Here is a 288,358-nt window from a genome sequence, read left to right on the forward strand (position 1 = left end):
CGCCTCGCGGTGCGAGGCGTTGTGTGCTTGCAGATCGGCTGTTTTCACTAGTTGAAATCATTTTTAAAATGATAAATGCAGAACAAACGGTTTTGGACATACAAGGTTCCCACCCGACAACGACGATATGTCACAAGCAGCATCCAACAGGTAACAGCATCCAACATCAACAGCATCCAACACAAGCAGCATCCAACACTGAGGGTGCGTTCACACAGTAGCTACGAGCTGTAAAGAGTGGAACTCCGCAGCCTACAGCAGCATTACTGCCCTTCCTTTGAACTTTGACACTTGAGCGGCTGACGGGGGCGTCAACAAAGTGCCGTTCTTCCGGCGTTTATATCTGTCCCATTGGTCAGAGCCTCTCACTGGGTTTATATCTGTCCCATTGGTCAGAGGGTTTATATCTGTCCCATTGGTCAGAGGGTTTATATCTGTCCCATTGGTCAGAGGGTTTATATCTGTCCCATTGGTCAGAGCCTCTCACTGGGTTTAGGTCTGTCCCATTGGTCAGAGCCTCTCACTACAGGGTGACAGTCCAGCAGTGCTGAACCATGACCCTACAACGGCACAATGACGCTTCGGTCATCGTCCTAACGTCCCTTCCTGGTTATTCCCTTAACATGGGAGTGGATGGGAGTTATGCTGCTGAGCTCGTACTGTGTGGACGCACCCTAACAGCATTCACCAAGGCCAGCATCAACACTGACTGCAGCATTAAAGCAGCTGCAGCATCCAGCAAAGGAAAAGGAAACATTAGGGTGTGTCACCATTACCAATCGCCTTATCACAAGTAGGCTTATTTGAGATAATCAATGCTTTTTGTGGGGGATAATAGTCATAATCATCATAATGGTTTCCATGTTGAAAAATGTTAATTATTTTCAAATATTAAAATAAAATGGAAATAGCCAATCTACGAGCTTAAAGCCATACTGTGTAAGTTGCCCAACTAGTGGTCATTAGCCCTATAGCAAACCGCGGTCGCGTCCGCGTCTTTCGTCCGTTTTTCGTACCTTCAGACCCCCGCGTCTGCCTCCACCTCGCTGAGATCTATCTTTTAAGGGGTCCCTTGTTCCTGTGCGTTCAGTAATTCCAGAGATACGGACTCCTTCACCCTGCCTGGTAGGCGAAATTACCTAGAGAAGGGATGGTACAAACGGGCGACAACAAATATGGCTGCCATAGCGACCCCACTTCAAGATGCGCTGTGATTGGCCGGCAGTTGTATAACCCTCGCTGTGATTGGCCGGTAGTGTGATGACGCAATTTTGGCGCGAGATCCGGTCCACGGCAAGGATCTCAGTTTACATATAGAGAAGGCTTTACAGGCTGAAATTCACGGCGCGGATCTTCTAAAACTTTTGTGATTTAATAGTTAGGAGAATTTTAAGATTTGTTTTATAAAAAAAGTTACATAGTACAACTTTAAAGCGTCTCACAACGTGATCGGCTATTTCCACTATTCATGTTTTCTTTTTTAAAGTACACAGTTATTGAATTATGCAATACTGCTTCAGATAAATCTGCTGCTCTCGGCAGCTTTTGTTTACAAAGCCTAAAAAAAAGCCAGACAAGTTGTATTCATAACGTTAATATGACACAATTAAATCATTGAATCGCAATTATTTGAGCCACGATTGATGGTGGAGTTAAACTTCATATAATGGTGACAGCCCTAAAAGTGGGTTCCTTACCTTGAGTTGTCTCCTCTCCGCTGATAAGGATAATCCAACTCTGTTTCCACACCGGAGTCTGTTAGCACACTGGTCCTCAAACTTTATCATTTGAAGATCTCCTCTTAACTTTGACAGTGTACAAATGGAACCAAATGGATTTGGTTCCATTTGTACACTGTCATGGTTACAGACTTGGAGGGGTCAATTTAAACCCCCATAAAGGAACCTAAAGAGTCCCTGAAATCCACTTTGAGCACCACTCACCTAGCAGCTTTCACCTTGCAACTCTAAAGCAAACATAAGAAAAATAAAATAAACTATCATGAAAACAAACATCCCTCACTGCTCCTGCTCAGCAGCCTCTGTTTCTGTTTACACTGACAGAAGTTTGAGTCCCACTGGACTTCCATCATCAGTGTCTTACAGAAATGCTACAAACAACCTCTTATAAACGCACACCTCTTCCTGCTCACAGCTGTGACACAATCACACCCTCCTCTGTGGGCGTGGCTCTCAGTGATTGTGTGTGAGCTGTGAGTGGTGGAGGGGCCTTAATTATTTTATACTACTGAAAAATAGCAGATCTACAAGCTCACAGTGTGGCACCAAGTGCAGCGCTGCGAGCCTGTAGATCTGCTATTTTTGAAAAGTCATGAAAATGTGTGCAAATCTTTGAATATAATGTATTTTTTAAGCACATTTGTAACTCAGATTTTGCTTCTGGGGGGTCCCTGGAACTAAATATTTTGAGATGGGGGTCCGTGGCCAATCATTTTGAGGGTCCTTCACACAGCACCACTGACCACTGACTGCCGTGCTGTGAGCTTGTATATCTGCTATTTTTCAATAGTTAAACCACAAAATGATGCGTAATAATGTCTTCACAGTCTACTGTAAATGGGTTAACCCCCCCCCCCCCCCCCATGAAGAACATTCATGGGGGGCCCGCAGAGCAGTGAATCCTTGTACCCAGGGTCCGGAATTTGGTGCCACACCCCTGCCTGAGGGAATGATTACAACAACAAAACCAAGAAAAAGACCATGCATTACTGCATCACAAGTAATGTACACATTATACATGAAAACTGGACCAAGCATTGGCCAAATTGTCAAATAATAAAAGAAAGAGGCAAAAAATAATACATCTGCTATTTTCACAATATTTATGAACCGAGTCAAACAGAATGTAATGCCTCAACTCTTAAAACGCCAAGTGATTGTGTTCAAATAAGATTATTTTAGGGGTTCGTGGCCTGAAAAGGTTGAGAAGCACTGATCAAGATGGATTTGTTAAGATTTTTCATATTCCATCCTGATTGGCTAAGATACGTTTGCAGGAGTGTATAATTTCCCTGTATCTTACGGGGAAAGATTGACATCCAGGCCTACACAGCATAATGTGACATAAATGTGCCTGTTGGGATGAATTGACCACATAAATATCATCCTAAAACATTATTAAAGGAGATTCTGTGCCACAAAAGCAGAAGTGTGAGAGCGTTTTAGATCAGGTTTATAAATAGCAGTGAATTCTTCATGACGGCTGCATGCTGCTGTCTGGCTCCACTGGTGATCCCAGAGCCCTCCACACTCACACATAGACATCAAAGGGGGCTTGAGCCCCTGCCCTTTTATCCGTCTGTAAAAAGTGCCCTCTCCAGACCATGAATGCAGTTTTTTACTATGGTGAAAGAAACACAAATGCCCCCTCTTTCCATGCCATACCTGAAGGCAGAGTTCAGAAGAGGGAATTGCCTTGTCCAAAATGTCCTGAACTTGAATACAGCATCTTATTTTGAAAGAATTGCCCTCTCTGCGTAGAAATCTGTTACGCCACATCTCCAGTAGTGACTTGATTATGCCTCTGCACGTCCCTGCTCCGCAGTGCTGTCCCTAAGCGCCCTTCTCAGGGTAGCGCCCTACACACTTTGAAGGATGCACCCTCTGAAATGAGACACAGGAATAGTGATCAACTCACAAGCCGTCGTGAACCCGATTGGCAGGGCTGTTGTGGCCTCCTTCATCGCTGTACCAACTATGGGGACTAAAATCACCACAATGGATTCAGAATCATTGAAGAACCCCATAGTTTGACCCCTCACATGCTACTTAAAGCAGATCTTATGTTTTAATATTCTTCTTTTCCTGTATCTGTGGACCTTAATGACCAAACTAATAGATAAAACAGAAATAAAAAGTACGACATGACATCACAGGTTCAACCCTATTGCTTGAGCTTTTTGGCCTGTGGGTTCCAGACTAATATGACTTTTGGAGCGGTGCTCCTGAAAGGAGCTAAGCTCCAACATCTGGCTTTGTCCGGGCTCTAAATGCTCCCGGTGAGCAGGTTGGTGCCTTGCAATGCACAATCTCTGTAAGGCGCTTTGGATAAAAGCGCTATATAAATGCACCATTTACCATTTACCATTTAAATGTCCCTCACGCGAGGATATCACGCTCCTCATCCTGCCGACAACGCCAGATTGTAGTGACACGTGGAAGTGGGAATTGAACCCAGGGCTCCCACTCGCCTAGCCAACGCACAAACCGTTGTGCCAATAGGGCTGAGCCCAATTGACAGGGCTGTGGTTAAATTTGTACACTCTCAGAGTTAAATTAACACTGATGGCTTTTTACAGCATAGATTGGGATCCTGCGGAGATGTAAAGACTAGTATCAAATGGTGGACTAATCTACTGTATATCAAACTGAGATGTAAAGACTAGTATCACATGGTGGACTAATCTACTGTTTATCAAACTGAGATGTAAAGACTAGTATCAAATGGTGGACTAATCTACTGTATATCAAACTGAGATGTAAAGACTAGTATCAAATGGTGGACTAATCTACTGTATATCAAACTGAGATGTAGAGACTAGTATCAAATGGTGGACTAATCTACTGTATATCAAACTGAGATGTAAAGACTAGTATCAAATGGTGGACTAATCTACTGTATATCAAACTGAGATGTAAAGACTAGTATCACATGGTGGACTAATCTACTGTATATCAAACTGAGATGTAAAGTACAGTAGTGGTCAAAAACAAACCATAACAGGATTTACCCTATTCATAATAATTATATTCATAGGATTTACATTTCATAACATGTGTCAATGATGACCAAGGAAGACCAAATACAACCGCCACCGTTGTTTTAGTTATATTGTATATGATAAAATAACACATTTTATTCTCACAAACAGAAGTTACATAGTGTTGCTTCAAATCTAGGCAGGAGCGATAGTTTCTGACAATCTAGGACCCACAAGGTTGTGGAAAATGGCTGTGCGTCAACCGCCCTCAAAAGTCCCCTGTCGTGTATCTTAAGCTCAAAATAGCATTCATAAAGTGACAGAATTTGGTGTGAAACCAAAGCCAAGCTTGCAGGGGTGTCACACCAAATTCTGGGCCCTGGGTACAGCCGTGCCACAGCCTGGGGAACAGGCTCTCTGCCTCACTCCTCTCAGTGTGAGGAGAGCTCTGTCAAAGGTTAACCCCCGAAAGGCCGCGGGGCCGGACAATATATCTGGGCGGGTACTCAGGGACTGTGCAGAACAACTGACAGATGTCCTCACAGACATTTTTAACACATCCCTGCGTCAGGCCGTTGTACCAAAATGCCTCAAATCTGCCACCATCATTCCAGTCCCGAAGAAGAGCCCTGTATCCTGCCTAAACGACTACCGCCCCATAGCACTGACACCCATCATTATGAAGTGCTTCGAGAGGCTGGTCATGGAGCACATCAAAAGTGCCCTGCCCCCAAACTTGGACCCTCATCAGTATGCTTATCGTGCAAATAGGTCCACTGATGACGCTGTGTCCACTGCCCTGCACCTGGCCCTAACACACCTGGACACTAGAAACACACACGTCAGAATGCTGTTCATAGATTTTAGCTCCGCCTTTAACACAATCATCCCCCAGCAGCTGATAGGGAAGCTGAGCTCACTGGGCCTCAACACACCTCTCTGCAACTGGGTTCTGGACTTCCTCACCTGCAGGCCGCAGTCAGTCAAAATAGGAGGACAGAGCTCTGACACCATCACACTGAGTACCGGCTCCCCTCAGGGCTGCGTGCTCAGCCCACTTCTGTTCACCCTCCTGACCCACGACTGCTCTGCCAGGTCCAGCTCAAACCACATCATCAAATTCGCTGACGACACGACAGTGGTGGGTCTAGTCACGAATAATGAGGAGACCCAGTACAGAGAGGAGGTGGAGAAACTCGTCATCTGGTGCAAAAACAACAACTTGTCCTTAAATGTGGATAAAACCAAGGAGATGGTCATCCGAGGCCCCAGTGTCCACATCCCACTCACCATCAACGGCACTGCTGTGGAAAAGGTAGAAAGCATCAAATTCCTGGGGATGCATATTGCTGATGACCTAAAGTGGTCCACCAACACCTCAGCTGTCACCAAGAAAGCTCAGAAACGCCTGTACTTCCTGCGAAGACTTAAAAAAGTGAACTCCCCCCCCTCTACAATGACATCGTTCTACAGAGGAACCATCGAGAGCATTCTCACATACGGTATCACTGCCTGGTATGGGAGCTGCACAGACGCTGACCACAAGACCCTACAGAGGATTGTGAGAGCAGCGGAAAAAATCATTGGTGTCTCACTCCCCCGGATATCGGACATATACACCGACCGGTGTGTCAGGAAGGCCACTACCATAATGTCTGATCCCTCCCACCCTTCCCACCATCTATTTGCACTCCTGCCATCTGGCAGGAGGTTCAAAAGTCTAGGGGGAAAAACCAGCAGGTCTGCCAACAGTTTCTTTCCTAAAACCATCAGAACACTGAATGCTCTTCACATATTGCCACCAAAAAACAATACTGTGAACAGGGGACAATAGCACTTTATCTATTTGCACTTGAATGCATCAGCACTTTTTTACCTACAATGTTGTCTGCTCTTTTTTACCTTTTAATGCTTTTAAAGGCTGTGCCTCTTTTTAATGTGTCTATTGTTTTAAGCAACATGAGTTGAGGAGAACGGTATTTCGCTCCCCTGTATGCTGTAGTGTGTATTGTGGAAGTGACAATAAAACCTGATTCTGATTCTGATTCTGATTCTGATTCTTTTTTGAAAAACCTATGTTTCTATGTCAGTGGTGCTCAAACATTTTCTGTGAACGACCCCCAAAATGATATGTATTTGGCCATGGACCCCCCCATCTCAAAATATTTAGTTCCAGGGATCCCCCAGAAGCAACATTTGAGTTACAAATGTTCGCTTAAAATATACATATATTCAAAGATTTGCACACATTTTCATGAATTTAAAAAAATAGCATATCTACAAGCTCGCAGCCCAGCACTCGGTGCCACGCTGTGAGCTTGTAGATCTGCTATTTTAGGGTATAAAAGTATAAAATAAGGCCCCTCCACCTTGGGCCCTAGTAACTCAGTCCCACTTCCCCCACCTCCTTGTGACGCCCTGTTGGCTTGGACAGAGTATACTTTCTGGTTGATTGATGGCTGCAGCAGGAATGCTGGTTGTGTCATTACTCTGGTTGCTCCCTGACCCCTCAGTCTCTGCAGAGCTGATTGTGTGGAACGGACAGGGAGGGAGGGGCGTGAGAGGTGTAGGCCTACCTGTCTGTACAGCTCTGGTTCTCAACAGGAGGTACTAGGACCCCCGTGGGGTCCTTGAAGGGATTTTCAGAGAGGGTTCCTCATCTAAATTGATTGGCAGTTAGAAGGAGGAAACCTTACGAGTTAATACATTGTACAAATGGAACCAAATGGACCCTTACGGGTCTGAAACAAATATGCACAGGCCACAGATTCCCATTTCATATGACTTTTAGAGCGGTGCTCCTGGAAGGAGCTAATAAGCTCCAACATTTGGCTTTGTCCAGGCTCTGGAACAAAACCTACATCTGGCCTACATCTGGCCTACACCTGGCCTACATCTTGGCACACAGCACTGTGCTCAAAGTTTGTCCAGGCTCTGCCTACGTAAGCCATTTACCATGAGAGGGAGTGGGTTGTTGGCTGATTTACCACTGTTTCAAGGTTGTGCAAACAACCCCTGAAAAAGACCCTCGAATGGTAAATTGCTTTTCTACCACTTCTACCATATACATGAAAGAAAACACAGTTAAATGGTAAATGGTGCATTTATATAGCGCTTTTTATCCAAAGCGCTTTACAGAGATTGTGCATTACATTCACCCATTCACGCACATATACATACACCGGTGGCAGAGGAAACCATGCAAGGCACCAACCTGCTCACCGGGAGCAATGTGGGGTTCAGAGTATTGCCCAAGGACTCTTCGACATTAACTCGGGGAGCCCGGATTCGAACTGGGAACCCTTCGGGAACCCTTGGTGCTCTAATAAGGGGTTCTCTACCCCTGAGCTAAGCCGCCCCCTACAGTTGGGAGGCGCATTGATCTTGGAAATGTTACAACTGCAACACAACAGTGGGCGGGGTCCATGAGCCAACTCAAAGGTTGTTGACTGATTTACCACTGTTTTAAGCCAATCAGAATCCAGTATCTGAACATGTGACCACAAAAAGTGGTAGAAATCTGGCCTACATGGCTGCATATCTCAGCTGCATTGAAAATGAGGGCCTGCCCTCAATTGTAGTTGCGACCGTCAGGTCGCATTTACTACCAAAACCTCCAACGTCCCTCCGTCACACGTCACACTTTTGCCCTGCTCATATCTCCGCAACCGTTGCCCTGATCCATGCCAAATTTTGCACACACACTCTTTGCCTGCCAAACTACAACCTCCATCCATCAATTCTCACATGGCCCTCTTCTAGCGCCACCATGAGGCCGATTCTTGCAAAACACATTTTTGGACACTGCTCCTACAATTTTTGCCCTAAAATCACGCAAATCGGTACACAGTATGTCTACACTCATCTCATCAAGATGGATATGTCCCATTTAGCGCCACCTTCAGGCCGATTTTGTCAAACACATTTTTGGACACTGCTCCTACAAATTTTGCCCTAAAATCACGCAAATCGGTACACACTTGCTCTACACTGATGTCATCAACATGGATCTGTCCCATTTAGCGCCACCTTCAGGCCGATTTTTTTAAACACATTTTTGGACACTACTCCTAAAGATTTTGCCCTAAAATCACGCAAATCGGTACACAGTATGTCTACACTCATGTCATCAAAATGGATCTGTCCCATATAGCGCCACCATCAGGCCGATTTTTTCAAACACATTTTTGGACACGGGTTGATGGTGATGATGATGGCCTACATCTGGCCTACATCTGGCCAACATCTTGGCACAAAGAGTTTAAAGTCCACTCTTATGTAACACCACACACTTCACTTCTTTTATTTTTTTTTATCGTCAGGTCGCAGTTACTACCAAAACCTCGACAGGCTGTCTGTCAGTCTGTCCGTCTGTCCGTCTGTCAGTCTGCCCGTCACGTCACACTTTTCCCCAACTCATATCTCCGCCACCGTTGCCCCAATCCATGCCAAACTTTGCACACACACTCCTTGCCTGCCAATCCACAACCTCCACCCCTCCCGGGACCCCCAGAGCTCCAGGGACCCCCAGGGACCCCCTGTCGCCGCCGCCAAAAAGTGCTAAAATGACCAATGACCACCCCAACGGGGCTGTTCACGGGGAATACCCAGGGACCACCGACTCCTGGTGCTCCAGAATGGATGCAAAAGTGGTCGCACCCCTAGTGGAGGACAATTTTTCAAACACATTTTTGGACACTGCTCCTACAGATTTTGCCCTAAAATCACGCAAATCGGTACACAGTATGTCTACACTCATGTCATCAACATGGATCTGTCCCATATAGCGCCACCATCAGGCCCATTTTTTCAAACACATTTTTGGACACTGCCCCTACAGATTTTGCCCTAAAATTACGCAAATCGGTGCACAGTATGTCTACACTCATGTCATCAACATGGATCTGTCCCATATATTTTTTCATACACATTTTTTGGACACTGCTCCTACACATTTTGCCCTAAAATCACGCTGCGACCTGACGGGCGCTTATCTCCCGATTAGGGGATCCCATTCTACACTGTCCAATCCATGTGTTCATTTAAAAGTTAACCAAATGGACCCTTTCGGTCGGGTCTGTAACTTTGAGAGTTAAAGACCCGTAATGGTCAATACCATCTGCTATCTTTGGCTAAAGTTCTCCGAATATGGACGCTAGGGTTCAAGTGGTTAATATGAAAAAAGGGAGGGAAAAAAGCTTCTATCACACAAAGATTTGGAGGACCCCCTGTAGTAACTCTGAGGACCCCCTAGGGGTCCCAGACCCCCTGTTGAAGACCCCTGCTGTAATGCCAACTCAATCATACTCCAGATTCATGGAGGCAGGCTTAAATCGAAAGAACAAAATATTTTGCTGCCTTGAGGAAGTCGCTCCGCTTCCGACTATAAGACTGCAGGTGCGTTTAAACGCTCACTGATTGATGATGGCAGATCGTACGACTGCTAAAAAATGAACTCGGTGTTGGTGGTGGCGATTAGATGGCAATTAAAATAAATCACGTTTTTATTGCTAATTCTATAACAGACATTATGAGCGGCCAGCGGAGAGGAGGCTGCTAGCTGTCGTGTTCATAATCATCACACACTCACTCTCTCCCCGATGGGAACTGTCAGCAGTGACCCACAATAATACACTGTTGGGGAAAAGACAAGACAAGAGATAACAGTCCAGGGTTAGGTTTAGGGTTAGGGTTAGGGTTTAGGCATAGTTTTACTGAGGTTAGGGTTAGGGTTAAAGGGATACTTCACTTTTTTATCATCTAATCAGGCTTTTATGAACACCCTGAACAGTTTTTAATTCGCTTCATTCAATATTTAGATATTTGATGTAAATGTTACCTGGCCCTTCTCCTGCAGGAGGAGGGCCCCATACACACCCATTGTAACTTCAAACTCCATTTTAACCAGGATAGATTCATTAAAAATACACATTATTTATTCTGGAGGCTCATACTAATACGTGAGCAGGCCGTGTTCTTTTGATAACTTCTTTCATTTATTTTTTAAATAAATAGGTATATAATATTTTTTAATATTAAAAATAAATGAAAAAAGTTATCAAAAACCATATAGCCTGCCCCTTAGATGAAGAGATGAAGCAGGGACCCCTCTACATTATTGTATAAACGTTTAACCACTTAAATCGTCGTTACTTACTAAACTTCACTCTTACTTACTAAACTCGTTACTTACTAAACCCTTCACTCTGTACTTGTTTTTTTTTTACCTCTACACCATACCTATTTGCAAAAAATAGCCGATCTACAAGCTCTCAACGCCTTTGTTGTGAGGTGTTGAGAGCTTGCAGATCAGCTATTTTTGGCTAAAGTTATCCTCAGAATTGGGATGCGATCGAGGGTTACACATTGTTAATTTTAAAATAATGATCCTATCACACAAAGATATTGGCGACCCCCCCTGTAGTGACTCTGAGGACCCCCTAGGGGTCCCGGACCCCCTGTTGAAGACTCCTGTTCTACATTCTTTTACATGAATGTGATAATGTGAGTACCAGTTTGACCACTTCTCTGTCTCTCTCTCTGTGTCTCTCCGCATACCTCACCACTCTAACTAACCAGTTTCTATAGAAACCCGTTTATTGTCAGGTTTCTCCAACTTGTTGTTTCTGAGCTTGTGTTCGTTCGACTACAGGACGTTAAAGTAGCTCATAGCTCAGTGTCTCCAGTCCGAGACTATTATATTTACTCAGCACTTTGTGACATTAATAAGTAGTTGTGTGTCTGCAAACAGAGATTTATCGAGATTTCCCCCAGATGATGAGGAATATTGACAGACTGCGTTAAAGACAGGTAAGGATTCAATAGAACTGAATGACTGTGTAGTGTCAGTGTGTGTAGCCTACATATGACACTATGTCCCATGGACATGCACATTTATAGGGATTTGTCTTCAGGTGATGAGATTCACACTGCTAAATGCCAAGAAGTAGTCTAACTGCAACCAGGGGACAATGTTAGAAGGGCGCTGTAAATGTTGTTAAAATATAATTAATTTACAATGGCTATAACGCGCTAGCTCGCTCGCACGCACTCAATCAGCAATCACGCAGGCACGCACGCGCGCCGTGCGCACACACACACACACACACACACACACACACACACACACACACACACACACACACACACACACACACACAGCCGATCTGCAAGCTCAAAACCTGTCGCGTCCGAGACGACAGTTGTGATTGTGAGTAGCCCTGAATACTATACATGACCGTCCTGGTGCCGCCTCAACTTGAGGAGTAGTGGGCAATCGAGCCCTTAACGGTTTGAGCTAGGAACGTCAGATTTCAAAAATAAAGTGCTTACCTAAGCCAACTTTGATAACAATTTGACGCCGCACAACGTTCATTACACGCCGCTACCGGATTGTTGAATAAAAAGCATTTTTGTCCGAAATTATTTTGCTTAACATAGGACTTCCGCCTCTAGTGGACAGTCGCGTAATCTCCGGTTGATCACTGTAGTGAACGGAGATGATGCGATGACGCAACTGTCCACTAGAGGCGGAAGTCCTATGTTAAGCTAAATAATTTCGGACAAAAATGCTTTTTATTCAACAATCCGGGAAGCGGCGTGTAATGAACGTTGTGCGGCGTCAAATTGTTATCAAAGTTGGCTTAGGTAAGCACTTTATTTTTGAAATCTGACGTTCCTAGCTCAAACCGTTAAGGGCTCGATTGCCCACTACTCCTCAAGTTGAGGCGGCACCAGGACGGTCATGTATATCATGACCGTCCTGTATTCAGGGCTATGATTGTGAGATGCATGCAGAAAGAGAGGCGGCACGCCGGCACCGCCGGCACGTCTAGCCCCTTTTCCACTGACATGGCCCAACACCACACCACTCCACACCACCCACTTGTGTCAGATTTTCCCACTACAATGACCTGGGTAGAGCGGTGTGAAAGTGGTACTAAACGTGGTACTAAAACATATTCAATCCAGAGTAGGTCCGAGTTAGGCCAAACAGGGTCAAACACTTCATAACGACTGATCACTCGCTGACTTTTCATTTAGACCACCAGGATATAGTTGTAATACATGATAATAGATTCTATTGTGTTATAACCACTATTATAATCTATTAGGCCTATTATAGTGTATTATAATTATCATAGTAATAGGCCTATATTAACACTTTATAGTGTAATATAATCACAGTTATAATCCATTATAGTGCATTATAATAAGGATAGCTGTAATACAAATTTATATTATAATCACAGTTAAAAGAGTACATTTGTTTCTTGCCGATAGGGGTACTTTTGTGTAATGGAAATATATGCATGTGGTGTGGTGTGGTGTACAAAGGCACCGGCAGGGGTAAAATAGTGAGGGGACGGTGGTGTGGGCGTGGCCAGGTGGTGACGTCATAATCGTAACCAAACGTACACCTCGGACTTTAGTAGGATATAACACACTAGCACAATGTGTTGTTAGATGACAATTGTATAAGTAGCTCTGGATAAAGAATTTAATTCAACTTTTTCACAATACATAGCCTAACTCGTTTTATCCTGCTGTTCTTATTTCAATATGAATTATTATGCCCTACAATGTTGTAGGCCTATTATGCCTTCTGTAATCTATAGGCATTATGAATGAGCTAGGGCTCTGTTGCGCTCAATGTATTTGAGAAAATAAATTAATGTGAATAAAGAAAGGGAAATTCAAGCTACTGTATAGTGAAAGTTAGAAATTAACTGCTTGCATCGCACTGACTACAAGTGTCAGTGAGTGAGGAGAGAGAGAGAGTGAGTGAGCGAGCCGACGCTCGATTAGCAGCCCGGCCGTCAGGGAAGAAAAAAAGAAAAGTACTCACATGTTTTACTTAAGTAAAAGTAGAAATACTCTGTTAGAAGTATATCCAAAATGTACTTGCATAATGACGTTTTGGTATCAAAATGTACTGTATAAATAAAACGTAGTCATTTGCAGAATGTACCATTTCACAGGTTTTCACAAATGTAGCCTACTAGATATATATATATATATATTTTAGCAGATCTAAGCTCACAATTATAGCTAAGCGTCGCATTGTGATCTTGTATTTTCATATAGTGGCCTAAATATATAGACTGCACTGGTTAATGTATGCCTTTATAATAATCTAAATCTGCAAAGTAACTTAACTGTTTTCAAATATTTGTAGTGGAGTAAAAGTAGCCTACAATATTTGCCTCTGAGAAAGCTTCAAACTTACAATAGGCCACATGAGTATAATGTAATTTGTTACTTTACACAGCCTGGCCGTCATCAGACAGAACCGGTTGAACATGTAATAGCAGACAGACTTGTGTATTGGAAGCAATTAGCATGAGTGACTGGGGGTCGCAACCATAGAGTTATAATAAGAATAGAGAGGACACCAGATATCCCCGCCCGTACACTTGCATTGAGTTGCTCACCCAGCGCATGAGGCGTTTTCACCCCTCCTTCCGGGTAGTAAAACCGTGACGTAGTGGGGCCTTTGTGACGCATTTTTCGTCATAGTTTGTGTTCATGGACGCGCTGGGGCTCGAATTAATGAACGAGCACTTCCGGTATGAACGCGCGTCAATACAAAGAAGCCTAGACGCGCGTTCATGTTTCTGGCCCCAACTGCAGTACCTCAAAACGGCCACCATGTCCATTTGGTTTCAGGGCGCCCCCAGGGTTCTGGGGGCTTGGTCGCAACAACCTCCAGCAGCGATTTAGCAAGACAATGGGGACATTGGGACCATAGCGCCGTTTTTTTGTTTTTTCCAAAAAAATATTTTCTGGGAGTAGTGAAAGTTACAGGTGAGGTGAATGCGATATGAAACGTAAGCTTACCATAATCACAGTAATCCTTAACACATCGGACGCCCACGTGGTTTTGATGTCTTAATTTGCTGGTGCCCATGGCAACGCGTCATTTTACCTACCGGCGAGAGTACTGGCGAGAAAAGTAATCCGAGTAAATGTAATCCGAGTATGTCCTGTTTATTTCGCGAAAATCTTTTCTTTCAGTCAGGACCGTTTTTTATCATTTCTAAGCCACAGTGTTTGTGTTATGGCATGTAGAAGAGGCTGCCGTTTTGAGAAAAAAAAATCACACCCGTGTGAACCGAGCGGTGGTCGTGGAGGCTGTGCAACAGCACTACTGGGTGGGTGCAGCGGGGTTAGTGTGCTTTACAATGCTGTAGTTTCTTCACACACTCTAATTTATTTGACCCTAAAACATTCAGTTTGTTAATAATAATAATAAAATACTTGACCACACATGCTGACCCACCCTTCCCCCGTGTGTGTGTGTGTGTGTGTGTGTGTGTGTGTGTGTGTGTGTGTGTGTGTGTGTGTGTGTGTGTGTGTGTGTGTGAGAACAACAGCGCCCCTCCCTTAACATGTGTGGTCAGAAAAGGTACTGCAGGCTTGAGGCTACATACACGGACGGCCGGACGGACGGCCGGACGGCCGGATGGCCGGACGGATACCCACACACACGGCCACGTATAGGAGACGGTGTGACCACCGCTCAAAAATGAAAAAAGGAAGAGAATCCGGAGAAAACAGCATTTTTGTGCAGCCGCTAAACAGGAAGTCAACGAGACACACAGCACGTCCGGGTGACGTAATTGCGCGCTGCATGTTGGGAAATGGAGTTTGTTTCATCACCGCGGTAGCCAAGTGCAGTAGCTACAGTACAGTATAGTTTACTGTACAACGCGTCAAACGCGCCGTGGGCCTCCAGCGGCATCAAAGAAATTGACTTGTAGACACCACGTGGGCATCCGATGTGTTAATCATTTTCAATCATTAAAGGGCTTTTGGAGAAATGAGACAGACACAGAGCCCTGCAGAGGGGAGGTGATTGTGTCAGACTCTGTGTCCAGCTGGCAGCTGATGCCAATAAGTAGTAACAGGCCCCTTGTTAATGGATCAAAGGAAGGCAATTATGTCTCTCTGCACTGTCAACTAGCTGCTACAGATGCATACTTTTCAAGCAGCCTGGTTAATTGGTTCTTAACTTATTTTGTTTCAACTTTAAAAATGGCCAATGTTTAACCAGTTTTTATATAGTTTTTTATATAGTGGCTGGAGACAGTTATAGGCCTATATGTGATTATGAAGAAGTTTACTGAGGTTTTAGACATATTTTAGTTTGTTCAACACAGGATATTTAAATGTAATATTTTGTTTTGTTTTCGTTTTGTAAAAAAAAGTAATAGAATTATGTTCTTATTGCACTATTCTGCTCTTAATTGGATTTAGTTTGCATGGTTATTTTGTGGTACACTACTCATAAGCTTTGTTTTTAATTTGTTGATTCAGTGCTGCACTAAGTGATAGAATGAATAGATTTTTTTTTTCTTAATGCCTTGCCAAAAGATCGGGTCGGGAAAGATCGGGATCGAATCGGAAGCAATAATATTTGATCGGGATTGAATCGGGAGCAAAAAAAAAACGTGATCGGAGCATCCCTAATTATAATCAGTTGTAATACATTATAGTGCATTATAATTAGGATAGTTAAAATACACATTTATATTGTATTATAATCACAATTAAAAGGGTCACTTTGTTTCCTACCGATAGGGGTACTTTTGTGTAATGGCAAATGTAGATATTTGTATGTGGTGTGGTGTAATGTTGTGTAGTGTGGTGCTAAAACTGCAGTCGAAAAGGGGCTTAAGTACATTTACTCAAGTACTGTACTTAAGTACAATTTTGAGGTATTTTTTTTTTACTTATTTTACTTACTTATTTCCAATTTCTAATACATTTAATTTACTTCTACTCATGGCTGGTTTAACCATTGGGGCCGGTGGGGCCGTTGCCAGGGGCCCTCGGCTCTCAGGGGCCTTTGGGAGAACTGGGCCGCGTGGTCATTGACAATTAACTCAAATTAAATGTATTCGTTAATTAAAAATCAAATGTGTGGGCCCCTCCTCTGTTGTCTACTAAAGTCCGAGCTGGGTAGTGACCTGATCAACCCCTACAACCTATCCTCACCCGTTCACTCAGATCAGCCAACACAGGGATGCTGACAGAACCCTCGCTAAAAACCCCAGGACAAAAATCCACTCGTCCTAGACAATTTGCCCTCCTGGCCTCCAAACTGTGGAATAAACTCCCTGTCGCACTTAGAACTACAGAATCACTCCCTAGCTTCCATTAGAACAACAGACTCACTCCCTAGCTTCCATTAGAACAACAGAATCACTCCCTAGCTTCCATTAGAACTACAGACTCACTCCCTAGCTTCCATTAGAACTACAGACTCACTCCCTAGCTTCCATTAGAACTACAGACTCACTCCTTATAGCTTCCATTAGAACAACAGACTCACTCCCTAGCTTCCATTAGAACTACAGACTCACTCCCTAGATCCATTAGAACTACAGACTCACTCCCTAGCTTCCATTAGAACTACAGACTCACTCCCTAGCTTCCATTAGAACAACAGACTCACTCCATAGCTTCCACCGTGGACTGAAGACTCACCTCTTCAGACTCCACCTAAACCCATAGCACTACTGTAACACTCCCCTTCCCTCGATGACCACACATGAAGCTAGATAGCATTTTTAGGTTTTAGGGGCAGGTCTGGTTAACTCTTTCTCAGCCACGGGGAGCAACTTAATATTAAACCTTACTTCTTTAGTACTTAAATTAGCCGGACCGTAATTTACCGTACTAGGTCATTAAAAACGAAATAAGTGATAATGATAAAAAAAAAAAAGAAAACGATCGGTAGCTCTTCTCCGTCTCTTCTTTGACTGATCTAAAAGCATAATTCTCTCAACCCTTTGAACCGGAAGTGCTTCTGGTAACTTTTCAGAATAGAAATTTCCAGCTAGTCCACCGACAGCCATTCTGGGCAGGCTGTGATACAATCGCGGGTAGCGGGTCGGTCCGCGGATCTGATTAATGACGGGCGGGAACGTGTTGTCAAAAATGGACCTGTGCAGAACTCTGGGTTCAAGGGGGTTCAAGGGGGGTTCAGGGGGGTTCAGGAGGTTTGAGGGGGTTCCTGGGGGGATTTAGGGGGGGTCCCAGCTAATTATACAGCATCACAATCAGTCTAACAACTTGAACCCTATTTTATACTTTGGCTATGAAAAGATAGCAGATCTACAAGCTCACAAAATGTCACATCACATTCACAATGTGTTGCGAGCTTGTAGATCTGCTATTTTTTTTTTTTTTTTTAAATACACTTTTTAAAATATTTTTAACCAAATCTCCTCTCATGAGGGTCCCTGCAGCAAAATCTTTAGATGGGGGTTATAGGGTTAGAAAGGTTAGAAACTTTGGCGTCACATGACTCTGGCATACTTTTGCCTAGCAACGTGATTTAAACTTTAAAACGCTCACACGACTTTGGACTTTTTCCGGCCAATAGGGATGAGTTGTAATTGATTAAGCTCCGCCCCCCCTGTATTCCTATTTGCTGGGCTTTAAACAGCCATAACTCCAGTTCACAGAATGGTACAGTCTTGAAACTTGGTGTCTGGAATTAAATGGCCAATAGGGACCTATTCATTAAGCCCAGCCCCTATCTTCCTATTAGCTGAGCTTTAAACATCTATAACTCCAGTTTGCAGCATGGTACCGTCTCGAAACTCGCTGTGTGTATAGGAATGAGCTGCTTGCTTAAGCCCTTCCCCCTCTGCCTTCCAATTGGCTGGGCTTTAAACAGTCATAACTCCACTTCCCAACACGTTACTGGTCTCAAACTCGGTGGGTGGTCCCACAGTCCCACAACTGCTAACCACTAATGCTAACCGCGACTTCTGCTAATGCTAAAGCTAAAATGCTAATGTGAATGCTAACAAATGCTAATGCAAACAAATGCTAATACTAATGCTAAACATGCTAATGCTAAAAATGCTAATGCTATAGTGGTAATGCTAAAAAAGCTAATGTTAGAAATGCTAGAGCTAATGCTAAAATGCTAATGCCAAAAATGCTGATGATAGAAATGCTAATGCTAAATATTATAATGCTAAAATGCTAATGCTAGCTAATGCTACAAATGATAATGCTAGCTAATGTTGAAAATGCTAATGCTAATGCTAAAAATGCTAATGCAAAACATTTTAATACTAATGCTAACACCAACCGCTACACAAGGTTGCACAAACTTAGCGAGCTGCAGGCACACTTAAAATTTCATAGAACATTTATTTTCTAGTTAAGTGTGCCTGCCATGCAATGGCAAAACACTTATTGTAATCCGCCATACTTAATAATAATAATAATAATGACGATCCCACAAATATATTGTAATCCGCCATACTTAATAATAATAATAATAATGACGATCCCACAAATTTCTGCTCGTAATAACTGTCACATGATTTACGCTACCCCCGCAATATATACATCAAAACGTGCGGCTCGGCCGGGAATGGTGTGCTATTCGATCCGATCTGTGTTACCATTGCGACGTAATTCGCTAAAAACAACGCCTAAAAACCTAAAAAGAAAAAAAAAAGAAAAAACATTACTCTGGCATACTTTTGCCTAGCAACGTGATTTAAACTTTAAAACGCTCACATGACTTTGGACTTTTTCCGGCCAACAGGGACGAGCTGTAATTGATTAAGCCCCGCCCCCTATGCAATCCTATTGGCTGGGCTTTAAACAGCCATAACTCCAGTTCACAGCATGGTACTGTCTTGAAACTTGGTGTCTTGGCTTAAATGGCCAATAGGGACATATTATTCAAGCCCCAGCCCTGTCTTAAGCCCTGCCCCCATCTTCCTATTGGCTGAGCTTTAAACACCTATAACTCCAGTTTGTAGCATGGTACCCTCTCGAAACTCGGTGTCTGGACTTAAACAACCAATAGGGATTTATTACTCAAGCCCCACCCCTCTTAAGCCCCACCCCTGTCTTCCTATTGGCTGAGCTTTAAAAATCCATAACTCCAGTTTGCATCATGGTACCGTCTCGAAACTTGGCGTGAGTACTTAGATGGACAATAGGGACGAGCTATAATGATAAGCCCCGCCCCCTCTGTCTTCCTATTGGCTGAGCTTTAAACATCCATAACTCCAGTTTGCAGCATGTTACTGGTCTCAAACTCGGTGGGTGGTCCGACAGACCTAACGGCTGACCGCTAATGCTAACTGCTATTACCGATAATGCTAATGCTAATGTTAAAATGCTAATTTGTAAACATTTTAATGCTAATGTTACAAATGCTAATATTAAAAATGCTAATGCATAGGCCTACACTTGGCGATCTGCAGGCACACTTAAAATTGTGTAGGAATTTTCTTTTCTAGTTAATATATATCATTACTAATCTAATTAATATATATCATCACTAATCTAATTAATATATATATATATATATAATATATATATATATATTCACTAATCTAATTCAGTTGTGTAACATAACTAAGTACAATTACTTAAGTACTGTACTTAAGTAACATTTTAAAAGTTTTTTTTTACTTATTTTACTTACGTACTTATTTCCAATTTCTAATACCTTTAATTTACTACTGTAGTACTCCACTACATCTCGGATCCAAATATTGTACTTTTACTCCATAACACTTTGATAACTAGTTACTAGATTTAGATTATTATTACAAAACATACATTAAAGCTATACTGTGTAAGTTGCTCAACTAGTGGTCAGAGCTGTATAGCAAACCGCGGTCGTGTCCGCTTCTTTCAGCCGTTTTTCGCCACAGACCGGGCCTCTCACCACCGCGTCCGCCTGCAGCTCGCCGAGATCTATCTTTAGAAACGGACTCCTTCACCCGAGTATATGCTGTTGTTATGTTGAGGCAAGCTACTTCCTGAGAAGTCAGCAAGATGCGCTGTGATTGACCGGCAGTGTCCTGGTCCCCGGTCAGAATCATAGAAAACATATTTACAGAAGGCTTTTAGGGGATGAAATTCACGGAGCGGGTGTTCTAAAACTTTAGCGATTTAACAGTTAGGACAATTTTAAGATTTGTTTTATAAAAAAGGTTACATGGTATAACTTTAACCACTTCCTATATACATTTCAGCAATTTGAAAATAGCCGATCTACAAGCTAACAATGCGTCGCGATATGACGCCTTGTGAGCTTGTAGATCTGCTATTTTCAAATATTTTTATACATTTGAAAACTTGTGAAATGAGATATTTAGCATAATGAGTAGTTTTGTACTTTCAGTACTTTTTGATACAAATGCTTTTGTGCTTTTACTGAAGTGAATTTTGAATTCCGGACTTTTACTTAGTATTTCTACATTGCAGTATTGATACTTTTACTTAAAGGGATATTCCACTTTCAACAGGGAGCAGTGGTAGGGCTTCTCTCCACATATAAACCCATTGTAACTTCAAACTCCATTTTAACCATGATAGATTCATTAAAAACACACATTATTTTTTCTGGTGACTCATTTTACCTTCCTAATACGTGAGCAGGCCGTGTTTTTTCGATAACTTTTTTCATTTATTTTTAATAATTATTTGGAAAAATGGAAAAAATTAAATACAAAAAAATAATTATTAAAAATAAATGAAAAATGTTATCGAAAAAACACGGCCTGCTCACATATTAGGAGGGTAGTATGAGTCACCAGAAAAAATAATGTGTGTTTTTAATGCATCTATCATGGTTAAAATGAAGTTTGAAGTTACGATGAGTGTGTGTGGGGAGAGGCCCTGGGCCTGGAGGGCCTGGTAACATTTACATCAAATATCTAAATATTCAATCAAGCTAATTAAAAACTGTTCATGGTGTTTATAAAAGCCTGATTAGATGATAAAATTACCAAAAGTTTTTTTGAAAGTGAAATACCCCTTTAAGTAAAACATTTGAGTATTTTTACACCACTAATTTAATTACATTAACATTTTAGATTGCAATTTTGTTTAAATGTTGGATCATTTTAACACCAGTCCTCTCTTCTGGGGGTCCCTAGCTGTCACAAACCAGTTCTCCTCTCTCCTGGGGGTCCCTAGCTGTCACAAACCAGTTCTCCTCTCTCCTGGGGGTCCCTAGCTGTCACAAACCAGTTCTCCTCTCTCCTGGGGGTCCCTAGCTGTCACAAACCAGTTCTGCGGTCAAATATACACATCACCTTTGAGGGGTCCTTGACACTAAGAAGTGATTTAGAAGGTATTTGTAGAATCAGCCTCAGGTTTTAATGGGTTCAATGAGAGAGCAGTTTTCTCCTGGGAGATGAAACAGTGCTGATTCTCTTCTCTCTGGAGTGAGGGGTTCCAGGGGGTTCCAGGGGGTTCAGGGGGGCTCAGGGGGTTCAGGGGGGTTCAGGGGGTTCCGGGGGGTTCAGGGGGTTCCGGGGGGTTCAGGGGGTTCAGAGGGGTTCCGGGGGGTTCAGGGGGTTTCAGGGGGGTCAGGGGGGTTCAGGGGTTCCAGGGGGGTTCAGGGCGGGTTCAGGGGGTTCAGGGGGGTTCAGGGGGTTCAGGGGGGTTCCAGGGGGTTCGGGGGGTTCCAGGGGGGTTTCAGGGGGGTTCAAGCAGAGTCCTACAACAGGCCAGGTACCCGCGGATACCCGGCGGGGACCCGCGTTTGATGGGCTAAAACGGGCGGAAAATATACTTTTATAAATTCGCGGGGACGGCCGGTACGGGACTAAACGTGCGCCGGTGACATTTTATTGTGAAATTCAGAGTGCACCGTTTCTGCCCAAACAGTAGAGAACACAGTGAGCAGCAGGACACACACACACACACACACACACACACACACACACACACACACACACACACACACACACACACACACACACACACACAACATGTCACATCACATTCACAATGTGTTGCGAGCTTGTAGATCTGCTATTTCTTTTTTTTAAATACACTTTATAAAATGTTTTTAACACCAAATCTCCTCTCAAGAGGGTCCCTGCAACAACATCTTTAGATGGGGGTCCACGGCCGAATAAATATCAATTTGGTGGTCCTTGGCATGAAAACCTTTGAGAACCATGCAGCGTATTAAAGAGTAAAAATAACAGGTTGTTGTGACTTATTGACTGTTTTCCAGGTGAATCAACAGCTGACAGGATGTCCAGAAGAACCTCAGCTTCCATCAGAGGTGAGTTCTATTAAAACACATGAAACCAACAAACTGATACTGCTTTAGTCACATCTGTGATCTTTATGGATATTATGTTTATTTCTCCAACCAGGGAAGAACAGCGACTCGTCAGAACTGAGAATTGTTCTGATCGGGGGAAGAGCTGGACCTAGTGGACGCAATGGAAAGAGTTCAGTAGGAAACATCATCTTAGGCAGAGATGTTTTTAAAACAAGCAGAACAGCTAAGAGTGTCATGAGACAAGAGTTAGTGTCAGGGAGACAGGTCAGTGTAGTGGACACTCCAGGATGGGTGTCTCATGAGCCCCTAGATCTGACCCCAAAACTGACTCAGTTAGAAATCCAACAGAGTGTGAATCTGTGTCCTCCAGGACCACATGTCTTTGCCCTAGTGGTGAGACTGGACCTCCCATATGTAGGAACAGGGATGTCAGCAGAGGAGCATGTGAGATTTCTCCTCAGTGACAGAGCGTGGAAACACACTATTGTGGTGTTCACTGTAGCTGATAAAAGCAAAATGAGACCTGATCTCATTAGATCTGACCCTGACTTAAGATATCTTACAGAGAAATGTGAAGGCCGCTTCCATGTTCTTAACATCAGTGACAGAGGAGATGGTAGTCAGGTCACAGAGCTGCTGCAGAAGGTAGATCAGATGGTGACTAGTAATGGTCACTATGAGACAGAAGAACACGTCTCAGAGGAACTGAAGGAGATGGAGAGATCTATCAGAAGAAGAGCAGAACAAAGGAGGGCAGACACTCAGAAACAATCAACTGGACTTCCAAAACACACTGGTAGGTTTTGTTTACTTTGTTTAAGTGACAATTTGATTTGATTATTTTAACCTAAATGGTATTTTTCTGATGTGAGGAGATTGTACTGCAAAAAATAGTGTTGTATTCTTTAATTATTTATTTTACTTGCAGGTGAAATGTTATTTTAGACACATTAAAATCTGTTGCATTTAAAAGTTTAGCGTTGGATATTCAAAAACAGCAGATGTACAAGCTCGCAGTACAAGTGACGTGCAGCAAAAACTGTAAATCTGTACATCTGCAATTCTTTTATGTAGAATAATGTAGTTTTTCTACTTTTTTTTAACACAAATCTTCTCTTCTGAACGTCCTTGACACACAAAAGGTTTGAGAACTGATTTAGAGGACATGTGTAGAATTGTTCCCAGATCTTAATTGGTTAAACATGACAAACTGAGTGTCCCTATTTATTTTTAATTATTTTAAGTTCCCCAAAATAGCGAAAACAGATGATCTACAAGCTCACAGCGAGGTGTTGCGAGTTTGTAGATCTGCTGTTTTCACTATTTGGCATAATGAAGTACATGTACATTATAATATAGGGCTTAACCTCATGAAACCAAGCATTCCTATTCTGGGGAAATAGCTGATCTACAAACTCACAACATGCTGCGTTGCACCGTGTTGTGAGCTTTTAGATCGGTTATTTCGGGCTGATATATTTGGTGCAGAGAGAAAACAGGAGGAGGCCTAGTACAGTACCCTGGGGGACTCCACTCTACTCAGTATAGGGTTGAAGTGGTTTAGTGGTTGAGGAACAAAGCTTTAATGTTTTAAAAATATCATTGCTGTTTGTCCAAAAGCCTTTAGTCTACTGTAGATCAGGGGTCTTCAACGTTTTCAGGCCAAGGACCCCTTAGTTGAGAAAGAGATGAAGCAGGGACCCCCACAACCTGTTAATGGATTCCATACAGTTTCATCGTTTGACAGAACAATCATCAGTGTATTTTGGATTCATGTCAATTTGTGTTTTCAGATATTTAACCACTTGAACCATCAACAATTGACCTTTCACTCCGTACTTAGTCTGCTCTTTTTCTCCATACACCAAACCTCTTTGCAGAAAATAACGCCACGCACCTTTTTGGCTAAAGTTCTCAGAATATGGACGCTAGGGTTCAAGTGGTTAATATAAAAAAGGGCTTCTATCACACAGATTTGGAGGACCCCCTTTAGTAACTCTGAGGACCCCCTAGGGGTCCCGGACCCCCTGTTGAAGACCCCTGGTCTGGAAAGGGGGGTCCATGCGCATAGGGTGGATTTTATTAATTCTTGAAGGGTGTATTTTAAAATTCTGTTCGTGCTAAGCTGAAATAATGACCTATGGGTTCATTTTTAACCCTTTCTTACACACATCCTGACCCTAAATAAACCCCAAGATGGAAACAATAGAAACTAGAAAAGAACATTTCTAAGAAATTTTAAGTGTGCCTGCAGCTCGCTAAGTCTGTTCAACCTTGTGTAGCGGTTGGTGTTAGCATTAGCGTTAATTTTTTTAACATTAGCATTTTTTGCATAAGCTTTAACATTATGGTTCTTCATACACACACATGTCTGTACGACAAACGGTGCACGAGATAAACGGTCACTTCCTGTTTGGAGAGGGGCAGTTCCTGTTTGGCGAAATAGGCCACAATTAAGGTTAAGGACTCTTAATCAAGTCATATGGCTCCACCCACGCGTCTATACGACAAACGGTTCACGAGATAAAGGGTCACTTCCTGTTTGGTGAGGGGCACTTCCTGTTTGGCAAAATAGGCCCCAATTAAGGTTAAGGACTCTTAATCAAGTCATTTGATGCCACCCACACGTCTGTACGACAAACAATTCACGAGATATAGGGTCACTTCCATTTTGGTGAGGGGCACTTCCTGTTTGGCGAAATAGGCCCCAATTAAGGTTAAGGACTCTTAATCAAGTCATTTGACGCCACCCACGCGTATGTACGACAAACGGTTCACGAGAAAAAGGGTCACTTCCTGTTTGGTGAGGGGCACTTCCTGTTTGGCAAAATAGGCCCCAATTAAGGTTAAGGACTCTTAATCTTGTCATTTGACGCAACCCGCGCGTCTGTACGACTAACGGTTCACGAGATCAAGGGTCACTTCCTGTTTGGTGAGGGGCACTTCCTGTTCGGCGAAATAGGCCCCAATTAAGGTTAAGGACTCTTAATCAAGTCATTTGACGCAACCCGCGCGTCCGTACGACAAACGGTTCACGAGATCAAGGGTCATTTCCTGTTTGGTGAGGGTCACTTCCTGTTTGGCGAAATAGGCCCCAATTAAGGTTAAGGACTCTTAATCAAGTCATTTGATGCCATCCACGCGTCTGTACGACAAACGGTTCACGAGGTAAAGGGTCACTTCCTGTTCGGTGAGGGGCACTTCCTGTTTGGCGAAATAGGCCCCAATTAAGGTCAAGGACTCTTAATCAAGTCATTTGAAACCATCCACGCATCTGTACGACAAACGGTTCATGAGATGTAGAGGCACTTCCTGTTTGGCGAAGGGCACTTCCTGTTACAGAGGGGGCGGGGCTTAATCAATTACAGCTCATCCCTATTGGCCGGAAAAAGACCAAAGTTGTGTGTGCATTTTAAAGTTTAAATCACGTTGCTAGGCAAAAGTATGGCAGGGTTATGTGGCCACAAAGTTTCTGTTTTTTTTTTTGAAATGTATTCATTTATTTTTTTAAATGTTATTAAAAAAATCTTTGAAATGTATTTATATATATTTTTAAATGTAGGAAAAGAAAATGGGATTTTTTTTCTCGAGTCGTGACCCATAAAAATTGCTCCGTGACCATAAATGGGTCCCAACCCACTGTATGGGAAACAGTGATCTAGACTACTTCCTAATCTACAAGCTCACAACACGGTGCAATGCGACATGTTGTGAGCTTGTAGATCAGCCCTTTCTCCAGAATAGGGATTCTAGGTTTCATGTGGTTAAACCCTATACTTCATCATACGCCAAAGAGTGAAAATAGCAGATCTACACGCTCACAACGCGTCGCATTGTGATGCGTTGTGAGCTTGTTGATCTGCTATTGTCACTATTTTTGGGGAACTTTTTTTAAGGACATCCGGGTTAGCATGCGTAAACAATAACATTTCGCCAGCTAAAAAAAATTGTAGATCTGCTATTTTCAATACTTTTGTGTGACACTCTTGTATGGTGAATTAGGACGTTAATTTACAGCATGTATATATATTTTTTTTTCCTAATATGACAAATAGTGAAAACAGCAGATCTACAAGCTCGCGATGTGTCACATAGGGAAGCAATACGAACTTGTGGATCGTCTATTTTCTCTTTTCAAAACAAAAACCAAAACCATGAAAATGTTGTTAAACAAAGTAAGTAAACAATGTTTTCTCTGACAGGACTGACTGACATCAGGATTGTGTTGTTGGGAAGGGGAAAGTCTGGGAAGAGTTCAGCAGGAAACACCATTCTGACAGGAAGTGGTTTTAAAGAAGGTCAGAGGTCAGGGCAGTGTGAGGTGAGACAGGGTGAAGTAGCAGGGAGACATGTGACAGTGGTGGACTCACCAGGGTGGTGGTACAACAGTCCACTACAGGACACCTCAGAGATGGACAAACTGGAGATCCAGAACAGTGTGTCTCTCTGTCCTCCTGGACCACATGCTGTTCTTCTGGCCGTTCCTCTTGGTGAAGCATTCACCAAAGCAAATAGAGTAGCATTAGAGGAACACATGTCACTTCTCCCAGAGAGCGTGTGGAGTTACTCTATGATACTGTTTACCTGTGGAGACCTGCTGGGAGACAGAAGCATTGAGGAGCACATTGAAGCTGAAGGTGAAGACCTCCTCTGGCTTGTTGACAAATGTGGAAACAGGTATCATGTCCTCACCAACCAGAAGACAGTCACTCAGGTCACACAGCTTCTGGAGAAGGTAGAGGACATGGTGTCAGGAAACACAGGTGGACACTATGAAGATGATGGAGATGAGAAGATGTCAGAGAGGAAGAGGAACATGGAGGAACATGTCCAGACCTTTCTGAAGAAGACACAAAGACAACGAAATGCTCTGAAAGCTCTTTCTGAAGGTAAAGTTTATCGATATTATTATTAGTATTAACTCATTTAGTGCCAAACGACTTTCAGATCAACTATCTCACTATGAAGAGTTCATTTGCAAAAACAGATAAAAGCCATTTTGGAAAAAAATGAGATGACTATTGTAAATAACAGTTAAGTTAGAGTTTTATTAGAATATAAAATCAATTTTGTTGTTAAGGCAGATATATCCCATTCTAAACGCCCTCAAAGATCAGGTTTTGTAGCAAAAACAGACAAGTGACATAGCTCTTTGTTTGCAGAAACAGATAAATCCATTGGGCAGCGTGTTTAGACCATGTGATCCAAGATGGTGCCCCATTATGCACCAAACTTGTCTCAAACATTGTTCAGGGGTCTGCCATGAGGATAGTCAAACCAGGGGCCATGTGTGGCCCCCAGGGGCCATGTGTGGCCCCCAGGTGCCTCTGGGTGCCACAGGCGCACTGTTGCCCCGTTTTGCACCAAACTTCTCTCAAAGACTGTTCCAGGGGTCTGTCATGAAGATAGTCACACCAGGGGCCATGTGTGGCTCCGAGGGGCCATGTGTGGCCCCCAGGGGCCTCTGGGTGCCATAGGCGCACTGTTGCCCCATTATGCACAATGTTGCCACCATTATGCACCAAAAGTGTCTCAAACACTGTTCAGGGGTCTGCCATGAGGATAGTCACACCAGGGGCCATGTGTGGCTCCCAGGGGCCATGTGTGGCCCCCAGGGGCCTCTGGGTGCCATAGGCACACTGTTGCCCCATTATGCACCAAACTTGTCTCAAACACTGTTCCAGGGGTCTGCCATGAAGATAGTCACACCAGGGGCCATGTGTGGCTCCCAGGGGCCATGTGTGGCCCCCAGGGGCCTCTGGGTGCCATAGGCGCACTGTTGCCCCATTATGTGCACTGTTGCCCCATTATGCACCAAATGTGTCTCAAACACTGTTCAGGGGTCTGCCATGAGGAAAGTCACACCAGGGGCCATGTGTGGCTCCCAGGGGCCATGTGTGGCCCCCAGGGGCCTCTGGGTGCCATAGGCGCACTGTTGCCCCATTATGCACACTGTTGCCCCATTATGCACCAAAAGTGTCTCAAACACTGTTCAGGGGTCTGCCATGAGGAAAGTCACATCAGGGGCCATGTGTGGCTCTCAGGGGCCATGTGTGGCCCCCAGGGGCCTCTGGGTGCCATAGACACACAGTTGCCCCATTATGCACCAACATTTTCTCAAACAATGTTCAGGGGTCTACCATGTGGCCCCATGTGGCGTGTGGCTCCCAGTGGCCCCTGATATACAGGGGCCCCTGATGAGGCCTGTGAGGTGGCCCCTGGTGTGACTATTGTCATGGTAGACCCATGGACAGTGTTTGTGCCATATTTGGTGCAGATCAGAGCAGCAGTGCGCCTTTGGCACCTGGGGACCCCAGGGGCCACTGATATGGCACACTGGGGCCCCTGGTTTAGCCCTTTGTGTGACTATTGTCATGGCAGACCCTTAAACAGTGTTCATGCTAAGTTTGATGCAGATTTGAGCAATGGTGTGCCTTTGGCACCCTGGGGCCCCCGGGGGCCCTTGATATGGTACACTGGGGCCCCTGGTGTGGCCTGTGAGGTGGCCCCTGGTGTGGCTATTGTCATGGTAGACCCCTGAACAGTGGTTGTGCCAAGTTTGGTGCAGATTGGAACAACGGTGCACCTTTAGCACCCCAGGGGCCCCTGAGTTGTCCCCTATTTTGCCCCCTGGTGGCTAAATGTGGCCCCTATAAAAGTACAGACTACTTAAGTATGTTGTCAAAACTTTGTTTTTGCTCTCCTGTAAAATTCTGGAAATCCTTTTTGCGTCCTCGATATGGCAAAATTCAATGGTGAAACATCAATTGTGGAGTTATCTGTTTTTGATAAAAAACGACTGTTGGAGTTATCTGTTTTTGCCAAAAAAATAAGTTTAAATTAAAAGAAAAACTATTTTCTAATAAAGTTACATTTTTTATGATACATCTATTTTGTTAAGTCATTTTTACTTAGTCAAATCCACCCAACTTCAGTTTGATTGATATTACTTTGAGTGCACAATAAAAAAACTGAATTTGTGAACATTTATAAAAACGGAGTTATCTGTTTTTGCAAATGAACTCTTCCTATGGACTTCCCTGCCAAACGACTTAAATCGACTTTACTTAGAAAAAAAACAAAACATTTTTTTTTTAAATCTAGTAAACATGATTTCAATCGCGATTTTGCATGTTCCACCCCCCATACAACCCCATCTTTCAAACATGGCAGCCATGTTTGTTTACATCTGAAGAAAACATAATGGCTGATAAATCATTAATGCCTGAACGGATTTCCAAGCGGATTTTTTTGTTTGAAAGCTGTGAACAGCCTGCACAAACATGGTGCATGATCTGTGCATGGGCGTGCATGATCTGTGCACTATAAATGACATGGAAGTCTATGGAGATTTATGGCAGGGAGAACCTAAAGAAGGCATATTTAATTGGCAGGAACTGAGTTTTTAATAATATCATTATTACTATTATTAGTATCATTTTAATACGTTGGTATGATGATGATGATGATGATGATTATTATAATTATACTAAACTATAATAAATATCAAACTATCAACATGAAAAGTACTGAAAATAGCCGATCGACAAGCTCACAACGTATTGTGAGATTGTAGATCTGCTATTTTATCTACTTTTGGAAAGAGAAAAGTCTGTGGATCTTATGAATTATGAACCAATGAAAAGTATTAACAAGATCATGTGACTAAATCATAACTACATTGGATCCTTTGGAACACCTGTTATCTATATCTATAAATGCGACAAATCTCTGTGAGTATGTATGTATGTGCCCCGCATATCTCGAGAACCGTTCGTCCCACCGGCTTCAGATTTGGCACGCGCGCTCCACGCCACGGCGCGGAGTGCAGTGCCGGGCCTCGACCCGACCCGATGCGCGGTTTTCCGAAACCGGCGCAAAACGTTCGGAATCTCCTTATGCAGAGCTGATTGTTGACATCAGGCTGTTCCGGAGGAAATCGGCGCAAGCGCTGACTCATTGTGACATCACTTCATAAAAGGCTCTGACATCACGTACACCACATGAGTCAACAAAAAATCTCTGTGAATGTGTATGTATGTATGTAATCCGCGTATCTCGAAACCGTTCTTCCCACCGGCACACGCGTTCTCCATATATGGGCATAAAATGAATGCCCGTATGCGGAACTGATGTCTGACATCAGAGTTTTCCGCAACCGGTACTGTGTGTGCAGAGATCTCCATATATGGGCAAAAAAGGCTCTGACATCACGTACACCACGAGTCAACAAAAAATCTCTGTGAATGTGTATGTATGTATGTAATCCGCGTATCTCGAAACCATTCTTCCCACCGGCACACGCGTTCTCCATATATGGGCATAAAATGAATGCCCGCATGCGGAACTGATGTCTGACATCAGAGTTTTCCGCAAACGGTACTGTGTGTGCAGAGATCTCCATATATGGGCATAAGGGGACAAAGGCAAACAGATGGTCAAAACGGGTCCTATGACAACAGGTATATTGGGGTTTGCATTAAAGGTTGTGGGCATTCATTCCCTATTTCAAATTCGGCACGCGCGTTCCCCACCGCAGCAGGTAGTGCAGTGCTCGGCCCGACCCGATACACGATTTTCTGGAACCAGCATGAAAGGTTCGGATTCTGATGTCTGACATCAGGATTTTCCGGAACTGGCACTGTGTCTGCATAGATCTCCATATATGGGCATAAAATGAATGCAGACACAGATACAGATATCTACATATATGGGCATAAATGGACATAGGCAAACAGATGGTCAAAGATCTCCATATATGGGCATAAAGTGGACGCAGACAGACAGATACAGATATCTCCATATATGGGCATAAATGGACACAGGCAAACAGATGGTCAAAACGGGTCCTATCTGAAGGGACACTATCTGCGGCATAAAATGGACGCAGATAGACAGATATCTCCATATATGGGCATAAAATGGACCCAGAACTATATCTGCAGTGATCTCCATAATATGGACATAAAATGGACGCCGACAGACAGACAGCTACAGATATCTCCATACATGGGCATAAATGGACACAGGCAAACAGATGGTCAAAACGGGTCCTATGACAACAGGTATAATGGGGTTTGCATTAAAGGGCGGGGCATTCATTCCCTATTTACATCGTTCCCGAGTTGGCCAGGTCGCCGACTAGACGCTGGGCCGCCCCAGCTTCTAGTATTAATAATAAATAATAACTACAGTATATTGGATCCATTGGAAAACTGTTTTTGTTTTGATTGACAGCTACCCTCTATTCTAATTAAAACAGATGTAACTAGAAGAAGTGCTCTTCCGAGCACATGTCTCCACCAGGCAACTAATCATCCTCTTATAGCGCCACCATGAGGGCCATTTGAAAAATTTGGGGCAGAGGTTCTGAATTGGCATCCAGGGAGCGTGTGTGCTCATTTTGGCAGCGACCGGGCCAACGGCGCCGGAGATTAGCTGTACACAAACTGGGAGGACGAATCGGCCTGTTATAGCGCCACCATGAGGGCCATTTGAAAAATGTGGGGCAGAGGTTCTGAATTGGCATCCAGGGAGTGTGTGTGCTCATTTTGGCAGCGACCGGGCCAACGGCGCCGGAGATTAGCTGTACACAAACTCGGAGGACGGACGCACGGACGCACGCACGCACGGACGGACACGGGCGAATACATACTCTCCCCCTGCCTTCGGCTGGTGGAGACAATGATTGACAGCTACCCTCTATTCTAATTAAAACAGACCTGAGTTTGCTCTGTACTTGTTGCGCTTTAAAAAGAAAAATCTATACCAAATTCGTTGCTGAAAATAGCAGATCTACAAGCGTGTTGCGACAAAACGCTTTGTGAGCTTGTAGAGCTGCTATTTTTGGCTAATGTTCTTCTTAGACTAGCGATGTGGGGGTTCAATGGTTAATAACTAACTAATTAACTAATCTAACTATTAATTTACTATAATAATAAAGTCGGTCTACAGTACTCTACCGTCAGAGTACTGATGTCACAGACTGGCCTGACACGGAACACCATATATGGCATAAACGGGTGAAACAGTGCCCACATTTCTGACATCACTGATACCGCCTCCTGTGCTGCGCATGTTTCCGCCATGGTAAAGGTGGTTGCACACTGCACTGCGTGTTTTTGTTGCGTTTTGGAAATCCAAAAGCCGTAGGCCAGGGAGAGAGAGAGGAAAGAGAGAGAGAGCAAGGGACTCAGTGCATCAGCTGCGAAAATCGGAAAAAATCAACCCTGGTCCGAAAATAAATACAAAACGGGCGGCAGTGTGCAAACGTCATTGACATAACGTGAGGTTGATTTTTTTATTCACACACTCCGAAATTCACTCCGATATTCGGCCCGAAAAACGCAGCAGTGTGCAAAGACCTTAACAGCCGCATGCTGAAACAGTGCCCAAATTTGGAGATGACTGACATCACTGATACCGTGTGCTGTGCACCCCCCCCCCCCCCAGGCAAAGAACTATGAATTAATATACATTTACATAAATAATCACATGAGAACATATCTTGACATATGAAACCTTAAGACCGGGAAGCCATCTGTGTTATTTTTCTAAGGGACCATGTTGTCATGCTCATGTCACCATGACTCAGCCATAACCATATAAGGAGTTCTCAAGAATGCAGCTACGCCCCAATATGGAGTGTGTTGTCTAACCTCAATGTGTTGTCATGGCATCAGGCACAAATAAACTCCATATATGGGAGTAGGAATATAAGTTAATATTTAAATCAGTGTTCAGTGAACTAACTAATGTAACTGTGTGTGTGTGTGTGTGTGTGTGTGTGTGTGTGTGTGTGTGTGTGTGTGTGTGTGTGTGTGTGTGTGTGTGTGTGTGTGTGTGTGTGTGTGTGTCAGGAGAACATCAGAGTCTATCAGATGTCAGGTTGATGTTGGTTGGTGGAGAGCAGAGAGTCAGGAACTCAGCTGCTAATCGCATTCTGAAGGGCAATGTGTTTACAGACACTCCATGGAAGGTGAGTAATATGATATGAATGTGATAATGAAAGAAGTAAACGCTGAAGAGATGAAATAATGTGTTCTAATGTTAATGTGAAAGTATCTGCCGTCATGAATGTTTAACCACTTCCACCCTGGGTCCCAACCTTTTTCACACAATTTTTACATAGCAGATCTACAACCTCACACCCAGCCACATAGTGACAGGTTGTGAGCTTGTACATCGATTTTTAGAATAGCCATATATGAAGTATCTGAATAGTTAAGATGCTATAATTATGATATTTATATGAAACTGAAATTATTACAGTATTCTGACAGTTAATAAATACGTTTGGCAAAAAATAACCAAAGTACCAGCTCACAACGCGTAATGAGCTTGTAGATCTGCTATTTTTTAAAACTGTTTGAAAATGAAGATTTGCACCTGTAATGTCCACTATAAAGGGACATCAGATTGAAAGGTTGGTTAAAAACAATAAAATTAAAAAGCTATTCATAATAATAATAATAATAATCCTAATATTGTCAGCAGCAGTGTTGATGGTCAACATGGTATTTTATGATGTTGTGATGAGAATGACCACAGCAGTACCATTCTAAACCACTAGAGGGACATTGAGTCTCCTGGCTGACAAACAATGATTTTATAGATTTAGTTTTTACCCTAAAATTAACACAGCATTTTTATATGTACTTCCATATGAACTGTATGCTGGTTGTGAGTATTAACCATCTCCAGATGTATTTGGGTTGTTCAATTATTCCATAGTTAATTACTGTTTTATTTCATTTAGTGTACTGAGGACATAATAGTATGAGGGTTTCGATTATTATGATCAGTGGCGGAAAAAGTACTCATATTTTTTACTTAAGTACATTTTTTACTAAAGTATCAATACTGCAATGTAGAAATACTTTTTTACAAATAAAAGTCTGGCAATCAAAATGTACTTAAAAGTACCAAAAGTAAAACTACAAAATGTTTGAAAATAGCTGATCTACAAGCTAACACCATGTCGTGATACAACACGTTGTGAGCTTGTAGATCAGCTATTTTCAAATAGCCAAGGTATAAAATAGGGCTAAAGTGGTTAATGTGTGCTTTATAATATTATAATTTATATCTGCAAAGTAAAAAGTAGTTTTATAATAACTGTGGTGGAGTAAAAGTACAATATTTGCCTCTGAGATGTAGTAGAGTAAAAGTAAAAGTATTGGAAATTGGAAATACTCAAGTAAAGTACAAATACCACAAAACTTGAGTAAAATGTACTTAGTTACTTTACAACACTGATTATGACTAACATACAGTAAACCTCATATTCCAGGAGTTTAAAACCCAGACTAAACCGACAGAATGTGTCAGACAACAGAGACGGGTTGCTGACAGAACAGTGAGTGTGGTGAACTGTCCAGACTGGTCGACTACACCTCCGTCACAGAAGATCAAAGACGTCCTTCTACACGGTGTGACTCTGTGTTCTCCTGGACCCCATGCTGTCCTGGTGACTGTTGATGTCAGGTCCAGTTTCTCTGAAGCTGACAGGAGATCAGTGGAGGAACAGATGGAGCTGCTGGGGGACAGAGTCTGGAGAGACGCTCTGGTTCTGTTCATGTGGGGAGCCTGGCTGGGAAGGAGACGTGTTGAGGAGTACATGGAGTCTGAAGGAGAACCTCTGAGGTGGCTGCTGGAGAAATGTGGCTATAGGTACCATGTTCTGGATGGTAACAAGTGGGACATTTCAGAAGTAAAAGAGCTGCTGGAGAAAACTGAAGACATGGTGACGAGGAACAGAGGACACTTTGAACCTTCGGACTCAAGAGAAGACAGCTCTGTCAGAGACACAGGACACTCCAAGGTGGGACATGAGACAAGACAGAAGACTCTGTTTGAAAGACTGAAAGGAAAGAAAACATTGTCAGATAAAGAATGGAACAGACGAGAAGAAGAATGGAAGAAGAGAGAGGAGGAGATGATGGAGAGGGTGTTGAAGGCTGTGGTGACGGAGCCAGAAGGACCAACCCTGCCAGAAGAAAGGAAGAAGAGAGAGCAGAGAGAGAGAATGTTGAGCTTTGTGGCGATGGAGCCAGAAGAAACAAGCCTGTCAGCTGGTAGTAGATGGAACAGTCTGGAAGAAAGTAAGTATCAGTAAAATGGATCTGCTAACAGACTTCAAAAGATACTTGAAAAGTGACCTACACATTGTTAATTCCTCTTTCAGTAATGGAGCACATTATTTAAAATTATCCCTATTATTGATAATAATGTTTGGTTGTTTTAACTATAGCTGCACAAATCTGCATGAAACTTTGCATGCTAACTCCCTAGAGGCAAAGGAAATACCTTTGCCCTGCATTTTTCACATCTCCCTTTCATAGCGCCACCAGCAGGCCGACTTATGTAAAACATGTTTTTTAATATATATTACTCCTTCAGATTTTTTTTTTAATGCAAATCACACTTTATCCAATGTGCTTTACAGAGATTGTGTATTACATTCACCCATTCACAAACACATTCATTGAGACCTGTTCTCCGAGGAGCATCTTTTTTAGTTGTAGTTGTTTTTTTCTTCTGGTATTTTTATCATTGTAAAAGTCTTGCTGTCTGTTGTCTTGTGTTCCAGTGAGTGTTGGAACGCCATCTGAGACAGGAAGTTTATCCAGCTGGTCACCTGATAAGGCCTCATCCTCTCGTCGTGGATCAATAGCGCCCTCTTCAGGATATGGCACCATGAGTGATGTTCTGAGCCAGGCCTCCGCTGATGATAGAGTTCCATTAAGGAAGAAGATGTTTCAGAGACTGACAGGAAAGACAAGAAGAACAGAAGAAGACTGGAACAGACGACAGGAACAATGGAGGAGGAGAGAGCAGGAGATGAAAGACAGGATGTTGGAGTTTGTCTTGATGGAGCCTGAAGAACCAAGCCTGGCAGCTGTCAGGAGAAGAACCAGCATGGACCTCAGTCCTCCAAGCAGTGAGTATCAATACAACTGATCAGTTAACAGACTTTAACCCTAGTATCAATACAACTGACCAGCTAACAGACTTTAACCCTAGTATCAATACAACTGATCAGCTAACAGACTTTAACCCTAGTATCAATACAACTGATCAGCTAACAGACTTTAACCCCAGTATCAATACAACTGATCAGCTAGCAGACTTTAACCCTAGTGTCAATACAACTGATCAGCTAACAGACTTTAACCCTAGTATCAATACAACTAATCAGCTAACAGACTTTAACCCCAGTATCAATACAACTGATCAGCTAGCAGACTTTAACCCTAGTATCAATACAACTGACCACTTTAACCCTAGTATCAATACAACTGATCAGCTAACAGACTTTAACCCTAGTATCAATACAACTGATCTGCTAACAGACTTTAAACCTTTAAGACCTGAGTCTGATTCAACAAAATGTAGAATCTAAATAACAGTGTTTTTTTGTGCCAAGACCCCCAAAATTATATGTATTTGGCCACGGAACGAAGTGACGTGCTGTGAGATTGTAGATCTACTATTTTTGATCATCTGAATCCAAAGGAAAATGTATGATGCTATATACTGTATAGCTAAAATCTATAGAGACACACGGGCGCCTACAAATATGGCCGCCCTATTGTGATAGCGACCCCACTTCGGGTAAGGATGAACGGTGAACTGCAGCTGCCAATGCAATCCCAATGAGAGGAATTGTGAAATATCATAATTTCAGTGGTTGACTACTGAGACAATAGCAATTTTTTTTGTGTTCTAATAAAGTGTCCCATGAGTTAAATTTTGCCTTTTTAATGTGGCATATCTGTCATCTTGATACACAACCTACAATATACTTTAATATACTTCATCTGTGAGTCAAAAGTGCTAGCATTGGAAATCTTAAGTTTAGGTGGTCGCATGGTACAAACGTCATGAACGCATCCCTTGAGGTTTTCAATACCCAGATACGCTTGTCTCTCATGTATAATTAGGCTGTTTATTTTTGGAAAATGATCGCATCTCGCTTCTTCCAAACGGAGTCTTGCAGGTTATTTTTGGATTAATACTAACCTGGAGAATCCACTCTGTAGTTGAAAAGGTCGGGATCTTCAAAGTCGGCGCTCATAAACGCACAGCAGTAAAGACAGTGATGTCACTGAAAAGCGACAGGTTTTCTGTCTGCCGTTTCCCCTCTTCTCTGTTAACATTATGGGTAATCCATTCAAGTGGCAAATTAAACGTGACACACATCATGTATTTAGCAAACAAGAAGATATGTTATCAGGGTCAGGCCATACATTTGAAAACACATTTTTATTTAAATCAATATAGTCTTCAGTTCGTGTATGATTATTTTAATATTAGGCTAACCAAGGCTGAATTGCAATGACTTTCTATGGGCTGGCTTGCAGTTCACGTTCTCCCTTACCCGAAGTGGCGCCGCTGTTTCAATTGTGGGCGTAAATTTGTAGGAACCCGTGTGTCTCTATACTGATGCTTTCCTCTGTCTTGTTCCAGTGATTGGTGGAACGTCATCGGAGACAGGAAGTTTCAGGTCAACTGACAAGGTTTCTGATTGGCTGCTGAAGAGACATCCTGGACCAATAGCGTCCTCTTCAGGAGCTGACACCACGAGTGAAGCTCCAACCCTGCCGGTGAGAGATGAGTTAATTGGTTTCATTAAGGGACATATTTGTACCTCCAAAATAATGTTCACCAATTGTGTGTTTAAACAAGGCTCTCGCCTAAAGTTAAGTTGAGAATATTTAAACTCTGCCTGGCTTTGGTGCACACAGACCCTTGTAGATGAATACAGACTATGCGTTATGTAAGCATTTACAATTGAACTGGGTTCATGGATTAAGACACTTAAAATAATTTCTTAGACTGGCTGAATGTGGCTGAAAGTTCAGTTTAATGATGTCTTGCCTCTCCATTCTTAGGCACTACGTGTTAGTATGTCTTCAGAAGAAGAGCAGGATGAGGATTCAGGTGAGAGTCATTGATCATATTCATCTTTTACACTGTAAGCCTCCAAGCTGCCTCTGATCCACTAACTGTCCACTGTCTTTACTCTACAGACGACTGCATGAACATGATGATGAAGATGATGGAGATAGACAGTGGAGAGGAAGGTGAATAATGTAACTTAATCAATTCTACAATGATCTGTGAGGATTACAAACACAACTAAATGTTTTCTCTTTAATATCCTTCTTAAAGAGCTGAAGAACACTGATCTGGATTATTATGATACTGGTAGGTGAGAGTTTAATGAATGAATGAATTTATAAATCTATGATTCATAAATCTAAATCTGCACCTGGTCAAACTGTGGAATTCATCTCCTCGCTCAGATTTCACATCATGAGAACAGTTGACTTGATGAAGCTTATGTTTCTGTCCATGATTAAGCCCTGGTCCTGAAGCCGAGCTTTTCAACGGGATACTGTACATACTGTAAGATACAATATCACCAATACTGTGTAAATATGTGGAATGTGTTGCTATATTTCCCTCCAGATGAGATGTACTTGGGATCATGCTGTGAAAAATGCCAACATGTCCAGCAGGTCAGTTTGATCACATCAGATACCCTTGTTGTTATACGTACAGTGTGTACAGTACTATGTATGGCTGGTGATCCTTAATGCTCTCCTGTGTGTGTTTGCTTGGCAGAGCTACGGCAATGAGATGATCATTCCTGAGAAACTCTCCAGAGGACGCTTGCAGTGAGTCTGGACATCACTCTGACATCACTCTGACATCACTCTGACATCATCTGCTTATCTGGTTTCATGCTGTAGAGAAACCAAGTCTGACTTGTGTGTGTGTGTGTGTGTGTGTGTGTGTGTGTGTGTGTGTGTGTGTGTGTGTGTGTGTGTGTGTGCATTCTTTAGGGCTAAGCTGGAAGGAGAGGGGACATATGAGTGCGTGTTGACAGGCTTGATCTTTGAGGCGTCAGAGCGAGTCCTGGTGAGATATTCCATCCTGCCCTGGTCCAAGTTCAACAAGTTCATCCAGGACCCCTGGATGATTGCTGGTCCCATATTCAACGTACACACGGTCAACAAGGATCCATCTGCCATCAAACTTATTCAGCTCCCTCACTCCCTGTGCCTGGCTGGTGAGAAGATATGACATTTCTATTATTGACTGCACAACTACACATTGTCCTTGTATATACATACACTACAATACGATACGATACAATACAATACAATACAATACAATACAATACAATACAATACAATGAATTCAAACCGAAGAAGTGATATACCTGTAAATGCATTTTGTCTTGTTGTCTCTATAAAACTGTCCCTCCATCCGTCCTCCTCATTTTCTTCATCTGCAGGCCAGGACAAAGAGGTGGTGTTTGGTGTCCTACACGTCACTGGCAAGGATCCTGTCATAGAGAGAGTCCAGTCCTCTGGTAGTCATCTGAAGTGGCCGGTGTCCTCCCTGTCACCTGTGGGTGCCGTCGCCCAGCGCACCCAGCAGGATGAACACCACGGAGCGGTGTTCGTCTACAAAGACCTGGGGAGTAGCATCGACACTCACACATTCCGCATCTACCTCGCCCTCAACTGCAGCTCATGGCTTGAAGTAAGGATGGCACTAAGATGGAGACCGCATGCACGATTGCAGTTTAGCTTGGCATTTACACAAACACAGTTTATAATGATATAATCACGTGAAACTTTATCACAACTCGCTTTATCGCAAGGCGCTCTGTTGCACAGGAGGGTTATCTGTCCACACACTCAGTATAACCTTGATTTTGACTCATCAGATATGACTCCTTTTTGGCAACAATCTGTCTAGTTTAACTAACAATGTCTGTCTGTCCGTCCGTGTGTGTTCGTTATGGCTGAACAACTCATCTCCAGTACTGTCAGGCCGATCGGTGTGAAATTGTAAAATGGTTTGGATGACAGCTGGTGATTTGATCAATGATCATCAATATTCAAATTATATAATTTTATGACTGGTTGAAACAGTGGGTTCTCACTTTAATGTGGCCTTCAGTGTTGATTATTGATAACCTGTCTACAGTCTACATTCTAGTGACCTTCCCTTCTGTCTCTTCTCTCTTCTTGTCCACCTGTTGTCCTTGTGTGTGGCAGGACATCAAGAGGCAGTTGGAGTCTGAGATGGGACATTTCTGTAAAGTTCAGAAGAATCCCAACTGTCTCCTGGTAGAGGGGAAGTACCAGCTCACCAGTAAGCCAAGAGAGGACATCCACCCTGCGGTGAGTTTGTCTTGATGAGGTACCGTGGTAGCATGGGAGAGTGTTTTTTGCAGGTCGTTCAGTCCGAGTGTATCAAAAAAGCACCTTGGTTAAGGCAGCGGAAGCTTTTGATTGGCTGCGCGGAGGTGACGAAAGTCTTGGGGAAGGAGATACACCTAAACCTAACCTTAACCCTAACCATAACCTCAGTAAAACTAACGCTGGTGAATGCTAACCTGGTGAATGCTAACCTGGTGAATGCTAAATTGGTCGGACCAACGGTGCTTAACACATTGGCCGCCATTTTAACATTGACTGTATGGCTCTCCTGCCATTTTGTTTAATAAAGAAAATTATATATTTTTTTTATATTGACATTTTTCCTAAATTCTGTATTTTTTCGACAATGTCATACAGTACCTGAAATGAAACAGGACAACCTCTAGTCTCACCAAAAAATAAAATAAATAAATAAAAAGCTTTTTTTTCTATAGTTGCAGCCATCTCAAAATAGCCATTTTTGACCAAAATCCAGCTATAATTGAAAAAACTGGAGATATTGACCTTTTTGTGATCGATCGCTTTTCAAGTGGATAACTCACTTGATATTTGTCTTTATGGCTTCAGGCATTATCAGATAAGTGTACTAATGTAATTATGTAATAGGATTTCTTTTTTTTTTTTTTTTTTTCTGTTTAGAAAAATGCAGAGAAACATATTTTTATTGGCTATGTCTGACCATACACTCAGCAATTTCACATACTATATTGCAGTATAATGTGAGTATTTATGTGAGCCCCCACTTGGGGGCGCTTTCTCTCTGTCTCTATGTGTCTCGGATGGTTTTTGATCTCTACAGGTGCACACACACAAATAGACATCAAAGGGGGCATGAGTCTTTTTTTCTAACATATATTTTTTCGAAAATAGCAGATCTACAAGCTCTACAAGCTCAACACATCGCTCTGTGACACATTGAGAGCTTGTAGAGCTTGTAGATCTGCTATTTTCACATTCTAGGACATAGTTAGAAAAATGTCTCCCCCTGCCCCTAAAAAATCCTCTGCACTGCCCTGCTAAACAGCTCTGGTGCGCGTCTTTGCTAACGAGGCAAGTTGATCTCTGTTGCGTCTTTTGAGGCTACATCGACAGTAGTTGTTTGTTTTTTGGGGGGAGCGTGGTCCACGGACCGGCTGGTTCCCTGAGAAGTGTTGGCTGGAGACCAGGGTAGTGAGAGGACGGGGACCCCCTTCGTGATCGCCAGGGACCACTTCATTTGTCTCTGACAACTGGATGTCGTGTGAACTTATGTAACAAATGATCGATTGATTTTATAACTTATGTAACAGTTGATTATCGTGTTCCCACTGCTCTGCCTCTGCGGAGCGAAGCGTTGGGCCCGCGGACCCCCTATTGGTTCCGTTAGAAAGGCGACCAGGGACCCCCCTTTGCAAAGGACTGCTTGTGGACTAACATACCATTACAAAAAAATATATTATAGCCTGGATATATGGATTATAAACCTTGGTGTGGATTCTAATCAACCATCATCATTCTCAGGTATGTTTTAGAAGCATTTATATGGCGAATTGGCGATATTTTTTGTGTGTCTTGAGAGAGAGAGAGAGAGAGAGAGAGGCAGATCTCTGATAGCACTATGTCTTTATGGGACTGTGTGCTGATCAGGGGGACCACTGAAACAGACACAGTGGTCCGTGGACCAGCCAGCTAAGAGATGTACACACACACACACACACACACACACACACACACACACACACACACACACACACACACACACACACACACACACACACACACACACACACACACACACACACACACACACACACACACACACACACACACACACAGCTGTTCTAACACTTTTTTTTCTTCTCTTTTTTTTCCGGCTGCCAGCCTTGAGTGCTCAAATGCGTCACTTTGCCAGTTCACTGTGCGTTATGGGGAGATTTATACATTTGTATTGCAATTTATACATTATTACAGTCTTTTTTTCAAACACACTTACTTTGATGTGTGATATCTTTAAGACAGAAGGCTCAAAATTTGTCACGGGCTGGGGAAGAGTGTAATTAAACATTACATTATATAAAAGCAAATTCTCGGGACTATCGGGCCTGGCGGGGAATGACATTGGGATTTTCTCGGGACTATCGGGGGAGACGGGGAATGAGTTAACTGAGGTGCTTTTTTGATACACTTGGACTGAACTACCTGCAAAAAATACTCTCCCATGGTAGCATATCCCGTATACAAGTAGGGGCCAACCCATGCAGGGCTTTGTAAGTGATAAGCTAAATGTTAATATCGCTATGAACATGGTGTATGTACTATAGGGCATAGCAGTGTTGTACCTACTGTATGATAGAAAGCCCAGTTCGTTTTTTCCCCATTTCTTTTAAGCCTGGAATCAAACAATCACATACTATATCAGAGTCAAGAATTAATTAATTAACTGGATTGCTTGGTTCCAAGCTTAAAATTATTACTTTTAAATATTTTGAAATCTCTTTAAATCATACATGGGCAACTGGCGGCCCGGGGGCCACATGCGGCCCCCACCTTCACGTAATGCGGCCCACAGGTTCATATCGGAATACTGATATATTATTGATTTCAGCTGTTATAATTCCAAACATGGCCTGCTTTAATTCCGTCAGTCTATATTAGTAGCTTATTGTCTAGTATAGTAGTATTAGTAGTATTATTTTTTTGTTGAATATATTTGTACTTAAGTTCATAAAGTTAACATGGGTATATAATTAAATGTGTTTGAAATTAAATAAAAATGGTACATTTCAGGATTCAAATTAAAAAATAACAACAAAATTATTCAGGATTCCAATTCAAAAGAGGCATAAAATAGCCGATCTACAAGCTCAAAACGCATCGCAGCGCGATGCGCTTTGAGCTTGTAGATCGGCTATTTTGTGCCTCTTTTGAATTGGAGATACTAGAATGACAAAGTACGACATAGCACTATGCAATGTGGCCCTCTGGAGTGAAGGTGGAAATATAGTGGCCCTCGCCATCATCAAAGTTGCCCACTCCTGCTTTAAATGAATGGCCTTTCTATCCGTGGAACCAGAAGATGGCCACCACTGCTATGCCTGATAATGAATTAAATGTACAATGGAAGATAATGCTTCTCATGTCTGTGCAGAACTTGCCTTTCACCCTGAAACCAACCGCGTTCAAAGGATACTTTGAAGCCAGCTTCAAGCAGCTTCCCTTCACCTTCAACGTTACAACGAGAGGCACTGACGACCTGGTCTGGTCTGCAAAGATTGAACAAGGTACCGAGTGGACACAGTCCACTGTCTACTAGTACCTACAGTATGGACACAGTCCACTGACTACTTGAATGTCATTGTCTGCATGTGTTTATTATCTGAATGATGACTCCTATCTTTTGTTCTCGTGTCAGGTGACTTGGATAAAATGCAGAGCAGGTTCCAACGACTACTTGGTTGGTTATGGGGCTTGGGGAAAAGCAATACATGTAAGCATGATTCATTTAGTTTACTTTGTGTGATATCAGTATTTTCAACATTGTAGAATCATACCATAATTTCTACATCGCACTCACGCTCATGTATGCACACATGCTTGCATGCTCACACCCACAAACTCAAGCCACACTGCATGCACACATGTTGTCTCTAATTCTTTCAGGGCTGTCAAAGTGAGTGCACCAACTGTTTAATTTATGGCCCACCTCTGTGTTTAGCCTGGGACAAGAGACACCAGAAACATAATCATGATTAATCACAGCTAACCTGTAATGAATCTGAATAAAATGCTCACTCTTTTGACCACCCTTCTTGAGGAAACTCAAAGAAAACATTAGACTGACATCCAGTTGTTGGACAGAATACAGCTACAGCTACTATGTCACTAATACTCACCATCAGTGTGATCACATCTGTATGGAAGAACATGTCAATGAGCTGATGTGTGTTCTGGTCTGTAGCTGACCTAGAAGAACAGAGTAATGTAACTATGTATTGTTGTCTGTAGGTGAGAACAGAGTAATGTAACTATGTATTGTTGTATGTAGGTGAGACTACAGTGTCTCTTCAAGAACAGAAGAGTCTTCATCCTGAGTCTGAGCCAATCACAGAGCGTGACTCACATCATGTTCAGGTAAATATCTCACAGTCCATGGTTGCCATGGGAACCAGCCTGACATGGTTAATGTGGCTACAGGTACCATGTTCTCCATGTGGGACATTTCAGAAGTAACAGAGCTGATTGAAGATAATAATGATGAAATAGAAGATCATGATTAATCTTAAAGACAGATTGGACATTTAGACTCAAGAGAAGACGGGTCTGTCAGAGACACAGGACACATGACGCTGTCACTCTACCTAATGATGTTTCTGAGGTTTTGTTTATATGTTCAAACAGCGTGATCACACACAATGATTACATAGTCAATGCAACAACGTGACTTGGCACATCTTTGCATCGAGTGGCGAGAATGAGGCGAATGGGGCGATGCGAACAAAGCTCACCATCATGTATTGTTATTTTGCGGTGGGAACGCACTTTAAGACTTTAGTCTTGTAATTTAGTTGTGACTCCATGCTCAAGTCAAATTAACCTGGGGCTTCGGAAAGTGTCTTGTGTTGAGGATATTCTTTCATCACTTAGAGAGTAGACTAGTCTTTACCCGGGGGTGTCGACACCTGTTGTAACTAAAATGTTTGCACTTATTCTGGTGAGCTCTAGGAATGTCTATTCAGTTTTACTAATGTAAATAGTAACTTGTTGTGGAGTGGAGTTGTAATGTGTTATTTCTACATACAGAGTGATGTGTTCGGTGCAACAGCATCAAAACCAAGGTCTGGTGGATTCAGTGACCATGAAACTGTGGCTGAAGGTGTGAGGCAGGTTGCAGGTTAGTTTCCTGTTTCTAATATCATTCAAACGATTATTACAGCTTTTATTTTAACATACTTAATGTACTGGAGGAATAGCGTTATAACATTTTAATTAAAACTGTGTTACTTAAGTTATCAACTGAAGACACAATTTGAATTTATCCGGTTTTCAGAGTCTGCCCTGTTTATTTGAGTGAATCGGTTCACTGAATATCATGTCTAGTGTTTGATGCAGCCTGTGGCTTTAGAAGCTACTTGTTTTCTTCACATCATGAACATGAAAGTCATTTCTGTTACACTATCAACTGATTGTTGTTTTCTCTCAGGTCCATCAGCTGTGAAAGAACCTCACATCAGCCAGACAACAGGTAAGATTTGTACTCTCTGACCTTCATGTTTGACCCTGAATGTTCAAATGGACAATACGCTAATTAATGTGATGTCCTAAAATTCTCAGTCATCAGTGTCATTAACCTTTAGCAAATTCATCATTACACCTCTACTTTTCTGAGGGCAGAAGTCTATATGTTTTCTTTGTCTTTTTCCATGATAGATACCTTTGTGAAGAAGAACTGGAGTGATCTAGTTCAGCGCGTCACAGCGGTTATGGCTATAGCAGACGACCTTCTGCAAAAGGGCATTCTGGCATTTGAGACGTACAACGACATCTGGAACTCAACGCCCCATCAAACTCAAATGAGAAAAATGCTTGTCACTGTAGAACTAAAAGGAACAGCAGCCATAGCAGCGTTCTACCAGGCTCTGCAGAAGCACGAGTCCTGTCTTCTCCAAGATCTGGGTGAGAAAATAAACACTTCAAATCTCTCTTTCAGTCCAGTCTGTTGGAGGTCTGTGTGACAAGCTTTTAATTTTATTCTATTTTCACCTTCCAGGAGACGACACGTATCTTTGATAGATGACTGAAGAGACAACAACCATCCACTGACACGTCTCTTTGATTTGCACTTTAATTGAGAGAAACGTGAGACGATCCTTAACCTGTTTTTATATATGACTAGTTTCTGCTAGGATTTCTTGCAGGAAGTTGTACAGAAAGAAACATATTGACAGAATGATCTTCATTTCTATGATCCTATAGATTACTATTGCTATGCAATTGATGTATTACCTGATGTTTTCATTGCTTACTGTATTTCACTCTGTTTCAAGAGCATCTGCTAAATGCCTAAATTCTAAATTGAAGATCTGTATTCATTTATGTGTTTTCTTTGTTGGCCTGTGACAACTTTGAACAGGAAGAAGCCGAACAAGCTTCTGTGTTAAATTCCACTTGGTGACTTAACTTTAGGTTTGTCAAGTAGGGCGGGTCCCTTAATATGATATGTGGAATACATTGAACAAATGTTGATGCTGCCTGGTATGGTGGACCACCAGAGAATGGTCTATACTGACCACCAGAGAATGGTCTAATACTGACCACCAGAGAATGGTCTATACTGACCACCAGAGAATGGTCTACTGACCACCAGAGAATGGTCTATACTGACCACCAGAGAATGGTCTATACTGACCACCAGAGAATGGTCTACTGACCACCAGAGAATGGTCTATACTGACCACCAGAGAATGGTCCAGGGACCACCAGTGAGTTCACAGACCAAAGGATGAAGACCCCTACCATAATGTAGGACTTGTACAGTACGCAGTGTCATTTGTACATTTGATTTGTAGATTTTATAAATTTCAGCCCCTCTTGTACAGATGTAAAGCTCACACATGTTGAGATAATAAAATGCAGTTTTATTATTTGTGAGAGTGATTGATTGAATACTTTATTGCGACTGTCAGGTCACAGTCAGTCAGTCTGTCCGTCACATCACACTTTTGCCCTACTCTTATCTCGGGCACCGTTGCCCCTATCCATGCCAAACTTTGCACACACACTCCTTGGCTGGCAAACCCTCATTTCTCACATCCCCCTCTTCTAGCGCTACCATCAGGCAGATTTTTTCAAAACACATTTTTGGACACTGCCTCTACAGATTTTGGCCTAAAATCACACAAAGTGGTACACAGTATCTCTAAAGTCATGTCATCAACATGGATCCGTCCCATTTCCCATATTCCCTTCTGATTGGCTACGATTGCCTTCTAAAGTCTGTGTACGCGATGTGGCGGTCGCTTATCTCGATATCCGATTAGCTTGTATATCTGCTATTTTTCAATAGCTAAAGTATAAAATAATTAAGCCCCCACTGCTGTATACTATGTATATTCAATGTTTTCAGGCCAAGGACCCCTTAGTTGAGAGAGAGATGAAGCAGGGACCCCCACAACCACATGGTTTCATTGTTTGACAGCACAATCATCATTGTATTTTGGATTCATGTTAATGTGTGTTTTCAGATAGGCCTATTTAACCACTTGAACCGTAAACACTTAATAAACTTGACCTTTCACTGTACTTAGTCTGCTCTTTTCCCCCTCCAAAGCTCTTTAACGAAAATAGACGATCTACAAGCTCACAACGCCTCGAGGCGTTGTGAGCTTGTAGATCGGCTATTTTTGGCTAATGTTCTCAGCATATGGACACTAGGGTTCAAGTGGTTAATATAAAAAAGGGAAAAATACAAGTTCCTATCACACAAAGATTTGGAGGACCCCCTGTAGTAACTCTGAGGACCCCCTAGGGGTCCTGGACCTGGAGTGGGACAGAGTTACTAGGGCCCAAGGTGGAGGGGCCTTAAATATTTTATACTTTAGCTATTGGAATTAGCTATCGAACTGGGAACCCTTCGTGCTCTAATAATGGTTTCTCTACCCCTGAGCTATGCCGCTATGCCGTGTGAATGTGGGAAGTGAGAACGCTGGCATCGACTGTTCACCACATCACCTCCCAACCTATGAATGAATGAATGAACCAATCATACTGTTCACCTCATCACCTCCCAACCTATGAATGAATGAATGAACCAATCATACTGTTCACCTCATCACCTCCCAACCTATGAATGAATGAATGAACCAATCATACTGTTCACCTCATCACCTCCCAACCTATGAATGAATGAATGAACCAATCATACTGTTCACCTCATCACCTCCCAACCTATGAATGAATGAATGAACCAATCATACTGTTCACCTCATCACCTCCCAACCTATGAATGAATGAATGAACCAATCATACTGTTCACCTCATCACCTCCCAACCTATGAATGAATGAATGAACCAATCATACTGTTCACCTCATCACCTCCCAACCTATGAATGAATGAATGAACCAATCATACTGTTCACCTCATCACCTCCCTACGTATGAATGAATGAATGAACCAATCATACTGTTCACCTCATCACCTCCCTACGTATGAATGAATGGACCAATCATACTGTTCACCTCATCACCTCCCTACGTATGAATGAATGGACCAATCATACTGTTCACCTCATCACCTCCCTACGTATGAATGAATGGACCAATCATACTGTTCACCTCATCACCTCCCAACCTATGAATGAATGAATGAACCAATCATACTGTTCACCTCATCACCTCCCAACCTATGAATGAATGAATGAACCAATCATACTGTTCACCTCATCACCTCCCTACGTATGAATGAATGGACCAATCATCTACTCACAATAATCGTATCGTGGAGGTTTAAATTTATCATAACATTATCCTCCGTCATGCACTGGGACCTTTTATTTGCCAAGCTGCATATACGGTAACATTTAAACCCTCTAGAATTGGTCAAACGGACCTGAAAATAACATAACTTGATACAGTCTTTTTTTTCATCCTATACCAAATCTCCCTCTAAAAAAATAAAAAAATAAAAAATAGCAGATCTACAAGCTCACAACTTGTGAACTTGTGAGCCCAGGCTGACACTATAAGCTGCATTTGCATATTAGCCTGTTTTTTAAGTCAGATATTTGGAATTTGACGATATGTTTTACAAATGATACAAGCAACACAATAAAATATAAAATGTACATTTTAACTGAGTGTGGGGGGCTGGATATTGGATAGGGGGTGCTGGCCCCAAAAGGGTTTTGATACACTGGTCTGTCTAGTGTCTACTCTACCCTAACCACTCAGACTGGTACAGTATAACACTGGTCTGTCTAGTGTCTACTCTACCCTAGCCACTCAGACTGGTACAGTATAACACTGGTCTGTCTAGTGTCTACTCTACCCTAACCACTCAGTCTGGTACAGTATAACACTGGTCTGTCTAGTGTCTACTCTACCCTAGTCACTCAGACTGGTACAGAGGCTCTTCTTACAGTGTGTCGCTGCCCTCTTATGGCCAGACATGGTAATGCAGCTTGAATCAGCTCAGATGTACATTGTTACAACATGCTTCAGAATGTGTTGTGAGATTCAACTTTGTTTGAGTTCGTTTTCACGCTAAAAGAGCTCCTCCTGAGCCTCACCATGATGCAACTCCAAAGATTGTCGAGAAATTAAAAAATAGTTGCTCATTGGGTAGAAATTGATCATTGAAAATGTGCTCCTCACCGACATGTGACGTTCTTGTTCTTGGGCAAGAAATGTAACTTTTAAATGAAATGTGTCCATCGTATCCATTGAAATGTAGCAGCATCATGTGACTGACTTTAACCCCTGCCCCAACAACAGTCTGGGTCTAAAAGCCAGGGGTGTTGCACCAAATTCTGGGCCCTGCAGGGTACAAAGGATTCACTGCGGGCTTTAGTGCTTTAACTATTGAAAAATAGCAGATATACAAGCTCACAGCGCGGTGCCGCGCTGTGAGCTTGTATATCTGCTATTTTTGAAAAATCATGAAAATGTGTGCTTTCAAGTCTTTGAAATATTTTTTTGAAAGACCTATGTTTCTATGTCAGTGGTGCTCAAACCTTTTCATGTGAAGGACCCCCAAAATGATATGTATTTGGCCACGGACCCCCCATCTCAAAATATTTAGTTCCAGGGTCCCCCCATGAAGCAACATTTTAGTTAGAAATGTTTGCTTAAAAAATACATATATTCAAAGATTTGCACACATTTTCACGGCCTCTCAAAAATAGCAGATCTACAAGCTCGCAGCGCGGCACTCAGTGCAACGCTGTGAGCTTGTATATCTGCTATTTTTCAATAGCTAAAGTATAAAATAAATAAGGCCCCCTCCAACTCAGTCCCCCCCCCCCCCTCCCATGTGACACCTCTGCTAAAAGCCACAACACTACTAACATACTGTAGTCGTTCTAGAGTCAACACTACTAACATACTGTAGTCGTTCTAGAGTCAACACTACTAACATACTGTAGTCGTTCTAGAGTCAACGCAGGCCTTCAATTCCACAACAAGGACAAACAGCAGCAGAGCAACATCATCATTAACCACACCATCAGCACACATACGACACAAGCAGCATCCAACACCAACAGCATTAAGCAATCTGATTGGTTGAAATAGTTATCTGGCCTTGATTCAAACCAGCATCAAAGCACAGGTCTCATCAAAGAAATAAATCATCTGTGTTGGCTCGCAAAAGAGCAGCCGTCTCCCTGTCCCAGAACTATGCTACAGGTATGCTAGCAGTTTCTCATGAGAAGTTCAGAAGTGAAATATGGCATTAAAAGATTATACATTTCTATCCAATATCTTAATTACAATTAAATAGATTTCTTTTCCCTTTTTTAAGCTTAACTGTTGTAGAGAGACTTTGAGTAGAACCGCTGCTCCTACACTTGGAAAGGAGTCAGCTTAGGTGGTTCGGGCATCTAGTACGGATGCCCCCCCGAGCGCCTTCCTAGGAAGCTCCTCTATGCACGTCCCACTGGGAGGAGACCCCGTGGCAGACCAAAGACCAGATGGAAGGATTATATCTCCAAACTGGCTTGGGAACGCCTCGGTATACTCCCTGAGGGAGTGGAGGAAGTTGCTCAGGATAAGGAAATCTGGAGGTCTCAGTTGGAACTGTTACCCCCGCGACCCGATTCCGGATAAGCGGGTGAAGATGGATGGATGGATGGCCATTCTTTAACGTGGTTATAGGTTCAAGGAGTTTATTTGTCATTCAGGACAAGTACAGAACGAAATGTGTTACCAGCTCCTGGACATGGAGAAATAATAAAATATACCGATAAAGAAACTACATAATACCTAAAAATAATTGCACTTGCCCGCTAAAGACAGTACTAAAAAACAGCAGCATTAAAAACAGCATTCAGGCACTTCAGCCCTGCCTGTTAAAGCACAACCCTCTCCTGTATTATGGCTTAATCCAACAGCATATCATCGCTGTCGGGCAGAATCCTCGTATCTCCAAGATTCAAATTTGTATGTTCTTTCGCAAAGTAAAGCCCTGCTTCATCATACAAGGCCGTCGCACAGAAGTAGTGAAAACAGCAGATCTACAAGCACACAACGCCTCGCGGTGCGAGGCGTTGTGTGTTGTTTTCACTAGTTTAAATCATTTTAAAAATGATAAATGCAGAACGAATGGTTTTGGACATACAAGGTTTCCACCCGACAACGACGATATGTCACAAGCAGCATCCAACATCAACAGCATCCAACAGGTAACAGCATCCAACACAAGCAGCATCCAACACTGAGGGTGCGTTCACACAGTACGAGCTGTAAAGAGTGGAACTCCGCAGCCTACAGCAGCATTACTGCCGTTCCTTTGAACTTTGACACTTGAGCGGCTGATGGGGGTGTCAACAAAGTGACGTTCTTCCGGCGTTTAGGTCTGTCCCATTGGTCAGAGCCTCTCACTGGGTTTAGGTCTGTCCCATTGTTCAGAGGGTTTATATCTGTCCCATTAGTCAGAGGGTTTATATCTGTCCCATTGGTCAGAGGGTTTATATCTGTCCCATTGGTCAGAGCCTCTCCCTACGGGGTGACAGTTCAGCAGTGCTGACCCTAAAACGGCACAATGACGCTTCGGTCATCGTCCTAACACCCCTTCCTGGTTATTCCCTTAACATGGGAGTGGATGGGAGTTATGCTGCTGAGCTCGTACTGTGTGGACGCACCCTAACAGCATTCACCAAGGCCAGCATCAACACTGACTGCAGCATTAAAGCAGCTGCAGCATCCAGCAAAGGAAAAGGAAACATTAGGGCGTGTCACAATTAACAATCGCCTTATCACAAGTAGGCCTATTTGAGATAATCAATGCTTTTTGGAGGGGGAGGGGGGGAGGGGGGGGGGGGGGGCTGGTAATAGTCATAATCATCATAACGGTTTCCATGTTGAAAAATGTTAATATATTTTCAAATATTAAAATATGGAAATAGCCGATCTACGAGCTTAAAGCGTCTCACAACGTGATCGGCTTTTCTTTTTTAAAGTAGCCTACACAGTTATTGAATTATGCAATACTGCTTCATATTAATCTGCTGCTTTGTGCAGATTTTGTTTACAAAGCCTAAAAAAAATCATAACGTTAATACGACACAATTAAATCATTGAATCGCAATTATTTGAGCCACGATTGATGTTGGAGTTAAACGTCATATAATGGTGACAGCCCTAAAGGAGGGTTCCTTACTAGCCGCAAATTGCAACACTAGATTTTTTTTATAATCGGATGAATCTAGGGTTGTAATACCTCCCATAGGCAGCCAATGCATGAAAACAGTTTTTTGCTATCTGATTGTATTAAACGATGTCAAACTCACCAATATTGCGGCTCTATGGGAAGCTTAGAATTTACTCTTTCTATCTGCAAAGTGTTTGTTTCAGAAAAATCCACCATAGACGATCCACCATCCGATTATAAAAAAAATCTAGTGTTGCAATGTGCGGCTAGTTCCTTACCTTGAGTTGTCTCCTCTCCGCTGATAAGGATAATCCAATTCTGTTTCCACACCGGGTCCTCAAACTTTATCATTTCAAGGTCTCCCCTTAACTTTGACAGTTTACAAAATGGAACCAAATGGACCCGTCAGGGTCCATTTGGTAAACTGTCAGAGTTACAGACTTGCAGGGGTCAATTTAGACCCCCATAAAGGAAACTAAAGAGTCCCTGAAATCCACTTTGAGCACCACTGTTTTAGCAGCTTTCACCTTGCAACTCTAAAGCAAACATGAAGAAATAAACTATGTTCATGAAAACAAACATCCCTCACACTGCTCCTGCTCATGAAAACAAACCTCCCTCACTGCTCCTGCTCCTCCTCTGTTTCTGTTTACACTGACAGAAGTTTGAGTCCCACTGGACTTCCATCATCAGTGTCTTACAGCACACCTCTTCCTGTTCACAGCTGTGACACAATCACACCCTCCTCTGTGGGAGTGGCTCTCAGTGATTGTGTGTGAGCTGTGAGTGGTGGAGGGGCCTTAATTATTTTATACTACTGAAAAATAGCAGATCTACAAGCTCACAGTGTGGCACCAAGTGCAGCGCTGCGAGCCTGTAGATCTGCAATTCTTTGAAAAGTCGTGAAAATGTGTGCAAATCTTTGAATATAATGTATTTTTTAAGCACATTTGTAACTCAGATTTTGCTTCTGGGGGGTCCCTGGAACTAAATATTTTGAGATGGGGGTCCGTGGCCAATCATTTTGAGGGTCCTTCACACAGCACCACTGACCACTGACTGCCGTGCTGTGAGCTTGTATATCTGCTATTTTTCAATAGTTAAACCACAAAATAATGCGTAATAATGTGTTCACAGTCTACTGTAAATGGGTTAAACCCCCTCCCCCTATGAAGAACATTCATGGGGGGCCCGCAGTGAATCCTTGTACCCATTTGGTGCCACACCCCTGCCTGAGGGCATGATTGCAACAACAAAACAAAGAAAAAGACCATGCATTACTGCATCACAAGTAAAGCCCTTTGCACACAGGACAGTTGCGTTTTTTTCGTTTGCGGCATGAATAAAACGCATTGGATTTGGTGTGCAAGGCTGTGCGGAATCGGCGCTGCGGATCCAAAAAGGAGTCATAAAAGGAGTGATGATTTTTTTACCGCATGCGACAAGACGCAGGAATCGAACTGGTTTCGATCGAGAAAACGCACGGCGGCAGCCACTCGTCGCACGGCTAATTCGGAGCCGGTGTGCATGAGGTCATAGAGAATCATTGTTTTCTTTTCAAAAAATTATATTGTCCGTTTTATCCGTGCGGTTAAACGCGCCTGTGTGCAAAGGGCTTAAGCTGGTTGCACACTGCTGCGTTTTTCGGGCCGAATATCGGAGTGAATTTCGGAGCCCGCAAAAAAAAAATCAACCTCACGTTATGTCAGTCACGTTTGCACACTGCCGCCCGTTTCGCGCACCATTCGGTCCCTTGCTCTCTCTATCTCTCTCTCTCTCCTTGCCCTGAAAAACGCATTTCGCAACGAAAAACGCAGCAGTGTGCAACCACCTTAAATGTACACAACATGAAAACAACTGGACCATGCATTACTGCATCACAAGTAGAAAAAGACTATGCATTACTGCATCACATGTACACATTATACATGAAAACAACTGGACCATGCATTACTGCATCACAAGTAATGTACACATTATACATGAAAACTGGTCCAAGCATTGGCCAAATTGTCAAATAATATCAGAAAGAGGGAAAAAATAACACATCTGCTATTTTCACAATATTTATCCGTGGAACCAAGTCACATGCAGAATGTAATGCCTCAACTCTTTCCAAGTGATTGTGTTCAAATATGTTTTTGTTCATATTCCATCCTGATTGGCTAAGATACGTTTGCAGGAGTGTATAATTTCCCTGTATCTTACGGGGAAAGATTGACATCCAGGCCTACACAGCATAATGTGACATAAATGTGCCTGTTGGGATGAATTGACCACATAAATATCATCCTAAAACATTATTAAAGGAGATTCTGTGCCACAAAAGCAGAAGTTTGAGAGTGTTTTAGATCAGGTTTATAAATAGCAGTGAATTCTTCATGACGGCTGCATGCTGCTGTCTGGCTCCACTGGTGATCCCAGAGCCCTCCTCACTCACACATTAGTGATGTGTCGTTCATGAGTGATTCGTTCATAAGATTCGAATCATTAGCATGACTCGTGAACGATTCGTTCAAATCCCTGAAATGGGTCGTTCACACTTTCGTTCACACCCCCGTCCGTCCCCCTAATAGCCCCGGCCGGCAGACAGGACGCGACGGTGGGCTGTACTCGCGACGTAATAAAAACGCTCCCGCGATTGTGTTTTTCACGGGACGATCGCGCTATGAACGAATCATTTGAACGAATCTTTTGAACGAATCATTACCGTGAACGTGAACTAAATGATCCGTTCACTGAAATGAACGGGATTGCCCATCACTATCACACATAGACATCAAAGGGGGCACCCTTACTTAAGGTTCATTGGGCCCACGTTGTCTGCCGCTGTGCTTAAAGGGTTCCCCTGTCGGCCCTGACTTCTATTGGTCACTGCCCTTCTTGTTTTGAAGTCTCTCGATGCTGAACTGTGCTCAGGGAATTTAGTCCCGATCTGGGTCGGATACCTGCCCTCTCCATTCTGAGGGGGCCCTGGGGGGCTGGGGACTGATTGCTTCGCTCATCATATATTAACTTTTCCATTCTACATGGTGTTGTCATGTCTTTTTTTTTCTTGTTTTATTTGCTGTTATTGTTGTTGTTCCAGATTGTCACTTTTCTTTTTCTTGTACAGTATTCAAGATAGCGCCGCCCATGGCTGCTGTGGTGACTACGTGTTGCGTTCTGTCGGTGTTGTTTGGTGTTTGTCTGTTTTTTGTTTTTATGTTATATGTGAAAAAATGATTTGAATGCAAAAATGTAGTATGCCAAAGCAAATTCCTATGTGTATTACACAATGGTTAATAAAGTAATCTGAATCTGAATTGTTGTGGTTTATATAATGTATGCTTAAAAATTTAATAAACATATTCTTCAAAAAAAAAGAAAAATACATCAAAGGGGGCTTGAGCCCCTGCCCTTTTATCCGTCTGTAAAAAGTGCCCTCTCCAGACCATGAATGCAGTTTTTACTACGGTGAAAGAAACACAAATGCCCCCTTTTTCCATGCCATACCTGAAGGCATGCAGAGTTCAGAAGAGGGAATTGCCTTTTCCAAAATGTCCTGAACTTGAATGCAGCATCGTATGTTGAAAGAATTTCCCTCTGTGTAGAAATCTGTTACGCCACATCTCCAGTATTGACTTGATTATGCCTCTGCACGTCCCTGCTCCGCAGTGCTGTCCCTAAGCGCCCTTCGCAGGGTAGCGCCCTACACACTTTGAAGGGTGCACCCTCTGAAATGAGACGCAGGAATAGTGGGGTCCAGGGACCCTCGTGGTTCCTGGAGGGGTTTCCAAATGGCCCCTTACCGGTTGGGTCCATTTGGTTCCATTTGTACGCTCTCAGAGTTATGGGGGTCCTTGAAATGAATAAATAACATTAAATATAAGAAACACTAAATGTATAATTGGTAAGCTGTGTGAGTGTGAAGTAAGTCAGTCTAGTGATGTGCAGAAGCAGGGATTGAACCCAGTGCTCCCACTCACCAGTCCAACTCACAAGCCGTCGTGCCAATAGCGTGCCCTATTGGTAGGGCTGTTGTGGGCTGCTTCATCGCTGCGCTAACGATGGGGGCTACAGTACATAAGGAAGAGATAGAAATCATTTGGTTAAATTTGTACACTCTCAGAGTTAAATTAACACTGATGGCTTTTTACAGCATAGATTGGGATCCTGCGGAGATGTAAAGACTAGTATCAAATGGTGGACTAATCTACTGTATATCAAAGTGGGGTGAAATGATTGAGAATCACAGGAGGGAGAAGAGCATTTGTGAAAGAAGCAGGCTTAAAAGCAGCAACACCAGAATATAAAAATAGGTGTCACATCTGAAGCTCACGTTAGATCATTATTTGATTGATTTATGATTTGTTGATTTTGCAGGATTCATAATAATGAAGAGTAAAAATATGTTTTACTCTACATGTGCAAAAGGCATAATATAAATTAAAGCTACCTCTCCTGTTGTACCCCAGATTTTAACAAAGGTCTCCTGCACAAGTGCTGATTATTTATTTGGTGGTCTACATCTGGCCTACATCTGGCTTACATGTCTCAGCTGCTTTGAAAATGAGGGCCTGCCCTCAATTGTACTACGGAGTTTAAATAAAGGTGATGATGATGATGGCCTACATCTGGCCTACATCTGGCCTACATCTTAGCACAAAGAGTTTCAAGTCAGCTCTTAAATAGCACCGCACACTTCACTTCTTTTATTTATCTCTGGGATTCCATTCTACACTGTCCAATCCTGTGTTCATTTAAAAGTTAACCAAATGGACCCTTACGGCCGGGTCTGTAATTTTGAGAGTTAAAGACCCGTAAATTAATGGTCCGTTTCAGTTCCATGAGTTCTGATGCGATGCAAGAGTGCAGTCTAACACCCGACGTATTGTATATATTTCAAATCCTAATAGTTTTTTGAAAAACCTGTTTCTATGTCAGTGGTGCTCAAACCTTTTCATGTGAAGGACCCCCACAATAATATGTATTTGGCCACAGGTTTAGGGTTAGGGTTAGGCCCCCCATCTCAAAATATTTTGTTCGAGGGACCCCCCAGAAGTAAAATTTGTGTTACAAATTCTTAAACTAAACTATAATATATATAGGCCTATTCAAAGATTTGCACACATTTCACGACTTTAAAATTGCCACTCAATGCCACTCAACTCCAAATACTGTAACGCCAACTCCATTATACTCCAACAAGATTCAATTTATCCCCTGAGCAAGCAGACAGGCTCTATTAGCTCAATGGTGAAACATGTCAGATAGTAAAATAGTAAAAAGTACAGTTTATTTTTTTCTTATTTCCACACATCCACTCTAAGGTATATTAACGACATGTTGAAAATGAGTGGTATTTTCAACATTGATGTAGCAACTTAAAGGCTTTGTTGCTACAATGTCTCCATAATGAAACACGCTCTATATAGTTTGATATCAACTAATATCTCACTGAGAGGAGAAGAAACCACGCTATATTGTATTCACACATGTGTGCACCCATAGGCCAGTCAATCTAAGTAAAAAAAAAGGCCAAACCCAAAGGAAATTGCAATATAGTAATGTGACATGGTTTTTATTGATCAAAATACCCTCCTGCATCATATATTAAAAGTTGTGAATGATATATTTAGTGGATCAAGGTAAATTCATGGGGTTCAAGTTGGAGGAATGTTTTTCGTGCAAAACAAATGCTTGCAATGGATTCAGAAAAAAAAAAACATTATTTTTTCCCTGTATAGTAAGTGAACAAGACCCAAACTTGAACCCCCTGAATTTACATTGATCCACTAAATATATCATTCACAACTTTTAACATGTTATTTGGATGACCTACAATGTACAATTTACATTTTAGGCATTTAGCAGACGCTTTTAATCCAAAGCAACTTACAATATGCAGGTAATACATGAATATAATAAGCAAGATAATATGTCAGTACATCAACAGCAATACAACCAAATGCATAGGAATATCAATCTAGAAAAATAAAACATAAACCCTGAATGATTACTATTGAAATTTATTTGAGGTCAAACCACAGATTGACTGGACTTGTTGCATGCAATTTAATAGATGATGAAAATAATAATAATATTTAGCCAAATGTAGAGCTAGCTTATATAGTAACACATTTTTGTTGATCCTTTTAGTCATGAAACTGTACCTTTTCCTATGCAAACCTCTACAGAGGTCTTCAAAAGGGGGTACGCAACCCCTAGTGGGTATGCGGAGGTACTGCAGGGGGTTTGCTAAATTGTTGCTTGATTAAACAAAGGAATAAAAAAGGTTTTTGTCTTTAAATATTTTTCACATTTATGTTGAAAATAAATCATGATTCTGTCCATTTTGAATAGCTTGTATGAGTACTGTGCAACTGACAGATTGTTGATATGTTGATCAATTAGGCCTACTAAGTTTAGAAATGGCAGTGGTATACATGGCCACCCTGCTGGCTGTACTTTGTGTACATGTAAAATAAAAAAATATGTTGTAGCCCCGACCCCCGACCCTACGAGGTGGTAGGGGGTCCCTGGTCAATCTCCCCATCAGTTTGGGGGTCCCTGGCCTGAAAACGTTGAAGACCTCACTATAATACATCATACATCATACATCATCAATCAATCAATCAATCAATCAATCAATCAATCAATCAATCAATCAATCAATCAATCAATCAGGTCAAACTGTTGTAAATGTGTTTAGGGCTCTCATTTGGCTTGTTTTCTTCTACATTCTTTTACATGCGCAGACATGATCATGTGAGTAGGAAACCAGTTTGACCACTTCTCTCTTTTCTCTCTCGCTCTTCTCTCTCTCTCTGTCAGTCTCTCCGCCTCACCACTCTAACTAACCAGGACATAGAAACCATTTTATTGTCAGGTTTCATTTCTGACGCTTGTGTTCGACTACAGGACGTTAAAGTAGCTCATAGCTCAGTGTCTCCAGTCCGGGACTATTATATTTACTCAGCACTTTGTGACATTAATAGGCCTAAGTAGTTGTGTGTCTGCAAACAGAGAATGATCGAGATTTCCCCCAGATGAGGAGGATTGTTGACAGACTGCGTTAAAGGGCAACAGTCCGCCATTCCGAAACACCGCTATTCCGAAGCAGGGTTAGGGTTAGGTTTAGGGTTAGGGTTAGGGTTAGGGGTAGGGTTAGGGTTAGGGTTAGGGTTAGGGTTAGGGTAAGGGTTAGGGTTAGGGTTAGGGTTAGGGGTAGGGTTAGGGTTAGAAGTCAACGTTCGGAATAGCGGTGTTGGGTTAGAAGTCAACGTTCGGAATAGCGGTGTTTCGGAAAGGCGGGGTGTAACCGCGTTAAAGACAGGTAAGGATTCAATAGAACTGAATGACTGTGTAGTGTCAGTGTGTGTAGGTTACATATGACACTATGTCCCATGGACATGCACATTTATAGGGCTTTGTCTTCAGGTTATATTTATTCACGCTGCCAATAAATAGTCTAAGTGCAACCAGGGGACAATGTTAGACGGGCACTGCAAATCTTGTTAAAATATCATTTAACAATGGCAATAACGCGTTAGCTCGCTCGCTCGCTCGCACGCACGCACGCACGCGGCACGCACAGCCGATCTGCAAGCTCAAAACCTGTCGCGTCTGTGACGAGAGTTGTGACTGTGAGATGCGTGCAGAAAGAGAGGCGGCACCGGCACGTCTAAAGCCCCTTAGCCCCTTTTCCACTGACATGGCCCAACACCACACCACACCACTCCACACCGCCCACTTGTGCCAGGTTTTCCACTACAATAACCTGGGTAGTATGGAGCCAGAACAGTCTCATAATTCACAAATGCGTACCTCCAGTTTTGTAATTTTTGAAATTTTGTGTTTCCACATTTTGAACTCACATGCCCAGATTTGAAACTCACAAGGTCAGATTCTTGTGTATTTTGTTTCTGTGATTTGTATCTGTGTTTTGTATTTGTGTTTTGTATCTGTGATTTGTATTTGTGATTTGTATTTGTGTTTTGTATTTGTGATTTGTATCTGTGATTTGTATCTGTGATTTGTATTATTATTTGTTATTTGCATCTCTGATTTTTATCTGTGATTCAAATCCACAAAATACAAATCCACAAAACACAAATCACAGATACAAATCACAGATACAAATCACAAATACAAAACACAAACACAAAACACAGATACAAATCACAGATACAAATTACAAATACAAAACACAAATACAAATCACAAATACAAATCACAAATACAAAACACAGACACAAAACACAGACACAAAACACAGATACAAATCACAAATACAAAACACAAACACAAAACACAAATACCACTAGGGGGAGCTGTTTTGCAGTGGATCTGTTTTACAGTGGATCTGTTTTGCAGTGACTTTATGAGACTCAGTCTGACGGTTGAGTGACAGGCCTCCCAGACCCAGTTGTTGCCATGTCTGCTTATTATAAGCGACTTTATTATTACCATTATTATTATTAATATTAATAGTAATTCTTCATCTCCAGAGGCGAGGGGCCGGCGGCCGACCGAGGGGCCTCTGGAGTCGGGGTCTGACCACCCGGGGACCCCCTGGAGCCCTGGGGACCCCCAGCGGACCCCCTGCTATCTAGTCCCATGTATTTAAAAAATGTTCGGCTCTACAATGGTTTCAATGGGAGGTCCGACATTTTTTTGGGGAAATCCGGGACTTAACCCGCACGGACACCCTCCAGGGGGCCCAGGGACCCCCGCAAAATTATAGCGCCGCCACTGCAGCGCACATAAACTTCCATAACTCGGGCTAGGAGCGACCGTTCGAGACGGGACCGGTACCCACACGTCCGGCTCGGGGCCCCGGAGCCGGCCGTGCCACTGCGCCGCCTGGCGGCCGACGCCAAACAGGAAGTGCCTCTATATCTCATGAACCGTTTGTCGTACAGACGCGTGGGTGGCGTCATATGACTTGATTAAGAGTCCTTGACCTTAATTGGTGCAACAGGAAGTGCCCTTCGCCAAACAGGAAGTGCCTCTATATCTCATGAACCGTTTGCCGTACAGACGCGTGGGTTGCGTCATATGACTTGATTAGGAGTCCTTGACCTTAATTGGTGCAACAGGAAGTGCCCTTCGCCAAACAGGAAGTGCCTCTATATCTCATGAACCGTTTGTCGTACAGACGCGTGGGTGGCCTCATATTACTTGATTAGGAGTCCTTGACCTTAATTGGTGCAACAGGAAGTGCCCTTCGCCAAAAAGGAAGTGCCTCTGTATCTCATGAACCGTTTGTCGTACAGACGCGTGGGTGGCCTCATATTACTTGATTAGGAGTCCTTGACCTTAATTGGTGCAACAGGAAGTGCCCTTCGCCAAACAGGAAGTGCCTCTGTATCTCATGAACCGTTTGTCGTACAGACGCGTGGGTGGCCTCATATTACTTGATTAGGAGTCCTTGACCTTAATTGGTGCAACAGGAAGTGCCCTTCGCCAAACAGGAAGTGCCTCTATATCTCATGAACCGTTTGTCGTACAGACGCGTGGGTGGCCTCATATTACTTGATTAGGAGTCCTTGACATTAATTGGTGCAACAGAAAGTGCCCTTTGCAAAACAGGAAGTACCTCTATATCTCATGAACCGTTTGTCATACATGTTTGGGTGGTGTCATATGACTTGATTAAGAGTCCTTCAGCTTAATTGGTTTAACTAGCCCTGCATCTCTTCTGATGGCTGCTGCCCCTTTTGACGTGGGTAGAGCTGCGAGGGCCCGGTCATCATTGCTGAAGGACTCTTAATCAAGTCATATGACACCACCCACACGTGTACGACAAACGGTTCATGAGGTATAGAGGTACTTTCTGTTTGGCAAAGGGCACTTCCTGTTTGACGAAGGAAACACCAATTAAGGTTAAGGACTCTTAATCAAGTAATATGAGGCCACCCACGCGTCTGTACGACAAACGGTTCATGAGATATAGAGGCACTTCCTGTTTGGCGAAGGGCACTTCCTGTTGCCCCAATTAAGGTCAAGGACTCCTAATCAAGTAATATGAGGCCACCCACGCGTCTGTACGACAAACGGTTCATGAGATACAGAGGCACTTCCTGTTTGGCGAAGGGAACTTCCTGTTGCACCAATTAAGGTCAAGGACTCCTAATCAAGTAATATGAGGCCACCCACGCGTCTGTACGACAAACGGTTCATGAGATACAGAGGCACTTCCTGTTTGGCGAAGGGCACTTCCTGTTGCACCAATTAAGGTCAAGGACTCCTAATCAAGTAATATGAGGCCACCCACGCGTCTGTACGACAAACGGTTCATGAGATACAGAGGCACTTCCTGTTTGGCGAAGGGCACTTCCTGTTGCACCAATTAAGGTCAAGGACTCCTAATCAAGTAATATGAGGCCACCCACACGTCTGTACGACAAACGGTTCATGAGATATAGAGGCACTTCCTGTTTGGCGAAGGGCACTTCCTGTTGCACCAATTAAGGTCAAGGACTCCTAATCAATTCATATGACGCAACCCACGCGTCTGTACGGCAAACGGTTCATGAGATATAGAGGCACTTCCTGTTTGGCGAAGGGCACTTCCTGTTGCACCAATTAAGGTCAAGGACTCCTAATCAATTCATATGACGCAACCCACGCGTCTGTACGGCAAACGGTTCATGAGATATAGAGGCACTTCCTGTTTGGCGAAGGGCACTTCCTGTTGCACCAATTAAGGTCAAGGACTCTTAATCAAGTCATATGACGCCACCCACGCGTCTGTACGACAAACGGTTCATGAGATATAGAGGCACTTCCTGTTTGGCGTCGGCCGCCAGGCGGCGCAGTGGCACGGCCGGCTCCGGGGACCCGAGCCGGACGTGTGGGTACCGGTCCCGTCTCGAACGGTCGCTCCTAGCCCGAGTTATGGAAGTTTATGTGCGCTGCAGTGGCGGCGCGCCGCCAATAGGCGGCGCTATAATTTTGCGGGGGTCCCTGGGCCCCCTGGAGGGTGTCCGTGCGGGTTAAGTCCCGGATTTCCCCAAAAAAATGTCGGCCCTCCCATTGAAACCATTGTAGAGCCGAACATTTTTTAAATACATGGGACTAGATAGCAGGGGGTCCGCTGGGGGTCCCCAGGGCTCCAGGGGGTCCCCGGGTGGTCAGACCCCGACTCCAGAGGCCCCTCGGTCGGCCGCCGGCCCCTCGCCTCTGGAGATGAAGAATTACTATTAATATTAATAATAATAATGGTAATAATAAAGTCGCTTATAATAAGCAGACATGGCAACAACTGGGTCTGGGAGGCCTGTCACTCAACCGTCAGACTGAGTCTCATAAAGTCACTGCAAAACAGATCCACTGTAAAACAGATCCACTGCAAAACAGCTCCCCCTAGTGGTATTTGTGTTTTGTGTTTGTGTTTTGTATTTGTGATTTGTATCTGTGTTTTGTGTCTGTGTTTTGTGTCTGTGTTTTGTATTTGTGATTTGTATTTGTGATTTGTATTTGTGATTTGTATTTGTGTTTTGTATTTGTAATTTGTATCTGTGATTTGTATCTGTGTTTTGTGTTTGTGTTTTGTATTTGTGATTTGTATCTGTGATTTGTATCTGTGATTTGTGTTTTGTGGATTTGTATTTTGTGGATTTGAATCACAGATAAAAATCAGAGATGCAAATAACAAATAATAATACAAATCACAGATACAAATCACAGATACAAATCACAAATACAAAACACAAATACAAATCACAAATACAAATCACAGATACAAAACACAAATACAAAACACAGATACAAATCACAGATACAAAATACACAAGAATCTGACCTTGTGAGTTTCAAATCTGGGCATGTGAGTTCAAAATGTGGAAACACAAAATTTCAAAAATTACAAAACTGGAGGTACGCATTTGTGAATTATGAGACTGTTCTGGCTCCATAGGGTAGAGTGGTGTCAAAGTGGTACTAAACGTGGTAGGCCTACTAAAAATTATCCAATCCAGAGTGGGTCTGAGCTAGGCCAAACAGGGCCAACCATAATGACTGATCACTCACTGACGTTTCATTTAGACCACCGGGATATAGTTGTAATACATGATAATTGATTCTATTGTGCAATAATCACTGTTATTGTGACCGTCAGGTCGCAGTTACTGTCAAAAATTCGACCAGCTGTCTGTCAGTCTGTCTGTCACATGTCACACTTTCGCCCTGCTCATATCTCCGCAACCGTTGCCCCAATCCATGCCAAATTTTGCACACACACTCCTTGCCTGCCAAATCACAACCTCCACCCATCAATTCACACATGACCCTCTTCTAGCGCCACCATGAGGCAGATTCTTGCAAAACACATTTTTGGACACAGCTCCTACATAGGGTGACCATATTCTGAATCCCCAAAAAGAGGACACTCTACCCGGCATACAACACGCACGCACGCACGCACGCACACACACACACACACACACACACACACACACACACACACACACACACACACACACACATAAATATTAGCCCAAAATAATCATATTTAAACAAGAGACCCCTCACCCTTACGAGCACAATCAGTTGAGGCATTACACATACATGGTTCTATTGAGAAAATAGCAGATATACATGCATGCTTGGTAGATCGGCTATTTTCACAATTTCTGCCTCTAACATTTGTTTAACTTGCCATTTTAGAAATGGGAGGCTCTCTCCATTCCGACATGTCGCCACTCCGAAATTTACTTCTTATTGTCGGAGTGGCGACACTCCCATGGGCCTAAGGTTTAGGGTTAGGGTTAGAGATAGGGTTAGTGTCGGAATGGAGACATGTCGGAAAGGAGACATGTCGGAGTGGAGAGATGCACTCTTTAGAAATCACTTTAGAAATGTGCATATACCTCATACTGTTGAGTGAGAAAACAATGTTGCAAATTAAGTTAATCATCTGGGGACCCCCCTGGGTCCCGACCCACAGGTTGAGAACCACTGCCCTATACCACTAATATTATTAGTTATGTATTTATTTTTGAGGGGGTTCCACATTGACCCTTTGCAGATCCACTGCTTTTAAAGTGCTCTTGACTCCTGTATGAACGTTCAGCTTTGTATTACAAAGAAACTAAATAAAATATCTCTATTGGTTTCTTCAAACCACCGTATCTTCAGCTTTACAAGAAGAGCTCTCACCTCGCACAGACTGTCTTGTACTGCAGTGTCTAAATACATTTAGTTGTGATGGTATGGACACAGAAGTGTCAGCTTTAATGCAGAGTTAACGCTCTGCTTCTCATTTGGTCACCAAGACGAAAACACTGGCACTTTTCGGACATTTGAAGGAATTTATAAAACCCCCCCGGACAGGCCGGACAGCCCCCTAAAAGAGGACATATGTCCGGGCAAAAGAGGACGTATGGTCACCCTACTCCTACAATTTTTGCCCTAAAATCACGCAAATCGGTACACAGTATGTCTACACTCATGTCATCAACATGGATCTGTCTCATATAGCGCCACCGTCAGGCCGATTTTTTCAAACACATTTTTGGACTGTACTGCTCCTTCACATTTTGCCCTAAAATCACACTGCGACCTGACGGTCGCTTATCTCCCGATTAGGGAGTCTTACTGGTAATCTATTATAGTGTATTATAATTATCATTGCGACCGTCAGGTCGCACTTACTATCAAAACCTCCACAAACTGTGAGTCAGTCAGTCAGTCCGTCCGTCCGTCCGTCCGTCCGTCCGTCCGTCCGTCCGTCAGTCTGTGTCACACCTCACACGTCACACTATTGCCCTGCTCATATCTCCGCAACCGTTGCCCCCGGAGCTCCAGGGACCCCCAGGTCCCTGGGGGACCCCCAGATGTAAAAAATGACCAAATGTGCAAAAATGACCAAATGACCACCCCAACGGGGCTGCTCACGGGGAATTCCCGGGGACCACCGACTCCTGCTGCTCCAGAACGGATGCAAAAGTGGTGGCGCCCCCAGTGGAGGACCCCCTCCACTGCAGCTCACATTAAATGCCGTAACTAGGGCTAGGAGGGTCTGGGAGAGCCGGGGCCGGTACCTATTCGTCCGCCAAGGCAACGCGGAGACCCCACCCCTCATTTCTCACATGGCACTCTTCTAGCGCCACCATGAGGCCGATTCTTGCAAAACACATTTTTGGACACTGCTCCTACAGATTTTGCCCTAAAATCACACAAATCGGTACACACTATGTCTACACTCATGTCATCAACATGGATCTGTCCCATATAGCGCCACCATCAGGCCGATTTTTTCAAACACATTTTTGGACACTGCTCCTACAGATTTTGCCCTAAAATCACGCAAATCGGTACACAGTATGTCTACACTCATCTCATCAATATGGATGTCCCATATAGCGCCATTTGAACCACATTTTTGGACACTGCTCCTACACATTTTGCCCAAAAATCACGCTGCGACCTGACGGTCGCTTATCTCCCGATTAGGGAGTCTTACTGGTAGTAATATATTAATACTTTATAGTGTATTATAATCACAGTTGTAATACATTATAGTGCATTATAATTAGTTAAAATACAAATTTATATTGTATTATAATCACAGTTAAAAGGGTCAATTTGTTTCCTACCGATATAGGGGTACTTTGTAATGGCAAATGTAGATATTTGTATGTGGTGCTGTGTGGTGTTGTGTAGTGTGGTGCTAAAACTGCAGTCGAAAAGGGGCTTAAATACATTTACTCAAGTACTGTACTTAACTCATACAGTGCCAGGCGACTTTTAGAGCAACTTTCTCACTATGGGCTTCCCTGCCAAGCGACTTTGGGCGACTTTTACTTAGAAAAAAAACAAAAAAAATTTTTTTTTCAAAAAAATTTTTTTTTTCAAAAAGATTTTTTGGACCCCAAAAAATGTAGTAGGCATGATAGAAATCGCGAAATTGCATGTTTAACCCCCATAGCAACCCCATCTATCAAACATGGCAGCCATCTTTGTTTACATTATAGGAAAACATAATGGCTATTATCTCAAGAATGCCTGAACGGATTTCCAATCTTTTTTTTTTGTTTGAAAGCTGTGAACAGCCTGCACAAACATGGTGCATGATCTGTGCATGGGTGTGCATGATCTGTGCACTACAAATTACATGGAAGTCTATGGAGAGGGCTGGCACTAATGCCACTCGAGGGCATTTTTAATTGGCAGTAAGTGAGTTAAGTACAATTTTGAGGTATTTTTTACTTATTTTACTTACTTATTTCCAATTTCTAATACCTTTAATTTACTTCTACTCATGGCTGGTTTAACCATTGGGGCCGGTGGGGCCGTTGCCAGGGGCCCTCTGCTCTCAGGGGCCTTTGGGGGAACTGGGCCGCGTGGTCATTGACAATTAACTCAAATTAAATGTATTTGTTAATTAAAAATCAAATGTGCGGGCCCCTCCTCTGTTGTCTACTAAAATCCGAGCTGGGTAGTGACCTGATCAACCCCTACAACCTAACCTCACCCGTTCACTCAGATCAGCCAACACAGGGATGCTGACAGAACCCTCACTAAAAACCCCAGGACAAAAATCCACTCGTCCTTGACAATTTGTCCTCCTGGCCCCCAAACTGTGGAATAAACTCCCTGTCACACTTAGAACTACAGAATCACTCCCTAGCTTCCATTAGAACAACAGACTCACTCCCTAGCTTCCATTAGAACAACAGACTCACTCCCTAGCTTCCATTAGAACTACAGACTCACTCCCTAGCTTCCATTAGAACAACAGACTCACTCCCTAGCTTCCATTAGAACAACAGACTCACTCCCTAGCTTCCATTAGAACTACAAACTCACTCCCTAGCTTCCACCGTGGACTGAAGACTCACCTCTTCAGACCCCACCTAAACCCATAGCACTACTGTAACACTCCCCTCAATGACCACACATGAAGCTAGATAGCATTTTTAGGTTTTAGGGGCGGGTCTGGTTAAGACTTTTGTACAATCGCGGGTAGCGGGTCGGTCCGCGGATCTGATTAATGACGGGCGGGGCGGGCACGGGTGGTCAAAATTGGACCCGTGCTGAACTCTGGGTTCAAGGGGTTTCAAGGGGGATTCAGGGGGGTTCAGGAGGTTCGAGGGGGTTCCCGGGGGATTTAGTGTTCCATGTGGCCCCACCACATGGAACACTTTGCAGGAAACATTAAAGCTGACCACTCTGATACCCTTCAATTGTTTTAGATCACTGGTGACCAAACCAAACCAAATATGTAATTGTTTCTAAATTGGTCTTAGTTTCTATTATAACTTTTATATGCCACATATGCCTTTTATTATTTCAATTTCTAAATGTAATGTAATGTGTTTTTTGTTTTGTTTGTTTATCAACATTGATGCTGTTGATGATTCACCTCTAATGTACTGCTCGACGACACTGAAAATGAGTCTAACGACTCAGCTGTAATTTCGAGAATAAATAAATATTGAATGAATGAATGAATGAATTTAGGGGGGGTTCCAGCTAATTGAGTTAATACAGCATCACAATCAGTCTAACAACTTGAACCCTATTTTATACTTTGGCTATGAAAAGATAGCAGATCTACAAGCTCACAACATGTCACATCACATTCACAATGTGTTGCGAGCTTGTAGATCTGCTATTTTTGTTTTTTTTAAATACACTTTTTAAAATATTTTTAATACCAAATCTCCTCTCATGAGGGTCCCTGCAACAACATCTTTAGATGGGGGTTAGGGTTAGAAAGGTTAGAAACTTTGGCGTCACATGACTCTGGCATACTTTTGCCTAGCAACGTGATTTAAACTTTAAAACGCTCACACGACTTTGGACTTTTTCCGGCCAATAGGGATGAGCTGTAATTGATTAAGCTCCGCCCCCTCTGTATTCCTATTTGCTGGGCTTTAAACATCCATAACTCCAGTTCACAGAATGGTACCGTCTTGAAACTTGGTGTCTGGAATTAAATGGCCAATAGGGACCTATTCATTAAGCCCCGCCCCTATCTTCCTATTAGCTGAGCTTTAAACATCTATAACTCCAGTTTGCAGCATGGTACTGTCTCGAAACTCGCTGTGTGTACTTAAACAGCCAATAGGAATGAGCTGCTTGCTTAAGCCCTTCCCCCTCTGCCTTCCAATTGGCTGGGCTTTAAACAGTCATAACTCCACTTCCCAACGTGTTACTGGTCTCAAACTCGGTGGGTGGTCCCACAGTCCCACAACTGCTAACCACTAATGCTAACCGCGACTTCTGCTAATGCTAAAGCTAAAATGCTAATGTGAATGCTAACAAATGCTAATGCTAACAAATGCTAATATAATGCTAAACATGCTAATGCTATAGTGGTAATGCTAAAAAAGCTAATGTTAGAAATGCTAAAGCTAATGCTAAAATACTAATGCCAAAAATGCTGATGATAGAAATGCTAATGCTAAATATTATAATGCTAAAATGCTAATGCTAGCTAATGCTACAAATGATAATGCTAGCTAATGCTGAAAATGCTAATGCTAATGCTAAAAATGCTAATGCAAAACATTTTAATACTAATGCTAACACCAACCGCTACACAAGGTTGCACACACTTAGCGAGCCGCAAAAAAACGATCGGTAGCTCTTCTCCGTCTCTTCTTTGACTGATCTAAAAGCATCATTCTCTCAACCCTTTGAACCGGAAGTGCTTCTGGTAACTTTTCAGAATAGAAATTTCCGGCTAGTCCACCGACAGCCATTCTGGGCAGGCTGTGATCCAATCGTGGGTAGCGGGTCGGTCCGCGGATCTGATTAATGACGGGTGGGGTGGGCACGGGTTGTCAACATTGGACCTGTGCAGGACTCTGGGTTCAAGGGGGTTCAATGGGGATGCAGGGGGGTTCAGGAGGTTTGAGGGGGTTCCCCGGGGATTTAGGGGGGTTCCCAGCTAATTATACAGCATCACAATCAGTCTAACAACTTGAACCCTATTTTATACTTTGGCTATGAAAAGATAGCAGATCTACAAGCTCACAACATGTCACATCACATTCACAATGTGTTGCGAGCTTGTAGATCTGCTATTTTTGTTTTTTTAAAATACACTTTTTAAATACACCAAATCTCCTCTCATGAGGGTCCCTGCAACAACATCTTTAGATGGGGGTTAGGGTTAGAAAGGTTAGAAACTTTGGCGTCACATGACTCTGGCATACTTTTGCCTAGCAACGTGATTTAAACTTTAAAACGCTCACACGACTTTGGACTTTTTCCGGCCAATAGGGATGAGCTGTAATTGATTAAGCTCCGCCCCCTCTGTATTCCTATTTGCTGGGCTTTAAACATCCATAACTCCAGTTCACAGAATGGTACCGTCTTGAAACTTGGTGTCTGGAATTAAATGGCCAATAGGGACCTATTCATTAAGCCCCGCCCCTATCTTCCTATTAGCTGAGCTTTAAACATCTATAACTCCAGTTTGCAGCATGGTACTGTCTCGAAACTCGCTGTGTGTACTTAAACAGCCAATAGGAATGAGCTGCTTGCTTAAGCCCTTCCCCCTCTGCCTTCCAATTGGCTGGGCTTTAAACAGTCATAACTCCACTTCCCAACGTGTTACTGGTCTCAAACTCGGTGGGTGGTCCCACAGTCCCACAACTGCTAACCACTAATGCTAACCGCGACTTCTGCTAATGCTAAAGCTAAAATGCTAATGTGAATGCTAACAAATGCTAATGCTAACAAATGCTAATATAATGCTAAACATGCTAATGCTAAAAATGCTAATGCTATAGTGGTAATGCTAAAAAAGCTAATGTTAGAAATGCTAAAGCTAATGCTAAAATACTAATGCCAAAAATGCTGATGATAGAAATGCTAATGCTAAATATTATAATGCTAAAATGCTAATGTTAGCTAATGCTACAAATGATAATGCTAGCTAATGCTGAAAATGCTAATGCTAATGCTAATAATGCTAATGCAAAACATTTTAATACTAATGCTAACACCAACCGCTACACAAGGTTGCACACACTTAGCGAGCCGCAGGCACACTTAAAATTTCATAGAACATTTATTTTCTAGTTAAGTGTGCCTGCCATGCAATGGCAAAACACTTATTGTAATCCGCCATACTTAATAATAATAATGACGATCCCACAAATATATTGTAATCCGCCATACTTAATAATAATAATAATAATGACGATCCCACAAATTTCTGCTCGTAATAACTGTCACATGATTTACGCTACCCCCGCAATATATACATCAAAACGTGCGGCTCTGCCGGGAATGGTGTGCTATTCGATCCGATCGGTGTTACCATTGCGACGTAATTCGCAGAAAACAACGCCCAAAAACCCAATTGACTTTGAATGGGAGACAAAAAAAAAAGAAAAAAAAATATTGGCGCCACATTACTCTGGCATACTTTTGCCTAGCAACGTGATTTAAACTTTAAAACGCTCACATGACTTTGGACTTTTTCCGGCCAACAGGGACGAGCTGTAATTGATTAAGCCCCGCCCCCTCTGCAATCCTATTGGCTGGGCTTTAAACATCCATAACTCCAGTTCACAGCATGGTACTGTCTTGAAACTTGGTGTCTTGGCTTAAACGGCCAATAGGGACATATTATTCAAGCCCCAGCCCTGTCTTAAGCCCCGCCCCATCTTCCTATTGGCTGAACTTTAAACACCTATAACTCCAGTTTGTAGCATGGTACCCTCTCGAAACTCAGTGTCTGGACTTAAACAACCAATAGGGATTTATTACTCAAGCCCCACCCCTCTTAAGCCCCACCCCTGTCTTCCTATTGGCTGAGCTTTAAAAAGCTATAACTCCAGTTTGCATCATGGTACCGTCTCGAAACTTGGCGTGAGTACTTAGATGGACAATAGGGACGAGCAGTTTTCTCCTGGGAGATGAAACAGTGCTGATTCTCTTCTCTCTGGAGTGAGGGGTTCAGGGGGTTCAGGGGGGTTCAGGGGGTTCCAGGGGGGTTCCAGGGGGTTCAGGGGGGTTCAGGGGGTTCCGGGGGGTTCCAGGGGGTTCAGGGGGTTCCAGGGGGTTCAGGGGGGTTCCAGGGGGGTTCAGGGGGTTTCAGGGGGTTCAGGGGGGTTCAGGGGGTTCCGGGGGGGTTCGGGGGGATCCAGGGGGGTTTCAGGGGGGTTCAGGGGGGTTCAGGGGGGGTTCAGGGGGGTTCAGGGAGGGTTCAGGGGTTCAGGGGTTCAGGGGGGTCCAGGGGGGTTCCACGGGGTTCAGGGGGGTTCAGGGAGGGTTCAGGGGGTTCAGGGGGGTCCAGGGGGGTTCCACGGGGTTCAGGGGGGTTCAGGGGGGTTCCAGGGGGGTTCCACAGGGTTCAGGGGGGTTCAGGGGGTTCAGGGGGGTTCCACGGGGTTCAGGGGGGTTCAGGGGGGTTTCAGGGGGTTCCACAGGGTTCAGGGGGGTTCAGGGGGGTTTCAGGGGGTTCCAGGGGGTTTCAGGGGGGTTCAGGGGGTTCCAGGGGGTCCCAGGGGGTTCCAGGGGGGTTCAGGGGGTCCCGGGGGGGTTCAGGGGGGTTTCAGGGGGGTTCAGGGGGGTTCCAGGGGCGTTCAGGGGGTTCTGGGGGTTCCGGGGGGTTCCGGGGGGTTCCGGGGGTTCTGGGGGTTCAGGGGGTTCCAGGGGGGTTCCACGGGGCAGATCTACAAGCTCACAACATGTCACATCACATTCACAACGTGTTGTGAGCTTATAGATCTGCTATATATATATATATATATATATATATATATATATATATATTTTTTTTTTTTTTTTTTATTTTTTTTTTTTTAAATACGCTTTTTAAAATGTTTTTAAAATCTCCTCATGAGGGTCCCTGCAACAACATCTTTAGATGGGGGTCCACGGCCGAATACATATCAATGTGGTGGTCCTTGGCATGAAAACCTTTGAGAACCATGCAGCCTATTAAAGAGTAAAAATAACAGGTTGTTGTGACTTATTGACTGTTTTCCAGGTGAATCAACAGCTGACAGGATGTCCAGAAGAACCTCAGCTTCCATCAGAGGTGAGTTCTATTAAAACACATGAAAACAACAAACTGATACTGCTTTAGTCACATCTGGGATCTTTATGAATATTATGTTTATTTCATAAAACAGGGGGTTCCGGGGGGGTTCGGGGGGGTTCGGGGGGGGGTCCGGGGGGGGTTTCAGGGGGGTTCAGGGGGGTTCCAGGGGGGTTCAGGGGGTTCAGGGGGGTTCCACGGGGTTCAGGGGGGTTCAGGGAGGGTTCAGGGGTTCAGGGGTTCAGGGGGGTCCAGGGGGGTTCCACAGGGTTCAGGGGGGTTCAGGGAGGGTTCAGGGGGTTCAGGGGGGTCCAGGGGGGTTCCACGGGGTTCAGGGGGGTTCAGGGGGGTTCCAGGGGGGTTCCACAGGGTTCAGGGGGGTTCAGGGGGGTTCAGGGGGTTCAGGGGGGTTCCACGGGGTTCAGGGGGGTTCAGGGGGGTTTCAGGGGGTTCCACAGGGTTCAGGGGGGTTCAGGGGGGTTTCAGGTGGGTTCGGGGGGTTTCAGGGGGTTCCAGGGGGTTTCAGGGGGGTTCAGGGGGTTCCAGGGGGTCCCAGGGGGTTCCAGGGGGGTTCAGGGGGTCCCGGGGGGGTTCAGGGGGGTTCCAGGGGGGTTAAGGCGGTTCCGGGGGGGTTCCCGGGGGGTTCAGGGGGGTTTCAGGGGGGTTCAGGGGGTTCAGGGGGGTTCCAGGGGCGTTCAGGGGGTTCTGGGGGTTCCGGGGGGTTCCGGGGGGTTCCGGGGGTTCTGGGGGTTCAGGGGGTTCCAGGGGGGTTCCACGGGGCAGATCTACAAGCTCACAACATGTCACATCACATTCACAACGTGTTGTGAGCTTATAGATCTGCTATATATATATATATATATATATATATATATATATATATATATATTTTTTTTTTTTTTTTTTTTTTTAATACGCTTTTTTAAATGTTTTTAAAATCTCCTCATGAGGGTCCCTGCAACAACATCTTTAGATGGGGGTCCACGGCCGAATACATATCAATGTGGTGGTCCTTGGCATGAAAACCTTTGAGAACCATGCAGCCTATTAAAGAGTAAAAATAACAGGTTGTTGTGACTTATTGACTGTTTTCCAGGTGAATCAACAGCTGACAGGATGTCCAGAAGAACCTCAGCTTCCATCAGAGGTGAGTTCTATTAAAACACATGAAAACAACAAACTGATACTGCTTTAGTCACATCTGGGATCTTTATGAATATTATGTTTATTTCTCCAACCAGGAAAGAACAGAGACCCGTCAGAACTGAGAATTGTTCTGATCGGGGGAAGAGATGATGATGAACCCAGTGGAAAGAGTTCAGTAGGAAACATCATCTTAGGCAGAGATGTTTTTAAAACAAACAGAATAACAACTAAGAGTGTCATGAGACAAGAGTTAGTGTCAGGGAGACAGATCAGTGTAGTGGACACTCCAGGATGGGAGTCTAATCATCCCCTAGATTTGACCCCAAAACTGACCCAGTTAGAAATCCAACAGAGTGTGAATCTGTGTCCTCCAGGTCCCCATGTCTTTGCCCTAGTGGTGAGACTGGACCTCCCATATGTAGGAACAGGGATGTCAGCAGAGGAGCATGTGAGATTTCTCCACAGTGACAGAGCGTGGAAACACACTATTGTGGTGTTCACTGTAGCTGATAAAAGCAAAATGAGACCTGATCTCATTAGATCTGACCCTGACTTAAGATATCTTACTGAGAAATGTGAAGGCCGCTTCCATGTTCTTAACATCAGTGACAGAGGAGATGGTAGTCAGGTCACAGAGCTGCTGCAGAAGGTAGATCAGATGGTGACTAGTAATGGTCACTATGAGACAGAAGAACACGTCTCAGAGGAACTGAAGGAGATGGAGAGATCTATCAGAAGAAGAGCAGAACAAAGGAGGGCAGTTGATTGTCAGAAACAATCAACTGGACTTCCAAAACACACTGGTAGGTTTTGTTTACTTTGTTTAAGTGACAATTTGATTTGATAATTTTAACCTAAATGGCATTTTTCTGATGTGAGGAGATTGTACTGCAAACAATAGTGTTGTATTGTTTAATTATTTATTTTACTTGCTGGTGAAATGTTATTGTTGAACACATTAAAATCTGTTGCATTTTAAAGTTTAGTGTTGGATATTCAAAAACAGCAAATGTACAAGCACGCAGCACAAGTGGCGTGCAGCAAAAACTGTAAAAAAAAAAAAAAGAAACAGTACATCTGCTGTTTTTGTACATCTGCTATTTATTTATGTAGAATAATATAGTTTTTTCTTCTTCTTTTTTTTTACACAAATCTTCTCTTCTGGGGGTCCCTGGCACAAAACATGTTCTGATGAGGGTCTGTGGCTAAATAATAAATATACATACTGTATCATTTTTGGGGTCCTTGACACAAAAAAAGTTGTGAGAACTGATTTAGAGAACTGATTGTAGACTCGGTCTCAGATCTTAATGGCAAACGGAGTGTTACTATTTATTTTTAATTATTTTAAGTTCCCCAAAAAGTGAAAACAGATGATCTACAAGCTCACAGCGAGATGTTGTGAGCTTGTAGATCTGCTGTTTTCACTATTTGGCATAATGAAGTACATAGGGCTTAACCACATAGCATCCCCGTAATGGGGAAATAACTGATCTAAAAGCTCACAACGCGCTGCATTGCACCGTATTGTGAGCTTGCAGATCGGTTATTTCGTGCTGATATATTTGGTGCAGAGAGAAAACAGGAGGAGGCCTAGTACAGTACCCTGGGGGACTCCACTCTACTCAGGGGTCTTCAACGTTTTCAGGCCAAGGACCCCTTAGTTGAGAGAGAGATGAAGCAGGGACCCCCACAACCTGTTAATGGATTCAATATAGTTTAATCGTTTGACAGCACAATCATCAGTGTATTTTGGATTCATGTCAATTTGTGTTTTCAGATATTTAACCACTTGAACCGTCAACAATTGACCTTTCACTCCGTACTTAGTCTGCTCTTTTTCTCCATACACCAAACCTCTTTGCCGAAAATAGCCGATCTACAAGCTCACAACGTCTCGCGGTGCGAGGCGTTTGAGCTTGTAGATCGTCTATTTTTGGCTAAAGTTCTCCGAATATGGACACTAGGGTTCAAGTTGTTAATATAAGAAAGGGAGAAAAAAAAGCTTCTATCACACAAAGATTTGGAGGACCCCCTGTAGTAACTCTGAGGACCCCCTAGGGGTCCCAGACCCCCTGTTGAAGACCCCTGGTCTAGATGGAAAGGGGGGTCCATGCGCATAGGGTGGATTTTATCAATTCTTGAAGGGTGTATTTTAACTCAATAGCTGCCGGGCGCCGCTAGGTGCCGCTAGAGTGCCAGCCATTCTCCCGTAGGCATTCACTATCATATCCGGGTCGCCAGCCTGAACTGGCTTGGCTTTTCACTCGAATGAGTGCTATGCTAGCAAGCCGGAGGAAGTTAGCTATCAGTTAGCAATCGACTATATCATTTTTTAGAAGAGTGATCTAAAGTTATTCAGCCGCCAAAATAACTTGTCTGCTGGCCTCGGAACACAATCTGGAGAAAATCCGCTGTAAAGATGTGTTTTTCTATTGGAGTGGGCGGCGTGCTGCGGCCTTTTCTTCCCATTACGTGCCGTGTAAACAGAATGCTAGGATGCTAAATTAGACCGGGGCTTCGTTGATGCCTCCGATTATTTAATTCATTTTACTAAAGGAACCGAATAATGTCGGTTCTTGTAATCCTTAATACGTCTTGCTGAAACAGCATTTTTTTGGGGGGGGCTCTAAACTTTTTTCTAAACCATTTTCAATGGAATAAATCATCGGAATAGATAACGGAATAGAATGGCTCATTGGGAAGCGGTGGAGGAGCCAGGACCACCCACGTCGCTACTAGCAGCTCAGGATAAGCGAAATAGATTAAAAAAATAGTATTGGAATGGAAAAAAGAACCGAGATTATTCGGTTTTCGCACAGAAAGAGTTAAGATTCTGTTCGGTGCCAAGCTAAAATAATGACATATGGGTTCATTATTAACCCTTTCTTACACATATCTGACCCTAAATAAACCCCAAGATGGAAACTATAGAAAAAAGCATAACCTTTGAAGGAAACAACCTATAGAGACAAATGAACCTATTTTTCTATACAATTTGGACCCAATGAATTCATTAAAGTTATTATTAAGATTCAAGCACATCTTGACTCTATTACAGGACAAAAACTGCAAAGAAATAGCTGAAAATGTTCAGCCATTTCACATACCACAGTATCTTTTTACTACATTTTGGGGGTGGATTTTTTTTTCTTGACAATTGTTTTTCCCTTGCCTGGGACGCAAACTAGTGAAAATATCTGAGCAGCAGAGTTTGATGGTTTTAAAATCTATTCAATTATTTTTTTAAATGTTATTAAAAAAGATCTTTGAAATGTATTTATATATTTTTTTAAATGTAGAAAAAGAAAATGGGATTTTTTTCTCGAGTCGTGACCCATAAAAATTGCTCCGTGACCACAAATGGGTCCCAACCCACTGTTTGGGAAACAGTGATCTTGACTACTTCCTGATCTACAAGCTCACAACACGTTGCAACGCGACATGTTGTGAGCTTGTAGATCAGCCCTTTCTCCAGAATAGGGATGCTAGGTTTCATGTGGTTAAGTCCACTTCATCATATGCCAAATAGTGAAAATAGCAGATCTACAAGCTCACAACTCATCGCATTGTGATGCGCTGTGAGCTTGTTGATCTGCTATTGTCACTATTTTGGGGAACTTTTTTTAGGGACACCCGGGTTAGCATGCTTAAACAATAACATTTTGCCAGCTAATAAAATTGTAGATCTGCTATTTTCAATACTTTTGTGTGAAACTCTTGTATGGTGAATTAGGACGTTCATTTATACAGCATGTATATCTATTTTTCTCCTTTTATGACAAATAGTGAAAACAGCAGATCTACAAGCTCACAATGTGTCACACAGCAATATGAACTTGTGGATCGTCTATTTTCTCTTTTCAAAACAAAAACAAAAACCATGAAAATTCTGTAAACAATGTTTTCTCTGACAGGACTGACTGACATCAGGATTGTGTTGTTGGGAAGGCAGATCTCTGGGAAGAGTTCAGCAGGAAACACCATTCTGACAGGAAGTGGTTTTAAAGTTAGTCAGGGAGGTCAGAGGTCATCAGTGCAGTGTGAGGTGAGACAGGGTGAAGTAGCAGGGAGACATGTGACAGTGGTGGACTCACCAGGCTGGTACTACAACAGTCCACTACAGGACACCTCAGAGATGGACAAACTGGAGATCCAGAACAGTGTGTCTCTCTGTCCTCCTGGACCACATGCTGTTCTTCTGGCCGTTCCTCTTCGTAGAGCATTCACCAAAGCAATGAGAGTAGCATTAGAGGAACACATGTCACTTCACCCAGAGAGTGTGTGGAGTTACTCTATGATACTGTTCACCTTTGGAGAACTGCTGGGAGACAGAAGCATTGAACAGTATATTGAGGCTGAAGGAGAAGACCTCCTCTGGCTTGTTGACAAATGTGGAAACAGGTATCATGTCCTCAACAACCAGAAGACAGATGTCACTCAGGTCACACAGCTTCTGGAGAAGGTAGAGGACATGGTGTCAGGAAACACAGGTGGACACTATGAAGATGATGGAGATGAGAAGATGTCAGAGAGGAAGAGGAACATGGAGGAACGTGTCCAGACCTTTCTGAAGAAGACACAAAGACAAAGAAATGCTCTGAAAGCTCTGTCTGAAGGTAACGTTGATATTATTATTATTATTATTACCCCTATCGTTAAATCGGTCCACGAAGCCGAGGTCCTAGGGCTGGTGTACACGACAAATTTCCAAACCCCGCTGTGTGTTCCCTGGGGGCGTGAAAAATAAGGGGGTGGGCTCTACATGTCCTCTGGGACCCCATCTACGTATGGACACCACTTGTTCGCCCATCCGTCTTACGGATGCTTTTTTATTCCATTTTATTTGTTTTAGGGTCCTATCTTGCAGTTCAAGCCTATTTCCACAGGGTGGCAGGCTACTTTCCCAACCTACTGGAGGTGAACATGCAGGGGCGTCAATTGGGTATGGCAAGCTATGGCAGCTGCCATACCTTGGCTACAGGGGGGAAATAATTAAATGTACTTTTCATCGTGCCTGTTGCTAAGGTATGGCAACATGATTGGTGTCTTGCAAGACACCAGTCATGTTGCCATACCTTAGCCTTTCCTGAACTGACGCTGCTGTGAACATGTGTACACAGCCAGCATATTACTCAATGCCAAACTTTGCACACACACTCCTTGCCTGCCAATCCACAACCTCCACCCCTCCAGGGACCCCCAGGGCTTATCTCCCGATTAGGACACTTTCCAGCATAGTGACATGCAGAATAAACTGTCCATATAGTATGGTTTACATAAAAGTCAGTTGTCTTTCACACACACACACACACACACACACACACACACACACACACACACACACACACACACACACACACACACACACACACACATATATATATATATATATATTTCATTTATTTTTTTCATAAATATTTTTCATCACAATTGGGTTTGTGGGGAGCCATCCCTGCTTCAAGCTGTCACAGCACGGCACCAACACTTCAAACTAGTTAAAAAACCCAATACAGCAGATCTACAAGCACCTCACAGATCTACAAGCACCTCGCACATGCCAGGGACAGAGTAGGTTGGCCTGCATAAGCCTTGCTGTCAACACACCAAGCCAGGTGTGGTCAATTAGTGCCTTCTTTTGATCAGTGGCTTCTGCTTGATGAGTGGCACCAGTCTGTCTTTGTTCCCTGGTCAGTCAAGTTCACTGGGAGAGAATGTTTCAGATCAGTGCAAGTGTATTTGTTTTCCATTTGGACTTACTGTGTTTTGTTGGTACAGTATGCGTGCGACTAACTAATATTTCTGATAATTCCAATTTGTTTGTTGTTTAATTAGCCGGATTGTGAATGCCCTGCATTTTTCTTTCATCTTTAGAACCACACGTGTGTAACAAAACAGAGTGGTGATCATTTGGTGTGGGTGAAGAGAAGAAAAACATTTCATTAAAGGAGTAGTTCACCCCCAAAGTGACTTTTTTTCTATTGAACTCAAGTCTCCATGGCGTGAGTAATACATTGAAAAAATAAGTCATTTTGGGGGTGAACTACTCCTTGAATGTCAGTTTTGTGGTGTTTTGACTGGACACCCTGAGGATATTGCCAGATAGATAGACAGACAGACAGACAGACAGACAGACAGACAGAGAATTGTAGGCCTTGCATTTATTTGACTTGGTTCCAACAGATGGCGAAAATAGCTAATCTTCAAGCTCACAATGCCTCACTGTTTGGACAAAGAGTTGAGGCGTTACATTTTGTAAAACACGGCCTTGTGAAAATAGCAGATCTACATGCTCACAACACCTCACAACGCAGGGCGGCGTGAGCATGTAGATCTGATATTTTCACAATTTCTGCCCCTAATATTTAATTTATAATTTTAAAAGTATTAAAAAGTCCTTAAATTGTCTCTTTAGAAATGTGCAGATAGCCTCTGTATACTGTTGAGTGGAAAAACAATGTTTCACATTAAGCTAAACATTTGGGACCACCCAAGATCATTTGGAGACCCCTCTAGGGGTCCCATAGTTGAACCACTGACTTATAAGGGGAGTATGGAGACCCCTCTAGGGGTCCCATAGTTGAACCACTGACTTATAAGGGGAGTATATGAGGCTGGATCCGTCTGGAACACTGCACTAGGCTCTCGCCAGCTCTGTAGCTCTCCACACTTGAACAGTTGTGTCCTTAAATTCAATTATAATAATTAACCCCTGTATATACGGGCAATAGTTTTACATGACTTTGTGTACACAGCCAATAGTTTTACATGAACATGTCTAGGCTTTAGTACTGTACTGCCTCGTATTGCCCAACAGAGCCCAGCACAGAACAGCACAGCCCACCAGAGCCCAATACAGCCCCCCAGAGCCCAACAGAGTCCAGCAAACCTAAGTCCAGCCCAGTCCTGCCGAGTAGGAGTATAGACCGGGGAAAGGGGGTAGTTAGATGACTCCACCAGGCCATTACTGTCCAGATCTGGCTTGAATAGGCCAGACCAGGGTAGACAGGACTGCACCAGACTCCACCAGGCTGCTCCAGCCAGCTCTGTAGATCCTTGCACATGCGATTAACCACTGTGTACACGGGCAATAGTTTTAAGTTTTACATGAACCCTCAGAGGGACACTGTGGGCTTATCAAGTGGTCCATGGCCGGTTCTCAAAGTGAGGTCGGGGGGCCCACAGTGTCCCTCTGAGGGGACACGGCACAGACCGTGTACACGAAGGGCAGGAGCAAGTGTTCAAGTCCCATAGAATCTATGGGAAATGTACACAGGCGTGTACAAAGTCACCAGTAGTTTTACATGAACCCTCAGAGGGACACTGTGGGCTTATCAAGTGGTCCATGGTCGGTTCTCAAAGTGAGGTCGGGGACCCTCAGAGGGACACTGTGGGCTTATCAAGTGGTCCATGGTCGGTCCTCAAAGTGAGGTCGGGGGACCCTCAGAGGGACACTGTGGGCTTATCAAGTGGTCCATGGTCGGTTCTCAAAGTGAGGTCGGGGGCCCACAGTGTCCCTCTGAGGGGACACGGCACAGACCGTGTACACGAAGGGCAGGAGCAAGTGTTCAAGTCCCATAGAATCTATGGGAAATGTACACAGGCGTGTACAAAGTCACCAGTAGTTTTACATGAACCCTCAGAGGGACACTGTGGGCTTATCAAGTGGTCCATGGTCGGTTCTCAAAGTGAGGTCGGGGGACCCTCAGAGGGACACTGTGGGCTTATCAAGTGGTCCATGGCCGGTTCTCAAAGTGAGGTCCACAATGTCCCTCTGAGGGGACACGGCACAGATTGTGTACACGAAGGGCAGGAGCAAGTGTTCAAGTCCCATAGAATCTATGGGAAATGTACACAGGCGTGTACAAAGTCACCAGTAGTTTTACATGAACCCTCAGAGGGACACTGTGGGCTTATCAAGTGGTCCATGGTCGGTTCTCAAAGTGAGGTCGGGGGACCCTCAGAGGGACACTGTGGGCTTATCAAGTGGTCCATGGTCGGTTCTCAAAGTGAGGTCGAGGGACCCTCAGAGGGACACCGTGGGCTTATCAAGTGGTCCATGGTCGGTTCTCAAAGTGAGATCGGGGGACCCTCAGAGGGACACTGTGGGCTTATCAAGTGGTCCATGGTCGGTTCTCAAAGTGAGGTACATCCTCAAAGTCCCTCCTTCCCAAACAAAGACGAACCAACCAAGGGTGCACAAGGCAGCGGTGTGCGATGGACTAGAAATATCCATTTAAAACTATTGGTCATGTACACACAAACTAAGGCTCCTGTACACAGTGTTTGGTCTCAATTGTGTGAGCAGCTAAAGGGCAGACAACGGCCTAGAACAACCTAATGGTGCCTATTAAGACTCTAGTACACCCTTTGGCCTCGACAAGCCTGATCATCCTACTATAGCTAGTACCCCCCACACCAACTTTGTGCTCCCACTTGATAAGCCCAGTGTCCCTCTGAGGGTCCCTCGACCTCACTTTGAGAACCGACCATGGACCACTTGATAAGCCCACAGTGTCCCTCTGAGGGTCCCCCGACCTCACTTTGAGAACTGACCATGGACCACTTGATAAGCCCACAGTGTCCCTCTGAGGGTCCCCCGACCTCACTTTGAGAACCGACCATGGACCACTTGATAAGCCCACAGTGTCCCTCTGAGGGTCCCCGACCTCACTTTGAGAACCGACCATGGACCACTTGATAAGCCCACAGTGTCCCTCTGAGGGTTCATGTAAAACTACTGGTGACTTTGTACACGCCTGTGTACATTTCCCATAGATTCTATGGGACTTGAACACTTGCTCCTGCCCTTCGTGTACACGGTCTGTGCCGTGTCCCCTCAGAGGGACACTGTGGGCCCCCCGACCTCACTTTGAGAACCGGCCATGGACCACTTGATAAGCCCACAGTGTCCCTCTGAGGGTTCATGTAAAACTTAAAACTATTGCCCGTGTACACAGTGGTTAATCGCATGTGCAAGGATCTACAGAGCTGGCTGGAGCAGCCTGGTGGAGTCTGGTGCAGTCCTGTCTACCCTGGTCTGGCCTATTCAAGCCAGATCTAGACAGTAATGGCCTGGTGGAGTCATCTAACTACCCCCTTTCCCCGGTCTATACTCCTACTCGGCAGGACTGGGCTGGACTTAGGTTTGCTGGACTCTGTTGGGCTCTGGGGGGCTGTATTGGGCTCTGGTGGGCTGTGCTGTTCTGTGCTGGGCTCTGTTGGGCTATACGAGGCAGTACAGTACTAAAGCCTAGACATGTTCATGTAAAACTATTGGCCGTGTACACAAAGTCATGTAAAACTATTGCCTGTGTACACAGTGGCTTTTTCCTTGACCTTTCGAGTTAGGAGTGTCGTAGAGACACGAGACCGGATTTGTTGGATTCAGCGTCAAAAAGTAAGTCAGAATAAGTGTCTTTTATCCGAAAGAATGTGTAATCGTGTTGGTGGCGTGCAAATTTCGTGTCTTTTTCGCAATCATAAAGGGTTCAAAGTGTCGGAGAGACACGAAACCCATTCCATCGGATCAGGCATCCTTCAAATATGAAAAGTGTTTCCTGCGTAAAACAAACAGATTTTTTTAGATTTTTTTATTGATTTTAAGGACAAAAATCCGGGTTTCGGTGTCTTTTTCGCAATCGTAAAGGGTTCAAAGTGTCGGAGAGACACGAAACCCATTCCATCAGATCGGGCATGCTTCAAATATGAAACGTGTGTCCTGCCTGAAACAAAACATATATTTTTGATTTTTTTATTCATTTTAAGGACAAAGGGCCTGTTTTGACGCCTAAAACGACCCTTTTCCTTGACCTTTCGAGTTAGGAGTGCCGTGTACACAGGATCTACAGAGCTGGCTGGAGCATGGAGCAGCCTGGTGGAGTCTGGTGCAGTCATCTAACTACCCCCCTTCCCTGGTCTATACTCCTATTGGGCAGGACTGGGCTGGACTTAGGTTTGCTGGAGTCTATTGGGCTCTGGTAGGCTGTATTGGGCTCTGGTGGGCCGTGTTGTGCTGTGATGGGCTCTGTTGGGCTACACGAGACAGTACAGTACTAAAGCCTGAACATGTTCATGTAAAACTATTGGCTGTGTACACAAAGTCATGTAAAACTATTGCCCGTATATACAGGGGTTAATTATTATAATTGAATTTAAGGACCAGTGATGTTATTAGGTTTTCAATGTAATGGGTCCCGGGACCCACAGGTCGTCATTCAAATGGGTCCCAGAAAAGTTTTATGAGTCCTCAATATAAAGTTTACGCACGCAAAATGGCGTCAGACACGGTGGAATCAAAACATTGGCGTTTCTATCGCCTGTTTAAGACTTTCTACGTGGATTTTATTTGTGTTAACGTAGGGTAAAGTAGGATGCTTTCACCCATGAACAATGGTGGTGTCTGTGGACTTTTTTTTTTCTTTTACCGCGACGCGGTCAATTATTTTAACATGGACTCCAATGGAGGCGCATCCCCGGGACCCCAGGACCATGACATGAATGAGTCCCTGGGTGACTTGAATGAGTTTTTGATGCGGGATGCGCACGTAATGACATCACTGAAGGACACAACTGTTCAAGTGTGGAGAGCTACAGAGCTGGCGAGAGCCTAGTGCAGTGTTCCAGACGGATCCAGCCTCATATACTCCCCTTATAAGTCAGTGGTTCAACTATGGGACCCCTAGAGGGGTCTCCATACTCCCCTTATAAGTCAGTGGTTCAACTATGGGACCCCTAGAGGGGTCTCCAAATGATCTTGGGTGGTCCCAAATGTTTAGCTTAATGTGAAACATTGTTTTTCCACTCAACAGTATACAGAGGCTATCTGCACATTTCTAAAGAGACAATTTAAGGACTTTTTAATACTTTTAAAATGATAAATTAAATATTAGGGGCAGAAATTGTGAAAATATCAGATCTACATGCTCACGCCGCCCTGCGTTGTGAGGTGTTGTGAGCATGTAGATCTGCTATTTTCACAAGGCCGTGTTTTACAAAATGTAACGCCTCAACTCTTTGTCCAAACAGTGAGGCATTGTGAGCTTGAAGATTAGCTATTTTCGCCATCTGTTGGAACCAAGTCAAATAAATGCAAGGCCTACAATTCTCTGTCTGTCTGTCTGTCTGTCTGTCTGTCTGTCTGTCTGTCTGTCTGTCTATCTATCTGGCAATATCCTCAGGGTGTCCAGTCAAAACACCACAAAACTGACATTCAAGGAGTAGTTCACCCCCAAAATGACTTATTTTTTCAATGTATTACTCACGCCATGGAGACTTGAGTTCAATAGAAAAAAAGTCACTTTGGGGGTGAACTACTCCTTTAATGAAATGTTTTTCTTCTCTTCACCCACACCAAATGATCACCACTCTGTTTTGTTACACACGTGTGGTTCTAAAGATGAAAGAAAAATGCAGGGCATTCACAATCCGGCTAATTAAACAACAAACAAATTGGAATTATCAGAAATATTAGTTAGTCGCACGCATACTGTACCAACAAAACACAGTAAGTCCAAATGGAAAACAAACAGTTTGTTCTGCATGTCACTATGCTGGAAAGTGTCCTAATCGGGAGATTGGAGGGGTGGAGGTTGTGGATTGGCAGGCAAGGAGTGTGTGTGCAAAGTTTGGCATTGAGTAATATGCTGGCTGTGTACACATGTTCACAGCGGCGTCAGTTCAGGAAAGGCTAAGGTATGGCAACATGACTGGTGTCTTGCAAGACACCAATCATGTTGCCATACCTTAGCAACAGGCACGATGAAAAGTACATTTAATTATTTCCCCCCTGTAGCCAAGGTATGGATAAGCCCACAGTGTCCCTCTGAGGGTCCCCCGACCTCACTTTGAGAACCACCATGGACCACTTTATAAGCCCACAGTGTCCCTCTGAGGGTTCATGTAAAACTACTGGTCGTGGACACCACCTAGGGCCTGTGTACATATGGCTCTCTGCTGCCCCCCATTAAGAAACTATAGACGGCACAGACCGTGTACACGAAGGGCAGGAGCAAGTGGTCAAGTCCCATAGAATCTATGGGAAATGTACGAAGTCGTGTACAAAGTCACCGGTTGGTCCACGAGCCATAGTTTTTTCCATTGTAGCTCCCTACAGTGTACACGACTTTGATTATTACCCATAATATAATTATTACTATTATTAGTATCATTAATAATACGTTGGTATGATGATGATGATGATTATAATTATACTAAACTATAATAAATATCAAATTATTAACATGAAAAGTACTGAAAATAGCCAATCTACAAGCTCACAACGCATTGTGAGCTTGTAGATCTGCTATTTTATCTACTTTTGGAAAGAGAAAAGTCTGTGGATCTTATGAATTATGAACCAATGAAAAGTATTAACAAGGTCATGTGACTAAATAATAACTACATTGGATCCATTGGAAAACATGTTATATTAATAATAAATAATAACTATATTGGATCCATTGGAACACATGTTATATTAATAATAAATAACTATATTGGATCCATTGGAAAACTGGTTATTTTTTAAAGGGATATTCCACTTTCAACAGGGAAACAGCTTATGGGCTTTTCTCCACCCACACACCCATTGTAACTTCAAACTTCATTTTAACCATGATAGATTCATTAAAAACACCCATTATTTGTTTTGTTCACTCATACTACCCTCCTAATACGTGAGCAGGCAGTGTTTTTTCGATAACTTTCTTCATTTATTTGTAATACTTATTTTGGAAAATGGAAAAAAGGAAATACAAAAAAATAATTATTAACAATAAATGAAAAATGTTATCGGAAAAACACGGCCTGCTCACGTATTAGGAGGGTAGTATGAGTCACCAGAAAAAAATAATGGGTGTTTTTAATGAATCTATCATGGTTAACTCTCCTACTGCCAGATTATTTATTTATTTATTGGGTCTGGTGCCATCAAAAAGTGGCTTACCTTTGCGACGTTAGACAGACATTTATTTATTTATTATTATTTATTTATTTTGATTGTGCAATAGTGCACTTTGGTCTGCCAGGCAGCAGAGGGCGGCGGCGTCATGCGAGAATGAATGTGAATTTGCCTGTTATGTGTTGCCGTACATTCAGACCAGTCACTGGCCACAGAGCTAACCTGACTTTCGCCAGATAGTTGCAGCAGTGCGTAACGCTCTGCCTTACATCTGGGATCTCTCGGCCAGACTCTATGTAAGGGGCGGGCCATTTTTTGAATTTCTGTAGCAGGTGATTGGATGTGGCCGTTTCTATCACAGTCTGGGAGTGCCAACTCCAACCACTCATATTGGCCTGTCTGCATGACGTTGCAGACAGGCAACGTCATGCACTCAGGCAACGTCACTCTATTGGCTCAGAGCCGCTCAGAGCCCGCCCATAGCTGCCGCTGATTGGTCCGGCCCGGGACTTTACGAGTGTTATCAACGCTGGCGGACCGAGCCCAGATGGTAAAGCAATGCAACGCAATGCTGCCACCATCTGGCGAAAGTCAGGTAACCACAGAGCCTTACAGCCAGAGGAAATCAACAAGGAAGTGAATTGGTCTCCGTTGATGTTAACGCATAATGGATTTTTTACACCATCACCGCGGAAAATGTGTTTACAGTACACGGCGGCGCGACCCCTCATCAGCTTCAACAAGGTAAACGAACGAACGAACGCGAACGAGCGCCGTATTGGCGCGGAGGTCTCTTGAGAATTGGGTCGAACAGGAACGTCCAAAGCAGTATAAGAGTTAAAATGAAGTCTGAAGTTACAATGGGTGTGTGTGGGGAGAGGCCCTGGGCCTGGAGGGCCTGATAACATTTACATCAAATATCTAAATATTGAATCAAGAAAATTTAAAACTGTTCAGGGTGTTCATAAAAGCCTGATTAGACGATAACATTACCAAAAAAAAATTTTGAAAGTGAAATATCCCTTTAAATAACTGTAAAGTATTTTAGACATCCAAGGTTTCCACCTGACAGATGATATGAAGGCTGCTGTCAAATTAATTTAGTGATGTTTTGATTGACAGCTGCCCTCTATTCTAATTAAAACAGATGTAATGATTGACAGCTACTCTCTATTCTAATTAAAACAGATGTAATGATTGACAACTACCCTCTATTCTAATTAAAACAGATGTAATGATTGACAGCTACCCTCTATTCTAATTAAAACAGATGTAATGATTGACAGCTACCCTCTATTCTAATTAAAACAGACCTGAGTTTGCTCTGTACTTGTTGCGCTTTAAAAATAAAAATCTATACCAAATTCGTGTGCTGAAAATAGCAGATCTACAAGCTCAAAACGTGTTGCGACAAAACGCTTTGTGAGCTTGTAGAGCTGCTATTTTTGGTTAATGTTCTCCTCAGACTAGCGATGTGGGGGTTCAATGGTTAACTAATTAACTAATTAACTATTAATTTACTATAATAATAAAAAGAGATGTTACCGATCAATCGGCAATGGATCGGATCGGGCCGATCAAAGCGTGATCGGCGATAATCGGTGGTTTAGATCAAAAGGTAAATTCACCGATCCGATCCGATCGGTGCATCCGATCGACCAGCCGTTCAGTATGCCCACTTGAGGCCATTTTGGGGTATTGATTTCCACAGTGCTGAAGGAATAATTAGTTACTGCTATGATAATAAATACATAGTAATGCTGGTAAATAACTATAACTATAAATATATAAATGAATTCATGAGTGAATTAATTAATTAAAGTTAAAACATTAACATTTAGAAAATATAAATAATATATAAATAATAACTTGATCGGATCGGTGATTGATCGGTATCGGGTGATCAAACTTTTGTGATCGGTGCTCGGTAATCGGTTCCAAAAAACCTGATCGGACCATCCCTAATAATAAAGTCTGTCTACAGTACTCTAACGTCAGAGTACTGATGTCACATGGCCTGACACGGAACACCATATATGGCATAAACGGTGAAACAGTGCCCACATTTCTGACATCATTGATACTGCCTCCTTTACTGCACATGTGTCCCCGCCATGGTAACAGCCACATGCTGAAACAGTGCCCAAATTTGGAGATGACTGACATCACTGATACTGTCTGGGTTCTCCACCATTACTTCTGAGACTCCTACATAATCCTTCATATACTGTCCACCCCCCCCCTGGGCAAAGAACTAGTTAATTAATTAAGTAAGGGTTAACATCTCGCTCAGCGGTGATTATCGAGTGATAGGAGCCCGCGAGGTTGATATGCCACCGATGTGATAGCGGAGGTGGCATATCAGCAGCTGAGCTACTCAATAAAAGTAATTATTTGACTCAAAACTAAGTATTTCCATATTTACAGACTGCTGAAAGTGTTCCACAAGTGTTGCACTGGGCGTCTCCCCAACGCAAGACGTCACCTTGGAAAGCAAGGAAGTGCTGATCAGATAGAATCCATTTCCTGAAACTGCTTTGTCTATTTCTCGCCTCAAATGTTATGAAAAACATTATTGAGAGCAACATTAAGTTGTAAATGACGCTCTGTGTTTGTTTACATGGCTGACACGCTGGAAACGGCACTAAATTCACACAACGTAGCCTGAGTGCAGCAGGTGCTCTGAGCCTTTGATTACGCAGCAGTCCGTTATAGAGCGGAGCAGTCATTATACGGCTATAATTCACATCTGATTTCAGCGCTTGACCAATCAGAATCAAGCATTCAACCAAGCCGGGTAATAATACATGAGAACATTATCTTGTATTATAAACCCTTAAGACCGGGAAACCATCTGTGTTATTTTTCTAAGGGACCATGTTGTCATGCTCATGTCACCATGACTCAGCCATAACCATATAAGGAGTTCCCAATGCAGCTACGCCCCAATATGGAGTGTGTTGTCTAACCTCAATGTGTTGTCATGGCATCAGGCACAAACAAGCTCCATATATGGGAGTATGAATATAAATTAATATTTAAATCAGTGTTCAGTGAACTAATTAATGTAACTCTGTGTGTGTGTGTGTGTGTGTGTGTGTGTGTGTGTGTGTGTGTGTGTGCGTGCGTGCGTGCGTGCGTGCGTGCGTGCGTGCGTGCGTGTGTGTGTCAGGAGAACATCAGAGTCTATCAGATGTCAGGTTGATGTTGGTTGGTGGAGAGCAGGATGTCAGGAACACAGCTGCTAATCGCATTCTGCAGCAGCTTGTGTTTACAGAAACTGCATACAAGGTGAGTAATTTGATATGAATGTGATGTTATAATGAAAGAAGTAAACAGTGAAGAGATGAAATAATGTGTTCTAATGTTAATGTGAAAGTATCTGCCGTCATGAATGTTTAACCACGTCCACCCTGGGTCCCAACCTTTTTCACACAATTTTTACATAGCAGATCTACAACCTCACAACCAGCCACTGTACAAGCTCACAATGTGTAATGAGCTTGTAGATCTGCTATTTTTAAAACTGTTTGAAAATGTGCTCCTATAATGTCCACTATAAAGGGACATCAGGTTGAAAATTGTTAAAAACATTCAAATTAAAAAGAAAATCATTCATTATAATAATAATAATAATCCTAATATTCTCAGCAGCAGTGTTGATGGTCAACAGGGTATTTTATGATGTTGTGATGAGAATGACCACAGCAGAGGACACTTATGTCCTCTAGTACCATTCTAAAGGGACATTGAGTCTCCTGGCTGATGGCATCACATAAAATGATGATTATGGATTTAGGATATTTTTTTCACACTCAAATTAACACAGCATTTTAATATGTACGCCGGCTGTGAGTATTAACCATCTCCAGATGTATTTGGGTTGTTCAATTATTCCATAGTTAATTACTGTTTTATTTCATTTAGTGTACTGAGGACATAATAGTATTATGATATATTTTTTACTTTTTTAAACATAAAAGTCTGGCAATCAAAATGTACTTGAGTAAAAGTACAAAAGTATTTGCATCAAAAAGTACTTAAAAGTACCCAAAGTACAACTACAAAATGTTTGAAAATAGCTGATCTACAAGCTAACAACGTGTCACGATACGACGCGTTGTGAGCTTGTAGATCAGCTATTTTCAAATGGCCATGGTATAAAATAGGGCTAAAGTTGTTAATGTATGCTTTATAATATTATAATTTATATCTGCAAAGTAACAAGTAACTTAAGTTTTATAATAATTGTGGTGGAGTAAAAGTACAATATTTGCCTCTGAGATGTAGTGGAGTAGAAGTAAAAGTATTGGAAATTGGAAACACTCAAGTTAAGTACAAATACCCCAAAACTGTACTTAAGTACCGTACTTGAGTACATGTACTTAGTTACTTTAAAACACTGATTATGACTAACATACAGTAAACCTCATATTCCAGGAGTTTAAAACCCAGACTAAACTGACAGAATGTGTCAGACAACAGAGAAGAGTTGCTGACAGAACAGTGAGTGTGGTGATCTGTCCAGACTGGTCGACTACACCTCCATCACAGAAGACCAAAGACGTCCTTCTACATGGTGTGACTCTGTGTTCTCCTGGACCCCATGCTGTCCTGGTGACTGTTAATGTCGATTCCAGTTTCTCTGAACCTGACAGGAGATCAGTGGAGGAACAGATGGAGCTGCTGGGGGACGGAGTCTGGAGACACGCTAAGGTTCTGTTTATGTATGGATACTGGCTCATGGGAGGGAGACGTGTTGAGGAGTACATGGAGTCTGAAGGAGAACCTCTGAGGTGGCTGCTGGAGAAATGTGGCTACAGGTACCATGTTCTACATGGTGTCAAGTGGGACATTTCAGTAGTAAAAGAACTGCTGGAGAAAACTGAAGACATGGTGACGAGGAACAGAGGACACTTTGAACCTTCAGACTCAAGAGAAGACAGCTCTGTCAGAGACACAGGACACTCCAAGGTGGGACATGAGACAAGACAGAAGACTCTGTTTGGAAGACTGAAAAGAAAGAACACATTGTCAGATAAAGAATGGAACAGACGAGAAGAAGAATGGATGAAGAGAGAGGAGGAGATGATCGAGAGGGTGTTGAGGGCTGTGGTGACGGAGCCAGAAGGACCAACCCTGCCAGAAGAAAGGAAGAAGAGAGAGCAGGAGATGAGAGAGAGGATGTTGAGCTTTGTGGCGACGGAGCCAGAAGAACCAAGCCTGTCAGCTGGTAGTAGATGGAACAGTCTGGAAGAAAGTGAGTATCAGTAAAATGGATCTGCTAACAAATTCATTCATCTGTCATCAAACTTATTCAGCTCCCCCACTCCCTGTGCCTGGCTGGTGAGAATATCCTGCCTCTGACATATTAACTCATTTGCTGCTATTTAAAACATCGCTGAACTAATGTGATCGTTCTTATAGTGACTTTTATCAGATAAACTCACGAACTAAGAAGTGACCTACACGTTGTTAATTCCTCTTTCAGTAATGGAGCACATTATTTAAAATGATCTCTTTATGTAAATGATAACATCATATATCTTATTATTTTATTATCCCTATTATTGATAATAATGTTTGGTTGTTTTAACTATAGCTGCACCAATCTGCGTGAAACTTTGCATGCTAACTCCCTAGAGGCCAAGGAAATACCTTTGCCCTGCATTTTTCACATCTCCCTTTCATAGCGCCAACAGCAGGCCGACTTATGTAAAACATGTTTTTTAATTGCAAGCCGGCCGTACTTGCCCGTACTTGTCCGGTCGGCTCAATTAGCCGCCCGTCTTTTATCGTACTAGGTCATTAAAAATGAAATTAATGATAATAAAAATAAAAAAAACGGTCGCGGGTCGTTCTCTGTCTCTCTGAGGCTCCGTGTGAGGGGTTAATGTTGAACCGATCATGTGACGTCATCTGCAACTGGACCCAGCAGAATGCACAGGCGCCATTACGTGTCTTTCTATACTGGCTGCAGCCGCGTGTCTCTGAGTCTTTTTCGATCAGACGAAAGACGAAATCAAGGCTTCACAATGAGTCAATTACATGTGTTTAGATCGCTGTGCGTGGATCGAAGACGTAATGTACTTTTGGGCGCTGTTTTTTATCGCTGTCTCCCCCGTTTGGCTCCACGCAAATGAATGGAGGAACTCAGCCTACAGCTTCATGAACGTAAGTCTGCGGCCCCAAATCGTGCTTTGTACACGTATCGCTTGCTCGCACCGAGCGCTACACTACGTGTTGTTAGCATTTGGTGCAGTGTTTTTTTTAAACATGTTTATAAATAAATAGAAGATTGATCGGCAGGACAGGGTTTTTTAAGGGGCTCCCTGCGGCTTGGGAAGGGTTAATATATATTACTCCTTCAGATATATTTTTTTTTAATGCAAATCGGACTTTATCCAAGGCGCTTTACAGAGATTGTGCATTACATTCACCCATTCACACACACATTCATTACATTCACCCATTCACAAACACATTCATTGAGACCTGTGCTCCGAGGAGCATCTTTTTTAGTTTTTCTTTTCTTCTGGTATTTTTATCATTGTAAAAGTCTTGCTGTCTGTCGTCTTGTGTTCCAGTGAGTGTTGGAACGCCACCTGAGACAGGAAGTTTATCCAGCTGGTCACCTGATAAGGCCTCATCCTCTCGTCGTGGATCAATAGCGCCCTCTTCAGGTCATGGCAGCTGGTTAACTGATGTTTCATCCTCACGTCCTGGATCAATAGCGCCCTCTTCAGGACATGGCAGCTGGTTAACTGAAGCTTCATCCTCACGTCCTGGATCAATAGCGCCCTCTTCAGGACATGGCACCATGAGTGATGTTGTGAGCCAGGCCTCCGCTGATGATAGAGTTCCATGGAAGAAGATGTTTCAGAGACTGACAGGAAAGACAAGAAGAACAGAAGAAGACTGGAACAGACGACAGGAGCAATGGAGGAGGAGAGAGCCGGAGATGAAAGAAAGGATGTTGGAGTTTGTAGTGTTTGTCTTGATGGAGCCTGAAGAACCAAGCCTGGCAGCTGTCAGGAGAAGAACCAGCATGGACCTCAGTCCTCCAAGCAGTGAGTATTATCAATACAACTGATCAGCTAACAGACTTTAACCCTAGTATCAATACAACTGATCAGCTAACAGACTTTAACCCTAGTATCAATACAACTGATCACTTTAACCCTAGTATCAATACAACTGATCAGCTAACAGACATTAACCCTAGTATCAATACAACTGATCAGCTAACAGACTTTAACCCTAGTATCAATACAACTGATCAGCTAACATACTTTAACCCTAGTATCAATACAACTGATCAGCTAACAGACTTTAACCCTATTATCAATACAACTGATCAGCTAACAGACTTTAACCCTTTAAAGGAGTAGTTCACCCCCAAAATTACCTTTTTTCTGTTGATTAGTTATGCCATGGAGACTTGAGCTCAATAAAAAATGTTTGTATTTGTCGCATTCCTAAGACAAAAAAAAAAGATTATAGTAACTGTACCCCCATTGATTTGGCCGCGGAACGAAGTGACCTGCTGTGAGCTTGTAGATCTACTATTTTTGATCACCTGAATCCAAAGGAAAATGTATGATGCTATACATACTGTATAGCTAAAATCTAAAATGACACTGATGCTTTCCTCTGTCTTGTGTTCCAGTGATTGGTGGAACGTCATCTGAGACAGGAAGTCTCAGGACAACTGACAAGGTTTCTGATTGGCTGCTGAAGAGACATCCTGGACCAATAGCGTCCTCTTCAGGAGCTGACACCACGAGTGAAGCTCCAACCCTGCCGGTGAGTTAATTTGAGATCAATCACAAACATTACCATTCATATCATTATTATTGGTTTCATTAAGGGACATATTTGTACCTCCAAAATAATGTTCACCAATTGTGTGTTTAAACAAGGCTCTCGCCTAAAGTTAACTTGAGAATAGTTCAACTCTGCCTGGCTTTGGTGCACACAGACCCTTGTAGATGAATACAGACTATGCGTTATGTAAGCATTTACAATTGAACTGGGTTCATGGATTAAGACACTTAAAATAATTTCTTAGACTGGCTGAATGTGGCTGAAAATTCAGTTTTAAGATGTCTTTCCTCTCCACTCTTAGGCACTAAGTATTACTATGTCTTCAGAAGAAGAGGAGGAAGAGGATTCTGGTGAGAGTCATGGATCATATTCATCTTTTACACTGTAAGCCTCCAAGCTGCCTCTGATCCACTAACTGTCCACTGTCTTTATTCTACAGACGACTGCATGAACATGATGATGAAGATGATGGAGATAGACAGTGGAGAGGAAGGTGAATACTGTAACTTAATCAGTTCTACAATGATCTGTGAGTGTTGGTGTGAATACAACATGAAGGATTACAAACACTTAATGTTTTCTCTATAATATCCTTCTTGCAGAGCTGAAGAACACTGATCTGGATTATTATGATACTGGTAGGAGAGACTTTAATGAATGAATGAATGAATGAATGAATGAATGAATGAATTTATAATTCTATGATTCATAAATCTGAAATCTGCACCTGGTCAAACTGTGGAATTCATCTCCTCGCTCAGATTTCACGTCATGAGAACAGTTGACTTGATGAAGCTCATGTTTCTGTCCATGATTAAGCCCTGGTCCTGAAGCTGAGCTTTTCAACGGGATACTGTACATACTGTAAGATACAATATCACCAATACTGTGTAAATATGTGGAATGTGTTGCTATATTTCCCTCCAGATGAGATGTACTTGGGATCATGCTGTGAAAAATGCCAACATGTCCAGCAGGTCAGTTTGGTCAAATCAGATACTATTGTTGATATACGTACAGTGTGTACAGTACTATGTATGGTTGTTGGTGATCCTTAATGCTCTCCTGTGTGTGCTTGCTTGGTAGAGCTACGGCAATGAGATGATCATTCCTGAGAAACTCTCCAGAGGACGCTTGCAGTGAGTCTGGACATCACTCTGACATCACTCTGACATCATCTGCTTATCTGGTTTCATACTGTAGAGAAACCAAGTCTGACCTGTGTGTGTGCGCGCGTGCGTGCGTGCGTGCATGTGTGTATTCTCTAGGGCTAAGCTGGAAGGACAGGGGACATATGAGTGCGTCTTAACAGGCTTGATCTTTGAGGCGTCAGAGCGAGTCCTGGTGAGATATTCCATCCTGTCCTGGTCCAAGTTCAACAAGTTCATCCAGGACCCCTGGAGGATTGCTGGTCCCATATTCAACGTACACACAGTCAACAAGGATCCATCTGCCATCAAACTTATTCAGCTCCCCCACTGCCTGTGCCTGGCTGGTGAGAACGTATATGCTGCCTCTGACATATTTATTAATGACTGTACAACTACACATCTTCCTTGTCCAATATTATTTTATACAGTGAATTCAAACCAAATAAGTGATATTTCTGTTAAAATATATAGTTTATCTTCAGAATTGACTGTCTTCCATGCATGTTGTCTTGTTGTCTCTATAATACATCCTCCTTGTGGTGTGAGTGCGGGTTCTGTTTCTTCACAACGTTAGTCTTTATTGGTCCAGCACCCATGTCGAAGTGCGTATATTTAAGTTTGCTCCATCCGTCCTCCTCATTTTCTTCACCTGCAGGCCAGGACAAAGAGGTGGTGTTTGGTGTCCTACACGTCACTGGCAAGAATCCCGTCATAGAGAGAGTCCAGTCCTCTGGTAGTCATCTGAAGTGGCCGGTGTCCTCCCTGTGTCCCGCGGGTGCCATCGCCCTGGACACAGCGCAGGCCAAACACCACGGAGCGGTGCTGGTCTTCCAGGATCTGGGGGGTAGCATCAACACTCACACTTTCCGCATCTTCCTCACCCCCAACTGCAGCTCATGGCATGAAGTAAGAATGACAACAAGATGAGACAAGATTGCATGCATGAGTGCCTCCAGTTTAGCATTGGGCCAAAATTAGTTTTGATGATACATAATAAGACAAAGAGACCTTTAATTGATCCAGCGTCGTTATAGCAGCACAGACACACGTGGAGGGACACAGACAATATTCAATAGTAAAACTAATAAAAAATTAATTAACAGGTAGTCTGATATCAGACTGAAGAATTAATGTTTTAGTCTGCTATTGGCGTGTTTTTATTTTCCTAAACAACTCAATTATTTGCAATCAGTTTACCTTCTTAATCACTAATGATTGGTTACCGGTAGGCAAAATAAAATATGGCCCTGCCCATACTGTGTAGTCTGGGCCATTCATCAATCAAATAAACATGTTTACACTTTTTGAGTGCCTAGTGTTCAGATCCCATTGCCTGAGGGGACAGTGTTGCGGTCATTGATTCAGTGAACAAGCTGTGTTTCAGTTCAGTGATACAAAACTCAGAGTCCTAGAGCTAAGGGACTCCCCTAGAGCTACACCCAATCATTTGAAACTGGATACTAGACTTCCTGTTGAATAAACGCCAGGTGGTGAGACTGGGGAGCATCACATCTGACCAGTGTTGGGTATCGTTACATTTTGAAGTAACTCGTTAAGTTACTTTAGTTACTGACTTGAAAAACTAATCCGTTAAGTTACTCCGCTACCCAATGACAATTGTAACTTAACGAGCTACCGTTACCCTTACCGACCATTAAAACCCACCTGCGAGGAAGTTTGGTAAACATAAAAAGACAAGAGTGCAGCCTCCTTTCCTTTTAGCTCATGCGTCCTCTTCAAAAGACCAACGCTCCCCAGCTTTAAACTGTACAGTATCTCGGTGCCGTGGCGTTGATATGGAGGCTCTATACCGGAGTTAAATGGCCGGGTCCGAATCCACCGTTGTCCGCCGTCCAGATACGATCCGATGATGTACAGTAAATCCATTTTAATACCCTACCGACGCAGACTTTTACACACGGTCAACTAAAGGCACGGACGCTACTAATATCTCCCTGTTGTGAGGAACGATCAACACGTAGGCTATATTTCAGACGGACGCAGCAGCTTCTGTTGTTGTTTCGTGGGACATGGAGCACCAGAAGTCAACAACAGTGAGTGATTTGATTTCCTGGTTTCAAGATGACGCGTGTTGCAAAGCTGCAGAGATGAAAGGAATGCGATTGGCTGACATACAAGGGAGGCAGACTGGCAGACAGACAGCTACACACGCCCCTTTCACACGTGTATTTGTTGACAGAATAAGAGGAAATGTGACTCGGGGCTTCTTTTTTAATCGGCGGCAACAAAATGAACAGTGAAAATGGGACACTTTTTAAAAAAAATAACGGGATTACTTTTTTGAAAATGTAACTAAGTAACTAACCGTTATATTGTAAAATGTAACTCGTTAGGTTACTCCGCTACCGCCAAACTAACGTTGTTACGTAACGTTGTTAGTTATAACAACGTTACACCCAACACTGCATCTGACTCCCGTGTGATGCGTACTGAGCCCTCTCCTCTACTCCCCGTACATGCATGATTGCACAGCCACACACGGCTCCAACATCATCACCAAGTATCATTCAATTCATTTGAGGGATCGAATCAGTCAACACTAATGTGGGAACACAATCTGACAGAAATCAAAGCTGTGTACAGCTGATTCAGCTGAGTCGTTCATCACCTTGTCCACCTGTTGTCCTTGTGCGTTGCAGGACATCAAGAAGCAGTTGAAGAATGGGAATTTCCGTCGGATTGAGAAGAATGCGTTCTGTCTACTGGGAGAGAGCAATTACCAACTGATGAGTGAGCCAAGTGGGGAAATTGATCCTGAGGTGTGTATGTCTCCATACAAAATAATAATAATAACTAGGAAGATTCTGGGAAATTGCAAGTGTGGTTGCCCTGACGCGAGTCACAAGGAATTTGCTGGGAAATGTGTCCCTTACCATTTGTCCCTTTCATGCCCATATATGGATATCTCTGTATCTGTCCTTGTCCCTGTTTGAGAGGTGCTAACCATTCCGTCCTTGACCCTTTATGCCCATATATGGAGATCCCTGATCTCATCAATATTAAGCCCATATCTTGGAATGCCCATATAGGGACAAGTGTCAGTGTCATGTGGTCTACGATCTATGATGTAAATATAATGCGTCTCTTAGCAAAATGCAAGCAGACAAGTCCTGATGAAACCGGTCAATATTTGACATGTGGCCCAAATGCGTGCAGCCAATACTGTGGGAGGAGTAGTGTGGCAAAATACAGTTTATCTAGAAAGAAAGAAAGTGGGAAGTACTACAGTCTGGTCAACCACACTAATCTATCTATAAATGCGAGAAGTCTCTGCGTGTCTGTCTGTCTGTCTGTGTGTCTGTAATCCGCGTATCTCGAGAACCGTTCGTCCCACCGGCTTCAGATTCGGCACGCGCGTTCCCCGCCGCGGCACGGAGTGCAGTGCCGGGCCTCGACCCGACCCGACGCGCGGTTTTCCCTAACCGGCGCGAAACGTTCGGAATCTCCTTATGCGGGCTGATTGTTGACATCAGGCTGTTCCGGAGGAAATCGGCGCAAGCGCTGACTCATTGTGACATCACTCATAAAAGGCTCTGACATCACGTGCGCCACATGAGTCAACAAAAAATCTCTGAATATCTCCATATATAGCATATATGCATTATATGGGCATAAAATGGACACAGAATCACAAAGATCTCCATATACGGGCATAAAGGGACACAGACAGACGGATACAGAGATCTCCATAAATGGGCATAAAATGGACGCAAATGGCATATATGGGCATAAAATTTACGCAGAATCACAAAGATCTCCATATACGGGCATAAAGGGACACAGACAGACAGATACAGAGATCTCCATATATGGGAATGAAATGGACGCAAATAGACAGATATCTCCATATATGGGCATACAATGGATACAGAGATCTCCATAAATGGGCATAAAATGGACGCAAATGGCATATATGGGCATAAAATTTACGCAGAATCACAAAGATCTCCATATACGGGCATAAAGGGACACAGACAGACAGATACAGAGATCTCCATATATGGGCATGAAATGGACGCAAATAGACAGATATCTCCATATATGGGCATAAAATGGACCCAGAACTATATCTGCAGTGATCTCCATATATGGACATAAAATGGACGCTGACAGACAGACAGACAGATAACAGATATCTCCATATATGGGCATAAATGGACACAGGCAAACAGATGGTCAAAACGGGTCCTATGACAACAGGTATAATGGGGTTTGCATTAAAGGGCGGGGCATTCATTCCCTATTTACATCGTTCCCGAGTTGGCCAGGTCGCCCGAAGGGCGGCCCAGCTTCTAGTAATAATAATAATACCACCTGGAATTTATATACAGTAGCGCAGAGTTCCTTTATATGTGTGTGTGGGGGGACGAAACAATATACAGTATATGTGGGGGTAGGGGAGAGGAGACCCTGTAATGTTGTAAATATGTTATTTATGAATGTGTGATACAAGTTAATTATTAACGTTATGTGTCTGTGCAGAACATGCCATTCATCTTGGCACCACCAGAGTTCCTTGGTTACTTTGAAGCGTACTATGAGCAGCCACCTCCCTTCAAAATGAACCTCAAAGTGTGTGGTTCTGATGTCACTGCATGGACCGCAACCATTCGACAAGGTACCTACCGTCTGTACACAGTCACCTGTATACCGTACTACATACGTCTCTGTGTGTGTGTGTGTGTGTGTGTGTGTGTGTGTGTGTGTGTGTGTGTCTGTCTGTCTGTCTGTCTGTCTGTCTGTCTGTCTGTCTGTCTGTCTGTCTGTCTGTCAGTACAGTATAGGTATTACAGTATGTATGCAGGTGTAGCCTATGTATTTGTGTGCTTGAACATAACGTTTGCATTTCTGAGTCATGATGATGCCTATCTACTGTTCTTGTGTGGTTGACTAGTTGGGCATCACAGAGAAAAGCCCAAGTAAACTACAATAGCGTTTGGTTGGTAGCTTCAGATGGGCTTGCCGCTTGAGCATTTAGGTGTAATGTTTGACTACACAGTAATTAGATGTAATGTGTTTGACTACCCAGTAATTAGGTGTAATGTGTGTGACTAGTAGCTGACTACACAGTAATTAGGTGTAATGTGTTTGACTACACAGTAATTAGTTGTAATGCATTTGACTACACAGTAATTAGGTGTAATGTGTTTGACTACAAGGCTATTAGGTGTAATATGTCTGATTACACAGTAATTAGGTGTAAGGTGTTTGACTACACAGTAATTAGGTGTAATGTGTTTGACTACACAGTAATTAGGTGTAATGTAGTATAATTTCCATTTCTCTTACAGTCTCAACGAAGACTTCTGATGCATCAGGGGAAGACATCACCGGTAAGAGACGTTCTCACCTATCGGTAACCTTGTTCCAACCGTGCATTGTGATTGGCCTAGAGGCATTTTTTTTTTTACATTTACTTAAGTAGGCCTATAGTGCTTAATTACAATTTTGAGTATTTGTACTTTACTTGGGTATTTCCCATTTTTGTTCATTTCACATGCTACGTCCTACTGGGGAAACTCCCCCCCCCCCCCCCCCCCCCCCCCTGTCAGGTGAAAAGAAGCAGCCTGCTCACACCTCGTGTACTGAAGGAAGCATGAGTTCAGTTCGGAGCACTACCCAGGGTGGCAGAGGGAGAGCAGAGCCCAGGATTACAGTTTAGGCAGTTGGCACTGGGTGAAAAATGGGTTGCAAAATTGTGGGGGAAAAAAAGAAAGCCATTGATTATTGTTCAGCCTCTACACTACAATAAGCTAATAGCCGCTTTCCAATCCAGAGTGTGCGCCCTTCGTAGTGTAGCCCTAGCTAGGGTAGGGCTAGTGCTTGTCCTGTGAAGTGCACATTTTTGCCTGTGGAATGGGACAGCACTGCCAAGTGGATAGCCGAGAACTTCTGGTTGTAAAAATCATTCGTCCGCCATTTTTCCTCCGCGGTGCTTTTAAACCATTTTAAACCGTCTTAAACGCCCCCAAACTTATTTTTTTAATGATCGTCTCACGTTTCTCTCAATTAAAGTGCAAATCAAAGAGACGTGTCAGTGGATGGTTGTTGTCTCTTCAGTCATCTATCAAAGATACGTGTCGTCTCCTGGAAGATGAAAATAGAATAAAATAAAAAGCTTGTCACACAGACCTCCAACAGACTGGACTGAAAGAGAGACGGGAATTAACTTTTTAGATATTTTAGGATAGTATTTCTTCATAATTCACCATGACACAGCCTATTTTAAAATATCGTCGCGACGTTTGAGGAGAATTGAGAACCAGCATGAGTCGAACCGAGGCGGGCAGTTGTAGTAGAGCTTAAATCGGGCCTAAAATAGTGAGCCCGGCCCAACCCAGCCCGACAGAATTTCAGCCCGGACCGAGCCCAAGCCCGATACATAATTGACAATTGGAGACCGGCCCAGCCCGAAGACCGACATTCTAAACAACAAGCTTATATGATGCAGACGGCAGCATCCTTTTTTTCCTCATTCAATATTGGTGATTCTTTAAGAACAGTGTCATTCTACCATTTTCCAACTGTCTTTTTTTTTTTTTTTATAATTTTTATCCCACAATTTTGTAACCCATTTTTTCACCCAGTGCCAATTGTCTATGTAATCCTGGGCTCTGCTCTCCCTCTGCCAACCTGGGGTGGCAACGGACTGACCTCATGCTTCCTTCTATGCATGAGGAGTCCAAGTTGCTTCTTTTCACCTGACAGTGGAGATTTCCCTGGTTTGGACGTAGCGCGTGGAAGGAACACGTTATTCCAACCAGTTCCTTTCCCCTCCATCAGGCGCCCTGGGCTGGCCAGGGGGAGGCATTATTGAGATCAGGATTACGTGCATGTTTTTGTGAGGGTATCAACCCTAGGAGACACGGGGAGAACATGCAAACTCCACACAGAAAGGCCCTATCGCCAACCCCACCTAGGGTGTGGGCGCTGATGACGCGGAGGAGGAACACGCCGCCAGCGCCCACAGCGTCCCCCGGCGGGAATCGAACCCAGGACCTTCTAGCTGTGAGGCGAAGCGCTAACCACTGCGCCACCGTGCGCAGATTTTCCAACTGTCTAATAAAAGACATTGTAGCAAGCACCGTCCTAATTATGGAAGAAAAAAAAACATCGGAGCCTCAATGGAAAACACAGCTGACGGCCGTCGCTAAATCAGGAAGCAGGCGTACAGGCTATTATAGCTACAACATTCACACTACGTCTATAATATTATAGGAAATCCAAAAGTGTCTGTGAATGGTTTCAACGATCTCCTCCGCTCCGCTCTGCCACAGCGAGAAGCACCCACTGGCCAAGCAGCCACCGCCACACACACACACACACACACACACACACACACACACACACACAAACACACACACACACACACACACACACACACACACACACACACACACACACACACGGGAGCACACTCTCAACTGAACGTTGCTCAACTGTCTGAACGTTGCGCAGCAGCGCACATACAGTCACACACGCTCAACTGTGTCAAGTTGCGCCGCAGCGGTGCAGCGCAGCTTACACAGTCACAGAGACATCACGTTACCGTGCTGCGCTTGCCTACCTAATTATAAAAGACCGACCCGACCCAAAGCCCGACATATACGTGACAAATTGAGCCCGGCCCAGCCCGCGCCGCGCCGACCCGTCGGGTTCCGTCGGGCTCGGGCTGAACTTTTAAGCTCTAAGTTGTAGCTCTTTTTAGAGGTGGGACGTTCGCGAACGAATCAAGTCTTTTGAACGGCTCTTTGAAATGAACGATAGGATTCGGTTCACAGTATAGGGAGCCGTTCCTTTCTAATGAACAGTGGTGGGAAAAGTGCACAATTTCTTTACTTGTGTAAATACTGCAATCAAGTATAAGTTTGGAATGTTAATGTACTTGAGTAAAAGTGAAAAAGTATTGGTATCAAAATGTACTTAAAGTACCAATATTAGAACGTACTCATTATGCAGAATGTCCTGTTTCACAGGTTTTCCAATGAGTAAAATGTTGAAAAATAATTTAGATCTACAAGCTCACAATGCGTCGCAACGCATTGTGAGCTTGCAGATAAGCTATTTTCAAATGGCAGGTTTGTACCTATATAATATGTAGCCCTGGCTAAATCTCATTCACCATTTAATTTAGGCTACTGGCTTTAATTCATGCAATGAATACATGGGTTAAAACATTTAAAACATTGTATTAAAAAGACTGAGTTCATATTGTTTGAATGGGGTTAGAATAAGGTGAAATATATGGAAGGATTTCATGTATAAAAAATGGGAAACTAATTCATGGTCTTTTGAGTTAAAACCTCATAATGCATGCAGAAGGGCATAGTTTGTTTGAAGTGTACACAGCCCAGCAGCACATGATTGCAGTCTCACAGCCTAGCTTGTGAGCAGCAGCATGTGTCAATCTTGTGTTTCTTTTGTTTTTGATTTGTTCGTGCTTAATTGACAGCCAATCATGAGTCCAGTTCCAGTTTGAAGGGTGGGTTCTCAGATCCTGCTAGCTGCTAGGGGAACAGGTGTACTAGATCAGTCCTTTTCTCTCTAATCAGTCATTCCAACCCAGACAGCCAGAGTGTGAAGTCACAGTTTGTTCTGTGAAGCCTGTGTCAAGACATAAATGTTTGTAACCTTGGTTGACGACCAGTTATCCTGTTTGGTGTGAACATTATTGATCTGCAAGAGGTAAATATATGCCTGTGTATTGTTTCTGTTGCTGTAACTAAATGTTGGAGTGTAACAGTTAATGTGTTTGCAAATTGTGATTAGCCATTTGCACTTTCACAACATCAAAGAGCTTTGTATTGTGTTGTAAATGCATAGCTTGGCATTTTAAGTCATTGGATTAAGTACAAGCTATCACTATCTCTTCATGATGTAGTATTTTGGACTTGTGGCTTAGCTGATGTATTTGCTTCAGGACACTGGCAAGTGTGAGCGTGGAACACTTTGCCCAGCTGTAGAGTGAGGTCCCTACTGTTTCTTCGAGACTGTTTCTTCTTCTGGACTGATTCTCCTGGACTGATTCTTCTGGACACTGACCTGTGTTGCTGTTCCCTCTGCTGCATTCCCCCCATCATGCAGTAACCCCTCACCAAACGTAACCTCCTACGTAACCATGGCGTTGTGAGTACTGTACATTGAGCACGTGCATTTTATTTTCCTGCTTGTGAGATCAAGTGAAGCGGCCACTACAGTTTGTAGGCCTCAACGCACCCAAGCCACGACTCAGGCCTGCAACGAGCGTTCAGTTAGGGTCACTAAAGGACTTACACGTTGCAGTCAGGTGTGTGTGTGAGAGTGTGAGTGGGGCCCATTATTGTGTGACCTGTTGATATTTGTATCTACATTTGCAATTCCTTTTTATTTCATTTTTTCAAATTGCATTTTGAGAAACTATTCATATTTTATTATTGCTTTTCTGTGTAATAAATATTCCTGCCTACGTTGGGTAGTTATATATTTAAAGTTACCTTGTTGTGTCATAGCTCACAGAGAATTCATGTTTGGTATTATAATTCATGTTTGGTACTATTTAATTCATGTTGGGAAATAAGTAATTTAAAAGGTGTTTAAAAGCAAGAGTTACATACAGTACTTTTGAGGAGTATTTGATGCTCTAAGTTTATATGGAGGCACAGCCGGTTGAATTAAAATTACTTAAGTACACAATTCAATAGTTAATAAGTTAGACTACAGGTAGACGCGCTAGTTCATTAAAACGAACTCAGGCCCCGCCCAGTGTACTACTACACAAGAAACCTCATAGCTACCTGGGACGGGTGTTACAAATATATGTCCGAAATGAATGTACATAGGGTTGAAGTTATTTATAATTATAATCAAATCTACAAAGTAACTAATGAGTCAGTCTTTTGAACGGCTCAGAGATCCGTCTCACTTCAAAGAGACATAAATCCCATCTCTAGCTCTTTTAATGCGATGCTCAAACTCGGTTGTTTTCGTTTTGTTTCGGGTTGAATCGTGGAAGCGCTGCGTTGCATTGTGGGACGCCGCTATCCAACGAAGTGCTTGAAGTGACCATCGGCTGTACGCTTCAAAATGAGGAGAAAGTAGTGCACATTCCAAGGGTAGGTTAACGCGGTCTACTAAATGGGACAGCACTTGGCGCGGCCCAGTGACGTCATAGCCCTTCAAATGCGCACTTCAAAGTGCGAATCCCTCGGATTGGAAAGCGGCTATAGTCACTCTCAAAACTTCATGTTGTGCCTTATGCGGCAGCACATATGTGCCAATAACCATGATAAATGTCTTATTGTTTCATTGTAGAAGCAGACTGTAATTTCCATCTTTCTTACAGGCAGAAAACGGAGATGTGACGCATCAGTGGAAGGAACCACCACTAAGAGAGGTCGACTAGATGAGTCAGGTGATTTTACTAAAATATGTCTTTTCAGCACTGTGTAGAACCAGAAAGAAATTCCATACATTTGAGTGCTGTGAATTAATCTGTGATTACATCCAGGCTCACATTTGTGATCCTTGTCAACAGTAACATGCTTCAGTCCTGCTTGTCCCATAGTGGACCACAAATAAGTTGTAATGCTTCAGTCCTGTTGACCACAAATTAGTTTTAAGTTTCAGTAGTTTGATGATCTCTGTCAACATGGTTCTCAACTGCTCATCCTGAAGCCCCTTAGAAAGTCCACTCTTTAATGTCTGCCTTGCACATTACAATCTCTACATTGTTAGTGGGTGTTAGTGTATGCTGGGTGGAGGCCTGAGCAGTCCTATTAATCCTATTCTTCCTTGGCATTCTTGATAGTCTGTAGGTGAGACTACAGTCTCTTCAAGAAGAACAGTGTAATGTAACTATGTATTGTTGTCTGTAGGTGAGACTACAGTCTCTTCAAGAAGAACAGTGTAATGTAACTATGTATTGTTGTCTGTAGGTGAGACTACAGTCTCTTCAAGAAGAACAGTGTAATGTAACTATGTATTGTTGTCTGTAGGTGAGACTACAGTCTCTTCAAGAAGAACAGTGTAATGTAACTATGTATTGTTGTCTGTAGGTGAGACTACAGCATCTCTTCATCCTGAGTCTGAGCCAATCACAGAGCCGGACTCCCATCATGTTCAGGTAAATATCTCACAGTCCATGGTTGCCATGGGAACCAGCCTGACATGGCTAATTACAGGTACCATGTTCTCCATGTGGGACATTTCAGAAGTAGCAGAGCTGATTGAAGATAATAATGATGAAATAGAAGATCATGATTAATCTTAAAGACAGATTGGACATTTAGACTCAAGAGAAGACAGGTCTGTCAGAGAAACAGGACACATGACGCTGTCACTCTACCTAATGATGTTTCTGAGGTTTTGTTTGAGACAAAATATGTTCAAGCAGCACGATTACACACAAAGATTACATAGTCAATGTAACAACGTGACTTGGCACATCTTTACATCGAGTGACGAGAATGAGGCGAATGGGGCAATGCGAACGAAGCTCACCATCATGTATTGTTATTTTGCTGTGAACGCACTTTAAGACTTGTAATTTAGTCTTGAGTCAGTATTACAGCTCATAACTACTGTAGAGCTTAGTGTTGACTCCATGCTAAACTAGAGTTTAGTGTTGACTCCATGCTCAAGTCAAATTAACCCGGGGCTTGGGAAAGTGTCTTGTGTTGAGGATATTCTTTCATCACTTAGAGAGTAGACTAGTCTTTACCCGGGGGTGTCGACACCTGTTGTAACTAAAATGTTTGCACTTATTCTGGTGAGCTCTAGGAATGTCTATTCAGTTTTACTAATGTAAATAGTAACTTATTGTGGAGTTGTAATGTATTATTTGTACATACAGAGCGATGTGTCCGGTGCAACAGCATCAAAACCAAGGTCTGGTGGATTCAGTGACCATGAAACGGTGGCTGAAGGTTTGAGGCAGGTTGCAGGTTAGTTTCCTGTTTCTAATATCATTCAAACGATTATTACAGCTTTTATTTTAACATACTTAATGTACTGGAGGAATAGCGTTATAACATTTTAATTAAAACTGTGTTACTTAAGTTATCAACTGAAGACACATTTTGAATTTATCCGGTTTTCAGAGTCTGCCCTGATAGTTTATTTGAGTGAATCGGTTCACTGAATATCATGTCTAGTGTTTGATGCAGCCTGTGGCTTTAGAAGCTACTTGTTTTCTTCACATCATGAACATGAAAGTCATTTCTGTTCCAGTATCAACTGATTGTTGTTTTCTCTCAGGTCCATCAGCTGTGAAAGAACCTCAGATCAGCCAGACAACTGGTAAGATTTGTACTCTCTGACCTTCATGTTTGACCCTGAATGTTCAAATGGACAATACGCCAATTAATGTGATGTCCTAAAATTCTCAGTCATCAGTGTCTTTAACCTTTAGCAAATTCACTTTTCTGAGGGCAGAAGTCTATAAGTTTTCTTTGTCTTTTTCCATGATAGATACCTTTGTGAAGAAGAACTGGAGTGATCTAGTGCAGCGCGTCACAGCAGTTATGGCTATAGCAGATGACCTTCTGCAAAAGGGCATTCTGGCATTTGAGACGTACAACGACATCTGGAACTCAACGCCCCATCAAACTCAAATGAGAAAAATGCTTGTCACTGTAGAACTAAAAGGAACAGCAGCCATAGCAGCGTTCTACCAGGCTCTGCAGAAGCACGAGTCCTGTCTTCTCCAAGATCTGGGTGAGAAAATAAACACTTTAAATCTCTCTTTCAGTCCAGTCTGTTGGAGGTCTGTGTGACAAGCTTTTTATTTTATTCTATTTTCATCTTCCAGGAGACGACACGTATCTTTGATAGATGACTGAAGAGACAACAACCATCCACTGACACGTCTCTTTGATTTGCACTTTAATTGAGAGAAACGTGAGACGATCATTAACCTGTTTTTATATATGACTAGTTTCTGCTAGGATTTCTTGCAGGAAGTTGTACAGAAAGAAACATATTGACAGAATGATCTTCATTTCTATGATCCTATAGATTACTATTGCTATGCAATTGATGTATTACCTGATGTTTTCATTGCTTACTGTATTTCACTCTGTTTCAAGAGTGTCTGCTAAACGCCTAAATTGTAAATTGAAGATCTGTATTTATTTATGTATTTTCTTTGATGGCCTGTGACAACGTTGAACAGGAAGAAGCCGACGGAGCTTCTGTGTTAAATTCCACTTAACTTAACTTTAGTTTTGTCAAGTAGGGCGGGTCCCTGAATATTATATGTGGAATACGTTGAACACATTTTGATGCTGCCTGGTATGGTGGACCACCAGAGAATGGTCTACTGACCACCAGAGAATGGTCTATACCAGGGATGTCAAACATACGGCCCGCGGGCCGAATCCGGCCCGCGAGATGATTCAATCCGGCCCCCCAGGCTAGAGCATACATTTCTGAGCATTTAGAAAAAAAAAGTAAGTCTCTAGCCCATTCCTGTCAAGAGTTATGATTGTTTTAAGAATTAACCTAACTAATGTCTGTACACTGCAGGCTAGGTTTCTCCCACCTGGCAGTGATTGAGTTGATTGATTGGAATGTTAAGTGACCAGCTCTCTCTCTCTCTTTGAAGATGACAGCATTGCTAGGAATAGGGTGGTTGGTCTGGCTATGAATAATACCTGAACATACCTACAATATTCGAACTGTACTCAAAGATTACACATATGTGTTGTTAAAAAAATAACTTATTTAAAAAATATAATAATAATAAAAATGTAAAAGTTTTATTATTCCGATATTTTCTGAATATGCCATTATTGTTCATTACTTTTATTTTTTTTATTATAAAATCAATAAAAATAATTATTGTCCTGCATCAATAATATATTTTTTTAGCCATTTACAAATTATAGCGTACTGGAGACTATCAGGAATTGAATTATTCTATTATCAAATGGTTTATTCTTATTGGCACTTCTTAAAGGAGTAGTTCACCCCCAAAATGCCATGGAGCCAATGTAGATTCATTCCTAAAACAGAAATTTGATCACAATAAATGCATGCCTATTGATTCCGGATGGGGACCCAAATGCATTTGGGTCCCCATCCGGAATCAATGGGGGGAAGTGTACTATTATCACATTTTTGTCTTAGTAATGCGACAAATAAAATAAAAATATATTATTGAACTCAATTCTCCATGGCGTGAGTAATCAAAGAAAAAAAAAAGTCATTTTGGGGATGAACTACTCCTTTAAACAAATGGCATCTCTCGTACCTAACTGAAACTGTAATACCAATAATGAAAGTAGCTATTTTACTTAATAATGAACACAATTTGTAAAATGATATACTGCTATACTGCTAGCTACAGCAGTGGCTGAGACGACAGGAAGAAAAACAGAGCGAACATGTGCGCGAGTGTGCATGCCATCCGATCCGCGACTGGTTCGGCCCTCATCAAGTCGCCTTTCATCCAATGCGGCCCTCACCCCAAGATGAGTTCGACACCCCTGGTCTATACTGACCACCAGAGAATGGTCTACTGACCACCAGAGAATGGTCTACTGACCACCAGAGAATGGTCTATACTGACCACCAGAGAATGGTCTATACTGACCACCAGAGAATGGTCTACTGACCACCAGAGAATGGTCTATACTGACCACCAGAGAATGGTCTATACTGACCACCAGAGAATGGTCTACTGACCACCAGAGAATGGTCTATACTGACCACCAGAGAATGGTCTATACTGACCACCAGAGAATGGTCTACTGACCACCAGAGAATGGTCTACTGACCACCAGAGAATGGTCCAGGGACCACCAGAGAATGGTCCAGGGACCACCAGAGAGTCCACAGACCAAAGTATGGAGACCCCTACTGTAATGTAGGACTTGTACAGTACGCAGTGTCATTTGTACATTTGATTTGTAGATTTTGTAAATTTCAGCCCCTCTTGTACAGATGTAAAGCTGACACACGTGTTGAGATAATAAAATGCAGTTTTATTATTTGTGAGAGTGATTAATTGAATACTTTATTGCGACCGTCAGGTCGCAGTTACTATGAAAAGCTTTACCGGCTGATCGTCAGTCAGTCAGTCTGTCCGTCACGTCACACTTTTGCCCTACTCTTATCTCGGCACCGTTACCCCTAACCATGCCAAACTATGCGCACACACTCCTTAGCTGGCAAACCACAACCTCCACCCCTCATTCTAGCGCCATCATCAGGCAGATTTTTGCAAAACACATTTTTGGACACTGCTCCTACATATTTGGCCTAAAATCACACAAAGTGGTACACAGTATCTCTAAAGTCATGTCATCAACAACATGGATCTGCCCCATTTCCCATATTCCCTCCTGATTGGCTACAATTGCCTTCTAAAGTCTGTGTATGCAATGTGGCGGTCGCTTATCTCGATATCCGATTAGCTTGTAGGCCTATATCTGCTATTTTTCGATAGCTAAAGTATAAAATAATTAAGGCCCCCCTTTGTGACGCCCCTAGTTTTTAACTCAACTTGTAGCTCCACTGAGTACCCTCTTTTCACTGTATGACTGGGGTTCTCAAATAGAGGCCCGGGGACTCACAGCTGGTCCTCGAGGGGCTTCCAGGGGGTCCAGGAAGGAGCCTAAACCACCCGGTGTGGTTCTGTGACTCTGACAGTGTGCAATGGTTCCATTTGGTTCCATTTTCACAATCTCAGAGTTAGTCCCATATACTGTATAATATGTATATTATGTCTTCAATGTTTTCATGCCAAGGACCCCTTAGTTGAGAGAGAGATGAAGCAGGGACCCCCACAACCATATGGTTTCATTGTTTGGGGGTTTCATTGTCGAGGTGGAGGGGCCTTAAATATTTTATACTTTAGCTATTGAAAAATAGCAGATGTACAAGCTCACAGCCGCACTGCAAGCTTTTAGATCTACTATTTTTGAAAAGTCGCGAAAATGTGTGCAAAGGTTTTTTTTTTTTAAAGTGAACATTTGTAACTCAAATATTGCTTCTGGGGGGTCCCTGGAACTACATATTTTGAGATGGGATAGAAGGATTTGAAATTGAATAAGACTTGCACACATTTTCAAGATTTTTCAAAAACAGCAGATCTACAAGCTCGCAATGTGGCACTCGGTGCCGCGCTGCGAGTTTGTATATCTGCTATTTTTCAACAGTTAATGCACATAATAATGAGCACTAATGCGTTCCCAGTCTAAATGGGTTAAACCCCCTCCCCCTATGAAGAACATTCATGGGGGGACCGCAGTGAATCCTTGTACCCAGAGCCCAGAATTTGGTGCGACACCCCTGGGTGTCAGCTTGCCACCATTGGGAGCTTGTAGATTGGCTATTTCCGGTGAGTGACCACATCACATATAGGCTTTGATTACTGTATTAATGTAACTCTTGCGTAGCCTATATAGTTCCTTATATAGTCCTACTGCTAAATCCGATTGTAAAGTAGACCTATGATTTAATCAAGCCATATATTGCAAAGTGTGTGCTACATAGTCTCAAATAGATAAAATAAATGATAATTGTCTGTTCTGTGAAAGATAAGAGTATGTTGTAACTGTCTGTCCAATGGCAGCTGTGAGTTAGGTCATGTTTTGTGTTCCTTTATCTTAACTCTTTGAATTAGCTAGGCTCTCTTTTTAACTCATGAATGCAAAAGCAGTCTTCTAAAGTAACCATAACAATGAATTTGCCTTTTAAATCATGTTAAATCACAAAGCAATAAAACACTTAGCTTCAACTCAAAATAGTAACCTTGACTTAATGTCTAGTGAACAAATGGACCTGTAGCTACAAGAAAGGGCACACAATAACTCCACACAACTGAGTGTTATATAGAAATAAATATGTATAGAAAATGTAAACAGCATTTAGGTTCAAAGCCTGGACTGTGAAAATACCCCTCTTCCTTCAGGAATAATATCACAACACTGTAAGTGCAAAATAAAAAATATATAATCTTCCCACAGTTAATATTAAAATAATAAACACCCATTAGATGTCTCCCTTTGAGTCACTTAATGACAATTATAATAATTTGTGGGCCTACACACTCACACACAGTCCCTAAAAGCCAGCAAAATGAACTACTACCTAAGTTAACCTTAACTTGTGTCAGACTTGAATTCAAATGCAAGAGCAGCTTTATATAAATGTAGTAGTAGTGGTCCATCAGAGTCATTGTGAGTATTTAACATAGCTCTGTTTTAGCTCCATGACAGTCATGACACAGTTCCATGTGTGCAAGTTCCTGAGGCTGAACTCTCTTCTGGACTAAAGGTGAAGTATAAATAAATAGATGGATAGATAGATGGATAGATGGATAGATAGATAGATAGATAGATAGATAGATAGATAGATAGTGTGGTGGCCGATCTTCATTCAGGAGGAGAAACAAACGGATTTGAGCAAACGAGGTATGGCAGATAGCATCTTTTTATTCAGTATAGTCGAATAAAGTTCCAGCATGCATACAGTAAATCGGCTGCATGGAGACTACACAACATTTTCAGTGACATGTAGTAACCCTGTGTTCTTGCAAAACAACATACTATATACTGTTCAGTTCAAAGCATTTCACAGGAGGCGGGCTTTTTCCTTCCCTGCCCGTCAGCCAACCGCCGTGCTGTCCGCTTGTACGGGAGGCGGGGCCGTTCTGCTGACACCATTTGTGTCACCCAGTGTGTCTGCAGACTATCTTAACACTTTGAGTGCCAGGGCGTCATATGACGTCAGACACGCACTTGGCAATGATGCCAGAAAATAATATTGGCGTCATATGACGCCAGATGCTTTTTTTTCATATTACAGTAGTACAGTGTTGGATCTATGCGGTAACCAAGATACAGCCCTTTTGGACGATGGGACGGTCGTCATGCATGACAATTCAGTGGCGTCAGTTCAGAACAAGCTAAGGTATGGCAACATGACTGGTGTCTGGTGAAGACACCAGTCATGTTGCCATACCTTAGCAACAGGCACGATGAAAAGTACATTTTTATTATTTCCCCCTGTCAAGGTATGGCAGCTGCATACCCCTGCCATACCCAATTGACGCCCCTGCATGACATCACACGCTTATGTGACCAAATTCAAGCATGCTGATTGGCCGGTTCCCCCCAGAAACAAGGGTCTCAAAGAATTCAGTGACTTTTACCGTCCGGACACACAGCAATCAGAGGGAGAGAGAGATATATTGAGAGAATGAGCTAGAATTAGTTATAAAATCATTAGATGTAGTATTATTTAGAGAGATAGAGATAGAGAGAGAGATCGGAAGGTAGATGTTTTACCTAGGAGGAGTGGGGGAAGGGAAGGGCTAGTTTCTTTGTAGGTTGGGGCCGTCCATTTTGTAAAAAAAGAAAAAGAAAACGCCGTCCCAGTTACCGGACCGTTGCTCCGCTGATCAGAGAGCAAGTCATGGCCGCACATGGAGACCAAGCAGGCAGCCGAACCATGCCCCGTGGCCGTGGACACCAAGCCCGCAGCTGCCCAGCGCCGCCACCGACCATAATCAAAACCCGAAGCACCAGTTGGACTTTCGTTTGTTGCTGCGCGGCTGCGTTTGGGACTTGACTGAGGCGACGCGTGAGGATGAACGGTGATGCCGTTGAACGCTGATGCCGGCGATTTGAAGAGAATTCTGTGTTTTTGCTGCTGTGTCGGGGGAGCCAAGGAACGTCGCCAGCCATCCACAGTGGACGGAGGAGCTACGGCGGTGATCCGGACCGGAGGCAGGCTGTTTGGAGCAGTGTATCATCTTACGGCGCCCACCGGCTGCACCGATAGGTATGGCCCCGGAGAGCGGAGTTGCAGCGGGCGCTAATACACCCAAATGAGGCCGTGCGTGGACTTAGCCAAGGAGGACGACCCGGTCGCTGCGGTGCTCTGTCTCCCCCTGCCCTGAAGGAAGCACTGCTGAGGTGTGCTGCGATCAGCGAACCGGGTAAGCATTATAAAGCTATGCTTTTTACGTTTCAATATGTTCTATACGTCTGTCTGTCTTTCAATGTTATATGAGATCAGTGCTGTGTTCTGGGGACTCACCGGGGACTACCCTCCACACCTCGCCCGACTTGGGACACCCTCGCAGGCACGGCGCCGCCAGGTGCCGGCCTCTATACCTCCGTGATGGAGGAACAATAAAATATGAACGGCGTCTGCCCTCGTGAACCTTTCAAAGTAGCGTATTTGATAGGGATTATGTACTATAGCGTCTGCCCTGGCCAAACGAATAGTAGCTGATCGTATGCCCTCAAAAAAAGTCTAGAACACACCACTGTATGATATGCATAAAGTGTGTTCCTGTGGAAATGAGCCATGAATCTGTAGGTCTACTCTAATGCAAGCTTGTAATACATTCTTCAATCAATCAATAACCGATGTCAATAAGCCTGACCTGCTATTGTTTTTTTTCCACGTAGGGTGCATTTGGTAATATACAATTCAATTCAAAGGAGCGTTATTGGCATGAGAAAACATACGTTTACATTGCCAAAGCAAGTATCACACATACAATAAAAAAAACAGTTGAAAATATACAGTTGGAGGGGGTACAGCATTGTTCAAACAGAGCTATGTCGCATTGTCATTTTATATATATACAGGGTACAAATAGCAGCATTATTTTCCTCATAGTACATAAAGGTATCAGCTCTGTTTCATACTGTATGTGCAGTAGGTCTAGATGTCAATCCATGGTTTGTAGTAGGTGTATGAAGTTCCTCCAACTTCTTCCAGTAAGAATACATTTCTTTATAGTTTAGTTTTTTATTGTGTGTGTATACCTAGATAGATAGTTTAGTAATACAATCAGTGTGTGTGTGTGTGTGTGTGTGTGTGTGTGTGTGTGTGTGTGTGTGTGTGTGTGTGTGTGTGTGTGTGTGTGTGTGTGTGTGTGACATAATAATCTATCAAATCGATCTCAAATCTGTATCAAATTTGTATCAAAGCAGAGCCTATAGAATTCAGTGGCCACGTATATATACATATATACATTTGAAATTATTTAGACTAGTGAAAACAGCCGATCTACAAGCACACAACGCCTCGCTTGTAGATCTGCTGTTTTCACTACTTTTGTGCGACAGCCTTTGCTAAAGAACATACAAATTATACAGAAGCACGTTCATTTAGTATTTTGTATTTATTTCTATCATATACAGGGCCCGTGGAGTCTGACTGGATGGAGGAAGGATGGGAGCCCGATCTGCAACCAGACCAATGACAACGCAGAGGACAGTATGATGGCGGAGATAGCGAGAGCGGAGGAGTCAGGCATAGGTCATACACACTGTAGGTTCGCTGCCTGGACCAATGTCACTCTAGGGGAGCTGAAGAACTTTCTGGGACTTCTCTTCCTCACAGCTATCGTTCACAAGCCGGAGATTGCCATGCAGTGGTCAAAAAAACATTGCCATGCCGTACTTTCCCAGAACAATGGCAAGGAACAGGTACCAGGCCATTTTGAGGCACCTGAGGTACACACACACGCACGCGCACACACACACACACACACACACACACACACACACACACACACACACACACACACACACACACACACACGGTGAACAGTACCATCTTTGACCTTGATTTGTGGTGCCTTTGACTCCTGAATGTTGGCTTGTTGAATGCCTTTTTTTGACTTTTATATTATTTTATTTATTCTTTACTTGCTGCACATTTATTTTATTTTACTTTTATCCAGTTATATTTTATTTTTGTGAAGTCATATTTGTGATTTTTTTTTTGGGAAATATTTGTAAATATTGTTGAACATAAATATGTTCATGCTGGATGTGTGAGGTACTCACCAGGGTTAGGGTTCGATGTTGCCATAAAATAAAAGGTTGACATCGCTTTTCTGACTTTTTGTCTTCCTGACCTTCTAGACCAGGTAAAAACACAGTGAATTCACAGTGCATAGTTCTATCAAAATGTAAGGCAATTTCCACCTTCTGAGTCATTTCATACTTTTTCACTTTGCCCCCTTGAAACTAGACGATGGTACAATATTTTTTTCACTTTTTTTGCAGAAAATAAAGTAGGCATGCTATTCTTTCTGTCAAGGGTACTTGTGTTCCGTTACCATTTACCAATTTGTCGCTATGGCTTCCTAAAGTTTTTTTTCTTTGAACTCAAATATCTCAGAATCTAGATTTCTGAGGTTATTGACTGGTTTGCGCAGTGCGCACTCTCGAGCACCTATCTCCAAAACCGCTCACCGAAATCACTCCAAATTTTTTTTGGTAAAAAATAAAATCCTCTTTTACCAAACCTCCCATTTTTGTTCCGATGTGAATATCGGATCATTTTCAATATATTCCCTGGAATCGGGGCAGAATGAATGGGACCTAATGGTGGCACTGGTAAGGGACGGGGGCCAGGGGGGGCTGGCATTCAAAGTGTTAAACTCTGTTTTCTGTAAGCCTATATTTTATTCGCCATATTTTTACAACATTAGTATTTTCGTTTATCTTCCAAACAGTAATGCATTTCAAAACAACATTCAAATCAAACGGATAAGCAAAACTGATTCTGTCATTTAAACACATATCATTCCAGTTCACCCAACTGGCCATGTCACTGGTTTACCATATAAGGTCATATCCCTTAACCCTGTTCCACTGTCTAACTTCTTCTTGGAACTGTATTCTTTCCGTGATCACATCATTCACTAACAGGCCTTGTTTAGTGAATGATGCTGATACCACCAAAACATACAGTCCCAATAATAATTCCCCTGTGAATGATTGGTTTCGTAGTAATATCTAATTGTGTCTCACTGTCTCTCTGTAGCAGACCCCAAGGCACCACTCCCAAAAGCCATCGCTGCTGTTATCACCAGGTGGGGTGGGGTTTAGATTCTTATCATGAATAGTGAGTGCCCGTAGCTTCTGTTAAAACAAAAGAAGTGTTGCCTCAACAATGAGACCTTTGTACCCTGCTCACCAGGGGTCAGGGGACACTTACAACTTTGGGGTCCGAGACTTGTCGGTGTCGCCGCTTCTCATGTGGCTATTTCAGCCGCCTTCAGGCTGCGTCATGTGGCTCATGATATCTAAACACATTTAATATCTGGTTATGGTTTCGCATTGGCTACGACAATAGATAGATAGATAGATAGATAGATAGATAGATAGTCACTTAATGACAATTATAATAATGTGTGAGCCTACACACTCACACACAGACCCTAAAAGCCAGCAAAATGAAATACTACCTAAGTTAACCTTAACTTGTGTCAGACTTGAATTCAAATGCAAGAACAGCTTTATATAAATGTAGTAGTAGTAGTATTATGAGAGGGAAGGTGATGTTTGTTCAGACTAGCAGGGACTTAGGTGGGACAGTTAACAAAGCATTATCCAGTTTCTGTCTATTGTTGATCCCTCCCCCCACCACCACTCTGATTGGTCCATCAGACTCATTGTGAGTATTTAACATAGCCCTGTTTAGCTCCATGACACAGTCATGACACAGTTCCATGTGTGCAAGTTCCTGAGGCTGAACTCTCTTCTGGACTAAAGGTGAAGTATAGATAGATAGATAGATAGATAGATAGATAGATAGATAGATAGTAGGTTGATGCACCAATTGATGCAGGTTAGAGTTGTCCTATCTAAAAAAGAAGGTAACATTTGAATTCCCCATAAAAAAATACATACAATAGACATCCAATTTGTTTTTGAGATGGATAGGGTACAATTGGCAATTATAAAATACCAATTGATGCAGGTTAGAGTTGTCCTATGCAAAAAAGAAGGTCATATTTGAATTCTCCATCAAAAAATACATACAATAGACATCCAATTTGTTTTTTAGATGGATAGGGTACAATTGGCAATTATAAAATACCAATTGATGCAGGTTAGAGTTGTGCTATGCAAAAAAGAAGGTCATATTTGAATTCTCCATCAAAAAATACATACAATAGACAATTTTTTTTTTTTTTTTTGCTGCATTTTTTTCGCGGCCTCGTCCATGGACGCGTCCACGGCCGGCCGTTTGCGTCCACGGCCGCGGCCTCGTCCACGGCCTCGTCCACGGCCGCGTTCCCGTTTGCGTCCGTGGACGCAGCGTCGCGTCCACGGCCGTTTTTTTCGCGCCCGCGTCCATGGACGCGGCGGCCAACGGCTCTTGCTGTTAGAAAGTCGGAAACACACCTCGGACAGCTTTTTTTGGGGCAGTTTCAAAAGATAATGGGTGCGTTCGGAAATGCGCACTCAACGCACTGGTGTGCCATGTTGTCGTTCGTTTATTCGGTGCACTTGGTGCGTTGTCGCTCGGAAATCCAGTGCGCGGCGCACTGGTGTGTTGAGTGCACGCACTCACCAACCCTACTCAGAAGATGGGGTTCGGCGGTGTGGTGCGGCAGTGCGGTGTTTTGATTGGTTGGTTTTCATGGCCATGTCTCGAACGCTTCTCAGCTGTGAACAATGGAGGAAATTACCGCAAAATGCAGCATTTGCAGCTTAATTGGTCGTTTGGGCTTGATAGTTTCACACACATTAACGTGTAAACTAACAGCAGGTAATGGTATGCCAATGCTATGAATTACATCTCCTTTCAATATCAACGTTACGTTAGCATACATAGCAACTGCTGCTTTTCAGAAAGTTTACCTTCAGAGTTCAGAGTGAAAAAGCACAGCTGCCTGTTAAAACTGGTCGTTCGTAAATAAGCCACACTGAACGCACTCTCCAACGTCACGCCCACTGGACTCACTACACTGAGCACACACCCGGTGCGGGTTTCCGAACGCACCCAATGATATGGATACTCGACTCTGCGAGTCTCCGCCCCTAGGCTCCCCTCCATATTAGCCCAATCAAATTAATGTATTGCCGTTACTGTACAGAAAGTACTACTTTCAGTACAGTAACTACAATAAATTAATTTGATTGGGTAATTTAACATGGGGGTACATGACATCATTAAAAAAATGGCTAATTTGATAGCCATAATTAGCTGTTTTGGCCGTGTCACACCCACTATAAGTGTAAAAGGAAGGTTGCATTATTCGTTACTGTGTTTTGTTAAAAACATTATCATTACAAAAAAAAAACAGAAATAATTTACAATAATCTAACATTGTTTTCAGATACTCATCACTATTTCACAAGACAGTCATCAGAGGGTCGGTATCTGTTACCATCATGTAGTACAAATGTTAAACAAAGAACAGTGCATTTAAGAGCAATGGTGGCATGGAATTCATTACCTATTTTTTTTTTTTTTTTATTCATGAAAGTAATAGACCTACTGTGAGTTTCAAGAGAAAACTGATATTGTATTTGTTCACACAAGAAGTGATGTAATAATACAAAATAAAAAAAAGATATAGGCCTATCCCTTTTTACATGAAGTACGTTGAATTGGTACTGTGGAGCTATCACATGTATTAGATGGGTTATGTGTTTTTGTATTGTATTGTTGAATGGATTGTATGTAAAATAAGCTGATGTCGATAACATGTTTTTAAGACCCCAGGAAGAGTAGCTGCTGTGACTGTACAGTATAGGCCTAAGCTAATGGGGATCTAATAAATAAATCAATCAATCAATATGCAGACAATGTGTCCGTGGCAAGACTTGGTTTTGTCCCTGGCAAATTCTAGATTTTCTTTTTTACACCATTACAATTTCCTTATTTTCATCATAAGACCAATACTGAATGTCAGTGTCCAGGTTTTCTTCAGAATATGTATGACACTGATTTACTAGGAGTTCAAATAGTAGGCTACTAGTCGTTCTCGAATGTTTTAGCCTATTTGCAAGGACCCCCCTTAACTCTGAGAGGGTACAAAATGGACCTGTAAGGGTCCATTTGGTTCCATTTGTAGGATAATTAGTGCAGCAGAAGATAATGCTGGCAGAGGCACAGTGTTTAGATTTATTAAAGAAACTGGTTTGTGGAATAGACTAGAATAGTCCTTACCCGTTCAAAGATATGAGCTCCGAAATGCACACACACACACGCACGCACGCACGCACGCACGCGCGCACGCACGCGCGCACGCACACACACACAGAGCTGGTTAAACATGTTGCCCCATGCTAGATGCAGAATAGATATGCCTCATGCTAGATGCAGAATAGATAGACACACACACACACACACACACACGCACGCACGCACACACGCACGCACACACACACACACACACACACACAGAGCTGGTTATACATGTTGCCCCATGCTAGATGCAGAATAGATATGCCTCATGCTAGATGCAGAATAGATAGTAGTTACACCATAAAAATGCTAATATATGATTTGTGAAAGTGACAAACGGGCTTCACAGTTATGTCAGGTGTGTTCATATGCTAATGGTGATGCGATTTCAGATCAATTGCTCCAGCCACTGAGGAGAAACGCTGTGACAGACAGACAGACAGACAGACAGACAGACAGACAGACAGACAGACAGACAGACAGACAGACAGACAGACACTCACTCACTCACTCAGACAGACAGACATTCGCAAAATTATAGTATAGATATAAATAGAGAAACATAAGATGGCGGTAATGCAACTACTAAGGATGCCAACCGCCACAAAACCTCACGAAGAAAGACCAAACAAACAGATCAGTGAATCTGGTATCTGCTTGTTGAGTCTTCTCAGTAATCGATTGGTCAGGCCTGCAGAGAGGAAGGAAGGAAGGGAGAAGAGCTCGAGACCGTGTTGAAGAAATGTGTTAAATCTCCACTTTTCAGGTACAAAATGACGTTTTATGCTCCTGAATGGTTGAACACGTTGTTAGGATGTTTCTGAGTCAATATGGAGTGCTTTAGAAGTGTCATGTTAGCCGCAAACAACATAGATGCTATGAATGCTAAGGTAGCATTGATAGCATGCTTTGTTAGCAGCCTCTCGCTCCGCTTGGCGTCAGCTGACCAAATGAGGTTTTATTTATTTCGTTTTTGTCAGAGAATTTATTATTTATTTTTTATTTTTTTTAAATACAGTGGGCTTGACTTGATATTATTGGAGGAATAGCTTGGGGCAGAACCATTCAAGGAGAGTTGCGTCAAGATCCGTTTACTTCATGGCAGAGCTGTCAACATTAGAATCCAGGAGGTTTTTGGGGGGTCTGGGAGTGGTAACCGGTCTTCTCGCCAAAAATCAAAGTCGCCAAATTTGCGGGACATGTCGCCGAAGGCAGGTCGCCAACCAGACACGGACATCTCGCAAATTCACTGAGTCAGCTCGCCAACCAGTAGGGAATAACAGTACAGTAAGAGTACTTTTTCCACCACTGTTTATATCACAGTCCGTGGCTTAGGGGTGAGCCATCCAAGCTGTTTTGGCGACCTGTCCTTGGAGCATTTGGCGAGGCATCCTAACCCACGGGGCGACATGCCCACGCTAGTTGGCGAGCTGCCCTAGAAAATTCATTTGCGTCATTTGTCGAGTTGGAAATTTGGCGAGAGGACCTGTATTCCTGGGAGTCCTCCGCCAGAATTTGTATATTTTCCTGTGTTCTGTTGAATTAGCCAGTAGCTATGCCCCTCCCCTAAAAGCTTTTGTCCAATGCTAGCTTAGCAACCGGCAGCTTGCCAAGGCTGTTGCCAAGGCAAACCTTGGCAAGCAGTAAGTTATTCTAAGCTAGCATTGGACAAAAGCTTTTTGGGAGGGGCATAGCTAATGGCTTGTCTGGCTAATTGTGCTTGTTTGATACTTTTACCAGGCTTGCTTTACTAGTGTATATTGATAGGGCTAAGCCCGACTTATTTGAGATAATTAAATGGTTTCCTGTGCAAATAGAAACCAGGATCTCCTTTTAGTTGACCTTGTACCAGTGAACTGTACTGTCATGAAACTACCCGTTCTTTAGCCATAAATAACACCTGATTGGTTGACGCCAATTGATTGAAGTGTTTATTAGAAGTTTTGCATAAGAAAGGGTAGCCATAAATCATAACACCTTTAGATGTCGCTAATATTCGGGCGTTACATCTCTACAGGAGTTATAAAGGGGAGTCAGAGGGCTCTTGATGGTTGAGCTCCAACGTCCATATTCGGCTCAAAACATGTACAAATCAATAAGGTGCTCACCGCATCGTCGAAACAGCTTTCTATCTACCGATGAGCCCACTCGTCGGCATGTGTTAGTCCATATGTTTCCAATAAATTAATGTTTACTCAAACTTCTCAGAGTCTCATCGCTTTCCTTGTTCTTGAACTTCTTGGGTAAAAATGGCCGAACATATCACGTGACGTTGATCGCCGTCGCTATTCGCTCATACTAGGACATGACGTTTTTGTATGTGGAAGTATTCCAACGTTCTGTAGTTCTGAAGGCGGAAGCATTCCGACGAGAAAACGCGAGTCTCGGAGAAGTTTGAGTAAACATTAATTTATTGGAAACATGGACTAACACATGCCGACGAGTGGGCTCATCGGTAGATAGAAAGCTGTTTCGACGATGCGGTGAGCACCTTATTGATTTGTACATGTTTTGAGCAGAATATGGATGTTGGAGCTCAACCATCAAGAGCCCTCTGACTCCCCTTTATAACTCCTGTAGAGACGTAACGTCCGAATATTAGCGACCTCTACAGGTGTTATGATTTATGGCTACCCTTTCTTATGCAAAACTTCTAATAAACACTTCAATCAATTGGCAGGGCTGTTGTGGGCTGGTTCATGGCTGGGGGCTACACTAGCATGGGAAATGATGAGTACAACTTAAGCCATTAAAATGCAAAAAGTAGACGTTTGATGACTGAAGCAATGTAAGACCCATCTTTAAGTGTTTATTAGAAGTTTGCATAGAAAAAGGTACAGTTTCATGACAGTAGAGTTTACTGGTACAACAAGATCAACTAAAAGGAAACTCAGTTAAGCCTTGCGGCTTATTTACATTGAGATCCATGTTCTTTAACTCGTGTAACATAATAATACCCAGTTATTACTTATCTCATTAGAATATCTCTGTATGATTGCATGCACATCCTGGTCTGGGGTAGCGATGGGACCATATAAACATTTCATGTCACGATTATTGTGACCAAAATAATAGTGATTTACGATATTATCGCGATGATCAAAATATCCCCAACATCCATTATCCTGGGGTGAAACATTTGCCAAAAAATAGCAGATCTACAAGCTCACAACGTGGTGTGAGCTTGTAGATCTGCTATGTTTTGGCAAAGAGATTTGGTAGAGAATGAGAAAAAGACTATCAAGTATGTTATTTACAGGTCCGTTTTACCAATTATAGAGGGTTTAAGTCAGGCTTCCCCCAATAGGCGGCCCGCGGGCCATTTGCGGCCCGCGGGGGGCTACTGTCTGGCTCACACCAACCCCAGTAATAATGGTGGTATGAGAGCACTAGTATATCGTCGTTGTCGGGTGGAAATCTCTCCAAATTTGTCCGTTCTTTCGCAAATCGTACAAGGCCGTCGCACAAAAGTAGTGAAAACAGCAGATCTACAAGCACACAGCGCCTCGCACCGGGATCTAATTTTTAAAATGCTAAATTCAAAACAAACGTTTTTGGACATACAAGATTTTCACCCGACAACGACGAAAACTGTCGCTGGAGTAGTGGAAACGCCACCGTCGCCCCCTGCAATGTTGTGGCCCTCGGCTTGGTACCCTGGACATAATTTGGCCCTTAATTGGGGAACCCTGGTTTAAGTGGTACCAGATATGCAGCTTGGCAAATGAAAGGTTGGGAATGCACCGAGTGCCGTGCTGCGAGCTTGTAGATCTGCTACTTTTTTAAGCATCAAATAATGGATGAAGGTCCGTTCGATATAGCTAGCTATAGATAGCTAATTGGATTAAAAACCTTGTTGTTCCCTCTGTGTGTGTGTGTGTGTGTGTGTGTGTGTGTGTGTGTGTGTGTGTGTGTGTGTGTGTGTGTGTGTGTGTGTGTGTGTGTGTGTGTGTGTGTGTGTGTGTGTGTGTGTGTGTGTACTGTATAAAATAAATGTCTACCAGTGAAAGCCATCCATCCAAATCCAAGACCTGAGCTCTGCTTCCCCCTGGAGGACTGCTGCATCATGGCATCCATCTTCACCCTGGAGGATAATGACTGGTCTGACACTGAGACACACTGTGAGGAACACACGCACGCACGCACACATGCACGCACACACACACACACACACACACACACACACACACACACACACACACACACACACACACACACACACCGGCAAATAGTAAAAGGAACCTGTCTTCCAATTGAACCAATGTACTTATGTAGTCACACGCTGTCGTTAAGCCATTTAAACTATTAAGAGTTTATTAGCGGTTTGCAATAGAACAAAGTACAGTTTCTTGACAGCACAAATCACTGGTACAAAGTCAACTAAAAGGAGATCCTAGAAAGCCTTGCGGCTTATTTACACAGGAACCACTTTATGTATCTCATATAACATTGAAAGACAGATAGAACTTTATCTAGGTTAACATCAATTTCAAAAGCAGAAAAAGGGGGGGGGGTCTATTTACAAGTCTTTTAGCAGCCGCCTGAAGGTGACTTTTTAAGGAGACTAGGGATTTGCTCTCCTTTAGGGCTTGCGGAAGGACGTTCCACATGTTGGTGGTATAGCAGGAGAACGAATTAGAGCCTTGTTTAGTGTTAAATCTACGTTGAACATGATTAGTGGAGCTGCCTCTGGTGGTCTGACGCTCTGACATCACTGTGATATCAGGGAACCAAATCCCTTTTATGCCCATATGGAGATCCCTGTGATGCCAGGGGAACCAAATCCCTTGTATGCCCATATATGGAGATCCCTGTGATGCCAGGGGAACCAAATCCCCTTTATGCCCATATATGGAGATCCCTGATGTCATCAATATTAAGCCCATATAGCCCATATCTGTGAATATCTATTGGTACCAGGGGTCTCCATATATGGTTAACTGGTCCAATATACATCACTGCGTGCTGGCCCCGTCATGGGTGTCCTGGAACGGTGGTTCCCCTCTGCTCCACCCGTCTCCCCCACAGCAGTGCTTCTAGGCTGGCGTGGTTCATAGTAGCGCCGTACATATGAGCCCGTTGGCCACAGGTCCGGATCGTACATCTCCGCTATATTGTTGCATTCAGCAGTGACACAGCAGGAGCTAAATCTGCTTTGTGCCGATTCTATTTTGCGACATTTCACCTCACTTCTCAGCTTCTCCTTCAAATAGAGACAGTATCAGCCTCTAGTCTAGACTTAAGTCAAATTTAGTTGCAAAGACACTCACCATTTTAGTTGTAATGGCTTTTATATGTCCCAACCGTACCGGTTCCAGTAATTCTAGGATTGCGCTCTCGTCTCGCTGACGTTTTACCCAGATGAGGTTTACGTTGGGCAGCAGCCCTCTCTGGCTCCGACTTTAACGAATGTGCTCCATTCGGTGGTTTGGCTCGATTCCTGAGCCACCGCCACCGGAGTTGTAGCTGAAGTCTGCCTGTCTCGGGGACATATAGCCGCTGCTGCTTTTACAGAGCACCGCTGTCACCTCTCTGTCGGCCCCAGCCCCGGGGCCGGGACCCGACCGTGGTAAACGGAGCGGCTGCTCCACAGCAGTCAGGCGGTCATCTATGGCCACTGTCATCTCCCGCAAACAGTCCCCAGAGTTCCAAGGGTTCTTTTCATGTAGCCGATCTTAGATTTGAGCTTTTCCATTCTCCCAAGGAGCGCTGACACGTCTATATTGTTGTATGTCACGGGAGGTAGATCATCCAGCAACTGGGAGACAAATCTTGGAATGTCTTCTCCACACTCATTAATCACTTTAAGGAACAGTTTAACATTATTAATGTCCTTTGTGGGCCTTTGTAGGCATTACAGCGTTCAGATGTGTTACAGACCGCAAACAGTGCCTTCTTAGCAGCTTCATTATGTTCTGATGTGAACCTGCTCGTTGCCAACTGAACAATTTCATCATGACTCATCGTTCTCATTTTAATCACGATGAAGTTTAGTAGCTCATCTTCGACTATTTTCTTTTTCTATCCGTGGTATTGTAAATCTCCGGTTTAATTCCGGAAATCGCTCCCGCTGCATTCCGTGGTGAGCTTCCATCCGCCATTATTTCACACAGTTAGCGGTTAACCCTAATTCATGCTTTGTACACAAACATTTTGTAAAAGTGTAAAATGCAATTAAATAATCTATACAAAACAAACTAATGTGTTGAAGAAAAGTTTGATAAAATGTAAATATACATTGATTTGTTCTCTGCTGATGTTACCTCCTCTCTCCTCATAGATCTCACAACCCTTCCTGTGTGTAAAGAGACATTTTCATCTGAACATCAGGAGAGGAGTCCCAGTCTGGTCCAGGTGAAACCAGAACCTCCACAGATCAAAGAGGAACAGCAGGAGAGGAGCATCAGTCTGGTCCAGGTGAAACCAGAACCTCCACAGATCAAAGAGGAACAGGAGGAGGAGCTACTTCAAAGACCAGAGGAGGCTGCAGGGTCATCGCTGACATTACTAGCAGTGAAAAGTGAAGATGATGATGAAGACAGAGAAACAGAGCCAATAGCCAGCACCTCAACTGCACACATGAAAACACAAGCTTATATAAATTACTGGGTAGAATCACAACCAACTGGTGAAGACCAGCTCCTCTCTTCACACGGTTCTGAATCTGACATCACTGAGGACAGTGATGACTGGGCTTCACACTGTTCTGAATCTGATGCTGAAGACCGTGATGAGTGGGAGCCCAATGGTGCTCAGTCTGATCTAAACACACTGAAATCACTCAAGACACATCGTGTGGAAGGACAAAGGTTGTCTCAGAACTCGTCAAAACAAACACCATCCATGAGGAGTCAAACGGGAGAGAAAACCTTTAGTTGTACAGAGTGTGGCAAAGTCTGGCTTTCCAAAAGTAGTCTGAAAAGACACATGAGAACCCATACAGGGGGAAAACCATTTGCTTGTTCAGATTGTGGCAAAAGCTTTAGCAATAATAGCCAACTGAAGGAACACATGAGGATTCATACAGGGGACAAACCCTTTGCGTGTTCAGTTTGTAGCAAACGCTTTAACCAATCTACGAAACTGAAACAACACATTAAGATTCATACGGAGGAAAGACCCTTTGCTTGCTCAGTTTGTGGCAATCACTTTAGGAAAAATAGCCATCTGAAGGAACACATGAGGATGCATAAGGGGGACAGACCCTTTGCTTGTTCAGTTTGTGGCAAAGGCTTTAACCACTCTAGTTATCTGAAAATACACATGAGAATTCATACAGGGGAAAAACCATTTTCTTGTTCCGTTTGTAACAAAAGCTGGAACCAAGTACAAGATTTGAAAAAACACATGAGGATTCATACAGGGGAAAAGCCATTTAGTTGTTCAGTTTGTAACAACAGCTATAACCGGTCGGACACACTGGTAAAACACATGAGGATTCATACAGGGGAAAAACCATATCGTTGCTTTGTATGCAGTGAACGCTTTCAATATAATCAACAATTGAAAAAACACATGAGGACTCATACAGAGGTTATGGTATTTTCTAGTTCAGTGCAAAGTGAAGATGATTATGGAAACAGAGAAACAGAGCCTCTAGCCAGCACCTCAACTGAACTGAACAAATGAAAACACAAGCTGATGTAGAGTAGAGGTTGACAGTGACCATACATGTAATTTACATCTTTTATATCGACCGATCCCGGGCCTTTTTTCAACTTGGCATCCTATTGTACATAGCACCTATTAGTGTATATAGCTTCCATGTATAGACTATTGATTTTAGATTATGTTTGACTGAATAGGTTCTTGGTTTTTCTTCTTTGTTTACTATGTCTATGCATTTGATGTTCTTGCCCTGATGAAGACCGTAAGGTCCAAACATGTTGGTTTTATAGAATAAACGTTTTATTTTATATCTCCTCGAGCGCTTCCCTTTTTCATATGCATTTGATGTTGATGTGATGCCATTCGTTATTGTAAATCACTCTGGATCTGCTAAATGCCTGAATTGTAAATTGTAGGATGACACAGGGTAGCTTGAATTAATAAATACTGGTCTGTGAATGTGTCAAGGCCTTTGCTTCTTCAGTTTGTTGCAAGAGCTTTACCCAATCTCAATATCTGAAAATACACACGAGGACTCCTATAGGGGACTAACCCTTTAAGAGCCATTATGACATGATGTTATTCTAATTGATGATGTCATTGCAGGGCTTTGTCAAGGCAGGGTTGCCTAGCTGTTTAACCAGGTCCCTAATCATGTGCAGTTGTTGCCAGAGGCAGAGGCAAACAGTTTTTGGCTGTTTCATGTGAGCTGTGTTGCCCTGCTGTTAAGTTTGATTATGTATTCTTTGTATGCTGAAGTATAGGACTGTAGCTACAGAATAAATGTCTTTCATGTTGAACTCTTATGGACACGTTTGGACATCAGTTTTATTGAACTCACGTCTTAACGTCATCCTGGCCACAGGACTTTGATGCTGAAAACCCTTTAGTTCAGTTTGTGGATAAAGCTTAAAGTGTAAATAAAACTGATGACACACATGAGCAGTGTTGTATTGCTCCGGTCATGCGTGTATACGCTGGCCAGTATCTTTTTTGAGTAGTGTCATGCCTCTCACTCACAAAGACATGCATCGATGCCAAACAACACCCAAGTTCACAATTCGACGTTTACAAACTCTGTAGTGTCACAGCAGGGTGGTTTTACAAAGGAACAAGCCTGTTTGCCTATCAATAGACCAGTGCCTGTCCTGTTAACACCTGTAGAGTAGGTGTTAAGCGACATGCGTGTGACATTAAGTTGCGTCCTAAAAATAGTAATAGCCATACAACTCTGTACATGTCCAAACCATCTCACTGTCCCTCCTCTGTACATGTCCAAACCATCTCACTGTCCCTCCTCTGTACATGTCCAAACCATCTCACTATCCCTCCTCTGTACATGTCCAGTGTCCAAACCATCTCACTATCCCTCCTCTGTAATTTCAAAACCATTTTGTGAGAATACGTTTACCAAACTTGTACAGCGTGAAAGACCCCTCCAATTGTACATATGTTCCCCCCTTTCAACAGTTTTTATTATATTTTGAAATTTCAAAGCTCCTTTGAATTGAAATTTGAAAGAGGTAAAAAAAAGAACAAAAAAACAACAAAATAAAACTAGAAGAAGTGCTCTTCCGAGCACAGGTCTCCGCCAGGTCAGGTAGGTTATTGTGGCCTCCCGGTGGCGCTATAACAGGCCAATGTGAAAAGGGTGGCATTTGTTCCTTGACCTATAGAGTAACGAAGTCATGACGTCGCTCGCTCATTCCCCGGTTCGCGGAAGTAATTCCTCTATGGAGAATAATTGAGACATCTTAAAATTGTCTCATATAAGAATTAAGGTCCAAAAATAAACAAACAATATCTGAGATATTGTCCGGGAGGTGGCCCTGTATGGTTTATGATAGTCACTAATATTTGATACAGTCTGTTTCTGGTGAAAATGTAACTAATTTGGCGACAGTAACATTAGTGTTTTCTCACCATCAGTTGATTCTTCATATAGGACCGCTGAGATATTATGGAACACAGTTCTTATTGGCTGGTGGCGCTATAAAAAGCAGATTTGAAAAATGCAGGTTTTTCCTTGGCTTCTAGGGAGTGTGCATAACACGTTTTATACTGATCTGTGGAGTTAATGGTAAAAACATGAACCGGCCTGTTATAGTGCCACCATGAGGCTGATTTGAAAAAAATTAAGTCTGCCTAGCAGAAATGTAAACGGAGCACCTTGCAAACTTTGGAAGCCAATCTTAGCCAATCAGGATGGAATATGAAAAATGTGAAAGACCCTTTTCGTTTAATGGCTATAGAGATACTGTGTACCGATTTGTGTAATTTTTTGACAAAATCTGGACATGTTGTACTGTCCAAAAATGTGTCTTGCACAAATCCGCCTCCTGGTGGCGCTATAATAGACCCATGCAAAAGGTTGGAGGCAGATGTTCTGCTCTGACACCCAGGGAGTGTGGGTGTGCGGTTTCGCCACCGTCGTGCCAGCGGTACCAGAGATTAGCTGTCCATAAACAGAAGGACACGCACACGGACGGACAGGGGCGAAATCATAGTCTCGGCCATGCCTTTCGGCCTGGCGGAGAAAAAAATACGAAACAACAGATCAGTGAATCTGGCATCTGCTTGTTGAGTCTTACAACAGATCAGTGAATCTGGCATCTGCTTGTTGAGTCTTCTCAGTAATCGATTGGTCAGGCTTGCAGAGAGGAAGGAAGGGAGAAGAGCTCGAGACCGCGTTGAAGAAATGTGTTAAATCTCCACTTTTCAGGTACAAAATGACTATTTATGCTCCTGAGTGGTTGAACAGGTTGTTAGGATGTTTCTGAGTCAATATGGAGTGCTTTAGAAGTGTCATGTTAGCCGCAAACAACATAGATGCTATGAATGCTAAGGTAGCATTGATAGCATGCTTTGTTAGCAGCCTCTCGCTCCGCTTGGCGTCAGCTGAGTGCTGACCAAATGAGATTTTATTTATTTCGTTTTTGTCAGAGAATGTTTTTTAATAATAAATACAGTGGGTTGACTTGATATTAGTTTGGGGCAGAACCATTCAAGGAGAGTTGCGTCAGGATCCGTTTACTTCATGGCAGAGCGGTCAACATTAGAAGCCAGGAGGTTTTTGGGGGGTCTGGGAGTCCTCCACCAGAATTTTTATATTTTCCTGTGTTCTGTTGAATTGTGCATGTTAGATACCAGGCTTGCTTTACTAGTGTATAGTGATAGGGCTGAGCCCGATCTATTTGAGATAATTAAATGGTTTCCTCTGCAAATAGAAACGCTTAATAGGATCTCCTTTTAGTTGACCTTGTACCAGTGAACTGTACTGTCATGAAACTATACCTTTTCCTGTGCAAACTTCTAATAAACACTTCAATCAATTGGCAGGGCTGTTGTGGGCTGGTTCATGGCTGGGGGCTACACTAGCATGGGAAATGATGAGTACAACTTAAGCCATTAAAATGCAAAAGGTTGACGTTTGATGACTGAAGCAATGTAAGACCCATCATTAAGTGTTTATTAGAAGTTTGCATAGCAAAAGGTACAGTTTCATGACAGTACAGTTTACTGGTACAACAAGATCAACTAAAAGGAAACTCAGGTAAGCCTTGCGGCTTATTTACATTGAGATCCTGTTCTTTAACCCGTGTAACATAATAATAACCAGTTATTACTTATCTCATTAGAATATATCTGTATGATTGCATGCACACCCTGGTCTGGGGCAGCGATGGGACCATATGAAAATATGTCACAATTTAGGATATCGCGATGATCAAAATATTCTCAACATCCATTATCCTGGAAACATTTGCCAAAACATAGCAGATCTACAAGCTCACATGTTGTGAGCTCGTAGATCTACTATGCTTTGGTAGAGAAATTTGGTAGAGAGTGAAAAAAAGACTGTATCAAGTACGTTATTTACAGGTCCGTTTTACCAATTATAGAGGGTTTAAGTGGTACCAGATATGCAGCTCGGAAAATAAGAGGTGAATTGATCCCAGTGCATGACGGAGGATAATTTCACAATAAATGTATATCTCAACGTTACGATTATTGTGTGTTTTTTTATCATGATAAATGATAACGTCGTCCCTTCCCTACAGCTGGTCATCAAATTATTGGCTTAGGAATGCACCAAGTGCTACGCTGCAAGCTTGTACATCTGCTATTGTTGAAAAATCGTGAATTTATCTTTGAATATTTTTGGTTCTCAAACTTTTCCGTGTCAAGCCAAGGACCCCCAAAATGTCATGTATTTGGCCGCGGACCACTCATCTCAAAATATGTTTGTTCCAGGGACCCCGCAGAAGCAAATATTTGAGTTACAAATGTTCACCTTTAAAAATGTATATTCGAAGATTTGCACACACACACAAAAAAAAGGCAGATCTAAAAGCTTGCAGCGTGGCACTATGTGTCACTCTGTGAGCTTGTATATCTGCAATTTTTTAAGCATCCTGGTTCCATTATTTTTTCTCCCTAGATATACAGTAGCTAAATGGAATAAAATCTTGTTTTTCACTGTGTGTGTGTTTGTGTGTTTGTGTGTGTGTGTGTGTGTGTGTGTGTGTGTGTGTGTGTGTGTACTGTGTACTGTATAAAACAGATGTCTACCAGTGAAAGCCATCCATCCAAATCCAAGACCTGAGCTCTGCTGCCCCCTGGAGGACTGCTGCATCATGTCACCCATCTTCACCCTGGAGGATAATGACTGGTCTGACACTGAGACACACTGTGAGGAACACACACACACACACACACACACACACACACACACACACACACAAACACACCGGCAAATAGTAAAAATAACCTGTCTTCCAATTGACCCACTGTAGTTAATAGTTATGTAGTCACAAGCTGTCGTTAAGCTGACTCTCACGCTCTGACCATACTGTGATGTCGGGGGAACCGAATCCCTTTTATGCCCATATATGGAGATCCCTATGATGCCTGGGGAACCAAATCCCTGTCATGCCCATATATGGAGATTGAAGATCCCTGTGATGCCAGGGGAACCAAACCCTTTTATGCCCATATATGGAGATCCATGATGTCATCAATGTTAAGCCCATACCTGTGAATATATATGGGTACCAGGGGTCTCCATTTATGGGTAACTGGTCCAATATACATCACTGGCCAGATGGCCAAGACATTGCGCGACCTCGTCCCTAAGGACGAGGTCCTACAAAGGCAGAGTGCAGTAACTACGTACAAGAATTTCACACAAAAATGGGTTTAAAAGTGTTACAGCTGATCAGCCAAATGAGATAAAGGCATAAAAGTGATATTACACTGATAATATATCTGTTCTTGAGCTCATTGTTCATCCCCCGATATCATGAAGGCTAATTTGACTTTTGGGCGACACAAATAAGTTGGTGTGTCCGAAAACGTAGTTACTGCACTCTGCCTTTGTAGGGCGGCGTATAATGACCGCTCCGCTCTATAATTCACCGCTGCCTAATCAACGGCTCAGAACACCTGCTGCAGTCAGGCTACACTGCGTGATTTAGTGCCGTATCCAACATGTCAGCCAAGTAAACAAACACATAGCGTCGTTTACAACTAAACGTTGCTCTCAAGAATGTTTTTAAAAAAAACATTTGAGGCGAGAAATAGACGACACAGTATGAGAAAATGGATTCTATTTGATCAGCACTTACTTGTTTTCCAAGGCGAGCGTGTTGCGCTGGGGGGGACGCCCAGCTCAGCAATTGTGGAATACTTTTCAGCCGTCTGTAAACAAGGAAATACTTTGTTTTGTTTTTAGTTTTGAGTCAAATAATTAATTGTATTTATTAGCCGGGTAATAAGTGCTATAACGTCTTGCTGCTTGGTCATTATGGCTGCCTTAAATGGACACGACAGGCTGATAATTATCAGCCTTAAGTATATATATATACAGTATATATATATATATATATTTATAATGACCAAGCAGCAATACGTTATATACTGTATATACAGGGTATATGTCACAGTTGTTGTTTTTTTCTGTTTTTTTTTTTTTAGATTCAGTAAGATTGAGACCAGGAGCGCTTGTTTTTGGGCACAAGGTGGAGCAAGCAGTTCCTCCTACGGGGAACTACCCATAATTAGTTCTACAGGTTTTTTTTTTTAGGTTAGGGTTAGGTTTAGGCATAGTTTTACTGAGGTTAAAGTTGATTAGGGTTAGGTTTAGGCATAGTTTTACTGAGGTTAGGATTTGGGTTAGGTTTAGGCATAGTTTTACTGAGGTTAGGATTAGGGGTTAGGCTATTTCAGACAAAAGTCCATATCACAAAATGTGACATACAATAACAGACATATCAAAAAGATACAAATAAATTAAAAAAGAAAAAGTACACAATAAAAGTACCATAATTCCATCCTATCTACTCAGCAGCAGGCTGTTGAACCAGTGCTTGTGCAGCCTGGAGGTTTGTTAGCCCTACTATAATGTCCTCTTTGTAGGGGTTGTTAGTCCTACTATAATGTGTTATTGACCTGGTAACAGCTCTTTGTAGGGTTTGTTAGTCCTACTATAATGTGTCATTTAACTGGTAACAGCTCTTTGTAGGGTTTGTTAGTCCTACTATAATGTCCTCTTTGTAGGGTTTGTTAGTCCTACTATAATGTGTTATTGACCTGGTAACAGCTCTTTATAGGGTTTGTTAGTCCTACTATAATGTGTCATTTAACTGGTAACAGCTCTTTGTAGGGTTTGTTAGTCCTACTATAATGCTGTTATTTGACACCTCCAAGCACTGCATGAATTTCTACATGAGTTGTCTTAATAGTGCTTCACAAGTGGGCACACCAACAGAGGTGAACAACTGACTGGCACTATGCCATCTAGGAACACGGAGAAGTAACCTCATGGCATCGTTGTATGCCACTCTAAGCCTTTGCATTCTCTTCTTCACTCTTTAATAGGACCATAGATGAGCCGTATACAGGGGGGTGACATATGATCTGAACAGTGCACATTTTACATTTACAGAAGACAGAACATTTTCTTAAAAGCATATTAGCCTGAGCATATATTTTGCGACACTGTCGTTTGATGTCATTGTCATCCCTGAGATCCTCTGATATATATCCAAGATATTTTAGTTCCCTAGACACAACCAGAGCAGCACCTGAGAGAGAGAACGCTGGAAAAGACGATTTCCTATCCTCTCTACATCTTAAAACCATGATGCTGCTTTTTTATCTTTATATATAATGTCATGTTCTGGTCCATATTGTGAGCATATCTTCAGTAACTGTTGTAGCCCCACAGTGTATGGGCTAAGAATGACTTAAGTCATCTGCATACATAAGGTGATTAATGACCTTATCACCAACAATACAACCTGTTTTGCATGCATTTAGCTGCCTTGATAGGTCATCCATATATACATTAATTAAAAAAGGATATCAAATTCCACCTTGATGGACCCCATTGCCCACACAAAACGGGGTGGAGAGAGCATTATCATTATCATTTTACCTGAAAGGTTTGCTGGGGATACCAATATATGAGAAGTCTAATTATTCATGTTGGGACACTTCTTTCAACCAGTTTCCTGAATAGTTTTTTCGTGATTGATTCTATCAAATGCCTTCGATAAGTCAATAAAACAAAAAAAGAAATACTGAGGAATTTTTACTTTCATACTTAGCAATCAACTCCTTCAGAGCATAGATGCATAGATCTGTACTGTGTTTTCACTTAAAGCCAAACGGATTATCAGTAGTTAAAACATACATTTCAATCCTAGTTAACATGACTCTTTCCAGCACTTTAGACTTTAGCAAGGGCAATAGGCCTGTACTTGTCTCACTTAATTTCCCAGCCTTGTCTTTAAGGACAGGGGCCAATAAGACAGACAGGATTGAATTAGGGAGGACACCATGTACCATAAAACCAGTAAAACACTTGGCTAGCATCGGTTTAAGTCTATAGCTGGCATACATAAGATGATCTGCAGTGATATGATCCAAACCACATGCTTTTTTAACAAGCAGATCAATTGCATCAGACACCTCACTTGAGCTAACTACCACATTACTGGCCCAATCAATATTATCAACAACAATCACATTACTTAACACAGTTGAATAACTTGTTATAGTGTTCACGCCACAGTTGGGCAATGTTGTCTGAGCAAGAGACACCCTCAATATCAGATGGCAATGCTGTTTTGTTACCATGCATCAACTATGAAGGTGTTTTCATTATTCTTAATATGCCAAACAGCATATTTGAATCTAGGGCTGACCTTCGATTGCATTTTTCAAAATCGAAGCTCGTTCGATTTTTTTTTCCGAACTTCGAAGCTTCGGTGACGGCGACCGGGGGGGGGGGGGGGGGGGGTTCGGGAGCAAAAGTTTATCGGTTACATAAGTGATAACCGTTAAGGAAATGTGTTTAAAAATGTGCGATTTACCCAATTTTAAAAGGGAAAACACACCAGTTTTTCCTCATAATAAAGCTCCCTATTTTCATTAAATACAACAATACAACGAGGAAGAAGAAGAAGAATAGGCTATGATACGAATGTTTTCTATATTAAAGAAAAGTGTTTTTGCAGTACAGTAGGATTGACATAATCACATCACGTCTGTAATGTAACACATCGCGGCTGCAACAGCAAACAATGCAGCGCGACTCAAGAGCCCTATATAACAAACAGATTAACTCCCAAGTCCCAAGGTGTAGGCTACTGTACACGCAAATGTAATAGTAGATTTTATAGTAAATAATTGCACTGCAGTGTGTCTGATTTAACTTTCCACACTAGGGATGGACATCGGTATCTGCCAATATAAAAAATCGGCAGGTATCATATAAAACCGGCCGAATCGGTGACCGGCAAGTCACTGACATAAATATCGGTTTTATGCCAATTGTGTCTATGGCACTGCACAGCATGATGCTCTGGTCCTGTGACTAAAGTAAACATTAGCAAGTAGCAGCCAGTCTACTTGGTGGCAGCCTCCAAAAAGGAGAAAAAAAGCATGTGTCACCTGCTTTCCTCCTGCCTAGTCCAGACGGTCATATTAGACTGGATATTGTCTGTGATTTTTCTAGTTCTTAGCTAAAGAAAAAGGTATCGGAAAAATCGGTTTTGGCAGGTCAGACCTTCATAAAACCGGCGGATCGGTATCGGCCAAGAATTTTGCAATCGGTCCATCTCTATTCCACACTCATCAACCGAAAGCTGACGGTCAGGCTCAGACAACGTACTCTATGCGGGCGCGACTAGTGAGCTTGCAGATCCGATATAAACTTGTCATCATCAACACCACGACAACGTAACCCTAGCAAGTTGGTTTTAAGCTCTTTTTTCCTCTTTAAAACGGGATCGACGCTGACGGGGTCCGTTTTGTAAAATTCAATTTTCCCTGTTTGTTTCCTTGCGTTGAGTTGTGTGTCTGTCAGCGTGTGGAAGACAGCAACCGCATGCATGGATGTTACACCGACAATGGTTTGGCAAAGAAATGTGTGACTGCATCGCATAGTTGCATTGGGTGATGTTACTCAGACATGGCGTCACATATGTGACAGCGCGCGTCTTTTATTTTCTTTTCTTCATCGGCGACCATTCTGATGGCTTCATGCATGCTCTTGTTGTTGTTGGCTTGTTATTAATGTTAACACGTGTGTGAGAAGGGGGTGACGCTATCACGCTAGAGTGGAGCGAGGCGCATGCAAGCTAAGGCATGCGCCCCCCCCCCCAAAGGACAAACGGCCACGGCCGATTCGAATACCGTGCCTTCGAACGAAGCTTCGAATATTCGGGTCAGCCCTATTTGAATCTAGCATTAGTTTGTTTCTTATGCTCAAACACATCCCCCTGTCTTAGCCTAACTGCATCCGACCAGTGTTTAAATGCTTCTCTAGCTGCATGATGATGTTCAACCACACACTCCTTCCACCCAGGTTTGATGTTAAACACCTTTTTATGTCTACAGAATGGCTGCTGATGTTGCCTCCTCTCTCCTCCTCATAGATCTCCCAACCCTTCCTGTGTGTAAAGAGGAAGTTTCCTCTGAACATCAGGAGAGGAGTCCCAGTCTGGTCCAGGTGAAACCAGAACCTCCACAGATCAAAGAGGAACAGCAGGAGAGGAGTCCCAGTCTGGTCCAGGAGAAACTAGAACCTCCACAGATCAAAGAGGAACAGCAGGAGAGGAGTCCCAGTCTGGTCCAGGAGAAACTACAACCTCCACAGATCAAAGAGGAACAGCAGGAGAGGAGCATCAGTCTGGTCCAAGAGGAACCAGATCCTCCACAGATCAAAGAGGAACAGGAGGAGGAGCTACTTCAAAGACCAGAGGAGGCTGCAGGGTCATCGCTGACATTACTAGCAGTGAAAAGTGAAGGTGATGATGATGAAGACAGAGAGACAGAGCTTCTAGCCAGCACCTCAACTGAACACATGAAAACACAAGCTGATGTAGAGCACTGTGGAACATCACAACCAACTGGTGAAGACCAGCTCCTCTCTTCACACGGTTCTGAATCTGACATCACTGATGACAGTGATGACTGGGCTTCACACTGTTCTGAATCTGATGCTGAAGACCGTGATGAGTGGGAGCCCAGTGGTGCTCAGTCTGATTTAAACACACTGAAATCACTCAAGACACATCATGTGGAAGGACACAGGTTGTCTCAGAACATGAACTCGTCAAAACAAACACCATCCATGAGGAGTCAAACGGGAAAGAAAACCTTTAGTTGTACAGAGTGTGGCAAAGTCTGGGTTTCCAAAAGTAGTCTGAAAAGACACATGAGAACCCATACAGGGGAAAAACCATTTGCTTGTTCAGATTGTGGCAATCGTTTTAGCAATAATAGCCAACTGAAAAGACACAAGATCATTCATACAGGGGACAAACCCTTTGCTTGTTCAGTTTGTAGCAAAAGCTTTAACCTATCTGACAGTCTGAAATCACACATGAAGACTCATACGGAGGAAAGACCCTTTGCTTGTTCAGTTTGTGGCAAAAGCTTTCGCTCAAATAAAAATCTGAAAAAACACAGGGGCATTCATACAGGGGAAAAGCCATTTGCTTGTACAGTTTGTGGCATGACGTTTTACAGAAAAGATGATGTGAAAAAACACCTGAGGACTCATACAGGAGAAAAGCCATTCTCTTGTTCAGTTTGTAGCAAACACTTTTTCCAATCTGGAGATGTGACGATACACATGAGGATTCATACTGGAGAAAGACCCTTCGCCTGCACAGTTTGTGGGAAAAAATTTAGTAGGAAACAAAATCTGAAAGTACACATGAGGTCTCATTCAGGGGAGAGACGTTTTAGTTGTTTAGTTTGTAACAAAAGCTTATGCACGTCCGATCAACTGAGAATACACATGAGGATTCACACAGGGGAAAACCAATTGAAGCATTTTGCCTGTTCGGTTTGTAACAAAAGCTTTAACTTACCTGCTGCTCTGAAAAGACACATGAAGATTCATACGGGGGAGAAGCCATTTAGTTGTATGGTTTGCAACAAAAGCTTTCACCGATCCGGCGACGTGAAAATACACATGAGGACGCATTCAGGGGAGAAGCCCTTTGCTTGTTCAGTTTGTGAAAAAAGCTTCAGCATGAGCGGAAATCTGAAATCACACATGAGGACTCATACCGGGGACACACCCTTCGCCTGCCCGGTTTGTGAAAAAAGCTTTAGCCAATGTGGAAATCTGAAAAAGCACATGTGGTTTCATTCGGAGAAGAAGACCTTTGCTTGTTTAGATTGTAACAAAAGCTTTAAACAACTTCAAGGTTTGCAATCGCACGCAAGGATTCATTCGGAGGAGAAGACCTTTGCTTGTTTAGATTGTAACAAAAGCTTTAAACAACCTCAAGGTTTGAAATCGCACGCAAGGATTCATACGAGGGAAAAGCCCTCATCCAAATTATGAAAAATACTTCCATCGAAAATGGTACTCGACTGTACAACCGAGGACACATACGTGGTAAAAAATATGTTGTTGCAGTTTTTTTGGCAAATGTTTACGTACTGCCGTTAATCGTTATTAATTGTTGCGACCGAAGGTCTCATTATACCCTGAAAAACCTTGTCGCTTGTCTGACTGTCCGTATGTCCGTACAAGAAGTGATGTCAGTGTGATGTCAGTGAGTCACAGTGATGTGGTACAGAATGACTCATAAATGGGCATAAAAAGGATGGCATGTGACATCACTTCCTGTACTGACAGTCAGACAAGCTACACGATTTCTCAGGGTATTAAAGTCCATATATGGTCATACCCAGAAAAAAAAAAAACTTTTATGCCCATACATGGAGATTTCTCATGTCATAAATTCCAGGTCAAAAATGAAAATGTTAGGGTACCATGTATGGCCCATATATGGAGATCCACAGGCATCAAACCAAGGCATTACTAATTAACATACGTTTTTTTATGCCCATCTCCATGTATGGGCATAACATATATTATATGTATATGGATACATATTATTATTAATAAAGGATTAAATCAAATAAAAAGTCCATTATGGTCATTCCCAGAAAAAACAAACAAACTATTATGCCCATACATGGAGATTTCTGATGTCATAAATCCCAGGCCGAAAATGAGAATGTTAGGGTACCCCTTATTAGCCTGACTGCAAGCGTCAGACTCTATCACACACTTCGTTTTGGGAAGAGAGTCTGAGATTTCGGGCAGACATTCCACTTCTGGGGGGGGCGGGCAGGGGGTGGTTTAAAAAAATGTTAAGTTGACTTGCTCTTAAATGCTCCCCCTGAACTTGAAAGGGCTTGTGAGCTGCTGTAATTGATTGAGCCATACAAGTTTCAATAGCTCGTTAGTCACTGAAAGCATCAAAGACTACAATATGTTTGATGTCTGTAATAAGAGTGGAGGGGGGAATGTGTTTGAATACACACAGACTCGCCTGATTGGCTGAATGGTTTTGAACCAGGCCGCCACCCACCACGTGCCCCAAGCCTACAGCCCTGATTGGCTCGCCCTCTCTGAGGGCTGGTGGAAAAAGCTTATTTAATGTGAAGGGCCAGACTACACAACACCACCACTACCAACAGGGGGTGGTGTTGTGCAGTCTGGTTTATTAACCAGGCTAACCCCTTATGCCCATATATGGAGATCCACAGGCATCAAACCAAGGCCCTAACTCACCAAGGCCCTGCTTGGCATTACTTACGTACGTTTTATGCCCATACCTGAGGTCGCAAGTCACCCTGACCTGAGGTGTCTTACTAGTTATTTAACTTCCGTTATGTGCACACGCACACAGGCACATATGGTATCTTGTGGTTTCTGTAACAGAACTTAAGAGTATCACCTGCTCGGACTTACAGTCTGTCTCTAATTTGCATCTGAATTCTGCTACAGCATCTTTCATCTGGAGCATGGGTTCTCAAACTTTTTTGTGTTTCTCTGCTTCTCCTCCTTCGGGGTTGGAGGAGGAGTGTGTAGTCAAGTTGCCGACATGCCGTGCTCTTCATGTTGGTAGCTTTAATTCTATGGTTGGTGGCGACGACCGCACTTTTTTTTTTAATCATGTCTTGATAAAACCAAGCCAATGTGCCACCCCACTGTCACTTGCCAGTGACCCCACTTTGGGTCGGGACCCATAGTTTGAGAACCGCTGATCTGGAGGACTTAAATCCTGTATGAATTGTCTCTGCAATAAAAAGTTTTTGTCTACTTTTTTACTGAGTTTATTGATTCTGCGCCATTATTTACTTATTCATTGTTTATTGTTCTATTTTTAACTCCTGATTAAACAGTTTTAATTGTATACTTAAAGGGGGCCTAAAGGGTTACTGTCACTTGAAGAATCATCTTAAAAAACAAGTTAATATTTTTATGATGTCATTGTGGGGATGTGCAATTATAAGCCAATCAAATTAATTGTCTGTATGACTAATTACTATACTGGTCAGCTGTTGTTGGGCAGATTACACTGAGACATTTTCAAACTGTTTCAGGATCCACAGAGAGATCCAGCAGAGAGACCACATGAACTACTGTATAATACTATTATAATTTCGGGGCTGACAGGGGACCTTTAAAGGACAACCTTCCTTTGTAACCTTTTTTTGTTTTTTACAACATGGGTTCATAATTATTTTAGATTGCAATTAGAGAGAAGAAAAGACGAGTGTTAAAATGTTGTCATTTACTGCTTTCTATCGTTTTTATTTTTCCCCAGTGGTTGGGGGCATGCGTACAAGCGGCTAAATATCAGACACAGTAAGCCCATTTCCCATGATGTGCCACATTAAAAGGGCCACAGACAGACAGACAGACAACGGGTACAACTGGAATTGCATCACCAGTGTTGCCAGATTGGAAATGTGGAATATCGTACATAGCCAAAAAGGAGAAATCACGTGTGTACAGTAAATGTGTAATTTCACAAACAACCTTGTTTGAGACTCCTAGGTGACGACAAACTCATCACGTTATGCTGTGGGGAAGCAGGCAACTTCCTGGACCTTACCGCGCGCGCAGGTCCCCCCCTATGCTTTTATTGGATCTGCGCCGTTGGACCTTACACAAGTAAAAGCCTGAAAATGGACTGGAAAGACGCAACTTGTGTTTTACTTTTTTTTCCAGATCTCCACTCCACTTTAAACCGATGGTTTGATTTATTTGTGATATTATTAAAACCGCCTGGGTCTGCCACAAGAGAGGAGTGTGGACATTTCAGACAGGAGGTCCCCGACCACAGAAAACATTTTGAGCCCCAGCCATTACGGTGGACACTTTATGTCACAGCCAGGCAAGGCTGATTAGGCCCTCACAAGATTCTTATGAGATTACCTGTCCTATATGTTATGCCTTTTCTGCTTTTTAAATTGATATTATCCTAGTATTGCATCTGACGAGAAAAATGATGAAAGGGATTGTCCACAACAGCTTCTCAGTTACAACAGATCTTCGTGTTTATTTTCCAAAGTTCACAGGTGTATCTTCTCAGTCAACAGCACAATTTTCTTCTCAGGTTGGAAATCACAGTAAGTCTCCCAATCGAGTGATTTCCTATTATTGGGCTCCCATCCTAGCAAGGCGGACGGAAGGGGTCTTCAGGAGTCGGTTAGCATAAGACCACCGTATTACCGGATCAGACCCTTTTTATACTGTAGGCCTACTCCTCGTAACTCCTACACTGCAAGCCCTTGCTGTAAATGTATAGCAAAATCCGAACAGTATTATACTGTATTAGTATCAGACAGTATTATACTGTAAACAGCAAAGCATTCTGGGCGAGAAAATTACTTTTTTACAGCAATTTAAGAGAATGTCATTATCATAGCAATTGCTGTAAATTTGCTGTTAACAGCAAAGCATTCTGGGATGAAAAAATACATTTTTACAGCAATCAAAGAGAATGTCATTATTGTCAGGAATTGCTGTAAATTTGATCTTAACAGCAAAGCATCCTGGGAAGAAGATAGCAAAGTATTCTGAGAAAAGCATTTGTCTAGTTATTTGGGGCATTTTCTAAGCTTTTGGGAGCTAAAAATGCTTAATGTGTCATGTCCATGTGTCTGCCTAGGCAAGCTGACTGACATTATGTCAGAATTTGAATTTGAGCCTCAACCCTAAACCTAAGTGCAATTGCTAGGTTAGGGTTCAGCTCCCTCACCCTGGTGGTTGGAAAAGGAAAACTTCTAAGAACTCTAACAGGAGTTGAGTTTTGGACCATGCTTATCTTGTATTAATTGTTCCAATTTTAAAAATGTCACAGACATTGTTAAAATTGGGACTATACAGAGATGATTAGCATTGGTCCAAGCTTCTTGGACCATGCTAATCTTCTCTGTGTTGTCCCAATTTTAGCAATGTCAACATTCTGCAGAATCTGCACATACTGTAGATTTAGTTTAAATACTATAATATATTATAATATACTAATAAACTTTGAGAAGGAATACAGTAAGTTAAAAAACAGGAATACTGTAAGTTACTGAAAAAAAAACTTTGAACAGGAATGCAGTATTTAACTGTACATCTATTTTCAGCAATATACTGTAATTCCAAATACAGGAAGAGACTGCCAAAAAGACAGCAATAGATAGAACACGTGCTGCCACCTACTTTACTGTAAATCTGCAGTGAAAAGGCTTACAGTGCACTGTTAGGAGGAGATTTCAGGACATGTATGACACTTCATGATGAATGAACCATGCATGCTAAAACCCAAACCATGACATATTCTTGATGCATTTACCATATTATTAAATGACGACATCCCCATTTAGTGCCATCCGCCTCAAACACATTGTAGTTTGTCAAAGTACATGTGACAGAAACCTGGTTAGGTAATATGGTTCAGTGGTAGGCCTACCAAATTTATGGTTGGACTCTCGGTCAGTGGCGTCAGTTCAGCAAAAGCTAGGGTATGGCAAAGATGGGAGTCCTCATGGAAAATAGGCATTACATTTTGGATAACACGGTTCTATTTTCACAATGTCTGAAAAAAAAAAAAAAAGGCATTTTTTCCTCCGCGGTGCTTTTAAACTACGTATTTTACCTTCTTAAACGCCCAAACTTATTTTTTTGTGAGGCGGAATTAACTTTTAAGACATTTTAGGATATTTTGCATTTTTTGGGGGGTCATAATTCACCTAATAACACTGGGTGAAAAGATAGATTATCGGACCGGTATACTACATTCTATGACAGGTATATTCAGTAAATAAACCGGCATAAACATGAGGTATTCAGCCAGATAATCAGGAATATTCAGTTCGGTATATAGCCGTTTTGTACCACTACTTAAGTATTCGTGAACCCCTGCTGTGAAATCACACCTCCGGAGGTCCCAGGATTTCTCACTGGTGGGAGGGATTTTTCCCCCCTCCCTGTACCTGCATTTTCACTGAGCATGTGCACTGAGCCAGCTGTGATTGGCTGTGATCTGTGACCTCTCCACACTGGGGGGGGGGGGGGTTATGGGGGGGAGGGGGGTTTATGGGGGGGGGGGGGGGGGGGTATTTGTGGACCCCCCTTCCACATTGGGGGGGGGGGGGGGGGGGGGGGGTATTCGACCCCCCTTCCACATTGGGTCCATTATATATTATTGTATATTTATATTCTAGTTAATCATTATTCAGTATTCCAATTTTTTTTAAATAGCAAAATAGCAGATCTACAAGCTCAAAGTGATATTCTAGTTAATCATTATTCAGTATTCCAATTAAAAATAAATAGCAAAATAGCAGATCTACAAGCTCAAAATGTGTCACATAGAATTAATTTATGAACGAATAGGCATCAGTCAGGTAAATTGTTTTTATTGAGAGAAACACAACAGAAAAGCATAACGTTACAAAATATTTAAATGGTGCATACATGGTGTCAGTTTTCAATTACAATTGTGGGGATCCTTGACATGAAAACGCATGTATATCAAAAAACAAAATAATAACAGCAAACCACATCTAAAAATAATAATAATCTAAAAAGGTGTAAATAGTAAATAGTAGTAAGACGTAAAACATAAAGTGGAGTGCAATAGAGTGCAAAAGGCAAAAGAGCAACAGGATGTGCAAACAGTTTGACATATTCTATACGCCAACAGCATATTTTTTCCAGTAGTTGCTACTGTACTGTAGGCTACTGTACTTAACTTTTGTAAACATCTTCACAGTGTGTTCTATGTGCAACAGATTAATATTCAACTTCACAGTATGCAGCATTCAGAAAACATTTGTAGAAGAAACAACAAATTGTAAAAAAAAGGGGAAAAAAATAAAAAATAAAATGGTGGCGTAAAAAATGTTCGAATGTTCGAAATGAAAATGTAACAGCGACTGTCAACAATTCTGCTCCCACAAAGGGGACAATAATTACAAAAATGAGCAGTTCTGTGCAGTGTATCGCTGGCTGAACAGTGTCCCCATTTCCTCTCTGTCCAAACTGGACAACATAGACATCCTTGTCCAGATGTGCACTCCTGGTGGTCAGCAACTGTAAAACATAGAATAGCAATTAATTGTATGTATTTAATTACCATTATTACATTGATACAACATGTAAAACATAATAACAACAGCAAAAAAAAACAGTTCCAAACTTACCCTGGTCTTTCTTGTCGGTGCTTCATTGACATAGTCAATTTCTTTTTGCGGAGAGCATTTTCTGGCTGGTCCAGTCGATGGCTCCTTTTCAAAGACTCAAAATGGGTCCTGCAGGCAGCTTAAAATACAAGGAAAATGCATTTAGGATTTATTTCGTTGTTTATGTACAAACACAATCTAATTAAAACAGTTCAAAGGTGTTATCACGAAAATGAGGAATAGAACACTGTAGTATCATGACTACTAAGATGTTTAGAATAACCAGTCTGATATTATGGGTCAGTAACAGGGTTTATTCCACGCAAGGTCGGCAGGGACAACTCACATGCACCCACAGAGGTTAAGGTTAGGGTGAGGGTTAGAGTCGGTGTCGAAAAGATGACATGCAGTAACAGTGACACGTTCCCATCACATCACAGGCTCAGTCAAAACAGGAACTGGTCCAGCATGCCATGCGTGACTACTTCAAAGCTAAATGAGTAAAAAACACAACAAACACACAGGACATTAGTGGGGAAATTATATATTTTTTACCTTTTATTAAGTCACCGTCTATGTCAGGAAAAGCAATGCTGACCTGCTCCAGCACGTGTGTCATGACACCAAGATTGTGTGGTGAGTTGATACTGTTGAGAGAAGCAACACATTAGTTTGTATTCCAGAAAAAGCATTTCCTGTGAAGAAATCACCCCCTAAAACAACTCACACCTCCCCCACAGTTGACCGTTTCTTCCCTTCCAGCCAATGCACTTTCCCTTCCCCCCCCCAATTCAAATAGCCAATGCACTTTAATAGCGTGTCTTTTTACTAGCCTACAATATGTGATATTATTTAATTGGTTTAATTACACAGTGATACAGCAAAGAACAACAAAGAACAAATAGTTACCTTTCTTGCGGGGATAGTTTGTGTTCGTTGTTTTCCGAGTTGTGAAAATGTCTTACAGCCTCCTATAAACAAAGAGAATGATTCACAAAGTTAGTTAAGCATAAATGCCTTCTTGCATTTGGTGGACACATACAGCCATATGCAGACATAATTATAATTTCACTTACTTTTCACCCAGTGTTTGTTGAAGAGATTTGGTGCAGAGGGACAATACAAAATGGATCCACAATGCATGCAATGCAATGTTTAAGTGGTTAAAACCCATAAAAGTGGTTATAAAGGCCTCCAGTCCACGGTTTGAAAGACATGGTCACTGATAAATACAGACAATATGATGTGAGAACAACAAGCAATACAACCTAATTTAATATAATCTAATCAACAATGTTTGTCCCCCTTAATTTGGCAGAAAACAAAACAAACACCTATTTTAGTTAGCTGATATGCTTTGAGAAATGGTTACATGTCTCTACTATTACCTGTCTCTAACATAGGCTACTTACATAGAATTATAGTAGTTGCAACTTACCGAAAAGTTTGAAAATGATCCATTCGTTTAAGTAACACTTCTCCTCTCTGTCTTCTTCAGCAAGCAGTTACTACTGTGCCAGAGAGCCAGACTGTGAGGCACTTAGAATTCAAAGGTGGTGGCAAGAAACCTGATTGGTCACATTTTCACACTGATAAGTCAAGTGATTGGTTAAGACAGAATAAAGGAAGCCTTGTGTGAGCTACTGTACTTGTCATGGTGTTAATAATTATAATAATAATAATACATTTTATTTGTAACATACTTTATATTTGAAACAAATCTCAAAGTGCTACATTAAAATGGCAAAACAAAGCCAGCAAAAGATTTATAAAAAAAAGAACTAACATGGTAAAAACTGTTAATTCCATGAATTAAGAACAGTGCACATATTAGACACATCTCAAGGAAGATTTAAAAGAACATTAAGTAATAAAAAAGAAGAATTAAAAGCACACAGGGCATCCAAAAGGACCATCTAGGCAAATGCCTTATTAAAAAGAAATGTCTTAAGTCCCCTTTTAAAAGCGTCAACTGTTGTCTGAACCCAGGTCAGAAACGGCGTCTGTTTTATGTACAGTAGACTTTGAAATAAATAGCCGATCTACAAGCTCACAATGCGTCATGATGCAACACATTGTGAGCTTGTAGATCGGCAATTTTCAGCAAAGAGGTTTGTTGTAGAGGGGGGAAAGAACGGACTAAGTACAGAGTATAAGGTCAAATGTATTTATACAACTGTTTCTAATTAGTCATCATTGAATGTCATTATAGTACATGAGATTGCAAGTTTCTACTTTTTACAACATTGTAATTACTTGAAAATGTGAGTTAAGGCAAATTAAGCCATTTATACTTGGGATATCCAAGGTAAACTAAAATGTGTCTTTTTGGGAGGAGGGCTGTTTGCCCTCCTCCCCTTTCTTTAGACAAATAGTAAATTTGTAGGTCAAAGGAATGAACCAGACCCCCTGGTGTGCCTTTGTCTAGCTGGGGGCAGTATATCACCTATTATCACTGAATACAGAGGAATATTCCAGAATAGCCCTCAAAAAGTATATACCCAATAATGTCGGTATATGCCCAGTATACCTGTAAATAAACTGTCATATACTCTACCAGTATATGTCAGATAATCTCTCTTTTCACCCAGTGTAATTCACATCTATTTTGACGTTCGAGGAGAATTGAGAACCAGCATGACTCGAACCGAGGCGGGCAGTGAGAGTCATGTCATCCGTCCAAGGCATTCGATGTTCGGCTTGGGATGAGCGTTGCATGTCCTGTTGCTTACCTGCTCTACAAGCTCACAACGCGGTGCAAAGCGATGCGTTGTGAGCTTGTAGATTTTTTGTTTTCACTAGTTTGGATCCAGGGCAAACTAATTTCTTTTTTGGGTCACGTACAGGCTAAAAAGTTTGGGAAACACTGGCTATAGACCTATACATGATTGTGATATGATTTCTTGTGGCTACAACTTTCAGACAACCTGTTTCAAATAGTTTTCTGTTGATTAGATATTAAAGAAACTTCTGTTTTTGGTTTTGTCATAATTAAAGGTCTGAGGTCTGACAGTCACATAACTGTATGATGACGAGATTGTTCTGAAGCACAAGATCATGAAATCAAATAACAGTTTATTAACACGCTCTATTACAATTCACACTGTAACTGTAACAACATGTATCATGATATTCATATTATGCATAATGTAAAAGCGGCTTCGGAATTAACATAATTTCAGGTCATTTATTGACAGAGAGAAATATGAAAAGCCCGACCTTCGTTTTAGACAAAATACAATTATTCGTATATTCTGTGATATGTTTGTGGTTGAAAATGTGTTTGCCCTGCCTTTCTGTGAACAGACTCTATAGGCCAGGGAATCACATCACCGTAATCTGATCATCATCATTAATAGCAGCAATTTTAAGCAATACAAGCCCCAAAATAAAAATGCAACATTTCATATCATGGTCAGGCATAATTCATAGTAAATCATAAAGCAAACATTCAAATGGCTTCAACGCATAATGTAATTCTTTTTACGGAAATATGACAAAGATCTGAAGCTTTATTTCGTTATTATAGTGAAGACTGAATGCCGAGTTCTAACCCACAGATATTACACTAGGATACTATAGGCCTATAATCAAATGGACCCTAATACAGTATTTTCTCATTCTGAAGTGTATAACCAAGCAGAAACTGCGTCTGTTCTGTTTCCCGACATGGAAGGTTTATAGATTCTATTGACATTCTAGCCAAGCCCTTTAGCAATATGCTGTTCTTTTATGTTTCATTGATTGATTGATTGATTGAAGAATTTATTAGAAGTTTGCAATAGGAAAAAGTACAGTTTCATGACAGTACAAATCCCTGGTACAAGGTCAACTAAAAGGAGATCCTAGAAAGCCGAGACTTATTTCCACAGGAACCACACTTTAAGTATCTCATATAACATTGAAAGACAGACGGATAGAACTTACTTTATCTAGGATAATATCAGTTTCAAAAGCATAACATCAAATACAAAGGCAGAAAAAAAAAGAAAAAAAGGGGGGGGGGGGGGCATGGGGGCTTAGTCTATTTACAAGTCACGGGTAGCAGCTGTCTGAAGGTGACTTTTCATACCAATTTTGAAGGAGGCTAGGGATTTGCTCTCCTTTAAGGCTTGTGGAAGGGCGTTCCACATGTTGATGGTATAGCAGGAGAACGAGTTAGCGCCTTGTTTAGTGTTAAATCTACGTTGATGATGATTAGTGGAGCTGCCTCTGGTGTTGTGATCGTGAACATCCTTGACCTAGAAGTAGTTTGCCAGGTACATGGGTATCTTGGAGGTGCAGTGAATCTTGTACACCAGGCCCATTGCAAGATGCTGTACTCTGTCAGCTACTTTGAGCCACACCACGCTTTCGTGATGATGATCGGTAAGGTGGGTCTGAGATGGAATACTGTTGCATTATAGCAGGTTGATCACCCGCAACATCGCGGATGACCAATCTAAATCCATTGCTTTCAGCTGCCACAGCATTTTACATGTAAACCTACGTTTGTGGTGCTTGGTGAGAGAATAAAACATTCCCACTAAATGTCATTTAGCAGCCCATTCTCACCCCCTCTGCTTCACCCGACCGACGCTTTCCCAACTCGCTTTCTGCTTCACCCGTGCGACGCTTTCGGAACACCTACTGCGTCTACAGTCGGACGCGAACGGAGAGTTTTAGGACGAGAACGTAGTCTTAGTACGCATGTGCCGACATGTGTTTATTGGAATATTTTACGATGACGGCCGTCACGGGGAATCGAACCCCGGTCTCTGGATTTGCGTCACCATGCTCTAGTCTACCGACTGAGCTAACCAGACGACTGGGAAATTCCCTTTTTTTTGTGCTTTTATCTTTGACAAAACGTGGATGATAACGTAGTCCCTTCTTTGAGCCGTATTCGGAGGCGGAAGCAGTCCCCTGGTCAAAATGTACTATTCTGTCCATAACGGCACATAATTCGGTAACGCGGCTGAGTGGGATTGGTCGCCGTTCCCACCGCTCGTCGCGGCAACTCGGCTCGCTAGCGCTCGCCTCGGTGGCGACTCACGGGGGTCATCGGCGCCCAATACCACATTGCTCCGTCGTTTATAGTGGCGTGAGCGGTAGCGACGGGTGGCTGGTAAACCAGTGAACCCTTCAAAGCGGTATCGAATCCCGCTTCGGGAACTGCTTTTTTTTTCTTTCTTCTTAGACCACCCAATGCGTCCAACCCGTGAAACATTCGGCAATCCCAAAGCGTCTATCGTCCGACGCATTACAGTACTTGACAAAGCGTCGGTTGTATGACGCATTAGGGGTGAGAACATGTTGCATTTAGCTAGAGTTCTGAGCCTCTGTTTTGTATATTACAGAGCAGTGGAGAATAAAGCAAAAATAATTGTTCCCCCATCGTTAACGTTTATTTATTTATAGCCTATGCGAATTTAGGACTAAATCACAAATTGTCAATAGGCTATTACTGTTTCACGTAGCCTATTCATGACATCTGTAATTAAGGGAAATACTCTATTCCCGATTTGATGTTGCCATAGCCTAGTAGGCCTACTCTCTATCCATTTCTATTTTCAGTTCATTCTGTTGTTTGATTATATTCTGAATTGGTTCCTCGTTTATTAGTGGACACGTTCACACGTTGTTATAATAGGCTATATATATTTTAAACAACACTCAAATACCAAACCTGATGCTCGAAGTTCTTTGCCACGGGAACTCAGTGGTAGTTAGATTGTTTATTTAATTGGAAATAACATAACGCACATATACAATACACTGGACAATCTGAATTAATAACGGTATGCTCAGTAGAATATGCAATGAATGGTATAAACTATATAACATGAGTTTGTCATGTTACTTGAAAACATTGAAAACAAAACATTCAACCAAGCATTATACAGAGGCAGTTTCTTTCATATCTAATCATATTAAGAAAACAATTTGATGGATTGCCTGTTAATTAAGCCACAACAACAAATCTGTCAGTCATGTTCCACCACCAATTCCAAGGGAGGGGAGCAGAGCCGTGGAGCCGAGAACAAGTTGCCTTTAGAGGGATTCGATGCGTAGAGCTGCCCGCCCCGAGACGAGACACTGCGGTTCTCAGAACCTTCCGACAACGCCGAGGCATATTTTTAAATAGGCTCTGTCATGATTAATTATGAAGTTTATACAACTAAATACTATACCTAAAACACCTTACAATTAAACTCCGTGGCACCAAACAAGAAGTTAGAGAGCTCTTTTGTGGATAAAAGTTTAATGCGATGGACAGCAGACACTGTTGTTTTTGTTTTGATCCGGGTTGAATCGTGGAGGCGCGTTGCATTGTACGCTTCAATACGAGGAGAAAGTAGTGCACATTCCAAGGGTAGGTTACCCTAGGTTAACGCGGTCTACTAAATGGGACAGCACTAGGCGCGGCACAGTGACGTCATAGCCCTTCAAATGAGCACTTCAAAGTGCGAACCCCTCGGATTGGAAAGCGGCTACTGTAGCTGAGCGAGGCTACTTCCTGAAGACCATGTTTTCACTAGTTTTGTGCGACAGTCATGTATGATGAAGCAGGGCTTTGCTTTACCAAAAGACGTACACATTTGAAACTTGGAGATACGAGGTTTCTGCCCGACAGTGTTGATATTTTAGTGATTATGTTGCGAGGAAAGCGTTGAGATAATAGCCATTAGCCATTGGTTAGAAGTGACTGAAAATAACTTTGTACTTCAAGTTTAAAATGATACTAAATATTTTTTCAAGTGTCCAAATAAATTCCAAATATTGCCAAATTGTCTCGCGGCACTCCTGGACTGCCGTCACGGCACCCCAGGGTGCCCCATCACCCACTTTGAAAACCCCTGATCTAAGGTGACACCAAGGTTTTGTGTGTGTGTGTGTGTGTGTGTGTGTGTGTGTGTGTGTGTGTGTGTGTGTGTGTGTGTGCGTGCGTGCGTGCGTGCGTGCGTGCGTGTGTGTGTGTGTTTACACTGATGTAAGAAGATCTGGGAGCAGTGGGAGGAGAATGAAAAGTTCTCTCCACCTCCCTCAACAACTGGTGTACAGTAGATGTGACCTTTGATCAAGACACTCCCTGTATTGGCTCATTGAACTGTCAAAGAGCCAGAGAGATTTTTAACCAAAAATGTATTTTAACAAACTATCATCAATCAATTTACAGATGATCAACATATTTTCTTTCTTTTTATTTTATTTTTTTAAATTGGAACTTTTTATTTATTTATTTGTGATTTTAAGGCGGTTTATCACCTATTGAAGAACCCAACACATCACCATAGTCCTATACCATACTGAATTGATCTATATCCTTCATTGCAGATTTAAATCAATCGTTGTTCTCGCTTTCACCATCCTATTAATTAAAGGATGAGAGAGAGAGAGAGAGAGAGAGAGAGAGAGAGTCAGAGCTCTGTTTTCCTCCTGGTCTTCTCTTTCTCCTTGTGGAAGACTGCTCCGTCTGGCTGCTTCTTCCATGTCAGCTTGATGTCTCCACTCACTCCTTTCTGCTCCAGCTCATCTTTCACCTGCATGGGAGACACACAACCAGTGGCGTCAGTTCAGCAAAAGCTAGGGTATGGCAAAGATGGGAGTCCTCATGGAAAAGAGGCATTACATTTTGTATAACACGGTTCTATTGTGAAAATAGCCGATCTACATGCTCACAACGCCTCGCGCTGCGAGGCGATGTGAGCATGTAGATCGGCTATTTTCACAATGTCTGAAAAAAAAAAGAGTTTTGACAGTTTTTTTACACAGGTTTCTACGGTTTTCTTGGGCTGGATATGGCAGCCTGGAACGGTTGTTCAAGTGCAGCTAAACTTGGCATGTTAGTAAACGTGCCACAATTAACAATAATGCATTGCACCTGTGCAGCTGACCTGCGGAACCTGGGAATATACCATTTTGTCAAGATAGGGAGAATAAAAGTGTGGAGAATATAATTATAATACCTTGTTGAAGTGAGCATTTCGTTAAATTTAGCATTTGTAGTTATTTTACTGTAATTTAACAACATAATAACCAGCACAGATAGACAAAGAGACATTCATGGATTGATATTTAAAAATAACTTTTATTTTCCCCCCTGTACCCAGGGTATGGCAGCTGCATACCCCTGCCATACCCAATTGACACCCCTGCACACAACCTCCTTATTGTCCTCCACACAACCTCCTTATTGTCCACAGTAAAATCGCGATATTTCTACATTTCATTAGTTCAACTAAGGCTAAGGGTTAGGGTTAGGGTTAGGTTTAGGCATAGTAGCATTCACCAGGTTAACATTCACCAGGTTAGCATTTCACAAGGTTAGCATTCACCAGCGTCAAAACTAATGCGACGTCGAACAAATGTTACGTTGCACTATCGACACGCTACCATTGTCCACCACACACAACCTCCTTATTCTCCACCACACACATTACCTCTCTGGTACCTTGCTATTGCCCTCAACACACCTGACATCTCCAGTCCAGCTGTGATGTCCTACTTGGAACATGAAGCTCCACAGTGAAGCTACTCTCACCTGCTTCCAGATGGCCTCCATCACAGCAGACTCGTCCAGATCGGCGGTGTCGTCCCGAGTCACCTTCAGTTTCACTCTCAACACCTGCTTCTCCTCTCTGGTCACGGAGGAGGACTCAGGGGACAATGTGGGGACAGAGGAGGACTCAGGGGATGATGTGGGGATGGATGGGGACTCAGGGGACAATGTTGGGATGGAGGGGGACCCAGGGGACGATGTGGGGACAGAGGGGGACTCAGGGGACGATGTGGGGACAGAGGAGGACTGAGGGGACAATGTGGGGACAGAGGAGGACTGAGGGGACAATGTGGGGACAGAGGAGGACTGAGGGGACAATGTGGAGACATTGGAGGACTGAGGGGACAATGTGGGGACATAGGAGGACTGAGGGGACAATGTGGGGACAGAGGAGGACTCAAGGGACGATGTGGGGACGGAGGAGGACTCAGAGGACAATGTGGGGACAGAGGGGGACTCAGGGGACAATGTGGGGACAGAGGAAGACTCAGGGGACAATGTGGGGATGGAGGAGGACTCAGGGGACGATGTGGGGACAGTTGAATTGGAATCTGTGGACAAGGGACTTTACATCAGCAAAATAGAATGTTTGTGTATGAAATACATTTCATTTTATTTCATTTCATCTTTATTTATTTCACATAATTATGTTTTTTTACATGATTACATTAATTATACTTTTTTTTTCTTTTTCTGTTCACGTATTCCATAGATGAATAGGCCTAAGAAGATAAATCTTATGTATTCCTGTCCCTATCTACAAATAAAAAATCTTCAATAAATAGATGCTCTGTCCAATGTCTAACAGTACATCACCATGATACATCAAATAAAAAGAACAAAAATGAGATCAAAGGTTGTCAAGCCTATTATTATTTTATTACAGGGACCTCCTGGGTGCGAGAGACCGCAGTCTATGGTAAACGACTTAAAAGACCAACTGACATGTTTTGGCTTCAGTGGCAGCCAAGCAACGGATAGCCTGCCCTAACACAAGCTGATTTTGTTCTAGAGGGGCGGATACAATTCCCTGCTGAAAACAGCTGGTGGATCTTATTGGTTCACCGATCTGTGTACCCGCGCCATGGCCCTAGCCATAGCACAACTGACAGCTTCAAGTTCAAGTTCAAGTCAGTTTATTGTCTGTTTACACAGAAATGTGTTGTAATGTGCATACAGTGCCTACTAAAAAGCTTAAAGCACTGATGTCACACACTGATGTCACAGCATTTGGAGCGATATGATACGATTTGATTCAATGATTTAAAATCGATATAGTAACTATTTAGCAAACAAATTAAATCTCTGTGAAAGGTGTGGATAGTGCAGGTTTTTAAGGTAAACATGTATTATTATGGATATAAATAAGTAAACACAGTGATTATCTGGAAAATACATGGGCATTGTATATTGACAAACTCGCACCTTGACATAAACCCAGAGATTACACACATTTATCGATAGACCAGTGTATGGAAAGGAAAAGTAATTAAACCCCTCCTTTTAATTTTTTCTTCTTAAAAATGCTAAATACGATGGACAAGTAGGTAGTATCGATACAATCGATTCTTTGCACTGCCGATTCGATACGATACAAATTAAACGATATGATTCTATTTTAGCTGTTTCCATACTTTTTTTTAGGTTAAAAACGATATTTCGATACAGTTACTATATCGTTACATCCCTAGTACCAAGGCTAAGCGTTGGATATCAATTGACGCATTTTGGCGTCAATGGCGGCCAAGCGGTGGCTATCAATTGACAAGTTTTTCAGCAATGGCAGCAATGGCGGCCAATGTGTTGAGTAAACAAAGTTGCACTTTTCCCACGGCTGACTGTGAAGGGAAACTCACCTCTGTAGCAGATGAAGTAATGGCTGCCTTCGCGAGCGTTAGACATCCCTCCGCTTGAGAGCAGCACTCGGTTGGAGCTCTTGTCTGACGTAGGCTGCCCCGCCCCCCAGAGTCTGAAGGAGGAGCGGCTTCCGTCAGACCACCTCCAGTCGTCTCTGAACAGGCCGATCCACACAGCCGCTCCCTGGCTGATGTTGTGGAGGTGCTGGTTCTCTGCAGGGTTCCTCACACTGGCCAGGTCTGTGTGGTTCCTCCTACAGTAGAGCTGAGCGTCCCTCCACGTCACGGGCTCACTGACCAGGGAGTAGCCACCTTTGCCCTCTAGCATTTCTGTCAAATACAAATGTGTGTGTGTGTGTGTGTGTGTGTGTGTGTGTGTGTGTGTGTGTGTGTGAGAGAGAGAGAGAGAGAGAGAGAGAGAGAGAGAGAGAGATATGTGGAGAGAGAAAAAAAAACATGTGAACTTCAATTCCCATCAGGTATTTGAGTTGATCTATCTTGACCCATTAAGGCGCGAGGCAGATTCTACAAATGTCTTCTAAATCAGTGGTTCTCAAGAGAGAGAGAGAGAGAGAGAGAGAGAGAGACAGAGAGACAGAGAGAGAGAGAGAGAGAGAGAGAGAGAGAGAGAGACATTTACACAGAGTAAAATACAGTTTGGGTTTATGAAAAATACATTACTTTACCGTATATGGGTAAATTTTGACCCGCAACACCACAGGCGTCAGTGTGTTCTATAGTATTAGTCTATTATAGCCAGATAACATCATTATCATTATCATTGTCTTTATAGGAAATGCAAATTTTACATTGTATTAACTGAAATCAAGCTATTGAAAGATGAAACCCTAACCCTAACCCCAAATAATATTTTAAATAGTGTTTACTTGGATATGAATACATAATAGTCGGGGGATATTAATAAAACCTGGGAATAAATTCCGTACCAAACCATTTCTTCACCAATATCTAACAAAGTTTGAAATTCAAAATCCCTAGGAGAATGTTTGACAGCTAGGGTAACTTTGGGTCTCATTCGCTAACACCAAAAGTGTCAGCCAGTTTCTAACACAATGCAAGGCTTAAGCCAATGTCAGTCACTCGCCATAGCAGACGAAGGCCCTTGTATCAGCGCATGTGGTGGAGGACCAGTGACCTGCAGTGACCTGGACGCAGTCCTTCCCATCATCATCCGTGCCGGGTTCTCCTGCAGACCAGTTCCTGTAAGCAGACTGAGCAGATCCTGCTCCATAGAAACCAGGATCTGCCAGAGACCAGTGCCACTCCATGGTGTCGCCCCTCATCAGTCCAGTCCAGTACTCCTCTCCGCTCCTTGTTTGGGTGAGTATTTCCCCGTATTCCTCCATGCTGCCGATGGTGAGCAGGTCGGTGTGGTGTCTTCTGCAGTAGTGCTGTGCTTCATACGAGAACTTCTTCTGGTCAGAGGCATGGTAGTCACGCACAGCACTCCAGAGGTCTGGAATTAACCCATTTAGGCCTAGAATTATTGAATGCTTTAACCAGAAAAAATAGCGGATATACAAGCTCGCAGCGCGGCACTCGTGTAGATCTGCTATTTTTTTGTTTGTTGTAAAAATGTGTGCAAATCTTTGAATATATGTATTTTCAAAGCGAACGTTTGTAACTCAAATTTTGCTTCTGGGTGGTCCCTGGAACTAAATATTTTGAGATGGGGGTCCGTGGCCAAATACATATCATTTTGGGGAGCCTTCACAGGTTTGAGAACCACTGACATAGTAGTCTCTCAAGAACAGACTAACTGAGCTAAAGTGAAAAGGATATTTTCTTTGACGATGGCTGGCCAGATTGCTGACATAGAAACATGTTTTTTTCAAAAAATCTTAGAAGGATTCAAAAGACACTTATAGAATCAGGTAAAAATTCTAATTTTCACGATTTTTCAAAAATAGCAGATCTACAAGCTCACTGTGAGCTTGTATATCTGCTATTTTTCAATAGTTAAAGCAGTCAATAATCCTAGGCCTAAGAGCTAGTCGACTTTTTCTTCAAAAACGGACGCTAAAATAAAAACAATGTTTCGAAAATATTTTATAAAAGATTAAGCATGTGTTTCTGTTAAAAATGACCACAAAAATCATAAAATAATGATAAAATAATAATTTTGGCCATTGTCAGGCTGACTTAAGTCAGATATATGAAGCTTAATCTTTTATAAAATATTTTCGAAACATTATTTGTATTTCAGCGTCCGTTTTTCAAGAAAAAGTTGACTATAGCCCCTTTAAGAACGGCTGTTATGTTGAAATATGAAATGCCACAATGTGCCGGGGCAGTTACAGGTTAAAAGTATATTTACACTCTTAATGTACTACTTATAAACATTGTGTCTGTAACTCTGTGTATATGATTTTGTTTGTGGGCGGATGCAGTCATCACGATCATTTCATTTTTTCGTCCATGCCTTAACCCTTATCCATAAACTTCTTTGCCGTTTTTACAATTTTTTTTAATAGTTTAACTAGCCGATCTACATCAACACGTTGTGAGCTCGTAGATCAACTATGAAATATTTTTAAATGATTTTCAAAATAGTAAAAAAAAAGGCAAATAAGTTTAGGAATAAGGGGTAAGGAGGCATGGATGAAAATAGGGCCCATAGACTCTGAATTCTTTTTAAATACATAATCATATATATTTATTCATTTATGAGTGTTTTACTGTCTTAGAAATACAGCAGAAGAATTAAGAAATAAAAGAGAGAGAGAGTATGTTTATCGCTCGACGCTGCACTTACCTGGAAAAAACAAGCAAGTCAACGTGATCTGCAACAGTTTCCCCATCATCCTTGAAACCTTAAACCTGAAAAGAATTGTATGTTGTTTGTTTTCGTAAAGTAAAGCCCTGCTTCGATGTCTTAAGTACACTTTCTATCTCTGTCTCTTTACCTCCTCCTTTCATGTCTCTCCTGTTGATCTGACTTTCTCATACCCTCCCTCACTCCCCCACATCATTAAGTTCTGTGTACATTAGGTCATTTCCATGAGGTAAATCATTTGACTATGAACATAATACTGTACCAGTGGGAACATAAACATGATCATGAACAGTGGCATTCAGTAAAAGATGACATTGCATGATTTACATTCACATGACGTCAGGAACATAAAATTAGGAAACCAACAGTGACCATCATCATCATCATCATCATCATCATCATCATTTTGGATTTATAGCAAAAAGTGTGGCTTCAGACAACGTCCTCCTCACTTACAATTCACACAATTGAAAACGTGTGTGTGTGTGTGTGTGTGTGTGTGTGTGTGTGTGTGTGTGTGTGTGTGTGTGCGTGCGTGCGTGCGTGCGTGCGTGTGCACGTGTGCACGTGTGTACGTGCACTATGGCAGAAGCACAGGTCATTTAATCCAATTAAAAGCCACCATGGAGGTGGCGTAGTGTAGCCTGGGATCCAGACTTCTTGCAACATGGGCGTTAAGTTTAAAGAGATAAAACTTTTGATTCTGTAAACTAAACGCTAAACAAAGGGCATTTACTCATTAACTGCCACCATTAAAATCAGGCTTCACTACCACGATATTTTATGATTTCTTACCTTTTTAAAAGTGGTCGTAGCGTGTCCATAGTGCACGATCACATGATTGGCGTGCACGTTGCGGTACATGGCCGTACAGAAAAGACTGTGTGTTTGTGTGATGAAGCATCACAAAGCTACTATCGAACTAGCTATCATTGTTTTCAATGGGGAGAGGGGCAGGAGGAAGGAGAGTATTTTTTGCAGGTCGTTCAGTCCGAGTGTATCAAAAAAGCACCTCGGTTAAGCACCGTTGGTCCGACCAGTTTATCATTCACCAGGTTAACATTCACCAGCGTCGGCAGGTTAGATAATCACCCGCATCACAATTACTGAGGTTAGGGTTAGGGTTAGGGTTAGGTTTAGGCATAATTCTACTGAGGTTAGCGTTAGGGTTAGGTTTAGGCATAGTTTTACTGAGGTTAGGATTAGGGTTAAGGTTAGGTTTAGGTGTATCTCCTTCCCCCCGACCTTCGACACCTCTGCGCAGCCAATCACAAGCTTATGCTGCCTTAACCGAGGTGCCTTTTTGATACACTCGGGCTGAACGACCTGCAAAAAAACACTCTCCCAAGAGGAAACAGAGAGATGAGCGTTTTCCTACAAAATGTAACATGGTAGTCTATGGAGAATCAGTTTCCGTTTCCTGTCCAGAACGGATGCACGTTGTCCCGGGCACTTTGGCACCTCGTCGCGGTTAATAGTTTTACTTTTTAAATGTTAAATAAAAGAGATATCTCGCCAATCTCGCCAGTGGCAGCGAGGACCGACCTCTATGTCAATGAGTTATGTAGTATATCATTTCATGTTTTTTTTTTATATATCTTTTCAAAGAATCAAAGGTTTTGTGGTCAAGATGCACAAGGATCCTGGATGGCTTTATTATAGGCTTAAAATAACAGATATACAAATATTTACTATTCTCTTGTATCTATCCTGTGTCTCATGCCTGTAGTGTTGCTATACTAGGGATCAATAAAGGTTTATCAGTCTTCCATCATTTGAATGCCTACATGAACAGCAGACAACTAGTAACTTATTATGATCATAAACATCGCTTTATGACATGTTTAAGGGCTGTAGAGAGCAAACACCATGACATCATCATCATGGTCAAAACAGTTGGAATACCCAGTACAGGGGCTAAACACTCAGACTGGCAGGGACAGGGCAGGGAAGTAGAGTGGCGAAACAAGGGCAGGACAGAACAGGACTGGGATGGAAACAAAAAGCTGGGCTAGAAGGGACCAGGCAGGGCGGAACAAGTCAGGAATGACACAGAAAGTCAAGTGGGCAGGCAGCAGACAGGCAGAAGGTGAGACAGACCAAGAGACAGAAAGATCAACTCAACTGAGAGACAGGCATACAGGCAGATAGACATGCGGTTTGACACTAGTGTTGAATTTGTCCCAAAATATGACGAAATTTCTTCATCGACTACCTTTTTTCACTGACCAAAAAGGAGGACTAATAAAAACGACTAAAACTAAGACTAAATATTATTGATAATTACGTAAAAAAAAAAAAAAAAAAAAAAAAAGAATTATTAGGGATTAGTGGAGAAGAGATCCAGTAGAACTAAAAGACAAGTAAATGTATTGGTTGCTTGGGAGAACTATTACTACGCCATCACAGCACCACTGTAGATTTAGTCGACTAAAATCGTACAATGTTTAGTTGACTAAAACTAGACTTGAGGCAGATTCTCCTCAAACGTTTTTGTGTCAAGGAGGACCCCCAAATTGATATACAATATATTTGGCCACGGACATCCCATCTGAAAGGGTTTTGATTTGTGTAAAAAAAAATTATATATGAAACACTCAAAAATAGCAGATGTTCTCTCCTCTGCATCATCAGCGAACATACCCAAGGTGGGTTGGCGAAAGGGCCACAGGCAGCATGTTCTCTCACAAAAAACATAGTAATCCAGGACTCTATACTGCCTGCCCCTGGCCAGCCGGGGCACCTGATGGAGAGGAATGGAACTGGTTGGAATAACGTGTCTCGACAAGACCTGCGCTGTGTGTTGTTTCGAAAATTGTGGCGGAATTGCTGCGTTATGGGAAGTTGCGGGTATGTTTACATTCCCCATGCGAGTACAAGCAACGGAGCGGGAGACGTAGAACAGATTCTTTTTTTTTTTCAGCTGGGAATACGTTTGCAGGAACTCTGCACTGTGAAAAAAAAGACAACTTCCGGGAAAATTCCGGGGGGAGAAAAATAGTACAAATGGGTTCGTTTAACATAAATGTTCTTATATTTGATATTCTCTGAATAGATGATGCACAGCATACACAGCCTATGTGGTCATCTATTGTGCTATAGTATAGTATTTGCAGCCATGTTGGGGTCTGGTCAGAATGTTTTATGTGCTCATCCAACATCCCGTTTTTTGCAGTGCTCAGAACATGAAGGCACAATGTTATTTTTTTTGCAGTGTAGCCTACTCAATAACGTTGACTGCTTGAGCTTCCTTGTGGAGCTGCTGCTGTACAGCTAAAGCAGAAACACTGTCTGCTATTGTTTGGAACAACAGATTTACACACTTTTTTTGATTTATAGGGGAGCATATAGCAACACAGAGCACAACTGAACTAGGAAAGCTGACGCCTCATTATCAAAACTAGCTCAGCACACAGGTGCAGCCAATGACAGTGGGAGATTAAAGTTTCTACACCATGCATTTAAAAATAATTAATATCATATTGTTTATGTCCCAAACACGTTTTTCAGAAGATTTGGGCAGCTGGACAAGGAAGAGGAGCCCAGCAGCGAATATGGGAGATTCGTTGCTGCGAATGAGGAGGCAACCAGATTGTGCGTGCCCGTGCTGAACAGAGCAAGAAACTCACTTCGGTCTAGACATCCGGAGGTTGTAGCAGCACGGGGGAGGGTGGAGGAAGCGCGACTCAACTTTGAGCGTGAACCAAACGTGGAGAGACGTAGGTCACTGAATGAAGCCAAACAGCTTCTGTTCAGCACCTATGACACCATCAAAGGGGAGGAACTGATGGAGAGTGTGCGGAGAGTGCAGGCAGCGCAGGGTGAAAAACAGTATGGGGAGGCATGGAGGGTAATCAATGAGATGACTGGACGGAAGAGGGCTAAGGAGGGCCAGGTTGAGGGACACAGCCCTGAGGAGAGGGTGGCGACCTGGTTCAGTCACTTCCAGAGCCTGTTGGGCACATCAGCAGAAGATGAAGAGGAGGAAAATATACCAGCATTCCTCCAGGGCCTGAATATCGATGATGGTCCCTTCACAGCCAGTGAGCTCGCCAGGGCAAAATCCACAGTGAGAGAGGGAAAAAGTGCTGGGCCGGATGGCATACCCCCAGAGGTCTTGAAGAACTGCGATCTCGATGACCTCATCCTAGAGTTTTGCAACCTTGCTCTACTGCACAACAAGCAGCCTGAAAAATGGTCTCTATCGAACATCATCCCGGTGCCAAAATCTGGAGACCTCTCAATGCCAGACAACTACCGAGGCATCAGCCTAACATGTATCACTGCCAAGGTCTTGCCAAGGTCTTCAACCGAATCGACCCTCACCTGAGGGAGAACCAAAATGGTTTTCGAGAGGAGAGAACTACCGTAGCCCAGCTCTTGGCATTAAGGAGATTGATAGAGGAGGTGAAAAAGGATAACCTGACAGCTGTTCTGTGCTTTATCGACTTCAAAAAGGCATTTGATTCGATCCACAGAGGCAAGATGGTGAAGATCCTTGAGGCCTACGATGTCCCTCCTAACATACTCCGGGCTATTGAGACCATGTATGCAGGAACAAGGGCCAAGGTGGTGACTCCAGACGGCAACAGTGAGGAGTTTGACATCCGTGCTGGTGTAATGCAGGGAGACACCCTAGCCCCCTTCCTCTTCATCATTGTCCTAGATTACGCGCTCAGGAAAGCCATCGGTGGACGGGAGCAGGATCTTGGCTTCACATTAACACCAAGGAGGTCGAGACGACATCCCAAAGTAGTCCTGACGGACCTGGACTATGCGGACGACATCAGCCTGCTCTCCGACAACATGACACAAGCACAGGAACTCCTGAACAGAGTGGAGTTAGAGTGTACCAAGGTTGGCCTTAGGCTAAATGCCAAGAAAACTGAGGTTATCACCTATAACTTACCGGAACACCCACCTCTGACAACAACAGGAGGCGCTGTGTTGAAGGAAGTCAAGGACTTCAAGTACCTGGGCGCATGGGTCAACTCAACAGAGAAAGATCTTCAAGTGAGGAAGGCACTTGCATGGAGGGCCTTGAACGGCATGAACAGTGTATGGAACTCCAACCTCCCCCGACAAATCAAACTCAGCTTCTTCTTTGCAACGGTAGAGTCTGTTCTCCTCTATGGCAGTGAATGCTGGACCCTGAAGTCAACCCTGCAGAAGTCTCTAGATAGGTGCTACACCAGAATGTTGCGTGCAGTACTTAACATCAGCAAGAGTGCACATGTTACCAACAAGAGCCTGTATGAGGGAATACCAAGGGTTAGCGAGAAAATTGCTGCCAGAAGAATGAGACTAGCAGGACACTGCCAAAGACATCAGGAGCTTCCTGCCAGCAAACTGGTGCTGTGGGAACCAACACATGGGCACCGGTCACGAGGACGTCCCACAATAACATACGTGGATGTACTCAAGAAAGACGTAGGAGCACAAAGCACCAACGAGCTGGCCAGATGTATGGAGAACCGGGATGACTGGAAGCGACGATGGAAGGCTCGTCTGAGGACGACCTAGAGAGAGAGAGACCACTCCTGAATACAGAGCCCCTGTCATTTCTGCCTGGCTTTCACAGACATCCCAACTTGGAGATCATCATTTCTGGTGAGGTCTCCTGTACACGTGCACGCAGCGCGCGGGCACCCGTACTGTGTGCGCGCGAAAAAATATAATTTTTTTCTCTGATTTTACTAATTTTTCTACGGTTAAAAATGGTGGCGGAACCATTTTAGGCTTAATATAATCGGGTTAATTTATAGCATGATGTCTTTCTTAGCTATTTGGGAGAAAGTTCTGTCACTCTCACAGTGAGACACACACAACAGCCTGCCTGCAGGCTGCCGTGGGTCGCACAGACTGACTCACTGCAATGTCCAGTTGTATGTCCGGCGAAAAAGAACCGACAGTTGTAAAGTACTGTTATTTTATTCATATTGTCCAGCGAAAAAGAACCGACAGTTGTAAAGTATTGTTATTTTATTCATATTAAGCAGCTGTCAAAACCTGTCTGTTTATTGTTATGAGCTGATATCCTTTGCGCTTAAAGAACGAGTTCACCCCTAAGACAACAAAATCTTTTTTTAATGTTGTTTGTGAGACAATAAACACACTCCTGGGGTTCTTATGTGTTCAAAATGTGTCTTTAGAAATCTTAGTATTTCATGACATTCTATGTTTGACTGCATTACTCCAACTCCCAGATTGCTTTGCATATCACCATTCTTCGACTCCTCCTAAAATTCCCTCCCATAGGAAGTCCTTCCCTCTAGACTCTGCCCACACACAAAAAATAAACAAACACACATGTAGTAGTCACATGGTGTCGAAGTGTGTTGTTATGGATTGGATAGCAACGTATTCACGTCAAACCTTAGTTTTACAACTGAGATATGCCTTCTTGCTCTGATGTAAATTAATTTCACTGACGACTGAAGATAAAACATGAGGATGCTCCAGTCCATTGAAGCCTTCCTCTGTTGCGAGATGGCCGGCCTGGGTCCTGCATCGGAATTCCATCATGCACCGCCCAGCACACCAAAATGTATATCTCATATATTTATATATTTCAGCTACAACCAAAATATGCTTTACTATGTACAGTATAGACATACTATGCATTTATACATGTTCTAAACATAATCAACTATTCAGCTAAATGATTACCAGTTGAATACACAGGGAATATGAAAAACAAACAGACATGGAATTATAGGTGGAAAAAGTACTAACATGTCATACTTGAGTGGAAGTATCAATACTGCAATATAGAAATACTCTGTTACAAGTAACTCGGAAATAAAATGTACTTGAATAAAAGTACAAAGGTATTTTGGCATCAAAATATACTCAAAGTACCAAAAGTAAAGTACAAAATGTTGAAAATAGCAGATCTACAAGCTCACAATGCGTTGCGATGCAACACATAGTAGTATTGGGTGTGCTAAATAACATACTCAAAATCTACCAAAATCTACCTCCCCAAAAGCAGCCATTTTCAAGATGGCGTCCGAGTTGACTGCGGGGAGCTTAAAATGGCTATATCTCGAATGGAAAAGATTTTGCGAATATTTTGTCAACTGATTCTGGTGACAATATTCCTTTCAGAAAGGCTTCATTTTCAAGATGGCGCATGACTGGCGTCCACGATGGCTGCAGGAGCTTTAAATGCCTATAAACTGGGATTTAAATCATAACAATTATGCACTTGGTGACACGTTTTTGACTTTTGGCATGGTGTTGGGTATGGACATAAGGTTTTCAAAAACCATCGGCAACAAGTTGGGATAGCCCTCTAGTGGTCTGTTTGAAATTAATATATTATTAAATAGGTCTATACATGGTTGATTTTTCAATTGATTCTGTTACTATTAGGTATGCTAAATAAAATCTTAAAAGCTTAGGAGAAACAAACCACTGAAAAGGCATAATCTTCACGATGGCGTCCATGGGAGCTTAAAATGCATATAAATTGGGAGGGAATATCTGCCATCTTGAAAAGTATGCATTTCCAGTAGTTTCTTTTCCTAAGCTTTTAGTATGTTATTTAGCATACCCACTAGTAAGAGAATCCATTGAAAATTCTCTTCCATCAATTATTTGGGGTTTCAACCATACTGACCTATTTAATATTGGATTCATTGCAAAGAGACCACTAGGGGGTGAACCCAACTTGTTTGCTATGTTTTTGAAGACCTTATTCCCATACCTAACACCATGCCAAACATCTAAAACTAGTCACCAAGTGGACAATTTTTATGATTTTCTACATATAAATCCCAGGTTATAAGCATTATAAGCTACCAGCGGCCATCATGGATGTGCAATCTTGAAAATGAAGCCTTTCTGGAAAGTGTATTTTCCTAAATCTTTAGTATGTTCTCAAGCATGTCCAGAGGTACCAGAACCAGTTGAAAAAGCATTTGAAACATTTTTTCCATTCGAGATATAGCCATCTTAAGCTCAACGCAACCATCTGGGACGCCATCTTGAAAATGGCGGCTTTCTGGGAGGTAGATTTGGGTAGATTTTTACTATGTTATTTAGCATGCCCAATGCTACCAGAATCCATTGAAAAAACGTTTGTATACATTTTTTGGGGGTTAGGCCATATTTTCTCTTAGATTGACTCACCTAAAGTAAAGTACTGCCGAGCTGAGTCCAAAAGGCATAGTGAATCGAAATACTCCCATGTGCGTGACGAAAGCAGTGAGGTTCCGGCTGTCAGGGTGTAGCGGAACCTGCAGATAGCCCTGCCGAAGCTCCAGTTTCGTGAACATGGTGTAGGCAGCGGGTACTTGTCAGGGATAACTGCCTTGTTAACTGCCTTGAGGTCAATGCACAGGCGCAGTTTCCCCGTCTTCTTCCGTACAGCCACCAGATTCGAAATCCATGGAGCCGCGTTGACTGGCTAGATTATGCCTGCCTCCAAGAGGTTGTTGAGCTCTCCAGCTACCTCGTCGCGCAGGGCAAGAGGAACGCGACGCAGGGGCTGAATGACAGGGTGTATGTCCGGGTTGAGGAGGGGCTGGTGGTTAAAAGCAGTGAGACAGCCCGGTTACACCCCGTTACTCCGAAAGACCGTTTTTCCGAACGTTGACTTGCATTATTCGGAGTAACGGTGGTTCCAATTTTTATATAAGACCCCGCTATTCCGAAAAGCCTATTATTTAGGCTATTATTTAATATTTAGTCCATGAGTAGACTACCTATAGTCCGTTCACACCGTTCGCACAGTGTTTAGGCGCAGTCCGTTCTCTCTCTCTCTCTCTCTCTCTCTCTCTCTCTCTCTTTAACTTCTGTATCAATCTTGTGATTACAATGTAATAAATATAGTTGAAATGTAACTATCGGATGCCCGCATCAAAGATGCAGCCCTCCAATAAGCCACTCACACATTCAGAAGAAGACCTTTCTCTCCTAATGATTCTAATTTCACTGTCATGTCAGCAGCAGAAGTAGGCTATAATATGATCATGAATTCCTTGTATAGGCCTATAGACCTATAGGATTTAAAACTGCCGGTCACCGTGACCGGCATGATTAAAATTTACCGGACAACTGAAAAAAATACCGGACTTAATAATTGTAATGCATAAATTACAAGCAGGTGCACAAACAGCCAATAGCAACAGTTAAAGTAGCCTATTAGGCCTACTGCATGGGACTGAAAACGAATTGAATGAAAAGTATAGGCTAAACAAAAAAAAAACAGATTCAATCTTGCATAAGGGAATTAATTGGACTACAATCGCGCAGGCTGTGTCTGTATATGTGGCACACTTCTTTCACAACAAGGTGTTTCTGTAGGCTAAGTATTGCATCATGTTTCATGGCAACAAATTGTCTTGACAATTGCGCGGGTCTGCGCAATTGTTTCATAAGGTTGATAGATTCATCTGGCCAGCAATTCATTAAAAAGGCTACTGAGTACTCACTGTCGAGTGGTGACACAGTGCATGAATCCATGCGCACGTTGTGCAACTTTGGGAGAGTTTAAAAGACTTTGGTGGTGTTCTTCCTACTGTCTCCACTCCATGGCATCTCCTCATAAAGAACTTAAATCAATTGTATCATCATGTCTGTTTATGGGTTGATTGTTGACCGTGCGTGCATTTCTTAATTCCCATGGCTTTACATGCATTGCGTGCATCGCAAACTGAGACTGAAATCATGAGAGAGAGACAGAGAGAGAGAGCGGGGGAGCGGGCGAGCAAGTGAGAGAGAGAGGGGGGGGGGGGGGTGAGCGCAAGGGGAGAGAGTCCTATACAAATCATTGAGAGAGGGAATGGGTGATGGCTGTTTTAAGTAATGAGCGCGAGGGGTGAGGGGGGGTTGAGAGAGGGGGGGGATGAGCGAAGGGGAGAGAATCCTATATTCGTAATAGAGGTGTCTCTATTTTTATTTTCGTAATAGGGGACCGTCGGAATAGCGGTGTTTCGGAAAAGGGGACCGTCCCCAGACAGCCCAGGCCAGTGAACAGTCCAGGCCATTCTTGGGGCCACAGAGAATCAACTTGGTGGATAGTGAGCCCACTGTAATCCATGAGCACAAATCCTAGGTCAGTGAACAAGTCCAGGCCCATAAGGTTAGCACCGTGGCTCGCTACTTGGAAAGTGAATGAGGGGACAGTCTTAGAGCCATAGCGCACCATGGAGCTGAAGGTGCCACACAATATCAATCCTCGAATTACCATAGCCTTTGAGGGGCACTTTGGATGGCGAGGAGAGCGTGTGGTGTGGGGAAAAATGGGCTACTGTAGCTGCATTTAAGAGGGATGCGTTGGCTCCAGTATCTAGCAGTAACGGCAGGCACACACCATCAAGTTCCACAGTACATACTTTGAACGGGCGCCGGGCGGCGAGCAACACTTACTGAGTGTATAGTAGTTGTAGGTGCAGTGTCCGCAGCTGAGAAGGGCCGCCGTGGGGTGGCTGGGGCCGAAGGCAAACTTTAGCAAAGTGGTTTTGTTGACATTGCTGCCCCCTAGCGGGATAGTTCTGGGCTCTGGAGGGATGTGAAGACGAGCCGCAGTTACCACAGCGCTGTCCTGAGGGGCGTTGACGTCCAGCGTAGTTTATGTGGGAGTCATCCTGGAGAGGGTCAGGGCTAGATGAACGTGATGAGGACTCGATCTGTTGGGCTGTGAGTGCAGGCCGTGTAGATGAGGCACCAGCCAGTTGCATGGCAAAACCCTCTGTAGCCTCGATTTGAAAAGCTTTTTCCACAGCCTTACTGAGAGTCAGGTCATCTGGGGACATTATCAGTCTCTCACGGACCTTTGGGTTGTTTGTGTGTGTCACAATGGACAATTCATATGCATATTGCATCCATTCCTACATTAATCGCATTGTTAACATAGGTGTTACCGCTTTTGTTAAAGGGGTGGTGACATCCAAAAATAAATTTTGAGTTTTTTTTGCTTTTTTTAATGTTCCCTGACCTCAATTACACCAAAAAAAACGCAACTTTTGACATGCAGTGGTTTTCCTGCTATCTGTGTGTTTGTGCCGGTTTCTGCATAATGAGTCTCAAACGCGCAGTTCATTGGCTACTGGACTCATACGTCGTCAGTCGATTCACCCCCCCTCCTCCTCTCTCCCAGTCTCCCTGTCTGTATTTCTCCCATAGAGTTATTTCTCCACAGCCCAAGTTTTGAGGAAGTGACCTCTTACATTATATTGTCCTTTAATTGTAAATATGGGCATATAAAATACATGTATCCATTCAAATATCTTATTTACATCAATATCCTTCATTCATATCAAGTAGTCCGTTTATGCTTTAGTGAAATAATTAAAATCGCTATGTATTTGCGCACAGCGGAACCTCTCTCCTTCTTACCGACACTCTGTGTCGGCTGTGTCCGACTAACAGTGCACTGCTCCCCGGGGTAGAGCTAAGTGGAACCTCCCTCCTTTTACCGACACTCTGTCGTTGTAAAAAACGCTATAACACAAGCAATAGGTGTTTCTCTAAACTGAGGCATTTAGCCAAAATATGTTGTTTTTCTGCATTGCGGAGCGGAGCTGAACGTTACCGCGGCGCCGACGGTCTAAATTGAACTCCGCGAAGGTACATATGTAACCGCAGGGCTCCGGTAATGTATCGTTCCCGGGGTAAGAAAAAACACCCGCGCCTCGGCTCGTATTGACACAATTACCCGCTGATCATGCAGACGCGTATGCCTCAGGCCAGGGCTTAGCTCAGCCTCTTTAGCTGCCATGGTTGTGTGTGTGTCTGTGTCACAGCCACTGTCTTGTGCGAAAGCAACAAAAAATGCAAGCACGCATCTCTGTGTGTTTGAGGGGCGGCCGCAGATCTGTATGTGCGTGCGTGTGTGCGTGCGTGTGTGTGGAAATACTCAAGTAAAGTACAAATACTCAAAATTGTACTCAAGTACATGTACTTAATGCACTATAGGCCTACTAATATTTATTTTGTTAGAATGAGTGGGAGAGAGAGGCTCCCCTGGTGGTGAGTTTAGAGTATTTCAGGTGACAGACCGTTTTTCATGACACCTAAACAGAGAGAGACACCATGGCTCCATGGAGTGGATTTTCAAGTTTAAACATTTTATAACATGTTTTTAGGACCAGGGCAAAGACTTTTATGATTGGTAAAAACAAAATGTCATTTAACCTTTAAGAGGTGTGAAAACTATTAATGCAACTTCAGTCCTATAAACATCACAAATCCCTGTTAACACTTTGACCGCCACGGAGGTCATATGACGTCACGCTTTTACACCCCCCGCGCTGCCACCGGCGTCATATGACGCCGGAATGTCTTTTTTTTAATTAACACAAGATTAGGAGCATATGTATCACTGACGCTTGGATTCAGCCGTCCTGGGCCCTGGAATGACTAAAATCACCATGGTTACCATTGTGTGGCCAATCAGCTTGTGTTACCTTGTGTTACCATGGTGATTTGGTACATGACCGTCCTCCCCAGGCCTGGGATTGCTGGATGGACGGCAACTTTGGCAAGAAGCAGCAGCCATGTGTTTGGGGGGGGGTTTAGTTTAGTGCTTTACTATACTACTGAGGACTACTTCTACAGCCGTTACATGTGATCTGAAAAGTTTTACTGGATCGTCATGGTTCATCGACCAGGCCACCAGGGACCACCGAGCCGCGGCGTCGCAGCGAAAAGAAGCAGCAGCCATGTGTTTGGGGGGGGGGGGGTTTAGTTTAGTGCTTTACTATACTACTGAGGACTACTTCTACAGCCGTTACATGTGATCTGAAAAGTTTTACTGGATCGTCATGGTTCATCGACCAGGCCACCAGGGACCACCGAGCCGCGGCGTCGCAGCGAAAAGAACTGCTATATAAAGTAAGTGGTTGTTGCTAGATTGATTGATTGATACATACAGTGGTGTATTGGCGTGTTTGGGGGGTCGCGACGTCGCTCCGAGAGCAAGCATGAGATGAGAGATGATTATGCTCATCTCGGATCACAACAGGTGGTCCGCGCGCGGACCACCGATCGAGCAGGGCGTTTAGCTCAGCGGCGTCAGTTCAGAAAAAGCTAAGTTATGGCAACTTGACTGGTGTCTTTCACGCGCGCGAGGCTCGCGTGCAAGACACCAGTCATGTTACATACCTTTACAACAGGCACGATTACAGTACATTTTATTATATTCCCCCTGTAGCCAAGGTATGGCAGCTGCCATAGCTTGCCATACCCAATTGACGCCTCTTTAGCTTAGCTTGGTGAGAAAGGAGGACAGATGCTCCATTTAGTGCAAAACAAACACATCCCAGCAAAACAACCACTATAAGTCACTCGCAAACGTCGCAGTCTGACCAATCCAGCGAGATGGATTGGTCAGACCTTGTACCAGTTCACTGGTACAAGGTCTACTAAAAGGAGATCATGAGATCCATGAAAAGACTAGGCTTATTTCCATAGTAAACCATTGCAGTATCTCATATAACATTGAATGACAGACGGATAGAACACAGTACTATGCAGTAGATATAGTCAGGAAAAAAGGGGGAAATAAAAAACAGTATAAAAACATACAGTAGGTAAATACAAAGAAGGGATTGATTGATTGATTGATTGATTGAAGACTTTATTAGAAGTTTGCATAGGAAAAGGTACAGTTTCATGACGGTACAGTTCACTGGTACAAGGTCTACTAAAAGGAGAGCCATGAAAATACTAAGCTCATAGTGCCTTGCTGGGCTATGAGCTTGTAGATCGGCTATTAGGCATCATATGTAAATGGCAGATCTACAAGCTCATAGCGCGGTGCCGGGCTATGAGCTTGTAGATCTGCTATTTTGGAAATATATGTACCTGTGTATATAAAATGTATAGCAAATAATTATATATACCTTATGGTAATTATGTTTTTTTTTTTCATAATTACTCTTACTTGCAGTTGCCTGGTCTGGATTCTAACATGGTGAAGTTTGTCGCAGTTGGCTTGACTTTGTCAATACAAACATTTCCATATGAATGTACATCAATTTTTATTTAATTTTATGTATTATGACTTTGAATTGCTCAGGGTAGTTTGACCGTTTTAGTTTGAAGTGACTAAAATGATGATTGCAATGGAACACATCTACAACTATACTGAAGTGAAACAGCAATGTAAAGTTTTTTTTTGTTATCTTTATCAGAGTTTTTATCTTTATTTTTGAGATGTCTGATGTCTAACTGAAGGCTTGAATAAAAAATCCCAGGTCAAAACACAGTGGATTCTACTCTGTCTCTCCTTCATCCTGGGAAGATGAAAAAAGAGCCTCTGTCAGTCTCCTGGCTTCTTCCACTTTCCTGCCTTATAACTAGACCACGGTACAACTTTTTTTAACTTTTTTTTTACAGCATTATGGCCTGCACCCTGTTCTTCATTTAGAGGTACTGTGTGTTCTTGTACCATTTACCAATTTGTTTCTAGGGCTTCTGAAAGTTTTTTTCCTTTGACCTCAATTATCTCAGAAAGTAAATTTCTGATGCTCCTTTTTCATCTGTACAGCTTTCGCTCTCCCTCAGGTTTCTCCACAGCAGAACACCACAGCAGGACGAAATTTTTATGGTGAAAGCTAAGGTTCCGACTCTATATTCTCTGAAATCTTTGTCAATTTTCGTACATCCTACCATTTTCAATTTATTCCGTCAAAAATGAATGGCCGTCTATGGTGGCAAGGGTTTTACCCTTAAAACCCTTAACATTGTGGCAGTCAAAGTGTTAATAAATATGAATAAAAACAAGCATATTTCTCTGGACGAATGCCTCTTTGCTTGGTGAAAAGTCTTTTGGACAACTCAGTCTGGATTATTAAAAGACCCTGCGGAACTGCATGGGCACTTTCAAAAGGAGAGTCCTCAATAAGGCTTCCAATGCAGGGTCCAGTAGTCCTAGGCTGCCCGGTCAGGTTAGCAGCAGCTGCAGCGGCTACTCCAGACAGAGTCCAAACGTTCGGTGCACAAATCTCCGTGGCAAAACGAAAAAGTTATTCAGACATTTACTGGCACTGCGGTCCGTCTGTGTCAGCCATACTGGATTTGTTTTTCGCTGGCTGTCTTGAGGGAGGTTCACGTTTTCTTCTTTGCTGCTTTATTTTCGGCAAGCTCAACACATTCTCCAAAGTATCCTTGCGTTTGCACATGACCGTTGGCAGCCAATAGCCTTCTCTGGTAGCATTTCAATCTATGATGGCGACACCCATGCCAAGGACCCAAAATGCTTCATTTGCGCTGCATAGAAACCAATGGCTTTGCACTGTCCATATATTTTTGGAGCTGTGTGGAACACAAGCTCCCTATACGTGGCCGTGTGTGTGGCCGTGTCTGTGTGTCTGTCTGTCTGTCTGTCTGTCTGTAGCCTACAGGACCTTTTGTGACCACACGAGGGTGCTGTTGTTCAGGCCAGGCCAGACACCCACACACACACACACACACACACACACACACACACACACACACACACACACACACACACACACACACACAGCTCCACTTCGAACAGAGGTTCGATTTTTTACAGTCTATGGACCTATAGGCCTACTCATGGTGTCCTGATCTGAAGAGGGCACTGTGGGTCCAGGATGTCTGTTCAGCCAATTAGAGACCACTGCAACAGAAGACAAGCAAGAAGTTTACATTGAGAATGAAAACGCACATGGATGTGAAAACCCTGCAGCCCAGCACAACATCTCTACATCTCTCTCTGTTCCTCACATACAGTATGAACCATGATGTTGTGTGTTTGACCTTTGAGCTTTTACACCCAACGGTTCCGCATCTCTTCAGTAAGACTACTGATCATTCCCTCCCAGTTTTATCAAAATACACCCATCTACCCACATAGCAGAGGGGTCTGGCCCAAACGTGGCTGCAATCCGGCATGTCTGGCCTACCTCTGGCTTCGGCAAGAGGTATGATCTTGTTTTACACACGCATACTGCCATGCACACACATTTTAATAATTTGTTTATGTCGACATAAGAGGATAAAATTAAGACTTACTGTGTTCTTGTGGCTCCATCATCACACATTTCAACATCCTCTCTATCACCTCCTCCTCTCACTTCTTCCATTCTTCTGGTGTTAGAGTCTTCTTTCCTGTCAGTCTTTCAAACAGGGTCTTATGTCGTGTCTCATGTGATGAAGACGGAGGTCCAACGTGTCCTCTGTGAGAAGTCTGAAACACATCAGTGTTCATTAATACAGGATCCATCAAACGGCATAAAACAATACATTTGAGCTTGGACAAATATTGCAATAACATATTAAATACACATGTTCACTTCAATGAAAGCTCATAGTTGTAAATGTATAAAATGTGTCCCAGCACCCCCAGCAGCTAGTCATCTCGGGGACTGTCATTATTCCCTGTAGCCAAAATGTTTTTTTTTTTTAATGCCACAACAGCATCTCATAATATCTAGGCTACATTTCACTTAAACGCCAGAGCTTAACTCTGCATGTAAATAAGACTTTTTTTAATTAATGTGAGAGATCGGTACATAATTCTGTTAGTCCTCCCAGTTTATATTAGCTAAAATGCTAACTAGCCAGCCTTTGTTAGCCGTTTGTAGCCAAATGCGGTAATATCGGGACTCCATTACTTAGCGAAGCAACCCACAGTATTTATCCCATTAATTTAATGCCACGTGTGTTCCAAATGAACAATTATTAACCACGTAATGTATGATTTTGTGTATTATTATTTATTATTCTTCCGCCGTTCTTCCGCTGTTTCTTCTTCTACGCTGGTGAAATGATCCGTTCCTGCCTGGAGGCGTCTGTGACGTATGCGTTTGTCTTCTGTGAAGCTCCGGTGCGGAAGCTTCCTTTGTCACTGAGTTAGCTTAGCATTGAATAGATCAGTGTCGTCCTAAACTATCTAATTCTAACGTTCAGGGTGTTTGTTTTTTTGGACAATAAATTGACAGCCAAGAAAACATGGATGGAATGCAATCGTTCACTCGCCGTCGGAAAGTTGACTTTAGAGTAGACTATTCTGGTTGACTGGCTATGAGTGGCTAACGGCTAACGCTAGCTAGCGTTAGCTACAGCGCTAGCTGCAGGCTATAAACAAATAAAACGTGACCCAACTCTATTGTTGCTCTCTTCTACAAGCTCACAACGCGAGGCGGTTAAGCCTGTAGATTGTGTTTTATTATCAGGTCAAATAATCCTTCTGACTGAAGTTACACAAACACTGATTATGCTACATTTAGCACAGTTAGCCCTGTTGCACACGTAATAAGTTCACTTCAACCTCGTGTTGAGCAGTTAATCCTATTTGCTACGTACGTCTACAAAAACCTTCATATTTCAAAGATAACGTGCTTACTGAAGTCTCACAGATGTCACAGTATGGTACGCTCAAGCAGAATTACCCGTATCTTTCGTATTGTTTAATAAACTGCATTTTAATCCGATCAGATGCCATTTTCTGTTGTTTTTCAGCCATGCGACCCCATCGGTTGCGAGGTGTACTGCACTTAGATACATTAATACCTTTTTAAGGAAACGACGACCGATCGGATTATAATGCTCCTCATTAAATAATACGATCATTACGGGACATTCTGCTGGAGCGTACCCTATGGTGACATCTGTGAGCCTTCACTAAGCAATTTATCTTTGTAATCTGACCGTTTGTGTAGACGTATGTAGCAAATTGGTTAAACTGCTTCACGGTTGGCGCACTGTAGCGTCTTTACATTTAGCCCAATAATGCTTGAGATGCTGTTGTGGCATTATCTTTTTAGAGAGCAATAACTAAAGTTTAAAACATACATAAACCACTTTAGCCCTATGTTATACCAAGGCTATTTGAAAATAGATGATCTACAAGCTCACAACGCATTGCGGTGCGACGCGTTGTGAGCTTGTAGATCTGCTATTTTCAAACATTTTGTACTTTTACTTTTGGTACTTTAAGTACATTTGGATACCAATACTTTTGTACTTTTACTCAAGTACATTTTTTATTCTGGACTTTTACTTGTAACAGAGTGATTCTACATTGCAGAATTGATACTTTACTTTATTATAAAATGTTGGTACTTTTTCCACCACTGTGTAAACGTTTGTGTTCTCATGCCAATAAAGCTTCTTTGAATTGAAGATTGAATTGAAGATTGCTCCCCATGTGGCGGAGTCAGGTCATTGCAGGTTAGACATTTATTTAAAACTTGAATATCTCAAAAGTACTATTTCAGCATGGCATCATTCTATAAGCCATATCTTCAAAACTGTTGGGTCAATCTCCACAACCAATATATCATTTTGTAAAAATTGCAATGACTGGCTCCTGGGGAGATTGGGACACAAATGTGGATATGTATGTAGATCTATATATATACTGTATGTATGCATGCATTATTGTTTTCATGTCCTTGTTGTCCCTATATGGCCACTTAGGTGCTTTTGGTACTCTGATGTATTGTTGTTTTCCTAAAAAAATAATAATAATAATAATACATTTAATTTAAAAATGGGCATTTTGTCAGTGAAGGGAAAATGCACTGACAAAATGTTATTCTTGAAAAACCCAAATATCAGCCCGATCAATCATCTGTACTTAAAGGGGAAGACCACCCATTTTCAATATTGAACTATGTCATTAATATACCGCTTAGAGGAGATGTGTGGAAATAAAATAAAAAAGTTCCCCCTCTTCTGTGTTGCCTAGAACTGGAGGATTGATTTTGGGGTTTGTATTGCAAATTACAACTTGATGACATCACACATTGTACTTTACAATACAAACCCCAAAATCAATCCTCCAGTTCTAGGCAACACATAAGAGGGGGAACTTTTTGTTTTATTTCCACACAACTCCTCTAAGGTATATTAATGACATGACAAAAATATCATGAATAAAAATATACAATAACTAATCGTTCTTACAGTCATCATCTGTATGATGTCGAATTTACATCAATTATGATACACAGTAAATCCATTACAAGGATCATGTATGATGCATGCGTGTGATTGATGTCAAATTAAGTTTCATCTATGAACAATCTTCATCTCTCACACTTACATCAGTTTCTGCTGGGCTGGAAACTTCCCTCATGTTGTGTGTTTCACCACTCACTGGAATAGAAAACAACAGACACCAAGACTTTTACAATGATAATATGGTCATTTTGACCTTGACTTCTTCCACCTAAATGTTTATCTTTTCATGGCAGCCTACTGATCGTTCTCTACATGTTTCATGAAAATACAATCATCCATTCTATGTAATATTTGTATCTATACAGTATACACACGCGCATTTGCGCAAGCACGCAATCACACACACACACACACACACACACACACACACACACACACACACACACACACACACACACACACACAATTACACAATTATCCCTGTCGGCAGAAGTCATATCTACTTTTTCATAAATTAATACGTAGTAAAAATAGTCTCCAATTGATCCAATGAAAAATATGAACAAGATTGTGAGTAAATAATAACTACAATGGATCCATTGAAACACAGGTCCTTTTTTTATTATTTCCTAAAAACAGTATTGGATACAAGGTTTCGAGGTGACAGTGATGCTGTAAACAGGACATTGATACTCACTGCTTGGAGTAAACAACTGCATGCTGTTCCTTCTCCTGACAGCTGGCAGGGTCGATTCTTCTGGCTCCTTCACAACAGAATACAATTAAACATAAAGATAAATTAAAATGTGTTTTATTGAAATTGAATTCATCCAGACATCTGTCATATCAAAACTTGACTATCGTAACTCTCTCCTCACTGGTCTCCCGGCATGTGCACAGAAACCTCTCCAACTGATCCAAAATGCCGCAGCACGACTGGTCTTCAACCAGCCTAAGTTCTCACGTCTCCCCCCTTCTCCGCTCCCTCCACTGGCTCCCGGTTGCGGCCCGCACTGAATACAAAACACTGATGCTGACCTTCAAAGCAGCCAAGGTTTGGCTCCTCCATACCTCCAAAACCTGATCAACCCCTACACCCCCACCCGTTCACTTAGATCAGCCAACACAGGGATGCTGACAGAACCCTCGTTAAAAGCCCCAGGACAAAAATCCACTCGTCAGTTTTCCCTCCTGGCCCCCAAGCTGTGGAATAAACTCCCTGTCGCACTTAGAACAACGGACACACTCGCTAGCTTTCGCCGTGGACTGGAGACTCACCTTTTCAGACTCCACCTAAACCCATAGCACTACTGAAACACTCAATGACCATACATGAAGCTAGTTAGCATTTGTTTTTAGGTTTTTTAGAATCATTTTATTATTATTGATATTCACAGCCACACAGAGCAATAACGTTAAAAAAAAAATATATATACATAAAGTGTCGAGACAGAACACAACAACAAAAAAGTAGTACTAACGTTTCATGTAAAGGATTGCAATTTTAAGGGACTTTTCTAAGCATATTGCAAACTCAAAGAACTTACAATGGTCCAGTCATTCAAACATTAGGAACTACCTCTCAACGTAGTGTCAAAAAATATATACACATATATACAGTATGCAAAAGTGTTTGCACCAAGACAATAATAATAATGCTTAGCCTAAATAAAAGAAAAAGTGCAGAGCCAAAAAAGTTTCCAAAAGTCTGTGCAAAAAAGAAGTGACCGATGTCGAGTCACAACAAAGAAAAAGAAAAAAACGCAGATAGATGCTCCTCTCCGCAATACAGGAGGGAGGGCGGGGGGGGGGGGGGGGGTAATTTGGATGGCCCAGGATGGAAGATTGGAACAATATCGTGGAGTTGTGTGCGCGTTGCAATCGTCGCTCCGAGCCTCGGTAGTACAGCGTCTCCTCCGCCGTCTTGGCCCACGTGCGTTACGGACCTCCACAGCGTCACATCCTCCGGTCCACGCCACAAGCCTCCACGGCGAGGGATCCGCTCCTCCGGTGCGCAGCAGCGTGCGCCTCTGGCCCGAGTTACGAGTTACGGGCTTTCACAACGACAGCGTGTAGGCCTCCTCTTCTGCGCGAACATCGCGCGTATGCAGTTTACTCCGGATCTGAGTCCCGCCGCCATGCTCGCCTGCATCCAGAACAAGGTCCACGTACATCTCCATGCCAACGGCACCAACAGACTGGTGTATCCATAAAAACACCAAAGCAACGAGCCAGTCCCGTTGCCCCAGGGCCACACGCTTAAGACAGGCTAAACAGGATAGAGGTAGGCCACTGTTTCCTCTGCTTTGTTCCTCGCAAGGCACAGAAGGCCCTTCCCCCACTTTTTCTGCCAGCCGATCAGAAAAAACACGAAAAAAATACTAAACTACTATATACACGAATAAAACAAAGTTCCTCAGAACATGCCCAACTTGGCCAATGTAATGAGTCGCCACAAGAAAAAAAAAAGAAGACAGGAAAAAGCAAGAAAAAGAGAAAGTAGTACATACTTTGAACGGGCGCCGGGCGGCGAGCAACACTTACTGAGTGTATAGTAGTTGTAGGTGCAGTGTCCGCAGCTGAGAAGGGCCGCCGTGGGGTGGCTGGGGCCGAAGGCAAACTTTAGCAAAGTGGTTTTGTTGACATTGCTGCCCCCTAGCGGGATAGTTCTGGGCTCTGGAGGGATGTGAAGACGAGCCGCAGTTACCACAGCGCTGTCCTGAGGGGCGTTGACGTCCAGCGTAGTGTATGTGGGAGTCATCCTGGAGAGGGTCAGGGCTAGATGAACGTGATGAGGACTCGATCTGTTGGGCTGTGAGTGCAGGCCGTGTAGATGAGGCACCAGCCAGTTGCAAGGCAAAACCCTCTGTAGCCTCGATTTGAAAAGCTTTTTCCACAGCCTTACTGAGAGTCAGGTCATCTGGGGACATTATCAGTCTCTCACGGACCTTTGGGTTGTTTGTGTGCTCGGCCAGCTGGTCCCTAATCATTTCATCTTGTAATCCCCCAAACTTGCACAGGCTGGCCAAACCCCTCAGATCGGCCACATACTGGTGAACTGACTCACCCGCACGTTGTTTGCGCTGGCGAAACAGAATCCGACGGCGGATAACACTTTGTGGGCGGTGAAATGAGCGGCCAGTAATATGACAGTCTGCATATTTTGCGGCGGTTCCGAGAGTGGAGAATATCCACTGTCCCTCGGTGCCCAGGCAGTGGATTAAGATGGCTTGTTTCCGTGCGTCGCTAACGTCCTCCAGTCCCAGAGCCGTGAAGTAGGTTTTCGAACGACTCATGCCAGCGAGTCCATGGTACCGGAGGCTCGCCCAGGAACGGTAGGAAGGCAGGAGGCGGTGAGAACGTCATCTCCATCTTCGTCGCCAATGTTGTATTCTAGAAACACACACGACTAGTTAGGTGAGCTGAACATGGTCATGTTTACTGTAGCAAAGGAGTGCGCCGGCAACGCACAGTACAAACCGGTAGCAGCAGTGAACACATGAGCCAACAATAACAACAGACTGACATACGGCAGCATTCATTTACGTGCTCAATGTCGCAACTCACTAGTGACGTAAAACCCCAGGTGCGCTCATACATAACAATAGGCATATCATCCACAAATACACAACTTGGTATTTATCTATTATGAAGGCTACCTACTGCCCGATTGTGTAACACCTTATACTTATGAGAGCCTATAATGCCACCAAAACAATGTGTCGTTATTTTATTTTTTCGTCATGATTTGTGCAAGTATGGCATGCCATTAAGCTAGGCCTACATAAACACATCGACACCAGCATACAGATTATCACTAGCCACTCACTCACAGCCAAAATAGCCTATGTTCTAAGCCAAGGGAAGCCTATATTATTTCATGAACTCGTCTTTAACATTGGATAGACTTTCATATGGCATTCTTGATACTTACTTTACATTACGTCAGACCATTTATCAAATATTTCATTTAACATTTTGGAAACTGAAAACAGCACTTTTTACATGGAGTTGCATGTCCTGCTATCCTGTATCCCTTGGCATAACTCATACCTGTAGTTGGAGCCAGGAGTATGGGAGACCTGGGTCGGGAGCTCTTTTGGAATTTGAAGTTGGTCATAGCGGGCTTCGGCGATGTGATGTTATGCAATTATCTGGCTTTTTGTAGGTTTAGAACGGCTATTAAGTAATAATGTATTTCCCCCAAGTAACCACTCGTATATAAAGTAGTATGTAATAGAATATAAAACTAAACAAAAGAAACACTCAACATTTAGCCTCGCCAAATGGTATTAATTAACACATATGAAAATAACACTGAGGCTACAGTATAATTGTCAATAGAATAGTATGCACATCAAACTAAGTTAGCACTTACATTCACACATACAAATGTCACACAAATAGGCATAGGAGGAGTTGACATTTTATTTCCAAAATATAAACCAGAATGAAATTGACTGAATCAAAGAAAGAGGAGGAATAGGCTACATGAATGATGTACTACTGTAAATACCTCAATCAAACAAAAATGACATGAATGAAGCGCATTTACGTTAACGATCGCTGATTGAAATAACTTCTTTAATATGTAGGAATAATTAATCAATGATACTGCATATGTCAGTTCCAGCTTCACGTTTACTGTACTTAGCATGTCACAATGGACAATTCATATGCATATTGCATCCATTCCTACATTAATCGCATTGTTAACATAGGTGTTACCGCTTTTGTTAAGAGGTGTGAAAACTATTAATGCAACTTCAGTCCTATAAACATCACAAATCCCTGTTAATAAATATGAATAAAAACAAGCATATTTCTCTGGACGAATGCCTCTTTGCTTGGTGAAAAGTCTTTTGGACAACTCAGTCTGGATTATTAAAAGACCCTGCGGAACTGCATGGGCACTTTCAAAAGGAGAGTCCTCAATAAGGCTTCCAATGCAGGGTCCAGTAGTCCTAGGCTGCCCGGTCAGGTTAGCAGCAGCTGCAGCGGCTACTCCAGACAGAGTCCAAACGTTCGGTGCACAAATCTCCGTGGCAAAACGAAAAAGTTATTCAGACATTTACTGGCACTGCGGTCCGTCTGTGTCAGCCATACTGGATTTGTTTTTCGCTGGCTGTCTTGAGGGAGGTTCACGTTTTCTTCTTCGTCTGCTTTATTTTCGGCAAGCTCAACACATTCTCTAGCCCTGAATACATGACTCTCATATACATGAGAGTCATGCTCGAACTTTAACATGAGGACCAGTGGGTAATCGAGCCCTCAACGGTTTGCGCTAGGAACGTCAGATTTCAAAAATAAAGTGCTTACCCAAGCCAACTCTGCTAACGATTTGACGCCGCACAACGTTCATTACACGCCGCTGCCGGATTGTTGAATAAAAAGCATTTTTGTCCGAAATTATTTTGCTTAACATAGGACTTCCGCCTCTAGTGGACAGTCGCGTCATCGCATCATCTCCGTTCACTACAATGATCAGCCGGAGATGACGCGACTGTCCACTAGAGGCGGAAGTCCTATGTTAAGCAAAATAATTTCGGACAAAAATGCTTTTTATTCAACAATCCGGCCGCGGCGTGTAATGAACGTTGTGCGGCGTCAAATCGTTAGCAGAGTTGGCTTGGGTAAGCACTTTATTTTTGAAATCTGACGTTCCTAGCTCAAACCGTTGAGGGCTCGATTACCCACTGGTCCTCATGTTAAAGTTCGAGCATGACTCTCATGTATATGAGAGTCATGTATTCAGGGCTACACATTCTCCAAAGTATCCTTGCGTTTGCACATGACCGTTGGCAGCCAATAGCCTTCTCTGGTAGCATTTCAATCTATGATGGCGACACCCATGCCAAGGACCCAAAATGCTTCATTTGCGCTGCATAGAAACCAATGGCTTTGCACTGTCCATATATTTTTACAGTCTATGGACCTATAGGCCTACTCATGGTGTCCTGATCTGAAGAGGGCACTGTGGGTCCAGGATGTCTGTTCAGCCAATTAGAGACCACTGCAACAGAAGACAAGCAAGAAGTTTACATTGAGAATGAAAACGCACATGGATGTGAAAACCCTGTAGCCCAGCACAACATCTCTACATCTCTCTCTGTTCCTCACATACAGTATGAACCATGATGTTGTGTGTTTGACCTTTGAGCTTTTACACCCAACGGTTCCGCATCTCTTCAGTAAGACTACTGATCATTCCCTCCCAGTTTTATCAAAATACACCCATCTACCCACATAGCAGAGGGGTCTGGCCCAAACGTGGCTGCAATCCGGCATGTCTGGCCTACCTCTGGCTTCGGCAAGAGGTATGATCTTGTTTTACACACGCATACTGCCATGCACACACATTTTAATAATTTGTTTATGTCGACATAAGAGGATAAAATTAAGACTTACTGTGTTCTTGTGGCTCCATCATCACACATTTCAACATCCTCTCTATCACCTCCTCCTCTCTCTTCTTCCATTCTTCTGGTGTTAGAGTCTTCTTTCCTGTCAGTCTTTCAAACAGGGTCTTATGTCGTGTCTCATGTGATGAAGACGGAGGTCCAACGTGTCCTCTGTGAGAAGTCTGAAACACATCAGTGTTCATTAATACAGGATCCATCAAACGGCATAAAACAATACATTTGAGCTTGGACAAATATTGCAATAACATATTAAATACACATGTTCACTTCAATGAAAGCTCATAGTTGTAAATGTATAAAATGTGTCCCAGCACCCCCAGCAGCTAGTCATCTCGGGGACTGTCATTATTCCCTGTAGCCAAAATGTTTTTTTTTTTTTTTTTGCTCTTTTTTTTTTAATGCCACAACAGCATCTCATAATATCTAGGCTACATTTCACTTAAACGCCAGAGCTTAACTCTGCATGTAAATAAGACTTTTTTTAATTAATGTGAGAGATCGGTACATAATTCTGTTAGTCCTCCCAGTTTATATTAGCTAAAATGCTAACTAGCCAGCCTTTGTTAGCCGTTTGTAGCCAAATGCGGTAATATCGGGACTCCATTACTTAGCGAAGCAACCCACAGTATTTATCCCATTAATTTAATGCCACGTGTGTTCCAAATGAACAATTATTAACCACGTAATGTATGATTTTGTGTATTATTATTTATTATTCTTCCGCCGTTCTTCCGCTGTTTCTTCTTCTACGCTGGTGAAATGATCCGTTCCTGCCTGGAGGCGTCTGTGACGTATGCGTTTGTCTTCTGTGAAGCTCCGGTGCGGAAGCTTCCTTTGTCACTGAGTTAGCTTAGCATTGAATAGATCAGTGTCGTCCTAAACTATCTAATTCTAACGTTCAGGGTGTTTGTTTTTTTGGACAATAAATTGACAGCCAAGAAAACATGGATGGAATGCAATCGTTCACTCGCCGTCGGAAAGTTGACTTTAGAGTAGACTATTCTGGTTGACTGGCTATGAGTGGCTAACGGCTAACGCTAGCTAGCGTTAGCTACAGCGCTAGCTGCAGGCTATAAACAAATAAAACGTGACCCAACTCTATTGTTGCTCTCTTCTACAAGCTCACAACGCGAGGCGGTTAAGCCTGTAGATTGTGTTTTATTATCAGGTCAAATAATCCTTCTGACTGAAGTTACACAAACACTGATTATGCTACATTTAGCACAGTTAGCCCTGTTGCACACGTAATAAGTTCACTTCAACCTCGTGTTGAGCAGTTAATCCTATTTGCTACGTACGTCTACAAAAACCTTCATATTTCAAAGATAACGTGCTTACTGAAGTCTCACAGATGTCACAGTATGGTACGCTCAAGCAGAATTACCCGTATCTTTCGTATTGTATAATAAACTGCATTTTAATCCGATCAGATGCCATTTTCTGTTGTTTTTCAGCCATGCGACCCCATCGGTTGCGAGGTGTACTGCACTTAGATACATTAATACCTTTTTAAGGAAACGACGACCGATCGGATTATAATGCTCCTCATTAAATAATACGATCATTACGGGACATTCTGCTGGAGCGTACCCTATGGTGACATCTGTGAGCCTTCACTAAGCAATTTATCTTTGTAATCTGACCGTTTGTGTAGACGTATGTAGCAAATTGGTTAAACTGCTTCACGGTTGGCGCACTGTAGCGTCTTTACATTTAGCCCAATAATGCTTGAGATGCTGTTGTGGCATTATCTTTTTAGAGAGCAATAACTAAAGTTTAAAACATACATAAACCACTTTAGCCCTATGTTATACCAAGGCTATTTGAAAATAGACGATCTACAAGCTCACAACGCATTGCGGTGCGACGCGTTGTGAGCTTGTAGATCTGCTATTTTCAAACATTTTGTACTTTTACTTTTGGTACTTTAAGTACATTTGGATACCAATACTTTTGTACTTTTACTCAAGTACATTTTTTATTCTGGACTTTTACTTGTAACAGAGTGATTCTACATTGCAGAATTGATACTTTACTTTATTATAAAATGTTGGTACTTTTTCCACCACTGTGTAAACGTTTGTGTTCTCATGCCAATAAAGCTTCTTTGAATTGAAGATTGAATTGAAGATTGCTCCCCATGTGGCGGAGTCAGGTCATTGCAGGTTAGACATTTATTTAAAACTTGAATATCTCAAAAGTACTATTTCAGCATGGCATCATTCTATAAGCCATATCTTCAAAACTGTTGGGTCAATCTCCACAACCAATATATCATTTTGTAAAAATTGCAATGACTGGCTCCTGGGGAGATTGGGACACAAATGTGGATATGTATGTAGATCTATATATATACTGTATGTATGCATGCATTATTGTTTTCATGTCCTTGTTGTCCCTATATGGCCACTTAGGTGCTTTTGGTACTCTGATGTATTGTTGTTTTCCTAAAAAAATAATAATAATAATAATACATTTAATTTAAAAATGGGCATTTTGTCAGTGAAGGGAAAATGCACTGACAAAATGTTATTCTTGAAAAACCCAAATATCAGCCCGATCAATCATCTGTACTTAAAGGGGAAGACCACCCATTTTCAATATTGAACTATGTCATTAATATACCGCTTAGAGGAGATGTGTGGAAATAAAATAAAAAAGTTCCCCCTCTTCTGTGTTGCCTAGAACTGGAGGATTGATTTTGGGGTTTGTATTGCAAATTACAACTTGATGACATCACACATTGTACTTTACAATACAAACCCCAAAATCAATCCTCCAGTTCTAGGCAACACATAAGAGGGGGAACTTTTTGTTTTATTTCCACACAACTCCTCTAAGGTATATTAATGACATGACAAAAATATCATGAATAAAAATATACAATAACTAATCGTTCTTACAGTCATCATCTGTATGATGTCGAATTTACATCAATTATGATACACAGTAAATCCATTACAAGGATCATGTATGATGCATGCGTGTGATTGATGTCAAATTAAGTTTCATCTATGAACAATCTTCATCTCTCACACTTACATCAGTTTCTGCTGGGCTGGAAACTTCCCTCATGTTGTGTGTTTCACCACTCACTGGAATAGAAAACAACAGACACCAAGACTTTTACAATGATAATATGGTCATTTTGACCTTGACTTCTTCCACCTAAATGTTTATCTTTTCATGGCAGCCTACTGATCGTTCTCTACATGTTTCATGAAAATACAATCATCCATTCTATGTAATATTTGTATCTATACAGTATACACACGCGCATTTGCGCAAGCACGCAATCACACACACACACACACACACACACACACACACACACACACACACACAATTACACAATTATCCCTGTCGGCAGAAGTCATATCTACTTTTTCATAAATTAATACGTAGTAAAAATAGTCTCCAATTGATCCAATGAAAAATATGAACAAGATTGTGAGTAAATAATAACTACAATGGATCCATTGAAACACAGGTCCTTTTTTTATTATTTCCTAAAAACAGTATTGGATACAAGGTTTCGAGGTGACAGTGATGCTGTAAACAGGACATTGATACTCACTGCTTGGAGTAAACAACTGCATGCTGTTCCTTCTCCTGACAGCTGGCAGGGTCGATTCTTCTGGCTCCTTCACAACAGAATACAATTAAACATAAAGATAAATTAAAATGTGTTTTATTGAAATTGAATTCATCCAGACATCTGTCATATCAAAACTTGACTATCGTAACTCTCTCCTCACTGGTCTCCCGGCATGTGCACAGAAACCTCTCCAACTGATCCAAAATGCCGCAGCACGACTGGTCTTCAACCAGCCTAAGTTCTCACGTCTCCCCCCTTCTCCGCTCCCTCCACTGGCTCCCGGTTGCGGCCCGCACTGAATACAAAACACTGATGCTGACCTTCAAAGCAGCCAAGGTTTGGCTCCTCCATACCTCCAAAACCTGATCAACCCCTACACCCCCACCCGTTCACTTAGATCAGCCAACACAGGGATGCTGACAGAACCCTCGTTAAAAGCCCCAGGACAAAAATCCACTCGTCAGTTTTCCCTCCTGGCCCCCAAGCTGTGGAATAAACTCCCTGTCGCACTTAGAACAACGGACACACTCGCTAGCTTTCGCCGTGGACTGGAGACTCACCTTTTCAGACTCCACCTAAACCCATAGCACTACTGAAACACTCAATGACCATACATGAAGCTAGTTAGCATTTGTTTTTAGGTTTTTTAGAATCATTTTATTATTATTGATATTCACAGCCACACAGAGCAATAACGTTAAAAAAAAAATATATATACATAAAGTGTCGAGACAGAACACAACAACAAAAAAGTAGTACTAACGTTTCATGTAAAGGATTGCAATTTTAAGGGACTTTTCTAAGCATATTGCAAACTCAAAGAACTTACAATGGTCCAGTCATTCAAACATTAGGAACTACCTCTCAACGTAGTGTCAAAAAATATATACACATATATACAGTATGCAAAAGTGTTTGCACCAAGACAATAATAATAATGCTTAGCCTAAATAAAAGAAAAAGTGCAGAGCCAAAAAAGTTTCCAAAAGTCTGTGCAAAAAAGAAGTGACCGATGTCGAGTCACAACAAAGAAAAAGAAAAAAACGCAGATAGATGCTCCTCTCCGCAATACAGGAGGGAGGGCGGGGGGGGGGGGGGGGGGGGGGGGGTAATTTGGATGGCCCAGGATGGAAGATTGGAACAATATCGTGGAGTTGTGTGCGCGTTGCAATCGTCGCTCCGAGCCTCGGTAGTACAGCGTCTCCTCCGCCGTCTTGGCCCACGTGCGTTACGGACCTCCACAGCGTCACATCCTCCGGTCCACGCCACAAGCCTCCACGGCGAGGGATCCGCTCCTCCGGTGCGCAGCAGCGTGCGCCTCTGGCCCGAGTTACGAGTTACGGGCTTTCACAACGACAGCGTGTAGGCCTCCTCTTCTGCGCGAACATCGCGCGTATGCAGTTTACTCCGGATCTGAGTCCCGCCGCCATGCTCGCCTGCATCCAGAACAAGGTCCACGTACATCTCCATGCCAACGGCACCAACAGACTGGTGTATCCATAAAAACACCAAAGCAACGAGCCAGTCCCGTTGCCCCAGGGCCACACGCTTAAGACAGGCTAAACAGGATAGAGGTAGGCCACTGTTTCCTCTGCTTTGTTCCTCGCAAGGCACAGAAGGCCCTTCCCCCACTTTTTCTGCCAGCCGATCAGAAAAAACACGAAAAAAATACTAAACTACTATATACACGAATAAAACAAAGTTCCTCAGAACATGCCCAACTTGGCCAATGTAATGAGTCGCCACAAGAAAAAAAAAAGAAGACAGGAAAAAGCAAGAAAAAGAGAAAGTAGTACATACTTTGAACGGGCGCCGGGCGGCGAGCAACACTTACTGAGTGTATAGTAGTTGTAGGTGCAGTGTCCGCAGCTGAGAAGGGCCGCCGTGGGGTGGCTGGGGCCGAAGGCAAACTTTAGCAAAGTGGTTTTGTTGACATTGCTGCCCCCTAGCGGGATAGTTCTGGGCTCTGGAGGGATGTGAAGACGAGCCGCAGTTACCACAGCGCTGTCCTGAGGGGCGTTGACGTCCAGCGTAGTGTATGTGGGAGTCATCCTGGAGAGGGTCAGGGCTAGATGAACGTGATGAGGACTCGATCTGTTGGGCTGTGAGTGCAGGCCGTGTAGATGAGGCACCAGCCAGTTGCAAGGCAAAACCCTCTGTAGCCTCGATTTGAAAAGCTTTTTCCACAGCCTTACTGAGAGTCAGGTCATCTGGGGACATTATCAGTCTCTCACGGACCTTTGGGTTGTTTGTGTGCTCGGCCAGCTGGTCCCTAATCATTTCATCTTGTAATCCCCCAAACTTGCACAGGCTGGCCAAACCCCTCAGATCGGCCACATACTGGTGAACTGACTCACCCGCACGTTGTTTGCGCTGGCGAAACAGAATCCGACGGCGGATAACACTTTGTGGGCGGTGAAATGAGCGGCCAGTAATATGACAGTCTGCATATTTTGCGGCGGTTCCGAGAGTGGAGAATATCCACTGTCCCTCGGTGCCCAGGCAGTGGATTAAGATGGCTTGTTTCCGTGCGTCGCTAACGTCCTCCAGTCCCAGAGCCGTGAAGTAGGTTTTCGAACGACTCATGCCAGCGAGTCCATGGTACCGGAGGCTCGCCCAGGAACGGTAGGAAGGCAGGAGGCGGTGAGAACGTCATCTCCATCTTCGTCGCCAATGTTGTATTCTAGAAACACACACGACTAGTTAGGTGAGCTGAACATGGTCATGTTTACTGTAGCAAAGGAGTGCGCCGGCAACGCACAGTACAAACCGGTAGCAGCAGTGAACACATGAGCCAACAATAACAACAGACTGACATACGGCAGCATTCATTTACGTGCTCAATGTCGCAACTCACTAGTGACGTAAAACCCCAGGTGCGCTCATACATAACAATAGGCATATCATCCACAAATACACAACTTGGTATTTATCTATTATGAAGGCTACCTACTGCCCGATTGTGTAACACCTTATACTTATGAGAGCCTATAATGCCACCAAAACAATGTGTCGTTATTTTATTTTTTCGTCATGATTTGTGCAAGTATGGCATGCCATTAAGCTAGGCCTACATAAACACATCGACACCAGCATACAGATTATCACTAGCCACTCACTCACAGCCAAAATAGCCTATGTTCTAAGCCAAGGGAAGCCTATATTATTTCATGAACTCGTCTTTAACATTGGATAGACTTTCATATGGCATTCTTGATACTTACTTTACATTACGTCAGACCATTTATCAAATATTTCATTTAACATTTTGGAAACTGAAAACAGCACTTTTTACATGGAGTTGCATGTCCTGCTATCCTGTATCCCTTGGCATAACTCATACCTGTAGTTGGAGCCAGGAGTATGGGAGACCTGGGTCGGGAGCTCTTTTGGAATTTGAAGTTGGTCATAGCGGGCTTCGGCGATGTGATGTTATGCAATTATCTGGCTTTTTGTAGGTTTAGAACGGCTATTAAGTAATAATGTATTTCCCCCAAGTAACCACTCGTATATAAAGTAGTATGTAATAGAATATAAAACTAAACAAAAGAAACACTCAACATTTAGCCTCGCCAAATGGTATTAATTAACACATATGAAAATAACACTGAGGCTACAGTATAATTGTCAATAGAATAGTATGCACATCAAACTAAGTTAGCACTTACATTCACACATACAAATGTCACACAAATAGGCATAGGAGGAGTTGACATTTTATTTCCAAAATATAAACCAGAATGAAATTGACTGAATCAAAGAAAGAGGAGGAATAGGCTACATGAATGATGTACTACTGTAAATACCTCAATCAAACAAAAATGACATGAATGAAGCGCATTTACGTTAACGATCGCTGATTGAAATAACTTCTTTAATATGTAGGAATAATTAATCAATGATACTGCATATGTCAGTTCCAGCTTCACGTTTACTGTACTTAGCATGTCACAATGGACAATTCATATGCATATTGCATCCATTCCTACATTAATCGCATTGTTAACATAGGTGTTACCGCTTTTGTTAAGAGGTGTGAAAACTATTAATGCAACTTCAGTCCTATAAACATCACAAATCCCTGTTAATAAATATGAATAAAAACAAGCATATTTCTCTGGACGAATGCCTCTTTGCTTGGTGAAAAGTCTTTTGGACAACTCAGTCTGGATTATTAAAAGACCCTGCGGAACTGCATGGGCACTTTCAAAAGGAGAGTCCTCAATAAGGCTTCCAATGCAGGGTCCAGTAGTCCTAGGCTGCCCGGTCAGGTTAGCAGCAGCTGCAGCGGCTACTCCAGACAGAGTCCAAACGTTCGGTGCACAAATCTCCGTGGCAAAACGAAAAAGTTATTCAGACATTTACTGGCACTGCGGTCCGTCTGTGTCAGCCATACTGGATTTGTTTTTCGCTGGCTGTCTTGAGGGAGGTTCACGTTTTCTTCTTCGTCTGCTTTATTTTCGGCAAGCTCAACACATTCTCCAAAGTATCCTTGCGTTTGCACATGACCGTTGGCAGCCAATAGCCTTCTCTGGTAGCATTTCAATCTATGATGGCGACACCCATGCCAAGGACCCAAAATGCTTCATTTGCGCTGCATAGAAACCAATGGCTTTGCACTGTCCATATATTTTTACAGTCTATGGACCTATAGGCCTACTCATGGTGTCCTGATCTGAAGAGGGCACTGTGGGTCCAGGATGTCTGTTCAGCCAATTAGAGACCACTGCAACAGAAGACAAGCAAGAAGTTTACATTGAGAATGAAAACGCACATGGATGTGAAAACCCTGCAGCCCAGCACAACATCTCTACATCTCTCTCTGTTCCTCACATACAGTATGAACCATGATGTTGTGTGTTTGACCTTTGAGCTTTTACACCCAACGGTTCCGCATCTCTTCAGTAAGACTACTGATCATTCCCTCCCAGTTTTATCAAAATACACCCATCTACCCACATAGCAGAGGGGTCTGGCCCAAACGTGGCTGCAATCCGGCATGTCTGGCCTACCTCTGGCTTCGGCAAGAGGTATGATCTTGTTTTACACACGCATACTGCCATGCACACACATTTTAATAATTTGTTTATGTCGACATAAGAGGATAAAATTAAGACTTACTGTGTTCTTGTGGCTCCATCATCACACATTTCAACATCCTCTCTATCACCTCCTCCTCTCTCTTCTTCCATTCTTCTGGTGTTAGAGTCTTCTTTCCTGTCAGTCTTTCAAACAGGGTCTTATGTCGTGTCTCATGTGATGAAGACGGAGGTCCAACGTGTCCTCTGTGAGAAGTCTGAAACACATCAGTGTTCATTAATACAGGATCCATCAAACGGCATAAAACAATACATTTGAGCTTGGACAAATATTGCAATAACATATTAAATACACATGTTCACTTCAATGAAAGCTCATAGTTGTAAATGTATAAAATGTGGATATGTATGTAGATCTATATATATACTGTATGTATGCATGCATTATTGTTTTCATGTCCTTGTTGTCCCTATATGACCACTTAGGTGCTTTTGGTACTCTGATGTATTGTTGTTTTCCTAAAAAAAAAAATAATAATAATAATACATTTAATTTCAAAATGGGCATTTTGTCAGTGAAGGGAAAATGCACTGACAAAATGTTATTCTTGAAAAACCCAAATATCAGCCCGATCAATCATCTGTACTTAAAGGGGAAGACCACCCATTTTCAATATTGAACTATGTCATTAATATACCGCTTAGAGGAGATGTGTGGAAATAAAATAAAAAAGTTCCCCCTCTTCTGTGTTGCCTAGAACTGGAGGATTGATTTTGGGGTTTGTATTGCAAATTACAACTTGATGACATCACACGTTGTACTTTACAATACAAACCCCAAAATCAATCCTCCAGTTCTAGGCAACACATAAGAGGGGGAACTTTTTGTTTTATTTCCACACAACTCCTCTAAGGTATATTAATGACATGACAAAAATATCATGAATAAAAATATACAATAACTAATCGTTCTTACAGTCATCATCTGTATGATGTCGAATTTACATCAATTATGATACACAGTAAATCCATTACAAGGATCATGTATGATGCATGCGTGTGATTGATGTCAAATTAAGTTTCATCTATGAACAATCTTCATCTCTCACACTTACATCAGTTTCTGCTGGGCTGGAAACTTCCCTCATGTTGTGTGTTTCACCACTCACTGGAATAGAAAACAACAGACACCAAGACTTTTACAATGATAATATGGTCATTTTGACCTTGACTTCTTCCACCTAAATGTTTATCTTTTCATGGCAGCCTACTGATCGTTCTCTACATGTTTCATGAAAATACAATCATCCATTCTATGTAATATTTGTATCTATACAGTATACACACGCGCATTTGCGCAAGCACGCAATCACACACACACACACACACACACACACACACACACACACACACACACACACACACACACAATTACACAATTATCCCTGTCGGCAGAAGTCATATCTACTTTTTCATAAATGAATACGTAGTAAAAATAGTCTCCAATTGATCCAATGAAAAATATGAACAAGATTGTGAGTAAATAATAACTACAATGGATCCATTGAAACACAGGTCCTTTTTTTATTATTTCCTAAAAACAGTATTGGATACAAGGTTTCGAGGTGACAGTGATGCTGTAAACAGGACATTGATACTCACTGCTTGGAGTAAACAACTGCATGCTGTTCCTTCTCCTGACAGCTGGCAGGGTCGATTCTTCTGGCTCCTTCACAACAGAATACAATTAAACATAAAGATAAATTAAAATGTGTTTTATTGAAATTGAATTCATCCAGACATCTGTCATATCAAAACTTGACTATCGTAACTCTCTCCTCACTGGTCTCCCGGCATGTGCACAGAAACCTCTCCAACTGATCCAAAATGCCGCAGCACGACTGGTCTTCAACCAGCCCAAGTTCTCACGTCTCCCCCCTTCTCCGCTCCCTCCACTGGCTCCCGGTTGCGGCCCGCACTGAATACAAAACACTGATGCTGACCTTCAAAGCAGCCAAGGTTTGGCTCCTCCATACCTCCAAAACCTGATCAACCCCTACACCCCCACCCGTTCACTTAGATCAGCCAACACAGGGATGCTGACAGAACCCTCGTTAAAAGCCCCAGGACAAAAATCCACTCTTCAGTTTTCCCTCCTGGCCCCCAAGCTGTGGAATAAACTCCCTGTCGCACTTAGAACAACGGACACACTCGCTAGCTTTCGCCGTGGACTGGAGACTCACCTTTTCAGACTCCACCTAAACCCATAGCACTACTGAAACACTCAATGACCATACATGAAGCTAGTTAGCATTTGTTTTTAGGTTTTTTAGAATCATTTTATTATTATTGATATTCATATGCATTTGTTATATTGTTGTTGATGTTCTGACATGTTATCTTGATTATTATAGTGATGTATTATCTGCTTATTGTAAGTCGCTTTGGATTAAAAGCATCTGCTAAATGCCTAAACTGTAACTAAACTGAAACATCTATGAAGATGCAATAAAACATCTTCCTCTCTTACACTTACATCAGCATCAGCCTGGCTGGAAACTTCACTCATGGTTCCAACTCCTATAGAGCGTGTTCCACCACTCACTGGAACAGAAGACAGACAGATCATTCCCTCCAATGGATCCACAGGTTTTACATTTTTTTGTACATTATTGAACATAATGGTTTACACCTAGTCTCGTGTGGCCAGACTGTTGACTCCCACGATTTGCAAATGCTCCCGTCATACAGACTGGGGTAACGTAAGACGGAAGCGGAAGTGAAGCCTCCTCCCCACTTCCGTTTCGTCCCCACATTGTGCTCATTTATCCTAATATAAATACAAATCATCTGCATATTTAGCTTGCTGCTTAGCAGAAATGACATTTAATAATATATTTTCATGAACGGAAATGCCAGCTTCCATTACTCGCCGTTCAGGAGCTGTAGTTCCAAGACTCTATATAGTATTCCGATATGAATAGTTGTCTGCTACACGAGACTAGTTTCCACCTGACACTGATATAAACAGGATATTGATACTCACAGCTTGGAGGAAGCCACTTCACGCTGTTCTTTTTCCTGACAGCTGGCAGAGTTGATTCTACATCTACTGGCTCCTTCACCATAGACTTAAAATAATATAAAAATATAAGAATTGAGAATTAATTAGACTTGACTAAAGTTTCATTAATGAAACATCTTCCTCTATCACAATTCATGACTACCGGGAGCTCCGCCCCCACCTTTCCCTCCATTTTACTGTCGCTATGTCCGTCAAGCTTTGAAGTCCGACAGCCCCCACTCAGTCATTAACACTGTCAGCATAATGGAGGAGAATGTCACACACAGACACACTGCATGTCGCGTTTTGGACCCAAAGCCGGCCTCGAAATCTCTTCCAAATTCGTCAACAAGACCTGGCATGAAATTAGAAAAATATGTAGGCCTATTAAAACAAACGAGCAGAGAATACAGAAGGAAATCTCTCTGCTGGATTCAGAGCCGTTTTACACTGACTCGGAAAAATTTAAATATGAATACACTGTATTGTCTAAATGGCTCATGATTATAACACCAACACCTTATTTGTTATGTTAAATAGCTACTGATTATCCCCCTTGGGATAATAAAGATATCTATCTATCTATATATCTATTAAGTGGCCTGCCTAACATCAGCCATAAGCATACTACCAACATCATCATCATCATCAGCACAGACTTTATTTGTTTAGATCGATTCATGCCATTATAATGGCATTAGTGTTAGTGTTATTGACCTGGGCAGAATGAGTAACTTTCATCAAGTCATATGAACTGAGAAAATATGTGTAGGCTGACTCATTTATACCAACACAAACATTGTATGTGTTTATATCAAGAAGCACCAAGGAATAGGCTACTTCATCTGATATAAAGCAACTTATCACTGGACTGGACAGTTGTGTACATAAGGTAAGAAAGACAACAACCTAATAAATATACCTATAAGTGAATTTGACGCCTAAGCGGCGTGTTAATGTATTTGATCTGTGATGATTCAATAGCTAAAGTATAAAATAATTAAGGCCCTTCCACCTTGGGCCTTAGTAACTCAGTCCCTCTCCCCCTCTTGTGACACACCTGCACAAATCCTGCTGCATGTCAGAAATACACTTTGCGTTGTTCATTATCATTCATCATTAGGCTACTTTATCAGTAGCTATTTTACATAACAAATAAGGTGTTGTAGTCATGGGTCAATGGCCTTTTAGCCAACACAGTGTATTCATATTTAAATCGTCTTTTTTATATAAAAAACGGCGATCTGTGGTCCAACAGACAGGGGCTTCCTCATTCCTTTTTTTCCCCAAATATTCCTCTGCGGTTTTGTTCCATAGTTTTGTTCCATTAGCTGTGTAGGCTACTACACCTTCCTCCAACGCATGCCTTGCCCTGCCGACGGACCAGGAAGAGATTTCGAAGCTCTGGGTCCAACACTGAATTAGTATTTAATGTGTAAAATGTGTGTACAATCCGCCGTATTTCCCATTGAAGTGAATGAAGCCAATAGCGGCGCGCTGTGATTGTGGTCGGAGGCAGCTTTTGGAGGGGGCGGAGCCGGTACTCGTCAATTACCTCAGCAGCAGCAGAGGCTTCAGCCGCTTCACTCGTGGTGTCATATCCTGAAGGGCGTGTTCCACCACTCACTGGAACAGAAGACAACAGACAGCAACACATTTCAATGACAATAAAAACACACCTGGATGTGAAAACCCTGCAGCCCAGCACGACATCTCTACATGTCTCTGTTCCTCACATATGAACCATGATGTCATTTGGATCTTGACCTCTTCCACCCAAAAGTTTATCATTACCAGTGTTGGGCAAATTACTTTTAAAAAGTAATTAGTTATAGTTACTAGTTACTTCTCCAAAAAAGTAACTGAGTTAGTAACTGAATTACTATTGTAAAAGTAACTAGTTACTAGGAAAAGTAACTATTTGCGTAAAAAAGTTGTAATATGTCAAAGAATTTGGATTGTTTTTTTTGGAGCAGGTTTCACAAGCCGGTTGCGGTACAGTAAAAAAAATAAAAATCCAAAGATTTCAGTTTATTTAACTTAAAATATTTGTATTATATAAATAAGTAAATATAAGTATTTTTTAAAGTAAATTAGAGTAAAAAAATCGATTCAGACACATTACAGTATTTTCTGCCTTTCATTCTCTTCAAGGGAAAAAAATACCTTATATCGCTTTTTTTGATGCCTTCCATTATTATTTTCAAGGGGGAAAAAACACCTCATGTCATTTTGTTTCACGTGTGGACACAGAGAGGAGGGGAGATCTGTTGCAAAGAAAACTAAACTAAACAAAGGTTTAGGCAATAATTATACATCAACATGTAATCTCTGCATAAGGATTTAAGGATGCTATGCTTATAGTGATTGCAAGAAGAGTTGTTATCAACAACACTCACAGAGTACTGACATAACTTAATGAGCTCCTAGTGACTGGACTGGAGACAGCAGCTGCTGCACATCAACGTTAGAGCCAAATCAATCAGGGAAATCTGCTAATTTATTAATGAAATGGTGTCGTCTGCCGAATATAGACAATCTACAGGCTCCCTATGTGTCACCAATCACCATGCTTGTGGATCTATTGTTTTTGGCGAGTAACATCAGGTGGATTCACTCACGGATCACGGGCAACTCTGAGTCATTTTTTTTTTTTTTTTGCAAGACACACAGGGTATCTCTCTGTCTCTCTCTCTCTCTCTCTCTCTCTCTCTCTCTCTCTCTCTCTCTCTCTCTCTCTCTCTCTCTCTCTCTCTCTCTTACACAGCCATCGTGACAGCTTGGGGACGCTTGACATAGGCTAGTAACGGAGCACATTTCATTGTCAGTAACGGTAACGGCGCTGTAACGATGGAAATTGTAATTAATTAGATTACCCGTTACTGAAAGAAATAGCGGCGTTACGTAACGCTGTTTATTTAAATTCCGTTATACCCAACACTGATCATTACACACACACACGCACGCACAAACAAGCGCACGCAAAGGAACAATGACAATATGTTACAGAGAGGATATTGATACTCACTACTTGGAGGAAGTATGTTAATGCTGTTCCTTTTCCTGGCAGCTGGCAGGGTTGGTTCTTCTGGCTCCGTCACCACAGACTTCAACATCCTCTCTATCATCTCCTGCTCTCTGTTCTTCCATTGTTCTTCTGTTCTTCCTTTCGGTCTTTTGAGCAGGGTCAAAATACTTGATGGTCCAAAGTGTCCTCTGTCCCTCATCACCATGTCTTCTATTTTCTCTATCAGCTCTTCTATCTCTGAAATGTCCCAGTAGAAGAACTGGAGAACATGGTACCTGGAGCCACATTTCTCCAGGATCCACCTCAGAGGTTCTCCTTCAGACTCGACATACTCCTCAACGCATTTCTCTCCCAGCCAAAATCCCCATGTGAACAGAACCATAGTGTGTCTCCAGACTCTGTCCCCAAACAGCTCCATGTGTTCCTCCACTGATCTCCTGTCAGCTTCAGAGAAACTGGACCTGACATCAACAGTCAACAGCACAGCAGTCACACCGTGCAGGAGGACCTCTTTGATCTTTTGTGATGCAGATGTAGTCGACCAGTCTGGACAGTTCACCACACTCACTTTTCTTACAGCGACTCGTCTCTGATGTCTGACACATTCTGTCAGTTTATTTTGGGTTTTAAACTCCTGGAACACAAAGATCACTGTATGTTAGTCATAATAAAATAAAAGAATATTAAGTATTAAGTAAGTATATAAGTAAACAACAACATTAGATAACTGTTATGTTATCTACCCCGATTAATCTAAATGGGCCCCCTCATTCATACCATAGCATCATATAACACTTGACTGTATGGTCCTTTAAGTATAATGAATAGTTTATTATTAAAATATAGATAATAATATATTTAAAATAAATAAGTCAGCACCCAATTTTATATATGTATATATATATATATATATGTATTGTTAGATTTTATTTTTTTAATGTTCAAGAAATATGTATGTCATTGTGGCTTTAACAATAAGTTGATGTAGCAGGTTCAAATCATGCATACTTAACATTATTTCATAATGACTTTTTCTTATTTTGGAAACAATTAAATTGACAATTTCAAACGGCAAAGCAATAAGCTACACAATATGGTGTACAACTATTCTATATATTTTAGGGGCTCTTTTTAGGGACTTTAAAAACTAAAATTTTAATCTTGGCGCGGCTGCGCCGTGCACACGGAACACACACCGTCGCTGCGTCACCGTGCGGTCGTAAGAAGGGGGGCCCTTATCATTTTAGTGCCCAGGGGCCCATTTTTTCATAGTCCGTCTATGGGTGGAGAGAGAGATAAGAGAGAGCGACGTTCTCCTCTGCACAAATATAGCCTATAAGCTCTATATGGTTTATTGGATTTTGCAGTCCCGCCGTTGTTTAAATAGTTTTGGCCGCCATGCCTAACTGCATGTATTTAAATAGCCTACCACTCGCACCACACGTTTTGCGTTGGGTCCTGGTGGTACCACGGGGTCGTACCCGATAGAGAGTTGTGGGTTGAAGAATTTGTAAACACAGATGGCAGATGGCATTATTACGCAGCAGATACCGGTAGATGTCCCGTGGACAGACATGGTCTAGAATGCGGTTCCTTGCTGCAAGCGGTTAACAGTGTGAGTGCAAACGTATCGATTAAATATGCAAGAATGTGGCAACTTCACCCATCCAATTTGCACGACTAAACCGAATTATATTATGAGAATGTGGCCTGAGTGAAGTTATTCATTATAACATCACATTCATATAATATTGCTCACCTTGAATGGAATTTGTTTAAACACTTTCTCCTGCAGTATGTGATTTCCAGCAATGCTTCTCTGATCCTGTTCTCCACCAACCAACATTGCCTTCACCTCTGGTAGACTCTGATGTTCTCCTGACACACACACACACGCACGCACGCACGCACGCACACACGCACACACACACACACACACACACACACACACACACACACATACATGATACACATGATATTCATAAATCACCAATGAGACAATCTGTTGGTCATTAGATCAGTTCAATGGAGGAAGAAGACAGTACTCAGATATTTTACTTGAGTAAAAGTAGACATATTTGGTTGAAAGTATAAAAGTCCTAGAAACATTTGCTTAAGCAAAAGTAAAAAGGTAATAGGATCAAAATACCAAAAGTAAAAGTTCATTCACGTTTATTCTGAGTGTCACATTGTCTGTGTCGTTTCTCGTTTCACATTGTCGTATTGTATTCACCTCTGTGTAAAACTGAAACATGATATTTTCCCAGAACTGAAAAATGATATTTTCCCATGGGCTCGCTGTGTTTCGCAAATCGTTGTTTTGGTGGGCGTGCCATTAAACTTCATTGACATCCCCGCACGTGCCTGTTTGATTGACAACAGCGGCCAGGCTGTTGCAAACACACACACACACACACACACACACACACACACACACACACACACACACACACACACACACACACACACACACACAGCAGCCCGTCCTCTAATTAAGGCCCTTCCACCTTGGGCCCTAGTAACTCAGTCCCACTTTTCCCCCTCTTGTGACGCCCCTGCCTATAGCCTGCAGTCGAAAGCAGAGCTGAAATACAACACTTCGCGTCGCTACCACTGTTCATTCGGACATTCACAGACTTACATTACTTAATCAGTTGCTGTTTAACATAACAAATAAGGTGTTTGTAGTCATGGGTCATTGTCGTTTATGCCAATACAGTCCATTCATATTTAAATCGGTTTGAAACGGCTTTCTGTGGTCCAGCAGGCATGGACATGTTCCTTATTCCTCTGCTGCGACCTTATATATTCCTATGTCGTATTGTTTTAAAAGTTTAAAGGTCTACATATTTTTCCAATGCAGATCCAGGCCTTGCTGATGGATTGGAAGAGATTTCGAAGCTCTAGGTCCAAAACGGAATTCATATTTAATGTGTAAATATCCGCGGTATGTCCATTCAGTCGGAGGTCTAGGCGGAGACAGCGTTTGGAGGGGCGGAGTTGTGATTTGTCCATTGGACTGCATCCAGTGGTCGGTCGTCCCTTACAGTTTTTGTTTGTTTTAGTTAGGATGTGTCTGGTAACGGAGGAGTTTATTTTAACTATGCTTTAATACTTCTGCCCCTCATCATTATACAAATCCTAATTCATTCATTGCTTTTAATTCATATTATTTATCTCAATTTGCAGTACTTGAGTAAATGTAATTGGTTACTTTTGACCTCTGTATCAGTTATAATGTTAAGCTTTTATTGAGAATAATATACATTATTAATCAAAATGAAGATTGTCAAGGACAGAGAAACGGACTGACACGCAGGCACACACGCACACAGGCACGCACTCTCACACATTTGAACCTCTCACCTTCAAACAGAGCTTTCAGAGCAGTTCTTTGTCTGTATGTCTTGATCATGAATGTGTGGACATGTTCCTCTATGAGCTTCTTCCTCTCTGACAACCTCTCCAAAACATCTCCATCATCTTCATAGTGTCCACCTCTGTTTCCTGTCACCATCTCTTCTATCTTCTGCAGAAGCTCTGTGACCTGAGGGCCATCTGTCTTCTGATTGTTGAAGACAAGGTACCGGTTCCCACATTTGTCAACAAGCCAGCGGAGGTCTTCTCCTTCAGCTTCAATGTGCTGCTCAATGCTTATGTCTCCCAGACAGTCTCCATAGTTGAACAGTACTATGGCATGACTCCACACGCTCGGTGACAGAAGTGACATGTGTTCCTCTAATGCTACTCTCTGTGCTTTGGTGAATGCTCTATCAAGAGGAACGATCACAAGAACAGCATGTGGTCCAGGAGGACAGAGAGACACACTGTTCTGGATCTCCAGTTTGTCCATCTCTGAGGTCTTCTGTAGTGGATTGTTGTAGAACCAGCCTGGTGAGTCCACCACTGTCACATGTCTCCCTGCTACATCACCCTGTCTCACCTCACACTGCCCTGACCTCTGCGCTGACAACCGACCTGCGCAAACTTTAAAAACTCTTCTTCCCAGAATGGTGTTGCCTGCTGAGCTCTTCCCGGACAAACGCGTTCCCAACAACACAATCCTGAGGTCAGTAACTCCTGTCAGAGAAAACATTGTTTACTTTCATAATTCATCACATGACAGTATGTAGTATTAAAGAAGTGGTGCCATAGTTTTGTACGTTTTCTGTTTTGTGTGTCTGTGGAGTTGACATTACTCTAATAGACTGCCAGGTGTGGTTATAATGTGCCTTCCCTGTGTATTTTTGGTTTCTTCCTGAAAGCTGAAAGTCCCTGAGATAAAAGGCCCAATCGAAAAACACAAATTTAATGACATCATACAATCATCCCCTCCCATTTTACCATACACCCAGCACTGTGAATGTGGCTAACTTCAGCTGGGTCACCACCCACCTGACAACCAGGCATACCTAATCAATTGGTGGGTGTTGTGTGGCCACATAAAACTATAATTTTAACGCTTTCTGTACACTTTTTTGGATATAATCATAATACTTGGGCTGGCCCACGTAGTGCTCCAACCAAAGCCTAACATGCGATCTCTCAAAGGCCTTCTAAAAATACCCATGACCAATCTCGCCACCAAGGGTGACTGGGCCTTTGTCGCCCCTACTCTTTGAGTCAGTTGATGGTTTTAAGAACTTAGTTAAAAACACACTTGTTTCGTCAGCATTTTGTTTCATTAAGTTTTTATTTTTACCTGACCCACTTGTGCAGGTCATTGATTGTTTTATTCTTGTTGTGTTATTGCTGCTATGTGAGTTGTTTTTTAACTTGATTGTGTCCATTGTACAGGACTTTGTTTCGAAAGGTGTTCTATAAATAAAATGTACTTACTTACTTACTTACTATGAAAAAAGAACACTAAATTGCTATATGTTGTCATTCACATTTCTCTGACTTACAGACAGACAGACAGACAGACAGACAGACAGACAGACAGACAGACAGACAGACATGAATTCATGAACCTCCTGTTGGAAATAAATGAAATATTAAGTAAGTATTAAGTAAATTATTAAGTAAAACAAAACATACCAGTAAGATTTGGAAGTCCAGTTGTTTGCTCCTGAGAGTCTGCCCTCCTTTGTTCTGCTCTTCTGCTGATAGATCTCTCCATCTCCTTCAGTTCCTCTGAGACATGTTTTTCTGTCTCATAGTGACAACCATTACGAGTCACCATCTGATCTATCTTCTCCATGAGATCTGTGACCTGACTTCCATCTCCTCTATCACTAATGTTAAGAACATGGAAGCGGCCTTCACATTTCTCAGTAAGATATCTTAAGTCAGGGTCAGATCTAATGAGATCAGGTCTCATTTTGCTTTTATCAGCTACAGTGAACACCACAATAGTGTGTCTCCACACTCGGTCACTGAGGAGAAAACTGAAATGCTCCTCTACTGACATCCCTGTTCCTACATATGTGTCGTCCAATGGCACCACTAGGACAAAGGCATGGGTTCCTGGAGGACACAGATACACACTCTGTTGGATTTCTAACCGAGTCAGTTTTGGGGTCAGATCTAGAGGCAAAGAAGACACCCATCCTGGAGTGTCGACCACAGTGATCTGTCTACCACACACTTGCTCTTGTCTCATGACACTTTTGACTGTTCTTCTGTTTGCTTCAAAAACATCTCTGCCCAGGATTAGGTTTCCTACTGAACTCTTTCCACTGGGTTTACCCCCATGTCTTCCCCCGATCATAACAATTCTCAGTTCTGAGGGGTCGCCGTTCTTCCCTGGTTGGAGAAAATAAATATAATATTATATAAGATAACAGATATGACAAAACCAGTGTCAGTTTGTTGGTTTCATGTGTTCTAATATAACTCACCTCTGATGGAAGCTGATGTTCCACTGCCCATCCTGTCTACAGCTGTGGTTTGAACTGTAAAACAGTAACATACAGTAAGTCACATTGATCTGCTATTATTATTGTCATTACTGTTGTATCACACATTTGACAATATATTGAATATTATAAACCAGCAGTTCTGTCATGGCAGTTTGACTGTCTGTCTGTTCTGACTGTTCTGTTTCTTTGTCTATTAGGTTGGAGCTGCATTCCACTTGTGGGGAGGTGTGTCCTGGTAATTACCTGGCTAGTTTCAATCCGGCAATCACCTGGCTGGATACAAATAACTGGCAGAAGCGGCACGCCAGTGCTCTTTGATAGACATGTTTCTCACCAGTGCACGCTTTGTGCTTTAAGTACTAGGTCAGATATATCCTCCTATATTAGCCTGTTGCTTGTTTGGGATCCTTGTCTTTTCTGTACGCTAATTTTTGGTCTCTTCCTCCAGCCAGCCAGACTGCCTCCGGAGGCAGCTCCAACCTTTGTTTGAGGACCAGGCCTGAGGACTTATTCTGTGTCTCAGAGGAGGGCCGTGGACACTTCAGGAACCTGCCTACCAGTGACATCATTGACAAGGACTCCAAGCTAATAGAAACTGTAGGTTCTATTTCATTCTTCCTGAATGCCAGAGGCAGTGCTTAACACAGAATGATATCCATCTCACGCATGTGCAGGTCGAGTAATTAATATCAACAAAGTTACAGCTGTGACATGATGACGGGAGAAGCAGCCGCTCTTTCACCTCGTCCTCGTCCGGACGGCTTTATAGACGACGGACGCGTGTTATGCGCCAACACATGCTGAATCGAATATTCAGTTCCTTGGATGGGAAGCGAACCCCGGCCGTAGTGATCTATAGCCATGCTGCCCTACGGACTGAGCTAGCGCAACCTGGCTAACAAAGTCTACTTTCTTTTGTGCTTTTATCTTTCACAACGTGGAAGCCCACTTTTTTTGTGCTTTTTTCTTTGACAACGTGGATTCTAACGACCACCTACCCCTACCCCTAACCTTAACCTCAGTAAAACTATGCCTAACCCTAACCCAAATCCTAACCTCAGTAACTGCATGAGACGCAGTGGGGGTGAGAAGGTCTTCACGTCCGTCTTCCCGTCCGCTCGTCTTCCTCACAGCCAGTCCTCAATCGCTAGCTCCCCGTCCTCACTCGCCAGCTCCCGCTCACTCGCCAGCTCCCGCTCACTCAGCAGCTCCTGCTCACACATCAGCTCCCGCCGCTCACACATCAGCTCCGTCCTTGTCTGTTTTGTCATCCGAGACAAGGACGACAAAACAGACTGCGGCTATTACTGGATGACGGTGGGCGTGTTCCCCAGTAGCGTGTATGCTTAGTGGGTGATTTTGCTTTAGCCTTATTGTTGTTTCTGCTTAATTATGGCACATGCTTGTCGCACCTGTACGGTGTCACTGCTGGCCGAAGACGGCCATGATGAATGCCCCCGATTCCTGGGTGTTGCAGACACTGAGGAGCAATGTATGAATTGCAGTTATATGTCAAGGGACCTGAAGCTGGCCAGACTGGTGGAAGAGCAGCCAGAAAGCCAGATACCCCCATCTGGGGTCCTTCCACAGAAGAGTAGGAGGCGGAAAGGTTCTCCACCTCAAAATGTCCCGAAGGGCAAGAAGCCAAAGAAAACTAACCGTTTGGCTGCTAAGGTTGATCCCTTGGCAGGCCAATTTGCTGAGATGAAGGAGTTGCTCCTTAACCTCCAACCGCAGAGGCCTGTTCCCCAGGCCGACGGTTCACAGGCTGCCGCTCCAGCCCAACCTGTATGGGATGAGGATGCACTATCAACGAGGGCTTCATGCACTGACTTCGGTGATGAGCCCGGGGAGGAGGAGGCAGAAGAGCCCACCAATGACTCATATAGCTGCTCTGAGCGCTCGGGGAGTGAATCCAGAGCGATCTCGGGGCTCTCTGCAACTTCAATTAAGCCGGTGATTCGGATGGCGCTGGCACGCTTGGGCCTGGATCAGGCTCCAGAGGCAGTACCTGAAACCCCTATTTTAGACGTGCACCACCTCAGCCTGCCTTTACTGTCCCCCCCTCAGAACAATATATCAAGGAGCTCCATAGATGCTGGGGGGACCCCAAGTCCCACACACACAGAGTTTCGGATGCCAGCTATGGGCTGAGCAGCATGCCATCCATGGAGCCCACCGTTGCCTCTCTCATCTGTAGACCTGATGAAATCCTCCGGCCAGTTTCACGTTGCCCCAGGCCAATCAGTGTCAAAAAACGGATGACTTTCTGGTCATGAGCTACGATATAGTATCACGGGTATGCCTCATACTGTAGGTAACTCACTATCTCACATCTTATTGGACTTGTCTCAGTCCCTTCAGACATCGGCTGCGGCAAGCGCAGACACCTCAACAGGCGCAGACGTTGAATCAGGCGTGGGTGCTTCCGTCCAAAGCCTGAGTGATGCTTCTCTGGAGGCGTTGGCTTATATGACAACAGAGGTTGCCAGACTACTGTCAACATTGACCCTTACTCGCCTCACTTCAGTCCCAGGACAGCTGTTTACCTCTGCAGCACCAGAGGCCTTGGAGCGTAGTCTCCAGGCTTGTGAGTCACGGCGGCATTATGCCAGCCTTCTGGGGCACCACCCGGTAGGGAGGTAACTCCATCAAAGTCGAGAAGAATGCCATCAAAGTCGAGTCGGCTGTCTACCACATAAACCGTCAGGGGGGCACCAGATCGACTCTGTCATTACAGGTGGCACGGCGACTCCTCACGTGGGCTTACCCCCACTTTCCCAGCCTGAGGGCTATGTATCTGCCGGGGCCACAGAATGTTGTGGCAGACTCTCTCTCTCATCTGAAGCCTCCCCCAGAGGTAGTAGAGGAGTTTTGGAACAGATACGGCACAGCAGAGGTGGACCTGTTTGCCTCGGAGTCCACAACACAACACACTGCCCTCTTTGGTTCTCCCTGATGGAGACATCAAGTCCGTTGGGACAGGATGCTCTGGCACACCCATGGCCGGATCGCCTCCTCTATGCGTTCCCACCGTAACTCTGCACAGTTCAACAGGGAAACCACAGACTCCTGCTGGTTGCTCCGAAATGGCCAGGGAGGACATGGTTCTCGATGCTGCACAGTCTCTGCTACAGCTCTCCATGGCACCTCCCCAACAGGAAGGATCTCCTGTCTCAGTTAGACGGCCGCATTTGGCACCCGTGCCCGGAACGCCTGCGGCTGTGTGTATGGCCCCTGAGGGGCTGGACACGCTCCTGAGTCTATGCGACCAGGAGGTGGTCCAAACTATTTTGGATGCTAGAGCTCCTTCCACCAGGAAATGGTGTGAGGTTAACAGAGTGGTCCCTGAGAGCTGCTCTGTGCCAGTAATACTGAGCTTCTTGCAATCGCTGCGAAAAGTTATCGTCTTCAACAATCAAGGTCTATGTGGCTGCAATTTTGGCCAGGCATAGCAGGGTAGATAACCAGACTGTGGGGTCTCATGATCTGGTGACCCGGTTTCTTCAGGGAGCCAAGCGGCACGACTCTCCGTGGGCTGTAACACATCCTTCATGGGACTTAACTCTGGTCCTGGATGCCCTCCGTCTCACACCTTTATGAGCCTCTAGGGCAATCAGAGCTGAAGTGGGCTTCAGTTAAATTGGCTTTTCTTCTGGCGATGGTATCAGCTAAGCGTGTGAGTGAGCTGCATGCTTTATCGGTGAGTACTGCGTGTATGCGCTGGAACTCTGATGGCACAGGGGTGGCACTCCTGCCTGACCCCTGGCTTCAGGCCACACTAAACAGGTCATTCAATTGGCAGCTTATGACCCTTCATGTACGCAGGGTGACACTGCATCAGCAGAGCTGCTTTGCCCAGTAAGGGTCTTGAGGCACTATATGCAGGCGACTGAGGGATTCCATCGCTCTGATAGCCTGTTCGTATGCTATGGTGGGCATAGGAAGGGGCATGCCTTGTCTAAGCAGATGCTTTCTAAGTGGGTTGTCATGGCTATTGAGGAGGCATACAGGTCAAAAGGCCTGCCACTGCCTCATAACATAAAATGGCATCAAACCAGGAGCACTTCCACTTCCTGGGCAGGGCTACGAGGGGTCCCTTTGAGCGAGATATGTGCTACAGCCACATGGGCTGCACCAAGTACTTTTGCCCGGTTCTACAGAGTTAATGTAGCTGCAACCAATGCAGTTGCGACTGCTGTTCTGGGGGTTCCTTAGGTCGTTCCCGACAAGGTAGGATTCCTCATGACTTTGTTGATACTAGTCATACAGTGTCTGCCTGCCTCTGACAGTCACTCGGCTGTCTGGCTGTCACTCGGAATCTCGCAAGAAGATTCCGCAGGGAAGTCATTAATGATGGCGTGGGCTTATGTATGCTGGCTACTGCGTCCCACGGCCACCGTCATCATGTCACAGCTGTGACTTTGTTGATATTAATTACTCGACCTGCACATGCGTGAGACGGATATCATTCAGTGTTAAGCACTGCCTCTGACAGTCATCCAGTATTCATGGAACCATAGTTACATACGTAACTTAAATTTTTTATTAAAGTTAGCAACCGATAATGGAAAGAGAGGGAGAGGGAGCAAGCAGCTGGGTGTGTCTGGGTGTGGGGTTGTATTAGGGCCAAAATGATTATCACAATATTATTTTGACCAATATTGAGATCACGATTATTCATCACGATTATGCACTTTATGAGTTTAGTGACAACATTATTGTGATTTCTTTGACACAAGCATATCAATGCTTTCACATTCATGATACATTCATTCTAATATAGATTTGAATCAAAATAAAACGGATCCTCCATAATAAATAGCAAAACATAACACTAAATGAAATCAACAGAGCAATGCTTTCACTTTTACATATTCCTGCTAATAAATACATCTTTGCAGACTTAAACACTGTTTAAACTCACTCCAGTGCTTCTCCTTCTCCTATATGAGCAAATATCAAGTGTTTCACTCCATTGATTGTAGCTGCATTGATACATGTGAATAAAATGGAGTGAATACACAGTGAATATTTGTTGAAATGATAAAAAAATCACACTTGTGTGAACTGAGCGGTGGTGTGTGTGTGTGTGTGTGTGTGTGTGTGTGTGTGTGTGTGTGTGTGTGTGTGTGTGTGTGTGTGTGTGTGTGTGTGTGTGTGTGTGTGTGTGTGTGTGTGCCCCCTGTGTGTGTGTGTGTGTGTGTGTGTGTGTGTGTGTGCCCCCTGTGTGTGTTTGTGTGTGAGTGTGCCTGGCCTATGCCTGGCCTATCCTGAACAACAGCGCCCCTCCCTTAACATGTGTGGTCAGAAAAGGTTACTGCAGGCTAGTGAGGCTACATACCCGGAGACAGACAGACAGACAGACAGACAAACAGACAAACAGACAGACAGACAGACCCACACACACGGCCACGTATAGGAGCGTTGTGACCACCGCTCAAAAATCGCTATATGCATTACTAGTCTTGCATAGACGTCTCCTGCTAGACACTGCATTGTGCGGTGATGCACGGTACGGCCACGATGCGGTACGGCGTGGCGCGGTCATATCGATTTCGATGAGTATAATGAATAAGCTTCAACACACTAGTTCACATGAACGATATCAATGTAACTAATATATCCGATTGGTACATATATTTTAAATGGCCAGAATTACAATTAAAATTCATTTTATGTTGAGGTCGAGCCTATAATTCCACAACTTCCTGGTCAGTGCGAGTAACCCAAGATGCACTGCGCTCTCTCTTTCTCTCTGTCCTCTGCCTGTTTCAGAGGATTAAACTAATTAAAACATGTATTTTCAGGGGAAAACCCCTGTTTTGCAATGTAACTACTGTACTTTTTTGTTCCTTTTTTATTAATATCACATAGATGTTTTACTTTTGGTACTTTAAATAGCAATAATGAGGCTATGATTTCTTTTCTTTTTTTTTTTTTTTTTTCATTCACTTCCCCATTATAAAAATATTCTTCCCTGGCTTTGTTGTCCCACCTAGTAATAGAGCGACATGGGGTGAGAATTGACAAAGAGTGAATTGGCTTCCCATTGTAAATCTCTCTCATTGTCTCTTTCCCTGAAAGATGTTTTTAAGCCTGTGAGAATTTGAGAAATCCCCTAGGCTACAGCAGGTTACTAACCAAACGATAGGCAGTATCAAATGACCTCAAAGCATTTAATAACTTGAGTAGCCTAAGTTGCTATTAACCACCCCGCCTGCCCGTCCCACATTGTCCCACACAAACAATACTTCTGTCCCTCGAATAACCAGTTTGGATCTGGTTACCCTAGTGTGTGTGTGTGTGTGTGTGTGTGTGTGTGTGTGTGTGTGTGTGTGTGTGTGACTGTGTGTGTGTGTGTGTGTGTGTGTGTGTGTGTGTGTGCGTGCGTCCGTGCGTGTGTGTGTGTGTGCGCCGTGCATTTCCCACTTTTATGACAGGGTTTTTTCACATTCAAACTATAGATACTCCTTGTCAAATATTACTCAAAAGTGGAAGTCGATTGACACCTCCACCAGCTGTCAGTCCGTCCGTCCGTCCGTCCGTCCGTCCGTCTGTCTGTCACACGTCACACTTTTGCCCTGCTCATATCTCCGCAACCGTTGCCCCGATCCATGCCAAATTTTGCACACATACTCCTTGCCTGCCAAATCACAACCTCCACCCATCAATTCACACATGACCCTCTTCTAGCGCCACCCTGAGGCCGATTCTTGCAAAACACATTTTTGGACACTGCTCCTACATATTTTGCCCTAAAATCACGCAAATCTGTACACAGTATGTCTACACTCATGTCATCAACATGGATCTGTCTCATATAGCGCCACCATCAGGCCGATTTATTCAAACACATTTTTGGACACTGCTCCTACACATTTTGCCCTGAAATCACGCAAATCGGTACACAGTATGTCTACACTCATGTCATCAACATGGATCTGTCCCATATAGCGCCACCTTCAGGCCGATTTTTTCAAACACATTTTTGGACACTGTTCCTACAGATTTTGCCCTAAAATCACGCAAATCGGTACACAGTATGTCTACACTCATCTCATCAATATGGATCTGTCCCATATAGCGCCACCAACAGGCCAATTTCTTCCAATTTCTTCTTTCTTTTTTGGACACTACTCCTACACATTTTGCCCTAAAATCACGCTGCGACCTGACGGTCGCTTATCTCCCTATTAGGGAATCTTACTGGTAGTAGTAGGCCTACTTCCTAAAAAAAATACAAAAATAGCAAATCTACAAGCTCATAACCTATAGTCCTAATGAGATATAAATCTGACATTTAAGCTAATTGACCCAAACAAAGTGGATAGGTAACAGGTAACATTATGAGAAACTTTCTCAAAAAACATATAAATATTTTTTTTGTATCTCTAAAATAATGACTCAGTAATGTTCGTATTTACCTTGGTTCTGTGACAGACGATGCTGACTGGACCTGATTACAGCTGCATGAGGTGGTCCTTCTGGAATGTCTTGTATTCTAAGAGCCTGAAAAGAATGATACCGGTCAACAAGGGAAACACAAAAATACAAAATAAATACAAAATCTAGTATAATAATCTGTTATTATTACCTAGCCGTTCTCTCCCTCTCCTCTCTTGAATGGCTACGGTATGCTGACTGTGTTGTTTCTGTGCTGTCTTACTTTTCCAATGGAAGAAAATAATGATACAGCTCAGCAATATAAACACCAGAAACCTTCAAACACTCTATCTGTTGCTCTAGACTTCTGCTAAGAAGACTCACGTCTTGGACTGCTCAGAGGAGGTAAAAAAAAAACCTGTGTAATCACGCACACCACAGCCTTATACTGTTCCTGTGCGCAGTGGCGTCAGTTCAGCAAAAGCTAAGGTATGGCAACATGACTGGTGTCTTGCACGCACGCCTTCGCGCGCATGCTGCGGAAACCTGAGAATATACCATACTGTTCCTGTGCGCAGTGGCGTCAGTTCAGCAAAAGCTAAGGTATGGCAACATGACTGGTGTCTTGCACACACGCCTTCGTGGGCATGCTGCGGAACCTGAGAATATACCATTCTGTCAAGATGGGGAGAATACAAGTGTGGAGAAATTAGGAGAATATAATTATAATACCTTGTTAAAGTGACCATTTTGTAAAACTTTGCATTTGTAGTTATTTTACTGTAATTTAACAACATAATAACCAGAACAGATAGACAAAGAGACATTTGTGGATTTATATTTAAAAGTCACTTTCATTTTCCCCCCTGGACCCAGGGTATGGCAGCTGCATACCCCTGCCATACCCCTGTTATACTGTCCCTGTGCGTGCCAGTACGACTGGTGTGTCTTGAAGAAATGTACACGTCACAAGCGAAGTGGGGTTTTTCCACACATGAAATACGTTGGTGGAGAGATGGTCTCGATAAGAGAACTCTCTGTATCTCTCTCTCTCTCTGTCTGCTGCCTACATCTCGTCAAACTAGTTACACTGCATTCCCATGCCCATCATTAACAAATGACTCATCATGTATGTATCTGTTTGGACTCAACTTTTATTTGTTGTACTTTTCCGGAACTTCATCAACATGTTAAGTTCACTGTCAAGTAGAATTCATCAACCATTAGTTAATAATAAATTGCTCCCGATGTGCAGGTTGGTGCCTTGCATGGTTTACTCCGCCATCGGTGTATGAATGTGTGTGAGTGTGTGAATGGATGAATGTAATGCACAATCTCTGTAAAGCACTCTGGACAAGATAACATAAACAAACAAATGCATACATATAAACGCTATATAAATGTACCATTTACCATTTATAAACATAACCAATGACAAAACTTTAACAGTGATAGTCTGTACACATTCCTCACTGTCTGTCACATAGCTACTGGTACTTCACATACAAACATGAACTCGCTGCAATGTAAGCACTGTACAGAGATCACACTGAAACTAAATTAGTTGCCACATCTGATCTAGCAGCAGGTATAACTTCCCTAACAACCAGTAGTTTCACCCACTGTCAACAGGCCTGTCTCATTGTACTAACCTCTTTATTTATTTCACAAATTCCGCCACCAAAATATGTATTATTTGGATATCAAGCGGATATCATGCCTATTCGTTTTTATTGAGTGGTGCTTTAATCAAATAAAGTTAAAAAGTTTAAAGAGACTTTGAGTAGGTTACAGAGAAAAGCTCCTATACATTGGATTTGTTTTGATTGATTGATCTGTCAATAGTTTGCAAACTTTATTTATACAAAAGGATAACCCAAAAAAGCCAAGAGCTTATTTCCATTGCAGTTGTGTGTTTACTTATTATTTATCTCACTACCTAATCAGAATGCGTACCACAGCAAGTGTGTGTCTGTGTCCATCTGTAACTCCACGTTCCGCAGTTGTTCAATTGTCTAAAAACCATAATAAAAAAATCAATAACGCATCTGGTCTTGCTGACCATCTACTTTTCCACCTTCAGATGTGTCTCTACTTCCCATAATCACAAAATGTTTAAAAAGAATTTCTCAAATATTGGCCTGTAGGAGTGTAGGTGGTGCAGGGCCGGACTGGAGCACCACGCAGTAGGCGGTGAAGGGCCGGACTGGGGCACCACACAGTAGGCGTTGCAGGGCCGGACGGTGGCACCACACAGTAGGCGTTGTAGGGCAGGACTGGGCCACCACACAGTAGGCGGTGCATGGCCGATCTGGGGCCCCACACAGTAGGCGGTGCATGGCTGGGCCTAGGTGCCTGCCTGGGGCCCCACAGTCAGGGCCTTTTTGACCTGTGCGTGGTGCCACTAGGGACATGTGGGCACTTGGAGAGGTGACCACCTGGACAACACAGCACTAGGCACATGTGGGCACTTGGAGAGGTGGGCACCTGGTCAACTGGCCACCAAAACCAAATAGGCATTAGGGACATGTGGCCACTTGGAGAGGTGGCCACCTGGACAACTGGCCACCAAAACCAAATAGGCATTAGGGACATGTGGGCACTTGGAGAGGTGGGCACCTGGACAACTGGGCACTAGGGACATGAGGGAACCTAGACAACTGGGCAATAGGGACATGTGTGCACTTGGATAGGTGTGCACCTGGACAACTGGGCACTAGGGACATGTGGACACTTGGAGATGTGGGCACCTGGACAACTGGGCATTTTGGACATGTGGGCACTTGGAGAGGTGGGCACCTGGAATACTGGGCACTAGGGACAAGTGGGCACTTGGAGAGGTGGGCACCTGGAATACTGGGCACTAGGGACAAGTGTGCACTTGGAGAGGTGGGCACCTGGACAACTGGGTACTAGAGACATGTGGGCAAGTGTGCAAGGACTGACAGATACAGATCTCTCCATATATGGCCATATCAGTTGGATCACTGCTGCAACGTAGCTGTGAGCACCTGCAAAGTGGCCGCATTCTCTAGATGTGAGCTGCCTCTCAAAACATCAGAGCCCTTCAAACGGAACGCGGTCGCCACCTCCTAGTAATTCATTTTCGATGAGACGGGCGGCTATTTTAGCTGCGTGGAGAATTTTATGGGCGGCGAGGCGAGCAGACGTGTTCCTGTGAAATGTTCGCGCGCATTCTCGTTCGTGCATGCGCACGCGGGCAGCCAGAGCTGGATCGTGGTCATCTTTTTTTCCACGCTTGGCAGCTGGCGTGCTGGAGAACAACAACAACAGAACAACAATGGCTGCGACTCCTGCGAGTTCTACTACTGGTAAAAAACCCTCCAAGAAAACAGTAGATGAGAGATTCATTCTCCAAGTGTGCGAGGTCCCCGAACTTTATACAAAAAAATGCCCAGCAACAGTGAAATGAATAAAAAGGCTTTCGCCTGGCAGACCATCGCTACAAGGGTGGGAATTGAGGTCTTGTATCTTGTTGACATCAAATATTAGGATTGCTACCAAATTGCAGGGGTGGGAAAAGTACTTAACTTAAGTAAAAATTACAATGCAATGTAGAAATAAAAATTACTAAAATATTGCTATCAAAATCTACTTCAAGTACCGAAAGTAAAAGTACAAAATGTTTGAAAATAGCAGATCTAGAAGCTCAGCATCGCTTGTAGATGGTTTCAAACAATTGTAATGGAGTGAAAGTACAATATTTGGATCCCAGATGTAGTGGAGTTATAGAGGAGTAGAAGTAAAAGTATTGGAAATACTCAAGTGAAGTACAAATACCTCAATTGCACTGAAGTACAGTACTTAAAGAGGTGGTGCCATGATCCCCCCCCCCCCCCCCCTATAAAACATGATTATCAGGTATTATGATTATACTAGGAGGAAGATTTTATCCAAAAAAAGTATACAGAAAGAGTTAAAATTGGGTTTTTATGTGGCCACACTCCCAGTTCATTAAGTATGCATGGATGGCATGGTGGGTGGTGACCCAGCTGATATAGCCACACCCCACAGTGTTGGGTGAATGGTAAATAGGGGAGGAGTTGATAGTGTGACATACTTAGTATCTGTGTTTTTTAACTGACACTTTTCACCACAAGGTGGCAGCCTCCAAGAGAAAACAAACACATACTAAGAGAATACATCATTTCTCAAAAAAGAAAAAACACACCAGGGGGTCTAATGAAGTACTTTCAACCACCTAGACACATGAAAAACAGAAAAAGTACAAAACTATGGCACCACCTCTTTAAGTAAATGTAATTAGTTACTTTACACCTCCCAGTGGTTTAAAGTAACTAAGTACATTTACTTAAAGGGGTACTGTCACCTAAAGGGGTACTGTCATCTCAAAATATGAGTTAATATTTTTATAAGGTCATTGTGGGAATGCGCAATTATAAGCCAATCAAATTAATTGACTGTACTTAGACTACATACTGTAGGCCTACTGGTCAGCTGTTGTTGGGGACACTGACATGAGTTTCAGACTATTTCAGACCGTTTTCAGAGAGACCACGTGACCTACTGTATCATGCTTTTATAATTTTGGGGCGTGTCAGCGGGCCTTTAAGTAAAGTTTTAAGGTATTTGTACTTTACTTTAGTATAGAGGGTATGCGCGTATCATCATACCCGGAAGTTATGCAAAAAAAAAAAAAAAAGAAAACTACTGAGTGGCAAAAAACTACTTTCTGGCCTTGACAGCCCGTACATCCAAACAGAAAAGTCCTATTTGATTGCGTTAAACGACGTTCAACGTTAAACTCACTTTGCAACTTACTTTGCCACTTGATCTTCCATTCACTTTATGCATGCGCATATACCCTCTTTTTCCAATTTCCAATACTTTTACTTCCACTCCACTACATCTCGGATCCAAATATTATACTTTTACTCCACTAGATATTTGAAAACTTTAGCTACTAGTTAATTTGTAGATTGATTATTATTACAAAACATACACTAACCACTTCAACCTTTTTTTCTACCCCACTTTAGCCATTTGAAAATAGCAGATCTACAAACTCAAAATGCTTCACAAAGCTACACATTGTGAGCTTGTAGATCAGCTATTTTCAAATGTGTGTCCTGTGTCAAAGGGCATGCCAAGGGAAAGTCTTATGTATTTTTTTATTGCCTCATGTTTGTATTGCTTGACTGTAAATGTATATAGATCTAACAATACTGTGTGTGTGTGTGTGTGTGTGTGTGTGTGTGTGTGTGTGTGTGTGTGTGTGTGTGTGTGTGTGTGTGTGTGTGTGTGTGCGCGCGCGTGTGCGCCTTGAATAAAGCAAAACAAACAATGCAATGTGATAGTGTGAATAAGATGATCCCCTTTTCAAAGAAAATATTTTATCAGTGTTTCAAAACTTAAAGAAATACAATTATTTTCCAAGAAAATCCTTCAAATTAAACAGCATAAATACGATATGTACATATTAATCAATATATGAAGTCCTCTCTCTCTCTCTCTGTCATTGTGTCAGGCAAGATAATGGCAAATTATTGCAGTGACCAGATGGACAGTTAGTGGGTGCCACTGAACCTATTTCCAACCACTATGCTGCAGTCGATGTGAACATGTATGTCTTTAATTTCCAAACTGAACGACAGTATTTGTCCAGCTGTAGAGGAGAAGTACTCGCAGAAATGGTCTCTGATGAGTAGGGATGGGTATCGTTAAGATTTTAGCGATTCCGATTCCGGTTCTGCTTATCGATCCGGTTCCTTATCAATTCTCTTATCGATTCTCAGCCCCCTCCCCAATGCAGGGGGCTGGTCAGAAATAGTGGCCAATGGTCTTTTCTACCTCCTCCACTCCTTATTCTCCTCCTGTAATTTTCTTTCTTTTATTTATATTTTTCACCCAAAAAAGTATATTTTTTACAGTGTGCTCAATCCAACGTCCCGTTTTTGCAGTGCTCAGAACATGAAGGCACAACATCATTTTTTACAGTGTAGCCCTAATATGGATATAATATTGATGCCAGCTGATCATTCACTGAAAGGCCTAAAGTTAAAAATACATACTACTGTATATATTTTTAATTGCTGTGCCATTGCTGCTATGTCTGTGTCACTGTTAGAGCTGCATGATTATGGCAAAAACTTTATTTTAAAATTATGGCTACATATTGAGATCGTTTATTTCAAATATTATTAAAAATATTATTATTGAATAAATATTTTTTTAACAAGCAAAACGATTGTCTTAAAAGCTAAAATAAATAAGGTTGCATTCGTTGTTTTCAAGGTGAGAAATTTACCTTGTCACAGTAGTCTGACTCTAGTCTATTCTTCTCAAATATTTAAGGGCAAAATATTACCTCATGACACTGTTCCTGTTGTTTGGGTTGTAAAACCTCTGTAGGGGACTTAAAATGTTAAATAATTCATTTCTGTTCCTTAATGTACTTTGTGAAACTATCGGAGGATACTATAACGACTTTTGACAGGCTTCACCTGGACATGCATTGATTAATCCAGCGTGCGGACAGACACACAACGACACCACGCAAAGTGAACCAACAACAGAGAAACGGGAGGTGGTTTTCCTTTGAAACTGGCTAAAATAAAGGGACATTTATAGGATGGCTTTTTCTGTAGCTTGCAACAGCTTTCTCAATGCTGTTGCTTTCTGTTAAATGAAAGTGAAAGTAAACTCCTTCTGCATGGACCGCCTGGAGGCAGGAAGGGAAAATCCCAGTTGTCCGGTGTCCCAGTTGTCCGGTGTCCCAGTTGGGCGAACAGACTGTAATTATTGTCCACGCCATTGCAAGCGCCGCGAAGGCCAGCGGACCTTGGTCCTGCTCTTCGCGCCCGAGCGCCGCAGGCGCGAGTGCCCACGAAGAGCGGGCCAACTGGGACTAGCCCGGCAGGAAAGCCTGGTGACACGATGCATTTTTTTTCTCTTCTTCTTTTTTGAGACGACATTGACAAAGGATTATGGAATATATCCTTACATTGCAAAGGTAACCAGCACCATCTGTATTATGTAGTCTGCCACTATAAAGTAGACTGGCTGCTACTTGTTATGTTTGCTTTAGTCACAGGATCAGAGCATCATGCTGTGCAGTGCCATAGACACAATCAGAATTTATGTCAGTGACAGTGACCGGCCGGTCACCGAAAGCCGATTTTCAAAACATGAACATTCTTGTGAAATATACAGCCAGACTTTAGAACACCTCTGCTTAGACAACATGTTGGCTGCGTCTAAACAAGGCAGCGCGTCGCGTGTGTGACGTCATCGCGCATATGCAGGAACCGATAGCAGAATCGTTAAGGACGTTGGCTAACGATTCCATGGAACCGAACCACGGGCAACCGGTTCTCAACAAGAACCGGTTCTCGATACCCATCCCTACTGATGACCATGGCCTCTTCAATGGCATTGTTGCCACCGAACCAGCCAATACGCTGTATGCCAGCTATTGCACCTGGTGTTCCCACTGTGATGTCCTCTGGGCCCTCCATTTCCCCATGCCTCCCCATGTAGTTCTGCAGTATACAGGTGGCTTTAACAACTTTCTCAGCCTTTTCAGAGGGAATGTCTAGCACCCTGTAGTACAGGTGCCATCGCGAGACCAGGTGGCCAAATGCATCTTCAACACAATTACGAGTACGAGAGAGCCTGTAATGGTAGATGTGCTCCTCTCTCTGTAGGTTCCGGCCAGGGTATGGACGCATCACATTGCGTTTGAGTGGGAATGTCTCATCTCCCACGATCACGAAAGGCATTGGTCCCAATAGGTCAGCTCTTTGCAGTGGGATTCGCAGTGGGATTCTGGAATCCTAAGGGTTTCCTCCCTCAGACCTCTTCCAAGAGGAGAGTTGGATAGGACACCACCATCACTATTCCGACTGTAGGCCCCTACAGCAATGACATGTAGTTGGCATCCACCAGAGCCATCAACACAATCGAGTGGGTACCTTTATAATTATAATGGGCAGAACCCGAGTTTGCTGGTGCCTGCAGAACCACATGTTTGCCATCCAGTGCCCCCCATACAATTGGGGAAATTCCATCTCATCTTGAATTCCTCAGCAATTGAGAGCCAGTCCTCTGTTGTGGGCACAGGCATGAATTCAAGTTGGAGAGCTTCCCCAATTGCCTCGGTCACCTCTTCAACAATTACAGAGACGGTAGAGATTCCAACCCTTATGCTGTAGCCTATATACAAAATCCCCTCCCTCCTGCTCCTGCTCAGTTCCAGGTGGGAGCTCCCTATATACTTGAGTTCACTTACAATCGCACGCATTGTAAGTGCGCACACACACACACACACACACACACACACACACACACACACACACACACACACACACACACACGATAGTGATGACAATTAACACCACCTGGACCCAATTGCAGTGTGCCCTTTAAAAGGAAGCCATTTCACCGCAGTTAGCCAGAGGCATGTTGTCATTTTGTTTTGTTTGATATCTAGTTTCCTGAGTTTGGTTCCCTATTAGTTTAGTTTTCCTGAGTTTGTTTCCCTCTGTTTCTTATTGTTGGCATCATTTGAGTGAATATTCCTTTACAGTTTGTTTTCCTGATTTAGTTTGTTTTCCCTTTGTTATTTCTACTTATTGATCGTTTGATTCCTTTATATTTTTCCATAGCTTAAAATCATCATCACTGCCATTTCCACCTGTCATCATCATCACCATGTAGATAACTTGTATGCCATTGCCGTAGTTAATAAATAAGAACTGTTAACAGTCTAACCGGTATTCTAGTGTCAAGTGCTATCCACTTAATAGTATTTTTAGCAAAATTCTTTTACAGTATATCGGTCTATTTTCTGTCTTTTATATTAGTGCCTGAGGCCAAAATGAAATGGAAGAATCTTCGTGACTCCTACCGGTACGTAAAGGCAAGGAAGGCACTAAGGGAGAAGAAGAGTGGGACAGCTGCTGGGGGAAAGAAGTTGTGGCCGTACTATCACATCATGACGTGGCTCGAGCCATATCTGAACAAGAGACCAACAAGTGGCAACTTGCCACAGATCCCGACAGTGACCCAGGTAAGTAGATAAATTGTTGTTTTTCTTTATTGACTGCAGAGGTACGTTAGCCCGGTTAAAGGTATATTCAGTGATTGTATTTCATTCAAATAAAAATATAATTGGTACATTTTCCATTCATTCTCCTCACTAGAATGTGTGCTGACCATATAAGGACTTCCACCATGGCCCGTGTTATGAGCATAGCAAGATTTGGTTTACAGAGGTGGCCAGCCAGTCCTCGACCAATCATAAAATGCCACAGTCTGGTAATAAATCAGTATCATACATATCCTGAAGCTGGAGACGTAGGTCTACCGATATTCAGTGATTGGGTCTAATGATCAAAACGAGAACATTATAATGGTGTAGAAAATCTATAAAAACTAAACATTTCCACGCTGTAAGGTCAGTAAGGGACAAGATGACCCCCGGCCACTTTCAGTATCACTGAATACACCTTTAAGTATTAGGTATTAGGCTTTATTATCATCTTCCGCAAATTAATTAGAATTAATTACAATATTTTACAGACAATTCAAGGGTATGCAGGAATATGCATACAAAATATGGTCGCCAGCAGATGAACTCTTTTGGTGTGCGGCTGACGTCCGACGATGCCAGGCAACCACAGACGCACCGCACCTCGGCATCTGTCACTCGCTTTCAAGTCCATCCCTCCCTGTAGCCTGTAGACTAATGTAACGATCCTTTGTCTGCAGACGTGCGTTAGCCTGGTTACGTTGTGACGTTATCAATGTATTATTTATTAGGCTTTATTATAATTATTTTGGGTCAACTCTATAATGAACAGGCAAAGGGTACTCGCCCTTGCTTTATTGGAAGGGGAGATGCAACTACAACAGCAAGCTAAAAAGAGAAGAGTTTGGGTGCATGAGACTCTTCAAAACAGAAAGGAACAGGGAGATTACTGGGATCTGGTTCAAGAGCTTCACTTGGGTGATCAACGCTTCAGATTATATTTTAGAGTGACGCCCGACCAGTTTGACGAGTGCCTGTCAATTGTTGGACCCACAATCCAAAAAAACTACAGAGAACCGATTGGTCCCACTGAGAGGCTAAGCATTTGTTTGCGGAAAGTCAAAACCTGTTGAAATTAGCTGTTCTACAAGCTCACGACCCCATGATGCAATGTCTTGTGAGCTATTTCAGAATAATAGAAATAGCAATAGGCATTGGTTATGTAGGTTTTGTAACATCTGCAAAGCCCTATTGTTATCCCTTGATGTCTGATGGTCTTTATTAGGAATAACCCCTTGAGACGAACCATCTCGTTTTCAAGGGGGTCCGCAAATTAATCTGAATTAATAACAATAGTTTACAGACAATTCAATGGTATGGTGATGCAGGTACGGTTCAGTTATTTTATTGTTGCGTGTTAGGACTATTAATCATCATATTTAGATAATAACATATAGGTAACATATAACATGTGAAATAAAGGGCAGCTAGTAGCCCTATAGGCCTATCCATTCTATTCTAACTAGTGGTGTAACGATACATTTGAACAACGATACGATACACATCACAATACCTGGTTGACAATACGATATTGGTTCATTCATGGCGATACAATACGATTCGATTCAATGATTTAAAATCGATATAGTAAAGTTACTATATAGATTGCTGGGATCTGGTTCAAGAGCTTCACTTGGGTGATCAACGCTTCAGATTATATTTTAGAGTGACGCCCGACCAGTTTGACGAGTGCCTGTCAATTGTTGGACCCACAATCCAAAAAAACTACAGAGAACCGATTGGTCCCACTGAGAGGCTAAGCATTTGTTTGCAGAAAGTCAAAACCTGTTGAAATTAGCTGTTCTACAAGCTCACGACCCCATGATGCAATGTCTTGTGAGCTATTTCAGAATAATAGAAATAGCAATAGGCATTGGTTATGTAGGTTTTGTAACATCTGCAAAGCCCTATTGTGAATGGCAGAACTGGTTACTGTTTTATAGTATATTTGTGCTAAAAGGAATTCTGCCACAGGTATTTTACCAGCACTGGTTAGTCCTCGTCACATTTATGTTCTTACTTTGCAAGGACATTATAACAACAGAGGATGTAAATAAATGTGAAAAACTTGTTGTAGATTTTGTCAAACAATTTGAAACACTGTATGGAAAGACCCATGTGTCATTTAATGTACATTTATGTCTTCATTTGCCAGAATCTGTCAGGAATTGGGGACCTTTGTGGGCTCATTCTGGGTATATTTTTGAATCATATAATGGTGAAATACTGAAAATGTTTCATGGCACTCAGTGTGTTCCTTTACAGATAATGAAACAGTTCACATATAGACAAGTATTGCCTCTTTTGAGGAACGATGCACTAATAAATGCTGTTCCTGAATGCATCCGGCTATTTAGTAATTTAACTGGCCGAAAAAGACTGAAGCAGTTTGAAAGAGTAGGAGATCAACTTGTTACCCTTGGTTTGCATTATTCCAGAAGACTTTCTGGTGAAGAGACACTGGTGATGAGAGAGCAACTTTCAGTGACCACGGATACAATTGTGAAAATATTCAGCCGACTTCTAGTCAACGGAGAGCTGTATTACTCACAGGAGTTCACAAGGGTAGTGAAAAGGAACAGCTTCACTGTGCTGTTGCAGAATGGACACATAATCACTGTATACTATTACATTGTAGTAGGGCAACATGGTGACAGAAAATGTTTTGCTTTTGGAATAAAGTATGACAGGTCACATAGTACACTGATTAATGTTGAAAATGTAGTTGGTTTGAAAAGGGAATTCCGGGGCAGAAAACAGATATTTGATGTGACACTGTTCAAAAGAAAATGTATGCTAATTGATCTGCCTCAATATGCAAGCCTCTATGCATGTATACCTCCCAGATCCAGTGTGGAGGATTGAACATTTAAGCGCAAAGAGGGGGGGGGGGGGGGGGGGGGGGGGTTCTGTATATACAGTAAAATGGTGAATGTGGTCTCTGCAACTGTTTAAATAAAATGTTATTTGTGTAACAGATTATGTTGTCGTCGATGTATTTTCTTTAGGCTATGTACTGCAGCTATGTGTGCATGGTCCATGTACGGTATATGCTATCGTTGTTTTTTGGAAAGTAAAAAAGGTAAAAATAAATAACATTTTTCTTATATATGATAAAATATATCTATCCATATATGGTACAATATATATTCATATATTGCACAATATATATCAATATATGGCACATGCATGTATTGCAATATATTGGATCATATAAAGACAAACTATTACATGTAAAAATATAGTGCCCATTTTGGTCTTGATTGCAATATATTATTTTATATTATCAATATATATATACATATATGGTCTATGCATATATTATAATATATTGGAAAATATAAATACTAAATCTCATATATGGGAATATATTGCCTAATATATCCCACGATATTTTCCAATATATTGCAATATATGTTTCTTTCGTAAGGGATAGCTCTGTTGATCTAGACATTTGGTTTCATTCCAGTTGATATTCATTCTGGAAGCAGTGTGGAGTTGCTGTGCAGCTCACGATCCGAAATGGACACACGTTTTAATCCCAAGTTCCTCTGTGGGAAAATATATTACTACTCCTACTAATAATAAGGCTATATATTACTACTACTACTAATAATAAGGCTAAACAGTTGTAAAACAAAGTACTGAGTTCAGTTCAGTGCTTCAGCTAGCTGCTAGCTGTTGTTGTCTGCCAGTTGAAAAGTACCGTGCTATGCTGCATTATGGGAAACAACCATGGAAACAAGTTTTTTTTATTTTTTTTAACAAACAAACATCGCGTTAACTGCGCCGAGAACAAAACAGCAGATCTACCAACTCTCAAGGCGTAGCAGGTGCGACGCGTTGTGAGTTTCTACATCTGCTGACTCCGCCCCCGTCCTTTTACTCAGGACGCGACACATCACTAGCGGAAGCGGACACACGGTACACCTCGCCCACCATACGAGACGACTACAGGTGACGACTAGCGAAGCAGATTTTTTGAGCAGATCCAAAAGTGACACGGGACGGTAAGTTCATGCTATCTCACAAATTAAATTATTGGAAGTCACTCGCTGCTGTCCTGCCGTTTGGAACTTGTCATAATTGAGCTTATGGTGGTGTTTTTGTGTGAGTTTTGATGACCGTTCGTTCGTGTTTTAGTTTAAAAAATGAATCACTTGAGTCGTCGTGTCGCTTTTCAAACAGTTGTAACTGTGTGCCTTTTTGGTAGCTTGGTTTAAGATGACATGCTCAATTTCAAACATTGATGCCTAAACTAAAATGATTTGTGTTTCTTAGAATTACATTAGTTACCCCTCTTGCTATTTGGTCTTGGTCTCAGTGTGTGTGTGTGTGTGTGTGTGTGTGTGTGTGTGTGTGTGTTATCTCTGCTGTAAGCTATAAGCTCACAACGTGTCTCATTGTGACGCTTTGGAGCTTGTAGAAAATACAAGACTGTCGCACAGAACGAGTGAAAATAGCAGATACACAAGCACACAACGCCTCGCACCGCGATCGGCTATTTTCACTAGTTTTATATCATTTTAAAATTGACAAATACAAAACAAATGGTTTGGACAAGGTTTGTACACAAATGTTTCACTTAAGTAAAAAGTATCAATACTTCAGTATCAGTACTGTAGAAATGCCATACTCTGTTACAAGTAAAAGTCTGCGATTCTACATTGAGTAAAAGTACAAAAGTATTTGTATCAAATTGCATTAAAGTAGAAACACTGACTCATTATCCAGAACGTCCTATTTCAAGTTTTCTAACTTAAAGCTTTGAAAAAAGTGGAGTAGAAGTAAAAGTACTGAAACTTCTACAACTTTAGTTGCATCCGTGGCAAAAAATTAGGTCATAGAAAGGTACAATATCCATTCATTTGAAATACTTAAATTTGTAGAGGCATACTGCAGCTATCACCAAGGCCGCCACTCCTCTGGCAGCTCCGGTTGTCAGTTTGACCCCTGAGAGTTCTCTCTCTCTCTCTCTCTCTCTCTCTCTCTCTCTCTCTCTCTCTCTCTCTCTCTCGTTACTGCCATCATGATAACACTACAAAATCCAACTACCTGTAGTCCAAAAAACTGTCTACAAAAAATATTTCCCTCTCTGTAGTCACAAAGCATGCATGTTTTGGAAATGAATTGGTAAAAATGTGTGGGAACCCATTGAATGTTGATCGCTCCCTAACGTCTTCCTCTCTGCTTCCTGTGTCCCTGCAGTACTACAGCTACCGCTACCTGAGAGCGTCCTGAGAGAAAGATGGATGTGACTATGTATGTGTGTGTGTGTGTGTGTGTGTGTGTGTGTGTGAGTGTGTGTGTGAGTGAGTGAGTGAGTGAGTGAGAATATTCATTAACTAGGTGGTGATTGCGACCGAAGGTCGTTGCGACCGAAGGTCGCATATACTCTGAAGAACCGTGTCGCTTGAGTGTCCTTCCTTCCTTCCTTCCTTCCTTCCTTCCTTCCTTCCTTCCGTATCCTCGTGACCGTCCTTCCGTATCCTCTGTGATGTCAGTGTGATGTCAGCGAGTTGTGACATCACTTCCTGTACAGGGCGGCTACACGAAATGTGGATAACACTATATATGGAGATAGTCCAGTCCATCATGTCATATGGGACTACCGTCATAGAAAGTAGCCATTGTTAGGCCGGAGTCATTGGCTGTCTAAACATGGAGATGTGGATAACACTATATATGGAGATAGTCTAGTCCAATATGTCATATGGGACTACCGTCATAGACAGTAGCCATTTTTAATCCGGAGTCAATGGCTGACTGTCTGTACAGGAAGTGATGTCACATGACATACTGTTTATGCCCATATATGAGTCCTAACATGGAGATGTGGATAACACTATATATGGAGATAGTCTAGTCCAATATGTCATATGGAACTACCGTCATAGACACAGCCATTGACTCCGGCCTAACAATGGCTACTGTCTATGACGGTAGTCCCATTATGACATGATGGACTGGACTATCTCCATATATAGTGTTCTCCACATTTCCATGTTTAGGCCCCATCGCTCACACCCTAGGTGGGGTTGGCGATAGGGCCTTTCTGTGTGGAGTTTGCATGTTCTCCCCGTGTCTCCTAGGGTTGATACCCTCACAAAAACATGAACAAACTCCCCCCAGAATGATAACAACTAGAATCGTCAGAGAAACACTGTGGTTGGCCAGATAGTCAAGAATTGACGCAACCTCGCCCTTTAGGGCAAGGTCGCATGTCACCCTAAGGTGTCTTACTAGTATTATCTTTCCCTTTTACAGAGAGAAGATAGAAGTGCCTGGGGCCACGGTCACAGGGATCAAGATCAGGGCCACCACTGTTATTGCAGTGGTGGCCCTGTTGCTTTTTGCCGTCTCCCTTGCCGTCTACCTGTACATGTGTAAGTATTTCAAATGAATTGATTGCGACCGAAGGTCGCATATACTCTGAAGAATCGTGTCGCTTGAGTGTCCTTCCTTCCTTCCTTCCGTATCCTCGTGACCGTCCTTCCGTATCCTCTTTGATGTCAGTGTGATGTCAGCGAGTTGTGACATCACTTCCTGTACGGGGCGGCTACACGAAATGTGGATAACACTATATATGGAGATAGTCCAGTCCATCATGTCATATGGGACTACCGTCATAGAAAGTAGCCATTGTTAGGCCGGAGTCATTGGCTGTCTAAACATGGAGATGTGGATAACACTATATATGGAGATAGTCTAGTCCAATATGTCATATGGGACTACCGTCATAGACAGTAGCCATTGTTAATCTGGAGTCAATGGCTGACTGTCTGTACAGGAAGTGATGTCACATGACATACTTTTTATGCCCATGTATGAGTCCTAACATGGAGATGTGGATAACACTATATATGGAGATAGTCTAGTTCAATATGTCATATGGAACTACCGTCATAGACACAACCATTGACTCCGGCCTAACAATGGCTACTGTCTATGACGGTAGTCCCATTATGACATGATGGACTGGACTATCTCCATATATAGTGTTCTCCACATTTCCATGTTTAGGCCCCATCGCTCACACCCTCGGTGGGGTTGGCGATAGGGCCTTTCTGTGTGGAGTTTGCATGTTCTCCCCGTGTCTCCTAGGGTTGATACCCTCACAAAAACATGAACAAACTCCCCCCAGAATGATAACAACTAGAATCGTCAGAGAAACACTGTGGTTGGCCAGATAGTCAAGAATTGGCGCGACCTCGCCCTTTAGGGCGAGGTCGCATGTCACCCTGAGGTGTCTTACTAGTATTGTACCTTTCTATGACCCAATTTGTGTGTCTTTGCCACGGATACAATTAAATGTTTGTATTTGTTTATTTCAGTTATGATCGGTGGCGGCCCTGCCCCTGCCCATGATAGCTGCAGTCTGCCAGCTATCGGAGATGTCTGTCTCCTCAACGAAACTGACCGCACCGCAGCTAACCACCTCAACTGTACGTAGACGTAGACGTTAACATGACCCCAAACAAGCATGGCGAAATATTCCATAAAGTGTTGCACTTTGCACCCCTACATCAACGTCCTATTGTGGAGTCCTTAGTGTTTAGCTGACCCAAAATGTATTTTCTCTCTACCCTCTTGATTCTAGAACAAAGAGATGGCAAGCTGGAGATCAGTGCGGTGGGCAGACATGGGCTGGAGGAAGAGTAGCGGAGGCTGCAGTTGTTGCTTGAAGAGCTGTTTTACCTGTACAAAATCGTTTTTTATTGTACAAATTAATTAATGTAATTTTATTAAAGATGTTACTTTGCTTGAGTATTTCCAGTTCTCAGTACTTCTACTCCACTACATCTCAGTAGATCTGCTATTTTTGAAAAATCGTGAGAATTTGTCCAAGTCTTTGAATATTTCAAATCCTTCTAAGGTTTTTTGAAAAAACAATGTTTCTATGTCAGTGGTGCTCAAACACAACCTTTTTGTGTGAAGGACCCCCAAAATGATATGTATTTGGCCATGGACCCAAAATATTTAGTTACATTTGAGTTACAAATGTTCGCTTAAGCTAGGTTAGGCTATCTGTCATTCAATGTTGTATGAGTTAAACAAGGATCTCAATGTAAAACAGCATTGGGCTTTCCTGAGCTTATCCTTTTAATTTACCTTTTTACCAGTGAACTGTATACTGTCATGAAAGTCTACCTTTTCCTATGCAAACTTCTAACCAGTTTAAATATAGGCCTGTCTTTAAAGTGGCAATCTTCAGTCTCCATAAAATGCAAGTTTACAAAAAGTGATTACAACTTATAAATATTGAGATTTTATTGTATTGATTTTTTTCCCTGTTTTTCCTTGTATTGATTTATTTCTACCTCAAAATGAAGAACATATTACTTTAACACACACATGATTTGTCAGGATACTGTACTTTTCTGTCTACACATGTTTGTTCTACTGAGTTCCATTCACATCTGTTAGCAGAGAGAATTGTAAACAGTTCAATAACATGCATTATATACGACTCCACACAATTAGTTATTATAATAATGCACTCACTTAGTAGACATTGGATGACATGCACATGACTAAAGCTATACATTTTGGGCCATATCTCAAACTCACTGTAGCAGGCGAACTAACTGTTGCCAACACAATGGTCTCTCATCAACAGGATGAAGGTAGTCTAGTGGGCTAAGAGTCAGACTTGCGTGTCAAGGGTTGGGGGTTCAATCCTTGCATTAGCCACTAAAATGTTGTCCTTTGCTAAAGCTCCAATGTTTTACCACGTTTAAATATAGGCCTATCTTTTAAGTGACTTCATAAAACTGCCAAAAAATTATTACAACTGAAAGATTTGATTGTTTTGATTTTGTTCCTTGGGTACTGGGGACTTGTTTCCACAGAGAGTTATATTTTAAACTTAATTAAAAATATCCATGAAATTAAAATATTATAGCTCACTCAAGCTACCCCTTAAATAACTTTAAAGGGATAAACAACCCAAGCTTATTTCTGCCTCAAAAGATAAATTATTGTCATGGGTCGTGGGGAAATTAGAATTCAATAGCATACTTATTATTACAAATCTAGTTGAGGTCTAGGCGCATCTAGTTTTTTATTTGTCAAATGTTTTTAAGTATAATAAACACAGTTGTGTATAAAGCAACAATTGCATTTCAATTCAACCTGAACTCTGCATTGTCGTCTAATTTTTCTTTAATTAATAACAATCACAATGAATCTGTTCACCCTTGCCGTGTTGCCAACACTGTAATGTAGGGTTCATGGACTCACATGTGCCTCACTGTGGCAGATAAGCCACATTACATGCTGTAACACCTCTAAAAAAGGTGGTACCACATTTCACTCAATTCACTCAATGGCACTACAGTGGTGCCACTGAGGCAGCCAACTGGTGACACTGCCAATCTCAAGTGCTAACCACTGTACAGTATATTCAAAGATTTGCACACATTTTCACGACTGGTGGGCGATATGGAAAGTAAAAAAATATCACAATAGTTTTCCAAGCGGTATCACGATACACGATCTTATCACGATTCTTTTTCATGTTGGTTTTTATGGTTGCGACCGTAGGTCGCACTTACTACAGAAAGCTGCTCGAGGTGTCCGTCCGTCCGTCCGTCCGTCCGTCACACACGTCACACGTCACACTTTTGCCCTGCTCATATCTCCGCAACCGTTGCCCCGATCCATGCCAGATTTTGCACACACACTCCTTACCTGCCAAACTACAACCTCCAAGGACCCCCGGAGCTCCAGGGACCCCCAGCTCCCTCGGGGACCCCCAAGTGTAAAAAATGAGCACATGTGCAAAAATTACCAAATGACCACCCCAACGGGGCTGCTCACGGGGCATTCCCGGGGACCACCCACTCCTGGTGCTCCAGAACGGATGCAAAAGTGGTGGCGCCCCCAGTGGAGGACCCCCTGCCACTGCAGCTCACATAAAATGCCGTAACTCGGGCTAGGAGCGACCGGGAGAGCCGGGGCCGGTACCTATTCGTCCGCCTTGGCGGCGCGGAGACCCCACCCATCATTTCTCACATGGCCCTCTAGCGCCACCATGAGGCCGATTCAGATTTTGCCCTAAAATCACGAAAATCACTACACAGTATGTCTACACTCATGTCATCAACATGGATCAGGAAGATTTTGGAAAAACACATTTTTGCTCTATTTGTGGAGATAAGTGACCTACGGTCGCTTATCTCCCGATTAGGGAGTCTTACTGGTTAGTAAAAGTTGAAGTTTATGGTTTAAAAAAAATGAAGTTAATCTACAGTACAACCACCTACTGTACAAGGAAACAAAAACTCAAAGAAAAAGGAGTAACAGACCATTTAGACCAGTGGTCCTCAAAGTGAGGTCCGGGGACTCTGGGTTCCTTTTGGGAGGTCTAAATTGATCCTTACAGGTATGTAACTGACAGTATACAAATGAAACCAAATGGACCCTTATGGGTCCAAGTGCTCCCATAGAGTTATAGAGTACTCCCTCCCCCTTCACTCTCTTGGAAGACTGGGTGAGACCATTTTATGGCGGGGGTGTTGCATTTTAAATCACCATACCTTGAGGACAATGGGTTGTGATTTTGCTTTAATTCTTCTTCTTACGGTTTATGCATAATTTGTAATCACAAATATATAAGTTACCGACAGAGGAGATTATAAGGAGTGGAACAGTCCAAAATGCCCCATTCCCTATTAAAACTGAGTGGTATGTCCCAAACAACTTCCCGTTTCCTCCTCCACTGTGGGCGCGCACACCACACTCCTGCTTCACACAACAACAACACAAGTGGCTGCTGTCTCCATTCCTCCGACCGGATTGTTTTTGCACAGTAAGTTTGGCATATTACTTGTATCTTAACTGTTTTCAATGAAGCAAAGAATCGGTGTTTTGTCCTTATGCTTGATGTACAATGTTGGTATACGTTTATTGTAATATGAACGGCAACTCATTGAGCTAAATATACATGTAGATGCGACAGACGTTGCGGTCCTTTTGTTAGTGTACTGTACACGCGGAACCGTAACTGTTCTGGGTCTGTTCTCAGACCTATAACCAATACATTATTTCGTATTTCGATGTGTTTGGATTGTGTTTTTCTAACCGGCGCCGATCTCGCGCCAAGAAAGGAGCACGAACAGACCAATTGTATTCATTGTAACTGAGTGGCGTCTCCAAGTCAGCCAATCAAATGCAATCTTATTGATGTCTTTGGTGACGCCTACCAAAGCATGAAGCCTAGTCTTGGCGACAGCATAAAAACACGGATGAAAGGGGTAATAATTTCATTGTTTGATCTGCTAAAGTCAGAAAAGTGTAATTATTAAGGATAGGGAAATAATGGTCTCTCTTGGCTTTCTATTCTGAAGTATGATGGTGAAGTTTGGACGTGTTTACAGTGACTAGATAAGTACCATTGTAGTCCAGCTGGTATCAGTATGCATTGTTATTGTTTGCAGGGTTCCCACGGTCATGAAATTCCTGGAAATATTTTGAAATTAGATAAATATTTTTCCAGTACTGGAAACGTTTTGGAATTGATCAAAGGTCCTGGAAGGTCCTGGAAAAAACAGCTATGCATTTTCTTTGGTTATTGATTTTTTTCAAATTAAATGACAAGTTAAACATTGGCCAAATTGTCAAATATTAGAGGCAGAAATTGTGAAAATAGCCGATCTACATGCTCTTGTGAGCATGTACATCTGCTATTTTCTTACTGCTCGTCAGGGTGGGGGTCCCCAGTTAAAATATGATTATTTCGGGGGTCACAGCCCGAAAAGGTTGAGAACCACTGGCATACACTACCTGTCTTTGGGTATTGCGCATAGGAGTAAGTGTTGTTATTGAGCTGAATTATTGTTATATAGTCCTAGAAATTGGGTTAAATATTGTGGAAACGTTTTGGAAATTAATTGGTAAAAATGTGTGGGAACCCTGTGTTTGGTTAATACACTGATATTTTAGGAAGTTAAGATAATTAACTAGATTTGTTTCACAGTGCAATGCAGTTTTCCATCTAAGATGTTGCTGTTTCCTTTTTTCCCCCTTTTGTAGAATTTGAATAGGGAAAAGTGTATATTTTCAAGCTTTGATCTTCTAGGGCAGCTTTTTTCAGCTTGTAAATCACCTAGTATGTTTTTTAGCACAATATAATTGGTCTATAGTGGGAAATGAGTTTGTCAAATTATAGTACAAGTACAACTGGATCGACTCTTAACAGTGTTCGAATATTGTACCCTCTACAATGCTGTTTCCCAAACAGTGGGCTGTGACCCATTTGTGGGCCGTGGATACATTTTATGGGTCCCTTAATTGTTAACTACATTTTGATTTAAATTATAGTCTCAAAACATTTTAAGTATATTCATGAACAAATGAATTAAAGCAATCTAAGAAATTCCATATTTTAGAAAACAAATGTAGATCAGCTATTTTTACTACTTTGACACAAGTACACAACGCAGCGCAAAGCATTGTGGTGTGAGCTTGTAGATCTGCTGTTTTCACTTGTTTGGGTCCTGAGCAAACATCACATTTTTCTCTTTTGGGAAACGTTTGGGAACCACTGTTCTACACTTCATGTACTTTATTTTTATCCCATTTATTTGCATTGGAATTAATTTTCAACGACAGGGTTGAATACTCTACAGTGCAGGAAATTGTTCGAGGTGTGTCAGGCACTCTGCTATGTCTCTCCACTCGTTTTGTCAGAGGACTATAAAGAGATCTGGAATTACCCAAATTGTGTTGGAGCCATTGATGGGAAACATGTCATAATTGAAGCCCCCCAAAACTCTGGCTCATTATTTTATGATTATAAAGGCTCCTTCTCAATTGTCCTACTGGCTGTGGTTGATGCCAGGTATTTCATTTCCATTTAATTTCATCTTTATTTATTTCATTTATGGATTACATACATCCTTTTTTTTTCTTCTTTTTTGTCATATTCCATACAGGTATCGTTTCAGAATTATTGATGTCGGTGCTTATGGAAAGAGCTCTGATGGAGGTATACTGGCATCCTCAAGGGTGGTAAGGCTCTTTTCCACAATGCACTAGACCTTCCACCAGACACACCTCTTCCAAGAGCTACAAAACCAATGCCCAACGTGTTTGTGGGAGATGAAGCATTTCCACTGCTCAGGTTTGTTTCATGTGACTTGTCACTTGATCCACGCTTGACTTAATCCATGTTGACACTTTGAAGGTGCATTGTTTTGCTTCTAAATTGATGATAATACAATGATCTGTGTGTATCTAGGAACCTGATGAGGCCATTTGCTAAGCCATCCTCTGGGCCGCTGTCATTGAAGTACAGGATCCTCAACTACAGACTGTCTCGAGCCCAGAGGATGGTGAGGTGTACATTTGGCATCCTTGCTAAACAGTAGCGTGTGTACACGAGAGTCCTCTGTGTGTCACCTTAGGTGAGGCACCACAATTTAATCAAGGCCAAAAGCTTTCTTGTGGTCATAGTTAGGTACTGTACCTTTTCCTATGCAAACTTCTAATAAAGTATGCAATTAATGAATCAAAGAGGTTGCAGAGGATGTGGTGAAGGCAACGTGTATTTTACACAACTACCTCCACTGGCACTGTGTTGATGTTGATGAGCAACACCCCAACATCACAGACACCAGTGCTGAGGCTAGGCCAAGTTAACACCGACGACAGCTCAACTGAAGCTCTGGATCTCAGAGAATACTTTGCGAATTACTTCTCCTCATTTTTCAATCTTAATTAATTGTCACATTTTCTTTTCTATAGCCTAGTCTGAGTCATAAGGGGATTTACTCCAAGTACTGTATGGGTAATTGTGTATGCAGATGTAGTTTGTCTCCCATTCCCACAGTATCTTTGTAATAGAGGGGTTAAATGGAGAGTATTATTTTGGATTAATATATTTATTTTCTTGGGAGAGTTTTCACAATAGGCTACGTTGGCTACTAGTAAGACGCCTAAGGGTGAACAGGTGAGGTCGCGCCGTCTGTCTGAGATCCATGTAGTATATGGGTATACGTTACATTCAACTGTACATCTGTTGCTATGACACCTGCTTTTCCATCCTTGTACCCAGGGCCCAGAATTAGGTGCGACACACCTGCACTTGATTAACTCATTCTGTGCCAGATGCCAAAATGGCTCCAAGGTAGCTGTGCCGAGATTTTGTATGTTTTTCTTTACTATGCAATGAAAAAAAAATATTTTTTTTTTATTATTTTTTCCCCCACAGAAACAGACACAGTTGTTGTGATTCAGTGGCAAAAATAATTTTGGCAATCGGACAAATGGTTCCAGAGATAGAGCTGTTTGAATGAAAAAAAGTGTCCATCCACTAGAATGGACACACATGAACACACATTTTCTCAATCAGCTAAACGAGGGAGCGAACACACAAACAGAGAAAAGCATCTCTCTGATCTCAGGTCATTTTGACATCTTTAGAAAAAAAAAATGTTTTTTTTTTTTTTTTTTTTTTTTCTATGTAAAAAACACAAAAACCGTCATAAACCGTCATTGGCACACAGGGCTATTGGAAAAAAAAAACGTCATAAGCAGTCATTGGCACAGAATGAGTTACCCAAATATCCCTCCACAAATCAGATTATGTTTTTGTCATATCATTCCTAGGTTGCGCAGACCTGCAGCCAACAGGGACATGGCTGCAGTATGGGACGGCCCTTTGAGACCTCTGTACCCAGGGTATACAAGCCACTATTGATAACACTGTACTTTCTACCTAGTTCTGCTGCTTTAACACCCAAATATCCATAAGTAAAGGTTTATCTCACATCATCCTAGGTTGTGGACACCTTTGCATTGCCTTCAAGTTCCTCATAGTCGAGGACCCACATGGCCAAAAGCTCAAAGAAAAGAGGGGTACCTGTGATTTTCTGCCGTACTTTTTATTTCAGTTGACCCCTTTACAAGGCCTTCCAGTGCCCCCCCAAATACATCCAGAGCTATAGATCCCATAACCCGGCCTTCCAGTGCTCCACCATCTACATCCCAGGCTGTGGATCCGTTTGCCAGGTGCCTACTGTAGATCCCTCAAAACCAAGCTACAGTCAGCTCAGAATAGATTGACCCTGGAGCATAAAATCTGATCAGATGTGGCGTGGTCCCCATATTTAAATTAAATGATTTACACAGGTAAACAAAGTGCACAATTAGTTTGACCAGAGCCAGTATAGCAGATGTGAGCCAGCCTGTTAGCTTTTAATAGTAAAGTGGGCAAGGAATCATTTGCTTACATAGGAGCCACACATGGAATGACCTGCAAACCAGTACTGTAAACCATGAGGTTTTATTGCTTTTCAAACAATCTAATCTAACCATCCAACCCTCTACCAGCAAACGTCCACGACTGGGGGAAAAAAACAACTGGAGATGACGGAGTACCACAAGGGACTGCTTGAGGCTGTGAACAAAACACCAGACGAGGATGAATATTTTTTTTCTGAGCTTGGTCTCTGCCTGCAAAACAATGACTCCAAGCAACAGGGCACAATTAATATTATGCAGTTGGCTGCTGAATGTGGGTCCTCAGTGGTCGACAGGGACACTGAGGACCCATACTAATAATAAAAATAAAATAAAAACATGTTCTTGGGCAAGCTGTCTTTGTTATACCTTTCATTATGTACCTCTGTTGACGAGACACATGTAACTATAATTATAAACCAAGGCAAGGCATGGCTAGTTTATGTGTATAGCACACAAAAGGCCATTCAAAGTGCTTTACATAAGGCAAACTGCAGTTTGAATTTATATAACTGGTGTTAACTTCGACATGCAGAGTGACTACAGGGGGTCACTGTGGTGAGGCTGGTCGACGGTTCGAGGCTCCATAAAGCAGACGGGCCCATTTTTGGGTATTTTATTTACCTCTCCAACACACAGACAGTGCAAAAGTCAGCGACAGGTACGAACATAAATAACACTGGCCAAAAGTAAATGTTCCAAAATTAGGAAACCGAAATTACTTCAAATCACTTGAAACTAACTTAAAGAGGCGGTGCCATAGATTTGTACTTTTTCTGTTTTTCATGTCTAGGAGGTTGACAGTACTTCATTAGACCCCTCGGTGTGGTTGTTATGAGCAATTATGTATTCCATTTGTATTTGTTTTTGTTTTTTTCCTGGAGGTGTGGATAACTTCAGCTGGGTCACCCACCATGACAACCTGGCATACACACGTGGGTGTACACTGACGATCCAGGAAGGAGATCTGTTTGTTTACAAACGGTCGCGAAAACTAAAATCCTAACCCGGGGCCGACCATCACGGCATAGTGTCGCCGTGAAGACAAGCTGATCTCGGCCTCCTCGGCGTTATTTGCACCTTATTTTGAGATAAAGCCGTTTTTATGTTTCAGTATAGAATAGGAGTCAATGGATAATGGCCGCTCTCGGTTGCTTCTGGCTGCGTTGCGTCATGACGTATGCAGTTTTTTCTTTCACCAGCACCCGTAGCAAGCGTCTGAGATGCGGGTTACCATGGAAACCTTATCTCGTCTGTGAACGTGTTTGGCTACCAAGAGCAGCCAAACTGTTAATGAACTGATGGGTGTGGCCGCTTAAGAACATCATTTGAACCTTTTTTTTTTGTCTGAAAAAGAATCTTCCTTCTAGTATAATCATAATAGCTGATAATCATGTTTTAGAGGGGGGAAATCATGGCACCCCATCTTTAAGAAAAACAACAAAACAGGAACTTGAGACACTGCTATAAGGCTATGCCTCCATGAGGCCCCTGGCAGCTCTCCCCTGATGCTGTCTCTCACTAGCCTCAAGCCAGCACTGAACTCCCCTCACCTGCAGCATGCCTGCTCTTAAACCGGTGGGGCAAACCAAACACCAATTAAGTAAATTGCATCAATCAGCTCAAACGAGGCCAACCACGGCCCATGAGTTGATCTACAATTGCCTATGCTTCTTTAACATATTTTCAATAACTATAATTCAATATATATTTCAGGCACCAAACACATACAATAAATAAATACAAAATAACCAGAACAGACACCCCTCCTCCTGTACAGTGCTTGGCCCATTCCAATCAACAGGATTGCCAGCACTGCAGAGGAGAGACAGGCGACCAACACATCATTTAACTTCAGTGACAATGAACCCACATACACATTTAAATTACTTAAACATGTCTTTGTACAAATATATGCAACACAATTGAGGGTTAGGTTAGGGAGTGAAGACTTCAATATATTGTCCTAGGCCAAGTCAAGGCCTAAGATGCAGTATAGAGAAAAGTGCTTTCGCCATCTTGTTTTTAAAAAGAAAGAATGTTGCAATTTTAAATTGGGCTGGTTCCCCTAGTTCATAAAATCCTACAGGTCATCTTGTAGTCCTGTCCTGTGGGTTTTATGTGTGAGACTGTGCATGGCACGATGGTCAAATTTCGTGAGCCAGAAGTGTTCTTATTTCTGACCGCATACCAATGGCTTTCAGATTTATACATTGTTCATAACTAACAACCCTATTCTCCCCCAATAATAGATTACAGTTATTGTCCACGACATTGCAAGCGGCGCGAAGGCCAGCGGACCTTGGTCCTGCTCTTCGCGCCCGAGCGCCGCAGGCGCGAGTGCCCGCGAAGAGCGGGCCAGGGAAAGAGTTACGAAGCCGTGGTGAATGTAATCGTTCTATTTATGCCCAGGCCGTAAGGCCTGGGCAAGCGCACGATAAACGCCATGATAATTTACTTACTTACAATAAGCAGATAAACCATCACAAGAATAAACCAGATAATGTGTCAGTACATCAACAGCAATTCAACAGTAGCAATAGCTATTCAACAACAGCAATAGCTATTCACTTTACATTTCAATAGATCTCCTTGGAGACTAAGCATAGTGGTCCTGACTTATCACACCTTGGGTGAGAAAGACCTCTGATGGCCCATCAGGACACTTGTCCTATTGTTCCCTCCAGGTGTGAGATGTGTTGATGATTCTGCTGAGTTTCTATCTGCCTACTGCTCTAGGGACATTAGTCTCCCCTTCATGTTCAGTCCCGCTGGAAACATTGTGTCTAATTTGTCTATCCACCGTCTCTCACAGAATCTCCTTTGACCCATTGTCCAATGTGGGTTATGTTCTAGCCCGGTCACAGAAAGGGCTTCTATCCCATGTGTCCTAAAGTGTCGTACAATCACTAATGTCTTTTGTTTGTCATTATTAATATTGTACTTGTGTTGGTTAATTCTATCTGCTATCGTATTACCTGTCTCTCCTACATATTGTAGGTTGCATTTGCTGCATGTGATCAGGTAGACCGAGTTGGTTGTGTTCTGGTGTATGTTCTGCTTTATTTCATATACTATTTTTGTAGTTTTACTTTTCACCAGCCTTTTGGGTTGAAAATATTCTGGTACGCGTGGTGGTCTGTTTGAATCCGCCAGTCTGCTTTTAACCAAATAATCCTTGAGATTTTTGTTCTTTCTGAAGGCAGATTTGATTGTAAAGCCCTCCAATAGGCCCTCTGCTCTGTTCTCGAAGTTTCTTTTCAATCTGGTGTTTGCTATTCTACTCTGTGTAGAGAAGGTTGTTACGAGGGCAATTTTTGGCCTTTCGTCCCTCTCTCTTATCTGTTGGAAGGTATCATATGCTTTTCTCAGAAAGGTTCGTGAGTATCCCCTGTGTCTCAATGCGCTAAAAAGTGTTTTACAGGCTATTTTAAAGTCACTGACCTGAGTACAGATCCTTTTAAATCTTAAGAGTTGTGACTTTACTATTCCTGTGTAACAATGAGCCGGATGAAAGGATGTCTTGTGTAAGAGTGCATGTGTGTCTGTGGGTTTAAAAAAGACTTTCAGATCCAGCTTTTGGCTAGTTCCAAACTCTGGTCCCTTGAACACTGTTACGTCCAAGAAATCTATTTTCTCTGCACTCAGTACGTACTTGATTGTGATTGACCTGTGGTGTGTGTTCAAAGTGTTGATAAACTCTTTGAAGTCCTCTTCACTATAAGGCCAAATCCCAAAAATGTCATCCAGGAATCTATAATAGTGGTTGTTGCCTGCATTTTTGTAGGGCTGTGTGCTCCCAAAGGCTCATATAAATGTTGGCAAAACTGGGGGCAAATCTTTTACCCATGGCCGTGCCCTTTATCTGGAGATAATACTTGTTGTTAAATTCGAAATCATTCTGCGTTAGATTTAGTTCTAGCAATTCCAGCAGTTCTTCATCTGGTCTGCTGCTATCTGGGTACTTTTGGCACGTTTCTCTCACCGCTTGCAATCCAGCCTCAGTTTCAATGTTTGTGTATAATGAATCTATATCAATCGAGAAAAGAAAGGCATCCTGTGGAATTGAAATGCTCTTGATTTTCTCCAAAAAATGATATGTATCCTTAATATAGCTGGGATGTCTGGTTGAGAGCGGTTGGAGAAAGTGTTCTATGTACTCAGCGGTGTGATACGTTTCACTAGAACAATCACTTACAATTGGTCTCCCAGGGGGTACTTGGTACGGTACAGTCCAGTTTTCCGGACTCTTGTGTATCTTTGGCAATAAGTAAAACACTCTAGGTCTAGGTGTGTCTTGACCCAGTAAATAGGTCTCTTGTTTTGCATTAATGTGTCTCTTTCTCCTCAGTCTCTGTATAATGTCCTTGGCTTTGATGGCCGTCTGTTTGTAAATCGGCTCTTCTAGTTGTCTGTAATGATCAGGGTTGCTGAGCTGCCGTTCACCCTCCAGCAGATATTGATGTCTGTCCATCAAAACAATGCACAACCCTTTGTCTGCTGGCTTTATAACTATGTCTCTGTTATTCGCTAATGATCTAAGTGCAGCTACTTGTAATTTCGTCAGATTGTCTTTTTCCCTAAAGTGTGCTGGGATACTGTCAATACAAATTTGGTCAGCTGTAATCAGCTGTTTTAGGCTGTTTGGGAGAATCCCGGTTGCGGGTTCCCAATTTGATTTTGGCTGGAAGGGTGGGATTTGCTCCTCGTCTCCTACCCCAAAGTGGGTAGCCAATTTCAGCCTTCTGTGAAATATTGCCATGTCTTTCTTGAGAGTTTTGGTTTGGTTTTTGTAAATGTCTAGCGTAGGTACAAATGAGAGCCCCATTTCTAACAATTCCCTTTCATGTTGATTCGGCTGGAAATAGTTGGATAAATTAAAGAGGTTACTCATTTTATCCGTATCTAGCCCCGTTTGATTTTGGCTTGTGGGGCTGTCTAGTTTAAACAGGCTAACCAATGGGTCAGCATATGTTCGCCTGTCTTGTCCTTCCAGTGGATAAGAGCGTCATCAGTTTCGAAATCCCTTTCATCTAATTTGGGAATGAAATGAGCTTTTTCTATCTCCATGTTTAAGTTTTCTAGAATCATTTTTTCCCCATGGTGTAGTCTATCTGAATAGTTAATTAGTGGCATGTGTATCTTGGCATGTGGGAACGTTTCCTGGGCCTTTGTGAAAATTGTTGCAATGCTTTTCTTACCTGAGACAGTGGTCCCTGCCTCCTTGTTGTTGATTCCGAGTGAAATAATGCAGTGCGCTACTTCCGTGTGGATTCTTGTTCTCTTCAGTAATTCCACTGCGTTGGTGAACTTCATTCCTGAATAGGACTCGATTTGTAAATCCTTTCGTGAAAAGGCCGGCATCCTAGCGAGGTTTGAGTCTCCAAAGATGAGTATTCTTCTGTCTGGTCGTAGTGCCCAGTGGTTTGTGCTCCCTTTCTTCCCTTTTCGGTGGTATCCTGGTTTCTTTAGTTGTTCCATTCTTCTCTCTGATCGTCTGTGATTGGTGTTGTTTTCTGCGGCGGGGCCCGTGCTTTCCCTTGGATCCTGGTCTGTTTCCTGTGGTCTTCTTGGGCAGGTTCTTCTGTTGGTTCTCTGTGGTTGTGGTGTGTTCTCTGGAGTCCTTCTTTCTTCGGTGTCCTGGCTTGGTTCCATGGTGATTAAATCCGGGTCTTCTTGTCGGCTATTTCTTTTCTTCTTTTGTTTCTTCTGAGGAGGATTTTTTGGTGGTTGTCTCGTCAGGTCTGGGAAATCCTCCTGCGATAAGTGGTGCAGTTGTACTGCTGTTGTCCTTCTTCTGGTTGGTCTTGGAACTGTAGGAGAAGGGGGGGAGGGGGAACTGGAAGGAGGCAAGGGTAGGGAGGGAGACACTGGGACTGGAAGGGGAGAAGGGGGGGATGGGTTTGTAGGAAGGGAGGGTGGTGTGTGTGTGTTCTCTGTTGTTTCTAACATCTCTGTGACTATTTCTCGGGCCTTGTTTATTGCGGTTTCTTTCAGTCTTTTACCTAGATTTTTCTTTGCCCACTTGCTAGCTATCAAAAATGCTTTGTTTCCGTCTGTTAAGCAGAGGGCTAGCTCTTCTTTTGTGGTTCTGATTAGATCTGTGTAATGTTCTCCCAGCATTATCAGCGTTGTACTGCACCAGTTCCTAGCATTCCCTTCTAGCCCAAGTGTTGTTTGTGGTGATGGCTGTGCTGGTTTGATTAAATTAATTAATTCTTGTGTTTTTCTAATGATGCCTATTGGTGGTCTGCCAGAATCAGTTACATTCTGCAGATGGTGTGTTGCGGTTATCAATTTGTTCATTACTCTAATTGTCTTCCTAAATGTATCACTTTCTGCAGTGTTTGTGTGGTTGTGTGTGTGTGTGTTGTTCCTCACCCTACTCACCTGTTCGTGTCTGTTTGGTCTGTTGTCCCATCGGGGAGGCCGCTGTTGGGACTCAGGTTCCCTCCAACGTCCCACTCCTCTGGGCCGATGGCCTGTTCCCTGAGGGTGCCCTCTGGGTCTGTGGTCTGTTCTGATCTACAATTGCCTATGCTTCTTTAACATATTTTCAATAACTATAATTCAATATATATTTCAGGCACCAAACACATACAATAAATAAATACAAAATAACCAGAACAGACACCCCTCCTCCTGTACAGTGCTTGGCCCATTCCAATCAACAGGATTGCCAGCACTGCAGAGGAGAGACAGGCGACCAACACATCATTTAACTTCAGTGACAATGAACCCACATACACATTTAAATTACTTAAACATGTCTTTGTACAAATATATGCAACACAATTGAACAGTTCCTTCCAATCCAGCTGGTTGTCAATTGATCAGGTTGACTCAGCTGTGAGGTGTGTGTGTGTGTGTGTGTGTGTGTGTGTGTGTGTGTGTGTGTGTGTGTGTGTGTGTGTGTGTGTGTGTGTGTGTGTGTTAGGGCATTCACCAAATATTTGAATATTCAAATATTCGAATAACAAAGTCACTATTCGACACCACTAAGTCGAATATTCGGTTATTTATATATATATTTTTTATTGTTTTCTCTTTAAAATCTATAGTTTATAAAGCTTGGCTAGATAGGAAGTCGTAAGAATGAGCTGTCAATGCCCCTGGTGGATGAATTTGTTAATACTCTATACCAGGGCTTCTCAAACCTGTTTAGGCTGTGACCCCCAAAATAAACATATTTGAACCCCCACCCTGACAAGCACTTGGAATTGTAGGCATTACATTTAATGTGACTCAGTTCCGCAGATAAATACTGTGAAAATAGCAGATCTACATGCTCACAACGCCTCGCGTCGTGAGGCGTTGTGCTCGCCTCTTGCTTACTTCATATTTGACAGTTTGGCCAGTCCTGTTGAATATTCGACTCTTCGAATACTTTGAGGTTGAATAATTCGAATAGTAAAAATCACTATTCATGAATGCCCTAGTGTGTGTGTGTGTGTGTGTGTGTGTGTGTGTGTGTGTGTGTGTGTGTGTGCCCGGTCCTTGATTGTGTGTGTATGCATGTACAGGGCACGGCTGCCCCGTGACAGGCACCAAGAGTAGGGATGACCCGATCACGTTTTTTTTGCTCCCGATCCGATACCGATCAAATATTATTGCTTCCGATTCGATCCCGATCTTTCCCGATCCGATCTTTTGGCAAGGCATTAAGAAAAAAAAAATCTATTCATTCTATCACTTAGTGCAGCACTGAATCAACAAATTAAAAACAAAGCTTATGAGTAGTGTACCACAAAATAACCATGCAAACTAAATCAAATTAAGAGCAGAATAGTGCAATAAGAACATCATTCTATTACTTTTTTTTACAAAACGAAACAAAACAAAATATTACATTTAAATATCCTGTGTTGAACAAACTAAAATATGTCTAAAACCTCAGAAAACTTCTTCATAATCACATATAGGGGCCTATAACTGTCTCCAGCCACACGTCACAAATGTTGTTGTATGCCAGGGTTCCCCAATTAGTTTTCGCCAAGGGCCGAATTATGTCTAGGGTACCAAGCCGAGGGCCACCACGCGGGTGGCGACGGCGGCGTTCCTGCTACTCCAGCGACAATTCAGATATAAGCCTACTAGTGCAGTGTTTCTCAAGCATTGTGCAGCGGACCTTTGGTGTGGCCTTTGAAATTTGGCAGTAAAGTCACGATTTAAGGACTTTTAAAACCTGCTTAATACCTAAAAAAAAAAAAAAATAGACCATTACAGCATCAAAAATAATCAACAAACTATATAAAAACTGGTAAAACATTGGCCATTTTTAAAGTTGAAACAAAATAAGTTAAGAACCAATTAACCAGTCTGCTTGAAAAGTATGCATCTGTAGCTGCTAGTTGACAGTGCAGAGAGACATAATTGCCTTCCTTTGATCCATTAACAAGGGGCCCGTTACTACTTATTGGCATCAGCTGCCAGCTGGACACAGAGTCTGACACAATCACCTCCCCTCTGCAGGGCTCTGTGTCTGTCTCATTTCTCCAAAAGCCCTTGAATATGATTGAAAATGATTAAGGATTACTGTGATTATGGTAAGCTTACGTTTCGCATTCACCTTACCTGTAACTTTCACTACTCCCAGAAAATATTTTTTTCCGATCTTATAAAAATGACCATATCGGCGGCCGATCCGATCACGTGATCGGGATCGGGCAACACTAACCAAGAGTGTGTGATTTTTTATATATTCTTTTACATTAAACACTTGAACCCTAGCATCCCTAGACTGGAAACTTTAGACAAAAATAGCACATCTACAAGCTCACGTGACTATGTAGATCAGGTATTTTTAGCACAGACTAGTGTATAGTCAAAAACAGCAGACCAAGTACAGAAGTTTACCATGTATTGAGGGTTTTATTTAAGTGGTTAAATGAATTCAACATACCTGTATACTGAAGATAGTGCTGTCAAACAAGTCAAGGACTATCTATGAATAAGTTTAATCTGCATCTATATTGTATACAACATGTAGTGGGGTGTCGCTGCTTCATTTTTGCTACTTGACGTAACTAAGTGTTCAGTCTTTTGCTCCCCCAAGACTTGGGGAGCAAAAATCTGATGGAGACAAGGCTTAAAGAGGTGGTGCCATAGTTTTGTACTTTTTCTGTTTTTCATGCGTCTAGGAGGTTGAAAGTACCTCATTAGACCCCCTGGTGTGGTTTTTATGAGCAATTATTTATTGACTTGGTATTTGTTTGTTTTCTCTTGGAGGCTGCCACCTCTGGTCAAAAGTGTCAGTTAAAAAACACAGATAAGATGACATCACAGAATCAACTCCTCCCCTAATTGCCATTCACCCAACATTGTGGGGTGTGGCTAACTCAGCTAGGTCACCACCCACCATGACATCCATGCATACTTAATGAACTGGGGGTGTGGCCACATAAAAACCCAATTTTAACTCTTTCTGTATACTTTTTTGGAAAAAATCTTCCTCCTAGTATAATCATAATACCTGATAATCATGTTTTAGAGGGGGGAAATATCATGGCACCACCTCTTTAATCAAGTCCAGTGGTATTTACTACATTTTCTAAAACGGTTAGTCCCAATACTTCTGATTGTCTAGTTTCTGATTAGACCAGTGTTTAAATCACACGATAATCCACAACCTGCAGGTTATATCAAACCCAGGTGTGCTATTTCTTTCCACAGTGTTGTGCAGCTTAACTAGGGAAGGGAGCGCTTGATTTTCTACAAAACCCGGCCGTGCTAGCCTGATTTCAGCTTGAGTCTGACATTGTCCCCATTGTAAGAGATTTCAAAGAGGAAGGGATTTGAAATGTGAAATTTCCAATCACAAGAGATCTGGTGGGAGGGGTTGTGTTTGACTTGTGTGTACACAAAAATATGCCCCCTTCCCCCTCCCCTCTATGACAGGCATCAAACAGGTTGTTGTCTTTGATGTTTCATTGATTAGAGAGATCACCAACAAGCTATTGACACTTGTATGGCTCAATCAATTACCGCAGTTCACCACCCCTTTGAAGTTCAAAGGGAGCAATTAAGAGCTCTGGCTGAGTTCCCCCTTCTGATTTGCTTGTTAGACCCACCCCCTCCTCCGAATTGCATTGATTTAATTGGTTTGGTACTGAAGAAACCAAAGAAACTTCAGCGCCATATGACAACACCAGACCAAGAGAACCAGTCCGCTCAGAAAGTGGGCTGGAGCCAGGCAACGGCCGTGCGGGTGCTTCTAAGCACCGCCCACATGCATAGGACAGTGACTGAATGGCTCTGGGCGGGGCAAGTCTGACATGAAGTGTCTCTGTCCGGGAGATTTTTTTTTTTTTTGGTGTGTGGTGGGGGGCACAGACTGCATACAATAAATACAGTAAGTTTTCATCTCGCAACAGATAACTTTCTTTTGGTGAGTAGCTAATTTTTTTTTGTTATTTTTGGACCAGACGAGAGGGAGCTTTGCCTTTGTCAGACGGATGTAGAGTAACATAGCGTTAAGGAGAACTCCCCTAACGCTATGGACTAGAGCTTAGTGTGAGCTCACATGTTAAGTTCAATTTCTAAATCCTATCCATTTCCTTGTTTGTGGATACTTGTTATCTGCAACCATTACAATTTAGTAAAACAATTCTATTGTCCTGGAACTTGATAAATCGATCAAGCAACGCAATGCTCACCCTAAACTGAATGGCCACTAGGATAATAGTAAGCATTGTCATCATAACACCTAAATCTTGCACAGTTAATCAGCAACAGTTCTTTTTTTTTTTTTTTTTTACACCATGAATATACTGTACTGTTTATACAGTTTGTCTGGTGAAGTAAACACAGAGAAAATTATTCAAAGGTTATTGAGCCCAGACCACAAGGGAGGAATTAACATGACTTAACTAGAACTACCGGTAATCCCATTTAGCGCCACTATCAGGCTGATTTTTTCAAACACTTAATTCCGATACTTTTACTTATACTCCACTACATCTCGGATCCAGATCAGTATGGGAGAATTTATCTAAAAAACAAATATTACAACTTTACTCCTCTATAATTATTTGTTTATTTACTAGTTACTTTGCACGTATAAATTATATGTTATAATATTACAAAACACACATTAACCACGGATGAAAATAGCCGCTATCACCGTGTCCATTCACTGCAGCGACTCTTTCTTCACCTACTCAAACAATTAAGCAAACAAACTAAACAACAAACAAAGTAAAGAATTAAAGGAGGCGAATTGCATGTATGATCAGTCCCCGGCTGCCTCTGCCTCTCTCTTATCACCCCCATATTCACCTTTCATTGCTGCCAATCCCTCTTCTGGTCTTTGAAGTAACTCAAGTGAAGGAGCTTTTCACCTGTGTGGGTCCTCATGTGTGAATTTGATGAAATAATTGACTAAAGCCTTTGCCACACACTGTACTAATAAAGGGGTTTTCCCTTGTATGCGTCCTCATGTGTCTTTTCAGACAGTTGCGATTAAAACCTTTGCCACAAACTGTGCAAGTAAAGGGTTTTTCCCCAGTATGAATCATTGTGTGTCTCTTGCAATCTCGCTTATGATTAAACATTTGTTCACAATGTGTACAACTAAACGTTTCTTCCCTGCGTGGGGTTGTTTTGATGAGTTTAGGTCATGTGGCAGCTTTTGGCGTAATGTGTGGCCCTGGGTTTTCAGTTGGATTACAGCCGAATGATCTTCCTTGGTCTTGCACCCATAACTGTCTTCAGTATCGGATTCAGACGAGTATGAAGAGAGGAGCTGGTCATCACTAGTTGGTTATGGTGTTCCACGGTGCTCTGTATCACAGCGTGTTTTCATGAGTTGAGTCGAGGTGCTGGTTACAGGCTCTGTCTCTCTTTTTTCACCACCATGTTCACTTTTCACTGCTGCCAATCCCTCTTCTGGTCTTTGAAGTAACTCATGTAACTCCTGTAACTTAATCTTTAGAGGCCCCGGTTCCTCCTTGACCAGTTATTCTCCTGCTGTTCAGTGGAAATATTCTCCCTACACAAAGCTTGTGGTGTTCCAAAGACCTTTACATCAGCATATTCTGTGTGTACTCCTGAGGTGATTGTTACAGGCACTGTCTCTCTGTTTTCACCATCATCTTCACGTTTCACTGCTAGTAATGTCAACCCCTCGTCTGGTCTTAGAAGTATCTCCTCTTTTTCCTCTTTAATCTGTGGAGGCTGTGGTTCCTCCTGGACCAGACTGGAGTTAATGTTCTGCTGTCCAGGGTAAACCCCCTCTTTAAACACAGGAAGGTGCAAAATGTCTAGACAAAAGATGAAATGAAACGGACCCATTAAATGCTTGAAATGTACATGTCCATGTGATTTTACCTATTTTGCTTTGGTATTGTTATGAACCTGCTGTTGGAACCACATCTGACGGTTTTGATCAAGGTTGTTTCTTGTGTGAGCTTGGCTCTGGTCCATAGCGTTAGAAGAGTTCTCCTTAACGCTATATTACTCTACATCCGTCTGGCTGAGGCAAAGCCTGCACTCCCCCTCGTCTGGTTCAAAAATAACAAAAACTGTTTAGCTACTTACCAACACAAAGGTATATGTGGCGAGTTGAAAGCTTACTGTACTCAGTGAACGCAATCTGGGCCCCCCACCACACGCCTAATGTGGCCACGTGGTGCTTTTCCGATGGCCGGAAAATCCGACGGCACGGAGATTCGATAATAATAATAATAATAATAATGCATTTTATTTAAAGGCGCCTTTCAGGACACTCAAGGTCGCCGTACAGTTTAAAAGAGAGGCAAAGCATAAAAAAGACAATCAGTTAAAAACAGGCAAAGTATACATCAACAACAAAACACAGTAAAATCAATACAATCAGAACACTGAAATAAAGCAAATAATACATCAATATGTCAAGTAGTACTGGGGGAGTGAGTGTAGGTATACAGATACACGGGTGTTGTGGGAATTTTAGAGTGAGTATGCCAATTTGAACAGGTGGGTTTTGAGTTGGGTTTTGAAAGTGGTTATGGAGTCAGATTGACGGATGTGAGGGGGTAAGGAGTTCCAGAGTCGAGGTGCAGTACAGCTAAAAGCCCTGGCACCCGTGGTGCTGATGTGAGTACTGTCAGGGGGCCAGTCAAGAAGTCCAGCTGATGATGAACGCAGGGAACGGGACGGGACGTAGCCATGGAGAAGGTCAGAGAGATAGGTGGGGGCGAGGTTATGGAGGGCTTTGTAGGTGAGGAGGAGGTTTTTGTAGTCAATACGGAAATGAATGGGGAGCCAGTGGAGTTGGATGAGGATGGGGGTGATGTGGGCGGATAATTTAGTGCGGGTGATGATCCGTGCAGCTGAATTCTGAATGATTTGTAATTTATTGAGTAGTTTGGAAGGTAGGCCAGAGAGAAGAGAATTACAGTAGTCGATGCGGGAGGTGACGAGTGCGTTAATGAGGATTTCAGTGCTGGATTGGGATAGAGATGGGCGTAATCTGGAGATGTTGCGGATATGGAAGAAGGCAGACCGGGTGATGTGTTTTATATGAGGTGCAAAAGAAAGGGTGCTGTCTAAGATGACGCCGAGGCTCTTTACTTGGGTGGAAAATGGAACGGGGAAGTTGTCAATGGTGATGTTGGGGACAGTGGAGGTGGTGGACAGTGTGTGTTTGGAGCCGATGAGCAGGGCCTCGGTTTTGCTGGCGTTTAACTTTAAGAAGTTCCTGCTCATCCAGCTCCGGATGTCCTGGAGACAAGCAGTGAGGGAGGGTGGAGGGTTTGGTGGAGATGTACATTTGAGTGTCATCAGCATAGCAGTGGAACTGGACACCATGGTGACGGAGGATTTTACCCAGGGGGAGGAGGTAGATGATAAATAGGAGTGGACCCAGTACTGACCCCTGAGGAACACCCAGTGAAACAGAAGAAAGCCCAGACCTATTCTCCCCCAACTGGACAAACTGTTGTCTGTCAGTGAGGTAAGAGTTAAACCAGGAGAGTGCAACACCCGTGATCCCAATGTGAGCCAGGCGCTCCAGGAGTAGTGGGTGGGAGATGGTGTCAAAGGCAGCCGAGAGGTCAAGGAGGATGAGGATGGTGAGTAGTCCAGAATCAGCTGCACGGAGGAGGTCGTTAGTGATTTTTGTCAGGGCTGTTTCGGTGCTATGGTGGGGACGGAAACCGGATTGGAATGGTTCATGGAGGTTATTGAAGTTAAGGTGGGCTTGTAGTTGGATTGCGACCACTCTCTCAAGGGTTTTAGAGATGAAGGGGAGGTTGGAGATGGGGCGGTAGTGGTTCAAGTCAGTTGGGTCGGCACCGGGTTTTTTGACGATGGGGGTGATTGCGGCCATTTTAAGAGCGGGGGGGACAGTTCCGGAGGTGAGGGATGCGTTGATTATGTTTGTTATTATAGGGGAAATGGATGGGAGGCAGGCTTTGACAAGGGTAGTAGGTAAGGGGTCTAGTTGGCAGGTGGTGGATTTAGATTTATGGATGAGCTCAGAGATGGTGGATTCTGTGGTGAGGGTGAAGTTGGAGAGCGGATTGAGAGGTGTTTGTTCAGCTGCATTCATCCAGGGTGGGTCAACTGATGGGGTGTTTGATGAGGCCAGCTGTTGGTGGATGGTGGTGATTTTGTTGGTAAAGAATTGCAGAAAGGCGGTGCAGGTGAGAGAGGAGCTGTTGGAGGGGAGGGCTGTGGGGGGCTGGAGTAGGTGGTTGACTGTGGAGAAGAGGGCTCTGGTGTTGCCTTTGCCAGTGTTTATGAGGGTGGAGTAGTATGAGTTTTTTGCTGTGGAGAGGGCGTTCTTATAGCGGTGGAGGTGTTCAGCATACATTTGGATATGGATGGATAGGCCAGTTTTATTGCATAATCGCTCAAGACGCCGTCCAGTGGTTTTTAGGAGGCGGAGCTCGGGGGTGAACCAGGGGGCAGTGTGAGTGAAAGAGACAGTGCGGGTTTTCATGGGGGCCAGGGTTTCGAGGGCTGAGGAGAGACAGTTGTTATAGTGAGTCACCAGGTCAACGGGGGAGGGGGATGGGGGGGGGCTGGAATAGGAGTGAATCAGGGCGGTGAGATCAGAGGGATTTATTTGCTTAATGTTTCTGAAGGAGATGGTCCATTGTTGTTTTGCTTTTGCGAGTGGAATGCGGATTTCAAATAGAATTATTTTATGGTCAGATTGGGGAAATTGTACAGGGGTGAGGTTACAAGGGGTGATACCAGTACAGCAGATTAAGTCCAGAATATGTCCTTTGTCATGTGTTGGGAAATTAACGTGTTGTGTGATATCGAGACAGTCTAAAAGTGAAGTGAAATCATTAGCGAATGTATTAGATGGGTTATCAACGTGAATATTAAAATCTCCTGTAAGAATCACAGTAGGGGACAGTGCACAAATGGATGTTAATAATGATGAGAATTCAGTTAAAAATACAGCAGATGGTTTAGGTGGCCTATAGATAGTAACAATGATAGTGGGTTTTGAACCAGTCAGTTGAACAGCCAGAGCTTCAAAAGAGGAGAAATATGGGAGCTTGAATGTATTAAATTTTATATTTTTACGGTAGAGAACCGCAAGACCACCCCCCCTCTTCTTTTTCCCAGGGGGGCGGGGTTCACTGTAATACGTGAAGTCTGGTGGGATTGCTGCGTTGAGCTGGGAGAAGTCATTAGGCTGTTGCCATGTCTCAGTGAGGGATAAAAAGTCCAGTGATTTGTCAGTTATGAGTTCGTAAATGAGATGTTCCTTAGTGTTGAGAGCTCTCACATTGAGGAGAGCCATTTTTAAACAAATGAGTGGTGCATAAATGATTGCTTTTGGGAGGGAGGTTAAAGCAGTGTGATTAACAGTTCGGGTGGAAGTGTGAGGGGGGCGTTTGTGCCTACACGTAATTAAAACAGGGATAGGATAAAGATGGGCTGGGGGGGCAGATGAGTTGTTAAAAGTATTACAACGACCAAGGGAGTTAAAACCATTAAAAACAAGGGGTGGAAATGCATTAATTACACTAAAAACAGGGGGTGAATAAAATGCATTATTTACATTAAAAACAGGAGGTGAGTAGAGTGCTGGGTTTAAAACAGTATTAAAAGCGGTGAGTGCAAATTGCGCAAGTTTTGGTCCGAGCTCGTTGGTAGGGGGAAAATCCTGGGTGGAACCAATGTTTTTGGAGCTGGGACCAGGGGGAAGTCAAAAGTTGCCGGACGCATCTGTGGTCAATGCAGTGTGGTGTTGGACGACACGGACTAGGTTGGCCGCTAGCATTCTGGTTCCCAGTCTATTCAAGTGGAGACCATCGTGATTAAAAAGCAGTGCGCGGCCCCAGAATAGGTTAAAATTGTCAATGAAGTTAAAATCGTGGGCCCGACAGAACCGCAGGAGCCAGGTGTTCAGGCTGGCAATACGGCTAAAACGCTCGTCGTCGCTTGGAATAAAAGTTGGGATTGGACCGGAGATAAAATAAGTCAATGTGGTACTGTTTAAAAGGTCAATGAGCCGTAAAAAGTTCGCTTTGGTCAGCTCAGAGGTACAGAGGGCTGCATCGTTTGTGCCTATGTGGATTATGACCGTTGTGATGGATGATTGGAGTGCATTGAGAACAGCTGGGAGTTTCTCGAGGAGGGAAGGAACGGTCGCTCCGGGGAAGCAGCGAGTTACTGCGTGTGGAATACAAATGTTTTTGACTATGCTGTCACCAACGATCAGCAGAGATGGAGGAGATGTATGGGAAAACGTGTGGGATGGATTGTGATTCGCTTCGGTCGTCGGTGGAGTGGTTGGTGAACAATGGGGGGTTTTGGAGGGTGCGGGTGGCTGGAGCACCAGTGACATGAGGGGAAGTGGTTGAGCCACAGCAGGCGAGGCAACCATCCGCGACCGTGGTGGAGGATGCTGGACTTTTGACGGATCTTTTTGGACCCGGGGGGGCGCGGCGATCACTGGCTGCGCTGACCGACGGCGAACGGCCGCCTTCAATAGGTTGCGGCGGTCGCTCTTCGGACCTTCAACAGTGAGGGTCATGCCACTAGGGAGAGGGGGGAAATCCACCATGTCAACAAGAGCTGAAAAACTATTTCTCGTGGTGAGTGGAGGGGCAAGGGGTGGAGAGGAATCACAGCGGTGACCGTTGATGATCTTCGTCCAAGGGACCGGGGTGGAGCTGGCCTGGAGAGGGATTGAGCATGGAGCAGGGAGGGTTGCGTCCAGCTCTGACGACCTAGCTGGATGTGGGTCCTTGGGCCTGGCACCGAAGCGGGTCCAGTGGTCGGGGGCAGCCGGGAGAGTCTGGTCCAGATGTCCGAGTATGGGGCCTCCCAATTTGTGGCACGATGGTTTGATGTGTGCAATAGGATGTTACAGATGTTCTACCAGTCTGTCATGGCAAGTGTCCTCTTTTTTGGTATAACATGCTGGGGTGGCAACAACAGAGCAGGTGACACGTTTAACCTTAACAGACTGGTGAGGAAAGCAGGCTCTGTCGTTGGATTCTCTCTGCAGGGGGTGGAGGAAGTAACCAGGGTGCGAACAGCGAGGAAGCTAGATTCCATCTTGGAGAACTCCTCCCACCCCCTCCATCTGGAGATCACCAGTTACTGGAGTAAGAGAGGAAACAACCGCTTTGCCTACCCAGGACGGAGATGTGAGAGACTAGGAAAATCTTTTGTACCGGCTGCCCTTAAGCTGTACAACGAGACACATAACGGACGATTGAAAAGGTATTCCTTCCTAACTTAGACTGACGGAACTATTGCTGTATTGACTTTGACCCCTAAGGACCTTCCAGGGAGAGTGCTCATGTGCGTCTTGCGGTGACACGCTTCCTAGTTTCTTCTTCTCTGAGCTGTTTTGTTTTTTTCCCACTGATTTTTGACATTGCACTATTAGGTTGTGTTGGTAGTTTCTGAGTATTTTTCTTTGTTTAACAATGACAGTGAGATACTTGTTGCATTAACTAGCATTGACTGCTACGGTCTCTTTTTGTGAGACACTTTATGTATATATACTTCTTATATATTATTCGCCCCCTCTATTGATGCACCTTCTCTTATTGGTACTGTACTGCTCTTGTTTTTTTCCTCTTCTCTGTAACTTTGTAAATAACTGTATACTGCTGTGCTACAACTGGACAACTGAATTTCCCCCTTGGGATAATAAAGGTATCTATCTATCTATCTATCTATCTATCTATCTATCTATCCTTTTGTGATTTAAAAATAAATTGGAATACAATTGTACTGTCCTATAGGACTACCTAGTATCTTGAATTCACTAATTGCAGATACGGCAAGTGATGCCATGTTTGGGAGCACGAATAAACCTAGGGGGAGCCTGGTTTCCTTCTGTGCAGTTGATGAAGGGGAACTTCGCAGAACCATATCACAGATGACATCCTCCTCCTGCTCGCTGGATGCAATCCCCACCCCCTTTCTAAAGGAGGTTTTAGACAGCGTGATTGGTGATATTTTAAAAATAGTAAACTGCTCTCTCTTGTCAGGCGTCTTCCCAGATACACTGAAAATGGCCGTAGTTAGGCCCTTGCTTAAAAAGCACAACCTTGATCCCTCCATGCCGGGCAATTATAGACCCATTTCGAATCTCCCTTTTCTCGGCAAGGTCCTTGAAAAGATCATCCTCCATCAATTGGAAGTATTTCTTCAGAATAACAAGGTCCACACTAAATTCCAATCTGGCTTCAGAAAGGGACACAGTACTGAAACAGCACTTGTAAAGGTAATTAATGATCTCAGGGTGTCCGCCGACAATAAAAACGTATCTGTTCTCTTACTCCTGGACCTAACGGCGGCCTTCGACACGATAGATTACTCAATCTTAATACATCGTCTGGAACACTGGATAGGGCTCTCAGGTACGGCTCTGTCCTGGCTCTGCTCGTACTTGACAGGCAGAAGTTACTACGTTGGTTTGGATGGTTTTGAGTCAGACAAGCATGATATTTCATCTGGTATTCCTCAGGGTTCAATACTCGGCCCCCTATTGTTCTCCTTATATATATTACCGCTGGGAGAACTTATTACAGCTCACGGTGTGAACTTTCATTTTTATGCTGACGATACGCAGCTATATCTTTCTGTAGCCCCCGATGACCCCCGTGCTCTTGACCCACTACTGTCATGTCTGTCCAGTATAAAATGCTGGATGAGCAACAACTTTCTTAAGCTAAACGAGGACAAGACAGAAGTCCTCATAATTGGTTCTTGTGAACAGAGAGAATCAATTACAAGTAGACTCGGTAGCCTGGCCAAAGAAAGTAATACTTCAGTAAAGAACCTGGGTGTGATCATAGATGCGGAACTGAATTTTAATACTCACATTAATCATGTCACCAAAATAGCTTTTTTTCACCTTAGAAATATTGCAAGAATTAGACCTTATCTGTCATTGGATGATGCAAAGACATTGATCCATGCTTTTGTCTTCTCCAGACTCGACTATTGCAATGCACTTTTTTCTGGCCTACCAAAGAAAACTACAGATCGACTTCAACTAGTCCAAAATGCAGCAGCCAGGGTGCTAACTAAAACTAAGATGAGAGAACACATCACTCCAGTTTTAGCCTCCCTACACTGGCTCCCAATTAGTTTTAGGATTGATTTTAAAATTCTCTTACTTGTTTTTAAATCTCTTAATGGTCTGGCACCGTCGTACCTCGTCGACTGCCTGTCTAGATATGAGCCAAACCGCCCCCTCAGGTCTTCTACTGCAGGTCTGCTCGATGTGCCCTCAATGACATATAAGAAATATGGTGAAGCGGCATTCTGCTTCTATGGGCCGACAGCCTGGAATAAACTTCCAGCACACCTAAGACAGGCACCCTCTGTTGATAGCTTTAAAGCACAGCTTAAGACCTATTTTTACACTCTTGCTTTTGGGTGATTTTAAATATATGTGCTTGCTATCTTTTATGTCCACCCTGTCTGTAAAATGTTTTTATTATAGAGCTCTTATGGACGTCTTTGAACGCTTCTAATGCTGTTTCTTGTTTTGTATTATTTCTATTTTTTTATTGTTTTTATTTTTATTTTTTATTGTTGATCATGTTTACAATTTTTTGCTCTGGAAAGCACTTTGAGCTGCATTTTATGTATGAAAGGTGCTATATAAATAAAGTTTATTATTATTATTATTATTACTATGTTAACACTTTGACCGCCACGGAGGTCATATGACGTCAAGCTTTTACACCCCCCGCGCTGCCACCGGCGTCATATGACGCCGGAATGTCTTTTTTTTAATTAACACAAGATTAGGAGCATATGTATCACTGACGCTTGGATTCAGCCGTCCTGGGCCCTGGAATGACTAAAATCACCATGGTTACCATTGTGTGGCCAATCAGCTTGTGTTACCTTGTGTTACCATGGTGATTTGGTACGTGACCGTCCTCCCCAGGCCTGGGATTGCTGGATGGACGGCAACTTTGGCAAGAAGCAGCAGCCATGTGCTTGGGGGGGGTTTAGTTTAGTGCTTTACTATACTACTGAGGACTACTTCTACAGCCGTATCTGAAAAGTTTTACTGGATCGTCATGGTTCATCGACCAGGCCACCAGGGACCACCGAGCCGCGGCGTCGCAGCGAAAAGAAGCAGCAGCCATGTGTTTGGGGGGGGGGGTTTAGTTTAGTGCTTTACTATACTACTGAGGACTACTTCTACAGCCGTGGCCCGTTACATGTGATCTGAAAAGTTTTACTGGATCGTCATGGTTCATCGACCAGGCCACCAGGGACCACCGAGCCGCGGCGTCGCAGCGAAAAGAACTGCTATAGGCCTATAAAGTAAGTGGTTGTTGCTAGATTGATTGATTGATACATACAGTGGTGTATTGGCGTGTTTGGGGGGTCGCGACGTCGCTCCGAGAGCAAGCATGAGATGAGAGATGATTATGCTCATCTCGGATCACAACAGGTGGTCCGCGCGCGGACCACCGATCGAGCAGGGCGTTTAGCTCAGCGGCGTCAGTTCAGAAAAAGCTAAGTTATGGCAACTTGACTGGTGTCTTTCACGCGCGCGAGGCTCGCGTGCAAGACACCAGTCATGTTACATACCTTTACAACAGGCACGATTACAGTACATTTTATTATATTCCCCCTGTAGCCAAGGTATGGCAGCTGCCATAGCTTGCCATACCCAATTGACGCCTCTTTAGCTTAGCTTGGTGAGAAAGGAGGACAGATGCTCCATTTAGTGCAAAACAAACACATCCCAGCAAAATAACCACTATAAGTCACTCGCAAACGTCGCAGTCTGACCAATCCAGCGAGATGGATTGGTCAGACCTTGTACCAGTTCACTGGTACAAGGTCTACTAAAAGGAGATCATGAGATCCATGAAAAGACTAGGCTTATTTCCATAGTAAACCATTGCAGTATCTCATATAACATTGAATGACAGACGGATAGAACACAGTACTATGCAGTAGATATAGTCAGGAAAAAAGGGGGAAATAAAAAACAGTATAAAAACATACAGTAGGTAAATACAAAGAAGGGATTGATTGATTGATTGATTGATTGAAGACTTTATTAGAAGTTTGCATAGGAAAAGGTACAGTTTCATGACGGTACAGTTCACTGGTACAAGGTCTACTAAAAGGAGAGCCATGAAAATACTAAGCTCATAGTGCCTTGCTGGGCTATGAGCTTGTAGATCGGCTATTAGGCATCATATGTAAATGGCAGATCTACAAGCTCATAGCGCGGTGCCGGGCTATGAGCTTGTAGATCTGCTATTTTGGAAATATATGTACCTGTGTATATAAAATGTATAGCAAATAATTATATATACCTTATGGTAATTATGTTTTTTTTTCTTCATAATTACTCTTACTTGCAGTTGCCTGGTCTGGATTCTAACATGGTGAAGTTTGTCGCAGTTGGCTTGACTTTGTCAATACAAACATTTCCATATGAATGTACATCAATTTTTATTTAATTTTATGTATTATGACTTTGAATTGCTCAGGGTAGTTTGACCGTTTTAGTTTGAAGTGACTAAAATGATGATTGCAATGGAACACATCTACAACTATACTGAAGTGAAACAGCAATGTAAAGTTTTTTTTTGTTATCTTTATCAGAGTTTTTATCTTTATTTTTGAGATGTCTGATGTCTAACTGAAGGCTTGAATAAAAAATCCCAGGTCAAAACACAGTGGATTCTACTCTGTCTCTCCTTCATCCTGGGAAGATGAAAAAAGAGCCTCTGTCAGTCTCCTGGCTTCTTCCACTTTCCTGCCTTATAACTAGACCACGGTACAACTTTTTTTAACTTTTTTTTTTACATTATTATGGCCTGCACCCTGTTCTTCATTTAGAGGTACTGTGTGTTCTTGTACCATTTACCAATTTGTTTCTAGGGCTTCTGAAAGTTTTTTTCCTTTGACCTCAATTATCTCAGAAAGTAAATTTCTGATGCTCCTTTTTCATCTGTACAGCTTTCGCTCTCCCTCAGGTTTCTCCACAGCAGAACACCACAGCAGGACGAAATTTTTATGGTGAAAGCTAAGGTTCCGACTCTATATTCTCTGAAATTTTTGTCTATTTTCGTACATCCTACCATTTTTAATTTATTCCGTCAAAAATGAATGGCCGTCTATGGTGGCAAGGGTTTTACCCTTAAAACCCTTAACATTGTGGCAGTCAAAGTGTTAAAATGTCTAATAGTTTAATCCTTTCTGTTGTTTGGATGTATTTATAGGTATCTGCCTTTACCATTAGTGTGTCAAAATGTCCAGCTATTGTCCCAAAACGGCTCTACTCGCAGACTCATCCGACAGTACAGAAGATTGGGCGACTTCATTGTGTACCTGGAAAGGAACTACCTAGGGAGAGGCGCTGTCTTCCCACCGTCCTTATGGAATGTTTATGATCGAGAGATGGATAACCGGACAAACAACTGTGTTGAATGTAAGAATTTAATGAGGCTAATTTGGACCTTGGGGTAGGCCTATATTAAACGGTCATGTTTTTTTAAAAGACTCACTCTGCACTGAAATGTCCCTCAAAACAATTAAGTGCTCTGAATAGGGATGCGAAGATATACCGGTACGGATCGTAATCGCGATACAAACGTCCGCGATACGAGTGAATCGGTTCATTCAGTGTGTACCGGTACAATAGACGGCTGAAATCGTGATGGATCGTACCGTGAGTGACTGGATCGGTAAATTCCGCGATTGTATCGGTTCTTCCATATAGTATTTCATTCTATCCTGTGTTTCCGAGGCGCCTTGAATGCACCATCATCAGCCCAGCGTTCAGCCCCCTCCCCAAAAGCCAGTCTTTAACGCGAGCTGCGACTCGGACAACATCTGCGCTCTGCATGCAGGCAACCAGGGAGACAGACAGTGCAGCGAAATGCGAGTGAATCAACACAGACAAACTAGCAGCCCCACGGGTTAAAAAGATGCAAGATTAGTAGTACAGTAGCCTACTTAGCTTTATAACATCCAAGTCCGCTGCGCTGATTGTTGTCACAGAGTGGCACAGGCTGAGTGATATGTAGGCCTAATCAACAGCCGTTTCTTAGCGAATCTCCAGCGGACAATTGATTGATATTAACTGCACGCACACACACAACAACAATGTTGCTGGGTGTTGTAGGACTACTGCTTGCGTTTAACAAAGTATTTGTTACTGTTCTGCAACTTTCCTGTTTGATGCAAGCAACTCTCTCACTTTCTCTGCTGCTAGTTCTGCTCTGGGAAAGAAGCCTAATTTATACATCGCAGTACAAGGGTGTCGCACCTAAAATAGCAGACCCTCAAGCTCACAATGCGTCGTGGATGCGACGCGCAGTGAGCTTGTAGGTCTGTTTTAAAACATTTTGGCTATAAAATCCTGGATAAAATATAATATAATATAATATAATATATATTATATTATATAATATTATTATATAATATAATTATATAATATAATAATACAAACCAGGGAGGGACTTTATTGTTTTTCAGGTCAAGGACCCCTTAGCTCAGACAAGAGATCAAGCAGGGACCCTCGCTGTAGGCTAGGCATTATAGCCTACTGTATCACACAAATATTTGGCAGGCCCCCTGTAATAACCCTGGATTGGGGTCCCTGACCCCCAGTTGAAGACATATACTAATAATGACATAGGCCTTCTATATGATTAGTTATCAAACAATTCTACAATAGCCAGCATCTTTGTGTTCTCCCAGAATACTATATGTTGGGTTGTTAGACAGAGCCTAGTACTACAGTGAAACAATAAATTGCCTTGAATTTAAATTTCATAAATTTTTAGTCGCTATGTTTTGTAAATTTTGGGATTTGGGCTTGAATCGTGGTGAATCGTGAATCGTATCGCATCGTGTCGGGAACAGGGGTAAATCGTGATGTATCGTATCGGCAGGATTTTAATGTATCGCAATTATATCGTATCGCTGGCAGTGTATCGAGGTGCGTATCGTATCGCGTCAGTGGTCGAGATTCACATCCCTAGCTCTGAACCTTCCCACTTAATCATTATGGAAACATTATCTGCATGTTTTTTTCTACTGTAGCATTTCATTCCGTTTGGAATCGGATGTTGGACAGACGTCGCCCAAATCTATGGGTTTTCCTCTCAAAACTGAAGGAGGTGCAGAAAAAACAGAGGTGAACGTTCGTGCTGCTCGGCGCGGAGAAGCCGGTCCTACGTCTGGAGGAGACCAGAGTTAGTCTCAAGAGGCAATTCCTGGATGGAGTGGTGACTGTTGATGAATATTGGGACACAGTGCGACATTCCATTCGACATTTTATTTGAGGTGAGTAAAGTGAAGAAATTTGATTAACATATATGTGATAATTTCAAAAATAAGAATTGACCTGGAATATTAATTTCATTCGTTGTTGCCCTTTTCTTTTTGTGCCCCCTATCTTCCAGCAGCCTGGGGTGTTCCTGGATGGCTCAGGATGGCTGATGTCCTTCCAGGGCTTTACATGTGGGCTTTACATGTGGACATCTTCCTCAAAGCTCTCTCTCAACTGCCCCTGGATCCCCTCCTCCCCTCGGCTAGCCGTCCCGCTCGGGAGGGACAGATGTCAGCGGAGTGAGGTTTCTCAGACACTGTGTGTGACTATTGTGCCGGTTTTCAACCTCATGTACATGAAGTGGCTGCGTGAGAAATACTGTGTTCCTGTCATCAGTGACTTCATCTGGTTAAATAAAGGTTAAATAAAAATAAAAAATCTTTAGAGGCCCCGGTTCCTCCTTGACCAGACAGTAGTTATTCTCCTGCTGTTCAGTGGAAATATTCTCCCTACACGAAGCGTGTGGTGTTCCAAAGTCCTTTACATCAGCATGTTCTATGTGTACTCCTGAGGTGATTCTTACAGGCACTGTCTCTCTGTTTTCACCATCATCTTCACGTTTCACTGCTAGTAATGTCAACCCCTCGTCTGGTCTTAGAAGTATCTCCTCTTTTTCCTCTTTAATCTGTGGAGGCTGTGGTTCCTCCTGGACCAGACTGGAGTTAATTTTCTGCTGTCCAGGGTAAACCCCCTCTTTAAACACAGGAAGGTGCAAGATGTCTAGACAAAAGATAAAATGAAACGGACCCATTAAATGCTTGAAATGTCCATGTGATTTTTACCTATTTTGCTTTGGTATTGTTATGAACCTGCTGTTGGAACCACATCTGACGGTTTTGATCAAGGTTGTTTCTTGTGTGAGCTTAGCTCTGGTCCATAGCGTTAGAAGAGTTCTCCTTAACGCTATATTACTCTACATCCGTCTGGCTGACGCAAAGCCTGCACTCCCCCTCGTCTGGTTCAAAAATAACAAAAACTGTTTAGCTACTTACCAACACAAAGGTATATGTGGCGAGTTGAAAGCTTACAGTACTCAGTGAACACAGTCTGGGCCCCCCACCACACGCCTAATAAAAATCGGCGTTTGGCCGCGTGGTGCTTTTCCGATGGCTGGAAAATCCGACGGCACGGAGATTCGATGTCCCGAATGTCCGAGTATGGGGCCTCCCAATTTGTGGCACGATGGTTTGATGTGTTCAATAGGATGTTACAGATGTTCTACCAGTCTGTCATGGCAAGTGTCCTCTTTTTTGGTATAACATGCTGGGGTGGCAACAACAGAGCAGGTGACACGTTTAACCTAAACAGACTGGTGAGGAAAGCAGGCTCTGTCGTTGGGTCCTCTCTGCAGGGGGTGGAGGAAGTAACCAGGGTGCGATCAGCGAGGAAGCTAGATTCCATCTTGGAGAACTCCTCCCACCCCCTCCATCTGGAGATCACCAGTTACTGGAGTAAGAGAGGAAACAACCGCTTTGCCTACCCAGGACGGAGATGTGAGAGACTAGGAAAATCTTTTGTACCGGCTGCCCTTAAGCTGTACAACGAGACACATAACGGACGATTGAAAAGGACTTCCTTCCTAACTTAGACTGACGGAACTATTGCTGTATTGACTTTGACCCCTAAGGACCTTCCAGGGAGAGTGCTCATGTGCGTCTTGCGGTGACACGCTTCCTAGTTTCTTCTTCTCTGAGCTGTTTTGTTTTTTTCCCACTGATTTTTGACATTGCACTATTAGATTGTGTTGGTAGTTTCTGAGTATTTTTCTTTGTTTAACAATGACAGTGAGATACTTGTTGCATTAACTAGCATTGACTGCTACGGTCTCTTTTTGTGAGACACTTTATGTATATATACTTATATATTATTCGCCCCCTCTATTGATGCACCTTCTCTTTATTGGTACTGTACTGCTCTTGTTGTTTTCCTCTTATCTATCTTTTTTCTTACTTCTCTGTAACTTTGTAAATAACTGTATACTGCTGTGCTACAACTGGACAACTGAATTTCCCCCTTGGGATAATAAAGGTATCTATCTATCTATCTATCTATCTATCTATCTATCTATCTATCTATCCTTTTGTGATTTAAAAATAAATTGGAATACAATTGTACTGTCCTATAGGACTACCTATGTTAAAATGTCTAATAGTTTAATCCTTTCTGTTGTTTGGATGTATTTATAGGTATCTGCCTTTACCATTAGTGTGTCAAAATGTCCAGCTATTGTCCCAAAACGGCTCTACTCGCAGACTCATCCGACAGTACAGAAGATTGGGCGACTTCATTGTGTATCTGGAAAGGAACTACCTAGGGAGAGGCGCTGTCTTCCCACCGTCCTTATGGAATGTTTATGATCGAGAGATGGATAACCGGACAAACAACTGTGTTGAATGTAAGACTTTAATGAGGCTAATTTGGACCTTGGGGTAGGCCTATATTAAACGGTCATGTTTTTTTTAAAGACTCACTCTGCACTGAAATGTCCCTCAAAACAATTAAGTGCTCTGAACCTTCCCACTTAATCATTATGGAAACATTATCTGCATGTTTTTTTCTACTGTAGCATTTTATTCCGTTTGGAATCGGATGTTGGACAGACGTCGCCCAAATCTATGGGTTTTCCTCTCAAAACTGAAGGAGGTGCAGAAAAAACAGAGGTGAACGTTCGTGCTGCTCGGCGCGGAGAAGCCGGTCCTACGTCTGGAGGAGACCAGAGTTAGTCTCAAGAGGCAATTCCTGGATGGAGTGGTGACTGTTGATGAATATTGGGACACAGTGCGACATTCCATTCGACATTTTATTTGAGGTGAGTAAAGTGAAGAAATTTGATTAACATATATGTGATAATTTCAAAAATAAGAATTGACCTGGAATATTAATTTCATTCGTTGTTGCCCTTTTCTTTTTGTGCCCCCTATCTTCCAGCAGCCTGGGGTGTTCCTGGATGGCTCAGGATGGCTGATGTCCTTCCAGGGCTTTACATGTGGGCTTTACATGTGGACATCTTCCTCAAAGCTCTCTCTCAACTGCCCCTGGATCCCCTCCTCCCCTCGGCTAGCCGTCCCGCTCGGGAGGGACAGATGTCAGCGGAGTGAGGTTTCTCAGACACTGTGTGTGACTATTGTGCCGGTTTTCAACCTCATGTACATGAAGTGGCTGCGTGAGAAATACTGTGTTCCTGTCATCAGTGACTAAAAACTGTGCTTTGCACTAACTGTACTTTGTATCCCGTAGGGGATACCTTTAATATTGTGCCCTTTTTTTGAAGGGCTACAATGCAGTTCTGCTCCCCAGGGGAGTTTAACAATGAATTTCATTGTATTTAATTTATTTAAAAAAACATATTTGCATGTTTGTCTTAATTTAAAAAAAAAAGTTATGTCTAAAATAAAAGGTTTGTGAAAGTACACTCTGTGATTTATTTCATTATAATATTGTGCTCTCAAAATTATAAAAAGGGTTAGGGTTAGAAAACTGTTGAAAGGGGGAACGTCAGTAGTGGAATTAAGTGTTCATAATGCATGCATGCAAATCCAGTGGTGTAAAGTAAGTAAAGTGGCTACTTCCGATACTCGCCGTTCAGGAGCTGCCGTTCCCGACTCGATATAGCATTCGGAGATTGTGGAATAGTTGTCTGGCTACGCAAGAGTAGAACACCCCGCGAGTGGCACTAAACCTCCCGGAAATCCCAGACGGTCCCGCAAATGACTGCCATATCCGGCTGGATCCGGTCTAAAAAAACGGATCTGCAACCCACAATGCAAATAAATATATTCTCATTCATCGTCGAACTGTCAATCTGGCAAATGAATGATTGTCATTCGCTGTGGGAGATGTGGGCGTCTAAAAGTGACCAACCACTGGTCTCAGATGCAGAGACTGGGTTCTCATTAAGCGCGAAGGATATATTCAGTTCATAACAGTAAACATTGCAAATTACAACTCACAAGTTGTACTTTACAATACAAACCCCAAAATCAATCCTCCAGTTCTAGGAAACACAGAAGAGGGGGAACTTTTTTTATTTCCACACAACTCCTCAAAGGTATATTAATGACATAGTTCAATATTGAAAATGGGTGGTCTTCCCCTTTAATATGAATAAAACTGTCGGTTCTTTTTCGCTGGACATACAACTGGACATAGCTGCAGTGCGTCAGCCTGTGCGACGCACGGCAGCCTGCAGGCAGGCTGTTGTGTGTGTCTCACTGTGAGAGTGAGAGAACTTTCTCCCAAATAGGTAAAACATCATACTATATATTAACCAGATTATATTAAGCCTAAAATGGTTCCGCCGCCGTGCAGAACAGTTTTTAACCATTTTTATCCGTAGAAAAATGAGTAAAATCGGAAAAAAAAAAAATATTTTCCCGGAAATGCTGATCTCCAAGTTGGGATGTCTGTATCTTTAACAAATTGGGAGGGCTTTCTTTTCTGTTACATTGCAATTTCTCATCAACTAGGCTGCCAGTTAAACTTTTCCCCACACAGGGCTTTACTTTGGAATAATAGTGACATCTTAATCAGGAATAAATCTGTAATCTTGCCAAAGTGGTTCCAGAGAGACATTAACCATGTACTGTGTCTCTGTGGTATGTGACGTGGAGCTGCCTGATTACGGACACGTGACGTAGAAGAACACAACTTGGGTAAAAAAACACAGGAAGAACCTGTGGCTGCGTGGGGGTCAGCTCACTATCCCGACGGGCCGCTGTTCCGACCCGCTCGGCAGGTTAGTTACTGAGGTACGGTTACCGACTAGCGTCGGCAGGTTAGTTACTGAGGTACGGTTACCGACTAGCGTCGGCAGGTTAGTTACTGAGGTACGGTTAGGGTTAGGGTTAGGGTTAGGGTTAGGGGTAGAGTTAGGGTTAGTTTTAGTGTCGGAATACCGGCCCGTCGGAACACTGATGCGGACCCGGCTGCGTGCCAACCAGGCCTATATTTGGGGTGCCACAGGTAGGTTTAAAGAATATAAGTCTTTGTTCAATGCTATTCCTAATGGTCTTGTACAATTGATAAAAAACATCTGTCTTACAATGTGGGGGATACTACGCTACCTTCATTAATGAAGGATGGAATTGATCTCATGGACAAAAAGTGTACCAATAGTCTCATCCGTCAGATGATACAGAAAAGGAAAACTGTTATCCCAAGAGGGAAGTTCTTTTGGAGATCCAACATTGTGGATATAGACTGGAAAAAAACATGGCTCCTCCCCCACAGATACTGTATTTCCAACAAAGCCAAGGAAGTGCATTTCAAAATCCTACACCACATTTACCTGACAAGGACGAGGACGAGGGTGCTGGAGCTGGAGGGAAGAGACCCCACCCCCCCAATACATCCAGAGCTATAGATCCCATAACCCGGCCTTCCAGTGCTCCACCATCTACATCCCAGGCTGTGGATCCATTTGCCAGGTGCCTACTGTAGATCCCTCACAACCAAGCTACAGTCAGCTCAGAATAGATTGACCCTGGAGCATAAAATCGGATCAGATGTGGCTTGGTCCCCATATTTAAATTAAATGATATACACGGGTAAACAAAGTGCACAATTATTTTGAGCAGAGCCAGTATAGCAAATGTGAGCCAGCCTGCTAGCTTTTAATAGTAAAGTGGGCAAGGAATCATTTGCTTACATAGGAGCCACACATGGAATGACCTTGACACCAGTAATGTAACCATGAGGTTTTATGGCTTTTCAAATAATCTAATCTAACCATCCAACCCTCTACCAGCAAACGTCCACGACTGAAAAAAAAAAAAAAAAAAAAACACCAGACGATATTTTTAATGTTCTTGGGCCGTCTTTGTTATACCGGTCATTATATGTACCTCTGTTGACGAAACATATTTAACTATAATTATTAAAGGCAAGGCATGGCTAGTTTATGTGTATAGCACACAAAAGGCCATTCAAAGTGCTTTACATAAGGCAAACTGCAGTTTGAATAGAATTTATATAACTGGCGTTAACTTCGACATGCAGAGTGACTACAGGGGGGCACTGTGGTGAGGCTGGTCGACGGTTCAAGGCTCCATAAAGCAAACAGGTCCATTTTTGGGTATTTTATTTACCTCTCCAACACACAGACAGTGAAAGCTGGCGACAGGTACGAACATAAATAACCCTGTCCAAAAGTAAATGTTCCAAAATTAGGAAACCAAAATTAACACTTAAAGAGGAAAAAACTAACTTAAAGAGGCGGTGCCATAGATTTGTACTTTTTCTGTTTTTCATGTGTCTGGGAGGTTGACAGTACTTCATTAGACCCCCTGCTGTGGTTGTCATGAGCAATTATGTATTCCCTTTGTATGTGTATATATATATATATTTCTTTTTTTTTTTTTTTTTTTTTTTTTTTTTTTTGGGGGGGGGGGGGGCTAACTTCAGCTGGGTCACCACCCACCATGGCATACTTAATGAACTGGTAGGTGTGACCACATAAGAACCTAATTTTAACTCTCTGTACACTTTTCTTCTCATTATTATTTTTTTAATCTTCCTTCTAGTATAATCATATTAGCTTATAATCATGTTTTAGAGGGGGAAAATCATGGCACCCCATCTTTAAGAAAACAACAAAACAGGAACTTGAGACACTGCTATAAGGCTATGCCTCCATGAGGCCCCTGGCAGCTCTCCCCTGATGCTGTCTCTCACTAGCCTCAAGCCAGCACTGAACTCCCCTCACCTGCAGCATGCCTGCTCTTAAACCGGTGGGGCAAACCAAACACCAATTAAGTAAATTGCATCAATCAGCTCAAACGAGGCAAACCACGGCCCTTGAGTTGATCTACAATTGCCTATGCTTCTTTAACATATTTTCGAACTATAATTCAATACATATTTCAGGCACCAAACACATAGCCTACAATAAATAAATACAAAATAACCAGAACAGACACCCCTCCCCCTCTACAGTGCTTGGCCCATTCCAATCAACAGGATTGCCAGCACTGCAGAGGAGAGAAAGGCAGGGGCGTCAATTGGGTATGGCAGGGGTATGCAGCTGCCATACCCTGGGTCCAGGGGGGAAAATAAAAGTTATAAATAAATATAAATCCATGAATGTCTCTTTGTCTATCTGTGCTGGTTATTATGTTAGTTAAATTACAGTAAAATAACTACAAATGCAAAATTTTACAAAATGGTCACTTTAACAAGGTATTATAATTATATTCTCCACACTTGTATTCTCCCCATCTTGACAAAATGGTATATGCATTATTGTTAATTGTGGCACGTTTACTAACATGCCAAGTTTAGCTGCACTTGAACAACCGTTCCAGGCTGCCATATCCAGCCCAAAAACCGTAGAAACCTGTGTAAAAAACTGACAAAACTCGTTTTTTCAGAAATTGTGAAAATAGCCGATCTACATGCCCACAATGCCTCGCAGCGCAAGGCGTTGTGAGCACGTAGATCTGCTATTTTCACAATAGAAGCGTGTTATACAAAATGTAATGCCTCTTTTCCATGAGGACTCCCATCTTTGTCATGCCCTAGCTTTTGCTGAACTGACGCCACTGGAGACAGGTGACCAACACATCATTTAACTTCAGTGACAATGAACCCTCATACACATATTTAAACCAGTAAGACTCCCTAATCGGGAGATAAGCGACCGTTGGTCGCTTATCTCCTGTCACACTGCTGACATCAGTATGACATCACACCGTACACAAAAGACCGGCATTATCTACCGACAGATTAGTAACAAGATGTCAAAATCGTTGAAGGTTGAATCTCCAGATATGGAGATAACCAACACATCCCTCCATATATGGAGATAACCGACGAATCTCACTAAGTCTGACCTCACAAGCCCCATATTTGGACACAAACAACATATAACTCCATAGAGACATAGCTGCTGACATCAGTATGACATCACACTGCTGACATCAGTATGACATCACACCGTACACAAATGACCCTTATATAAGACCGGCATTATCTACCAACAGATTAGATGCAAGCAGGATCTCGACTCTGACACAACTCATCGGCTCATAAGCTGGTTCTCCCTCCATATATGGAGATAACCGACGAATCTCACTAAGTCTGACCTCACAAGCCCCATATTTGGACACGAACAACATATAACTCCATATATAGAGACATAGCTGCTGACATCAGTATGACATCACACTGCTGACATCAGTATGACATCACACCGTACACAAATGACCCTGACGGCACACACCAAGCAGTGTGATGTCATACTGATGCGGAGATATGAGCAGGGCAAAGGTATGACGTGTGACGTGTGACCGACGGACGGCCGGCCGGTGGAGGTTTTGATACTAAACTGCGACGGTCGCAATTACTTAAAAATGTCTTTGTACAAATATATGCAACACAATTGAACAGTTCCTTCCAATCCAGCTGGTTGTCAATTGATCAGGTTGACTCAGCTGTGAGGTGTGTGTGTGTGTGTGTGTGTGTGTGTGTGTGTGTGTGTGTGTGTGTGTGTGTGTGTGTGTGTGTGTGTGTGTGTGTTAGGGCACTCACCAAATATTGGAATATTCAAATATTGGAATATCAAAGTCACTATTCGACACCACTAAGTCGAATATTCGGTTATTTATATATGTTTTTATTGTTTTCTCTTTAAAATCTATAGTTTATAAAGCTTGGCTAGATAGGAAGTCATAAGAATGAGTTGTCAATGCCCCTGGTGGCTGAATTTGAATAATACTCTATATAGTCTGGCTGCCAGCTTAGCATTTATGCTAAGTTGGTATCATAGGTATGATATTTGGTATATAGTTTTTTTTATTGGCCTAAAATGTTGTCTATATATGGGTGGGTGACGTGACGTAACGTTTTCGCTGTCCTCGGTGTCAAACATGTATAAATAAAAAATATATTTGTCAAAACCCTTCTGAATATTGTGCAGGACATTAAGCTTTATGCGAACTTACTCAAGATTAAAACATTTCATTCCTCATTTCTTCAGAATTTTCAACCAAACAAGGCAAAACTCATATGGTGTGACTGTCCTGACCTTGTTTCTCAAAGTGGGAACTTGAATAAAACTAAGAAAAATAATTGCTAAAAATCATTTGAAAATGAATTTAGGCTAAAAAAAATGTCTATTTGTGAGCCTATATCTTTTCAAAGTCAAAGCATAATGTTTTCAGTCATTTCTGATCAAAAACATTTTGTCCCCCAAACCAAAATCATTTGGTGTGACACTAGTTTGGACAAATTAAACAGGCAATTATTTGGACACCTATTGGCTAGAGAGGTCCTTCTTCTGTAAGGCTATTCAGCACTCCCAGCACAACTGCAAGACAGGTGTCTGAGGTGAGTTATGATTTTAACATTTTCATGAAATGCCATCTTGTTGAAACTTTGACAAACTCACCACTTTGGATGTCTGTTGGTGTGACACCTTTTCATTAAAAAAAGCTTAAGTTATTTGAAGTTTTGGTCATATTTCCATGTAGATCTAGGTTGCTTTGTTATAGCTAGCATGCTGTTAGCATGCTAATGTGTACATAGTAGCCTCAAGGTAAACCTAAATGCAGAAAACGTAATGCTTGTCACGCCATATGACTTGATTGCCACACCATATGATTTATACTGTATTTAACTACAGATATAACAATAAATAACAAAGTTCCATGTTTCTTTTGTACATTTAAACATTTGTTTTAAACATTTTTACATAAAATGTAATTTAGCTTCATTCAGTGATACTTCAAATTCATCAGACAGAGCAGAAACCCCTTCACAGAAACCTTAACCTATTGTTTCAATCTAAACAATATTTTCTCTTTGTCTTAAACTACCGTAAATCACCAATTAGTAGCCCGGGCGTTTATTTCGCAAAATGGGGTCGGACCCCGGGCGCTTAAAAGGGACCAGGCGGCTATTGGTAACAGGCTTTTATTTATTTTGGCACTGGCCAGCACTGGGCCATTATTTGGTAAATTTTTCTTTCTCAAACTATATAATAGTAATAATAATATAAATGTTATAATAAATGTTATAATTATTATTATTATTATTTTAATTGTTATGAACACCCAGAAAATAGCACATTGCGATCTATTAGACCAAACCTCATTTAAAAAATATGAAAGCCTTTTAAAAATATATATATACTATATTTATACTAAGGGAATCTTTCTCCAAAATAATCTATTACCGCATGCCAGCAAAGACGCATCTAGGTCAAGTTCAACGAGTCAACGACCCAATTAGCGCAGAAGTCCTGCAGCTGGTGCTGGACTGGACTCGCTGACATGACCACTGAACAGCTCCATCCTGACATTAAACCATTATGGTATTGCATTATGATGAAGCTTTCTGCATTCCCCTTGCACCTCAAAATAATGGATTACTTCTTCAAAATGCGGACTGGATAACAAGAGGCAACAACAGTAGGTAATGAGTCATTCTGATCCAGCTGGTCTTTATATTGGCCAGTCTTTCTCCATCACAACGTATTTAAATAATTTTTAAAGTAGCCTATACTCACGCAAACTTTGCATTGTAGCAACGTTTTAGACAGTAATGAATGATGGTCAGTGCGCAGAGAGCAGCAGACTCTGTTTCTTTTTTTCCTCTCTCTTTTTTTGGTGTCCTTTACAATCTGTTCCCCGACGCACAGTGCGTCCTGCGCGTCATGGTAGCGCAGCACTGGGCTGGGCACCATATAGCCTACATTTGGCTTAGAAGTGTCTGTCCACAGGGCTGTGAGCTTGTAGATTTGCTGTTTTCGGCGCACTCCACCGTGACCGTCATGCAACATATGACCCGTAGCAACGCACAGCGAGTGCGGTGCGTTGCAACGTGCTGTCACAGCACTGCTGTGAGCTTGTAGATTTGCTGTTTCCAGCGCACCACTGCCATGCAACATAAATGACCAGTTAAGTTAAATAAATAGCAAATAATACCAAACAACCAAACAAATAATAGCCCGGGCTCTTACATAAAACCTAATAAGGATAATATTAATTGCAAATAACGGCCCAGGCGCTTATACGAACCTTGCGCTTATTTGAAACAGGCGTTTATTGCGCAAAATGGGGTCAGACCCCGGGCGGATATATGGGACCCGGCGGCAGTTTGCCACCGGGCGATTAATTGGTGATTTACGGTATACATTCCATTTTCTTTTGTCAGCTGGAAAATGACAAGTGCTGAGAGAACGAGAAAGTACAGGGAGAAACTAAACAATGACCCAGCAAGGAGAGAGGAGCCAAAGGGGCGAGACTGCATTTTCTACGAAGAGCAGGAGGTTGTCTGTGGCATAGCAGAACCGCAACAAGGCAGCCGGTTTGCTACCCTCACCAAATACGACTGGCTGATGTACAATACAGTCTAGATGTATAATCTAATCTGATCTAATACTTTTGTACTTTCACTCACTGGACTGGACAGTGGACAGTGTTAAGGTAGGACCCGAGACAAAACTAGCGAAAATAGCTGATCTACAAGCTCTCAACACGTTGTGCTGCGAGAGCTTGTAGATCAGCTATTTTCGGAGTTGCGCAACCCAGCACTCTTTAGCTAGTGGAGATGTGGTGTAATGTCATGATTCCTAATTACATTTGTTCAACACAAAATGCTGTGTTCAAGTTCAGGAGACTTCGGAAAAAAGCAATTTACCTGAATGCTGAGTTCTGTTTCCACTAATTGGTGTTAATAAAATGTTGCCTTAGCTCCAAGTGTGGCTATGCGCCTTATTGTCTCTTTAGGATCCTTCTGCCGTGGGCCGGCAGAAGACTTAGGTGTGCGTAGCATTCCTGTGCACATCCTCATCATCCATCTACTACTACAATTCTTTCTTATCCCATGTTAAAGCCCTACAATAATATCCTGTTCAGAAATATTAAGGCCATGTTATCCTGGGTAATTGTTTGATCAATCAGTAAAGTTCAGTACTCACTAATAGGTAGGTTAAAACACAGTTTGCTTTGACACATGAAGATCTGATCATACGGTGTGACACTAAATCATTTGGTGTGACATTCCAAATAGTGAAAAATCATACCTTTATTAATGATTAAACCAAAAAAATGTTTATGGATTACATAGAGAATATTATCAGGAAGAGTCACAAATATTTGTGTAATTTTAGAGAAAGTTTTGACAGAATACATTTAAAATATGTTGTAAGATCATGAACATGGGCCTCACACAGAGTGTCGATTATGAAAAAAATATACAGATATAATTAATTTTCAAAAAACTATAGTGGATCACTGGTTAGTTATGATAAAGGACTTTGATAAAGTGAGTAACTTAAGAAAGATGTACTCCATTTTCATTTTATGAACAATTATTTTCATGTCACACCATATGACGATTTTAGGCACAAGTACAACAAACTGCTGAATAAAGTCTGATTCCAATAAAATATCTAAAAACAAAGGTTGAGAGTGAGTAGAACAAAAGTAAATAACTTTTATGCCTGCAATTTAAAGTTTTTTTAAAAACACATTTTTTGGGGCGTCACGTCACTGACCCATATATACGTTCATGAAACCACCTGCTGACCGCCTGTCAGCATTGAGCAATTTCTTTTATAGGGGGTAAAAGTTTGGGCCCATCACTTACTATACAATATACTATAAAGGAAAACAATACCCCCAAAAATCTGCTTTAAAGGGCCTACACCATGCTTTTAAAACTATATTTTTTGTATAAATATATGCTCAAAATTGAGTCTTAGACAGGTCTTAACCCCCATCAAACACCCTGACCATTCCCCTTGTTTCTTATAGCTGTGCTATAATTAGGCTCTGCAGCTGCAATACCAAAACGGCCTTTGTTTGCTCAGGGGCGCATCTAGTGGGGTTTTTCCACCCTCCCCCTCCCCCCTCCCCTCCTCTCCTCTCCAACGTTGACAAACGTTGGGTCGCTGGGTCTCGGAGCGGCAGGGGAGGAGGGAGGCTCCATGGGCGGCGGGGACACCGTCTGCTCCCTGCCCGGGGAGAGAGACCTGGGCAACGGGGGAACGGCGCGGGCCGGGGCTGGTTTGTGGTTTGTGGCAAAGGCAAAGCCAAGCTTGATCTGGCCTTTTCTTCACAGCCACAGACAGGACCATCGCCATTAAAAATAGTCCTTTGTTTCCTTGATAGAAGGGACGAAGCTTGGGTCCTCGCAGTCTATAACGTCACATATATAGTGCGATCCAAGAACGTTAGACTTCTCCTTGGACATGTTGATAGCAAAAATGTTGATAGAATAAAAGAAGGAAATGACTGTCTACTATACAGGGAGGCAGAGTGAGAGCACTGAGTGAGCAGCCCCAGAACAGTAAGCCAGCTGCAGATGGAGGTGGAGGCTAAGCAAATTAGAAACAAATGAGGGGCTGGGTTTAGAAGAGTAGCTCTGGTTTGTACCTGAAGGGCGGGGGGGGGGGGGGGGGAGCGCGAGTGACGTCACTCGCGTCAACTCTCAGAACAGCACTGTTCTGAGAACCCGTGGAAAGCTTTTCAACTCTGCCTTCCCAAAAACAGAGAAAGACACAATGGTCAGAAATAGGACTTTGTGAGGATAGAAGGTGCCAGTGGGACCCCAAAAAAAGGTTTTAAAATAGAAAAAGTGAAAATTCATGGTGTAGGTCCTTTAAGCAGCATGTGAGGGGTCAAACTAGGGGTTTATAATTATTCGGAATCCATTGCAAGCATTTGTTTTGCATGAAAAACCTTCATTGGGCTTAAAAAGCCCCCCACGAAATTGTGAAAAGTGATGGCTCATCACTAAACCATATTTTTGTTTGTCTGTTTTTAGGCCAAGGAATGTTTTTCATGCCAAACCAATGCTTGCAATGGATTCAGAATAATTATAAACCCCTAGTTTGACCCCTCAGGCCCTCACATGCTACTTAAAGCAGATTTTTGGGGGTATTTCTTTCCATTTATAGTATATTGTATAGTAAATGAATGGGCCCCACACCTTTACCCCCATAAAATAAATTGCTCAATGCTGATAGACGGTCAGCAGGTGGATTCAAAGTGATGACTCATCACGAAATCATATTTTTGTGCGTCTGTTTTTAGGCCAAGGAATGTTTTTCATGCCAAACCAATGCTTACAATGGATTCAGAATAATTATAAACCCCTGGTTTGACCCCTCACATGCTACTTAAAGCAGATTTAGGGTATTTTTTTCCTTTATAGTATAGTGTATAATAAGTGATGGGCCCAGACTTTTACCCCCTATAAAAGAAATTGCTCAATGCTGACAGGCCGCCAGCATGTGGTTTCATGAACGTATATATATAGACAACATTTTAGGCCCATAAAAAAAACTATATACCAAATATCATACCTATGATACCAACTTAGCATAAATGCTAAGCTGGCAGCCGGACTAATACCAGGGCTTCTCAAACCTGTTTAGGCTGTGACCCCCAAAATAAACATATTTGAACTGGGGACCCCCACCCTGACAAGCACTTGGAATTGTAGGTATTACATTTAATGTGACTCAGTTCAACAGATAAATACTGTGAAAATAGCAGATCTACATGCTAACAACGCCTCGCGTTGTGAGGCGTTGTGCTCGCCTCTTGCTTACTTCATATTTGACAGTTTGGCCAGTAATGTTGAATATTCGACTCTTCGAATACTTTTAGGTCGAATAATTCGAATAGTAAAAATCACTATTCATGAATGCCCTAGTGTGTGTGTGTGTGTGTGTGTGTGTGTGTGTGTGTGTGTGTGTGTGTGTGTGTGTGTGCCCGGTCCTTGATTGTGTGTGTATGCATGTAGAGCAGAGTTGGTACTGTAATAATACTACTTTTTTCGGTAACGAGTAGTGTAACGGCACTAATCCTCCGAAATAGTTACAAATACTGCCTGGTCGCGTTACTCGCTACTTTCGTGCCTGCAGTTCCTGCTTCTGCCTTCAGCAGGAACCGATTGTAAACATCACCACTTGTCTTTTAGAACATTGGAACTGTCATTTCACTAAAATAACTAACCAGAGAAAAGGTAATCAAACACAAGCGAGCAGTGCAGCAGCAGGTCACGGTGACTTGCCTGCAATCAACAGTAGCAGGCACCCGACATTTGATAACAGTCACACTTATAGATTAATAAAAAGACTAAATACAACAAAACCCCCAACTAAGGAGATTTATAATATAAAGCTAAGAAATGAATTACTTTTAGGAAGAGAGAGAGAAAGAGAGAGAGAGAGAGAAAAGAGGGGAAAAAAAGTCGCACTCTGTGGCAGGCAGCGCATATACGGTGCGCAAACCCGACAGTTGCTTTAACAACCTAGATTAATATCCTACATGTGATACAATAACCCAAAACCCCGAAATAAGCAAGCCAAAGGAATGAATTAGCCTACTAATCCATGTAGGCTGAGAGAGATAGAGAGAGAGGGAAAGAGAGAAGCCAACTCTGACAAGTGAACTCACTCTGACATGATCGATGTCCTTGTGATGACGGAATAAATATAATCCTTAATCCTTATGCATAAAACATCGGTGATATTGCTTTTTTAAGCATGACGTTTCAGCAGCTATATAGGCTATAGCCTAATCAGTTTGATACGGTTTGAACTATTTGAGCTATAGGCCTACACAGTAAATCAATCGCCTCGTTGATCATTCTCCCCAGCTGCTAAGCTGTGCTGCGCTCTGGGGGGGGAAGATCTCCGCCAGGTTAGGTTGTCCACCCCTGGCCTGTAAAATCCATAGGAGCCAACTTACTGACAATTGACAAACGGATACAGAACCATATATAGGCTATATAATGTCAGGTGGATAAATGAATAAACTCGTGAATGTATGGCAGCTGTTTTTTTTTTTTTGCTGCACAATGGGAGTAAATTACAACAAGGCACCAGAGGCTCAGAAATAATTACATTATAATTGTATTTATCGTGTTTATTATTATTATTATAATTAAACTCATTCAAATGACCACCAGTGAGCCCTGGGACTCACTTCATTGAACAATATAATGTATTGTATTAGATATTATTATATCTAATAAATATGAATACGTCTAATATATGTTGGCAATGCATCTCAGACTTTTTTATGGAGTAACGCAAAAGTAGTGTAACGAGTAGTGTAACTAGTTACTTTCTCCAGGGAGTAATGAAGTAGTGTAAGGCACTACTTTTTTCAAAGGTAATATGTAATATGTAGTGCACTACTTTTTTGAGTAACGGATCCCAACTCTGATGTAGAGGGCACAGCTGCCCCGTGACAGGCACCAAGAGTGTATGATTTATTTTAATATATATTCTTTTACATTAAACACTTGAACCCTAGCATCCCTAGACTGGAAACTTTAGACAAAAATAGCACATCTACAAGCTCACGTGACTATGTAGATCAGATATTTTTAGCACAGAGGTCTAGTGTATAGTCAAAAACAGCAGACCAAGTAAAGAAGTTTACCATGTATTGAGGGTTTTATTTAAGTGGTTAAATGAATCCAACATACCTGTATACTGAAGATAGTGCTGTCAAACAAGTCAAGGACTATCTATGAATAAGTTTAATCTGCATCTATATTGTATACAACATGTAGTGGGGTGTCGCTGCTTCATTTTTGCTACTTGACGTAACTAAGTGTTCAGTGTCAAGATTTGTCAGACTTGGGGAGCAAAAATCTGATGGAGACAAGGCTTAATCAAGTCCAGTGGTATTTACTAAATTTTCTAAAATGGTTAGTCCCAATACTTCTGATTGGCTAGTTTCTGATTAGACCAGTGTCTAAATCACACGATAATCCACAACCTGCAGGTTATATCAAACCCAGGTGTGCTATTTCTTTCCACAGTGTTGTGCAGCTTAACTAGGGAAGGGAGCGCTTGATTTTCTACAAAACCCGGCCGTGCTAGCCTGATTTCAGACTCAGCGCTAGAGCTTGAGTCTGACATTGTCCCCATTGTAAGAGATTTCAAAGGGGAGGGGATTTGAAATGTGAAATTCCCAATCACAAGAGATCTGGTGGGAGGGGTTGTGTTTGACTTGTGTGTACACAGAAATATGCTCCCTTCCCCCTCCCCTCTATGACAGGCATCAAACAGGTTGTTGTCTTTGATGTTTCATTGATTAGAGAGATCACTAACAAGCTTCACCACCCCTTTGAAGTTCAAAGGGAGAAATTAAGAGCTCTGGCTGAGTTCCCCCTGCTGATTTGCTCTCTTGTTAGACCCACCCCCTCCTCCGAATTGCATTGATTTAATTGGTTTGGTACTGAAGAAACCAAAGAAACTTCAGCGTCATATGACAACACCAGACCAATGGAACCATTCCGCTCAGAAAGTGGGCTGGAGCCAGGCAACGGCCGTGCGGGTGCTTCTAAGCACCGCCCACATGCATAGGACAGTGAATGAATGGCTCCGGGCGGGGCAAGTCTGACATGAAGTCTCTACGTCCGGGAGATTTTTTTTAGGTGTGTGGTGGGGGGCACAGACTGCATCCAATAAATACAGTAAGCTTTCAACTCGCAACAGATAACTTTCTTTTGGTGAGTAGCTATTTTTTTTTCTTTTTTTTTTGGACCAGGCGAGAGGGAGCTTTGCCTTTGTCAGACGGATGTAGAGTAACATAGCGTTAAGGAGAACTCCTCTAACGCTATGGACCAGAGCTTAGTGTGAGCTCACATGTCAAGTTCAATTTCTAAATCCTATCCATTTCCTTGTTTGTGGATACTTGTTATCTGCAACCATTAATGCTCACCCTAAACTGAATGGCCACTAGGAAAATAGTAAGCATTGTCATCATAACACCTAAATCTTGCACAGTTAATCAGCAACAGTTTTCTTTTTTCTTATTTTTTTACACCATGAATATACAGTACTGTTTATACAGTTTGTCTGGTGAAGTAAACACAGAGAAAACTATTCAAAGGTTATTGAGCCCAGACCACAAGGGAGGAATTAACATGATTTAACTAGAACTACTGGTAGTCCCATTTAGCGCCACAATCAGGCTGATTTTTTCAAACACTTAGTTCCGATACTTTTACTTATACTCCACTACATCTCAGATCCAGATCAGTATGGGAGAATGTATCTAAAAAACAAATATTACACCTTTACTCCTCTATAATTATTTGTTTATTTACTAGTTACTTTGCACGTATAAATTATATGCTATAATATTACAAAACACACATTAACCACGGATGAAAATAGCCGCTATCACCGTGTCCATTCACTGCAGCGACTCCTTCTTCACCTACTCAAACAATTAAGCAAACAAACTAAACAACAAACAAAGTAAAGAATTAAAGGAGGCGAATCGCATGTATGATCAGTCCCCGGCTGACTCTGTCTCTCTCTCTCTTACACCCCATATTCACCTTTCATTGCTGCCAATCCCTCTTCAGGTCTTTGAAGTAACTCAAGTGAAGGAGCTTTTCACCTGTGTGGGTCCTCATGTGTGAATTTGATGAAATAATTGACTAAAGCCTTTGCCACAAACTGTACTAATAAAGGGGTTTTCCCTTGTATGCGTCCTCATGTGTCTTTTCAGACAGTTGCGATTAAAACCTTTGCCACAAACTGTGCAAGTAAAGGGTTTTTCCCCAGTATGAATCATTGTGTGTCTCTTGCAATCTCGCTTACGATTAAACATTTGTCCACAATGTGTTCAACTAAAATGTTTCTTCCCTGCGTGGGGTTGTTTTGATGAGTTTAGGTCATGTGGCAGCTTTTGGCGTAATGTGTGGCCCTGGGTTTTCAGTTGGATTACAGCCGAATGATCTTCCTTGGTCTTGCACCCATAACTGTCTTCAATATCGGATTCAGACGAGTATGAAGAGAGGAGCTGTCACTAGTTGTGGGCTCGCCTATAAGGCGAGCACACTTTAGATATTGTCATTATTGTGGGCTCGCCTATAAGGCGAGCACACTTTAGATATTGTCATTAGTGTGGTTGCCCTAACAGGGCAACACACTATAGTTCTAGGGAAACTTTATTCTCTGTTTCTAGTGTAACTAAAAGTTTGGCGCGAATCTCCTCCCACAGTTTTTGCGCCACACACTCGCGCCATATGTCAAATCGACCGGCTTAATCGGGAATCGTGTGCTATTACTTTTCTAAGAGAAAAGTTGTATCGTTTAATTGTTATTAATTTATTAGTGAATTAATTTTCCCCATTGACTTATAATGGGAATTGCAAAAACTCACATTAGATTATTTTTCTCTCGCAAACAATAGGAGCTACAGTTTCAAAACTCGGAGAGGAGATTCATAATTATTGCAAGAATTAATCAAATTATAAATACATCACTCGGCCTCATGGTGGCGCTATAACAGTCCACTTTACGTTTCGGCCTGTAACTCTTGAACCGTAGGTCAAAAAATTAAAATTATGTTTTCCCTGGATTCCTTGGGTCATGACGCATCTCCCCATATAGGCCACGCCCATTTGCGTCAGGATAGATTTTCCGCCATTTTGAATTTTCTTCAAAACACACTTTTTGCTCCTTTTCCCACATATTTTCTCCAAATGTCACAAAAATCGGTACACATGATCTATGGACTCATGCGATAAACATATTCAAAGGATATTTCGATAGTCCATACCGTTCTTCCGTAACAGGGTTCCAAAGTTAGCGGGAGGAGCCCGTTTTGTAAGAAGTAGCCATAAATCAGAAACGAAACATCCAGTCAACACCAAATTTTAACCACAAGTCACGGGTGGGATATTCAACAAATCCCCAAAAGCATTTCCAGTTCGACCCATAGGGGGCGGCAGGGCAGGCAACCACACTCGTTATTTATTTCTATACTAAGCAGTGCAAGTATCAAAAAACTTCGGTTCCTTTCTACTCCTACATACTTAGTGAGAAAATGAAAATAAAAACATCAATGTGTTCAGTTTACAGTGGCGAAGTGTGCTATTATTTTCTATAGCAATCGGCCAAATGGTGGCGCTGTAGGAAGCCTTCGAAAGTGCGAACTTTGAACAGGTATAGCTCATGCTGTGTTTGAGGTCCAGCCATGAAACCTGTATACACGTATGCGTCTCCTCATGCCGAACAACTTTTACGCTCTGACTTTTGACCTCTGACCTTTAGGTCTCCCACAATTTGGAATTATATGAAAAACAGTAAAAATCTATCTCCTCCTGGGTTTTTTTCGTTACGCGCACGAAACTTTTTTCACATGAACTTTGGACCAATACGGTCAGATTGATCAACCAGATTTTTTTTAAAGTGAAATATAATTTTGTAATAATTCAATCAATATTGCGGTTTTATGCAAATTATTCTTCGGCCTCTAAATCATACATGCAAAGTTACACGTTCATGGCATTTGGCAAAGATGTAGAGGGTTAGTCAAAGTATCACTGAAACCAATTTTATTCCAATCGGCCAAAGGGGGGCGCTATACGAAGCATTTGAAAATTCAAACTTCAAACGGGCATAAGTCATGACTCGTTTCGTTTGAAGTCATGCAACTTGCTTACACGCGTGCTTTGACTCGAGTGGAAGACATCTGTGTCTTTGTTAAGTAAGCTCCGCCCTTAGATTTTCTGCCATTTTGAGCAGTTTGTAAAACACTTAAACCCCCTTTTATTCTGGAATTTTCGCGTGACGTGCACAAAACTTTTTTTACGTGAACTTTGGACCGATATCTAAAGATCTGTCAGATCGGATTTTTTTAAAATTGAAACATGCTTTTTTAATAAATTCAATGAATATTGCAGTTTTATGCAAATTATTCTTCTGCCTCTAAATCATGTATGCAAAGTAACATATTCATGGCATTTGGCAAAGATGTAGAGTGTTATTCCAAATATCACTAAAACCAATCTTACCCCAATTGGCCAAAAGGGGCGCTATATCATTTTAAGCAGTTTGTGAAACGCTTAAACCCGTTAAGATTTTTTTAGCAATTTGCATGAAACATTCTACACACAATCTAAGGACCTTTATCTAATATGCCTATGAAGTGCACACACAAAATAATAATAATAATAATAATAAATATAGCTGCAAGCAGCGATAAAGTGGCCAAAGCCAAAAACACCTCAAATCATGAACACAGCCTGCAATGTGCGTGAAATCTTGCAAGCACATTCCCAATAGGTCAAGGAACAGATACCACCCTTCTTACATTGGCCTGTTATAGCGCCACTAGCGGGTCGACTTTTGCACAACACATTTTTGGAACAAAATGGACCAAACTTTGACGTCAGTAACGTCAAAGAGAGCACTGCCTGCGATCTTGACATTTTGTACTTTTATAGCCATTGTTTTCTGGCTTGAAGCGAGCCCACAATTGTTTCGAAGGAACAATATTTTTCTAGTTGTGGGCTCGCCTATAAGGCGAGCACACTTTAGATATTGTCATTAAGTGTGCCTGCTATGCAATAGCAAAACACTTATTGTAATCCGCCATACTTAATTAATTAAGTCTTTCGCCACGAATTTCTGCACGTAATAACTGCCGCACAATTTACGCCACTGCCGCAATATATACATCAAAACGTGCGGCTCGGCCGGGAATGGTGTGCTATTACTTTTCTTTCCGATCCGCGTTACCATTGCGACGTAATTCGCAAAAAACGACGCCAAAAAACCCCATTGACTTAGAATGGGGGAAACTTCGGCACGTAATAACTGCCGCACGATTTACGCCACCCCCGCAATATATACATCAAAATGTGCGGCTCGGCCGGGAATGGTGTGCTATTACTTTTCTTTCCGATCCGCTTTACGATTGCGATGTAATTCGCAAAAAACAACACCCAAAAACTCCATTGACTTTGAATGGGGGACTCCGAAAAAAACCCAGAAACTTTGGCGCCACATAACTCTACTTTTATACTTTTGCCTAGCAACGTCATTTAAAATGTAAAATGCTCACACAACTTTGGTCTTTTTCCGACCAATAGGGATGAGCTGTAATTGATTAAGCCTCGCCCCCTCTTTAACAGGAAGTGCCCTTCACCAAACAGGAAGTGCCTCTATAACTCATGAACCGTTTGTCGTACAGACTTGCGGCTGGTGTCATACCTTTTCTTTTTTTCTCAATTTTTTTTTTTCTCAAATTTTTTTTTTCTCAAATTTTTTTTTCTCACATTTTTTTTCTCAAATTTTTTTTTTTCTCAAAAAATTTTTTTCTCAAATTTTTTTTTCTCAAATTTTTTTTTCTCAAAATTTTTTTTTCTCAACATTTTTTTTTTCTCAAAATTTTTTTTTCTCAAAATTTTTTTTTTCTCAATTTTTTTTTCTCAATTTTTTTTTCTCAAAATTTTTTTTTCTCAATTTTTTTCTCAACATTTTTTTTTCTCAAAAAAATTTTTTTCAATTTTTTTCTCAAATTTTTTTTCTCAAAAAAATTTTTTCTCAATTTTTTTTTTCTCAAAATTATTTTTTTCTCAAAAAATGTTTTTCTCAAAATTGTTTTCTCAAAATTATTTTTTTCTCAACATTTTTTTTTCTCACAATTTTTTTTTCTCAAGATTTTTTTTTCTCACAATTTTTTTTTTTAAATTTCTTTTTCTCAAAAAAGTTTTTTTCTCAATTTTTTTTTCTCACAAAACAATTTTTTCTCAAAAAACTGTCGTTAAAGTGCGACCCGTGATAACGGCCAAAAATGCTCCAAAACGCCACTAATTAGTCGAAATGGCTGACTTCCTGTTTGGTTTCTGATTGGCTGCTGGCCTTGTGACGTGGGTAGAGCTGCGAGGGCCTGGTCATCGCTGCTTGCAGCTTTAATTCATTAATCGTCCATGACCTTAATTGGGGCCTATTTCGCCAAACAGGAAGTGCCCCTCACCAAACAGGAAGTGACCCTTGATCTCGTGAACCGTTTGTCATACAGACACGCGGGTTGCGTCAAATGAAATAACGCTAATGCTAACACCAACCGCTACACAAGGTTGCACAGACTTAGCGAGCTGCAGGCACACTTAAAATTTCTTAGAAATTTTCTCTTCTAGTTATTTATCTATCAGTCAGTCAACAGTAGACGGGAACTTCGGTTCCTTTCTACTCCTACATACATAGTGAGAAAATGAAAATAAAAACATCAATGTGTTCAGTTTACAGTGGTGAAGTGTGCTATTATTTTTTACAGCAATCGGCCAAATGGTGGCGCTGTAGGAAGCCTTCGAAAGTGCGAACTTTGAACAGGTATAGCTCATGCTCTGTTATACGTACAGCCATGAAACCTGTATACACGTATGCGTCTCCTCATGCCGAACAACTTTTACCCTCTAACTTTTGACCTCTGACCTTCAGATCCCCCAGAATTTTTAATTATATGAAAAACAGTAAAAATCTCCTCCTGGGATTTTTGAGTTAAGCGCACAAAACTTTTTTCACATGAACTTTGGACCAATACGGTCAGATTGATCAACCAGATTTTTTTTAAAGTGAAACATTATTTTTTAATAATTCACTCAATATTGCAGTTTTATGCCAATAATTATTTTGCCTCTAAATCATACATACAAAGTCACACGTTCATGGCATTTGGCAAAGATATAGAGGGTTAGTAAAAAAATATCACTGAAACCAATCTTATTCCAATTGGCCAAAGGGGGGCGCTATATGAAGCGTTTGAAAATTCAAACTTCAAACGGGCATAAGTCATGACTCGTTTTGTTTGAAGACATGCAACTTGTTACACGTGTGCTTTGACTCAAGCGGAAGACATCTGTGTCGTTGTTAAGCAAGCTCCGCCCTTCGATTTTCCGCCATTTTGAGCAGTTTGTAAAACACGTAAACCCGCTTTTATTCTGGAATTTTCGCGTCACGTGCACAAAACTTTTTTTACGTGAACTTGGGACCAATATCTAAAGATCTGTCAGATCATGCTTTTTTTAATAATTCAATGAATATTGCAGTTTTATGCAAATTATTCTTCTGCCTCTAAATCATACATGCAAAGTAACATGTTCATGGCATTTGGCAAAGATGTAGAGTGTTAGTCCAAATATCACTAAAACCAATCTTACCCCAATTGGCCAAAGGGGGGCGCTATATCATTTTGAGCAGTTTGTGAAACGCTTAAACCCGATTTTTTTTTCGCAATTTGCATGAAACATTCTACACACAATCTAAGGACCTTTATCTAATATGCCTATGAAGTACACACACACAAAAAATATAATAATAATTATAAATATAGCTGCAAGCAGCGATAAAGTGGCCAAGGCCAAAAACACCTCAAATCATGAACACAGCCTGCAATGTGCGTGAAATCTTGCAAGCACATTCCCAATACTCTTCATTCACAGCTACGATTAGTGCTCTGGCTCACGTGACGCTACGTCACTGCGCTACGTCACTGCAGGGAAAATGGCAGCCTGCAGGCTCTGTGTGACAGTGTGTGTCTGCTTAACAGGAGCCAACAACTGTTTTAAACTGCTTATTTCTAAAGGTAAGGTTTATTCTGCTACTTTCCGACTTTTTTCCAATCATGTTCTCTTGATAATCAGATCAGTCTTTTACATTTTTGACATTCAGAAATTGCCCTAGTTGGGCTGAGAAAACATCTAGCATTAGGTGCTAATATTGCTGCCTCCATGTCATAGAGTGGCAATAGTATAGCAGGCAGTTTTGTCTTTATTAATTTTAACTAGAATGTATTTGTAATCAGACATGATGACAGAAGAAAGTCAAGCACAAAATCACCACTCATCAGTGGACATACATTATAATAACCAAGTGCTAATCCTTTGTAACTCAGTGTGTTCATATAGCTAGCCTGGCTATAACCAAATTAACCCTAGCTAGCAGGCTATATAGTCTAAATTCTCAGATTAAATAATTTGTTTAGTAGCCAGGGAACACTGTATAAT

The sequence above is a fragment of the Nannobrachium achirus genome (assembly GCF_963921795.1).
Source record: "Nannobrachium achirus genome assembly, chromosome: 18".
Taxonomy (NCBI): Eukaryota; Metazoa; Chordata; class Actinopteri; order Myctophiformes; family Myctophidae; genus Nannobrachium; species Nannobrachium achirus.